This window comes from Cyprinus carpio, chromosome B5 (genome assembly GCF_018340385.1).
Source record: "Cyprinus carpio isolate SPL01 chromosome B5, ASM1834038v1, whole genome shotgun sequence".
Classification (NCBI taxonomy): domain Eukaryota; kingdom Metazoa; phylum Chordata; class Actinopteri; order Cypriniformes; family Cyprinidae; genus Cyprinus; species Cyprinus carpio.
This window is the reverse complement of record NC_056601.1, coordinates 7,164,763-7,425,017: the sequence shown is the minus strand read 5'-3', so window position 1 is coordinate 7,425,017 and position 260,255 is coordinate 7,164,763. Positions and strand designations below refer to the sequence as shown.

Genomic DNA, 260,255 nt, shown 5'->3' with positions numbered 1-260,255 from the left:
TTTATATGTGGACCTCACAAGCGGAACAAGAGGGTTTGGATTACAGAGCTGTCAGTCAATCACTCTGGTCTAGATATGGACCCACCAGGAAACGAGCAAACAGATGGCTTGGTGTCTTGAGAATGAAGCTTCCTCACCCACCCCCAACAAACCCCGAAAATAAACCATTGGTAAGATACTGTAAGCCCCTTGGATTTGTTTAAACTCCTCGTCCAGACTAATGCAGAATTCGTCACAATTTACTGCTGGTTCTTAATCTTGTGAATTAACCATTCTGATCGATTCTCACCTCTAGATTTTCTGGATTTCCAGGATTTTCTGATTGATTACAGTATTTTACTTCTGCTATGGATTAAGGATACAAAGCAATTTCTCATTTTGAAATGACATCACACATTTCATTGAAGACACTTTGCAAATATTTGGTCACAAGTTTTATTTTTGGGGCAGGCGTCTGATCCTGTGAGCCTAAAGCTGTTGAGGGGACTGGGTTTATAGTCAAGCAGGTGTCCCCACCGACATCTGTCTCAGTTCTCAGGGGAACCACCAGCAGATCAGCAGCAACCTTCAGACAACAGAAGGCGAGGACTGATGAACTTTATTCCCATCTGAAAAGGTACATTTTATTACTCTACTAGGTGGGAAACTGTATTTGAATTGCATTTTGGGCAGAGGGAATGGGATTTAGATACCCACATTTTTTTTCTCCCTTTCAATTTGATACATTCATAAAATTTTCTATCATATAGTGTATGTTCAATTTAAAAGCTTTCTAATAATCCAGAAATTAATAGATTTTCAACCTTGTGAAATCGCTGTTTATGTCATTTCCACAACAAAGCAATAAGATGCTTCATTAAATATTTATTTAGTTTTCATTACCAATTTTCTTGTGAAATTTAACCAGGCAGAAAAAAAAATCCCAAAAGCATACTCACCCATATGAAGTATTGATCTATGCCCATCTAAAATTAAGCAGTACTCTTTCTTCATACATTTCATGTGCTCTTGTTGGATTTGGCCAGGATTCTGCTCATTTCTCCCCCCTCTTGACCTGGATAATAAGATTAAAAAGCCCTCTGATCAGTAATGTATGCAGCATCTCGGAGGGAATATTTTGAAAGCTCTGAGTGTGTTTGGTGTATAATGCTGACTGTAAATCACAGGAAGACTGACACTCACTCCATGGTGATTACACAGTGGCACTGTGAAGATGTGGGTCAATCTCTGAAGGAATGGTGCATAGTGGGAAGTGAGGAGAGAGCTGACAGAAGGGAGAAGGCCTGGGCTTTCATAAGGATTCCAGGCATGCTCAGGAGTGATATTGAATCCTGGTCTCATGCATGTCCCGTAAATAAAAATCTACTGCAAACAAAGAGACTGCTGCTCTCTTATCGCTTTTTCTGGTCCCAGGGGAGGGAAAGAAAGAGCGAGAATCCAAATGATAGGGTAGAGAAATGCATTGTGATTCTTTGGTATTCTGTTTAAACAATAAAGTGGCATTGTTGGCATTTGGTGTTATAGAGAAGGCTTTGCAGTAAAGGTCAGTAAGTCTGTACCTAGATGTTGTTTAAAATGAAAACAGAGCACCACAGACATATTAATGATCAGTGTGAATGCTCTTATGGACAAACTTCAATGGTGCACTGTGGGTTTAGTGAGATTTTAGCCATTTATACTGTACATTGGGGTCCAAACGTCTGAGGCAACATTGAAAATCTGGGTAATAACAAAACTGTAAGTAATTAAAGTTTTAGATTTCAATTTTTTTTTTCATGAAAATAAAGAAATTATGACATAAAATGAATTAGAAATGTTTTTGCTCTTTAATTTATGCCAGTTTTCATTTTTTTCTCATTGTTAGTTTTAGTTAGTTTAGCTTTTATTTTAATTGTAGTATTTTAAGGCTCCCAAGGTTAATATTGTAACTGGTATGATTTAAAATTGTTACTTGTTATTTCTTGGCACAATGTAATGTTACAATATTTCTATGTAGTGGCAATTTTTATGCATAATACAGGCAAGTTGTAAAAGTTTCCAGTTATATATTATATCATGCATCGAAAATTGAAAATTAATCTGTGGGCATTTTTATTTTAGTTTTCCATGGATTAATTTTTTTAATAGTGTTTATTTCATTTAACCATTTTTTGTTTGATTGTTTTTTTGTTTTTTGTTAGTTTTTTTTGTTAATGATAATTATACTGTTGATAGAAATACTGGTAACACTTTAGTATTGGGACCAATTCTCACTATTAACTAGTTGGTTATTAGCATGTCAATTATTAACATATTGTCTGATTATTAGGACAGCACTTATAAATCATTTATTCTGAATGACCATATTCTACATCCCTAATCCTACCCAATACCTAAATTACCTTACAAACTATTATTGAGCCAAAAGTCATAGTTAATGGTTTGTTAATAGCAAGAATTGGAGCTTAAAATAAAGTGTTTTTATACATAGCAGGGAGCTCAGATCCAGTGTTGTAGTTCTCTGGGCTAGAATCAGCCTGTCTGGATGTGGGATTAAGGGGTGAGGAGGGACATGAAGCTTTTTAGACAGCTCAAAATCTTCAAGGACTCTGCACGCAAAGATGGACTGGTTGTGATTACCAAGCCCTATATTAGTGGTGCTGTTACTTGTTGTACATTACTTGAATCAGGCTCAAAGTTGTCTTTACACTACAGAGTTTGTGTTACGGAGAAAGTGTTGCTATGTGATGCTATGGATACATGGCTTAAACTATTCTAACAAACCAACAAGTGCAATTTTGTTGTGGTTTCCTTTGTGTTGGATTGATTTCAAATCTGTTGAGTCCCTCAAAGCTTCCAGGGTATGGTCTGAAATATTTCAATAGGGTTTTAGTTGTGTTGGAGATGCTTCAAACCACAAACCAACAACACACACACCTCTTCTGAAGTTCAGCATAAATTATTGTGCTCACGTTGCTGATTTGTGCATGACATCATGAAGGATGTGGTGATGTTCAGGTCCAGGAGTGGAAAGGATGGTAGCTTTCTGTTCAAATGTCAAGTTCACTAGCCTAAAATTAGACAGCTGTCTGCTTAATCATTATGAGTCACTGTAACCTTTCAGTAGGTTTAGCGTGTGCCTTTTTTAATTTGGGATAAAATGGTTGATTTTCATTTTCAAGTGAATATTTTGTTCTATATTTAGAGAGATACCTGACGCTATTGATCTATGTGTGTTTTTTAAATACAAATAAAATGTAAGTAGGGGAGACCAGGGATGGTGTAATGCATTTTGGTTTTGGTTTAACATCTATAACCTTTTTTTTTTTTTTTTTTTTAATGGTTGGTTGTTTATAATCTTCCTAAAATGTGTAAGAGTCAAGTTAAAAAAAAAATAATAATAATGTGAGAACCTAGCTGCTACGCCACTAACACTCTAATATAAAACATATTAGTATTTAATATTGTGCAAAATGTATTATGTTAAAAAAGTAATTTTATACATTTTAATTTGAATGGTGTAGATGGAAAGCTTGTTTGGATATATCAAATCAAGCAAGGAAAGCAACTGATTCAGTACCAGTTCCCTGATTTAACATTTACTAACCTGATTGCCAGTCAAATTATGAGTCAGACATGCCAATTTACTGTTTCACTGTTTCAATTTAATCCTGTCAATCCTTTATATTTTTGCATAGAGACATTGATAATCTATGACAGTGATTTCATCCCTGTTTTTGAACTCTAATAAGTCCAATGATATAGGCATGATTTATATGGATTATCTTTTATACAGTGTTCGTTTATACTTGTTTCAGAAATAACAAAGCCTCAACAAGATTCACTTTCCTATTTGTAAGAGTTAGTGCACCTGTTTCACAATTACCAATAGGAACGGAAGGCTAAGACGTTGCCTATATGCATTCATTTAGCTGTAATATACTGGGAAAAGAGCAAATAACCTAGCAAATATTAAATAAGCCTCTAAGCTGTCAAAAACAATGATCTACTTTTACGAGTGTGTCCTCATACCACCTCTGAAAAGTAAACTTTTATAAGCGAACCAAGGAAAGCTGTTCAGGATAAATGGCGCGATTAAAGGCTAACCAGCTTCTATTCTAAGTGCTACCAGATATGATGGAGGTTTTGTCCTCCTGTTAGTATTTACTGAACTTAACGAGAATATATGAGATGAGTCGTGGCTAAACCTCACTAAAGAAAACCCATAAGCATCATGGCTGTCCAAAGATAACAAGCAAAACAATGCACTAGGAGAGACACAGAGGCACTGCGGAGAGTGGCTTGCCAAGAGAGGCTTTCTGAGGTATTTGATTGCAGAATTGCTCCTGAATTACCTTGGCAAGAATGCAGGTTACACTCCATAGATGGGGAGAGGAACTCATGCCAGGAGAGCAGTGGGTATCATTATGCTATCATGTTTGCAGCGTTCAATGTGTTTGCAAGCAATACATTGCCCTACTGTTTTGTTAATGGCTTTTCTTCTTTTTCTTTTATCATCTCTCATGAGCTTGTTGAGCATCGGTGGTTATTGTGTTTTAAATGAAAGATAATTAGTCTGCATTTCTGCACACAATCAACCTCAAGTGCTGTGAGAAAATGAAGCTTCTTAAAGGGCCAATCCCTACATAAATAAAAAACATTGTCCTCATTTTTTTCACACTTATGTTGTTCCAAACCTGCAAAACAAGGGCATTTTATAGTCTCCACATCTGTCAAGCTCCAAAAAGGACCAAAAACATGATAAAAGCAGTCCATAAGAGCCTCTTCTATAACAACAAATAGAATTTCTCTCTTTTCCTCCTACACAGCTATCTAATGACACTTTTTTCCCTCCCTTTTGGAACTTGACAGCCACTGATGACTATGAACTGTCATTGCATATAATTTGTATCATTTAATAAGAACCAATTCCAACCAATTCATTGTTCAGAAAATCTTGTCACATCATTCACCATCCCAAAATTACCAGACCCTTTATATAAGGCTATATAAGGCAATATAACAGGCTTTAAAAATAGTTTGCTGTATGAAAAATAACTACCTTTATGCCATTTTTTTTTTTTTGTCAAGTGATGGATTAGACAAAAATTTAAATGGGAATTATATGTAATAATACACTTTCAGAAAAAAAGGGAAACAAAAGCTGTCACTGGTGCGATAACAATTCAAAAGGTACTAATATGTACACTTTAGGTACTTACATGTATCTTTAAGGTACCAATATGGATCATTTAGGTACAAAGGTATGCCTTTTGAAAAGGTACCGCCCCAGTGACAGCTTCTGTACCTTTTTTTTTTCTGGGAGTGTAGGTTTTGCAGAACCAGAAAAGTCATGATCTGCCATGCAAAATGAGAACCGAATGAGACACACTTCTCTTAAGAGTTTTTAAAAGTACAAACCACAATATTCAGTGTTTAGGGTTAATTCATTTGTGCATTCAGCTAGCTAAAATAAGAAATTCAAGGGTTAAGAATTGCTTGGTCATCCATAGAGCATTTGAGCAGCCTTAATAGCATCATTTGATTGAAGGATAGCCTGTTGTAGTGTGTTAAATTGATGTTTTGGCTCCATAACTCCTGTTTATATCTGTCCAGACCTCTTCCCTGACTGCCAAATGCTTCTTTCTGTAAGCTGACCCTAATGGGATGGTCATAGTTGGCGGGATCAAGAAAATAATTGCCCTTAAAAGCCGAAAAGTGACAGGAGTCTGCTTGGACAGAGGATCCCTTGTTGAAATAAGCAAAGAAGCTTGAGTTTAAGTGTACCACTGCTAAGTCAGCACACGTCAGCTCTATAGACAGCAGTTCATTGCAGGCATAGTTTACAAAAAGAATCCGAGAGGTTAAGCTCAACTCCAATTTGCTTGATAGACTCATCCTAAAAACAAATATGTACAAACTTTTTTTATTGCAGTTCTCAAATGTCTTGACCAGTCGACCATTCTCAGGGTGTTTGATTTGTTTTGTTTCAGTCTCTATGAACAACACTCTTGGCTTTTTGTAAGAAACTGTATGAGACTAAACATTCACAATGAAATGCTCTTTGATGACATGCCCGTCTTGGCCCCTGAAATGAATCTAAAAAGGGCTGTGAGCTGAGCTTGCGTGACACTTAACGGCCAGCTACAGCAACTGAAAACACACAGAATGCACACTACCCAGCTGTCCTGCTGCTCCCCACTGGGCCCTGGCACAAACACAACTCATTTGGCCTCGGCTCCCCTGGATTGAACACAGTGTCCACGAAGAGAGAGCTTCATCTTTCTACAGTCAAGTGCACTTGGCAGCCAATTAATGACAAAAAAGATGTGGAGAAAAACACCTTCCACAGCACGTTTTTGCTGTGGCTGTTTCTTTGGGCGTGAGGTATATTAGCCATCTAACTCCTCCAAGCTCAATCAAGTTGTTTTTCTTTGACGAAAATGTGAAGAAATTGAGTTTTGAAACAGAGTGTCTGAGTGTTATTTACAGCTACGGTCTCTTGAAGACCTTTTCTTCTCTCTGAGAGAGTGAAACATTCTGCTATAGGATCCAGTGCCAGCTGAAGAGCATCAGTGCCAGCTCCTTTTCATTCTTCACAACAACCGATGGCATTATTTAGTCTGCTGTGTTGCTAAAAACAGGCCCATCGATGCTCAACGACACTCAGCTTTCCAGATCCATGGGACCGTGGTTAAGCATTCTGACATCATACTCTCTCAGACGCTCTTAAGTAGCAGATGACCATTCTGTCACTTCGTAAACAGGACAGAAGGAACTTCTGCTGAAGATGAGAACTGTCCATGGGAAACAGGTGAACTCCTGATCAGGGGCGTTGCACAAGATCCCGGGCCCTATGCATAGGCAGTCCTGAGGGCCCCCTGATGGGCCCCCATAACCCCCCCCCCCAACCCATTGAAAATATCCAGGTAAAATAAAATATATTCCGGACTTTTCAAGGGCCCTCTCTTCCTTTGGGGCCCTGGTAATCAGTACTGGTTTTACCCCCAGTCCGACGCCCCTGCTCCTGATACTTGCAAGATATTCTGAATGACCATGTGATACTGTAACCGAAAGGTCATACTTTGAGGACAAACGCTGACATTAGCAGAATAATGTTCCATTAAGTGTGTACTAATTTTTTTATTATTAATTATTTAATTATTTTGTTTTTACCTTGACTCTTTGGGAAAAAAAAACGTATGTATTAGCAAAACTCCAAAATTATGTATAAACATATTGCACAATTCACTGCACTTTCCAACTGAAATGAACACAAGTGGCAATAAAACACCAACGATTTTTATTCTTTTTCACACAAAATATGCTTACATGGCAGATTATCGATTAATATTTCAGACATTAATATAATAAGTCATGACACTAAATAAAACAGTTCAAAGACTTGTAGAAGCCATCTAAAATGGCATGGTTTTGTTAAAGGGGACCTGTTATGCAAAAATCACTTTTATAAGGTGTTTGACCACAGTTATGTGGCAGCAGTGTGTGTAAACAAACAGCCTATGATGGTAAAAATCCACCCACTAATTTTTCTATAATCCCAATAAATCATAAGTAGTCTCTCCAAATGAGCAGTTCCAGATTCTAAAAAAAGCCCGCCCATTTGTGACAATCTCTGCACTATTAGCAGAAACATGGCCCTGAGTGAGAAGCAGTAGTCCACCATTACTGTTTTCTTACTGTAGCTGCTGGAGATAAACAATGTCAGCACCAAAGAGGTATTATAAGTGTTGTGTTTTGGGAAGCACAAACAAACATAAGAGTCATATTTTGTTTTCCAAATTGCCTTTCTGAAAGAGCTTCTTGGCACTCTTCTTGGCTAATGTTGCTAAAGCTACCATTGTCTCTGCCTGTTTTCATGATGCTGCTATTACGCCCCGCGCCCAGGGGTAGTAGGAAAAACTCTTAACGGGATAATAATACTAAGACTGGGTTGTGGTGATGGAATCCCAACTTCACTCCAGATTAACGCATATATGTCAATTTCCATGATATAGGCTCAACTTTGTTTTTTGAACCGGAAAAATGAAGTTGTTTAAAAAAATAACCACTTTTAATTTAATAATAAATATAATGAGTGCTAAAGTTGTTTTTACTGATGTGCAACCTATTCATATATGTTACCATCTCAAAAAATGTGTTTTAGGGTTTCAGGACACTAGAAAAAAAAAACTCCTGAGTGTACGTTTTAAAGACGGAATAATGTCGATTTGTGGTCCAGAGGTGTGCAGCAGCCACTCTGGCGTGCTATTGACTCTGTGGCTTTGTGTTTGGTGTCTGTGTTGCCTCATCCAAGGCTTTCTTTCCAATCCACCACTGAACTGTGCAAAATGGCCAGACATTGCCCTGGTCCGGTGGTAATCAGAGAAGCCTGTCTGCCCTAGAGGACAAATAGGATTAAGCATGGCTTGGATTCTTGCTCTCTTCCCAATGACAAAAAAAGCACAACCTCCTCAGCTTTCTTCTAGCAGACTAAAACAGTGAGGTAATTTTCCAAGTGTCTCCTGAAAAGGTATCCTTCATCTTATAGTCAGACCTGACCAGACATGAGGATTGCAACGGCAGCAAATCAATCACCAAAGTGTTTAGGTCCATTGAAAAACTTCCTGATTTAGAAAGAAAGAGAATGTGAATGCTGTGACTCATGCCTACAGGATGAGGTAGCTTAGCATTACAGGTCAGGGTAATGTTTTGGACAAATAGCCCTTTCTCCACAGAGATTATACATGGAAGTCTTGGAAAAGGTGATACACCCAGGGTCAGGAGTGTTCAACATATGTTCTTACGATCATGCTCCTTGACTACATCAAACAGATTCAGTAAGATAAATTGATATGATTAAGCCAACTCTTTTGTCTAAGTAATATGACCATGATCATATTTCCCTCTGTATCTGAGTGGTTTTGCTCTTAAGTCTAATGTTAAAAATAAGTGGCTGCAGAAACCGTTAGACAGTTTCAGATTTGTGTAAGGATGAATTAATGACAAGAACTGCCAAGTCTGCATGTTCGCTTGAAGATGCTGTACCAGAAGAACCTTCTGGCCAAACTTCTGAAGAAAACGCTTCTAAGAATATCTTGAAGAAACGTAGCATTTGTGTGTATACATCTGTGTGCATCTTAATTAGACATGTCTTCAATGAGTAGGTTGACACGTTTAATCACGCATGTACGTGTATTACAATATTTAATGTTTTAATGTTTTTGAAAGAAGCCTATTATGACAGCATTTATTTGAAAGTTTTTTTGTGTAACATCGTAAATGTTTGTACTGTCACTTTTGATCATTTTATCAAATTTAAACATGCTTGCTGAATAAGTTGAAAAAAAAAATCAAGAAAAAAGATTGATATTTTAAGGATGCAGGTTCACACACTTGCTTGTTTTTGTAGTGCTTTGGTCTTGAATGGAGAAAAATGTTGGAGTTTTTCTTTTTTACCACTATAAAAATCACTGTTTTTGATTTTCAAGGTCTAAATCTCTAAAGGAAATTAACATAAGTAACTGATAGTGTCTTTCTTTAGGATTTAGCACAACAACTGAATTGACAACAGAACAGTGTATTATTAAAATGATCCTAAAAAATAAAGAAAAATGGTTTGTGCTCCCCTAATCATCTTAATGTGTAAATCTGCACATTGCTGTAGTTATATGCACGTATGGTGTTCGTGTGCATTCTGGTTTTTGCACAAACACAAGCAATCATACTAATAGATTAATAGAGCATGGAGATTTGATGAGTGTTTACTGCTGCTGCTTTAAGAGCTCCCAGGAGGCAATAATAACTCTGTGTGTCAATAGCAGGGCACATCACAGACGGCCAGTATGGTGCTACCATATGCCAGTCTCATGAGGAGGGATCGTGATAAAATTGTCTCAAACAGGGCTGTGGAGAAAGAGGGATATTGGGTAGACACACTCTTTCATTGTAAGTGATAGAAGGAAGAGGTAAGAGAAGGAGTGGAGGGGTCCTGGGTCATTGCGGTGGGTAATATTTCAGGATTTGATTATTTATTGCAGATATTTTACTAGTATAAATGATTTCACAATGCAGGTGATTGTTTTTGGAGGGAAACTGAACCCAGGCATGAGCTTATTGCAAACAAGAAGACATTGAGTGATCTCCATCTGATCCGCATTACATGTCATGCTGGGACTGGATGAGCCCATATAGACATCCCAGAGTCTCTCAATCAGACTATGCTCTAATACTCTCAGGGCATGATTGGAGCATCGGGCCAGGGCTGCAACCTGCTGTTTGAGGCACTACATGAGACTGACTGTGAAAGGCAGCACTATGAATATCCATGGCTTACCTTTTCTGGTTGGATATGGATGACTCATTAATGCTTTGTAGAGGGATGCGATGTTGCAGTGCTAACCGATGGGAGGTCATGCAGACCAGTATAGATGTTCAGTTTAATCCCACATGACAGGATTTACTTGGCATTTTTGAAAACAAACTCCAGGTTTTGAATTTAAAAATGTACAGCAGTTGATATAGTAACACTACAATATGCATATTAGGGGTGTCATGCACCGTTTTATTTATTTATTTATTTGAGGGTGTACCAAAGGTGGTAAAAATGGTATTAAAATATTTGTTTGTTCGTTTGTTCGTTTGTTCATTCATTCATGTGTATGTATAACATATTTAAAGGGGTATATTATAAATATATTTAATATGCTTTGCTTGCCCCCCCTCCCCATTTTGAATGGCTATTACATATCATAATACAACAATATTATATTCTATACAATATAACAAAATTATTATAGCCTATATAATTTTATATAATTTTTATTAAGGTATTCATCGCTGTAATTATGTTTTATTTAATTTATTTATTTTTATTTATTATTTTTTCTTTTTGCTGAGAAATTTCCCACTGGTTGATCAATAAGTGATCTGCCATTGCCTCATTTGATCAACAAGTGATAAATAAGTGATGGAAATAAGTCATTCTTTAACCCATTAAAGTATTTTAACCAATCTCAACTTGAAAAATGGTTTACAGTGTATATTTCAAAACATACGTTTGAACATATTATAATTTTGAATAGCCATTATGCTTGTGCATATTAAATGTTACAGTTAACTCTGCGGTCGCTGTGATTTTGCCAAGTAAGACATGTTCCTGTTGACACATCTCTTCAACATCTTTTGTTGATCCTGGATCAACATCTCTGTCCAAAAATACAGACTTAACCCAATCCCAACCCCTAAACCTAACTTTACCTTAATTTATACCTAAAATCAGAGGGAAATTATATCTGATAAACAAGGGTGTAGATGCATCTAATCCTGATTGTAAGCCTAAAACTGACATTTCCTGAAAAGTTAAAACCTGAAAAGTCTCTCAATTCTGATTGGTTGATTGGAATGATGTTCCTGAAACAACTTCGTTGTTGATACTTGATCAAATCATGCTCACCTAACTCTGCACTTACCTATATGATTACACACTAACGTGCACTGAAATGTAAAGTGCAGGATTTCTACGACTTAGCTGGAAGTAATAAGCATCTTTCAGCAGCAGCAAAAGAATGTGTACGTGCTGCTGTGTGTCTTGTCCTTCCTCTCTTTTGCACCTTGAGACTGAAACAGTGTGTTCTTTGTCTTAAACACTGCCTAGTGGCACACACAGTTGAAGTTACGGAAACAAAAACAAGAGGGCCACCATGACCATTCATCCTTCCGAGATACTCTCCCAGCATTTCAATGCACACCCCTTTCTCTAATGGACTTTGCAGGCGTCTGCAGCCCGGCCCACAATGGAATTGGGGGTCTGCTGTGCACGTCAGTCACACTTGAATGAACCCTGTAAGCCTAACCCCTTCAGTCTTCCTTTATGCCACGGAGTGAATATTGAGATAAATGGATGCACCAGTCATTAGATGGGCTGGGTGGGGGTTAAAATCAGCAGTGAATACAGAGTTCTATTATACAACTCAGCTTGGTGGGTTTTTAAAGGACATTGCCACTGGGTTTTCAGGAAGACAGTTGTTGAACTTTTAAGTTATTCACCTCTGTTAATCTCCACTGAGGATGTTCTGATTGAACTTTTCCTCTGCGTCTTCCTAGACCCGTCCCTGCTTTAAACCTGCCTTCGGAAACGCTTGCTGACTGACAGGCGGAAAGAGAAATAAGGGAACCGGAGGAGAGAGGGAGAGTAAATTAGGATCCGAGTGGTGTTGAGGTCTTAGACCCGTCTGAGGGGACGGCTGATGACAGCCGAGGTGAGAGCCGAGCTGCCTCGGTGCGCTCTAATGTCAGTCACGCTCTCTCACTCATACATCTTTTCACTTTATCATAAAATCTTTTCCTCTCTGATCTTCGTTTTCTCACTGTCTAGGGCTTCTTTCACATTCTTGACTCTGGTTTAATGCCCTTCAGAGATGTTCACTTCTTTCCTCGAATTTGCTGTCTCGTTGAGAACGAATAATCTACAGATGTTAGATGGTTTCACTGGCTCCAGGAGAAGTGGTTTTTGGCTCTGTTTTTTGCATTGCTTAAAAGACATAACTGGGCCAAGTACAAATGTTGAGGTTTTGTAAGTTTCCAAGTTTATTTCACAACTTTACATATTGTGAAATGAACTTGGGTGACATATATCTGGTGCATCTGATACATTTTTTATTTATTTTTTTTTTATGCCATGTCTTAATTGAATGCTCTCAGTATTTAATTGAGAATCTTTTCAGTTCCAAGTCAATTTTTAAATTTAATTCACTTAAAACTGAAATAGCAAACTAAATGCAATATTACATTTAAAAATTGTTTAAAAAAAAATCAGAATTCATTCATATCAAGTAGAAAAGCAAAAAAAGTGTGAAAATTATTTAATTTTAACACTTAACTTCTGTTAAATTTTCTGTTGCTTCAATACAGATTCCACTTCCTCTGGGGTGTAGCCATTTAAATTCATATTCACACTCATGAATGAAAGGATGAAAGGGAGTATATTTTACAATTCTAAATATGTACAGTTATTTCTGCAGAATACTCATACTGTTTTATCCATTGCTCACAGATGTGGTCATGTTCTGTTCCACTGCATATTGAATATTGAATGTTTGAGCTGGCAGTCAGTCAATGAGGACTGCTGATTTAACTGCTGTTTGAATAGCTCAGACTCGTTTGATGAGTTTTTGAGTGAAGGGTCTTCATGTGTCTCTCTTGTGTCTTCACCACCGTAGTTTGTGGAGCACCGTGAGAATATAGCAGTGCGGTAGGATGAAGAAAACTCCATCATTAAACTATGTGTTATGGTTTCTGGCCACCACTATGTCTCCATCTTCACTAACCAAACCCCAGCTTTGAAGTTAGGAATTAAATTACTGGGGAGTTTTAAGGGCTTGTTGTTTTAAGGACAGAGATTTTTGCTCTGTGTCAGCTTGTTGCTATGAAACGCCGTCATGAACATCTCTGTGGGCTTATGTGATTACTCAGAGATCCATCAACTTAAGGATTCAGACTCACCTGGGTGCATTGTTGTGACTATAGAGTCTATATGATGATAGATGGAGGGAAAGGCTGTTTGGGCCAATTGTAATTTTGTAGACCTCCGAATATACAACAAAGGTCATGCCCTCCAGCAAATGTGCATCTCCAATTACACCTAATAGCATTTTTCGAGCCCAGCAGTCCACATTTCTCTCATCCCTGCTTGTTGAACAGCAGTATCTTCCATTAAACTATTTTAGCACTGAAAGTTAAATATACATTTGTGAAAAGATGAGGATATTTGCAAATGTGTTTTATGGTGGAGTAGATCTGTCATGTTTTGTAGATATAGTGTTGAACTGGTTGCCCTGAATAATCAAAACACAAAAGTAATATGTTGTCATGGTAACTATGGTAGGTGATATATCTCTCTGTGATTGCTTTGGAAATACATAAGAATTTTCCTCAGAAAACCAGGTGGAATTTTCTCAATATATTTTCATTAACAATTTGCCTGGAGGGGTAGAAAATTAAATTGTGCAAACGGGAAGTGCAATTTAAATTTGCTTACACATTACATTATATAAAGTAGGGGAAAAAATAGCACATGTTTCTCACAATTGCTTTACTTTATTGAATAAAACATTAATATAGTGATAGTGATATAAATCAGTATAGTGATTTCCTGGTCAAAAAGGGCTCACTACTGATTTCCGTCTCTCTATATTGAAAGTTAAAAAGCATAGCGAGAATATAAATTCATGTACATATAAATGTCCTTTTTCTAAATGTAACTCAGTTGGAAACTTTTACAGTGAGGTCTATTAAGACAGTAAATTAAAACAAAACCATACAGCAGTTCACTCTACAAAGTGCATTTTGTTCTAAAAGTGAAGTGCTGGTAACTATTAGAGTACAGCAGATATGTTACAGTCACGCTGAGACAGAAAAGATGTTTGCGTGTTTGACTCAAACTTCTTAAACCAATTTATTGGATGACATCATGCACCATAAACATATCAATGAAAAATGTGTGGAAGATCCCCCATTTGGCCAGCAGTTTTTCTTTGTTTCTCTCATGCAGGTCTCGACATTTGGCAGTGTGAGCTTCTAGAGGCCACAGGAGGTGACTATATATTAACTTTCAGATGTCATAAATTGTCAGGTTTCTCAGACAATGGTGTAACCTTTCACAAATTACTGCATAGGGGAGGGCTTAGTGGCTATGTGTTTGGTAGAGACCACATATCCAGTGATTCATAGAGAGATGCAGTCTTTGAAAAATGAGATTCATTGATACTGATCTGCTTTGTTCAGCAAAGGAGACCATTTGTTCTATGAACAATGTTCTATAACCCATCTCTATAGCATTATAGCAGAATTCCTTTATAGCAAAAACTTCTTTAACTATATGTGGTTTTAATACCGTTAATACCTGATGAGGGGAGCAGGAAAGGAATTTGATTCTTGGCCTAGATTTGTCAAAGTTCCCGTCTATGCATTTAAACATATTGTGGAAGTGTTGGAGCCTTCGGGAGGAAATTGCCTTGGCTCTCCATTACTGAACAGAAGTCAGTGCTGTAATTACAGCCTGCATCTCTGAACAATAAATTACAAACGTTACATGTTCCAGAAATAGAAACATGAAAGAATGCCAGATCCATTACAATATAACAAAACAGTTTGTTCAAGACACAGTCATGAAAGATAAACCCACAGTTCATTGTTCATGATTAAATTACTTGGGTGTAATATAAAAAAGGAAACAATTTGTACTTATTATCTAGTACATTTTTCGGATGACTGTAGCCACTACAGATGTGGCTGTTAATAAATGACAGAGAGATATAGATATGCTTGCAGTGCGTCCTAACCTCCATATCCAAAATGTAATGAACCCATTACACCTCATTTATAGATATGAATGAATGATAAGAATATATGAATATATGAATCATGTGTTATGAAGTGGCAAGTGGCAAGTGATGTCTTTCAAAAAAAAAAAAAAATCCCGGGTCGGAGGCATTGTTAAAAAAAAAAAAAAAAAAGCGTGTGTGTGTGTGTGTACAGTACTTATAAAAGTCAGTGGGGTATAAAACAACACTGGTCTTTAAAAAATATTTTGCAAGTCATACCGGTTTGGCACAACATGAGGCTGAATTTTCTATCCGTTTATGTATGTGGAATTAAAGCATTTGATAGATGAAGTGCTGATACTTTGTATTCTTGTGGTGCCATTTGTTTTTGTTTTCTATGGTCTGTCCCTGGATAAATGTTGAACATGATCTGTGCTTTGAAAGAACTGGCAAGTCTGCATTGAATGTATTAAATTCGAAACATGCTTCATTATGGTTTGTAAGGGCCATATGTAGGGTATGAAAATAAGGAATAAACCTATACAGCACCACTCCGGGAGGTTTGTGGGGCCTCTTAGAAATCTGAACTGGTAGTTTATTGTAAGGGAACACTAGCGGGATTCCAGTGACCCGCTCCCCCTGTAAAAACTGGAGAACTAGTCATTTAACATGGTGAAGGGAAAGAAGTAATTTGCTGCAGATTTCAGTTTTGGACTTTTGTAAAAATTAGAGATCCATGCAAACGCAGCTATTAAGGTGTATGCACGGCAGATTTCTCCATGTTATTTTAGAACACCTGGGTCCCCTGAGAGCCCATGGAGGTTTGTGGAGTGTTGTTGCTGGAATTTTTTCAAGCTGTAATTGCACTTGCTTTATCCTTGGGGAGAAACAATAGGTGTTTTTGACACCTGAAGGTGACCTGAGATGTTTTTATGTTCAAAGAAACTAAAGAAAATGATAAAAATATAGACTTTTCCACAAAACGATGTGGACTGCTGAAGGAACAATATATGTTAGACATCTGGACTTAGCCAAGCGTATCTTTATATTTCCTTATGGCAGCAAATATGGTTTTGATGACAGTCCACAAAATGTGACAGTTTTAAAATATTTGCAGTTGCATTGTAACACCTGGGAGGAATGATTCTGTTGCACTCACTAACATTTTGCTTTTAATTGCACATAAGTGTTTTCTCAGTTCTGCACACAAAAATGTTTAAAGGGATAGTTCACTCAAAAATCAAATATTATCATCATTTACTCACCTTTAGGTTGATTCTAACCATATGACTTTCTTTCCATTGTGGAACACAAAAAGTAAAAATGTGAATATTAAGCCAGTCGTTCTTTTCCACACATTTGATGAATGGTACTTAAAGCTTTACAAGCTAAAAAAAGAAAAGAAAAAAACACAGAAAAAATGTTATAAAAATTGTAAAATAAAACATTTGCTACATTTCATGTCTTCTGTAGCCATATGATAGATAGATATATAAGCAAAACTTATTAGTAATTATAGGATGTTAACCAGTGTGATCAGATCTGTGTAAGTGCCTGAGAACTGGATCACTCTAAAGTTGTTTATTGAATAATTTGTTAATGAATCAAACATCACTAATTATTTGATGGACCCACCAAAGAGAGCCAGGATGGTTGTCATATATTAGTGAATAACAATCAAAATGTATTGTATGGCTTCAGAAAACTTGGCATATAGAGCACACAAGTTACAGTATATAGACAACTTTTATATTATCCATGAATGGTGCTTTTTTTAAGACATTTTTTAAGCTTTTACATTTTGGGGTGAATTATTCCTTTTTAAGCATTATATGTAAATCTTAGATCGATGGAAGAACAAAGTGATTTCTTAGAAGCATCCGCCTTGGCATTTGGTTTAAAAATGTCATGTACATTTATATTTAAATTCAAACTTCAAGTACATTTAAAATGTCATGTACTTTGAAAATCACATTACCCTAGACCTCTTCTGGCATTGATCTAATGGCACAGGCTTTTCATGGAAGCCATCTCAATCCACAATCCTTTAAAAATCACAGCGTTATCTGTTACCATCAGATCTCGACATGGAAAACGTTAAGTTGTTTGTTCAAAGCCTCAAAGCAATGAGCTTCACTCTTGATCCCTGATTTATTATGACTTGAGGACAGTGTTCAGTAACAAACATAACGGGCTCACCAGCGCTTCCTCTGCCTTCAGGTTAGTGCCGAGTGTCCTTATGTTTGCTGCTGTGAGTGTCAAAAAGATCTCTGTTGGGTGAGGTGTCTAAGGCCCAACTCAGGGTGAGAGGTCACATGCTGGGTCTCCTATCATTCTCACCCCACCAGCCCAATGACCTGTGAACACAGAGTTGACTGCTGAGATTGCTCATACAGAGTTATATTTGTTATTAAACCGCACTGAAGCAGAACAAATGGGGAAAAAGACACAGATGTCCAGATATGAGATGTAAACAAAGAAACATAGTTAGACACATTTTATACTTATGTATTTTATAACTACTGTATTGTGATGTTCCATACATGTTATATACGTTCACTCATAAGAGAATGAGAAAAATGCAGAAAGAATATTGCTGATTCAAATAATCTAATCATAGTTTGAAGGACACTTTATATAGGAAGGTCATCTGTCTTCACATGTTTCTCTCTGAATAGTTGAAGACGTGGCAGTTCATTTTCTTTCTGCTTCAAAGCTAAAGTTTCAAAGGTGAATAAAGCAATCTAGCTCTCATGTAATATGTAGCAGAATGTATCTGTCTAAGACAAACCTAGTTTTGTACGGTTGATTTCTGATATACATAATATTCAAAGCATCTTCATAGTACAGGCTTTGTTCTTTAAAGGGATATTTCACTCAGAAAGTGAACATTTTGCATCAACTAAATTCGTGCATGACTTTCTTATGTTGAACACAAAAGGAGATATTTTGAAAAATAGTTTTCAGTTAAATAAGTCAATGGAGTCCAGTTCTGTTTTGGACTCCACTGACTTTCATTGTATGGACCAAAGCCAATGAAACATTCTTTACAATATCTTCTTTTGTGTTTCACAGAAGAAAGAAAGTCATAAAGGTTTAAAACAACATGAAGAATTAATCTATTAATTAATTGACAGAATTTTCATTTCCTTAAGGTTGATCCTTATAAATGATAAATCCCAATTAATGACTTCCTATCGACTAATTGAATAACTAAATATCTGAACTGTCCTTCTGTCCACCATTACAGTACATCATTGTTTCACATTTTGTAATGAGGAATGCAGTCAGAGGTTATTGTTGTACACATTTCAGACATAGTCAAACATTAAAGCAGGTTTCAGGAAGAATATGCATAACATTTGTAGCATGCTGTGCTATGTGCTGCATATGCACTAATGTAAGTGCATGGATGTGTGAAAAGCATATGGATGTGTCTGTGTGTGTGAGTGAGTGAGTGAGTGAGTGAGAGAGAGTTTGTTCTGAGGAGTTGACAGAACCGGCTGACGTGCTGAGGCGTGACTTGTCCTCTATTTAGCACCCTGCAGGATTACTCCCATAAGGGATGTGGATATGCAGATGACAGAAAGAAGTGATAAGAAGCAGAGAGAAAGAGAGAGTGGGAGAGAGAGTGAAGGACAGGATCTTGTAGAAGATGGACATCGTTTGGAGGTGGGATGAAGTAGTAGCTTTGCCAGGGAATGATATTTCAGAGGTCTTGTGAGAAAGAACACATTGGGAAAAGCAGATACGTAAATGGCAAGCTATCACAGTGAGAATATGACATTTTAAAGTCAGTCTAGATAACACAGAGGTGCATATACCATACTGAGAAGAGCATATTTGTATATATCACTACGTAGGTTTCTGCATATTTCATACTTAAATACATAGCTCTGTTCCAAAACTTAGTAAAGTGAACTGCCTCCTAAACATGAAACCTTTAAAAAAGAATAGTTCACCCATCACATAAATAAACTAGTCATTAACAATGGTGCATGGTACTATAAAACTATAAAAGTACATAACAAAGACTTTTATTTAGTATTATAGTATTTAGTACTGTATTTATTCAGTAAACAATAATAATCTGTTTTGAATCACAATGGAATTTCAGTATGCAATGAAATGTGATATAAAATGATTCATTTGCATTCATAATTTAGAGTATTTGTATTCCACATCCCGATACCCCATAGAAGACAAGTGGTTTGGAAGATGAATGGATGTATGGAACATTTTTTGTTTCATCTTGGATTTTTTTCCCCTTTTTTTTCATGGTGAACTTGTCTCAATGTATTCTAGAATCGCATATGTAATGCTGCATTAGAGTTTGGTCAAAAGTATTTTAAGATGGCATAATTAAATTATCTATTTTTTTAAAAACTTCTTTGCATCAGGGAACTCATTTATGAAGACTTAAAATCATGTGTACAACTTTTTACAATGTATTTTATTTTGTTAGTTATATATATATATATATGTTAGTCATAGAATAAAACAGCCTAATCAGCATTAAGGGAGCATGCATTTGGCTGAGACAGGTGCAGAAAGACAGATACAAATGAGGTGTGTGTACAGGCTACACACACACTTTGCAGAGGCTGACACTGTATGCAATACTGAGTTGACTGTGCGATGTTGATGGAAGACACTTCCAGACTGATCTGGGATCTGCTCCTCTGTCTTTCTCATAGTACTGTAGGTATTGTATACCTTTTAAAAGAATGGAGCTGGTCTAAGATCAGCATAAGAAAGACATCCATCAGGAGCATTCCCAGCAGCTCTCCATAGAGATAGCTGCCATAACCTAAACTCAGCTCATCTGCTCACTAAAATACCCCTTATCCTGCTCTTTGTTCCTTCCCCGCCCTCTCATTCATCTAAGCAGAGATGCCTGGCAGAAAAGAAACAAAGAGCCAGTGAGAGTGAAGACGATCCACAGTTCAGACAGATCACAAAGCCCGAGTCTTAAAAGAGACTATCCAGGAAATCTCTTGTCATGCTTGCAGTACAAAAAGCCCCACATCGCTCTTTCAATCCATTCAGCAGCTAGCTATCTTCACTATGGCAAAAACATATTTTCAGAAATATATAAAAAAGAGACTCTTAATAGAGTATTAGACTGTTAGGTTAGGGTAGAGTTAGGGGAATAAGTTGACATGTTCTTAAAAAGTTACTTAAAGTGTTAGTTGACAGTCTACTAATACTCTATCAGAATTAAGTGCTACCTTAGATTTTAACCATAGGCGGAGCATGTGTAAGGCTGGGCAAGGTGGTAGTTTGATTTTAATTTGGTCAAAAATTATGCTGCACAGTTAAACTAAATCTTCTCACAAATACAATGAAAATTAAGTGTTGATTGCACCATTAAATTTAGATCTGCTCGTGTTGCATAATCATTCTTTTTATGTATTTTTTACAGGGTTGTGCATTATAACCAATCACACATGAGTCTGTTGAGCTTATAAATGCAATGGCCAATCAGAGGCATTTAGATGAGTCATCGGTTCACCCGCTGCCTATAATTTTTTACATATTTACATAAACATATTTTTTTCAGTTTTCAATGATTTAATGTTTAATTTAATTAACATTTACTTGTATATTTTTAGACTAATTTTTTTTACAATTTATTTTATATATTATTTATTTATATATTTATTTTCTATATATATATATATATATATATATATATATATATATATATATTATATTTGCTCAAAATGTATTCAAGAGATGTAAATGTATTTTTTGTTCCACTTGATGGGCATTTTGTAATGTATTTTGGCATTTGGTGGTTTAAATGAGATTTTCATATTTTGAAAAATATAATTCCTTAATCCTCATGGCCAACATATAAAACAAATGTATATATGCATATGCCATATAAGATAAAGTAAAACAAACAAACAAACAAAAAAAACACTTACAAATTGTCAACTATAGACTCCTTTTTTTAGCAGTTATCAACTATGAAAGAGTTTCCTAAACTACAGGATTTGTAGTCCTTTGCTTGTTAAAAGACAACTTTGTAAAGCTTTGCTGGGTGTACCAAAGCTTAGTCTTGTCTGTGGCATGCAGTCAACATGTGTTATTGCGCTCCTAGCTTGTCGAACCGGAGACATAAACCTCTAGGACACCTTAATCTCTGCAGAAATACACCCTGACATACAGTTTCGTGCCTCTACCTGCTTCATATGAATAAATCACCAGTCCAAACTGGCGTTCTGTCTTTGTACTCAGCACTGGCAGCGGTGTTTCATTCCCAGCACTGCCGGAGATATGGCTTTATACTCTGCGGACCTGGATAGACGCTAATATTGAGCTCAATATTTCCTGAGTCGATAGGGTGAAGAGAAAGACTGCACATTTGTGATAAAAGTGCCACAACATTCCTTAACTGATGTATTACCCCATTTATTTGGTGAAGGGAAGGAGAGGCAGGGGACCTTGGATAAGAGTGTTGTCTTTTGTCACAACTGGTGAAAGTCAGAGGACGTACACACTTTTTCCTCAGAGTTGTACGTGATGGTGGGTTGGGGATTACGTGGTATCTGTGGGACATTGTACAATGTCATCAGAGCTGTTTGCGGAAAGGCAGATGGAGGAGGACAGAGGGAGGGATGGGGTGTCTTGACAGAAAAGAAGGGGAGATGAAGAGAGGAGTGAAATATCAGACATACAGTGAGAGTTGGACATCAATCACCAAAGCCTGTCAGACAAGAGGTCTGAATCAGATTCATTAAAGTCTTAACGTGTCTCTCCCCTCTGCTTCTTGTAAATTTGTGTTGCATGAGATGTTTAAAGAGGCACATATTAATGAAGTACCGAATACTAGAGCAAGAGTTTCTCAGGAGGGGAGAAGAAGAGACGCATTATAAACCTTATCAGCCAAACTCATGAATATTAATTAGATGACATCATGCTCACCCTGTAGTTCTAACTGATTTTCTGAAAGGCAGGTAAGTGGGCACTAATTGTAGCTTTACTTTTAGAATTTGACAATTATTTCCAAAAAGGAGAACAGGGAGACAAATAATGAAATTTGACATGTTACTACAGCCCTGATTATTGCATACTCTTAAAAGTGAAAGTGAAAGTGACGTGACATACAGCCAAGTATGATGACCCATACTCAGAATTCGTGCTCTGCATTTAACCCATCCAAAGTACACACACACACAGCAGTGAACACACACCTGGAGCAGTGGGCAGCCATTTATGCTTTTTCCAATTATGCATTTAAAATATGCATGATATGACATAATTGATTAATCTGTTGCTCTGACATCCCAGTAATGTTCAGTTTGAGCTCATGCACTCATTAAAATTCATATTTGACCCCTGTCCACTGTAAACATGTAGCTATTTCAGCTCTGGACAGTTTTAGAATCATTTTAAATACAAGGTAAAACTTTTCTGTATTAAATACAGCTGATATACCAATCCATCTCTGTGGTCCTCTCATCTATTGATACTATAGGTTCTCTTGAATAAGAACTGCACATGGCCGGTAAAAAATGTTTTAATTTCTTTTTTGGTTTACTGTAGGTAAATCATGTTTTCAACGACAAATAAGAGTGTACAGTCTAGTATTAGCTTCTATATTTTCCCACAGTTTTCCTTAAAATCAGAGCAGAAAATATACAAAATTATGTAGATTCTGTATGGGTCTGCATGTAAGTAGTAAAGAAGTATGGTCTCGAAAATATTGTGACTTCCTTATATGAATTCTTTTGAGACAGTCATAGTTAATTATTTGTGAGTATGTATGTATACAAGCATTAAACCTGCATTATACAGAACATGAATATTCATTAACAAGGCTGCAAACTTTGCTGGTATTTGCATAAATGTTAATGATGTATGAGTGTTTGTGCTGCCTGTGTCTCAGGAGCTATGGGAACTGAGCATTCGTCCATCTCTTATTCACTCTATAGAATCCTCTTTGAGCACTGATATCTCTGTCAACCCCCAACCAACTGCTTTCACTGGACTCACAATGTCGTGAGTTGCTCTGAAGGATACGGCTTATTTGTTTTTCTATAATTTGGTCAGTGCTGTCAGTGTTAAAGGAATGTGTAGGCATTTCCATTTCCCTGCTGAATAAAAAAACACCATGTCTTTGTAAAAACATACAAAACCAAAGAAGAATGAAAGATACCGATTCTGCTCTCTAAATTACCCTGAACGATAGTAAATGTTCTTTGAGGCTGTGCCTCATTCTTTTCCATCTTATCATCAAAACGGATAAAAAGACCTTCAGTATGTGTGGTAAAAACAATAGATTATGCAGTGAAGTGTGATTTTTATATGGTATTTGTAGTGTGGTTTCTCAGAGAGCATGTTAATCTTTCATTTTTATGGATCTTCACATACCTCGCTGCCAGAGAGATGCTCATCTGCAATTGGCTAACTTAAGCAGAAGCAAAGTCTGACACAATTTCCATGGCTCCTGAAGTCTGAACCCCTCAGAGGTTGTTGGGTCACCGGGGTCACCGAAAAGCCTAATCTGCTGTCTTTGTCCTGAAAAATTTACAGGCTTTTTATGTACGTGCACAGCGATGGTGACCTGTGTGTGGTCCGAAACATCACTCTCTCTCACTATATCACCAAATCACATGTGTCTGCAACAATTCTTTCATCCCCTCTCTTGTTTTGGTCTCTGTATTATGTAAAAAGCTACCCTTGAGGGCCGTAATGGCTGTTTTTCATTTACCAAAGACTAATGACCATAATTCACCGCATTGCCTATGCTGGATTAATGCATAAATGTGGAGAGTAGAAAATAGCCTTTCACCTCTTCCTGTGCCGTTCTTTATTCATGCCAATCCCTATCTTTGCTTTATAAATTATGAATCAAGCCCAATTATGACCGCAGGCCCATTTCACTGATGGACATTTCACTGGTTCTCCTTCCACTTAATCTATGCTTTTTACACTCACACAGGCCATTAGTGTTTTAATTTCCTAGACCTGGTGGCTAAGTCTGGGTTGCAGCGCTCCAAGAGTAACTTCTACAAGCTGTCTAAATGACCTTCCCTCAGTTAACTCGTCCCGCACGGGCTCCCTCCTGCATAATAGATAAAGCTAAGACTTGGGAGGAGAGGGAGGGCATGGGACCCAAGCCAATATTACCTGTGAATTCATTTTTAATGAGGTAAACAGGTCTGTCCGGGTCATGAAGGTGACTGTGAGTTGTGAGTCCTGTCTCATCATTGCTCCCTTCTCCTCTGACACTTTACCCAGCCGCAGGCAGGGCTTCTCTGCTCATAATTAGATCTCACTTGTGCTGATAGAATGTGCCCTGCTAGCCGTCAAGTCCTCGCTCTTTCTGCGAATGGACTGCCACCAATTACGTGGGTAAATGAACTGAATGCGAGCTGTGCTCTCAGCAACCTTTTCTTTAATTTGTAGAGCCCGTACCTCTGGGTAGATTCAGTTATAGCTAGCAAATGTGGAGTAATGTGGAAAAATATGTACCGAGACACTTGTAAGAAAACGAATTATATGAAAATATAGTGCAACTCCCTGTTGCTTTCCCAACAAGCAGACACCAGTATTTGCCTGTTTTTCCCCTCTGACTCAGAGGATCTAAATGTGCCTCTTTTTAAACACTGAAATGAGTCTAAACATCTTCTAACAAGCTTGGTTCCTGTAGCTTGTGTCTGGTTACGGCTAGGAGAAATTGGCTGTTTGGGAACGATGCACACACCGTTGTCATCATGTGTTTAAAGGGGTCATATGACGTAAGAACATAGAACATTATTTTGTGTCTTTGGTGTAATGAAATGTGTTTATGTGGTTTAAGGTTAAAAAACACATTATTTTCCGCATTCCACTGTACATTATTGTTTCTCCTCTTTGCCCTGCCTTTCTGAAATGTGTCGATTTTTACAAAGCTCATCGGCCTGAAAAGCGAGGTGTACGCTGATTTGCCAGTTATCCTGTGCGTTGTGATTGGCCGAATACCTCAAGCGTGTGATGGAAATGTTACGCTCCTTACCATAATGTGATGCTGTGTCCCGCTGTGATGAGACAAAACCAATAAAACCCATTACAAATGAGGCATTTGTTTCATCCAGTGGTGAAATATTTATGGATAATAATGATCAGAGAAACAACAAATGACAAGTGCTACTCTACACTTGAATTGTCAGTGGCAGATTCTTTAAAAAAGAAAATGTACTTACTGGCTGTGAGTCAGAACAGAAGGCATTTTAGACTACTCTCACAGGTTCATAACACAGTCCTCCATAAAATGTGTTGCACACATCTGAATATTTCGGTTGAACTGTTCTGAAACAGTATTGTAAATACAACTTAACCACTGATTTCTAGTTGTGTCCTCAAGGACAAACAAAGTAGTTTCGCTTTCACAACAAAACACAGCGGGCACTATCATACACCCAGCGCAATGCGATGCAAGGTCCAGCGCAAGTGTGTTTGCTAGTTTCAGTCCGGCGCCATTTGCATTTTCCCGTCCAGCGCCACGTTGTTTAATTAGAAAATGCATTTGCGCCCATTTGTACGCCCATGGGCGTGCTGGTCTAAAAAAGAGGTGTGTTCAGGCGCATTGCTGGCGCATTGCTATTTTAAGGAGCTGTAAAATAAACTGCACCATAGACCAACTCAAGCCTGGTCTAAAGTCTGGCGCAATGTTTTTTCTTTGTTATTTAAAGAGCGCGTTAGTATAGGCGGGTCCACAACGCGCGTACACGCTGCTTATTAAACACAGGGACGCAGGACACAAACATGCCAAATATTAAAAATTAAAGGATTGCAATGCATAAGAATTTTTTGTAGGCTAATTAAATATAAAAATGCCTACATGTCATAATGGATAGTCACTGAATGTATCAGAATTAGGCTACCTATTTGCTCGCACACGAGCAGCTCCGTTTCATCTCGGAGACACGTTCTGTCTTTGCGCTTTCCAAATTCCGCCGTGTAAATAGCAAACAGCGAGAATAAAAGTTACGCCTTCTTTCTTTGCGTGAACATTTGGGCAGTGTTATTCAAATCTTCCCACACAGTGAAATAGACATGTTGGGTGTGTGTTTAAACAAGGCATTTTAGGAGGGTGTGGACAAATCTTAACTTTTATAAAGAATATCTCTTTAGGTTCGGGACTTAATCTTTGCAACTTCAGGTAACTTATCTATTCACGAACAGCTTATAACACTCTGAAGAGAAAGGTAAACTTGAAATCGCATCATATGACCCCTTTAAGAAATGGTTGAAAAAGCTCTTTTAAAAGCTGTAAGCGACAGACCAGCATTGGGAGCTACATTTTTCTGATGTATGGCAGTAGTTTTGCTGTTTTTAAACCAATACAGTTTTATTCCAGTAACAAGTTTCTCTTTCCAACAAGTAACAAAGTCACACAAGACCAAATAGTTTTTCATGGCATATTGTTTGCGTATACAGGTTCACTGCTAAGTGAACTGAAATAACCTAAAATGTTTCTGCCTGTTTAACGTTAGAGAGTCAAATAATCATAATTGTTGATCAGTTAGGTTAGTTATGTCAGTTCTTTTAAATGAACTGATAAAAATAAAATCAACGATTCAATTATTTGAGTCCCTTATTTTGGATCCTGTAATATTTTGTTAAATGCTGCCATTAATTTTTCAAGTGTCAATTAATTTGCTGAAGTTTGATGCCGATTATTCATTCAACTCTTTTTTTTTGTGTCAGAAAAACTGCTCTGATCAGATATGAATCAGATATGAATATATTTACACTCCAATAACTGACTTCTTAAAGCTAGTGTTGAAACATTTTATGTTTTGCTGGTTAAAAGTTTTGTTCCATCCTGATAGCAATCAATAATTAAAGGGGTTTAAATATAAAATATAAATATCTTCTGTGGAAGGCTCATAAGGACCGTAAAATGTTTGTCTAATTATTGCATTCAATGTTGAATGACTTGCCTGTCTGTTAACCTGTGTTTTTGCATACCTCTGAGCAGCCAATAGCGAGAGTTTGGGGCGTGGCTACTGTAGCTGAGCCAGAGAGTGTTTAGCTGGTGTGGAATAAGAGACTTTACAGAAGTGCAAGCCAAAATTTGAAGACTTGTCAAAATACAAAGAGACACATAATGGTGTAAAACAAGGGTAAACAAGGGTAAACATCATCATATCTCAAAAAATAAGCAAAAATATTATTCAAATTCCTTAAAATAAAAAATACCACATATTTGCAGAGTTTGTTCTCTACAAGTTAGCTAAACTATATGTTGGACCTTTTGTTTAAACCAGTCTTCTTTTATCTGTTGACTCGTGCCTTGACATGGACCTGTAAGAGCTATGTTTGTGCTGTTTAATGTGAATTAGACATGACACATGAAAGGGGCGTTTGCAAATTTTGTTTATTTTTGTAGTTCCACTAGGAGCGCAGAAACTGCATACACCAGCATTAAAGTGTTTTAATCTTTTTCACTTGTTTTCCTTAGTAATATATCTAAAAATCCTTAAAACAAATTTACTAAGCAGCACTGTTTTTTATCTTAAAGAAATATAAGCCCTTTATAGCTTTAATGTACTTTTGTTAGTTGCTTGTAGTATAGCTAACTATAGCGCTATTATAAAAATATAATAGTTAATTGTATGTGTGTATGATGAGGAGATCTATGTCTATGCAGTATGTATGTTCATGCTGTTTCTGCTGTTTCAGTGAGCTGCATGCAGGTAACTTGACTGTAGTTTGAGGTATGAGTAGCTACTTCAGTTTCAAAGAAGATTTCCCAACAAGCAGACACCAGTATTTGCCTGTTTTCCCCTCTGACTCAGAGGATCTAAATGTGCCTCTTTTTAAACACTGAAATAAGTCTAAACATCTTCTCACAAGCTGGGTTCCTGTAGCTTGTGTCTGGTTACGGCTAGAAGAAATTGGCTGTTGGGGAACGATGCGCACAAATATCATCTGGGAAATCAGTTGGTGGATGCATTTTCCCGTGGATGTCAACAGCACAGGGAGGCCTGACGAACCTGGAGTGCTCCCGCTCCCACTGCTATTCCCTGCGAAGCACTGTGATTCGGTGAAGGAAAGAGTGTGAGAGAAAGGAGAGAGTATGAACAGATGGAGAAGGGTGATAGTGTTCTCAGGAAGATCGAGACCCTGAGAAAAAGATGCACACACTCACTCACTGATATTCATGCACTTCAGTTGTGCTATGTTATGTGCATATCGGCAGCCATTAATAGATAGACATACTGACTGGATATATGACATTATGATGGGCATTATATTAATGCACTTTCATAAAGACTCTTATAAAGGATTGGGAGTTCTCATTCTATACATATTCAGCCTGCTTTTCCATTCACCACCCACCACATATATACTGTGCATTTGCAGAAAAACACAAACATGCACACCATTACCAAGAGCATCTCTCTGTGGAGTTCACCTTGGGAAATATCCTATGCCTGTTCATCTCTGTTCCTCACATTGTACTTTTCCATTCAAGGCGAACCTGAAATTGATATCATTTTTGACAAAAAAAAAAAAAAAAAAAACACAAAAAAAACGTGCTTTTGAATTTGATCAGTGGCTGGGCCTGATTTGAAATGTAGTGATTCTCTCTCTGAAATGAGACCTAGATTAAAATCCCATGTCGACCAGGCATATCATCACAGATTCATGACTTATTGAGCACAGGCTGATGGGGGTTGATTTTCTCTCATCAGAAAAAAACGTTCTTGATTCCTCTCTGGGGGTTCGAGCGCCCCGTCTCCACGGCCGCCTCTGTGTTGCCCCCCAAGAGGACTAAAGGTCAGTTTTTGACACGACGAGAGACATCATCTCATCGCTAATGAAATGTGTTTCTCATTTGAAACGAGGAAGCCTGGAGTGAAAAATCCGATCTGCTGGCTCTTTGTTCCATGCTTATTTCAAGAAAAGCTGCTGTTTGCACAAAACGCGGGGTGTCGTATAGTCCGGTAATTGCAGCTGGCTTGGTTGGATGTTCTTCTACCTGCAGTGCATGTGGGGGGAGGTGATTGTGGGTAGTGCAGATGGAAAGGTGAATAACCTGACACTCTGAAAGGGAAGAATATTTACAGAAGCTCAGGGGAGCACGAAAAGCCGGAGGTTGCGGCACAGAGATGGTTCCACTTAGGAGAGGCGTTTAAGGTTTAAAAAAGGGAGAGCCAACCTTGACTAAAACTACTCTTTTTGGGGGTTTTTTTCATGGCGAGGTTGGATTTGGGGGATTAAAGGTTGATTATGCTGATCACCGTACATAATCCCATCATCCGCCGTGTCATGCTCGTCATCAAACACACAAGGTCCTTCCTCCTTTATCCTCCCTGTTAATTCTAATCTGAAATGTATGTTAATGCAGCTTGGGATATATCCCTTTCATCCAGTCATTGGCTGCTCCAGTTTATAGTAAATGGTCTCTCTCTTTTTCTCTTTCTCCTCCTCTCTTCTCAGTGTACGTGCGTGTGTGTGTATGAGTTTGCGACTCAGCCTTGAGGCATCCCGTTTCAGCTCCTCAGCTTCCAGTCAGAGGGATAAAGGGGAGGGGGGTGTATATAAGAGAGTGGTAGGTGGGAGTGGGGTCTGACCGCAAAGTGTCTACTGTTTAAAAGAAAGGGACTTCTCCCTCCCTCTCTCTCTCCCTCCCTCTCTCTTTCACTCATTCCCTCTCTCAGCATCAGCAGACTTACACTGGCTGGATTGAGCACTCTCATTGAGAGAAGAGAGACAGGAGGGAATGACAGGGCTGTCATCTGTCTAAAGAAAATTAAAAAGCACTTCAAGAGTTCCTGATGTTTTTAACCTTTCTTTTGGCAACACATTGCAGTTCCCTAGACGGAGGCACATCTCTGAGCCTGTAGAGGAGGATTGGTCTTACTAAGGTAAGCTGTGATGCTTCAAGTCACTTCCATCTACCTGTTAGTGTGACAGATTTGCATGTTAAATGACTCTGTGCTCTTTATGAGTGTTATTAAATGCTAAATTATGGTTTAAAGAATGTTGTGCCACTTTGTAATACTGTTTTATAACAAGAGTCATATTGTACACTGTGCAAAAATTTTATCTTTAGGTGTACAACAGTTTGTCACTGAGACAGTACCCTTAAAAGGACAACTTTGCACCTTATATACCCCTAAAAGGTGCATATTAGTACCTTAGAGTAGTAATGCATCTTTTAGGGGTAAATGTGGCACAAAGATGTACCTTTAAAGGTACTACCCCATTGACAAGCTATTATACCCCTAAAGGTACAGTTTTTGCACATGTTTTCTGACAGTGTAATTGTTAGCCAGGGACTTCTAAGGCTGATTCACTGGCTTGCTTTAGGCTGCTCATTATGGTTTATAGGGGAAGTGGTCCACATTTGTTTTAAGCTCAGCAATTATTCCAGCTCCACTTGAGGGGGGAATACAGTAGCATGTGCTCTGAGCACTGATAGTTTGGCGTAACTCTACACGTGGTGGGCTTGTCTGCAGCTGTGGGTCAGTCGGTGTTCGTTACCTGGCAGACGGTGTTATCCCTTTCCAGGATCTCTGTCCTCTCTCCAGCCAGGGAGAGCAGCAGCTGGTTTGTGTTAGCGCTTCTCTCTTTAGTCTGCTGCTCCTCGTGTAGCTCCGCTGTCAGCTGCCAGTTCTTTTCTCTCACTTCATCCGCGGTGGGGAGGGGGGCTGAACAGTCCTCGGATCAGTGCGCTGTCCTTACTGATGGGTTGTATCCGTTTAGGAGAATGGAGAAACGGAGGTGATGAGAAGATGTGCGTGTGTGTGGCGGTAGGGGGAGGGGTTTAGGCTGGGAAACGCAGGGGCTGAGAGACGCCTTATGAGTGCATATAGTGAACAAGGTGGGGGTCAATGACAGAGACCCCCTGGATCCAAGGGTCCTAAATGGGAGGGAGGTTCTTCTGGGAGTGAAGGAAACTTAGTTGTTAGCATTGAGGGGCAAAACTCATGACTGCATAAAGTCATGGCTAAGTTTTCTTCTCTTTAAGTTCTTTTTTGAGAAAAAGAAATGTTATGTGACTTTTCTCAGAATATGACAGAACACATTAAACATTCCTATTTCATAATAGTCCTAATATTTGATCTGCTTTGTTGTGTTATGTCAATGCCTCCTGGGTTGTTCAAATCTCCTCAGTGCTCTATGCCATCATTATCTTGAAGACATTAGAAATGCCAACCACACATGGTTGTTGCCTAGACTGAGTGTTTCAATGTTTTATGATGCTATGTGCAGTGTTTTCATTGACAGTGCCACTCGGAACAAAGCTATAGTGGGAAACTAGCCTTTGTTTGAACAGCTGTCAGCTCTGCTCCTGGCCTGGCAATGCACTTGGAGCGGCTATTGGACCCTCTGTGTTCTCCTCTGGTTGTCTGTCTGTCAGTCTGTCTGTCTGTCTGTCTATTTATCTTTCCATCTCTGTATCAATTTGTTTGTCTATTATAGGTCTGTCTATCAATTAAATATTTTAATTTAATTAATTACATGAAATGCTGAATAATTAGTCACAAATGAACTAATCACAATTAATCACATATATCAATATTTTGCCAAGGAAAGCAACCAAATGAAAATAATTAAAATTCATTAAGTTATTTTGGCAGACAAATAAACATAAATCAGATGAACAAAGTAACTCAGTGTGATTTATGATGCTTTGTCAAGTTTAACTTTTAAAAAGTATTTTTTCATTTTTTTTTTTTCATTCTATTGCTTCATCTATCTATCTGTCTGTCTGTCTGTCTGTCTCTTTGAAAAATGCTCTGTAAAGAAGGATTCTTTTCTTCCACACTCAAAATTAGCCACAGAGTCATTCAGAATGATTTGTCGGCATCAGTGAACAAAGATTTCCTCAGTAGACTTCAGTGTGTTAAAGTGTCTAAGCCCCAGATGGTTTTAATGACTGTCTGATGCTAATGTAACATGGCTAGGAAACCATGAGCTCAAAGCACAGACAGTGTCTCTATCGGTGGCAGCCAAGAGATGAGCCCATGTGTCTTACTCAGAAGTGAGGAACTCTGGTTAGTTGTCAGTGACTCTGCATTCTAGAATGCATTCATCACTACAAACCCGAGATAAAGAAAGTTTTAAGTTAGCAGAAGAGTTTGGTATATTGTAAAAGAGAATCAGAGTATCTGAACTGATGACAATTCTGCCTCCAATATGAACAGTTAAAATAGATGTTTTAATCTCCCAGTCAATATTCTTGCATTTCAGTGCGGGAAAACAGATTTTTCTTTCCAGAAGGAGAAAAAACATTCAATAGGGTCAATAAGTTGAAAGAGCTTGTTGCTCAGTCCTAGAAGATCATACAATGATGATGAAGCTAATTACTATAGGTATGTAGTGTAAGTAATTGGATCTGGCAGCATTTTTTTCAGAAAACAGCCATGCTAAATCACACTTGATCATGGCTTATCTTCCTAAGTCAGCAAGAGGAAAAACAAAATTTCTTGGTGTTGGAGAAAAAGCAATTTTGTGTTACACACAAACAAAAGCTTATATTCTTTTTCTAGAACAGGAAAGAATGATCAATAACTTTCCATTTTGGGAAAGGCTTTGTGCCTATGAAAAAAAATGACCTCCATGTTCAAATAAGTCTTTTTACTCTGCAGCAAATTGACTTCTGGATTAAAATACAATCTTTTATTCTTTGCAGTTCCTGCAAGACCGCAATATATCCTTTAGAAAACAAAAAAAATTGTAAGACAAATGTATCTTTCTAAGACCAATATGTGAGGCACTGTCTGCATGGTGCAGAAATAGTGTTTGAACTTTGTTGCGACAAACAGGAGTCAGAAATAGCAGGAGTTTGTGCTTTTAAGGACTGAACATATGAGGCTGCTTTTCTGGCTCTAACGGAGGTTAAGCTAATAAACACGGGGTCACCAGTGCTGAAAATGTAAAATGAGACAGCAAGGAACAAATGTTCCTCCTTCGTTCCTTCCATCTGGACTTTAAGAGAAAGCACACATGGAAGCTGAAGTCAGGAATTATTCAGCTTCATTCCCAGTAGACTTCTCTAGTGTCTCTGGTCTCAGATGTTGACTGACATGTCCTTAACTTTCCATTTCTTCTTAATCAGCATGATGGAGTTCACCTTTGGCAATGTCATCCTAGCTCTATCGTGTCCACTTTGAATGCCTCTTTGGTGAAAGTGCAGCAATGTCAGCGAACCACAGGTCCATTTAGAGCAGTGCAAACACCTCTATCTCTGCCCATACACCAGCCCGGCTCATCGCTCACACACACACACACACCTCCTATCGGTGCAATCAGATCTCCCAGCATCATTAGAGCTCTGTAAATGGGGCTCGACTGTCATGAAACCCAGCTTTTTCATTGTGAAAACAACCTGCATTGCCTTTCACTTATCAGTCTGCATGTAATCTTATGCCTCTACTATAGATCAAAAATAGCCCACAGGAGTGGAATGATCAGTAATAAAAACATAAAATTTCAATATGCCGGTTTCGGTTTAAAATTAAGTTAAAGAAGAAATACCTTTAAACTCTGGCAATGAAATCAGATGCAAGATTAATAATTACTTTATCTCATTATTATGAGAATGGCATAGCTGGAAATATAATACACAGCGGCGTATGTTCTTAGGTTCTGGTTTCACACCTTGCTGTCAATCCACCGATGGGAGAAATGCCAAGAGAATGCGTTGGGTGAGAGATCACTTTATGTGGCATTTGAGAGACCTTTAAGCTCACATTGCACATACAATGGTGAGACAGCACGTCTGCGTGTTTATGACTGCCAGACATATTCATTTGTTTGAATCTGCTCAGTGAACCCACTGCAAGCCATGACTGACTTCCTTTTGAAGCACAGACAAGCCAAGGAAAATAGAGTAGCGAGGCATAGATCATACAACCATGAGCTCGTTTGAGGCCAGTGGACAGTCACAATGCACATTCTGCATTCACAGCTTAAAAGTAACAGGATGTCAGACAGATGAAAAATATCAGTAAGAAAGAAGAAGAACTGCAGAACTATAGAAATAAAGAACAGAATAAAATGGAAGGTCTAATGGTCAACTGAGCTACTCCTCCTAAATGAGCATTGCTCAGGAAGGCGATGACTTACAAATCCATTTATGAAACAATAATAGTGGCTATATGCCTTGCCATCGATCTGAGAGCACACACCATTGAGCTGGTCTGGAAATCCATCTCTGTGTTGGATGATTATGAGCTGCTTCATGGTGCTGGTTTCAGCAGACCTCTGTCTGATTATGACCTTGGAAAACCATGCCATCGATAAGCATCCACTTCTCAGTGACAGCATACTTATATTTGTAATGGTTTTAATAAGAATTTATCAGCATTTCTGGGGTCTTCACCACCGATCAGACACCTTTCGGCAGGTTTACTGCTTTGCTGACTGGATTAAGAAGTATTTACTCAATTTCATCATATTGATTTTTAATGAAGTTTGACCTGCACTGGTGGAGGAATGATACAGTGTGTATGGCATAACTCTGGGAGAAATATTTTTTTCATCACTGACTCCTTCCCAGTATTAAACAAACTGTCAGGACATTTTATGACATCTATTAAGGTGAAAAGAGTCTAGACAATACCAATTCATTCACTACTGCGGGTGACCCATATTAAGGCTGCGTCCCAATGAAGGCAAGTGCTTTCTGTCATGGGTGACCTACAAAACTGAGTCTGCTCGATGATTTCATAGGAATAAACTGTGGAAGAGTTGTGCTTCCCCTCTGTTCAACAGACTGTGGATGAATGTCATCTCTAATCACTGAATATGAAACTGAACGATGAACTGTTAATCTGTTGAACTGATTAAAAAATGCAACAGCATTTTTTACAGTTCAATAACCAGCTATTTAACAGATAATTTGCCACCTCATCAGTCCTCTAAAGTCAGAAAGAAGAGCCTAGATTTTATTTTATTTTATTTCAAATATATTAACAGATTCTGCCACATCAACAGTTGTCATCTCAATCAAATGTGTTACTAATTCCCATCCACTTTACAATAATAATATGTTTTGTACTTTGTGATCTGGTTTTTGGCATATTCCTTTTATGTTTTATGTCTATGTAGTTTGCATCAGATCACAGCTAATTATGCCATGGTCCCAAACCGCTAACTTGCTAATTGCTCAATTATGTGAGGAACTGCAAACTTCTAATTTAACAAATAGCAAGTAAGCTAATTTGTTTGTGGCACATCGGTGTGGTGGAGGAATCGTTTTAACTGTCACTATAATTTATGACTTACAAAAAGTATTCATCTGGTCTCTGTGTGAGGTATTCTGCCTTTCAAACGCTCTAGTCAGCATTCAGCACTTAGCACAACGCAGGACCAATTTAGATCACTGGCAATAAATATGTGTGCCAGCAGGTTCACCCCCCATTGAAATTCCTCTCACATTGGACACACGGAAGCCAACTGGTCCAGCCAGAGTCTGAGAAAGTAACAATGTATAAAAACTAGACCTGGCATGAGAAAGCAGCAGTCACTTTGTGTCTGGTTTATCTGAAAGTGCCAGTAAGCAGCAGCATTAGCATACTGCTCTGAGCTCAGCACTGTATTGATGGAGCTCTAATAAAAGAGACTGGCTTTGTCTATTTCTCGCTGTTCAAAATGCAAAAAAATGAAGAAATCTTTTCCAATCTAATGTTAATAACTGCTAATTCTTTCATAGGCAAGCATATCCATCATTGCTGCCATGAAGCCAAGCTGTCCTCATTATATTTCATATTTCATTTTTCATTCATTTACAGTCCACCTTCACCAGGGGTTATGGGCAAATGCTCACACAAAGACCAGCTTGGTCTTTCAAAGTCATTTTCTTTCTTTGATTTTTGTGGCGACAAGCCAGGTTTCAAAGTGAAAAAGCCAGCTACCCATCCAGAACTAAAACCGCAAAGCGACTCAAAGCAATTTTCTGCCTATTTTGCTGATTTAATCCTAGGGTTTAGATGTGAGGAACAAGAAGTGGAGTAGGTCCCCTTCGCCCCCGAGGGTCCAGATCGGGAGTCTCCCATAATCGAGCCCCCCTTAAGCGCTCCATCACAGAAGCGCTCATCCCTGTCTGTCTAATCGCGGATGGGACGGCAGCAGCGTGGGATCCCTCTCGTTGGAGCTCATCTGTCAGTCCTGCTAATCACATGTCAAAGCGAGCTCTCCACTTACTAAACAGATCCTGAAAAGATATTACCTGCTATTGACCTTGCAAGCTGTGGCTTTGGGTCAGCCCCCTGCAGCCGTGACATAATTATGATCTGTGTAACCACTTTGTATTGCTCTTTTGTCACTGAAGGACTGTGGAGGGTTTACCTTAAAGGGATAATTTGCCAAAAATAAATAAATAAATAAATAAATAAATAAATAAATAAATAAATAAATAAATAATTTACATGCCCTCACATCTTTCCAAACCTGTATGACATTCTTTCTTCTGTGGAACACAAAGAAGATATTTTCCAATTATTTTATTTATTTTATTTTATTTTTTTGGGGTGAATTGACTTTCATTTAATGCACAAAAGCATTCTTAAAAATATTTTCTGAAAGATTGAAGAATTGTAAATTTTGAGTGATCTCTTTTCAGTACTGTAAGATATAAAGAATCTTTTAAAAATCAAATGAAAATAATACATTTTAAGGGGTGAAATGTGTTTGAATGGCTAGGCAAGGTGCAGGCTGAAAAATGCACACATAAATGTACTTAATTTGACATAAATATTGGGTGTTTTATGGTATTGAAAAGTCAGTGTGTCAGCACTTTGAGAAGGTGGTTATTTCCATCTTAAATGGGTCCCATTTGGTTTTCATAACATTCAGGAAAACAGCTATACGGAAAACTTAATCTACAATCCTGTAGTTGCCAAGTATGTGACCACATGACATGTGCGTCAGGACTCTTTAAACACAGACATCCTCGTTCTCCCTGTTACACCCCATAATGCAGCACATTAACATGCTTAAAAAGGTATTACATGCTTTTTATTTTGATTAAATTCGTAACAGACCATTGCACTTAGTGAGGTGACAAGCCTCCCGAGCCCTGCCAAAACTATACTTCTAACTTCTTTTAATGAGAAAAGTGTTGTGTTTTAATGCATAACTCTGCTGCTGTCTGGAGAATGGTCAAAGAATGCTAACTTTTTTATGAGAAGCGTGAACTCTGAACACCCACGCTAGCGGAAGCGCTGCAGATGGTCTCCTCTGCACGAGTATTAATCTGTCAGCATGGGCTGTGGGCAGAGCGTCAGAGAGGAGAGTACGCTCCTCAGATTCAGGTGTTGCCTGCTGTGTGTCATGGCAGCCTGTCATAGGAAACACTGCTGGAGCCCTCGCTCCTGAGCTGAAGTTTGCCTTGCTTTCATTGGCCAGAGCTGATCTTTGTAGAAGCCAAGGCAACCATAACCTGAGTTGTACTAAGTGTCTGTCTGTCCTGCAGTGTTGCTGACTGGCATGTATGCTTAATTGAGTTTTTTTTTTTTTCCTTTTGGCTGGAAATTTTATTCTGAATATGAACACTCCCTAGTTTGATATGGTTTGCTTTAGTTGAATGTAATTCATTCTGATTGGAAAGGAAACACGAGTCGAGGATTAAAACATTTCATTTTCCTTTTTCTCATGTCTGTTAGCATGATGTTAGCAAATGCACTACATACCTTAGATTTTTTTTTAATTCATATACATTGCTTATTTTCATATTATTTTATTTTTAATATTGTAATATGTAATGATTTATTTAAATTAACATTCATTTTGTCTGTTGTTTTTAATTATGTTTAAGAAATATTGCTGAAGCATTCGAATTATGTTTTTAAGATTCATTTAATGACTGAATTTTTCATTATTTGTGTAATGCACATTTCATTTTCCATTTTCCAAGTGCAATTTGCCACTGGATTCACGCTGGACGTGCATTAGAATGAAATGTGTAAAAGCAATCTGAGTGACTGTTCCATTCCATTTTACAGGATCAAACCCACATCTCCAGTATCTTAAAAAAGTTAGAACAGTCACACCAGTAAGAAGAGTCAAGGAGCAAATCATCATGGGGATGCGAGGCCTGCTACTGGCCTGTGTGGCAGTAGCCATGTTAGTTCATCTCTCTAGTGCTGGCCTGGTGAAAAGAGTAATTAGACACAGAAGAGAATCACTGTCACCGACCACTGAGAACTTGACCCTCCCAAGTCCTGATCAGCCTGTGGTTTTTAACCATGTATACAACATCAACGTTCCCTCTGGGTCCCTGTGCTCTGTGGATTTGGATTCACCTGGAACAACACCAGTGAAGCCAAAACCGGCCAATCTGCAGTCTGACCAACACATAGAACACACCATGGATGGAGAGAATCAGATTGTTTTTACGCATAGGATTAACATTCCTAAGCAAGCTTGCGGTTGTGATAACCACATGCCTGACCTGAAGGATCTTCTGAACAGGCTGGAAATGCTAGAGGCAGAGGTGTCCAGTCTAAGAGAGCAGTGCACCAGTGGAACAGGCTGCTGTAGTGCTCAGGTTACAGGTAAGGCCAAATATTACATAGATACTTTAGTAGTCTATTTGGAGGCTGAGCCTCATTACAAATGTATTTAAATAAAGCAATGCTAAGTTGTGGAAATGGAATCTCTGACCCCAAAATGGAAATTCTTTAATCATCCTCATGTTGTTCCAAACCTGCATACATTTCATTCTTCTGTAAAACACAAGAATATATTTTAAAGGATATAGTTAACCAAACATTTGGGCCTTTGACTTCCATTGCAGCATGGGCAAAAAAATAAATAATAGAATAAAATAAACATTGAGACATTTTTCAGAATATCTGCTTTTATGTTCTACAAAAGTAAACCGTTTTGGAACAAAGTGAGGGTAAGTGAACGATGACAAAATTAAAATTTTTGGAATTATCCCTTTAACTTTTATTTTATCCACTAATACGCATAATGCACAGATACATACAATGAAAAATATTTATCTTTTTATTTTAATTTTTACATGTAGTAGACCAGTGTTCAGTCATTACATGAAGGAAGAGGCTGAAAGCATAAAGGGCTCTGCTCAATACTAAATTGAACAATCAGAATGAATATCTAAATGACAAAGCTATTTGCTTCCGTCCAAAATGTGACAGAAAAAAGGAGAAAGGAGCAGGCTAAATAAAATTTGCCCCCTTCTGCATGTATATGTAGACATATACATAACCAGTCATTGTCAGATGTAACCATCCAAGCCAAATGGCTTTTAGTATAACATTTGTGCTTGCATTATCAAGCCTGCTTGTGGTTAGGACAAGATGTCACTAAAATATCGCTAAGAATTAACTCAAACCTGCCACAATCTTTCATTGTTTCAAACAATATTAAATTACATATGACAATGTAGTTAAAAACACACATTATGTGTTTTGTCTGTAGTTTTGTACAAATCTAAATTGTTATCACATTCTTTTGTTTGTGTAGTATTTTAAGCAATGTTCATGTCAAATGGCAGTTATTTACCAACATTAAAAAAAAAATCAGATTTGTTTTATTATTGAAATTGCCAAGAAAAATGTTTGCTTTTTAGTATTTATTCTTTAAAAGTACTAAAAGAAATTTTAATGGAACCATTAAGGAATCGTTAAATTCTGTACAAGTCCCATTCCTGTCTAAACCAGCATGAAAGTGTTTCTCAGCCAAAAATGACTAAAAACCTCTTTAGCAGGTGAAGTCACAACCAAACCTTACTGCAGTGGCCGTGGAAACTACAGCACTGAGACCTGCAGCTGTGTGTGTGAGCCTGGTTGGAAGGGAGTCAACTGCTCTGAGCCAGAATGCCCCAACTTTTGCCAGGATCAAGGCCGCTGTGAAGATGGCAAGTGCGTCTGCTTCGAGGGCTTTGGCGGTGAGGACTGCAGCATCGAGCTGTGCCCTGTGGATTGCAGTGAGAATGGAGAGTGCATCGACGGGGCTTGCATCTGTGCTGAGGGCTTCATCGGTGAGGACTGCAGTTTGACCAACTGCCTAAACAACTGCCTCGGCAGGGGGCGCTGTGTGGATGACGAATGTGTATGTGACGAGCCTTGGACGGGCTTTGACTGCTCTGAGCTCATCTGTCCCAATGACTGCTACGACCGTGGCCGCTGTGACAATGGAACCTGCTATTGTGAAGAGGGCTTTACTGGGGAGGACTGTGGGGAGCTTACCTGCCCCAAAAACTGCAATCACCGTGGCAGGTGCGTCAATGGACAGTGTGTCTGTAACATTGGCTACAGCGGAGATGACTGCTCCAGGCTAACCTGCCTCAATGACTGCAATCAGAGAGGGCACTGCTTCAATGGGAAGTGCATATGTGATCCTGGGTTCGAGGGTGAGGACTGCAGCATTCTTTCCTGCCCTGATAACTGCAATGACAGGGGACAGTGCATCAACGGTGAGTGTATTTGTGATGATGGATATGAAGGTGACGACTGCTCTGAACTTTCCTGCCCCAATAACTGTCACGATCATGGCCGATGCGTCAATGGGAAGTGCATTTGCAAAGTTGGCTTTGCTGGAGAAGACTGCAGCATCAAGACCTGTCCCCATGACTGCCATGGACGTGGAGAGTGTGTGGACGGCAAATGCATTTGCCACAATGGTTTTGCTGGAGAACACTGTGGCATCAAGACCTGTCCCCATCACTGCCATGGACATGGGCAATGTGTAGATGGCAAGTGCATTTGCCACCATGGCTTTGCTGGAGAAGATTGCAGCATTAAAACCTGTCCAAGTCACTGCCATGGACGTGGAAAATGTGTGGACGGCAAGTGCATTTGCCATGATGGTTTTGCTGGAGAAGATTGCAGTATCAAAACCTGTCCCAATGACTGTCATGAGCGTGGAGAGTGTGTGGATGGCAAGTGTGTTTGCCATAATGGTTTTGCTGGAGAAGATTGCAGTATCAAAACCTGTCCCAATGACTGTCATGAGCGTGGAGAGTGTGTGGATGGCAAGTGTGTTTGCCATGAAGGTTTTGCTGGAGAAGATTGCAGCATTAAAACCTGTCCCAATGACTGTCATGAGCGTGGAAAGTGTGTGGATGGCAAGTGCGTTTGCCACCATGGCTTTGCTGGAGAAGATTGCAACATTAAAACCTGTCCCAATGACTGTCATGAGCATGGAAAGTGTGTGGATGGCAAGTGTGTTTGCCATGATGGTTTTGCTGGAGAAGACTGCAGCATCAAAACTTGTCCCAATGACTGTCATGGACATGGACAGTGTGTAGATGGCAAGTGTGTTTGCAAGGAAGGTTTTGCTGGAGAAGACTGCAGTATCAAAACCTGTCCCAATGACTGTCATGGACATGGACAGTGTGTAGATGGGAAGTGTGTTTGCAATGAAGGTTTTGCTGGAGAAGACTGCAGCATCAAAACCTGTCCCAATGACTGTCATGGACATGGACAGTGTGTAGATGGCAAGTGTGTTTGCAATGAAGGTTTTGCTGGAGAAGACTGCAGCATCAAAACCTGTCCCAGTGACTGTCATGAACATGGACATTGTGTGGATGGCAAGTGCGTTTGTCATGCTGGTTTTACAGGCCATGACTGCAGCGAGTTGACTTGCCCCAGTGACTGCCATAACAGAGGACTTTGTGTAAATGGCCAATGTGTGTGTAACAGCGGGTTCACTGGGGAGGACTGTGGTACAAAGACGTGTCCCAACAACTGCCTGGACCGTGGCTACTGTGAAGATGGAAAGTGTGTCTGCTCTGAGGGCTACGCTGGTGAAGACTGCTCTGTTCTGACCTGCCCAGCAAACTGCAATGATCAAGGCCAATGTCTGAATGGAATGTGCATATGTGATTTAGGCTTCACTGGCGACGACTGCTCTGAAAGTAAGTCACTATATTTTACACTGGAATATGTAACACCTCATATGTATAGGTTATACTTACACTCTTTTGGGTATTATACTTTCTCAAAGGAAAAGAATCTGTTATGATTTTCATAGAACCCCAATATGAGCTAATAAAATGTATTATATTTTATATATTATATTATATTATATTATATTATATTATATTATATTATATTATATTATATTATATTAATTATATTATATTATATTATATTATATTATATTATATTATATTATCACAAAACAATTCATAACTGTCAATCTCCTGAAACTGAAACACAAAACCAGTCGTAAGTAGCACGATAACCAACAATACATTGTATGGGTCAAAATAATCGATTTTTCTTTTATGCCAAAAAATCATTAGGATATTAAGTAAAGATCATGTTAAACGAAGACATTTTGTAAATTTCCTACCGTAAATATATCAAAACATATAAACATATTTTTTATTAGTAATATGCATTGCTAAGAACTTCCTTTGGACAATTTTAAACGCAATTATCTTATATTATGTTCATGATGTGAATGGAAAGTTAAATATAAGTTTTAAACATGTCAAAGTGAAAAGAAATCAGATTTGCCTAATTAATTATGAATAAACTACTCAAGGGTTTTGTGTCTTTGCATTTTAAGTGACAGAAAAACAGATAATTAAACCATTACCAAAAATAATGATTGTGAAATCTCTAAGATAACACTAGTAATGTCATCAAACTAAATATCTCAAACAACTGTTGCAAACAGGTTTCCCAAACCACACTTCCCCATCTGCCATTGGTCAGACTAAGCAATAGTCCCTCCCTAAAATCATGTTGTTGGTTGAGTGTTGCTACTGTAGGAAATGTTTCAATAACACCATAGAGCCATTGTTTTAGGAAATCAGTCTATGAGTGGTTTATTTAGTTGTGTCTGCACATTCAGCTGGCATTGAATGAAGTATTTATCTTAACATTTTTCTGTTCCTTTTTAATTCAGAGATTCTTCTAATATTATGTTAATAATTTGACATTTTTCAATCTACAGTCTCCCCACCCAGAGACCTGACTTTAACCGAGGTCGATCCAGAAACAGTGGATGTTGCCTGGGTCAATGAGATGCTTGTGACGGAGTATCTCATCACCTATGTGCCTACGGCTCCTGGAGGTTTGGAGATGGAAATGAGAGTTTCTGGTGAAAAGAAGACAGCCACTATTAGGGAGCTCGAGCCTGGCATAGAGTACTTAATCAGTGTCTTTGCTGTCCTGAACAGCAAGATGAGTGTCCCTGTCAGTGCCAGAATAGCCACACGTAAGTCACCCATCATCATGCTTAGCAAAATTATTCATTATTTTGTCCTGAGTATATTCTGCAAAACTGATTTATATCCTACAATTAGATCTTCCTGAACCTGAGGGTCTGAAATTCAAATCGGTTAGAGAGTCCTCAGTGGAGGTTCAGTGGGACCCCTTGTACATCCCGTTTGATAGCTGGAACCTCATCTTCAGAAACACAGTGAGTGTCCTGGCATCCTCCGTAAGTCTCTAGGGTGGCTATGATCCAAAAGAGTATCGTTGCCCTCATATTTTCTCTTAAAAGATGTAATATAAAAGGACCGTTCTGTTTGCAAGTAATAGTTTAAAATGAGAAGCTCAAAAGGCGCCCAGTGGAAAATAGTTGAGTGGTGCCACTAAGCAAAAAGCTACTGTCGAGAAGTCTGCGGTTTTGCAAGACAAAACCCTCTAAGAAGCTCCTGGCAACAGCATGCGTGACCATGTGCCACAAAACTCTTATTGTCTCTGTAATGTTTTATTTTCTTTCTCAAGGGCTTATGCAAACTCCAAAAAACACTACCATTAGAACATGCAAACCTCCCCTACATCCTTCTTTCAAATCACAGCTTGGCAGTCTCATTCATGCATCAAGTTTAGGGATGTCAATGCCAAAATAATTCTCACTGTGAATTAAAACACTCATCCAAGTAGAATCAGCTAATAGACCAAAGTGTTTACTCTCAGGACACCCTCTCATTACCCCGTAGTTCATGGGAGCTTGACTTTGTTTTCTTGAGGTTGCTTCTTTGATGCTTTGTGGTGCTCTTTTATTAACCAGCAGAACCTTTGAACAGCGATCTGTTATTAGATTTAATATATTCACCAATTCAGTTCACCAAAAAATAATCTGTTTTTGAATGGCAGAAAGAAGAGGATGGAGAGATTTTGAACTCTCTCAACGCTCCTGAGACCACTTTTGAGCAGTCTGGTCTTGGACCTGGACAAGAGTATGAAGTCAAGCTTGAGGTCGTAAAGAACAACACTCGAGGACCCCCAGCCAGCAAGAACGTTGTCACAAGTAAGCAGCTGCCGACAGCAAATAACTGGCGGCCATGTCCAGTCTGCTGATTTTCAGGACTTTTTTTTTTTTTTTTTTTTTTTTTAAAGAGACAGGATGTCTTACCTGAAATTAGAATGAGCAGTCAGTGGTTTATGTTAATTGGCAGTTATTTGCAGAGTTGCTGATTGCTGAGTTGCTGAGCATTTCAAAGTATTATTTTGACTTATAATAACTGAATATGTAAGTGTTAGTTTCACTTGAACACTTGAATGCTTCTGATGTGATTTTCTACACCAGTTAAAATACTATCCTAAAGTTTGGGGTCACTAAGATTTCTGACAGATTAATGATCACCATTGCCATAACAGCGATAAATTACATTTTAAAATACATTAAAATAGAAAACTGTTATAATATTTGACAATATTACTTAATATTACTTACGCATTTAGTTCAAGCAATCTTTATACAATTTAAGGTCTTAATAATGATATTGAATAATATACAGTATGTTTATTTAATAATTTGATAGTTTTGGGGATATATTGTTCATATGGTTCTATCACCTTCCTATATCAGTATGAAACTTAAGTGACATTCTAAATATTACTAACATTTTTGTATTATGCCACATATTCTGAGTGACAGCTACAGAACAGAGCATTTCTAGCTCATCATCCTCTTCAACTATATACACTGAACAAAATTTGAAGGAGATGTGTTGCACTGCGTGAGGCAAATGGTTGTCATACCAGATACTGACTGGTTTTCGGACCCCCCAATACAGTAAAACTGCACATTTTAGAGTGGCCTTTTATTGTGGCCAGCCTAAGGCACACCTGTGCAATAATCATGCTATCTAATCAGCATCTTGATATGCCACAATTGTGAGGTGGATGGATTATCTGGGCAAAGGAGAAATGCTCACTAACACAGATTTAGACAGATTTGTGAACAATATTTGAGAGAAATAGGCCTTTTGTGTACATAGAAAAAGTCTTAGATCTTTATGTTCAGCTCATGAAAAATGGGGGCAAAACAAAAGTGTTGCGTTTATAATTTTGTTCAGTGTATGAAATGATTGTAGGATAAGGGTTTACCCTCAAATTTTATACTTCAAAAATAGCTTTTGGTTTGCTGAAAAACCTTTTACCATTGTGACATTTCCCAAAAATCCTTTCACTTTTATCACTTCCGTCTTTTAGAACGTACTAAAGATTATTTTGGAAAGAGATGTGCCTTTATAACATTGGCCTCTTATGCTGTCAGTGGAAGTAACCAGAGTTTTCCTTCATGACAGGTTGTTTTTGCTGTCTTTCAAATGTCTAAAAAAATCTCCCAGCATGCCTCTAACGCCCCATCTACTCCATTTCTTCGTCTTGTGCCACATAGGATTTGCATTAAAGGGGGACTAATTGCTCAAAGTGAGTTCTCTCCCTCACTCTCTGTGTGTGGGAGGCACCACTCAGCAACATGAGAGGCTGTCCTCCCGTGAGATAACTGGTGCATTGGAGCATCTCACATGCACAAATCTGCTCTAAGCTGCATGCAGTTCCTCTATATTATGTTACGCTCACATGAGTATGAGCTCTCAGTACAGTTCCTAATCTAACAAACTGATTTAACCATGAAAATAAGGACCTAGCTATTTTACTTATACTCTTTTTAGTCTTGGAGAAGCAGGCGTGCAGATACAATCCTTTGGTCTTATTGTCAAATGTAGTGATATAGATATGAATGCATCCATATAATGGCAATAGTGCACATTTAGAACATTTAGTCTACCAAATTATCAATGATATTTCTTGAATGAATTAGAACTATTTTATTTATAATATTTGCAATGTTTATTTTAAAAGGGTCATATGATGTTGCTAAAATGAACATTATTTTTTGTATTTGGTTGAATGAAATGTGTTTATGCGGTTTAAGGTAAAAAAAAACACATTATTTTCCACATTCTGTACATTATTGTTTCTCCTCTATGCCCTGCCTTTCTGAAACGTGTCGTCATCGGTCTGAAAAGCGAGGCTCTGATTGGTCAGCTATCCAGTGTGTTGTGATTGGCCGAATACCTCAAGCGTGTGATGGAAATGTTGCGCCCCTTGCCATACTGTGATGCGTGTCCCGGTCAGAACACTGGCGCGACAAGACAAAAACAATAAACCCCATTACAAACGAGCCATTTGTTGCATCCAGTGGGCACATAATTATGAATTATAATGACTTATACTGTGTTTTTACGCGTTGGGTTGCATGCGCCGCGTAAACATAAAATCAAGTCTGATTTTGTGATCGGAGAAACGACAAACAACAAGCTCTACTCTACACCAACGGTTCTCAATTCCAGTCCTCGCGCCCCCCAGCTCTGCATATTTTGCATGTCTCTCTTTGTTAACACACCTAATTCATATTGTTAGAAGTGATCTCCGTGCATGAACTGTGTTCCGATTGACATGGTCCCTGCACAGTGTTCATTGCTCCCTGCTCCCTGAGCAGGGGAAATCTGTTGAAGTTTACCTCACTTCGGAACATTCTTTCACAGATTTGTGCTGTGTAACGTCTTCACACATGGACAAGTGTGACATCATATACCTCTGTAAATAAATACAATTTAAATTGACGTCTCGCACTCTTCAATGCACTTTGAATGGAACATATACCTTCGATTTGAACTGGAATCATGGCAGAATATCCTGTGATGTCCACTTCGCAGGGCACTTATGTTCGAATAGAACAAGCGTCTGAAGCAATAAGAAAACATACAAATTATTCAGAGCAGGGGGGCACAAGGACTGGAATTGAGAACCGCTGCTCTACACTGCTCAGAACTTGTGTTTGAATCATCAGTGGCAAATCCTTTACATATGTAAACGTTCTTACAGACTGTGACTCAGAAGCGCCGGCATTGTAGTCTTCTCTCCCAGGATCAGGAAACAGTTCTCCATAAAATCTGAATATTTGGGTTGAAATGTTGTGGAACAGTGTCGTAAATACAACTTTACCACTGATTTCTAGTTGTGCCCTCTTTTGGAAGACCAAACAAAGTAGTTTCGCTTTCACAATGAAACAGCGTCTCCGCGACATAGCGCCGGAGGCAACAGCGAGAATCAAAGTCATGCCTTCTTTCTTTGCGTGAACATTTGGGCGGCGTTATGCAAATCTTCCCACATCGTGATGTAGACATGTGGAGGCGTGTTTAAACGAGGCGTTTTAGGAGGGTGTGGATGAGTCTTAACATTTCTAAAGAATATATCTTTGGGTTTGAGACTTTTGTCTTTGCAACTTTACAGATCTTCCTTATGCACCAAGAACTTGTAACACTCCAAAGAGAAAGGAAAACCTGAAATCGCATCATGTGACCCCTTTAATAATGTTTTATTTTATGCACTATTTACTATTTTAATCATTTATTTTTTATTAAGCACAGTGACAATAGGAAAAATGTAAATAGTACAAATGTGTCTTATTAAATGAAAATGTATAGCTACCATTTTATTTTAGGAGAGCGATCATCATATGTTGAGGTTCTTGATATCAAAACTGTATAGCAGCTGTTTTTAACTTATCTGCTTGCATAAATGTTCCCATTTTGTTGCTTTTTTCCCCCAGTTGTCACAAACCTCTTCTCTCATCCACAGTGATTGATGCTCCCAGCCAGGTGGATGTGCGTGATGTGACAGACAGTACAGCCCTTATCACCTGGTTTCAGCCTGTCGCTCAGGTGGATGGGATCTCTGTGTCCTATGGCCCAATCACAGATTTAGACAGGAACACAATCGAGCTTTCCTCCATGGATACCCAGTACCATCTGACTGAGCTTAACCCTGACACCGAGTATGAGGTCTCTCTCATGGCCCGCAGGGGAGAGATGACGAGCTTTCCGGTCTCTGAGACCTTCACAACAGGTTTAAACTCTTTAGAAATCATTTCAGAACTTAAAGTAAAAATCCAGTCTGCTTCAGCAGGTCTACTGATAATTGTGTTGTACTTAGACCTGCATTTTGAAGCAGTTTTCTTTGTCTTGCCCTGGAGGATAACCGTACGTCTACAGGAAGTATTTTCTTTTTTCCACATGTTGGCGTGTTTCAGACCTTGATGCCCCCACCAACCTCAAGGCAGTTGAACAGACAGATGAGAGCATAACTCTGGAGTGGAGAAACAGCCTATCTGATGTCCTCAATTACCGCGTCAAATACGGCCCACTTTCTGGAGGGGAGCATGGAGAACTGGTCTTCCCCAGCGGCTCGCAAGATACCACTCAGGCTAAAATCACTGGTGAGAGGCCAATTTGAATTACACAATAATACAGAGATTACAAACCACATCAATTACAAACAGATCATATAGATCAAATCCGTGTTTAAAAACTGGAATAAAATCAGGTAGTTTTTGGTCCATCTGTACATCCAAGCCATTTGTACCCTCTTGAAATTAGAAATGTAGTTCTCAGGTGCTGAAGTGTGAAGTCATTTTCAAATTTTCCTGCATTTTTAAGGTTCAAAGTGGCTTTTTTCGTACTTGTACATACTTATCAGCATTTTATTTCTAAATGAGCGCCTTTGTTTTAGTAATGTGAAGTGTTTACATGACTAAAAGCGAATGAGATGCTGTCCCTTTTGTTGGTAATGCCTTATTCATGCCTTAAATAAAGTAACACTGGTGCTTCAATGTGAAAATCCCAGTCAAAAAGGGAAAGCGGGGCTTTCTTCGTCGCAGCAGCACTTCTATTATACACTTGTGCTTTGAGGCAATCTCCTGCAGTAATTCTTATTCTCTACAACCATGTGTTACCGCAAGCAGGGATTATCATGGCTGGGAGAAAAATATATTCAAAATGGATAATAGATTCTTTGTCTGGTTTGCTCCTTTGTCCTTGGGAGGCCTGTTCCCTGTAAATAAGGTGGACGATCTGTTCAGCTAATAACGCTGAGTCTCTCTCTCACACACACACACATCTCACTAGTTGTCTCTTTCACACAGTTATTATCTGTAATTGCCGTCACGCCTGTGATTTTATTGATAATGAGCTTCCTCTGCATTAGGCGTAATTTCATGCTGGAGGACTCCTGCACAGTGACCTCTGCAGGAGCCAATACAGGCATTAAGAGGGGTAAAGTGTGGGATTTGGGCTAAGGGCTCTTATGAATGGGGGCAGTGGGGATCTGATAATCTCTTGTATGATGGTAAATATTGTTTCTGGCCTGTGAAGAAGCTCTGTGATGCAGCCACTGAAAGGCATTAGATTGATATGGCGTTCAGATGAAATTGAAACCACGCTGTGGCAAGAACGAAAACAATTGCCTACCACGGAGTCTCCAAAAACAACTAATGTGAAAGATTAATGGTTTCGTTTTGTCTAATGATTTGAGAGGACTGAATTTGCTGGGCTCTTTCTTAGGCCTTAGGCCCGGGACGGAGTATGGAATGGGAGTGACGTCAATCAAGGAAGAGCGTGAGAGTTTGCCTGCGACAACCAATGCTGTGACTGGTAAGACTTAACCATATGGTCAGTAGCTCATCTGTATTTTATATTTTTTTTCTCCTCTTATTTGCCGAGTTAAAAGTGCATGTGAGTTCCATTGTATGTAATGTTAATTCTGAAAGGAATAGTTAAGGAAAAACTATTAAGTCACACTCAAAAATGAATGATGACTCTACTAAAATGACATAAAAATAGTCCACATGACTCCTGTGCCTTTGTGTGACAAACAGACTAATTATGTAAATAATGATTTACTGAAAATAGTGACATCCACCATAGCTCTTTTTGGTTTGTTCATGTTGGATTTGTAAATGATTCACTATTTTTAGTTGAATCATTTTTAATGAATCATTTGATCCAATTCACAAAACAGGTTTAACTTATTTGTTTAGTTCTCAAGTTCAGCTCACTGACTCAATTAATTGGTTGCAGTGATTAAAAGCCCCCTGGATTATCTAATGTAGCTTGAATATAACAAATGAGTCAAGTTTTGTGATGTCTGTAGTGCTTCTTGCAGCTCAAAAGCTCAAATTCCCATTGATTGTAATTGCATGGGAAAAAACCATCCAGTTTCTCCTGTTGTATTCAATGTTAGAAAATACAGGTTGGGACAGCATGATGATGAGTAAATGATGAAAGTGTTTTAAATGAACTAATCCTTTAATGTTACGTACCTGTCTTCTTAGATATTGATGCTCCCAAAGACCTTGAAGTAAGTGAGACCACAGAGACCACATTGGCACTGGTTTGGAGAAGGCCGGTCGCCAAAATCGACACCTATATGCTAGTGTTTACATCTGCGGATGGCACAGAAACTGAATTGGAGGTACCTGGTGCTGCCAATACCTACATCCTGACTGACCTGAATCCTGGCATGCTGTACACCATCAGCCTGACTGCCAAGAGAGGAAGAAAGATGAGTGCGCCAGCCACTCTGTCAGCATCCACAGGTTAGTATGCATCATTACATTTTCATTTAGATATAAAGAATGCATCTCCACATGCCCGTTTCTTTTACCTCTAGAGTGACAAAACAAATATTGGTTTGGATCATAAAATAAAATCATAATATGATTTGAATATTTTTTTCACCCCGTAAATATATTTATTCAGCAGGCCACTGAGGATCTGAAGGCAACTCTGGAATTTATTATCTTGACTGTTTTCCTCCCTTAAGTGCCAATATTTCTTTTGGAGATTGAAGTTACTGCGGTCCTTGTTCTATAAACTTGAATGAAACATTTTGTAGCTCCTTATTATGAGAAAACTTCCATAAAGATCTCAAAATGCCACCATGTGATGGAAACTGAAGTTTAATATCCCTATTCTCTGCCCTCAATTATGGTATGTGGGTTTCTTTTTCTTTTTAAAGAAAGCCCAAATCTCTGCGGATAGGATGCCACTTAACTTTCAGATTTTTTTTTTACCAAAATGTACTTGATTTTATAACAGAATAGTCATTAATTAATACCAAGGAGCTACAGAATATAACATCAGTTGCTTGCTTTGGTTGCCAAGGCAAGACAACAGATATAGTGTTTCTCAAGATCCCAAACACACACACATTCACACACGCACAGAAAGCTCATTCATGTGATAATCGTCAGAGTGAGCCCACTCCCCTTTTGGATTTGCGTGATTTGACCACAATGAACTGTGGGGCGGACTGATAAATAGGACACATGCTGAGCCGCCTGTTAAAATGTTGTCTCTGAAATCACCAGCACTATAATCCCAATGCATTTATTTCAGCAGCCATTATCGGCCTTAGACATGGCACACAAGCATGGGCATACACTTCCCTCAGACCTGATGGAAATGGGAAGGTGGGGGCGGGGGGGAGACCTTTAGGTCTGGGCTTTCTTCTGTTCCCTGAATGCTTCACTGGCATGATTATGAGAGTTTCAGCTTGTAACATGGAGCCCTGATGACCATCTCAAAGGAAACATATGAGGACACAACCAGACCAAAAGGAGAGAGCAAACAGTCACATGCATGCACAAAGTTTTGTTATGTTATGTAATGTTAAGGTATGGTCACACAAGAATTTTCAGCATAATTTTGTAGGCAAAAAGGTCTATTGTCAATAGTATAGCTATTTATGAAGCAAAGCTTACACAGAAGTCACTTTCAAACCCAAAAGCTTTCTGTTGGACCAATTGTGACCAATTTGAACCTGTTTCGAAATCGCCGTGGGGAAATCATTCAGCCTCACACAAAATTCCCACATGGATACCCATTAAAATTACAAAAATTTGCCTACGAAAATTCACAAGCAATGATAAATGTGACCACACCTTCATGGCTTGTGCATGCGTACAACAAAGGCTTTATCCAAACAACCTTAAAGGGATACTCCACCCGAAAAGGAAAATTTTGTCATTAATCACTTACCCCCATGTCGTTCCAAACCCATAAAAGCTCCCTTCATCTTAGGAACACAATTTAAGATATTTTGGATGAAAACCTGGAGGCTTGAGACCGTCCCATAGACTGCCTAGTAAAAAACAGTGTCAAGGTCCATAAAAGGTATGAAAGTCGTCATCAGAATACTCCATCTGCCATCAGATGTGCAATCTGGGTTATATGAAGCGACAGAAAAAAAAATTGTAAGCGAAGAATACAAAAAAAAACGACTTTATTCAATAATTCCTGTCAATGGTCTCCTCTGTGTCTGTCCATATCACCCTATGCTGTGTATTCTTTTCTGTGTCATCCGTGCCACAAGGATGTGCTGTTTCAACGTGTATTTAGCTTTGATTTGAAATAAAACAGTGCATCCTTGTGGTGCGGATGATACACAGCATAGGGTGATATGGACAGACACAGAGGAGACCATTGACATTATATTTGTTTTCTTTGTTTACAAAAAGTGTTCCCGTCGCTTCATATAACCCAGATTGCATGTCTGATGGCAGATGGAGTATTCTGACGACAACTTTCATACGTCTAATGGACCATGACACTGTTATTTACTTGGCAGTCTATGGGGACAGTCTCAAGCCTCCAGGTTTCCATTCAAAATATCTTAAATTGTGTTCCAAAGACAAACTGAGCTTTTACGGGTTTGGAACGACATGGGAGTAAGTGGTTAATGACAAAATTTTCTTTTTGGGGTGGAATATCCCTTTAAGGTGTCTGTGTCCTGAGGATCTCACATAAAGCCATTATTTTATTCTATCCCCATTTGCATGCAGTGAAGACCATTCCTCAGACATACATGAGCCGCTTTCAATGTCGGGAACTCTGTTGGATAAGTGTGCAAAATGATTCAGTTTCCCCAAATTTCAGTTCCCATGAATGGTGCAAGATGATCAATGAGTTGTTTTGCTATTTGACAGCTTCGTATTGTTTCATCTCCTGGTTTCAAAAGTGACAACCGGCCCTTATGCCTGGGAAGGTCATTCACTTCATCCCCATTGTCTCTCACCCTATTTGCACGCCATGTTTCTGCCCTCTTGAATGTGCATAGACAGGATAATGGTTAGCCCACCATGCATCTCTTAGCTATCTGCCCCCTCTTTGCCTGTGAATGCTGACAAAGCACAATGATGTTCAATTATAGGTTGCAATGCACCGCACTGCATGGCTGCCTCCCATATTTGAAGTGTTCAGCGTACCTCTGCTCAGGCAGGCTAGGCAGGACCTTCAAAAATTAATGGCTTTTCTCAAGGCCATTAATACCAAAGCTGTCTCAACAAGCTGGTGCTTGGATGTTTATAGCTTGCAAGAGAAAAGACTGCAAAGTATTTTGTTTGTCACTAGAACTTTTTGAAAGTTATTACTGTTGTTGTTGTTGTTTTTGTGGCTGTTGTTGTTGTTGTTGTTTTTTCACTGCATGGGCAGATGTTCTGTTCTGTTTGGGACAGATGGAGATGAATTTGTTAGGAGTAACACATTAAAAGGTTTATTGTTGCTCATAACATGAATTTTTCCCTCTAATTTTTTAAAATGCTTTGCATTGTTTTGAATAATGCAAAACTTGTTTGTTTTCTGGTCTTTTTTTTTTTTTTTTTTTTGGACTTCAATTCATTTGACTCAGCAATTAAAACGACCATCATCTCAAAGAGAGAATGCCTTCAGAAATCAGCCAAACCTGTTCAGTCACCATTACCCATTTTCTTCTCCTATATGTACCTTTTCTTGCCAAATTAATGATCTTCTGATTTGTTTGTCATCCAGATGAAGAGAAGCCTCAGGTGGGCAACATCACAATCTCTGATGTGTCCTGGGAAAGCTTCAGTGTGTCCTGGGAGCTGGACAGAGGAGAGGTTGAGGGCTTTCTGGTTGAAGTATCTGACCCAGATGGCTTATCTGATGGCCAGAACCATACTCTATCCAGCCAGGAGTTCAGCCTGGCTGTCACTGACCTCTCCCCTAGTACTTTCTACAGGGTCACACTGTATGGGCTGTACAAGGGAGAGCTCTTAGATCCTGTCTTTGCTGAAGTCATCACAGGTATAAATTCTTGCCCAATTTTTGACCAGCTTGGTTTTCTTTTCTATTTTTCTTTGGATCGACTGCTGTGTCTCAAGCAGCAAAATCAACTAACCTCTTTTTTCTTCTAATATGCAGTTCATCAAATCGCATGGTGTATTAAAACTAACACATTTTTATTATTATTTTAACCAGTTTTTGTAGTCTTCATAGTGTATTAATTTCTTCATCTACTATCATCTGAAACTAGTTTCCAACGACATTAACAACATGGTTGAATAATATGTCTGAATTTTATTAATACTACAACACATGCATACTTGTAAAACAAAGAGTACTTCATTAATGCCTGACAAGTGAGTTCATAATCAAATGCAGTACATACTGATAGTACATGGTTTCAGACACAGATAATCTCTCAAATGTGCAAACCAAGTCAGCGACAGATTCTGTCGTTTGCTGAATTTTATGTTGAAGTAAAACTGACATTCAGAGCACACCTGCACTGCATCATAATGCCTCCCCACACATTCACGTCTGCATAATCACAAGCACAGCCTCCAGGTGCAGTAAATGACCTCTGCCTGTCATCACTGGTACATTTGTGTTTAACAGGCAAAACATAGTTAGACTAATGATGCCTTTTTCATTCTAATTGACTGCGGCATTCAACTCACATTGTCGGTGAGCCAATTTAAATCATTTAGTTTGTGGCATTTATAGTCTACCAAGTTGTATTGTAGCAAACATACATTTATTAGGCGCATAGCAACATTTTATTCCTCCTCAGAGAGTCAGCGAATAGAGCGGGTGACTGTACTGCCATGGAAGTGATCCTGAGGAGTTTTTGTCGCTTCTTGTGAAGGATCTCTTCAGTATGCACACCCAGTTTTCTGACCCTGTGCTACTTCTCATTCTTATGCCTCACTTTCACACATTTTCTTGGCGTTTATCAGCCAGTGGCTGCAGGGGCCACAGTTGTAGCAGTCTCTCAAGTCTGCATGCAAATAGGCAGAGGAGAAGGGGAACTGATTGGATTTCTGTTAACCTCCTCTCTATTCATGTCACATGACCCATGAACTCTTGCCTCGCTCTGGCCTGAGTAATACAAGCTTTTAAAACCAGAAAAGTGTACAATGTTTACAGAAACTTTGGTAGTTTTCTTGCTCTGGTTGGTTTGCGTATCCCTGCTGCAACATTTAACTGTGTCAACACAGATATCCCCCTCAGAGGTTTTAGCTGCCTGCTGTAGAATTACTGCTTCCAGACCTTGTTTCTGTAGGTTAGCTGGCGCCTTTTCCACCTCCACAAACAGACGCCTCTTTGTCAAACCGGAGAGACTTAGAAGCCAGTCAGATGAAAATGATCCTTGGAGAGCACATGTTAGTACTCTTGAAATGCCTCAAACACTGCTGACACTCTTAAACAAGTGAACAGTGCTAATGAAGAGGGACAGCTCCACGGGATTTGTCCTCACTGGTTTTCATTTCCAACACTTTTCCACATTCAACAAATGTCTTTTCTGTTTCACATCATCCCGAGCTTTAGAGGAAGAAGAGGTTCAGTCTGGTCAAGGGTACCCCCCCCCCTCCCCTTTTTAAAGTTTAGTTTAGGACAAAAAGGTTCTATTTAGGAATTGTCAGTTTGGAACAATACTATATTGTGTATTTTTTTTTTTACATTGTTGATCTCAGTATCTGGTATAACTATTCAATTTCTATTCAATTTCTATAGTTTGTTGATTGCCTTCTATGTATATCCAGTATCCAAATTTTTAATTAACAAGATTAATCCCAAATTATATTCTTAATATAAACTATATATTTATTGCATATAAAATGTTAATTACCTATATTTATTATATATATATATATATATATATATATATATATATATATATAAATGGTATTTTTTTTTTATTGCATTTAGAAATTATTTATACTTTTCGAGTCTGGCTGCTGGATTGCTGAACATCTCTGGTTTTGAATTTTCTGACAAGCATTTAGAAATTAGACTGAGCAGAAATAAAAATGTACAAGATCAAATTAAGTCAATTTATTATCATTCAACATGATCTTCCTTCTCCTTAATACTTCATATACTTCCAAAGTAAAAAGTAAAACTAATATGTAAAATGTGTGTAAGGCAGTAACTGGTTCTTGGTACATGAAGATGAAGGACAAACCACAACATATTAAGACTGGACCACATTCTGGCACATACAAGGCTATTGTTGAAAATACAATGCATTGCTCATGTGGTCAAGACATCCCTGAGGCTTAAGGTTTTCAGTTTTACATATCCTTACCACAGCAATTGCTTCTCAAGAGACATCCCTCTCAGAATTCATATCTTTCATTGTCATTGGCCTTCTTGCAAGATCAGCTAAAAACGAGACAAAAATGCATTTCCAGGATGAGCCCAACTGTCAATATGATTATTATGGATATGTCATTGTCCCAGAAAAGCTCTGTCTTGAACCCTGCACGACTGCTATTATATGACGATACAATTATAATGGTGGAACCTAATATAATGGTGGAAAATTCATCAATGTCAATTTTTTTTTTCTACTAACCAACAGATCTCATTCCATATTCTAATCCAAATATGTAAATTAAATTTACTGGCTCACTGATTTCAGCATCACCTGCCACAGATATAGGAACAACTGATAGATGACTGAACAATTGATTTAAAAAAAAAAAAAAGCCTATTTTCATGCATGAGTAACATAATCGCTGAATTGTTTCTCATACAGCAGCATCTTCCCCTTCTCAAATTTATATAACCTAAACAAACACCACAAATAGGGGAAAATTGGTTTAGGGAACCACATTCGCAGTTCTTGACCATTTAACCTCTTCTAAGTACATTCCACAGAGTTTACAGAGGAAGAACAACTTTATTATTTTGTCAACCAGAAGCTGAACCTGAAGTGGAGCATCTTTCGGTCTCAGACAACACCCCGCACAGCTTTAAACTGACATGGACAGCACCAGAGGGCATCTTTGATACATTCACTCTCAAAGTCGGGGATTCTAACGGCCTGGGCCAACCTCTCCAGATCAGTGTGTCTGGAGACAAGCGATCAGAAGTGGTGACAGGTCTCAATGAAGATACAGAGTATGAAATCGGGCTCTTTGGGAACATTTTGGGACGAAAATTCCAGCCCCGTTTGGCTGTAGCTCGAACAGGTATTTGGATTTTTAAAAGAAGCTGGTGGAGGAACCACTAACTCTTTTTTTTCTTCTTCTTCTTCTTCTTCATTTTCAATGATTTAATGTTTCTGTCAGCTAGCTTGCTGGTTTGTTCAAATCTACTACCATTAAACATGAAGTCTTTTCATTCATCCTTTACCTTCTTTCCCATTTTTTAACAACATCACTCATTGTTTTCTTTTTCCTTATTGTGTCCACAGAGTAGCTCAAGAGTTTCTCATTAACAACAACGGTTGCATCCAAGTCTTCTCTCACCAGTTTTATTTTCTCTGTCTCTATCTGCTATGTGATTGAGGGTTTTATTTACAAAGCAAGACCAACTATTTTGTGTATTTGTCTTGATTGCGTGCTTGTCTCGGGCAATCTTCCTTTATGTTAGTGAACTTCACTTTCCACTTATGTCTGATGTTTGCATGTCACACTATTGTGCTTCTGTACTGGGGGGCAAGTTAATCTTCTTGCATCTGTCACTCGAGATTCAGCGCTGAGAAATAGCTTTAAGGCCAGGGCCTTTGTCTGCGTGTCCTTTCTCTGTAGTCGCACAGTTGGTCATCCTCATGTCCTGAATGTTTACTTTGATGCATCTATTTGTTGCAGCACAATAAATGAGGTAGTTCAAGAAGTTTCTTGACACCAACTGTATTTTTGTTTCTTTTACAGTCTGAAACTACTTGTTTTTCTGGGGAAAGGTTTTTAACTCCTATTTGTCAAATGTTAGAACACACATTTTTAACAGTATATTTTTATTTGTTTCTTCTCTGTGTGTCATTCTTACGGTCTGGGAACACCCAAGGAGATACGCTTTTCTGATGTGACAGATACTTCGGCCACTGTTCACTGGACTTTGCCCCGTACCCATGTAGACAGCTACCGGGTCACCTATGTGCCCGTTCAGGGTGGTAAGTGACGTGGTCATTTTATCATATATTATTACAAATTAAAACGACGATTACATTTTGATGTGTTTTATTCCTTCAAAAAATCAGTCTAGTATGATAATCTGGTACCCAAGATTTTTTTATTATTATTATAAATGTTGCAAACCTGTAATATTTATATATAAACTAATATATTATTTTTTTCAAACAACAGCATTTATATGAAATAGGTCCATAATAAATGTCTTTATCATTTGATCAATTCAGTGTGTACTTTCTGAATAAAAGTATGAATTTCTTTTGAAAAAAGAACTTTCATACACCAAACGTGTACATATATTAGTACTATTTATAGCACATTTGGATCTTTTCTTTTGGAAATGAAGGCAAAGCCTTCTTCCCTCCAAGTTGGCACACAGTCCATCTTAAGAAAGCGAGACTTTAACCGCGTGGTTTTCTATACATTTGGATAGATGCCTATTGGAAAATCATAGTATTATTTGTACTTCCTCAGTTTATGATTTGTCATAAATTACATCTTATGTAATAAATTGCATAAGTTGCGGAGGAGATTCTCTTAGACTGCCGTCTTGGCATAATAAATTGATTGAATGCAAGAGATGTCCCCCTAAAGTCTCATAGTGTTCTTTTGGCTTCTCTGTGATCAGTGCAGGTTTTTAGATCAGGCCAATCTTCAGTTATGTGAATCTATCAGTGCATATCATAAATCAAACCACACTGTTTTATCCATCAGCACAGCATTCTTGCATATCACCATCCCAATTAATCACAGTGCTGCCCTCTAGTGACAAACGCTAAATCTAATTTATTCCAGTGTTCTGTCTCCCCCTGTAGGCAGCCCTATGACACTGAGAGTAGATGGAGGAGAGTCTCAAGCCATGCTGCCTAATCTGACCCCCGGAGTGACCTACCAGGTCACTGTCATCGCTGTGAAGGGCTTGGAGGAGAGTGAACCAGGATCTGATAGAGTCACGACAGGTACAACTAGAATATTTTCTAGAATATAATCAGTGTTGGGAGTAATGCAAATACAAGGTAATTAGTTAATCTAAAATAATTACTTTTCATCAAAAAATAGTGTTACTTGATCACATTTTTGATTCTGTTATCTCACGACTATTAAATGACCTCTAGTTACATTTTAGTTACTTTTTAGCATGTTATGAATTATACACCTGTCATGAGCGAGATCTGTTATACAATGTATTATCTGATGCAGAAATGTAAGGTGCTGAATGCATGACTTATATATAATGATGAACCAGCAGGACACAGAGACACTCATTTCAGTTTGTTGAGAGGAAAAGATTTTTGAATGTAACAAAAATAAATTAGTAATGTAATTGCTTTTTCACTTATGTAATGAATAAATTAATTTAATTAAAAAATTTCAAAGAAATAATAAGTAATTAGTAGTGCATTACTATTTTTGGGTAACTTACACAACATTGATTATAATGTCCCAAATTGCATCTTCTCATAGTTTATGGAATAGGAGAGCTCTCACCAAAACGCTTATCAGCAAGAGTGAATAGTAATTGAACAATAAATCTAAAAATATTTATTAATTAATCATTTTAATTCATATTATATTATAAAATAATTAAGAACTATTTTTATAGCTAGATTCTGTATTATTCTGTAGATATTCATAGCTAGATTCTGTATTATTCAGTGCAGTAAGTATGGCTTTTTTGCATTCCTGTCTTGCAGAAGCCTAGTAATCGACTCCAAGCTGTCTCTCAGTGATTTTGCTTCTCTTTTGTCTCTCTGTTTGTATCTGTTGGCCCTCAGCCCTGGATAAGCCACGAGGTCTGACAGCAGTCAACATCACTGACACTGAAGCTCTGCTGCTGTGGCAGCCGTCCATTGCTACTGTGGATGGATATGTCATCACTTACAGCGCAGACAGTGGTAACAACTCAGACCGTGCCTAATTATTCTCGAAGGAAGGCTGTTTCACGTGTTACAGACTAAAACAATAAAGCAGTGAGTCTCAGTTGTGCATTTTGTTCTTTTGTCAGTGGCTCCTGTGATGGAACGGGTGTCTGGGAACACTGTGGAGTTTGAGATGAGCTCCCTCACGCCTGCCACCTTATACACCGTTAAAGTTTATGCTGTCAGAGAAGCAGCCAAGAGCGCTGCAACCACCACAGAGTTCACCACAGGTAAGGTGAACACTCACTCACCCTTACGCACAAACAACACAAGACATCTGGATGCCCATACAAGAGAAATATTTATTTACTTGTTTCATTTCATTGACATATTAGACTCGAAAGGTTTTACAGAGGTGATTTTGGATATCTCTTTTTATCACTTCATAAATCGGAAAATACTATTAAAAAAAAAATTTGAGGAATAAAATACTGTATAAAACCTGGCAAATTATATATGAACAATCCCTCTGTAGAAACCTTCAGATTGTAGATAGGAATACATCTTTAAAGATTGGTATGTATATGTATTACTGAAATATATCTGGCTCACTGAAAGATATCTGGCTCAGTGCAGGAGAAAAATATCATTTTGAGAAAATAGTCTTTAAAGATATGTATTGTCATCAAAATCTATATACGCAAACAGATAAAGTGCTATGAAATAAACACTTAAAAGTGTATTTTGGATGTTTTCTTTCCACTAGTCTAAAAAATACTTAATGAAAAGCCCAAAAAAACTTAGTGTTTTTGCCTGGAATGTCTCACCTTAAGAATTCTGAATGCAAGGTTAATAACAGAATACTCTCTGCTGCAGATGTCGATGCCCCTCAGAATCTGGCTGCCAGTAATATTCAAACAGAAAGTGCCATGCTGACGTGGAAGCCACCAAGAGCAGACATCAGTGGGTACATCCTCAGCTTTGAGTCCGCTGATGGCATTGTCAAGGTAAGTGGACCGCCTGAATGAACAACCAAACTTTAAACATCATTTGCAGCCTTAAAACTGAAGCTTGGCCATTTTTCTAGTCTGCAGTGATTATTAAATTCATGGTCCAATGCCGATTCTGTGCTGTTCTGAAATGTTCCTGGTTTTCTTCTCTTGGCTCAGGAGGTTGTTCTTAGCCCCACGGCAACATCTTACAGCATGTCTCAGCTGACTTCCTCCACAGAGTACACAGTCAGACTGCAGGCGATCGCTGGGCCAAAAAGAAGCAGAATCATCTCGACAGTCTTCTCTACCAGTGAGCCAATAACCTGAAAGCACAATTTCATTACATAATCACAAACTCTGAACAAAATAAACTAGCCTCTGGGCAAACTCTTTTCTCTTTCTTTATCACAGTTGGAGTGCTATACAAGCATCCTAAAGACTGCTCGCAGACTCTGTTAAATGGAGAAACAACCTCAGGCCTGTACACTGTTTACCTGCGTGGAGATGAGAGTCAGCCTCTGCAAGTCTACTGTGATATGACCACTGATGGAGGCGGCTGGATTGTGAGTAATTCTTCCTCAAATAGCATGCATGCAGGATAGAAAGATTGGCTGTTCTGGACCTGCAGGGGGTATTTAACATGATAGTTCACATAAAAATGAAAACCAGTATCTGTAAATGCAAGGATACTTTTATATGTTTTTTATAATTATTATTATTATTATTATTATTCAATGTCAGGCTTTACAGGTTTAAATTAAAGTCTCATAATACACAGAGAGTAAAAACACTGGTCATTGTAATAATGTTGTACCTCCATACAGGTTTTTGTGAGACGACAGAGCGGTAAAGTAGAGTTTTTCAGAAACTGGAAGAACTACACTGCAGGCTTCGGTGACCTGAATGATGAATTCTGGTTGGGTATGTTTACATCTGTGCACACATATCAAACTGCTAATATTTCCCTAGGAAGCCCTAAGGTATTATGATATAGAGCAATTTTGAGCATGTTGGTCTACAAATCTCATTCCTTGTGTCTGCAGGTCTCTCTAACCTCCATAAGATCACCTCCTCTGGGCAGTATGAGCTGCGTGTGGACCTCAGAGATAAGGGCGAGTCTGCATATGCGCAGTATGACAAGTTTTCAGTCTCAGAACCACGAAGTCGCTTCAAAGTGCATGTTGGAGGATACACCGGCACTGCAGGTCTGCAAGATCTCTCTCTAGTTCCTCAACATATAGTTGTTATATTGTTTATATATATATATATATATATATATATATATATATATATATATATATATATATATATATATATATATATATATTAGTGCTGTCAAACGATTCATCGCGATTAATCACAAACAAAATAAAAGTTTTGTTTGCATAATATATGTGTGTTCTGTGTATATTTATTATGTATATACAAATACACACACACACATACAGTATATATTTTGAAAATATTTACATGTATTAACATCTATATTTATATTCACATAATTTATATTTTAAAAAATCTGAAATATATACATGCATGTGTGTGTATTTATATACTGTATACATAATAAATATACAAAAAACACATAAAAAAAACACTTAAAAAAAAACTTATATAACACCCACATAAACTGACGATTAATCATTTTACAGCACTTAGTATTTATGTGAATTAATTAATTAAGTAATGAATTACATTTTGTCTAATATATTTTTATACTATCATTCAAATGTTTTGGGTTCGATAAGATAGTTTGATCAAAAATACTGTCAAATGTTGTGAAATATTATTTTGTATGTGAATATATTTTAAAATGTAATTTATTTGTCATTTTTTTTAAACAGTTGTGCTCCTTAAAATTTTTGTTGAAATTTTGATTTTTTTTTTTTCAGATTTCCTTGATAAATAGGAGGTTCAAAGAAACAGTATTTGTTTGAAATAGATTTTTTTTTTACATTTGCTGAATAAAACTAGTAATTTATTTTAAAAAAAATCTTACAGAGCCCAAACGTTTGGAAAGTAGTGTATATGAATTTGTAATAAATTTGGAATGCTCTTTTAAAGGTGACTCAATGACGTATCACCACGGCCGTCCATTCTCGACCTACGATAATGACCACGATATAGCTGTCACCAACTGTGCTCTGTCTTACAAGGGAGCTTTCTGGTATAAAAACTGTCATCGAGTGAATATAATGGGACGATATGGAGACAACAGTCATAGCAAGGTACAAATTTCATATATGCTTTCTCACCTGTCTAATAATACACAGTAGAGACAGATTTAGATTGTTTCAAACTGTTTTATCTCCAGGGTGTAAACTGGTTCCACTGGAAGGGTCATGAGCACTCCATCGAGTTCGCAGAGATGAAGATCAGGCCTGCCAACTTCAGGAATTTTGAGGGAAGGAGAAAGCGATCGTAAACCAATGCGCTCCAGCTCGAACCAAGCAACCCTCGACTGCTGACCATTTGCCCCTCGTTTCTCCTAGATCATCTCATCCCCTTCATCTACCAAAGTCACTGCCAGGAGCCCAGCCTGCTCTTCACACTCTCCCATTCATGGAGAACAAGTACAAAAAAGTTTTGACACACCCCCTCCCCCCATTCAAAGCTACAGTCCATACACAGTTGTGTGTGTACCACTTCTGTGCATGTCAGTCTGACAGTAAACCAATAGACTCATAGTGAAGTGTTTAACATTACACACTGTGCCTGTACATCATAAGCACACCAAAGACAGACACTCCAGTAACACCTATATGATACAATGCCTACGGAGAGGAGATTTTGAGTTTGGCTTGGTGCTTTCCAGTTTTAAAATTAATGATATTATTCTTTCTGTATATCCCATACAGTTACAGTGGGAAGAGTTGAATGTTTGTGTGTGGTATTTTTGCTTCAGAGCCTCTTCCCTAGCTAGGCTGTGAATTAGCCTCAAGAATTATTTATCCTTTAACTTCTCAATTAGGGCGAGACGTTTAATGGCACATGGTAAAACTCAGCATTTAATATGCAGGACTGCAGAAAAATATCTAGTGGGGAGGCTCAGAGTTTTTTCATCTCTTTTGTCAGTCTGTGACAAATCTTAGTACCCATGCTCTCTGTTTTCTCTCTCCCACAAATCATGCATTCATCAGTTCTGAAGTGGCGCATTTCTGGATCCGGTACATACACAGTACTGCTAAGTGTTCATTTATATGCACCTTTCGTCGTGTTTCCTGTGCCCTATAACTATATTGCCATTCAGTCACAGAGCATAAGAATCTTGATTTGTTGATTGTTATCCTCTAAAAAAACATAAATTAATTAAACAAAAGTTAAGGCAGGACCTATGTTCAGTCTTTTGTTTAAGTGATACTGTGTTCGCCTGTTATGAGCTTGTATAATGTTCAAGATTCAGGAAAAGGAAAAGTAATGGCCAGTTGATTGGAATTATTGTAAACATAGCCTCATATGAAATTTCTGTTTGCAAAAAAGAATTAAGAATTAATATACAGAATAAGTCGTCGTGTTTGCCCCTACCCTGCTTTCGACTAAACCACTGACCCTATACAATACCTGTGTAAATTATGTCTCGTTTTGGTATTTGAATATTTTTGTTTGTTTGTTTATTAAATGGGTGTACAACAGGTGTTTATTTGTAACCCCTCTTACAATAAAACAGATTTTGTTTAATAAATCACGTCTGCAGAGTGTGCTTATTTGGACACGCAAAACAAGCCTCATGTAAAAACTTTCACATGTTATTCAAAACCGGAACGCAACAGAGATGCTTTCCTGGTAACATCATGTGTTGCCAGATTGCGCGATGAAAATGCGCATAAATGTATATGCGCCGTTCATACGGGACACGTCCCGGCCAGGATTTTAATATTGCCTAAAACATCCAGGTTTTGGCTGTTTGCAGGTCGATCGTTGTGCGACATTCACGAGAGCTACAGAGCAGAGCAGACGGCTCCTTATGCTTTCGGATCGCTCTCGCACCTACTGTCTTTTTTTGTGAGCAGCGACGCTTCAAGACAAACGAATGAACAAACACGTGCGCATATTTGCGTCGCTTTGATTGATCCCTGTAGATCTCACCTTCTCACGCGCATCCCCAAGATTGGTCGATTATGTATAATACCTGCATGTTATTGGTCAAACTGCTTTGAATGTTTTAGGCAATATTAAAATCCTGGACGGGACGTGATACAAATCATTGCAAAGCAACTTTACAGAAAATTACGTTTTTACAATATTTAGGAGTAGCTTAGTGGTGACTGGCAGAAATGTTCAGAAAAATCAATAAAAGACGTAAACAAACAGACGATTAACGCTTTAAAAATGGGTCAGCAGCTTGTAATTGTTTACATTTGCTGACGTTTAAAATACCTCACGACATGAGACCGATTCAAGACCTCTCAAGAAGGGTAAGCACACAGTTGCCAAGTCCGGTTATTACACGCGACGTTGAGCTTCTTTTTTTGTAAAGTTGTGTGAAAAAATCCTGGGTTGCGGTTTTTTGGGGGCTTATTTTTAAAAATATGGTTGCTTGTTAGGAAAATCTGACAAGCAACTTGTTTCTTTACATTTAAGTTTGCCGTATTCTCCAATGCATTGATTGACACTCTGTCTGCTCACATTTAAAGGCCGATTAGTGCAATAATATGCTGTACATAGCTAAAAAAAAACAAAACAAAAAAATAGGCATATAGTAATATATACAGTACAGCCTACATTTGGTTTGAATCTATTTTGTTAGGCTATAAATATGTGACAGTTCCCCTTTGAAGCTCTTGTTCTTCTCCTTTTCCAACTCTCTAATCCTATTCTGCTCACATGTGATTGGAGATGAGTATTGTTCCCACTTTGATTTTTGTAAAATAACTTCTGTTTTTACTTATTAGATAAAGGTGTAGTTTCAGTTTAATATGATAATAAACCATAACAAAAAAAGGGCTTGTTTTGGGCTTGTTTTTGAAGCTTCGGTTACTTATTTGTCTCGCGAGAGTTGGCAATAGTGGTTGGGCAACTTTGCTAAATAAACGCGTGCGTCTTATACGGGCGAACCTGACATTCAGGTTTTGTAGCTTAGGCTACCTACGTTTGTGGTGCAGTTTTATTTTTTTTTAAATATGCGAAAACGATCGCGAAATAAACTTTTGAAATTCTTTGCTATAGCTGGATTAATAACACTTGTAGTGATCCTCGTTTTTAACAGTACGATACAGCCGTCTCTACCGAAGAAGACTCCAGCACCTAAAGAGCTCTATAACGTGATCTCACCATCAACATACAAATTCATTCTGAACCAGCCAGAACTGTGTGAGAACAGAAGTCCTTTTTTGATTCTTATGATCCCACTGACTCTCAAAGACACAGAGGCGAGGACTGCAATCAGAAGGACATGGGGTCAAGATGGCTTGATTCCTCACGTGACCATTTTGCATTTGTTTGTCATTGGTCAGCCAGCACAAAGTGACCCAGTACTGCAGGAGCACCTTGAGAGGGAGAGCAAAGAATATGGTGACATCATTCAAATGGACTTTGTGGACAGCTACCATAATCTCACCATCAAGACGATGATGATTATGAACTGGATAGCCACTTACTGCCAGGGGGCCTGGTATGCCATGAAGATCGATGCAGATGTCTTTCTCAATGTGCATTACCTGCTGGACTACTTGCATGACCAGAGCGAGTCCTCAAGGAAAGACTACATCACTGGATCAGTTATCTCAGATGCCGTTCCTCACAGGGACAGCTTCGACAAATGGTACATCTCAGAGGATCTTTACCCAGACTCCTGGTATCCTCCATACGTGTCTGGAGCTGCATATGTCTTTTCCATTGACCTGGCTGGAAAAATATCCCTGGCCTCTAGATTTGTGCAACCGATTCCACTCGAAGATGTGTATGTGGGGTTGTGCCTGCACGTCCTGGGTGTAAAACCAGTTTATGCAACAGAATTTCTGGGATTTAGGAATCTTTTTGAGGTGCAAAGACTTAAGTATGAAAGGTGCACTTTTGCCAAGCGCATTATAGTGAATGGCTTTAACCCACAGAATCTTCTCCGCGTTTGGCATGACTTTCAGAAGTCTTATTTTACATGTTGACACAATTGAAATGACTGAAACTGTATCTGAAGTACCTTGAAGCTGCTAAACCTTATGTGTAGTATTTGCTAGTGCCATTGCTTTAACAAAGTTCACATCACTGAGATCCAACACTGTAACATATGCGAGGGAGAACAAAATATTGTTTTACTGAAAGGGCCAAGAACGCTTACAAAAAAGGGGGAATAGACAGCTGCTGAGGTGTGATATGTAGAAAATAATGAAATCTAAATAGATATAGAAAACATCTGTATAGATAGAGAGGAAGGGCATGTGGAAGTGTTAGAGGTTATTTAAAACACTTTCTTAGATAAACAATTTCAAATACCATATTTTAAAATGCTGGCCGTGGTCCACAGACCTCAGGTATTATAAGTGATCCCTCATCCATTGCATAGTGTTTTTTTATTCTGCCTTCTCTTTTATTCGTCCTTTTGTAATTTCTTTCAATTTAGAAATCATACAGTAGCTGCCCTTACAGATATATCAGCAATCCCCCCCCCCCCCCACCCCCCCCCCCCCCCCAAGTATGAACTCTTGACAATAAAAATATTTATTTTGGATGGCAAAAAATACTTGTTTCTTCTGTGTATTACTTTTTGAGATGCTGGTGCGTGATTTAAACAGAAGGGGGCGCAGTTTCACTAAAAATAGCGAGTGGAGGAACGTAGCACTGCTGAGTGGATATTTAGGTTAGTTTGCAGGTGCAGTTTGTGCCTGGAAATCAGCTGCTCAAACAATAATAAACAAAGCATTTAACACATCATGGAAAAGTAAATTCAGGCTGTTTAATTATATTGGATGATAATTAAGAGCTGGATTATGCTTGTTACTGTTAGGATATTGTGTAACAGCAGATTGGCAGAGTTAACTTACAAAGTTGCAGCGAGCTTCCTAGCCACGCAGCGTGATTCTGAGCCGTAGATTTGTCTCGTTCGTAAATAAATTTAGTAAATTTTGAACATAAAAAAGTTACGGACTGCAGCTTTAATGTACAAACAAATTGGCCATATCAAAACATCTTCACAATTTACAGAACAGGTGCATGCAAATACAACAGAAAACGAGAGAACAGAGAGAGGAGAAAAAACTTGAAGGGGGGCTAGGGTTTTTCCTGTAAATCATATACTATAATAACAGAAAACAGATTTATTGCATTTTTCTTTTTCATCAATTTACGGTCTTTTGTATACAAAACAAACTCATTATGAAATACATAAAAGGCTGGTTTAACTTTCAAGTACCTAGATTGGTGTATATACAATTTTCCCATCATAAGGATGATATATTGACCAGAAAATCATCTTTGTTATTGTTCATTACAAGTCCATAGATAATGTCCTTAGGGAAAGCTGTCAAGGTAACGTACCTTTGGATGCAGCCAGTCAAGAATATCAGATAACAGGTCTTGTTATAGGCTGGAAGATTTTATATAACCATCATTTCACACCACACAATACACCACTATGGAATAATAGGTACATTACAGATAGAAAGAAACAAATCATTGTATGACAAAGATTGGATGATGAAAGGTATTTGGTCAGTGTCCCATTTAATGGAGAATAGTGGTATTGTATCATATGAGAGTTTCTGTGTTAAATATTTAAGTTGCAATCGGGCTAAATTTGAATCTGTTATTTAAGCTATCCCTAACTCTATTATTTGTCTAATTAAAGAAACTCTCTTTTATTCTAACTCCGATGACCTTGTGTTTACCTCTGTTAATTGAAGGTTGTGAATTTAAAAGGTCAACTTTCAAACAAAATTATTAGAAATATGTTAAACATCATTTCTTATCCTATCGTAGTCTACAGAAATTCAATTTCTTATAATTTCCAAAAAGATACCATTCATATTCTTAGAACTAAATACATAAAATTTCCTTTATCCCCCAAAATTAAAGAAATTATTATTTTTTTTTTAAATGTAAATGGTATAGCCTATATCCATCTAGTGAGTACTTAAGACTTAGATTTGGATTTGATTCTAATAAATGTATATTCTGTGATGACATTGAAACCACGGATCATCTGGTTTTTTTATTGTAAGTATGTGGATGCTTTATGGTCTGATATTCATGACTGGCTCCTGTTGGTGAAACTGGGATAATTCGTCGGTCTCTTTCTTTGAACGAATCTCTGAGCAAATCAGTGTCTAAACGACTCGGAGCGGCACTGAACAACAACTGGTGAGTGGTGACCAATTTATATGAGCATTAAGACTTTGAAAAATCTAAAATGTATGTTATTAAATTTGTTTACACGGCAAATGGCCACTAAATGAATCTATTTGGTCAAAGATTCAAAAGAATCGAGTCACTGAATCGAAATCCCCACCATTTAGTTCTGAAGCAGCTCACTGCTTTTGAATCACATCAAAATACAAAAGTGGACCTACAGGTGGGTGGGGCTGAACTTAACTATTATGACGTCATGGCAACTAGCGCCCACTTCACACAGCACATTTCTCATCTAGGCTATACCGCTTGCTTTAAACCCTACCGAGAAAGCTGTCAGTCTGAAGAGGGCGGTTTCGTTATGCGCGAGGATTCTCGGTTTTAGTGAGTGACGGTAAATGAAGTCCTTCCTAGAAGCGATGCCACCGGTTTGTCTCCGAGTAGAACTTATTTGGGGGTTTGTAGTCGATTTTATTTGATCGGTGAGCAATCAATCAGCAGCAGCGGAGGTGAAGACGCCGGGGTGCTTTCTGCTGTGAGTAAGCCATTGTTTTTTATTTATTTATTTTTATCGGTTGCTAGGTTGTTATGCATCTTGATGAATTTTCTAATACTTTTGTGTTTGTTTGAAGTAATTGTAAACTACACGTGCAAATGTAATGTTTAAAACATTTCTGCTTACTGACAGCATCTCGCTCCATCCATCCACCCACTCATCCGTCTGTCATTTTCATGTTCTCATTTACAATTTTGACGGTGCTACAGATTATTTCAGATCGCTCTCTCTCTCAGTGTGCAATGTAATTTAAACACTTTATCAGAGTTTGTTGTTTTATAAAATGTCATGTCGTTTCAGTGTGTTGTTTTTAAGTGTTTGTGATACAGTACTCTGTTTGTGTCTCTGTTCATGGTTGCCTCTGTGTGTGTCCTTTTCCCTCATAGCTTCTGTCATATAGGCTCTTCCCAGCTTGTCTGTGTTGTGAACTCAGGCGGACCGCCCTTCCACCCACCTCAAGATGCACATGAATAGCTTATTAAACCAGTGCAGTAAGTAAGAATGCTTAGGAATTAATCAATGTTTTTGTGACTACATGAAACAGCTAGCTTTCCATAAAGACATGCTGCTATACAACTGCATGTGCATTAATTTGCTCTGCTTAATGCATGGAATGATTAATGAATTGACTGAGATGTCTAACTCATTAGAGGGGTTTTATAATCTGCTCTTGACATTTCTCATCTCAGTATGGATGGGAATAAGTTAGTGGATTCACACTGAGCATGCCATGAAGAGAAGCATGGAGAATAGATGTTCAGATTTGCTCTAACACTCTTGATCTTGTGGCCATGGCCAGGGTCTCATTAGTCAGTGTCTTGATGTTGTCTCAGACAAGGCTGTTGTGTATTTCCATGTATAAAATATAGATGAAGTTTTTAGTCCGTCCTACACAGTCTTTTTCCATAGAGTCCATAGTTAAAATGATTATTGTTTCTGGTATTGTGTTGTCTTTGCTTTTGATGGATATTAGTTCACTATTTTTTGTTCATGAGGGTGTATATCGTTAGGTCTGTGCCCTTGTGTTGACGTAGCTGAAATCCTCCCTGCCCTTTGGTATGAGACAGGAAAACATAGTTTTCCTCCTCCATTTACTTCCAAAAGTACACTGCCCAGTTCTGTCTCTTTCATATAAAACAGCACAGGACTTAGAGAAGTTCTATAAATAATAACCTCAAAAGTACTTCTTCATTCCACATATACTGTCATTCTCTTTTTTGTCTTTCTAAATATGTTGATGCATGTTGAGCACAGACTTGTGAAACACAAAAAAATTTAAAAAGTCTAAATTGAGGGTAGATTAAAAAAGAAGCAAACCTTAAAAGATAAGATGGTTTGAGGAAGTGCCTGATGTTTATGTTGATCAAACCTTGAGATGTGCTTGGAGTCCAGTTGCATGGAGTGACTAATATCTTCTGATAAAATAAAAGCAGTGCTTGCATACAACCGGATATGCGATGGTTGATTTTAAAATGCCACAGCAGCAATTACACATATATTATATATTGCCGTTAAAATGTTTGGGATCTGTAATTTCTTTTATTTAATATTTCCAAATATTGCTGTTTTTGTAAATAAAAAAAAAAGGGTATATATAATATTACAATGCTGGTTTATATACTTAATGTAATTATCAGGATTCAGAATATCTGAGATCTAGTTAGTTTTAGTATATTTTAGTGTCTGTTTTGCAAGAAGCAAAATTATTCTTCCCACATGATGCTTATTTTAGAGTCTTTCCATGCTTTAGCTTTGACATGATTTATCACTGACATATGAGTTCAGCAAAAATACATTTCCCTGGATCACAGTTATATTGTCACTGTTTGCAACTGCAGCCTATTAAGCAGCACATCGTTGTGACAAAGCAGTCTTTGTTCAGAGTCATTGTTAGGAAACTAGATTTCTCCTGCTGTTCCTTTGATCGATTTTTCCCAGACAGGTGGGCTCTGGTCTTAACAAACTCATTACAACTAGCCATCACACCTAAATTGAGTTTGTGCATGCACGCATGTGAGTTTGATCAGTTCAGTGTGCTGAATTTGGACATGCAGGAACCAGTGTTCCCAAAAATCTAAGAAAAGACAGACAAGAGATGCAAAAGAGAAAGACATGAGCAAAACTTCTAACATTTTTGATGTTTGGTATGCCACTGTGCTGAATGTTGTTGTGTAGAGAAATAGAGTGGGAGAGAATGTGAGGGGGAGCTCTCTGGAGTGATGCCAAAGCTCTCTCTTCTCCAACAGAACCAGTCTGGAACAGACTAGAGCTTCTGCCTCTGCAGTTCACACCAATCCCAGCAGCCACATGAGAAACCATGTGTGGAGAGAGAGAGAGAGATAGAACTTGTCATGATGTAGATAAAAAGAATTCAAAAAAACAAATGCATGACATGTTGTGCGTAGATGCTTATTATAGTGTGAGTGGTGTGAATTTCATGACTTGAACATTAGAGCTACTCACACGTTCTTATCACTGTCTCATCTCAGTTCTGGCCTGGACTTGAGCATGTTCAGGACTTTGTGTCGTGCCACTCTTGCAACTGTCTCCTTAGGAAGAATAGCTTCTGCTGTTATATTACTTCTCAGTTGTTTACCGTGAATGTAATAATATGGTACAGTCATACTGACATAGTCAAACATGTAAATTTAATATTATACGGCTCTGGTAGATCTCCAATTATATGCAAAAATGTTTTTCTCTTATCAGTTTGTAAAAGAAGCCATATGTGACCCTGGACCACAAAACCAGTCTTAAGTCGCTGGGGTACATTTTTAGAAATAGCCAAAAAAAAACATTGTATGGGTCAAAATTATCCATTTATCTTATATGCCAAAAGTCATTAGGATATTAAGTAAAGATCATGTTCCATGAAGATATTTTGTAAATTTCTTAACGTAAATATATCAAAACTTAATTTTTGATTAGTAATATGCATTGCTAAGAATTCATTTGGACAACTTCAAAGGTGATTTTTGCACCCTCTTTGCACCATACATCAATGGAAAGATTGTTTATTCAGCATTTAGATGATGTATAAATCTCAATTTCGAAAAATTTACACTTAAGACTAGTTTTGTGGTCCAGGGTCACATATAGCAAAAGGGTAGCAAAGGGTTCTGACCTTTACAACATATTCAGTGTTGTTATTTTTAGTTGAATATATATATATATATATATATATATATATATATATATATATATATATATATATATATATATATATATATATATATATATATATATATATATATATATATATATTTAAATGAAACTTAAATGAAAATTAGAATTTTTGTCTTGGCAATGAACAAAAATAAAAGTATTAAAATTACAAAAAAAAAGAAAGCTAAATAGAATAATAACTGAAATTAAAGTGGAAATAATAATAATAATAATAACAATAATAGTACTAAAATAACACTGGATAAGTCACAAATCTAATCTCTAAATTTGTTCATGCTTTTCACATTTCTGCCCTTTGAAGGTCGTAAACATGCCACATGCTTCCTGTTCTGGTGTTAATCAGTGAATCACATCAGCTATGTAGTGTTTATGTGATGCAAAGAGCAGATCTGTGACCCTTGCAGAGGAGAGGCATTAGACTAATAAATAATGCTAATGAACTCCATGTTGCTGCCTGCTGCATTATCATGATAAAAAGATCATTCTAGATAAAAATAATTCTCAGATTTGTGCTTATACAAGACCTGAAGCTGTGGTTTTGTAGTTTATATACTAGGCTGAAAAAAAAGTGTGTGTTTGGTTTAATGTTTTATAAGAGTTATAAATTATAATTTTTTATTTAAAAAAAACTATGTGTAGTATTTTAGAGTTTTAATGTAATTCATAACTTCTACTTATTCTGCTTGCTGAAGCATCAGTCTTCCTGTAAAAGTTGAGGGTTGATTTCCTCTCGTGTGCATGTGAAGTCGGGTTGCAGCCTTGTGACGGCATCCTCTGACGTGCTGTGCACTGTGTAAACTTGAAGTCACTGTCTCCCTTTGACCCGCATATTTCACAAACCCTGAGTGTCCTCTACTGTGCCAAACATCAGCTGCCACTTAGATAGATGTTACCTCTGAGAGTAAGTGTGAGGTTGAGTCCACTTTCATTGGTGAATTTTATCACTGCAGTGTTAACTTTTGGTTGTGTCTAAAACTAAATCAGCTTGCATCTATAACTTTTTTTTTATTCTCTTTTTTTTTTCTTGCATATTTTCAAAATGTATACTGAATATGTGTGTGTGTGTGTGTGTGTGTGTGTATATATATATATATATATATATATATATATATATATATATATATATTTTTATATTTATATTTATATTTATATATATATATATATATATATATATATATATATATATATATATAATCACGAATCACAATTAATCGTTTGACAGCACTAGTTTTTGTTATTTTTTTATTATTGTTTTCAGAATGTATCATATACTCAAGCTTCACCGGAGGTCAGATGTTGTTTTGAATGCTGTTATTCATGTAAGCTTGCACAGAAATGTTCAATGAGGAGCCTCCAAAAGTCAAAATTTACCCATGATTTTTTTTTTTTTTCTGGAAATAAATACGGAAAACAAAACACTAGATGAAAAAGACTTTGAGTGAAACAGACAGAGACCTGTCAGGATTGCACTCTAAGCATTTTGCTTTTTAGTGAGGTTGTAAGACTGAAAGGGCTGTGATTGTGCATCTGCTGCTGGAAACACAAAGACCACATGTGTGCGCTCTACCCATGAGGAATACTGCTAGATGATTCCTGTGGATTGTGTAAGCGTGCCACTCTGTGCTGTTCCCCAGCAGCAACATTGGCCTGTGATGACAATCCCCATTGACTTCATCGCCCTAATTTATTCTCAGTGTCTCCCCAACATGGAAATAGTGATGCATTAAACACAGGTCTAGACTGCAAATCCTACTTGCACAAAGTGTAAACTCACAATAGATTGTTTGTGTAACATCAGATATTACAGAGTGATGACACACAACACGTAAAGATTACCGGTTTACTATGCTGTAAGGTCTGTTTTTTTGTTTTTTCTTTTTATTCTAGTGGCTGAATTTGTGCAGTTTTTCAACTTACTGCTCAGCCTCACAAGAAAACCACAGTGATGTGTGACGATGTTGATTCCATGTTGCAAATATCCTGTGTGGGTTTAGATTTCAGATGCCCACCATATACCCAAGCACACTACTGTTCAAAAGTTTGTGGTTGGTAAAATTTTTAAATGTTTTTGAAAGAAGTCTTGTGCTCATCAAGGCTCAATTTATTTGATTAAAAATAGAAATGAAGAGTTCAGATGCAAAAGCCTCTAAGTGCCATCTGAAATTTTCATATAAAATCAGCATTTTTATCATTCAGGCTCCTATGTTTAGGTTCAGTAATTTTACATAATCAGAAAAGAAAAGAAAATTTTGCATCTGAACTCTTCAAATGCTTATATGCTTAAAAATACAGTAAAACACTTGAATATTATGAAATATTACAATTTAAAATAACTTTTATTTAACTAAATAAAAGTTAATACAATAAAATAATTAAACCCTATACACAAATTTAAGATATATTTTATAGTGGTGTGTAATGGTATAGGCCTATGTATTCGGGTCTTTAGCTTCCGTACGCATGTGTAACGAACAGATACAGCATTATAACCACTGCACAAATTGAGCTTCATAGGAACCTTCCACTTCCATATTGTTACTTTTGATAAGAAATTATCATAAATTTTCAAATTATGTCAGTTTTTTTTTTTTTCAGGAAATTCAAACAATGCCGTTTTGACGCTCTTTGGTAAGGCGTGACCGATCGCTAAAGTCTAAACGGCAGCACAGAGCGCGAATTAGCGTCATCATACCTTCCTCTTTACCTCAAGTTTGAACGCGAAATAAACATGAATAAACATCTCATCATGCCTCGCGCAATCAGTCTTTCAACCACGTAAAGATGTTAAAACAAAATGCGGGCAGATCAGGCTAGATGTTGCAGTCAAATCTCAAATGTTGCAGTTAAAGGGATAGTTCACCCAAAAATGAAAATTATGTCATTAATGACTCACCCTCATGTCGTTCCAAACCCGTAAGACCTCCGTTCATCTTCGGAACACAGTATAAGATATTTTAGATTTAGTCCGAGAGCTTTCTGTTCCTCCATTGAGAATGGACAGTAGGTATACTGTCCACGTCCAGAAAGGTAATAAAAACATCTTCAAAGTAGTCCATGTGACATCAGAGGGTCTGTTAGAATTTTTTGAAGCATCGAAAATACATTTTGATCCAAAAATATCAAAAACTACGACTTTATTCAGCATTGACTTCTCTCCCGAGTCTGTTATGAGCGCGTTCACAACACTGCAGTTTAGTGATATCCGGTTCGCGAACGAATCACTCGATGTAACCGGATCTTCTTGAACCAGTTCACCAAATCTAACTGAATCGTTTGAAACGGTTCGCGTCAACAATGAGCATTAATCCACAAATGACTTAAGCTGTTAACTTTTTTAACATGGCTGACACTCCTTCTGAGTTCAAATAAACCAGTATCCCGGAGTAATTCATTTACTCAAACAGTACACTGACTGAACTGCTGACCGAGTCAGATAACGAACGAAACATTGACTCGTTCTCGAGTCAAGAACCGTTTCTGTCGGACGCGTCCGGTTCGAGAACCGAGGAGCTGATGATACTGCGCATGCGTGATTCAGCGTGAAGCAGACTGACACACAGCGCGTCTGAACCGAGCTGGTTTTTTTGGTGATTGATTCTGAACTGATTCTGTGCTAATGTTATGAGCGCGGGTAAACCGAAGGCTTGAATCAAGGGCAATCATCGCCAAACTGTCTGAAAGAACCGGTTCGCGGAAAAGAACAGAACTTCCCATCACTACCGGTGATCCGAAAACCGATGCAACCGGTTCTTGACTCGTGAACGAGTCAATGTTTCATTCGTTATCTGGCTCGGTCAGCAGTTCAGAATATCAGAATATTTCGCGAACCGGATATCACTAAACTGCAGTGTTGTGAACGCGCTCGCAACAGACCCGGGAGAGAAGTCAATGCTGAATAAAGTCGTAGTTTTTGATATTTTTGGACCAAAATGTATTTTCGATGCTTCAAAAAATTCTAACGGACCCTCTGATGTCACATGGACTACTTTGAAGATGTTTTTATTTACCTTTCTGGACGTGGACAGTATACCGTACATACATTCTCAATGGAGGGACAGAAAGCTCTCGGACTAAATCTAAAATATCTTATACTGTGTTCCGAAGATGAACGGAGGTCTTAGGGGTTTGGAACGACATGAGGGTGAGTCATTAATGACATAATTTTCATTTTTGGGTGAACTATCCCTTTAAAATAGATGTGTGGTTTTCACACCTTTAGAACAAATACAACAAAACAAGTGCTTTGAAATATCATATCTTTAATTACAAATACAGTGTCTAGAAAAGAACATCTACTAGCGTTACTGATTAATTCTGAGAAATATTAGTACTCAGGCAGTAGTTGAAATATGTCCAATATCTAACAAAACTCCAGTAAGTAGGATATACATAAATATTCTTGGAGAATACTACAAATATTACATCTTGGATCAAAAGATAAACATAAATATTTACATAAAGAGTAGTACATATTTAAATATGAATATTATTATATATTATTATCAATGCTGAAAAAAATACAGTTGTGCTGCTTAGTTTTTTTTTGTGGAAATTGTTATATTTTTCAGGATTCTTTGAAGAATAGAAAATTCTAAGCATTTAATTAGAAAAATAAATATTTAGTAATATTATAAATGTTTACTTTTGATCAATTTTTCACAATCTTGTGAAATTTCTTTTTGTTTAAAAAAAGATCTCTTTTGAATGGAAGTGTACATTACATTGCTAAAAAGTCTTGTTACCGCTTGCAATAATCTGTCTGTCATTTTTTTTTTTTTTGAGTTCAGCAGTAACAATGTTCTTTTGTATACAGCAAAAGCATACAATGTCCATGAGCTATTAAACTCAAAATCTATGGAAAAAATCAGATTGAGCATTCTTCGAAATGTTTCCTTTCCTGTCTCACTGAAAAAAAGAAAGTCATATGTTTGGAATGATGTGTAGGTATATGATAACAGAATTTAATTTTTTCCATAAACTACCTTTTTAAATGCACCTGAACAATATGTCTCAATAAACCCAACAGTAAACTGCAGTCTTCATCTTTGTCTTAACTGTTTGTAAGTTGTTGATGTCTCATTTGTGTTTCGATCAAGAACAGTTGAATCTGTCCTCCTCTGCATGCTGTCCACGACTATTTTAAGACATCTTTTATACCCTGCCGTGTCAGACGAGAGCCTTCCTATTCACTGAGCTAATCGAGTACTTGTGAGCTTCAAACCCGAGCTTCACTTTCATCTATAAACGCTGCTTTCTTCAGAAACCAGCTGCTGATTTTTAAAGCTTTGTGCTTGATAAACAATTTCTGAGGTTTTTACAATGAATTCTTTGATTTATGAGAGTTTTTTACTGTAATTGTAAAACTTTTTAACATCACATTCTGATTCTGACTTCTCGGGATAAGCTTAAGTGTTTTTCTCAACACTGTGTTTGTGTGTTGGGTTCTCAGCGGAGATCTCCAGGATGTGTGAGGTGGACGTTTCATCTGAGCCCACCAGCCCAACACTGTATAGAGAGTCTTCTGATACATACTGCCATGTGGACCGCTGGCAGAAGCTACGCACAGCCGTCCGCAAACTAGAATTCTGGGAGAACTTCACACATGAGCTGATTGGCAGTGGCTTCTTCTCAAAGGTTTACAAGGTAACAGTTAAAATATCTAGAATCTGATGACATGAATCTGTAAGTGATATCTGAATATATGCAGTAAATAATCTATGTACAGTAAGTGCTAAATTTTTGACACATTTGTCTCCTTGGTGCTTTAACACATTGGCTGTTGAAAAATGTTCTCACAACAAATAAAGCTGTGTAAAATGTTGACTTCATATGTGCATTTATTTTGTTAGTTTCACAATAAATATTTTCTCAAATAATATTTTGCAGAATGATAAATACAGTCTAAATGGAAATGGCTTTTCATCATCCTATTGTACTGCAGGAAGTCTCCCAGTGTGTGTTGTATGTGTGTGTGTATCTTAATGCCACTCATACGGTGCAGTATTGTAGTCTTACTAATTAGGACATATTTTACAGCTAAGCTCAGTTTGAGGTGGCCCCCGTGCCGGAGTACACTATACCCATTAATGGGTTCTTGATGAGTCCCTGCTGTGTAAATTACATAACTGATGATTGCACAGCTCAACCGTCCCAGCAGTTCTGTCCCTCCCTGTATATTAACATGGAAGTGTTTCTCTGTGATTGTACTGTAGAGAGAGAAAGGAATGTTTGGCACCACTTTAGCACAGGGACCAATTCTCACTATTAACAAGTTGGTTATTAGCATGTCTGATATTAACATATTGACTGTTTATTAGTACTTAATAATACCTAAACTTAACAACTACCTTACTAACTATTAATAAGCAGAAGCAAATTGGGAGGTTATTGAGGGAAAAGTCATAGTTAATGGTTTGTTAATAGCGAGAACTGGACCTTAAAATAAAGTATGACCGAATGTTTTAATACCACTTGAAGATTCATTCCCTGTTCTGTTTTTCATTTTATTTCATTTATTTTCAGGTAATACACAATACCACACGGAAGGTGATGGTAGTAAAGATCTATAAGAATGATGTCGATCAAGACAGCATTGTACGAGAAATCAGCCTTCTGCAGAAACTCTCACACCCCAACATAGTGAGGTAAGCCACTTATTAATGCTAATTAATAACTGGTCATAAACGGTTACTCTTATTTATTTTTTATTTATCATATATGTTTATTAATTAATACATTCCTCATGTAACTCCATTATCTAAATGCCTAATAGATGTTCAAGCCTATTATTTACACTCTGCATTCTCATGAAGGTATATATGTATGCTGTGTAGTTACACCACCAGTCAAACGTTTGGACACACCAGACTGATTCTGTTATCTTCAAAACCCTAAAATCGGAGACATTTTGCTTTTTTTTTTTTTTTTTTTGATTAATTGAATTAATTTGATCACAGAATTGTCTGCTGGTGTTTAAAATGTATCCCAGGATGCACCTCATGAAGCTCATGAATAGTGTGCAGTGCTGCAATCTAGACAAATAGAGGCTTCTTTGAAGAAGCTAAAATATAAGATAGTTTTAATAGTTTTTTGGTCATTTCCAAACTTCCATTTTTGACCTTGCTAGTATTCTAAAACAGTTAAACAGTAGTAATGAAGAATGAGTGCTAGGTGTTTCCAAACACCTGTAGAGATGTACATGCTAGATACATACAAGACTGTTACAGGTTACAAGTCACACTAAGCTCTATCCAGCACAGTGCTCTTAAACTGCTGTTAATCTTGCACTATGACGTGTGTTTGTTTTAGCAATCTCAGAATGGCTTTTTCCAGTGCGTTGCGGAAGGACAAAGCCATATTCAAAACTGCCTGTGCAGTGTTAATTTATCACAACTTTCCAGTTACTGCCAGCTGTCATCACCTCAGTACAGATGACAGTCATGTTAACTCATGAACAGAACTGCTGAATGTGATAGAAACCGCATGAGGTCACCATGACACACTGACATATTACATTTACTGCTTAACTAATTCAGGGCTCTCTTATATGTTATTAAAAACAAGTGAAAACCTGAACATGTTTTAACATCAAATTGACCTAATTTTCAATCTCTGCTCAATTTTTGGGCATTTGACAAATGACAAGGGCTTTGGACTGTATTTAGGCTGAACCTACTTGACAAGGCAGATTTAGGGAACGGCTCATAACCTCCCACATCTCTTTTTCCAGGTATCTGGGTATTTGTGTCAAAGAGGACAAGTTGTACCCAATTCTGGAGGTGAGATCTCTGTTTTCTCAGCCTCAAAATTAAAAAGTTTGTTCCACAGTTATACATTAGACTGTACTATAGTACAATTAGATTTTTGAAATATCATATAGATGTGATGCTTTGAAACTGTATGCTTGATGGGCTCAACAATAAGAATTTTTCTGCTTTTCTTTTAAAATGTTTTATATGTGTCAGAAAATGTATTGTATATTTAGAAAAAGATAAAAAATGTACTACCAATAATTAATACATGTGCACATTTTATATAGATGTACGCAATGAAATGAAATTGAAACTGTATGTTCATGTATATTAGTTACATAATACAATGTTATATAAGAAATCAACTCCCTAAAATCAGTAGCGGAAATGAGTAATACATTTAAAAATGTCACCAACAACAGCTCTGTTTCATCTGCCAAGGAGTGAACAATTATGAGCCTATACCAGTATTATTAATATTTTTATTTTTTTATTTTACAGTAAGGTTTCATTTGTTAACATCAGTTAACATGAACTAACAATAAATAAAACTTCTACAGAATTTATAAATATTAGCCAAAATCAAAAGTGGTAGTTAACATTAGTTAATACACTGCGAACTAACTTGAACAAACAATGGCATTTTTATTATTATTTTTTTTTTATATTAACAACGAATTAATACATTCTTTAATATACATTATGCATTTACTAATGTTTACAAATTGGATATTATTGTAAAGTGTAATTTATGTTACTATATTTGCCCCAGAGAGATCCTTATTGCAGATCCCTGCACGTACAGTAACAATAACAATAAAAGTGAAAGTGTATATTTGTTTGTCTGTACAGTATGTTAGTGGAGGATGTTTAGAGGAGCTGTTAGCCAGGAAAGATGTGCCTCTGTGTTGGAGAGAGAAAGTAGACCTGGCCTCTGACATCACCAGAGGGATGATTTACCTCCACTACAAGAACATCTACCACAGAGATCTGAACTCTAAGGTACTGCTGGACTCTCAATTACACACGTCTTTAGTGACCAGCTGAGTGATGCTTTGAGAAGTGCAGTATGAAATGGTTCATATACAGCTCCTCTGAGTAATCATCTGATATTAGAGAATGGCTGTCTAGTCTTTACATGGAATTCTCCCCTGAGAAATACAGCCATAGATGTTTGCGTGAGAGTGTCATTGGTTGCCAGGATTCACACAAGTGCTCACCAAACCTGGGGTGAGGGGCGAGGCAACAAGGCCAGTCCATTATAATGGTAATAAACTCTCCCGCTCTGTCTTTCTCTCTCGGTCACATACACACACTCTCCCTAACCCTTCCCATCTCATTTGAAAATGCAAAATGCACAAACGTTGTATAAGCTCGGAGATCCCATACCCCCCCTTTGTTTTTAGCCAGGCCTTGACTCTCTATTTGTCAGCCATTCAGATATGAACAATGGACAAACAAAAATGCCAGCTACACAATTTACAAAACTGTGACGTCTAGCACTTTGGTTAGTAGGACCATCGATTAGTTTCCACTGCACTGCAAGTTGGCAGAAGCTGGTATGACTATGGGAAGTTATGTCAGAAAATAGAAGCTATTAGGGTCAACTGCTTCCCTGAAACTGGTGTTTTTAAGTACTTGCATTTGGAACATGAATTAAGAGGGGGTGAAAGGGGTCATATGCTGAATAGCATAAAGTGTCACAGAACTACAAGATCTAAATATGATCTTCTACGAGCCGATTAAAACATTAAATGTATGTTTATCTATATCAAATAATGTTTTTTCAACAACAGTAATAACATATAATAATTTGAATCAGTTTATATTTATATTTAATATTTTGAATCAGTTTTTATTTTTATACTTCTGTTTTCATTTTCATGGTGTCTTGGCATTTAGCTGAAGTAAAAAAAATATATGCATACACACACACACACACACACACACACACACACACACATATGCACATAACTTTATTTCAGTTAATTTTAATTCAATTTCAATTAATGAAAATGTTATTTATTATTTTAATTAGATTTTTAAAGTTTAGTCTTATTTATAATAACCCTGGGCAACAGCAGCTGTAGCTTAAAAATTATAAACCTAGTATAGTTTTTTTGTCTAAGCATTTTTTTTTACAGTATTTCCTTATCATTATAATAATTATATATAATTACTAGAATTATTATGATAATATTTCTGATTTTTCTGATTTTTAATTTTTTTTTTCAAACAACCTCAGTGCTTTTCTTTCAAACCCACCCATTAGCTGCATAGCCAGAGGGTGTTGCAACACTTGGCATATGCATGAGTTGCTGTTCTAAATTTGGAGACTTGTAGACTCGGGGCTGTGCTTGGAGTTTTCTCAGTCCTATAATCATAGGTCAGTTTTTGGGATGGAGGCTTAGCTGAGGTTTCTAATTCACTCCAGATGCAGAACTCACTGTTGTATCCATCAGCACTTTCTGCTCCAAGAGTCCCACTGGTCTTATGTAATGTCTCGGTTGGACCTGGATTCCCCCTGCTCTGGTCAGCCTCAATGTTTCCTCATTTGCCTTACTTCTAAAATAACAGGCCATTTTTATTACAACCTCAAACATTTTCCTTTAAACTGAGTTTTCAGACTACATGGTAATGTTTCTATCCATGACACATCATTACTAGAGACCATTCAAACTGGAAGCGAGGTATAACATTGCATATTGGTACCCCTGGAGTGATCGAGATGGAGGAGAGGAATTGTAGGCGGTCCAGACCCTTTGGCAAAGTACAGGATCAGCTGAATAATTCATTAAACAGAGATGGTGATAACGAGAAACGTCTTTCATTTGAGCCTGGGAGTTCTGCTTCAGCTGCCAGGCACATCGTCTCAGAAGAACATTACAGACATGCTACAGATACTAAACCACAAAATTGCAAACATGGATCTTATTTATGCTTGTATTGTATTTGTCTTCATCTGTATTGCATTTAGATGCTCATTAGGTCCACAGTTTACATTTACACAAAAAGTCCACAAACAAGTCCATCTGCACACCTTCAGACTTTGAATTTGGTTTGTGTTCATTTGGAAACTGTAATATTAATGTCTGCCATATGAAGGTGTTATTTTGTACTAGACAAGTTCAGATTTGGGAAATGCTATGTAAGAGTTTTTGTGGGAGATTGTAATGAGTTTAGAAACTTTCTGCTGGTTTCTGGCGCCACCTTTAGGCAGAGAAGGACAGCACATTCACCTAAAATAATTTTGTAACCCAAAGCACTGAATGTAAAAAAATTGTGTTGTTTTGCATGTCTATATCTGGTATATTTTAATGAATTAAATAACATTATTTAAAAAGAAAGAAAGATTAATTCATAACATGCAATTATTTATAAGTGAAAATGAAGTGTATATACAGTACTGTTTAAAAGTTTGAGATCAATTAGATTTAAAAAAAAATATTAATTTATCAAGGATTCATTCAATTGATAAAAGTTGACAATAAAGACATTTATTTAAAGAAAATCCTTTGAACTTTATAAAGAATCCTAAATAAAATATTTTCTCAAAAACATTTAGCTAATAAGAAATATTTCTTGAGCTGCAAATAAGCATATTGGAGTGGTTTCTGAAAGATCATGTGATCTGAAGAATGGAGTAATGGCTGTAATAATATTTCACAATATTACTGTTTTTACTTTGTTATATTTTACAGTTCTAAGAGTGATTATAAACCACTAGTAATAGTACAAAGAGACTAAAAATACTCATTTTACATCAAAACATCTCTGTGTGTTTGTGTCTCCAAGAATTGTCTAATAAGGGTGACAGCGAGAGGCAGAGAAGCTCTGGTTACTGATTTTGGTTTGGCTCGAGAGGTGGTTGAACTTCCTGCAAAGGACAGAAAGCTTTCACTTGTGGGTTCTGCTTTCTGGATGGCCCCTGAGATGCTGCGCGGGGAGCCCTACGACCGCAAGGTAATGGAGCAAGATGTGAAATGTTGGTCTTAAGTAAGTCATGTTCTAAAGCATTTTCTAGTTCTCACCTACTGGTTTTGCTTTATGAAACGTTAGGTGGATGTGTTCTCTTTTGGAATTGTTTTGTGTGAAATTCTGGCTAGAATCCCAGCAGACCCAGAAATCCTTCCAAGAACACAGGTGATTATAAATAGAATTACTGACGTTTTGGAAATGCCAGAAAATATTACATCCAGTATAATTTTTTTTACAAAAAAACAAAAAACTGCTGTCCACCTATGCATTTATAATTGTGTGTTGCAGGACTATGGCCTGGACGTTTCAGCATTTGGGAAAATGGTCAGTGAGTGTCCTCAGCGTCTTTTAGAGTTGGCAGCCAGCTGCTGTCTGGTAAGTGATCTTTTTACCTTTCGTGTATGTCAAATGGACACACATTTCCTCTGTCAGTTATACCTAAAAACTACCAAACCCTTTGAAAAAGGAAGTAAAGTGTAACCATTGACTGTTGTTGTTTCTCATGCAGATAGAGGCTTTCCGAAGACCCTCTTTCACAGAGCTTCAAGACGAGTTGGGTGAAATCGCTGAGACTTTGGAGGCTCCTCACAGTGATCTCACCACAGGCTGATCTGCGGCACATCCTCTGGTATCCCATCAGCCCTGCGAATGGACACAAGCAGCTGGAGTTCTGTACATAGACTTAAGCACAATGACAAATGCAGCCGAACTGCAGATTTCTCTTTGGGCTGTTTGCATTGAAAGAGCAAATCAAGGAAAAGGTCGCTATTTATTATGAACATTCTACAAGTAACTAGATGGCCTACAGTTCAACTCTGCACAGCTGTACATATTATATACTGTGCAATATATAGTAATAGTATACCAGGGCAAATATTGTATCAGGTTTCAGCTAAAGTGTTTAGCTGTTGTCATTATTTCAAAGCTACAGATTTTCAAAGCTATTGTTATTCTTGTTTTGTATATGAATCATTTTATATTGAAAAACAACCCTTAAATAGGTTTTGAGGCTTCAGATAACCATTGATAAAAGGACTAACTTGGGGGGTTTCCACAAGTTCACAAGTTTTAAATAACCAAATAATATTTTCATAGGCTTGATTAAATTAAATTGTATAAGAGAAATTCATTTATTTTGGTACCAACTGCCCAAATTGGAAAAAAGTGCATTTGTATTGCTGACCTTTTTAAAAAAGCGACATATTTGAAAAATATTTGTACTTTTCGTTATCTGAAAAGCAATTTATATAGAAGCAAGCACTCAACTCATTACTGAGCTGAGCTGCTGATCTTTAGAAAATTCTCCATAAGACCACCACAGGATGAGGTTCATTTCCTGCCTGCAAGGGCCTCGATGTTGCTGCTGCAGTGTTCTCATTGTGCCAAGTGTTTGTGAAAACAGTTGTTCTTTTCAACATTCAAAGCTAAAATGTTTCCTGTTTTAACACTTTTTGTCCATTTTAGTTTACTTGTTTGCCATGTGTTGTGAATTTCAGTACTCACACATACAGTATGTATCAGAAGGGTGAGATGGCATCAGTCCGACTCCAATAAACAGTGACACCAAACAATTTCTCTGGACATATTATTGGCTGTAACTGAATGAGATTAAATGTTTAAGACCATCCTGCTGTAGTATTCTGAAAATGTGTGCAACATGAGCAAAAAAGAACACTCTGTAATACTGAAACCAATATTCCTCTCTTATTTCAAATGCGTAACTTGGCACTATTGATTTGTATTTGCTTTAATATTTATATGTAAGTTCTGCTTAGATGTTATTTCAGTTTTTAATTATGATCTAGTGAACTGCTTGTTGAACATTGTTCAAGATAACTTTAACTAAATCTAAAGAGGATGCTTGAGTTCTTGGGAATCTTTTGGTGAGAACTATGTCATGCTCTAACCTCATATCTCTGAAACAAGCCTGATGTCTGTATAGTCTGAATCCTCCTGTGGTTTGTAGTGTTTTTGTAATACAGTACATGATAAAACTTTTTTTTTTAAAGGAAGCGAAGTGAATGGTGTGTATTTTTCAAAGCCATCAAAAGTCTATTGGTTTTGTCTTATGATAAATATAGTTCTTTGCACAGGAACTGCACTATTAGCATCAGGATTTTATAAACTGCTTCTGTTTGATAGAAGCTGACGTATGATAAGAAACATTTGTGGAACTATCATATCAAAATGCGCTTACTTTCATGTCTAGTTACCTGGCAACTTTGTCTACTGTGTGGACTCTTAAGATTTCCACTGCTAATCAGGCTTCTTTGTGGTGCCTGCTATCAAACCACTCAATGCAAATGATTTGAATAATCATGAATGACAATCAGTGTATCATGGGATTATTCTCTTTATGTGATCCTTGTTACAGAATTAATAACTCCGGTGAAAGGTGACCAGTTTAAATCTGCCCTGGACTTTATCTAGAATACATCCGATTAAACAAACCTTAGAGTTTGAACAGACTTTATAATGGAAATGGCTCTGCACATTCTTAAGGTCCTTTAGAAATCACTGTTTGAATTGCGTATCATTGCATATTTTCCCTCAGGGATCAATTTTATACACCCTTTGTTTTGTCCTTGCTTGACCTGAAAACAAAATGGAACAATTTAACTGGTGCTCTTAGTGTTTATACAACGGCCTGTTTGTGTCCAGCTGTACCAAAACACTGAATAGATGTGAATGTATAATTAAACACAGGCTTTTCTTCTGGTTTCTGGCGTGAGCTTTGTTAAAGCAAAGCAAGTCTGTTGCTGTACAGATCAAAGGCACCTGATGAGCAGCTGATGTTTAATTAGCTTCATGTTTTATCAAGATTTATAGCAGGAAGAGAGCAAGAGTCCACCATTTAATGTTTTAACATAGCATATGGTCATAGGTAACTGGAATATTAATATTAACAATATTAGATTTGGATGAAGGTAATTCCTCTTTTTGTTTGTTTTCTGCCAAGCTCATGTTCATTTATGTCAGTTTCTGTTGGCTGAATCTACTACTATGTGACCATTACACACAGAAAACACTGAGTCCAGATAAAGAGATACATACTGTTCCTTTTACACAGAACACAATCCCATAATGCACTGCAACAAGCTCTGTGGAGGAAAAAATAAATTCAAGCTATTTATGCGGCACACAATTTTGCTACCATTGTAGAGTGTTCCAAATCAGACACTTATGAGGCTCCATTAAAAAGAAGAAAGAGATGAAAAAATCCTACGTTTGTTTAAAAATGCAGACATGTTTATAAATAAGGCTCTGCAACCATATTGCCGAAACCAGTAGTGACGCAATCTGTCCATTAGATGGCAGTGTCTCGTATGATTCACACTTACCTGCACTGAATTACACCAGGTTACCATTGTACTGCCGTCTTAAAACTCGTTTTAGTGACACAGAATTTTATTTTTTTTGCCATCAAAGGAATAACTTACATCTAATATACGTATATTAAAATAGTTATTTTAAATTGTAATGACATTTTACAAATTTACTGTTTCTACTGTATTTTTTATAAAATAAATGCAGTCTTGATGAATAGAAGAGACTTCTTTCAAAAAAGATAGGTAGTGTACATGGATCAGAGTATAGCCTTGCTCCATTTGCTTTTTATTTTGGATTATACTATTTTCTTACAGTAAAATAGAACCGTATTGTCCCCAGGAGGCTAGTTTGAAAACACCTGGTCTAGCAGACTCTTTTCATCCACAGCTACAGTACAGTTATTTCCAGTAGAGTCTCTGTGGGGCTGAATACACTGGAAGCAGGAGTATGATCAGTGTAACATCTGGTTACTGGGTCACCTTAACACAAGACAAAAACTGTTAACAGAACAAATCTCACAGATCTGGTTGACTGTCTGTTTGTGGTATAACGCCCTAATAAAATCTCACAGGAACTCAATTTTTTATATCAACTTCAAATTTGGAACATATCTTATTTAGACATATGGCTTTAATTTTATAGCAATTTTGGATTTAAAAAATATTTTGATAAATATTTATTTTATATAAAATTAAATAAAATTTATTACACTGCAAAATTAGTACAGTTACTGTACCATTAGCAGAATTACCATTAGGCTGAATCTAACCACTTAGCCTATTTTATCAGACAACACGTGCAAGCACAAATCTTTCATATGGGACACACTCATACATTCCCAGAAATGTCATAAGACCTTGAAGAACAGAAGGCAATAATCAAGCATGTCATGAGATATCTTCCCCTGCTCATCTTCTATGAGTTTAATGTTGTGTGTCCTGGAGTGATAGCAGTCTGATGTTCGTTCAGCCCTGCTGCCTCTGACCTTCTTACAACCCCCCACCAGAACAAACGCATCTACAGGACACTGGATCCTCGGTGGGGTCCATGTGCTTCCCACAGCCTGTTATGAGAGTCACGACTGATGGAAACCATTCAAATGTCAGAGCTCTTGCCATAGTGTGCATAATGCAACATAGCATAACAAGCTAACACACAAACATATGGGAAAATATTCTTTTAAGGCAACCACAGAGAATAGTTTGTGGGTTATGAGTAATACACACTTTAATATCCCACTGTTAAAAGGTTTATTGTGCTCAGAAGTGGTTTCTGCTTCAGTAAGGTGCAGCTACATATTCTCAGCAGAATAAAATGAATTTATAAAGTTAAAGGAGCCATGTGTAATGTCTGGCAAAAAAATCAAGTCATACTCCACATTCCATACCAGATGGGGGCAGTATGCCTCAATAAAGTGAATTGGTCTACTCTAGAGTAACAAACGAGAAACGGCATAGTCTCTATGCTCCGCCCCTACCTTCACAACAACCCTAGAGCCATAGCCGAAGCATAAGAGGACGTTTTGCCTCCAGAGGAACGTTGGGTGATGTCAAGTGATTTTGAAACATGACATCTTCAAGCTACTCCCCTTCACCTTTACCAGTGAATATGTTCATATTCGTTTTGTTCATATTACATTTTGAATTGTATATACACATTATTTGAATTAAATTAATTTGACAGACAGCATTCTGTCAACATCATTGGTCAACATCAGACAGCTGATGTTGACCAAGCTAGCGCCAACCAACGTAACCAGAGCTGCCAACTCTCAAGCATTCACCGTGAGACACACGCAATTGACTCTTTTCACACGCTTTCAAAAACTTGACCGCTCTGAATATAGTGAGTGAGTGCGCGCGCGGCGCTCTCTCTCTCTCTCTCTCGGGTTCATTATCATCGAAGACATTTCAAGCTTCTTAGGTAATGTTACATTTTAGCATCAGCTTGGTAGAGACGGGCTTTGGTAGATAACAGGTGAAAACCGGATCGGATCTGTGGGTAAGTTATAGCTAGCTTACTATCAAACGCAGCTACGGTTAGCCATCGCTAACATTAGCACGTTTATCGAACAGCCTTCGATACATTTCTATGTTATAACTTCCCGAAAAAAATACGCAAACATATAAAACAAACTTCTAGCGAAATACTAACAGCATTTTACTTACCAATAATCCAAAAGAAATGTTGCAAGTTCGGAGTCAAAGCTCATTTCTTTCAAGTCCATCAGTTGTCTCCAGCGATAGAAAGCAGTGCCGATGTTTACTCTGTTTCGGCTCCTTTTCTTATCGGATTTGATTTGTGATTCCGAGCGCGGTTGCTTGACATCAGCTTCAAGTACGCCCACAAGCCGTGCGAGTTATTCGTGTATTGCAGGTTGGCTGGTGGTTATGTTGCCCGCATACCGCCTCCCATGGCCGAAACTGGTATTACGACACCTGTCGGGCCGTGGCTAGTAATGCTAATGCTAATTAAGGTTGATATCTCTGCAGCACTATAACTTGACATTTTTTTAATGACATAATCGCCCTTATTTCTTCTCATTCTTTTGATGCGTGTAGGTCATTTTTTGGATATTTTTACCTCAATTTTTACACATGGCACCTTTAATGGAGTGTGAAATTTAGGACAGGGAAGTGACTAAAGGACAGGTCGCAAAGAAGCAACAAATTCAAGAGTTTACCACACATCACTGATATACTAGCCACGGTATGAGTACTTTTGCAAAATATAACTTCAGATATAAACATTCACATAAAAATGAGCAAGTGTAATCCATTAGGCTAATAAGAAAGCGAAATAAAAAAAGACGTTTATCATTATGACACATGTTTACAGCAGCTATAAAGTGTAGTAAACATCAAATCATTGATGTGACCCTGGACCACAAAACCAGTCATAAGTTTTAAAGTTGTCCAAATGAAGTTCTTAGCAATGGAAATTTACAAAATATCTTCATGGAACATGATCTTTACTAAATATCCTACTGATTTTTGGCATAAAGAAAAATCGATAATTTTGACCCATACAATGTATTATTGGCTATTGCTACAAATATATCCCAGCGACTTAAGACATTAAGATATTACAAGGCATATTTCACAGAAAAAGGAGTCATAATTTTTATTTTACCATTCTACCTGAAAACCTATTTGTTTTGTGGATTAAAAAGAAAAAAAAAATGTTTTCTGAAGAACTGTTCACACTGCAACATCTTATTTTTTATATTAGTTAATATAATTATTAATTACACATTTTTGACATATTTTCCCAGGTATTCCATGTTTATTATGACCTGTCCTTAAACACAACATGAAAAAAAAAAAAAAAAAAAAAAAAAAAAAACAACATGGTTGGTCGCTTCACGTTAATCAGAACAGAAGTCTCTTCCTGTCTAAGAAGGCGAACACTGGCCAGAATAAGCTGCACATGGATGAGGTCTCAGTCTGTAGTCAGAAGCCTGGCGAGCGAGACTAGCATCAGTATAACCCAGTTTCCATTTCCATTAGGAATACATTTGGCTTTCCAATGGTCTTCTGTTCGGAAAGCATCATCCCTAGTTAACAAATTGTGCAATTTGTATTCTCAAGCCCATGGGAAAAGATTAATTTGTTCACTTAAAATCGACCTCTAATTTGCTGACCACATAAAGTGAAGGTCTCGGTGCATCACTGGACCTCAGTTAACAATAATTTATTTTCTGGGAAAGGTTCGGCGCTTCGTGTGGGTGTAAATGTGGCTGTGCATTATTGTTGTTTTCAGTAACTGAAGTGCTGAAATGACAGACGATTTACAGATTTGCCAATAGCAGGATGAAAGCTGGCCAGTCACAGGATAACATGCTGGTCTCAGTGATAAGGCCATTTGTTATCTGATGACAGGTAACAGGACTGGACTTGAAATAAAAAGGTTTAGTACTTCGTAACCATTTAGGGAGATACTGGTGTCAGATCTTAAAAAAAAAGCCTTCATTATTATTATTATTATATACTCCAAACTACACAAATTTCATATAAACATACATCTTTTTAATGACATCCCAACATGCATAAACACTAATAATGCAATGCAACATTGTCCCAGAAAAGCTTTGAACAAGTTGCAGGCAGATATTTGTAGCCCTGTGATCAATACTAATCTAACATAGTGAGGAGAAAGAGAGCAGGAATCTGGGTCAATGATAAGGAAATGGACAGAGATGCAGGACTGCGCAGAAACAGAGCCAAGCGCTAGCGCTTATGCAAAGAAAACCTGCCAGGTCAAGATGAAGGAGGGTTGGAGGAAGGACGCAGAAATAGATCGACACAGAGTCAAGACTCTTTGACTGAATGCTCTTGTTTATAGGGTGAGGATTCATTAGGCCAAGGCTGGTGCTAAAATAAGCGCTGCCCTCCAGAGAGAGTGGGACAGTAATCTGTCTTATGCCTCACAGGAGAACACTGATAAGGCTAACATTGTTGCAGTCACGCTTCTAACATCAAAATCTTTTTAAATAATTACATTTATTTTTTAGATTGGTTACAAAATGTAAGTTTTAGTTGTTTTATTGTGATCGCAAAAACTAATGGGGAATCAGATAAAGAATAACAGCTGCATAAAGGAGAATACTTCTGATATGGCAGTGTCTGCTTTATACTGAGGACTGTATATATACTGTGTGCTTGTGAGTAATTTTGTTGCTTCTAGGTGAGCAGAAAGTGAGAAAGGTGGGATGGATAATGAAAATAGAAGGGAGTGGTGGTGTAAACAACAAAAGCGATGATGAAGAAACTCAACCTCAGGGCAGAAGATTATGATCAGGAGGAGAAGGGTGAGATGAAGTTAAGGATGGCTAAAGGAGTGAATGTGAGAAGATGAGGACAATGCAAAGATTATAAATTAAAGACAAGATTGAGGTAACATGAGCTATACGTTCAGCTCTCATGCACACAGACTGATGGGTAATGAGGTGGATAGAGAAAGGGAGGTGGAATTACTAGTGGCCGTATTTGCTGGAGTGAATGTGTGTGTTTAGAGATAAATGAGCTGTAGAGCAGAACAGATATGAGTGACTTTCATCAGCAAGGAGAGTGAAATATAAAACATAAGCAACAATACAGAAACAGAGGCCAAGAGAAAACAAAGACGGGGAATATTATGGAACAGGTAAAAAATAAATAAATAAAACAAATTATAAAAAATAAAAATCAAATGAAAAAAAAATTAAAAAAGAAAGGAAATGAAATAAAACCATAAAATTACATAAGACAAAATAAAAAATAAAATGAGAAATAAAATTGTGAAGGTTGGTGAAATTCTTCAAAAATGGCGGATTGTTTTACAGCAGCATCAAATGCACATGCACAGCTATCCACTGTAATTCCAACAATGATATTTTTACTACAATATTTTTACTATACTTAACTGTAGAGGGCTCCAAAGTGGCAAAAATACACAAAACTACATACAGTTGCTTTAAAGACAGGACAAAATACTGAGCAATATCAAAAGAGACAGGAATGACAGAATGAGAAAGCTCAGAATGGAGTATATTAGCAGACACATAACTGTGAAGAATACATGTACTCTAATAAACAGCTTCAGTGAACTACGTCATGAGAAAATAACCCTGAAATCGATGAGGTTCCATTACACTTCAAATGAAATCTCTGAAATAAAATACCAGCTGCCAACAAAAGCTCACAGTCCTCCAAGGAATGAAACAATGTGTCACAAACCGAATGACTCATGAAGCTCAGCCAGCCAATAAAGTGTAGACATCCTTTTCATAATGTCTCTACGATGCTGTGCTGTGACCTTTCAGCAGAAAAGCGGGAGAGTTTTTGTCCTGGGGTCCTATTATCTTTGAAATAACCTGTCGCTGTCATGCTTTATTATTGTCCTAATATGATAAAAAAAAAAAAAAAAAACACTACAGATTTTATAGAACCCTACTACATGTATACAGAATCACTATAGAACCCTATAGATTGTATGACAGCATCAAACACCTCATCTTCCTATCTGCTAATTTAAGCACCAAGTTTGACAATCCAGCTCAGGCAGTCATTGCAGTCACCTGTGGCAAGAAACGAAATCTGCTGCTACAGATGTGAGCACACGCTGTGTCTTCTCTCCTGATGCCGTCGCTCCTTGAGGACTCAAATTAGGTTTTTTGAGAAGCAGAATGTACATGCAGACTGTCAAAAACAAAAATTAGGCCATCTATTACGCCACAACCCATTTAATGTAAATGCAAATCTGAAGCACTTTGAGCCTGATATCAGTTTACCCTTCATCTATGATATTATGAGAAAAAAAAAAATCTGATGCACTAATGAACAAGCATTCATTACTGCTGGACAGCTTTTATGGACTAAGATGGATCATCTTCTAATTGCTTAAAAGTCTTATCAACACCACAGAGGTCCACTGCGTAGATAAAGTTGGTAAGACATGAGAAAGTAGAGAGAAGGAAGAAGTGAGAGATAGAAAGAATAGACCTACCTTTTGAGAAAGGGCACGCTGTCTGGATGAATATTGGACTTGTATTCGTACAGACGGGCGCTGGCTTTCACCCTTTTTGACAGGGCATGTCTGGGTCGAGATCTCCAGGCCTGTCTCATCCTGACATTCAGAGAAACGCCTGCCACTAGCAATCACAACTGTGACCAAGTCAGCTACACTTTCAGACACAAAGGCAATGTGTATACTCTCATACTCTCTCTCAAGAGAGATTTTGAATTAATTTAATACATATTATATTGAATTCTTACAATTTAGTACTATTAGTCATTTTATGGATAAGGGTCACAAGTAGTAAAGCATTTTGTTTAAAGAAGCTGAGCATTTGTTTAATACTGTATCTTACTGTTCAAAAGTTTATTTATTTTTTTAAACAAGTCTCTTATGCTCAGGCTGAAACATTATTACAATTTTAAATACAAGTTTTCTATGTTAATGTTTTAAAATTTAATTTATTCCTGTGATGACAAATCTGACTTTCCATCAGCTATTCTATTCAAATCATTCTAATATGCCAAGAAAAATTTCTTCTTAATATCATTGTAGAAAACAGTCATGCTTATTATTTTTGTGGAAACTGACTTTTTTCAGGGCTCTTTGGTGAATAGAAAGTTTTTAGTTTTTTAATATTGTAAATTTCTTTACTGTTTCTTTAGATTTTTGGCTTAATGCATCCTTGCTTAATGAAAAGAATTAACTGTTTTTATATTTAAAAAAAAACTTCCTGAACACAGACTTTTAAAAGGCTTTTGTCATAAAAATGTTTGTACATTATGTCTTATAAATACACAGTTAAAAAAATAATACTTACAATTATGTTTATACTGTATTCACTTTCAGATTTAGATCTTTAATTGTTGTATTAGTGTAAGAAAATCAATTAGGCCAAACAATACAGTTTTTATGTGGCTAAAGTGGCTTTGACAAGGCCATTTTTTTATTCCTGAATAACCACAGCTAACTAAGCTTTAATAATAAAGTTTTCTTGGAACATGTCCATATCTAAATAATAGATTTTCAGCCTTCTACTAAAAGCTGCCCGACACGCTTTCAATTCATTAGTTTCAGTAAACTTTCATTTTTGAACAGTCAGCTACTGACATAACAGCCATTCTCAGCAATAAAGCCACAATAAAACACTCAGCATTTGCTATTCCTCCGTCGGGGCCGCTCACACTCGCTCAGGGCCTGATGTGGAGAGACGCTGCTCTCCCACTGAGACAAACGCAAGAGTGTGAAGCGATGAAGCCTTCTAAACCTTATGTCCCTGCTGGTCAAGCCTAGCATTTCAGTGCTCTCTCTCAGGCTGATTCACGTGTTTTAGCATGAGTTACTCAACTAGCTGAACGACCGTTTTAAAAACAAGTACATGCGCTGCGGGAACACAAAATAGTACAAGCAGTGTTATTTAGTTCAAATGCCACTTATGTAACATACCATGCTGATGCCACAGGTGTGCTTCTATTCAGCAGTTCTCATCCATTAATGATTCACTCCTATAGTTGCCATCAGCACGTATTTTCACCTCTAGTAAGCAGAAGGCCTTGACAACACATTTTTTCTGGAGTTTGTAGACCTACATTTGAAATGTTCAATGCTCAGAGGAGCACAGCGTGCTGAGGAGACTTTGATGTTGAGACGCCATCCACAGATAAATGAGAAGACAGCCTCTTGAAATTGAGAGCAATTACCATAGTCTGATTAGCTAAATTAGGCCAATCAGTAGCATGATAGCATCAGTTGTTGACGAAAAAGAAGTGCATCATGGATAACCCAGCAAACCTTAGGAGGGCGAGTCAAATAGACGTCTGATTTGCTATTTTTCTGATTAACTGGGTTAATAGCTGAACCACTTGCTGTGCAATCCATATTAGTAAAACAACAACAAAACAATTGTCTATGCAGACATCTTAAATAATACAAACGGTGTTTGGGATAAAACATTGAAGCTGTGATTATTTTAGAACATCATGCATAAAATGTCACTACAACCTGACATATATCATTGACACAGATGTCCTGAGAAATAACACTCCGTCTCAGTGACAGCCCGAAGCTCCTGAGTCTGTAAACAGCATTAAAGAGTCTGACAGCAGCCTACGTGTGATTGTTTGCCAGTCAAAAAAAGATGGTATACATTTGGGGTAGCCTGTGGGAAATTGTCACTGGTTTTGCTATTTCTTTTGCTGCCACTAGGAGCTAAATCATTTACACCGCTTTCAATGAACATTTCAAATAAAGTACTTTCAAAGGAAGACTGTGGCAACAGCATAGACAGTATTGTTTTGTTCTCGAATGAATCAGTGTTTTTTTTTTTTTTTATAGGATTGGATAAATTCTTGATTCAGTTATTCAATGATGCCACCTAAATACACTAACATCCTGTCAGGTCACACAAACAAAGAGAAAAGATAATAAAATCAGTAGTTTTGGAATGTCTCTTATCCGAATTCAACAAAATTCACTAGGTCTTATCCTTGTAGCGATTGTTAATCTTATCTCTCTAAAAGTAAGACTAGAGAGCTGGCACAGCAATGTAACCAACTGCAAATATTCACTGTCATCAGTTTGGTTCATTATCAATGTGCACAGACATCACAATGGTCCCCATGGTCATATAATGTGAAACAAAATGTTATATAACAGCAATACATAGAAAATCTCAGGGGAGTTCTTCTATCTACACACTAGCCTCCACAATCACCTGTGGCATCACGGCATTATTATCATCACTCAGTGAAGCAGAGCGGGGTCTAGCATTCTCTAGTTCCACATAATCATGATGGATGCACTGGGGGAATGCACCCGATAGCTCCCTTCTCCCATCAGCACACATTCCCCTAATCACTTCAGACATCAAGATGCTCAAGCCAGTCACGCCTAATAACCCAACTAGAAATAGATGATGCAATGTTGCCTTTCTCTTCTGTGAGTGAGTGTCAAGCAGTGATTGCTGTATGCAGTAGGAAAAGTCATGAAGCTTTGCTTTACTCAGCTTGGATTCGGTCACTTTATTATTGCAGCCGTTGGCGCATTAGGTTACAGTCCATTGCACTGCAGCATGTCACTGCCATAAGCCAACAAAACTCATAGCTGCCCTCCTTGTACACCCAACTGCTCTGCTTGCATCTGCTGCTGCCTACGGTTTATATCCAAGTTCAAATCCAATTAACCTTCAAGCTGCAAACATCTGAGACTATCGGTTAAACCTTATTTTAGGCATGGGGTGTGGGAAAATTCAGACGAGAAAAGGTTAATCTAAGCTTTGTGATTCTGAGCAGAGGACTGCACTTGCAGAGCCAGAGCTGGAAATGGATAGTTGATAGCATGCAGGAGTTGATAGTAAGAGAGTCATAAGAGCAGAGTGCTTCATTAATCTAATGTTGCTGCCTCATTTTCTTTACATACTATCTTTGCTCTAGACCTCGTAGTGTGCACAAGACAGTATTTTTAAACGTTTACTCTGACCATTATAGAGATATATACATGGGGTTTTTAAAGATCCCAAGAAAATTGAATTAGGGAATTAGCTTGGAAATACACAGCATTGCTTTAAATCAAATATGATGCCACTTTATGACTTTTTTTCCATCTATCCATACAAGTCACTATTATGAACGTAGAATTTGTGTGTGTGTTTGTGTGTCAAACTAACACAATGTTTCTAGAAAAGTCACATTTTCTTTTTCAAAAAAAGCAAACACAAGAATGCTGCTTCAATCATTTCTGCCTAATGCATTTTGACTAAGCCAGAGGAAATTAATATATTGGAAACTGAAAAAGAAAAATGATTGAACAATAATTACAAAATTATTCCCTGGGAGTTGTGAAATGAAGGTTGATTAGTATTGACTTTACCTTGATTTCACTTGTTTTACATAACATCTGAGGCACTTAAAGATGCATTGCCACAAAGCATCAGACATTTTTACATTCCAAACACTTTTCACACTCGTTTTCCATCATGATCAATAAATGCATGAAACCAGTGGGTGGTCAAATATGATTTAGCAGATATGATGCATTACAGATTCCTGGAAGGTATTTGGGTTTTACGCTGTTTTGTGTAATGACAAGACAGAGACTAAGTGGCGTTGTGTCCTTGGTATATGTGGGGCAAATACTGTAGCAGTAAGTCCCAGAGAACGCGTTCTGCTTCTCTGGCAGTCTGTACGTGCTTGTGTTGGTCAGAGATTGATCGCTTCCCTCTTTCTCCCTCCTCCATGCCCTCACAAAGAATCAAACTGCTTGACCGGCAAAAAATAAATAAATAAATGCAGAGCATTCTCTCTCTCCCTTTCTTTTTTGTAAGGCTATTGCTTTATACATATTGATGATAATGTTTTTAATTACACTTCCATGTTTATATTTTCCGACTGAATCACAGAATGTTTTTCTGGTGCTGATGAGCTTGTCTGACTCATTATTTTTAATGAACAAAAAGTCTCCTGAGACCATCAGTTTCTCAACTCTAGTGTAGCAGCACCAATTAAACAGTGCAAGCTGTGATTATGTCAAGAGATTTGGCAGAGTGGCCTCCGCTGCTCTTCGGGTCACTATTGGAAACAGGAAAATGAAAAAGAAAAGGAGTAAAAAAAGAAGGAGAACTAAAAGGAAAGAGACGGAGGGAGATTGTTCTAGTGTAGTTTGTGCTGTACAGTGGCTTGTCCAGCATCTAATAAAAGCACATGACAGCTTTGTGTCAGGCTTTCTGTTCTGTACCACAGAGAATCTCACCGCAGTCGTTTTTCTATTAAACATTATAGATTTAGAAAATGGCAAATCTAGGTAAATGTCACCCTTTTTTATTTCTCTGGACACGGCTAGTCACATGTTCACTGAGGGAGATAAATCGCATTCAGGTAGAAGAAAGAAGACTCGAGACAAAATTCCACTTTAAACTTGGTACATTTTAATGTAAAACATGTTAGGAAACATTTCCAGTGTTCACTGCTGTGTACAAGTAAAAACACACAGTTGTACAGCAAACTACCTTCCTGAATACAACGTCTCATAGTAAATACTGTGAACACTGAGCTAAAGAGATAGAAACTAGGAGCTTATGCTCGGTCCTTTAAAGTAGCAAATTGACAAGATGAGCTAATTTTCTTAAGAAATATTAACCACTTAATTGAACTAGTCACTAAAATGTCATATACTGTATTTGGCAATGTAGCCAGACTAAGAAAACCATACGTTTACTATCATCACTCTTCAAGACTTTCTAGATATTGTAATATAGGCTATTTAAAGTATTATCATTGCTACTGACAATGCTTAAAAGTGATTTGTTTCACCCGTTAGGCTTTGCAGAAATTTAAAGTCACACTGCAAGTGTGCAAAAACAAATTTCTCTTAAAAACACCATGAGCCAAGGAGTCTAATCATGATGCTATCAATCATTCAGCATTTAATCTAATCAACCACTCCATATCAAACAGCAGGACACCAGCTTAGAGACACAGGACAAGAATAATATAACATCAACCTAAATATTCTGTTTTTAAAAGATGTGTAACAGTCCCAACATTAAAAGAATGATATCTTGGTGTAATAATCAGGCTCCCAGAGGCATTTTCTATTCCCAAGCAGGTAACGCATCAAAACCAAACCAGAACCATTTGAACATTCTGTCGATGTTTCTCAAATTCTCTTTAATCTCAACAACTCAGGATTTCGGGTTTGCTTTACAAACTCCAAAGGGAACTAACTGTCATGCATATCAGTGCCTTATTGATTTTAAAGTTTACCAATTGTTAATGTTTGCATTAACATCACAATAATCATTTAGTTTAACTGCTTCATATCAAGATCATGAATAATGTGTACAGTCAACAGAGAGAAACTGCCTGAAGCCTTCAAATATTATTGCCCAAAGCTCAATGACATCCCATATGTCTCTCTCCATTGTGCTGCAAAGCCAGTGGTCATGGTAAAAATAAAACGGATGCTGCTAGAAACATAAACAGCATACAAAGGTATTCAAACAGCAGCATTCTAGAAGCAGTGCAGTGTGTCCTAGAAACAAAGCAGCTCATATTACAATGTCTATTGCTACAGGAGAGATGCACAAGGATTGATTATTTAGGAATGAGACACTCAAGCACGTTTTTCCACCAACTCTCCTTTCATTTCCCAAAACATAACGCATAACAAGGAATATATGAAATGACTTTCTGATGCATGACACAATCAACACGAGGCCATACGGCATACACAAAACATCTTATTGCAAGAGTAGGGGGGTCTTCACACCTGACGTGCCAAAGACCTTTCCGCCAATCCAGATGGCTCCATGATCCTCAGAGCTCTTGCTGAGTCCTTATGGTTCTCACATGCCATTGGCTCAATCAGTGATATCACACAATGATCAAATGCTATGTTCTATTACACACATAGATCATATTCATACCTAGCAATTTCACAATCATTTTAGCATTATAGCATACAACGACTTTGGTAGAAACAGTGCAGAAATGATTACATGAGTTTAAATGAGCTTGGATAGCAAAATACAAAGCCATATCGAGACATGCAATCATCTGAACAGTAAAGAAGTGGTCGGGCTGTTTTGATTTGATCTAATCAGAACACACTCGTTCCCTGATGGCCCTACAGATACAGAGATTTTGTGCTTTATTTGATTTTCAGGGCGTCTGCATGAGCGGTCAGAGATGAAAAGAGATGTACAAGGCAAACACAGATGCATCCTTCACATCTCAGTGCCCCTGCCCGCATCTCTAAAGCTAAAACACACTCACAAACAGATATGGATATATGCGTGATTCTTCACATACTCTCATAACGGCAGATTTCAACTAGAGCTTTATGCTCTAAATATAGCAACATTAGGGATCTTTTTCCTGTTTGCTTCAATTGAATATTGCAATGCATTCTCATTTTGTATTATTACCCCAGAAAGACTAACCACATTGCACTTTTTCTATCTGCAAGCTTTTTATGAAATGCTTTGGACTGTCTATTGCACCAGCTGCTGCTGTTTTGCACTTGAACATCCACTCGTGATGATTAAAGATTACAAATATCTACTGTTTTATCTGTTTGGTGCATCCAAAACACACCCACGCACCAACTAGAGTGATACGTGAACATTTTCCTCCACAGAGAACCACTTTAAAGACTAAATGTACTATCCTGTATACTATGAAAAATAACTAATCTTGATATTCAAAACAGGATCACAGAAACACAAGAGATATTGCAGGTACAATTGCACTTTGACTTATCCGAAATGGAAAATGATCAGTTATCCTCCACCTACAAAGAAAACACCACAAAACAGAGCTCGACATCACGTCAAATACTTACAGACACATATGACAAACAAACAGTAGGAGAAAATTCACAAATATGACACGTTGTCTATGTTACTGTCAAAATGAATCAATTTTAAAATCTTATTCAATGTTGTTTTTTCTTTAAGATGCTTAAAGAAATGAAGCTAAAGGATAGAATCTGCCGATCTAAAATGAGCTCTGTCTACACATGCCTTAATGTCACACTTACAGTACATGAGTCTATTGAAATCTAAAACATCTAAACACACAAAGTTCCTGATACAGATAAAAAGTGTGAGTGTTAATTCAACACCCCTTAGGTTACTCAATCTTTCAGACTGAACAGCTTTCTACTGAAAAAAGTTTCGCTTTCCTCTTCTCTCTTTATCTAAAGATGGTACATTACAGAGGGAGGCCAGTTAAACGAATGAAACCTGAGTTATATTCCCTCTAATGAATCCTAAAAAACACCATACTTTAACAACTAAAACAGTGCAATATTATGCTGAAAGATAAATTACAGTAGTTATTTTATAGAGTTTGAATGAACATGTACATACAACAGTTCCACAGTTTATCCTGCACAATAACCTCAAGGCGTTTTTCACTGTTAAATGGCCTTGTTTCACTGCCCCTGCTAGTTAACCACAAAAACAGCTACTCAAAAAAAGTACTAAAATCAAATCAGTCCTTATTTTTCCTCCTTCTTAACACAGCTTTTTCAATTCTCAAAGAAGCTGAACGTTATTTCCTAAACCTCTCACAGGTTAAAAGTTAAGACCTGCGGAGATCTACCGAATGTTTCTCTTTCAAGCTGAAAGCTCAAATGGATGGGGTGAAGACACAGCACCTAACAGTAATGGCTGCTTCCCCTCGTTACATCTGAGGGCGGAGAATTGGAACGACTTCTCAATGTCAGCCATCCTCATCCTCAACCTCATGGTCCTCCTTCCACCTTAGGGCTTTTCCGCCCAGGCTCTCTCTGGAGGGAATGTTGCCGCGTGGGCCCTAAAGAAAGCTACCTGCCTCTTGGGCTGCTTAAACCAACGACACAATGTCACAGAAGGTCATCGTAGTCGAGAAGTTTGGAGTGCTGGCGGCTCTTCCATAAACGGTAGAGGCGGAAATCGAAGTACATCTCGATCATCTCCTTACCTGAGTGTGGCGAGAGCACAACATTTTTAGATCTCCTGAAAATATCTGACCATAAAATAACAGGCAGCATGTCACACATCTACCGTACCATCTGCTGAGTAAAACAGATCTACATTTGGAGGCCTTTATAGGCATTTGTGGGTGTTTTAAATACAGTTCTCTATTTAAAACAGTGGTAATTATCCTCAACAGTGCAAATCAAGCGGTGTAGAGTCCATAGGGGAGAAAATGAGATGGAAGAGGAGGGAGGGGGACAAGAGTGCCTCCTCCTGGGTCCAATGAAGAGACAGAAACAGTGGGGGAAGATAATGAGGTTTTAATTGGAGAATAATTACTGTCAAATCAATAGCTGTGGCATGGATGAGAGTTGGGGTAAGAGTTCATGTGGCACATGCACGTTTGATGAAATGCATGTTCCATAGTTTGTTTACTGTACGTGTGTCAGAATATGTGTTTGGTCATGTTTGTAGTGTGAGTGTGTGTGAGTGTATGTGTGCGCAGTACACTCACCCTGAGCTGACAGTTCCAGAGGAGACTTAAACTCAATGGCATGAGGTTTCATCAGTCTCTTTAGGTTTTGAAAAAGCTGAGGATGAGAGAAAGTTTTGCTGTTTCACTGCTTTTCACAGTTCAAACTGGTAAAAGACCATCAACATTACTTACAGTATTCCCAATTAAAAACAGATATTGCAGATGTACTTACAGCTTATTCAATAATTAATACCTATATTCAATACTGATAGCAATATTCAGATAGCAGAGGGGTTGATAAATATATAAACCATATATTTGATACATAATATCATGTAATAAATGCAAGTGGGATATACACAAAATAAGATTATATACACACAACATTTAATATTGTAAATAATAATAATAGTAACTATTATGATTATTACTGGAAAAAAATTATATTGTGTGTGCATATATAACAACAACAATAAGTATTCAATAATAATAATAACTTACTGTTTTAACAAAAATATATTTTTATACTTTACATCTTTGTTTTTATTATAATTATTACAGTTATTATTATTGTGTATATAAAGCAACAACAACAATACCAAGTATTTAATAATAGCAATAATACTAATTTATTTGATTCAAAATATCCAAAAATCAGTCTAAAACTGCTATAAAAATCTGTTACTATTTACAGCTAAGCAAACTCTTTTTCACTCTGATTGACTGCTAATAGGAGCCATACAGTGATGAATGTGCATCATAAACCAGAGGCAGCTGAACAGGGCCGACCTGTGGAGCATTAAACTGAGTGCTCTGTGGTTCTGTGATTGACCTCCGCTAGAGTGTCAATGAGAATCCTTCATATCAGGACAAAGCCTGTCAGAGTGCATTAATTGCCTCCTGCTATTCCCCTCCCAATCCTTCGACTTCTGTTTCTCTGGTCGCTGTCATTATCATCTATCATCTGGGCATCTTTTCTAGAAGCTATTCTCCACCTCTCTCTAATCGATCACAAAAGCCACAGAAAGCCTCATGAATCCACGCTCAGCTAATCAATCTCTTTCCATTGTAGTGAAGCAAGGGGTCTCTGGCACTTCAGGCCATTTCATCTTTCCTCTTTCATTGTGATACACACATATGACACAACTGTGAAAATCATAATAATTAACAGCATATTAGCAGCTGAAATCAAATTAACAACAGCAAAAGCAGTACTCATGAGGAGCTGGCTCAAACTCACGGTTTTGATGATGCTCAGCAAATTAGTCTCTTCCCTTTATTCAGTATAAAATTACATGTGCTCAGGCAGTCATTACAACTTTATTATTACACGGCTCTGTGGAATACTTGATTCTGATTGGTCAGTCGAGACATTCCGAGGTATGTTATCCCTGGATAACAACCTGTAAAAGCTAATAACACAGGCTCATCCGGGTAACAGCAGTTGGTGCTGTACTCTTGCTTGAACTATTTTTTTCTTGGTGGAAGCTTTACGTTTGTTTACCTAATGAAATATTAAAACTTGATTCAAAATGGTGTACAATTGTTTAATTATGTCATCCTGGTATCACGGTCTCGCTCTCGTTCCATATAAACGGAGCTGCTGCCATTTTGCTATGATTGTTTTGTACTCTGCAATGGATTATAAGAGAACTAACAAACTGGTATGGTTTTAAAACATTTTCAGCACCCTTTCCCTTAAATGTCTGTCTAGTTCGAGTTTGCCGCTTGCTCGCAACTGCTGTCTTCAAGGAAGCTTTGCGTTCAAATATTTCAACTCAAATCAAATTATTTACTTATGTAATAAGTTAATAAGCGGAATAATGTACATCCAGCTGGTTGTTCCCACAGAATAAACCCCTTCAGGCTGATGACAGACACCTCCGCTTCGCGTCGGGGTCCTGATCACCCTGTCGGGGTTTATTCTGTGAGAACAACCGGCTGGATGTACATTATCCCTTACTTAGCTTTCTGGTATAGAACACACAAGACATATGGCCAGCTGCTGCTGCCTTGGCACAGCTAATAGAAAACAAATCACAGAGACAGTGTATTAGGGTTATCTGATGCCAACACAACCACCAAAGCGTGCACAGAAAAAAATAAATAAATCACTCTTTTGAAGTGGATCTTTTAAATGAATTTGATCCAGGTCATAAAATCAGTCTGAATGATTTGTTTACAGACTCGCATGACCTACTGATGACACTTTTGTGGTGCTTTTGTATCCTTTATGAATTATTGTTATTGCATGGAGATGCATACAGTATTTAAATTTCATACGGGCCTAGAATGACATGAGGGTGAGTAAATGATGATAGCATTTCAGTTTAGGCAGGAATATTCCCTTAAATGCAAAAAGAAGGCATAGAGCTGTTGGGTTTCTCGGTGCACCTGGTAAGGCTCTATATATAGCAAGTTCACTCAAGCGCTTTCTCTCCCCTTCAGAAGTAGCAGGGCAGTGCTGAGAGGACCATAGGGGAAATTGCTAAATGCAGCGAAAAAGCCTCTGTTTCTTTTTATCCCTTTTTACTTCACTTATTTTCTCTCTGTAGATCTGTCTCCAAAAACTGCCTGGATGAAATGTTCATGTGGCAGGAATTCTAATAGACTCTAGTTTTGTGCTTGGTCATGTGTACTTCAATCAGGGAATATGTGCACTTCAATCAAGAGACTGCATCCAAATTTGTTTACAAGTGTCTGTCATACAGGTGCACCACAGTGCTGTCAATGTTCAGCGTAATGCTGCTGCAGAATATTAACTCTGCTTAAAAATATCTGTGTGACTTACATCTAGGAATACTTTGCATATAGATGTGGAAAGAGAGGACAGAAAACTGGAAATTTAGTCTCTGCGGTGCAGAACTCATCAGCGAATCAGGCAAAACATGTGTTGGAGACATTACTGCACTATTTACACTCATAAATATGCATATGCATTCCTTTATCATTCAAAACAGTGAATGTCACATGTGACATCTGTTTATGTGCCTATGATTCATACATGATCTCACAATAATGAAGCTTCCCGAATTATAAAAACAACAAGTTAAAATTTTACCTGACCATTCAGACGGCAACATATTTACAAAAATCAGATTTTAATCTGATCTCAAACCAAGTAGAGATGTGGCTTAGATCAGATTTGTCTGTATTTTGGAATTCTCAAAGTATCATTGTATTCTTTGAAAAACCTTGAAGTAAATACCATGGAAAACATCCAATACCATGGTAATACCATAGTATTTTCTGTGTGAATGGTTATATATGGAACCGTGTTTCCAACAGTTAGAATTGCAGGATATAAACTCTGAATTCTGACTTTTATAACAATAAATAAAAATATAATAATTATACTTTTTCCATCTAAAAATTATTTATTTTTCTTTTCAGTATTGTGAGTTTGTCGCAATTGCAAGTTAACATCTCACAGTTCTCGCAATACTCAGAAATGCGAGAAAAAAGACTGAATTGTGAGATTAAAAAGTCACAGTTTCCTATAAATTACAAGCCCATATCCAGATTGGCACAGCTGAATACATGTCCAGAGCTGTAGTGGCCAGAGGCTACTGTCAGCATGTGCCGCTGAGAGACTGCGTGTGTGTACATGTTAGAGTGTGTGCGTGTGTGAAAGTATATGCGGCAGAGAAGTGCGGGGGCAGCAGGGTGACAGACTGTCTATCTGTCAGTCACAGAGCGGTTGCTTGTCAATCTGGAACCCTCATCTCATGCCATCACATCATTTCTCACGCACACACCTGCCACAGCATGAAGTATGAGGCTGTACAGTAATGTCTCCTCTGCAAGTGTGCTAAAATCCATAAATGACTATTAACATAAAGGGTATGGCTGTAAATACAAACTATGTACATAGTCTCTCTATATACACTGAAAGCCTATCTTGATCATTTCCTGTCTTGTCTTTATGACAAAAAGCCTATGGCATGAGGGTTGAAACACACAGGGTGGTGAGCAGATGGGATTATCTACCTTTTCTCCATTCGCATTGCCGAGCACATAGCAGCCCATAATGTGGATGAGGTTAGGCTCAGGATTTAATAAGCTCATGAATCTGCCAAGTTTCTTCCAGAACCTGCACACAAAAGCTCAGAATGATTACAAAGTAAGGTTACACAGTTTTTTATTGTAAGGGTTAGGGTTATGAACTGACAAATAAAATATTTATTGTGTAAAGGGAAACCGAATCCCATCTTTAGGTAGTGTATTAATTCCAAAATGATCTGTAAATAAAGAGTGTTTTAACAGTGTCCTCTTTGCAACATGAAAAACAAAACCATAATTACAATTTTGAATATTATATATATATATATATATATATATATATATATATATATATATATATATATATATATATATATATATATATATATATATATTATGGAAACCCAAGACAGACTTCAAGGATTATCATTAAAATCTGGAAAGATGGTTGAATGTATATTTTCAAATGCACATTATGATCCAACCAAACTCAAACAGCACTTTCAGAGATTAAGGTCTTGTGGAGCCGCATTTACTGTGAACCGAATAAATGCTTGTGTGTAAAAACAAAAAAACAAGCTAAATAAACTCACACAAATCTCACACCTGTTTTGGATTCAATAAGGTGATTTTCACTGAATGGTAACAAGTTTGCATCCATTTATTAATTGCAGGAGCCACCATCATAATATCAAAAAAAATTTATGAATTGTGCAGCACAATTACAAACAGAACAAAAAGAAACAGATATGATAGGCTGCACTTTGTTTTGTGAAGATGAACACTCACTGTATCATGTCCTCCTCCTTCTCTACTTTAGCAAATGTGGCCACTTTGTTTTTCAGTAGGTAGAGATGACCCGGACCTCCCTGGAGAATACAGAGAGCCAATTTACGCAGTGCAAAATAACATGTACATAAATACTCCACATGCAGACTTGTGAAAAAGCGAGATATGCAAATAATCGCACACATATTTTTTCAAACCTGACAGAAGATGAGCATGTTCCAGATTTTGCAGCCTTTTCTGTAGGCGGTGAGTTTCTTTTCAATCTCCTCTGAAGAGCAGAGAGATGAGAGAAGACAGATAGCAGAGAAGTGGAGAGAGAGGCAGCAAGGGAATCATATGAAATAACAGCCCAGCTTTTTCATAGTAAACAAACAGCAGGAGCAAAAAAAAAAAAAAAAAAAAAACCTTTGGCCAATTAACACGTACCTAGTATATCATCAAAGGTGGCATGCTCATGATCCTGTGGGCAGAAAACAGGGCAAGAATTAATGACTCTTCAATGAAAAAAAAAAAAACACCTGCATAAATCTGCAACAAGAATTATTAGTTGGTAAATATTACGTGACTTTTTTTTTAACATAATTCAAGCATAATATAAGCACTACATCACTAGCTCGGCATTACAAAGCAGCAATTTCAAACAATGATTTACACTACTAAAACTTGCATGCGAGAGCTGACTGGTGGACATCATTAGCTGTGCTTAACACAAGGGGCTTTATACTGGATAATCAAACTTTGATTCTCTTTGATCCCATGTATGACTGCATCATTAAATTATACTCACATAGAGAATGGGGATTACGGAGGGGTCATCCCGACGGATGATGTTGGGAACGTATTCGGCCTTTGGGACTTTTGATGAAATTAGCTGTTCAAAAACAAGGATGAATAATACACACTCTTATTAATGAGCTCATCGATGATCAAACAGCTGCGCTTCATGTAATGAGGATCTGGCAATGAGTTCATAAAAAGGCAGTTGGCTCGTGTCAAAGTGGTTGAAAGATGCATGTACCATGATTTTGGGTGGGATGAAGTCATCGCCCTCACAAGCTGCTCTTTCCAACTCTCTCTCTTCCTCCCAGTCGACATCATCGCAGTCTTCTTCATCTAGATTGCCAGACGATGCCTGGAGGTCTCCACCTGGGGAAGAGGGTATATGCAAATACACAGAAACACAACATAAGGACATTAAGGTACTATCAACGAGCATTCTGTGGCTCATGTCTGAGAGGTTAGTCGTCCTAACATAACCTTTCCTGCTTGTTTATAAGAAGATCTTACACAACAACACGTTTAGTGACATAGGACACAAAGAGAAAACACACATATAGACAGCAGAGTACATCCATGGTAAACAAACATTTTACACATACGCACAGGTGCTGATGTGTGATGAATTGCACGATGTGCAAATCTTATGAAGACTTTAAAGAAAATATCATATTCAGATTTTGTTTTACTTTTTTTAAAGGACATTAGATTCCACCATTACAAATTGCATTGCCATAATACAAAAAAATTGATAATTACAATTAATATAATATTAATATTATTATAAAATAAATAAATTACCTTTGGTATTTTATGCAGCAATGATGAATTAAATTGATTAAAATTGACAGTAAAAGACACACAATGTTACAGATGATTTCTATTTTAAATAAATGTCATTCTTTTGAACTTTCTATTCATCAAAGAATACAGAAAAATCACATTTTACACAGAATATTAAACAGCACAATAATAATAATAATAATAATAATAATAATAATAATAATAATAATAATAATTGTTTCTTGAGCACCAAATCAGCATATTAGAATGATTTCTGAATGTTCATGTGACACTGACACTTGAGTAATGGCATCATTATAGGAATAAATTACATTTTAAAATGTATTTAAATAGTAAACAGTTACTTTAAATAGCAATAATATTTCACAATACTAGAATTTACTATATTTTGGATCAAATGAATGCAGCATTTGTGAGCATAAGCAAAAGAGACAGACAAAAATATATATAAAAAAACATTTGAATGGTAGCATATTTCAAAATACAATTGTGATAATACCTCTTGTACTTCTTTTAAGTTACTTTTAAGGCAAGTCAGTCTAACCTCTTTTCACTTCAATGGATAAAGAAGGAATTTCTGAAACTGTCTGAAACTGTATGTTATGTTTATATAAGGCAGAGATAAGATCTTAACAGGCATAGTAAGATTAACCCATGTATGAGTGTTTTGCGTGAGTGACCAATCATGTGCATGTACTGAAATCAGAAAACATGTCTATGTATGTGTGTGGACTCACTGTCTCTGGAGTCATGGAGAGAGTCAGGCTTGACGGGTGTGGGGTCACTCCAGGATCGGCTGAAACTCTTCGCATTGCGATCAGCAAATGCTAATAACGAAGCGGAGGAGGAAAGCATCACACACACTGCTCTTCAACACACACACACACACACACTCTAGGCTCTTGTCTGAGGTTAACATGTTTGAGAATTTCTCAGTTTTAGGTTGACTAGCTCTAAAAAATACTGTAACTGTAAATGGTTATCAATAAGGGGGAGGCGAATTATACTAAATTACATCGCTAGTTGTAAATCAGACAAGCGCACCAAATGGTTTTGTTTTCATCCTTTTTACCAGATGCCTGAAGCATCTGTAACCCCCTGAAAAGAATTCATCTGACACCATGAATTATTGTCAAGCAATGTCATGTTTGCATATTTACATCTAAATAATTGCACAAATATACAGATGAAATCAGACAAACGTATTGACAACATACACACAACCATACATAAGCATTAACATACTCATTCATTCACTCACTCACACAAACACACAGACATCTGCAAACAACTCACTCTGGGCCTTCACTCTCCTGCTGCCCACCATCCTCAGGTGTTTCCGGAAGTTTCTGGGATAGAAAGGATTTGCAGAAGCACAGTGGATTGGAAAAAAGGTATAAGACAAGAAGGGAAAAGCACAAGAAAAATGGGAGATGGAGGAAGAGGAGACCAAAATGGAAATGTTAAATATACTTTCAAAGAATCCATTTATACATGGTAGCATTAGCATGGCTGATTATGGACGGGTATGAGTGTTTGAAGTTATACAACAAGCTCAGTGCACTCCAAACAAATCTCCAGATCCACAGTTCCTCTGTAATAAACAGGCATAAATAAACAGTTTGTCCCAGTTTGACACTGCTTCGGGCTTCAGAAACATAACATTTACTCATCTGTGGGTCTGTATTTTCAGATATTTTCATTACTGTATTCTCAAGCACACTGTCAGAGCTATTAGCTTGAAGTCACCATGAAATCCAAATTGACAATCCACATTTACTATGGAATATTGCAGTGTTTATTATAAATGATTTATCAGTGCACATCATTATTTTTTAAAAACCATACGCCCTCATAATCTTTAACCATAATAACATCCTCTCCTCCTCGCAATTACATCGCTACTCTTCTCTGATGAAATTTTCACTGGCTTGAAATAGGGACAGTAATTTCTTTCTTCCACCAACTTGTCACTCACATGAGAATGCAACAATTAGCAAACAACAATGATCCAACAAACCAATCAATTACTGGTGGACAAACATTACGTCTTGTTCTAGAAGCCAGATATACAGTACATCACATCTATTTCATGCAGATTTTAAATTAACACAATAGAAAACTGAATTTTTATCTGATTTTAATATTTTTCAAGTATTTTTTCCACTAAAAGTTTTAAAACTATAGAAGTAAACAGTATTTTTTAATATGTCTATACTTACTTTTGAATGATGAACAAACATGAGAAATGATTCCTGTTTATTCTACATAAGACAGGTCGCCACCAGCAAGGGCGTCCTTTTGAGAGCACAGGCTCTCTCAAATACTACTCTATACTTAAAATAGGGTAAGGTATTTTTTTTTTACTTGCACTGGTAACCAAAAACATTTGTTTTTGTGTGATGTTATATCTATGTAGATGAATATCAGTATAAACACTCTATTAGCCAGAGAAACATAGAAAATGACTTTGAACCTTATAGGGATAGTTCACCCAAAGATGAAAATTATCCCATAATTTACTCACCCTCAAGCCATCCTAGGTGTATATAACTTTCTTCAAACAGAGTTATATTAAAAAATGTTTTGTCTCTTCCAATGGCAGCGAATGGGGATCAAGATTTTGAAACCCAAAAAACTGCATCCATACATCATAATAAGTGCTCCATGTGGCTTGGGGGGTTTAATAAAGGCTTTCAAAGTGAAGTGAATCGATGCATTTGGGTAACAAAAATATCCTTATTTAAAACTTTATAAATAAACTTTCTGTTAACTGTCATATGCACATTCACGAGAGAGTGGCAAATCTCTGTGGCATAGATTATGCTAATCTCGCAAGAACTAAATTTTGTTTACAGCAAAGAAAAAACAGTCTCCTCTTGATTTATATCAAAATCCTCTTACAAATTGTCTTTGCAAGTCCTCTTTTTGTACTTTTAGTTTGTGTTTTGTTTTGTGTTTGTCTATGTCCTACATCTTCCGCTGGAATGCCACTGTCTCATGAATGCGACACGTGTTTACGCGAGTACAACGCACGTTATTGGAAGCTAGTAATTACGGTTTGTAAAGTTTTAAAGATGGATATTTTTCTTACACAAACACATCAGTTCACTTCAGAAGGCAATTATTAACCCCCTAGAGCCGTGTGGAGTACTTTTTATAATGTATTTTCAAATTCTGGCTTCAAAACCTTTAAGCCCATTCACTGCCATTATAAAGCTTGGAAGAGCCAGGACATTTTTAAATGTAATTTTGATTGTATTTGTCTGAAAGAAGAAAGTCATATACACCTAGGATGGCTTGAAGGTGAGTAAATCATAGGGTAATTTTCATTTTTGGGTGAACTATCCCTTTTAATTTCACTTATAGGTAGGTGTTTCACTGCTGCTAAAGCATAGTTATCACAGTAAAACTGGCAAACAATTTGTATAATCTTGTAGAAAGTACAAAAAATGCTTTCACTTTATGTTCTCATTACTGCAGTTTCAAACCAGAAAACCACTCACAGAAAATTGACCACTACAAACATCCTCATCAGAGAATGAAAGCAAGTTCAGTTGACCCACTCTTTCAACTGACAGCCTCTCTCCTCTCGTTAGCACTCAACACTTGTTCTCCATGCATCATGTCACCATGGTTACACTGTAGTGGAGTATAGTAGGAGAGTGTGCTGTGGAGAGGTAGGTGGTCTTTCCTCATTTGCCAACAAATAATAGAGCAGCTCACATAGTCAATGCAGAGCCTTTAAAATAAATGAGAGCTGGGCTAGGGATGAAATTACGAAGCAATGGCTTTTACAAAATGCAGAATCCAAAACTGATGGCCACAGTGTCATATTTCGCACAGTCAATATCTTACCGTTAGCATTTTTTTCTGCAGGCATAATGCAGTTGCACAACACCACAATATTAGAAAGCAGCACTGCTGCCTAAGCTAGTTAAAAATACTGCAAGAAAACTAATATTCCTGCAGTACAGTGATGCATAGCAGAGGACATTTTTTACAGTATGTAGCTGTGCCGCTATGAGCCTCTAATCAAATCCACCAACGTGAACATTTTAGAAAAGAAAAGTGGGCTTTTTTTAATATCGCTGTTATATTTGAGATGGTTACAAAGAGCATGGTGACAATGCATCTGTATAGTTGTCAGAACTGCTTTTCTCCTTATGTCCATCTTGCTGACATGCTTCTAAACTGCTGTCAAAGTCAATGTGCCAGCTGACAAGGAAGGAGTGCAGATCTTCATCAAGTTTTAAAAATAGAAGTGCATATCAAAAGAACTATGTCTTTTCAGCAGGCCATTTTTAATTAATCGCTCTAATGATCTTAATCCTCATTTGTGAGCAGGCTGAAAATAGAGCGATCAGTCAGATCGCCAGAGTGTGACATGTTGATCCTCACACATGCAAAGAATAAAATATCACATAATTAAGAAGCACAACCATTTAAACAACTCATCAGAAGATCTAGTGCATGTTCCACTTTTTCCATCAGATAAAGAAACTCAGCATAACCCAAAATACTACGAGCTTCAAGAGATAGTTCACTTAAAAATTCAAATTCCTTTATTATTAGTTCCATGCTCAGGGAACAGACCTGTAGATACTGCTTTTTAGAAAAATATTGGCCACTTCAAAACAACTAAAGTGAATAAGAACTGTCTAGCTCCCAAGTCACCATAAAAAATATCTGAAAAGTAGTCAAAATGACTCATTCACTTTATTTCAGGTCTTTATTCAAGATGTTCAATGAACATCTTGACATATGCCCTACTTCTCTTGGGTGCATTCATGAAAAGTACAGCTATCTGATTTGTGAATGATTCATTCAGTTGAATCATGTGATGCTATTCAAAAAACTAAAATGATTTGTTCAGTAACCAGACAGGTCCAATCCAACTGTGCAGTTAACTTACTGACTCAGTTATTCACAGTTGAAGCAAGTTAACAGCTCACTGGAGAGGAAGATTATTTGTAAATAAATCAACTTAAATGCTGGTATGATTCAATTTAATTGTATGGAAACCAAGGACCAACTCATTACTATTATTATTTAACATTATAAAACTGCATTTTTGTGTTTGACAGAAGAAAGACACTCATACAAGTTTTGAAAGACATAAGTGAGTAAATTATGGCACAATTTTCTTTTTTGAGTGAACATATCCTTTCATGTGCAGTTGTTTTGTAATCATAATGAATGCAACCAATTATCTGCAACCCTTCCACAGTCAGAGGACAGAGACAGGCATCTACAGTAATTCTGTTCAGCAGTGTCATGGGATCTCTAAAAGCTACTGCTCTTACCATGTTTTTTGTTCTGCAGAACATCCTGAATTACCACAGGGGAGCTGAACTCTGTTAAACCTTTGTATCGTATCTGTCCTTTCAATTTGCCTTCAGAGCACTGCACATTAGTTCTCTTTAGCAATTCAGAATCAGGTTGGAAGAAGTTATGATGATCTGCCAGCAGACCAATTAGGATTTACCGGTGAACAAGTGTTTTTAAAATATGTAAGCCAATTCGGCCTGGCGTAATGAGATTTTCTGTTGAGTTATTCATGGCAGTCATAGCATTAGTGTGCTGCGTGACACTAGACCGATAAGTGAAACTCTGAAAGTGTTCAGTTGTCTGCTGTATTGACTAACACATTCCAGGCACCGCACCTTTGGTTATTCGATTAGCCTATTGATCCAAGCAGCCAAACACAGGCAGACACATACAAATGCTTTGTGTGTGTGTGTGTGTGTGTGTGTGTGTGTGTGTGTGTGTGTGTGTGTGTGTACGGGTCAAGGTTTTACCTTAATTCAAAGGCAGTAAAACCTGAGATCACTTAATGGCCACAAAATGGCTTAATAAACATACATTTGTATGAGGGTTAGGTTTAGAGGTCAGAAATATCAATGGCTCTGTTAAAATAAATAAATAAATAAATAAACACCCACTGTGATAGAAAAATCAATGTGGCAATAAGCCTACCCAGTACAGCATAAAAAAAAATTAGTTTGGTAACACATTTATTAAAAAAAGAATATTAGCCAGTGTTACAACATTAAATGAATAGCTTATTATTAGTCAGAAAGTTAGAAAATAGCAGTTAGAAATGTTAAGAAAATGTTTCTTTCTCCACTGAAAAATTAGTCAAAATCTTAGTTTAAATCTCAAGAAGCTAGTTTCTGCTTCAGAGTAAAAATAAATAAATAAATATTGTGATTTTATTTCTTGTAATTGTGACTACACACTACCATTCACAACAAGTTTGGGGTCTGAAAGTTGAATGTTTTTGAAATAATTCTCTTATAAGCCCCAAAGCTGCATTTATTTGATCAAAAATGCAGTAAAACAGTAACATTGCGAAATATTATGATTAATTCAATTTTTATATATTTTAATGTGCAATGTATTCCTGTGATTGGCAATCCTTCCTCTAGTCTTCACTGTCAAAATCATTCTAGTATGCTGACTTGGGCCTCAAGAATCTTTTTTACTGTTGAAAAATCATTGCTTAATATTTCATGGAAGCTGCAAAACATTATTTCCCAGGATCCACTACTGAATGGAAAGTTTCAAAGAATGCATTATTTTAAGATTTTGTAAAGATATTCATTTCTTCAAAATTATAAAATGAAATCTTACTAACACCAACATTCTGAATGGAAGTGTATATCTAACAATTGTGACTTTATATCTTAAACTTTATCTCACAATAACCACCTTTATTGTTTACTCTGAAGCGGAAACTGTCTTCTGTAGAAATCTCTGGGTTTCGATCAATAAACTGCTGCTGGCTTTCTGCTTGGTAAGCTTAGCATCACGACTTCACAGGGAAGTGTGCCAGGAACTAAAAGCAGATCCTCATGTGTAGTGTGCAGGATAGGAGTGAGGACTTTAAAGATTCTGAGGGGATACACACACCATAATTCTACACTAACACAGGACAACACAAAACACAAACACCACCTCTCCACTGTCTCATTCTACATGTGTTGAGAGAAGGGCTGTGACACAGGACACAGGGCATTAGACAGTACCTCTCCATCAGTGCGGTGGCCTCTTGCTCTCTTTTCCTCCTCTTTCTCTCTGCAATTCCACGGAACGCCCTGCTGAGACCGGTCACAGTGTTACAGGCTGTGGGTGTAGGTGTGTGTGCACAGGGAGCAGTGCAAGGGGGAAAATCTAGAGTGGCTAGGAAGGTTCAAACCACAACAGGTGATCACCACCCACAGGCCAACGGGACACGGCACATAAACACACTAAACACTACAACCACAGTGAAGTCAAGTGTAACAGACACTCAGTCACCAACCAGCACAGAGGATAAATTCACAGAAATCTGTAACATCTTTGTGGGTGTGGTTCTCATATCTGCTGTGCATCTATTGTTTTTCACAGGGAGACAGAAGGTACAGCCATCATCACTGACAGCTGATGTTAAATCAAACCCTTGTCCTCAGCAGGTGAGGTTAATGACAGCCCAGAAGCTATGTTTAGACAGTGTATGTGTTCATGTAATTGCATGTCTATGTGACTGCATCCTGAAATTCTTCAGAGCCTTGACAGATTGGCGACGGTCTTGGAACACTGCGTGCAAATCTTGAGATGAGTGACTTTTCTGGGGTACATTCGGGCTATATTTATATATTTCATGTGCAATATTCAACACAGTGATGGCAGCAATCACCATATTCCAGGGCCAGCCTACCATTTTGTCATATTTTTTTTAAAATATACCTTGCATTATAGTCAAAACGCAAGCTCTGTTCCAAAATCTAGTCAACTGTCTACCGTACCTAGATCTTATTTTAGGAAATCGTAGGCAGACTCCTGACATGAAGGCTATTCCTAAAGGTAGGCAGATACATTTTTCTGCTCTCTTACACCTTGTTGTTTTTAAGATACAGTTTAAGACAGCAATGCAAATGGAGATTCTGACGATAGTTTATTCAATATCAAAACTTCATAATTGTATTATTTTATGTAATTAAATATTTATTTTATTTTTATTTGTGTGCTTCAGGTGATTTAGACACTACAGCATTGTTTTTGTAACTTATCTGCATGCATGAAAATGTTTTATGTAATGGTGCTATTTTGCATTTCTTTCAAACATACAGTATTTTACAATAAATGAGAAAAAGGTGGTATGCTAGCATGGTATTTTAAATTTAATCTTAGTCAAGTTCACCAATACTTGAGCTAAAGCATCAACATACTGCAGTCTGATTCCTGTCCTTTTATTTTTAATATTAAAAATGCTTTTTAACAGGAGTTGAGCCTCCCGTGTGCTTTAAGTGCCATTTATGTGGCATTCAGGGTTGCAAGCCAGTTAATGGACAGCAAGCCAGTAAATCTCAGTCAGTTTTGGAATAGAGCTTTTGTACCTAACGTCAAAGGTCAAGCCATCATTGTAGTACAACAAACAAGCAGTTGAAAAGTGATTAGTGACACCGGTCCGAGTAACTCACAATTGGTGTTGGTGTATCATGAGCAGTATTTGTGCTGTGTGAGACAGAGTTCCCTCATAACTTCAAACACTCTGTCTAATGCTGGTGGAGTGAGAGTTAACACAGGACAGGAGAGGCAGCAGCACAGAGGAGCAGAGGGTGGGGATGGAGTGATATGTTGAGTTTTTAAAACAGTGGGCTAATGAGTAAGGTATACTCACGATATTCTTTGGAGCCAAGAAAAAAATGCATAATAAAGAAGATAAAAGAGGAAAGAGAGAGAAGGTGCTTTAACCATCACAAGAAAACACATGAAAAGCAAGTAAAAAAGGTAAGGTATTCAGGAAATACAGAGTGTTTTTCAAATATAAACACTGGATCGGGTCTTATGAAAGGATCACCAAGTGCTTTATCACTACTTATTACAGTCAATTATCAGAAAAAAGGGGCAGCTCTACAGCCGACCACAGGAGAAAACACTGACATTTCACACAAATTGAAAGGACTCTGAAGTGAAAGTGTCAATTAGACCCAGCAAAAAGGGGAATGAATAAGTCAGAAGAGAAAGTGAATTAAGTAGCTGCAGAGATAGCAAAGTATTCATAGACAGAAAGAGGGATATAGTGGGAGGGGAAGCCAAGGAGAACTGACACCAGATGATGAGGTGGGAGGCCACAGTGAGGTTGAGGGGGAGACAACAACCATGTCGGGTGGAGGGAGGTGGACTGCACCCCAGTGGGGGGGTCTCAGCCAGTGGGCTCTGTGATTAAGATTCTGCCCGACAGGTGATAATTAAGCAGTCAGGCTGAGCGAGAGCATCTGTGCACGGAGAATAATGAAGCCTGAAATCACTCAAAAAAGAAAAAGAAAAACAAGGAAGATGGGAAACAGGAAGGAACAGAGGAAAGTAAGAGAACAAAGAAGGTAAAGAGGAAGAGGAGGGGACACAGGAATGGAAAGAACAGAAAAAGGGGAAAGACAAAGTAAAACAGGAAGGGGACGAAAAGAAAGGGAAAGTTGAAGGGGAAAAGAGAATGAAGGCTGCAAAGAGAAAGAGAAAGGGAAAAAAGAAACAGAAAGAAAAAGAGGAAATGGAAAATAAAGGAGAAAAGAAAGAGGAAAAGGAAGAAAAAGAAAGCTAAGAGAAAAAGGAAGGGAATGGAGATGGAAATGGTGAAAGATGAGAGAATGGAAAAGAAAAAGGAAGTGATGGGGACGAAAAAGGAAGAGATAATAAAGGGAAAGTAGAAGTGGAAAAGAGAATGCAGAAGGCAAAGAGAAAAAAGGGAAAGAACTGGAAAGAAAAAGAGGAAGAGAATGAGGAAATAGAATAATAAAGGAGAAAATAAAGAGGAAAGGGAAGTGAACAAAGAAAGTAAAGAGCAAGAGGAAGGAAACTGAAATGGAAATACAGACAGAAAGATGAATAGACAAAGGAAAAGAAAGAGCAAGTGAAAAAGAAGGGCAAGAAGGAGAAAAAGGTAAAGAAAGAGGCAATGAGTGAGGCAATGATAAAGAGGAAAGGAAACAGAAATGGAAAGAGAAGAATGAAGAGACAAAGGAACAAAAATGTAAATGAAAAGGGAGAAAAGATGAAGAAACAAAAGCTAGAGCAAGTTAGGAAGTTAAAGAAGAAGGTAAAAGAGGATCAGGAAGGAAGGAAGGAAAGAAAGAAAGAAAGAAAGAAAGAAAGAAAGAAAGAAAGAAAGAAAGAAAGAAAGAAAGAAAGAAAGAAATAGAATACCTCCTGTCCTCCCACATGCATGAGTCAGGATAGTTAAATTACAAGTCTGCTTCATAGACCAACCCCACTCAAGAGGAAGCAGAAGGTTTGATGCAATGAATTCCCATGTTTACTCACGCTTGCATGGTGGTGGTGGCAGTCTGGAAGCTAAACATGTTCTCTTTAGGGAACCAACTGTTTGTGTGTTCCTCTGCAAACAAAAAGAGATAGCCTAAGCAAAGGTAACAGGTACGGTGTAAATCTCACAATGATTTAACCAATAATCCACCACTGAGTGATGGTGATCTTCTCCTTACCTCGATCTTCAGAGGACACACGGTCCTCACTGTACATCCTCTCTAGCTTCTTGTGCTGTTTGCCACCACCGTGAGGTGACGTCTCAAGGTCTAGAGAGCGCTGGCTCTGGCAGTGTGGCCGAATGCAGGCCACACAATCCGGCGTGCAATCCTCCCTCGACCTGCTCCGCCTCGACCCCCAGTCCCGGATATTATGGGCACTTCCTGAGCTCTGCAAAGGTTGCGTCAGAGGTGCATGGCTGTAGTGATGCTGGTGGGTAGGACCGTTGTTTCCACGATGGTTGCTTCCTCGATGATGGCTGCCACGTAAACTGGAGGAAGCGCTGGTTCTTGGCGGGTCTGTGGTCCTCTTCAGCACCTCTAGCTCCAGGCACTCCTTGTCTCCCTGGCCTCCAAGCATATCTCGCTCCCTAGTAATGGTGTAGACGCGTGCTGGCTTCAAAGAGCTCTCTACACACCTTTGATGATGCTGGTCCTCAGAAGAAAGGCTGCGTTCTATGGATAGACGACGCTTGGAACTGGTAGGAAGGGGTGCAGACTGGCTGCCTGGCTGAACCTCTTCTTGACTGGGCTTGACTATGAGAGTGTGTTGGGAGTACGGCTGGAGGCTGTTATTGTTGTTCAGTCGGCTGATGTCTGGGGAGTCTGTGTCTTGACCAATGAAGGTGTCAGATAGCAAGTGATCTGGAGTGAGAGACAGAAAGAGACCAAGATAAACAGATTTTTCATCATCTTTTCTCAGCAAAGCAACAGATGTCAATCAAGCTCTCCTGTAATGATCAATTAAAAGATGACTGGGTGAGTGGACCGACGTGGAATTAATTTTGAAACTGAAGGATGATGAGTTCTTATGGCAAGTACTAATACATTCAAGCACTTCACAAGGCAAACAGGAGGAGAAAAACAGACTTCAGCACAAATAAAGGTAGGGCATGAGGTGGAATGGACCTAACCTGATCCGTTGCGGTTCTCAGGGTGCGTGTGAGAAAGGTACTCTCCAAATGCTCGAGCTGCTCTGCAGAGAGACAAACAGGAGACCAAATCAAAGAATGGAGATAGAACTCTCTGTCTTGATGTACTTTCACATGCTACTGCTTTTAGTTCTCAGTAGTCATTCTGAATCTAGTTGTTAAGTCTGATATCATGCATCACAGTTTCCGATCCAAATGCTCTTTCGATCTCAAAGCAAACAACAAATGGTGATTTTATAAAGTTACAGGGTGATGTAGTGCTACCAAAAAATCCACTTAACCTGAAATCTCAGCTGGTCAGATAGTGATTCATATTATATGAATCATTAAATTACTGGTTCCAGAAGAATGCAGTGTGCACGGTTAGTTTTTAAAAGCTGAAAGGTACAGTGCTCATAAATGGCTGCTGAGATAGTATTCTCACTTGATATGGAACAGAAGCTTGGACCTGGAAACATTAGTCAATACATCACGTCTTAACAAGTAGATCGTTTTTCATGATAATACTGCAAACAGCTTCCATATTTCATATCCATATCGGTGGAACGCTCTGTCCTAAAGTGTTACATACAGACATTTACAGACCACTAACTTCATACTGTAATGCAATTTTTGATATTGCCCTTGGCCACCGATGTGATTTATGGTTTTGCATTTAAATATAATGTCCGCTTTATAATTCGACTCACCGGAACACTGTGTGAGATGTGCAGTCAAGACTAAATACTGGTGTTCCTCTTCATAAAACATAAGACTACAGGTCTGACTCAGTCCATTTCCCATATCCAAACACCTCACAAGTGAAAATGAGAAAAATTAGCATATAATGTCACAAGATGTGGCTCTAATTTAAACTGGGATCCCACACCTGCAGATGCTTTCAGAAAAATGCAGAATTGCTCCACATCCCATAACTTGTCTGAGCAATGAGGTGTAAAGCACTGAATGAAATCTAGACACAACCGGCTTCCAGTATGAGGTCACTCAGCTGCTCTGGCACAAGAACACAGCCCCCTTATGACTTGCTATATAAAGAGAGGGAGAGATAACTCAGGAAGTATAGCAAGGAAGATTGGTTGGTTATAAAGAAGGAAAAAGGAAACAGCTTTATTATACTACGTTAGTATACTGCGTTAAGCTAACTGAGACTTCTTATAGCACTTGTATATCATTTCTCTTTTGTTGTTTTTGATTGCTTCCAATAACCTAAAAAGTAAGCAAAACAATATAAAATCATCTCCTTAAAGAATAAACTAAAATGTATTAGTAGAACCATGTGTTCTCAACAATAAAATACAGGTATCAAAGAACTCTTTGTGCTACATTGCTATACCTTCCTCTGATTTAACCAACAGGATGACCTTCATGCAATGTTTGAACAAAAAATTGTTTCCAAAATTCTGAAGTCCATTGAAAAAATAAAATAAAATAGAAACGATGCATTTGCACTCCCAATGGCCCTTACAATTAGCATACCCAGATGATTTATACAAATCATTAATGCATTCGAAGAGCTGCTACATTCCATTATCAAATGCATCACTCCACCTCTTAACCATGGGAAAGACTTACACAGTATTCCCCCTCCTGTGTGGCACAGCGAGAACACAACTAATGTGCCTAATTACTCGCATATGTTGGGGGAGTAAACCAACTACAATGTACAAATGAAAAATAGCACCAAACTTGTTTCACTCTCCTTGCCTTTAATTTAGTTCCCAACTAATGATGCCTTCCCACACAAGCTCACTAAATATGTAGATTCTAACATGCATAAATACACTGAAGCTTACATCCATCCCTGCACCCTTGAGAAACATGGAAGCTACACAAATGCACCAAGATGAATGCGGTGAACTGACAAACACCTCCACAAGCACACAAACTCATAATCAGCATGCTACTGGCAAATTATGCAGTCTCTGCACTTCTCTAGAGATGCTGGGAAATGGGATGGTTCTGTTGTTGGAGAAGCCATGCTTTCCTGCAACGACACTTTGAATAATTAAATAGTAGCCAGCATGTGCATCCCTCTCTCTCCTCACTCAACAAACTCTTCTAACAGATTGGAAGAGTGGTGCAGAGTGGAATCATCCAATCACTTTCTCATCACTCTTCTCACTGTCTCACTCCACAGTGCCTGGAGTAGATACTAAGTGTTTTAACATGTAATTGGGCGAGAGGTCAGGGGTGAACTAGAACTAAAAGAGAGCAAAGCATGTGTGTTATGATTTTACTGACTTGGTCAACTTGAAATGGACTCTGTGGTGCTCTTAAAATAACACGTTCGGTGTCTAGTCAGTGAGGAGATGTGTGGTCAGGCTGAAAGCAGGAGAAATGGGATGGGGCCGCTGGCAGCAGAGAAGGAAGTACAACGCAAAGGGCTGCTGGGAAAAAGTTCCCTGCTAGGACACAAATCATTTTCAATGAGATTGCTGGGCGGAACTCAGAGAGGGAGCAATCCCGTAAAAATGCTGTGAATGTGAAATAGATAAGTGAAGTGGGTGTCTGAGGGCAATGTGCCATAATTTAAAGCTTAAATGGGCTGGCCTAGTAGAAACTTTGTATATTTACATCAAAAGATTATTTTGAAAGCTGGTGTTGTTAAAAACCCGGCCCTCATCAACTTTTAATTAAAGGGATAGTTTATCCAAAAAGCAGAAGTTAGAAATTAAGGTTTATAAAGTTTTAAATATGGCTATTTTTCTTGCACAAATGCATTGATTCGCTTCAGGACGCCCACCCCCCCCCATAGCGTATAAGCTAAGCTAACACCTGCTGAACTCAAACTGCATATGCTCTTCTGTGTCAGCCACGCTGCACGGATGCACTGTTTTCATTCAAATCAAAGCATAAATACACGTAGAAAACATATCCTTGTGTTGTGGCTGACACAGAATAGCGTACGTAGTTTGCGTTCAGCGGATGTTCTCCAAAATTGCACTATGGTGATGCGGAGAGACATAGAGGTGACAAATTGTTAATTAAAAGTCGTTATTTTTGTTTTCTTCGCATACAAAAAGTATTCTCGTCGCTTCACAAAATTCAGATTGAACCACTGATGGCAGATGGACTATTCTGACTATGTCTTTCATACTTTCCTGGACCTTGACAGTGCAATTTACTTGGCAGTCAATGGGAAAGTCACAAGCCTCTCTGTTTTTATCCAAAATATCTTAAATTGTATTCCGAAGACGAACAATGCTTTTACGGGTTTGGAATGACATGGGGGTAAGTGATTAATGACAAAATTTTCCTTTTGGGGTGGAGTAACTCTTTAATGTAATGCTCAAATAACAAGAAATTGCAATGAATCTGCACAAAAGAGATGCCCCACAACTAACATTCAACATCTAATCTGCAATACGTTTAACAGGCACTGATGGTGCTAAAGATGAGCCAGGAAAAGACAGCATCCCTCATTTCCTCATTTATTTTGTTATAGCAATAGTTACTGGCACACATTCAAGCACTGTTCAATTATTTACTGTATATGGCTTGTTTCCAAGTATCAAAGTACAGTCAGAGGCCCCCCATCACTGACCCCGTTGGCTTGTTTTATAATCTATCCTTTGTTAAAGATGGTAACAAGGATTAAAGCAGGTAAAGCAATACCGCATCCCACTCCTTCACAGCTGAACCTCAAAAATGCCTGTGCTTGTCCACTCTTTGTAATTCATTTGCACATCTTTGAAATCCAATTGTTCTGCATTAATACCTTCTGCCTAAGAGTGGGGCACAACCAATTACCTAAGATAGTTTACTGTTCTTTTTTTAAACTGAACCGATTAAAAACAACAAAGCTACTCAGTTGGAGAGAATTAAGATATGAATAATAAATATTGGGAAGCACTAGGGTATGAGATGCCCAAATCTCTCACAATCTTATCGCCCCTCTCTCTCACCTTCGCATCATGCCAGTTTGTCTGATGGTGTAGTAGCATGTACATCTGAAAGCATCTCTCATGTTTTCAGCCATGAGACAAAAATGGGGGAAGGGAGAACCCAAGGGAACTCAGAGAGAAGCGTTTTAACCATATTAGATGCTTTAACTAAGACTGCTGGACGAAAGCCCTATGGTGGTCCAGAAGAAGAGGCGGATAACTAGTGACTCAGATGAAAAACATGAAAACACGAGCAGATGTAAAAACAATAACTGCCCCAACGTGGACTCAAATACACACTGGCATATAGATTGAAAGCGCGAGGCTTTACAAAGCCAGCATGTGTAATGGAGAGTGGAGATAACAAACCCTGGAGCTGTTCTTGCACTGCTGTTTTCAGGTGTTTGTTCAGATCCAGAAATGAGTGCTTTCGCCCTGGATGACACTGACTTCAGCAGACCACGTTGGTGTGCTACACTAATTTAGTAAAAAAGCAAGTACATTTTGTTCTTGAGTGCCTCAGCGCACATTATCCAGAACATCCGTGTGTGACATGACCCCTTTCTCTCGCTTTTTTGCGTCCTCCTCCTCGTTCACTCGCTTACAAACTGTGTTCTTTTTGCTGATATTATATCTCATAGTACAACACACACCACAACATCACACACTCCCCACACCCACATAAAAGTATTTTTTGTCATTGACAGCTAGAATTTATGTAAGCTTGTAGTGTGAACTAAACAGTGAGTCATATACATTTTGAAAATGCTCAACATCTGCCATTGGAATTCAGCTTTTAAAATCTCCACATTAGAAATTCATTAACACTCAATGAGCAGGTCTCTAAATTAGTCGCACTAGCAAACATTTTAGCTCCAAATGGCAATCGACCAAAATGTCCCAGCTGATCCATTCCAAATGTTTGAGACCTTTTAGAACTCAAAACTCTCCCTGCAGAACAAAAAGGCCATTAATTGGAACTACGCTCCAAAACAGAAGGGAGGATATTATTATTCAGAAGAGGAAGATATAGCACATTATTCCAGATGGTATAACTAACAAGCAAGATGTGGGGGACGTTTGCCAAACTTGGTGCTGTTTCGGCCGTGGGATAACCTTAACATCTGTGTACAGCCTTCCAAAAAATCTCAATGTTAGAGTGACTAAGGTTTCTTATTATAAGATCCCTAATCATATCAGTCTGACCATCACAGTTTGTGCTGTACGTTTCACTGGTTAGTCAACCTGTCAATGTCATGCAGGCTTTCTACAGAGTTGGATCAACTATATTAGACCCGACAGAAAATCTTAAGTCTGGAATTAAACATCTCACAAATGCACAAGTCATTCAATAATAAATTTAAAAATGAGACTCAGTAACAAAAAAATTGAATCACAAAACACTAAATTATAAGATGATGCTATAAAACTTTTGACTAAAATTATCAAAGAAAATAAAAACATATCATCAACTTTGTAATAGTTATTTTATTTATTGGCTTTCTAGTGCAATAACTCCATAAAACATTAGCAAAAAGACAGAAAAACATGTGTCTCAGTCTGACCCTAAGCATCGTCACACACTTATAAACATACAAGTTTTTGTATAATCTGGGCCTCCCTCCAGTACAACACCGGGTGGTCTCAAGATTTAATTAGACATTAACATGTCAGCCTGTGAGACAACTGGGAAGCTTGTAGATCTATAGCCTCTCACTGCGTAGCTCTAATTGGCATTGGGCTGTCATTTTAGCGCGGTTCCCACTTTCTGTCTGTCTTTTGGATGCAGAAGAAATTTTAACCTTTACACTCTAAAGTTGGAAATAAAAGAACACCTCACAAGTAATGCTGTTGTCAAGTAGTCATATCTGGCTCCCACAAGGCCTATGTATTGCAGTTCATTCCATATCCAAACAGTCTGTATAGGCATCTTACACATAGTAGCCCATCTGAGAAAGACAACTAGGTTGAAGCAACAGTAGAAACATGGAGGAAACTTACTGGAAGTGATCAAACTCTTGAAATTAGTATATTTCTCTGTTCAAAGCATAAAGCATGCAATAAAGTGCTGCTCGGCTAAGTCTGAAACTGTCAAGCATCACCCAGCTAAACAGATGAATTATAGAGAGAAGTTTGGGGACAGCGGATTCAGGAAAACTGCAGTGATGACATGGTGAATTCTGAAGGTTGTTAATGGTCATTTACAGCGTGTGGACAAATGAACAAGTGACTAACTGATTGACTCAGTGAGGAAGCCTCACAATCATGTTGGTTGGGTCCAATCACTTCACAAAACTCCAAATGGCGTATATAAACAAATATACTAGACAAGTAAAAAGAACAAACATTCTCAGTAAAGTAGGCCTAATCTAGTGACTTCATGATGACTGAGAGTGACATAATAGTGTCATGGAAAATAAGCCTTATGAATATTTGCATTGTTTGATGAGCTAACAAAAACCAAAATAAAACTTTAGTGAATTTTAAGTATGTATTGGAAGTATGATTAATAAAAACATACAAAATCATAATAATCAATAAATCATAATAAACTATTTCTTAGCAAACTAGTCCAAATTATCACGACAAAACACCATAATTAGCCTAATTTAATTTTCATTAAAAAGCCCTTATTAGTAATTTAAGTCAAAATGTATTTTTTGATACAAAGTTACAAGCAAGATAGTTACTGTATGTAGCCTATACAAAGTCTCGTCAACGGCCCCATTACAGCCTGGCCCTTGGGAACTGTCACTGATACAGCACTGACAGACTTTTCTCTTTGTTTTATAGTCGTCAACCGCAAGGAAACTAAATATAAATATGTCTAAATATGTCTTCGTGCATCAGCACACGAGCCTCCATGAGGCGTGCTGCAGCGCCTGCAGAGACTCACCTAACTTTTGCGGCAACAGAAGAAATCGCATCATTCCTTAAATTATTCTTCTTGGACACGGCAGTTCCCATGCTGCAGTGAAACCACCAGTGTGTAAAAGCAGCTCATTCCACTAGTCACATCTGTAGTGGAGGAAAGAAATGCACAATGCAAACAAATCATCCGCAGAGTGGAGAAACGATCTCCTCCTCTCTCTTCTCTCTGATTCAAACTGCTGCGCGGGGTCTGTGTCAGATGTTCCGTTTGCTCCTCATGTTTAGGAACGCGACGTCCAGCTGAATTTCACTGCGTGAAGTTTATGTTCTTTAGTGAGCGGAGTTTGAGCTAGTACAGCAATGTGAAGAAGGGAGCGCGGCTAGTACGGCAGAATGTGCTCACGCGCAGCGTACTCTCTCTCTCTCTCTCCTCAGTTTGTCATATTGATCCAGATAAAACGACGGTGGACATTACGGAAACTAGTGCCATATAAGGGAGAAGTGGCTCAGCTGGTCATTTGGCGTCAGCTAAAAAGAGGACAAAAGAAACGAACTACGGGTACAGTGTGTTTATTTATAAAAGTCCGTTTCTGTATAGGCACATGGTACATCTTGCAATAATGTATACAAAAAAAACAAACAAAAAAAACCTTCCACTGGATATTTGCACCAGCGGCCTATGTATGGAGTCAAAGTAATTTCATATATATACGCAAAAAAATAAAGTTTTGCAAAAGAAAAAATATGCCATAATATGCCATTTGGTGGTTGAGGAGAGACCCCCCACATGATATGCCATTTGGTGGTTGAGGAGAGACCCCCCACATGATCGTACAGCGAATTGGGTGTACAACAATACATTATAAAGCGCTATATAAATGCATCATTCATTTATTCATATAGACTAACCGTATATAATAATTGATAATAATATTATATTAAATAGGGCTATATTTTTTTATATTTATTGTTATGCTTATTTCCCCTTTTAATTCGTGTATTGCTAACCTAATTAACGTTCTTTGTTAAATTAGCTAGTGTTTTCAATTACAAAGAAACTAGCCAATTATTCATTTATAATTCTAGTATTTATTATTATAGGGTTATTGTTAAATTCATCCTCTAACGTGCACTTCCAGTAAAAAATCTTTATTGACATGTCAGGCTTTTACAGTATAGGCTATTATTTACAAAACTCTTCAGGGCTGCGTTTTCCAAAAGCATCGTTAAAACTAGCAGTAACTCTGAACTAATGTGAACAAAGAACGCTTCTGTGCGCCGGTGTCCTCCCACAGGTTAAGAGATTTTAAACAAACACTGTTAATACACATGCAGTTAACCAAATGAAACAATACACATTTTAATGCTATAAAAGTGTGCACATCGAGAGAAATAAACAGCAGATGTTCATGGTAACAACTTCTTTAACTTGAGCAAACGCTGCTAATACACATATACATTTATTAATGAAGTTAATAAAACGAAACCATGCATGTTTTAGTGAATAAAAGGAAGCGATCCACTCGCATGCATCTGCTCATCATGACAGTACCTGGATCAGTGAGCTGCGTCTCGGGCCGATGACGTCACTTCCAGGGAGGCATGTTGTACACGCCCCTGCCCCTTGACCCCACCCCCACGTCAAAACAGCGCGCCACAAAGCGAGACGCGCAGAAAAATGAAGCGCACAGGAAAAACTGCAGCGCAAGCTCAAACTAGACCGACACGCAAAATAAAATCAGTGTTGCAAATAAATTAATAGATATGACCATGGAAAATATGTATTGCAAAATCATTTCTTTTGCGCTGTATCATTTATGTTTTGCAATTCTTTATTTTTGTTTGCAAAAAGCAAAATTATTTTCCTCAATACTTTAATTTTCGTTTGCAAAACTTTATTTTCTTTTGCAAAACTTTATTTTTTTGCGTATATATATGTGATATTACTTTGACTCCATACCTATGCCCAAGAAAAAACATGCAGTCCATTAAACACTATTGGCCCCAATAGCTATTGTGGTATTTTTGACAGAATTTAAGCAGTTTGTAAAAAAGCAAAAATGAAAAAGGTTTTTCCGACCAGCAGATAGGCTATTGTAAATAATAAAATGTGTAAAATTAGCAAAACATTTAAATCACACAACTTTCCTCAATAAACAGTCATGACAGACAGTTAAAATTTACACTGAACAATGTGCTGGTGTTGGGTGTACTTTGAAACTAAAAATTGCTAGTAAATTTCACAAAGGAAATTGACAAAGAAACCGCAAGAAACACATTGAACTTAATGTGAATATTTAAATAGAAAGTCTGAAACAGTACTTTCTTGTAAAAACTACTCCGATAATCCTTTTTTACAACTTTGAAAAATATGTTTACAGACACAAACCAAACTGTTGTATAACCACTTTCAATTAGACTTTAATTCAAACAACAAATTACAACAAAAAATAAGTCTTTGTTGGCATCCTTCTTCTTTGTGTAGAGGTTGAAGTTCCTTTATTGTGTGGTCAGAAAGGTCATCTCTCTTTAAAAGCTGCAGTCAGAAGACGAGTATCGTTTACCTGCCTCAGCATGACCACATTCCTTACCATTTCTGAAAAAGAAGATAAAGGCTTACTGAAAATGTTCATGGTACAACCTTTACATAAGACAAAGAAAGCAGAAGATATCCTTGTTATAGGAATAATTAGTGGTTAATTGTAATATTTTGGGAATAGAGATGTATTCTATTCAGGTTATAAGCTGAGGAAACATAAATAGGATATGTTGAAAAGTTTTATATGCACATCACACATTTACACTCTTAAAAAAGACGCTTGATATTGAAAATTGGTGTCTTACCATATTTTTTAATGTATTATCTTAATTGTGAACACACTGGTTTGTAGTGCAAACAGATTTACCATTTACTGCGTGTTATTCTTGTCGTTTTTCCCTGTACTGGTTAATGAACCGTAAATCTTGCCCATAGACTTACTTCCGTGTTGAATAAAAAGGTTGATAAAAAGGTAAGAAAGAGAGGGTTCTTTAAAGAACCTTTGACTGAATGGTTCTTTGTAGAACCAAAAATGGTTCATCTATGGCACTGCTGTGAAGAAACCTTTTAAGCGCCTTTATTTTTAAGAATGTAGGCACAGTTCAAAAGCAAACAATTAATATTAAACACACATAAAGTACCACCAGAAAAGCATCAGAATTGCTTTACAGCTTACTCAGTTTCATTCTGATGTTGTTGTGGCTTGACTGAATGCTCTTTTTCTTCTGCATCACAGGGTTCGAGCTGAAAAGGCATAAAGAAAGGGGTTCACACAACTGTTGATAAAGAAAAGAGCCCCGGTTACATTGTTGCTGACATCTGATTCCCATGACAATGCCATTAAGACCAGGTTGTTGATCATACAGGGGGTGCTGAATATGAAGAAGACCACTACGATTCTGACGGCCAGTTTGGTCAGCCTGTGGCTTTTGAAGGAAGATGACTGGCTTATCCGTTGATGAAGTCGAAGGTAGAAGAACAACAGGCTGAAGAGAGGAACAACAAACATCACTAGAGTCTCTACAAGTAAGACAGCTACTTGTTCTTGTTTATTTGTATAATCCTGATAACAGTGTAAAAGCATGTCCTTCTTCTGCTTCACGTTTCGGAAATAAAGAGCATGAGAAGCCAGAGCTCCACTGGATGTCCATATCCCAAAAATCAGTCCCTTTTGGCCCTTCTGTCCAAGTTTTGCCCATCGCTGTGGATACAGCACCTGCAGGTACCTTTGCACACTCAACAAGGTGACTGAAAGCACACTACTGTAGAGGCTCCAGTACACTACATAAGAAAATAACTTACAAAGACCTTGGCCAAAAACCCAGCCCCTCAGGAGGGCATAGATCCACACAGGCAGAGAAATCAGACTCAATAGATCCGAGACAGCCAGACTCAGCATCAGTTTGGGGGTAAAACTGCCCTCCTTTAAATGATGGGTGAGCATGACCAGCACCGCTATATTACCTGGTACACCCAGAGCACAGCACAATCCCAGAACAGGGCTGGATACTAGCTCCTCCACTGAGGTACGGGCAAACAGAGAGCTGTTAGAAATGTTCTGGTACTCCATGGTCATCTGCCAATTGGTGATGTGAATATGAAGATAGAGGTTTGCTCAGTAATAGTGAGGAAGTAGTTACAGGAAGTGAACTTTAATATTGTCATGTGGAGAGTTTTGCAAAAGTGTGAAAAAAAAACAGTGCCGACTGTGCAGTTAAAAATAATTCATTTGCATTTTTTTTAATGTCAATATGGCAATATAGTGCTGTGCATGAACGTACCTTACACACAAATCAAAATACCAATTCCAAACAAAAACATTAACATATTAAAACAACCCACGTTCATAAAATATCATCACAACCGAAAAACCACAAAAAAAAAAAATGTGTGTGGAGATTCTAAGAAATCCACATGGTGATAGAGATTCTGAGAAGAAGTCCATGTATTTAAATTAAACCCAAGTGTTGTTGAGAGATTCTGAGAAGTCACGTACTCAGAATGTGTTCTATTCATAAGGATAAGTTTCATTTCAAAAGTTAAAAATTAATATTTCATGGTAGTGATCGGTCTCATATATATATATATATAAACAGGTTTCATTTTTATATTCAAAAATGTTTTTGGTAAACTTTATGGTATATTTCATATGTAATTTCACAGTATTTCTAACTGCGTAGTCAGCTGAGTCTGTTTTGCATATGAAGTTGAACTGCACGTATTGTTCTTTTGTATCAATATTTCTTAGAATTATCTGTATGATACTTTGAATCTAAAAGAGGAAGAAGTCCAAAATCGAGACATTGACTGGACTATTTTTAAACGTCAGGTGTTATTAGTGATAGCCAGATGACGACTTATGTCTAGAACAACAGTATATAAGATAGACTCTGCAAAATAGAATAGGGTTTGACTTTCTGAGACTCTGGTCTCTCTATCTTTTCAGCTCACTTCCTCTTCTTTGGCTTCACTCGACAACTCTTACACTCAGACTTAGAACTCTTACAGGTTTTTATTCAAATTCAGATACCTTGAAATTCAGATACTTTGATACTCTGATACTTTAATATTTTAATACTAATATTTTGGTACTTTTGATTCTAACAGAATAATTGTTTATGTTTTACTTACAATTTTTAAATTTGATTAATACTGGTTGGGTTCAATCCATCATAAATGGATTGTTATTAAACATTGGATTTACATTTTCTATATTTGAAGGTTGTTATTATTATCCAGAACTTTATTTCCAAGTTATGATTTGTGGTTTCTGTTCTCTATATTCTTTTTAATAAATTTACATATTATTACACCTTGACCGTCTGAATTGGATTAAATTTTGCATCATACTCTAAGAAAAACATTCTGTGATGGTGAAAAAGTATATAAACAAAATAACATGGTTGTATATTTTGTGTTTCAAAACACAATAATATCCATAAATGAATCTGAATAAACTGTCTACAAAAGCAAAGGCAATGTCAATAACTGCTTATTTTAACTGCCTGTGTTTTCATGTTTTTACAAAGCAATGACCTTCAACCTAATGTCAGCCTTATTTTTAAACAGCAAACATAAATCCAAGGCCGTGGAAAAAAAATGGTATTAAATTACATTTTGAACCTCTGGATGGGTTCTGTTCTGAGGTCAGGACAATGCTAACATACAGTATATTCATGCAGAATCGCTTCCCGTTTCCTGCATTGTGCACAAGTGTAGTCTATACATCATAATACAGTACTAATACAGTACATCCATCCAGAAGGCTGATGCAGTGATCTGATAGCTCCCTCTAGCACACAGAGAGCTGGAATCACTGGGAATGCAAAACAGGAACGTTCATCACCTTCTCTATAGGAGTACTGACTTATTTATTGCCTCAGATGATTTCATACATAAATGTGCCAGAGGAAATTTCTAAGGCAGCGACTAAGCACTTCACCTTCACCGATGCAGGAACTGGCATGACTGCTGTAGAAATTATTGTAGGGTATGGAGGAATATCATGTACAGGTCCTTCTCAAAAAATTAGCATATTGTGAAAAAGTTCATTATTTTCCATAATGTAATGATAAAAATTAAACTTTCATATATTTTAGATTCATTGCACACCAACTGAAATATTTCAGGTCTTTTATTGTTTTAATACTGATGATTTTGGCATACAGCTCATGAAAACCCCAAATTCCTATCTCAAAAAATTAGCATATTTCATCCGACCAATAAAAGAAAAGTGTTTTTAATACAAAAAAAGTCAACCTTCAAATAATTATGTTCAGGTTATGCACTCAATACTTGGTCGGGAATCCTTTTGCAGAAATGACTGCTTCAATGCGGCGTGGCATGGAGGCAATCAGCCTGTGGCACTGCTGAGGTGTTATGGAGGCCCAGGATGCTTCGATAGCGGCCTTAAGCTCATCCAGAGTGTTGGGTCTTGCGTCTCTCAACTTTCTCTTTACAATATCCCACAGATTCTCTATGGGGTTCAGGTCAGGAGAGTTGGCAGGCCAATTGAGCACAGTAATACCATGGTCAGTAAACCATTTACCAGTGGTTTTGGCACTGTGAGCAGGTGCCAGGTCGTGCTGAAAAACGAAATCTTCATCTCCATAAAGCTTTTCAGCAGATGGAAGCATGAAGTGCTCCAAAATCTCCTGATAGCTAGCTGCATTGACCCTGCCCATTATAAAACACAGTGGACCAACACCAGCAGCTGACATGGCACCCCAGACCATCACTGACTGTGGGTACTTGACACTGGAATTCAGGCATTTTGGCATTTCCTTCTCCCCAGTCTTCCTCCAGACACTGGCACCTTGATTTCCGAATGACATGCAAAATTTGCTTTCATCCGAAAAAAGTACTTTGGACCACTTAGCAACAGTCCAGTGCTGCTTCTCTGTAGCCCATTTCCTGCACACGCCTGTGCATGGTGGCTCTGGATGTTTCTACTACTCCAGACACAGTCCACTGCTTCCGCAGGTCCCCCAAGGTCTGGAATCGGTCCTTCTCCACAATCTTCCTCAGGGTCCGGTCACCTCTTCTCGTTGTGCAGCGTTTTTTGCCACACTTTTTCCTTCCCACAGACTTCCCACTGAGGTGCCTTGATACAGCACTCTGGGAACAGCCTGTTCGTTCAGAAATTTCTTTCTGTGTCTTACCCTCTCGCTTGAGGGTGTCAATGATGGCCTTCTGGACAGCAGTCAGGTCGGCAGTCTGACCCATGATTGCGGTTTTGAGTAATGAACCAGGCTGGGAGTTTTTAAAAGCCTCAGGAATCTTTTGCAGGTGTTTAGAGTTAATTAGTTGATTCAGATGATTAGGTTAATAGCTCGTTTAGAGAACCTTTTCATGATATGCAAATTTTTTGAGATAAGGAATTTTGGGTTTTCATGAGCTGTATGCCAAAATCATCAGTATTAAAACAATAAAAGACCTGAAATATTTCAATTGGTGTGCAATGAATCTAAAATATATGAAAGTTTAATTTTTATCATTACATTATGGAAAATAATGAACTTTTTCACAATATGCTAATTTTTTGAGAAGGACCTGTATGATATAGGCCTATGTGTGTTTTAACTAGATTGCACAATATGCATAAGGCATACAGTTTATGAAAACGTCCCATAAAAAAGGAAAATAAATAATAGCTTGAAATAACTGATAGTGAACCATTTTTTCCCCTCTTTAAAGAAAGAAATCATTTAAAAATAAAAAATAAAAACTTCTCTTTTTTGCCATTTTTAGACTTAATAAAAATACTTTGCATGCAGTATATATTTAAATTTAGATCAGTGGCGCTAATGCAAACACTCCACTTTGCTGTGACTTGCAGCCCATACTGGTCTTGCCTCTCCAGCAAGGCAAGCAGGCATGTTTTGATTACTCCTGCGGCTTGCTGGGACAAAATAATGAGATTCTGTTTTGGAATTGAGACAATTTCAAATTGAGGCCTTTGTTTCAGCAAATATTATGCAGCAGGTTGAAACAAAACACACACGCACACACAGAATGACAGAGAAAACACTGTAAACAAGCTCAAATAAACTGGTGCCTGAAAGAGATGAGGTGTGGTGCGTTTTTCTGCGATAATGCAAAATTAATTTTCACTGTGTCAGAGATGTCTCTGGTTTACTGTTTGCTGAACTGATAGAATCCAAAGATAACTTAGTTCAAATGAGAGACCTAAATCAGATTACGCCGCATACTTGTCTAATTTTATCAACAGAATGGAGTGCAACTTTTACAATGACCTTCAAGAGCAGAGCATATTCACTGCAGGAGACTTTCAGATGCAATATATCTTGGCATGTCAACTTAAAGTCTTTCTTATTGAGCAAACACAATTGATTGATATGCATGTCAATAACCATTTGAAGGGTGATCTGTTTGTTTGTATGAACCTAATGAATACATCCATGTGATTGGCTGGTGAGAAGCGCAAGGCGGGGCAAGCGGAGGAGCAATGGAACACATATAAAGACACGTGAGGAAAAGAGGACAGACAAGAAGTAGACAGATGGACATGGAAAGAGATGAAGGGAGGAAAAGAGAGACTGATGAGACAGCTGGAGGATAAATGAAGAGAGAATGAGGGAAATAACGAGTAGCACATTAAATGGATTTGTGATACACCTAATTAAATCAGCCTTCTGTCCTGTTGTGGAGATACTGACAGATCAATGTCAGCATACATGTACAGTATGTGTCAAAAGTTTGGACACCCCTTACTGAATGTTACTCATGACCTTTAGGTCCTTTTTTTTTTACTAAAGGCTTATGCTTTAATGCTTAAAGGGGTCATGTGATGCTGCTAAAAAGAACATTATTTGTGTATTTGGTGTAATGCAAAGTGTTTATGCAGTTTAAGGTTCAAAAAACATTATTTTCCACAAACTGTACATTATGTTGCTCCTCTATGTCCCACCTTTCTGAAATGCAGCGATTTTTACAAAGTTCATCGTCCTGAAAAGAGAGGTGTATGCTGACTGGCCAGCTATCCAGTGCATTGAGATTGGCTGAATTCCTTAAGCGTGTGACGGAAATGTTACGCCCCTAACCATACTGTGATGCCGTGTGTCCCAGCGCGACAAGACAAAAACAATAGAACCCATCACAAACGAGGCATTTGTTGCATCCAGTTAGGACATAATTACTGATTATAATAATTTATACTCTCTTTTTACGCGTTGTAAACATAAAACCATGTCTGCATTTGTGATCGGAGAAACGACAAAGTGCTACTCTACACTGCTCAAAACACTAGTTTGAATCATCAGTGGCAAATTCTTTAAATATGAAAACGTACTTACAGGCTGTGAGTCAGAAGCGCCAGACTGTCCTTGCAAAGCTGGAACTGCCTCACTTTATAGAAACAGAGACCGGCATTGTAGGCTACTCTCACATGAAACAGTCCTAGTCCTCCATAAAATGCGCTGGACACATCTGTATATTTGGGTTGAACTTTCCTGGAACAGTGGTGTAAATATAACTTATCCACTGATTTAGTTGTGTCCTCGTTTGGAAGTCCAAAGAAAGTAGTTTTGCTTTCACAACGAAACATACAGCGTCTCCACAACATGGCGGCGGCAGCAACAGCGAGAATAAAAGTTACAGTACGCCTTCTTTCTTTGCATGAACATTTGGGCGGCGTTATGCAAATCTTCCCACATTATGATGTTGACATGTGGGGGCATGTTTAAACAAGCCGTTTTAGGAGGGTGTGGTTGACTCTTAACTTTTATAAAGAATATCTCTTTGGATTCGAAACTTTAGTCTTTGCAACCAAGAGCTTGTAACACTCCAAAGAGAAAGGAAAAATTGAAGTCGCATCATATGACCCCTTAAAATTAGTTTTATTTTATTTTTATCAAAGAGTGAAAGAAGAAAATCCATGCAGGAAACTCATTTAATCCATTTTTTAACATTTATGATAAATTGTCACTGTTATTTTACTGTTGGTGTGGAAAAGCAAACAAACATGGTTCAACTTGTTACAACAGCCAATTGAGGAAATATGAATTGCTCAAAAGACTCATTCTTTTTCAGTTCTTCAGTCAAACAGTCATATAAAGTAGAGAGTGCTTGAGGAATCTGCATTATCAAAGTCTTAGTATCCAACCGAATTTTGCAAATCAAATCATCTAGAACATTTTTTCAATCAACAGTAAACAAGAAGCTCATTTTATCTCCCCCAAGATCTTGGTAAAAATATCCTCACTCTAATTTTCACACTCTTTCAGTCGTGACACAACACACTTGATCCCATCAGTTTCCTCTGAGTCATCAAACTGAAATCCCATGGTAGCCGAGTGACCTAAATATCTCCAGGAGACTGGCAGCATAACAGGTGATGGAGGAACAAAAGCCATATGAATGAGATTACAGCTAGCTGGCAGGGTCTCAGACCTTACGGCCTTCTTGGCTGGTTCAATTGGCCTGTGGATCAGGTGGCTATGACAAGGAGGCAGAAATTAAACTGAGCAAGTTTTTGTTTAGAATTTTGCTGATGTTGATCTACAATACCTAAGCTATCCGTTTACATTCTTATTTAATGTAATGGCAATACAATTTTAATTATAAAAATTATTATATTATATATCACTTTTATGCTTTTTTTTAAAGCACTCCAAAAATAATCGTGTGTTAAAACATCAAAAGAAATAGAATTAAATATTTGCAGAGAATGTCACTTGGAATAGAGTTGTTGACATATTTGGTCACACTTTATTTTAAGGTCCAATTCTCGCTATTAACAAACCATCAACTACAACTTGTGCCTCAGAATACTTCTGATTTGCTGCTTATTAATAGTAAGGTAATTGTTAAGATTAGGTATTGGGTAGGATTATGGATGTAGAACATGTTCATGCAGAATATGTGCTTTATAAGTAGTAATAAACAGCCAATATGTTAATAATTGGCATGCTAATAAGCAACTACTTAATAGTGAGACTTGGTCCCTAAACTAAAGTGTTACCAAATATTTTTGTAGGGAAACCCGGAAGTTAGCATCGACCTGATGGTTCCCTCAACACAAACCCAATAGGTTTACATATGAAGAGTTCAGATGCAAAAGCCATGCCATTTGAAATTTTCGGCTAAAATTAGCATTTTTATAAGGCCCCTATGTGTAGGTTCAGTAATTTCACTTTAATGCGAATGAATAGGTTCTTTTCATTGCAATTAAAGTAAACTAACTGAACACAAATATAGGAGCCTGATAAAAAATGCTAATTTTAGACGAAAATTTCAAACATCACATATTATTGTAAAAAAAAAATAACCTCTGTGACCAACAAATGTTAATGATTCTTACACATTTTGCTCAGCATGATAATCTTCACGAATGAACTTTTTAAAAGCCTAAATACAAGCACAAAGCAATATGTAGGCTATAAACAAACTGGTTGCATTGCTTCCATGTCACCATGCACCATTAAGCTTCAAACAACTCTTTGATCTACGGCCAGTCCCCATTCATTCATCTAGCTTTTGTATTCCTTGAAAAAAGTCAAACCAGTTTACATAAGGGTGAGTAAATGATGACAGGATTCTCAGTTTTGGGTTCCTATTGCTTTAGAGGACAAGCAGGCCATCTGCATGTGGTGAAAACTGAGAGAAGACCACATATATTCTCGAACTTCGTGAACTTCACATCCCCCACATATTTATCACAGTTCACACACAGACCTGTTGTTATAAGATCACTCTTCTCTGAAATGCTGATGAGAAACAACCAGGACACTGAGAGGTGCTTTAACACCTCCCACATATCTCAGGGTCGTCACCCTCGCAGAAGTGGGCTGTGTCTTAATTTGTGAGGCGGTCCTAGTCACATCTCAGTCATGTCATTTTTTTGAATTCCCAACTTGGGAAACGCATGTTTTGAATACATCCTCATTGTCAGTGATATTTATTCATTGGAGGACCCTGAATAGAGTCTTTAAAGCATATCTGTCGTCATGTTCAAAATAGTAATAGCAAGCTGAGCTCTTTGAAAGTTATCGATGGCGAATCCAATCTTGTGTTCTAGCTCTTTTCAAATGGTTGCCCTCAGGTCATACCTCCAGCTTTGAGTCAGCCGCTGAGAGGACGCTGAAGTTTTATCATTGATAACAGCACTATTAGCTCAGGTCTTGGCATCACAGGAAGACTTTAAGACTGGTGTCGTGTGGATTTTCACATTTTCTGGGCTGTTTTTAGCGGTTTAGGTAATTGGTGACGCACATCAGGAGATTCATCCCCGTCTGCCCACCTTCGCACCAAAACATCAGTGCATATAAATAGCAAGCGTGTCTAGGTGCTATTATTACCTGCGACCTCTTCCCAGAGCTGGAAATGTGGATTGATCCAGCTGCCTCCCCCTGAGAAGCAATGGGAGGGCTGCAAGAGGTCAGGCCACTCTTTTTAATTGCATACTTCTTCTCAGGTTAGATAGAATACTGACATAAATGATCAGTTTCAACTGAATATATATAATTTGTCAAAGAAATCATAAATTAGATTTCTGCATTATTTTTCATATATTTGCATAAAAAACGTTTAACATTTAAAAATGCACAACTTAAAATCATTATGGACTCAAATTACACATACATTACTGTTCAGAATCTTTCTTTTTTTATGTTTTAAAAAGAAGTCTCTTATGCTTAGCAGGACACTTATTTGATAAACCAGTTTCTATAAAACAGTAAAAACATAAATATTGTAAAACATTATAACAATTTAAAATAACATTCTATTTTAATGTATTTTAAAATGTGATTTAGTCCTGTGATAACAAAGCTATATTTTCAGCAGCGATTACTCCAGTCTTTAATGTCACATGATTCTTCTAATATCATTCTAATATGCTAATAAGGTGCTTTTATTATTTATTATCAATATTGAAATCAGTTGTGCTATATGTCTTCAGGATTCTTGAAGAATAGAAAGTTTAAAAGGACAGCATTTATCTGAAATAGAAATCTTTTGTGATTTCACAGCCACTTTTGATCAGTTGAAGATTTTAGAGGACACAGACATATAAATTACCAAAATTAAGAAAACTTTCAAACAGCATTCATTCAAAAAAATGAAAATGGTAGAACAACTATTATAAAGTATTATTATTATTTTTTTACAGTATCCAATAAATGTTGTTTTGAATCTTTCTAAACAACCATAGTCATGATGCCCTACAGTATCATATCTAAAAAATATTACTCAGTTTTTAAATTATTGATCCATGATACACTATGATTCATTCGAGGCCTCACCCACAATAACCTTGGTTGGTTTACGTACACAACTCCACATTCATTTTTCACACAAAACCACATTTCATACCAAAATCAAATATAGCTGCTGGGTCACTGTCTCCTGAAATTTCAAAGTCATATATTCTCTAGAAGTTCTGTGATGAATTCACCAAATGTAATGTTTAGAGTTAAATTTCTAATTATTCAATCAATCTTTTCCTTTTTCATTCCAGGCATTTATTTGCAAAACAGAATCTTATCTTTGTCAAATGGCATTTGTTTCAAATCAAGTTTCCACAAAAATATTAAGCAGCATAACTGTTTTTAACATTGATAATAATAAGAAGTGTTTCTTGAGCACCAAATCAACATATTTTATGGTTACTGAAGGATCATGTGAAGAGACTAAAACAAACTATTAAAAACCCTGAACAGTATGTGACAAGAAATAAAACAGTTAAATTATTAAGTATAAATAACTCAAGCATAAATATTAACTTTCGGTTTAATCTGTTTTATGATGGTCAAAGCTTCTGAGTAAAAGGAACTATATAATCCTGCCTTCAACTACTTCCTGTAAATGTAATGTAGCAACATGTGATTGCTCTGTTTAGCTAGATTCTGATATGATGATTTATGTAACTCAAGACACAACCAATCAGGTCAGGACTGTTTGGCTTGGTTTCACAGCTCAGTTGGAGGACCAGCTCCAGTTACTTGGAGGAAAAGGGGGAGGATAGGGAAAGATCCGTAAGGAAAACTCAATTTAGCTGCTCATTTTCACTTTTATCCGCCCTTTAAGCCACCTGTACGTCAGAAGGGGGCCCAGTGGTGGGTAAACGCGTCAGACCCAGCTGTCATTTACCCAAGCCTGTCTGCTGTGATCCCTCCATGGGCCACTTTAATTACTCGTCACCTCCTCCTCTGTCCCTGTGCTGCCTTTTCCTCCAACCAGTCTGGTGAGATGGGTCACACAGCAGGTGCTGGTAATTACTCATCCAGAATCCTTCAGTGTGTCCAACAGCATTAAAGAAAAAAATAAAACAATAAAAAAACCTTTGGCCCTTTTTCCATCTAGTGCACGGCCTGTCAGGACCCAGATGACCGGCTTGTTCAACATGGCTGAAATATCATTGACATTATAAGGCTAGAAGCTTTTATTGGCTTTATGTAAATTCTGACACACAAGCAGCTGTAATTATGAGTTATTTACATTCATATTTAAATAAACAGCGCTTCCATGGATGGCCTGAGGTTCTCTACTAGAAGCTTTAAAACTTGGAAGGCCAATAAGTGATACATTGTTTTGGGATGACTAACTGAATTTACAGTAGAATTCATTTTGGCAAAAAAAAAAAAAAAAAAAAGAAGAAGAAAGTAAGTTTGGGTCTGTATTTATATGAAGATGCAGAACGTTTTATCAGATTGAATAATGAACCTCAGTTTCAAAAACAGTTTGCCTCCCACAATGTAAATGAAGTTGCTCCTGATGTAAATTAAAAATAACAAAACATCTCTATGTGGTCTCTAATGTTAAAAAAGGTCACATACCTTGGTGATGGTTATAAATGTCCTGTAGCTGTTCAGTATAACTTTTAGCTATGAGTGATTCAAACATTCCTCAGTGCTGTGATAAAGATGTTAGGAAAGTGGACACTCAGGGATTTGCAAAGGTGTTCTAGGTGTTTGGAAAAGAAAAGAAAACAAAAAAAATAATGAAATGTAATAACTGTTCATAATATTGTTTCTTATTATGATGACAACGATGATGATTATTAATAGGCCTAGCCTATTATTATACACAGTAATATTATTATTCCAATAACTGGTCATGAGACTCAATTATTTACCATTTTATTCAATTTTTAACTATAAAGATAACAATAAAGATATTTCTAAAAAACTTTCTCAATATTTAAATATAGTAGTCCACACCACAGCTCTAAAGACAAAAGCACAAAGAAACAATATCATTGTAATCATTTTTGGAATTATTTTTTTCAAGCTGATGAAGGAAAAAAATATTGACACCAAATCAGAATCAATCCTGCATTAATGGGCACAAGAATTTAAAGTGGCAGACACGCATGGCTTAGAATTAACAGACGATGCGCAGCTATTTGTAAATTTTAAGAGTCTAGCCAAAGACTAGGCTATAGAAATACAAAGAAAGTTCAATCCTGTACTTAAGAATGGGAGAAACTGCATTGGGCAATATGGCAGAATAGTCTCACCTTCTAAATGAAAAATCCAAGAAGCTGATTGGTAAAGTCATTGCGTCACTGAAGCTGCCGTTTGAAGCTCCGGTTCCCATGCGCATTGGCTGGTCTAGCCTGAAAAATCCACTTTTTAAACGCTATTTGAGCATAAGTGCAAACAGTTTTACTGTTTACTACACGTTGTTATTCTTCTCACCCATAGGCTTACTTCCGCGTTGAAGGAAGATAATCATTCTTGATGCGAACAGGCCTTAACAGTGACTGGAAAAAAAGTAGAGTGTAAACTGTAATAACGTAGGAATACTAGAGATAGAATATATATATATATATATATATATATATATATATATATATATATATATATATATATATATATAGTCAAGGCCAAAAATATTGGCCCCCTTGGAAAATATGATCAAAAAAGGCTGTGAAAATTCATCTGCATTGTTAATCCTTTTGGTCTTTTATTTAAAAAATTCACAAAAATGTATCCTTCCATTGGATAATAAGAATTTAAAACGGAGGGGAAATATCATTATGAAATGAATGTTTTTCTCAAATACTCGTTGGTCACATTTATTTATTAATTATGAATTCTTATGAGTAAAATATCTCTGAAGTATATTCCCATTCATATTCACAATTTTGAGCACTCCAGCATGATTATAAACATGAAATCATCCAGCTCTGGTTTCCTGTTTCACAGAAATATAAAGAGAAGGGAAAACAAAGCCCAAATTCCTTTAATCATCGATCACAATGAGAAAAACCAAAGAATATATTTCTGATGTGCAGCAAAAGATAATTGAGCTTCACAAATGGGTGAAGTGGCTTTAAGAAAAGAGCTAGAGCAGTGAAAATTCCCCATTTCCACCATCAGGGCAATAATTAAGAATTTACAACCAACAGAAAATGTTACAAAACTGCATGGAAGAGGACGTGTGTCTATATCGTCCTAATGTGCAGTGAGAAGGAGAGTTTGAGTAGCTAAAGACTCTCCGAGGGTCACAGCTGGAGAACTGCAGAAAATAGTTGAGTCTCTGGTTCAGAAAACCTTTAAAAAAATTGTCAAACAGAACCTACATCAACACATGTTGTTTGGGAGGGTTACAAGAAAAAAGTTCTCCAAGCTCATTCAAAAACAAACTAAAGCATATTCAGTTATCAGCCATGACTGGAACTTTAAATGGGAATGGCTTCTGTGATCAGATGAAACTAAAAAATGAGCTTTTTAGCAGCAAACACTCAAGATGGGTTGGTGAACACAGAGAAAAAAGTACCCCATGTGTACAATGAAATATACTGCTGTATTTTTGATGTTGTGGGCCTAAATTTCTGCTGGAGGTCCTGGACATCTTGTTTAGATACATGACATCATGGATTCTATCAAATACCAACAGATAAAAAATCAGTAAGTGACTGACTCTGTTAGAAATCTTATAATGGGCCATGTTTGGATCTTCCAACTGGACAATAATCCAAACACAAACCACAAAAACAACACAGAAATGGGTCACTGAAAAACCAAGCTTCTGCTATAGCCATTCCACTCCTCTGACCTGAACCCTACGGAAAATGAGAGGAGTGAACTGAAGAGGAGAAGCACCAACATGGAGCTGGGAATCTAAAGGGTCTGGAGTGATTCTGGATGAAGGAATGGTATCTGATCTCTTGTCAGGTGTTCTCTAACCTCATCAGGCATTAAAGGAGAACATTTAGACTGGCAAATGGAGGTTTCAAAAAGTATTGAATAAAAGGGGGCTATTAATTGTGGCCAATGCGTATTAGAGAAAAACATTTATTTCATAATGATATTTCCCCCCATTTTAAATTCTTATTATCCAATGAAAGGATACATTTGTGTGAATTTTTTAAATAAAAGACCAAAAGGATTAAGAATGCAGATAAATTTTTTGATCATATTTACCAAGGGGCCAATATTTTTGGCCTCGACTGTATATATTGATTATTTGTACATGGAAACTATAGCTGCCTTTTATAGAAAGAGGCTCTTTGCAAAGGGATCATCATATTTGGGGGTCCAAAGCATCAAAAAATCTCTTTTCTGAACAAATCTGGTTTAATAAAATTTACAGAGAGGCAGCCTAACTGTTCACAGCTTTTTCCACCCTAAATGCATATTCATGGAAACTGAGGAACATTGAAATTTTAATCTTATAAATTATTACACCATGTAATTTTTGCTAGTAAATAACATTTATCACTCATGGTGGTAAAACAGAAAAATGTTGCATGATAAAGCTAATTTATGGACTCAGGAATAGGAATATGTGACCAATCAGATACTGAAGACACACCATGAAATGCCCTTGGCTGTGTGCACATAACCCCAATGGAGTCCCAACTCTTCTTTGACTTTGTGTGTCCCATTTATTCTTTTTATACAAGTGCTGTTCACACCATATTGGTCTGATAGCCAATATGTCCTGCCCCCTTTTTCCACATTCCCCAGTGCGTAAGCATTTCCTCCTCATTTGGTTCAATCTATTGTTGATCTGGTCTGTCACGCTTGTGTAATGTATCGATCTGTATCACTTGTGACCTGCTTTTCTCTAAATGCCTACTTAATCAAGGATGAATGCACTACCCCAAAGGATTTCAGTCATGTCGCACTTGATTCACAGCGAGAGACAGCGACTAGACCCTGTTTTGCCGGAACTCTGCCAAATTGACTCCCCTGCACAATTATATTTACCCGGCTTAAATACAGAAACGATCAACAAAATCTGTGCAACAGATTTCCAGTTTCTTTCTCTGGTGTTCTTTCTCTAATCATTTTTATGTCAGGATCTCATTTTTGGATTGGTTGACATCGAGTAGCTCCATGCCAAAATGCATCTCAGAAGAGAAAGCAGTCCCTCCAGACTACAGAATTGAAAGTTGTCTTTGGATAAGAAGTAAATAGTTGGAGAGATGTAGAGACATATGGAATTACAAGTCTTACATCCCAATGGTGATTAGAAATTAAATCTCAACAGAGCAAATTTGTCCTAAAATATATTCTAAATTCATTATAACATTTAGAACCAACTGAAACCACATGCGCCCAAAAATCGCTTACTCACAGTGGACTTTTTAATTAATTGGTATATGTATATTGCTTATGCAATAAATAATTGACTCTCATTAATAATAATTAATTCTTAATTATTTAACAATAAATAAAACAAAAATGGTGTGACAAAATGCATCCAAAAGGCTGTCCCAATTTGAAGGCTCCTTAAATGCGACCTTGAAATGCATGAAAGATGCAACTATTGGCTCCTTCGCAGCCTAGAATGTCCCAAGATTTAATTTGTGCTAGTGATGATTGGATTTTTTTATTTATTTATTTATTTATTAGAAAAAAAGGACCAAGATAAACTTATTTAGACAGGTTGTAAACCCTGTTTTGTTTTCAGACGGTTCAATAACGCTCGTGGTCAAATTTTCAAAGTCCAAATTTGTTTTAGCTTAGCACGTTGTATTAAAATAGCTGTGATCGGTGTGAGAGGCTGAGAAGAGAACAGTGGGTTCCACTGTATTTTTATATATGGGATATCGTGTTCTCTACAGCTCTTCAAAAATAGTCTTTGGTTTGAGGATGTGAGCCACAAATCTCTACCAACCAATCTGATGTGTGCAACAGATTTATTTGCCTTTCAAATCTCTACACTTTTTGTGCCAGACAGCTCGCAGTAAAGATTCTCCAGCCTCTCGTCTCATTGGCTACAGTTGGGCTGTTCTGTGCCAACTCCATCTACTCTTTCTAAACCTTCAACCTTCCAATCCAAACACAGATTTCTGAGACCTTATCCAGCTTTAGTTTCGTCATCTTGCAAGGTTTGAAAGCCATCGTAAAGGGCTATAAACTACACCAAATGATGTCTTTAGAGGCATTATTTAAACTGTCCCATTATACCAACTAGGCCCATAACTTCTCTCCTCACTGCAGCATAACTGCTGAACTGTAATTCTATCTGTTAAAAGGCTTTTGTGAGCTAGCCAGGGTCCCGTATCTGATTAGATTATGACTTTAAGTGGAGCTCTGGGCTGTGACTTTGAATATGTTGCCAGAAGGTAGTTAATCTTGAAGATAGCTGGAGGTGAAAGGGACAAAGGAAGGAGAGGCGCCTCAATACTAATCAGCTCATAAGTCAATCAAAACTGAAGACTGTGCCATGGGGCAAATTTCAAAGTGATGTGAGGCATGATTTTTGAGGAAGTGACATCAGGCCAATAAAGAACCAGTCACTCATGCCAAATAGACACATTAAACATTTAATAATCACTGTATCTACCTCAGTGGGGATTCAGATACAACTGTTTCCCTAATTTGTGGTTATATATGCTTATATCACTTTGCATGTCTTCCAGACAAACTTCCGAAAAGACTGTCTTTAGTGAGTCAAAAGTCATTCAAACATTGATTGATTGCAAAACTCAAGATTATGTTAGTGAAAAGAAAGAAAGAAAGAAAGAAAGAAAAATGACAGTCATTATAAAATGTCTCAAGAAGTGTTGTGGTTATAACTGAGTCTTACTGTTTTATTTTAGTGCAGATGGTCTCACATTCTGAGGTAAGCATTTTGGATTTTCTGTCTTTGTGATCTTGATATCCATTTTCTCCACGTAATTCTCCAGCTGCTGCTCTGTCTGGAACACACACACACACCAAAAGAGTAAAATTACTACTGCAATGATTATTGAAGTCCTCATGAAAACAGAACTAAATAGTAATAATCATATATTATATAAAATCATATATTAAAAGGTCAAGTTTCCCTTATATCAACATTATCACAATTCGTCCCCCCACCAATTTTTTTTTTTTTTTAAATGAACACTGCAAAATACATTGAAAGCACACATTTTCCACATTGTAGTCTTGTCCAAGGTCCTGAAAATCAACTCAGTCTGACTGGACTTTCTGTGGTGCTGAATTTTGAGTAAAGAAAACTAAAGCCTCATCATTTTGTGTATACTATCCTTATCTGTTCATATTGCTCTTTATAATTATCAGGCAGACATTTCAGATCATTTTTTTCATTCCCCTTAATTAGCCATATTGAGGTCTTTTATATTCACATGCTATCTCTGATGCTCTGGCATATTTAATTTACATGAAACTTCTAATGTTTCCATTATGCTTTACTGCATTGTATAAACACAGTTTGAAGTGCATTTCATTCCACATATTCCTCACTTCTGAAAGAAGAGAGGCTGATTGAGCCAGAGCACATTTTCTTAATGGTATTATGCAATAATCTCATGTATAAGCACTTAGATTCTTGTACTGTAATTCTATGCCTGATTTTACAAGAGGAACAAGAACAAAGATTTCAAAAAGCAGTGCATCTATAATTTTCATAAAGTGTTTTTCATTTAAAAGATTATACACAGCCAAAATGTCACAAAGGTTTACATTCTATTTTGACCTTTCAGAGTTTGATTACAATTTTTTGATTACAACAGAATGCAGTGACAAAGGGAAAAACTACACGAACCAGTATATGGTTAAATAAATAGACATTTGCAGACAACAAGCTCAGAATGAAGAGCAGGAATAAATGCAGTATGTGAATATTGGTGTATGCTAAATACGGTGCTCATTCCTCACCTTCCATGACAGCCTGCTTCACTGGCTCTAATTCTGGACACTATTTTGGTCAGGTCATTGAAAGAAGCATTGGGACAGGTCACCACCTGTGAGAAAGATAATAAGAGAATTAGGCCTTTGCCGTGGGCTCTGAAGAAGGGTAAGAATTTGTATGTTACTAAAACTGATTGTACCTCACATACAAAGTTTTGGGGGATTGGTACAAGACTTCATTTTAGAAATCTGGTCACCTTAAAGCCAGTTCTCCGAGTCGGTTCTTTACATTAAGTTCACAAAGATGAGTTACTGATTGAAATTAGTCTGAAAAGTATAAATAATTCCATTCACTGAAAAAAAAATGAACATGGTACCTGAAATATATAAATAGTTGAATTGAGGACTCAAATCAGAATTGATTTGGGGGTCTCAGTTAAGAGGAAAATCGTTAAACTCTTTTTTGAGACATGAACTCTTCCTGGTTCTGTTGATTTTGCAGGATTTGTCAATCGTCATGATGTTGGTTGTAGTATCACACATCAAACAAAGTCTTTCCAGACAGGTAGCCAGTTTCCTTATCAGCACAGAAAGTCCATTTATACGGAAAGCCAAGAAAACCAGAAGCAATGATGAGAAGATGAAAGGACACTCACAGCAATCTAATCAAATTTGCCAAACTCCAGTCTGCCAATTGTGACCTTTATACTCACGGTAGTGGCTGTCTTTTAAGATGCATAAATCATACCAATCTCAATCTTCAGACCTAGAGGACCAGAAGTCAAAAAAGAGCACATATCCACCTGTCTCATTTATAATTCCATGCAAATCCTTAATCATATTGTGCCCTCAGGGGAGCATGTCTGAGTGGTGATTATGCAGAAACAAAAATGATATGCTTACAGCCAGGATTTATTTATACCACTTGATTTATAAAGCTTGTTTTGAAGCCAAGCAATCCTGAATTTTAATTATCATTAATTAATGTAAAAAAAAAATTGTACACCTATAACCAACATAGATATGTATAAATATCACAGGTCAATGTGACCCAAACAACTCAGAGCTTGAAAGTAAGGCCTTGCATAACCCTCCATTATTAATTCCATATTCAGCTATCAGTATTTCTCTAAACTTTATTCATCAAAAATGACATTAAAGACATTTAAAAGCTACAAAATATTTTCATTTCATAAATATTATTTGCACAAAAATATTCAGCACAACTGTTTTCAACACTGATAAAAGCAAGACATGGTTGTTGCGCACCAAATCAACATATTAGAATGATTTTTGATGGATCATGTGACACTCAAGGCTGGAGTAATTTGACTGTTTTACAGTATTTTTGATCATTTTATGTGCTGGAACAGGGATTTTCAACTGGAAGGGGACTTTGCAGAACAGCTTACAAGTCTGGTATCTGCTCCTGCTGTTTGAAGATTTAGAAACTAGACCATCTTTTCTTAGATGCACAGCCAAAGAGCCATAAAAGCAGGCTTTGAGCACAGACCTTCAAAATTCTCACTTAGTATTGTTATTAGCAATATTACTGATCTTAAAATATTAGTATAGCACTTTCCCACATGTAACCATATCCGATTAGATATGTTCACGATGTCATACTAACAATTCAGTTAACAAAAATATGTTTCCAGAATGTTTTGGTAATGTACCCATTAATAGTTGAAAATGTTATTTCTAAATCTTCTCTGCATGTTTTAAACAAGTGTTTTTTTCTTGGTTTTGCGAATATTAAGGAAACATTCCATAATATTATTTAGCAAACATTAGAGAAACATTTGATTTGAATGTTCTCTAAACATCCTGAAACTAAGACCAACTAAAATATGTTATATAAAATTGCATATTCCTGCATCACACAAGATCTGTTCAATCCCTGACAAACAATAGAACACATTTCCATTTAGTTTCTTAGAATATATTGTAGGTAAATATGCAGAATGTCATCAGCTACTCTTTTTTATTTGTAATATAAATCATCCCGTTACTATATTGATGTGAGTAACCGCTGCAAACAAATTAGTTCGGAGGTCAACTGATTCATCATGAATTGTGAAAAATTTGAACCATTTTGCAAGCCTGTTTGGCTGATTAGATCGAAAGTGTGAGTCACACATGAATCTGACATTCTTAACAGCTGACAGAAAACAAAATGACTACTAAAATATTGTCCGTGAAAATGATCCTCAGGCCATTATTATGTTCAATATCAATATTATGTTCAATATCAATAATCTCTATTGACACAAGGATTTATCAGTAATAATTTACACAATGCCATATGACTGGGACTCATGCCCCGGTAAAAACAGTCAAGAATGTAAGCCAAAGTACTAAGAACGTTCCCTGTTAGCTGGGATACTACAGTACTTTTGCTGCAGTATATAGTATGTACAGTATACTGTGCACATGCACCAAAATGAGCAGCATACAACAGAGCTTTTGGTGTGAAGTACTGTGTATCCCATAATGCAATGCACTTGACCTTTCATGTCTCGTGTGAGTGATGAATCATAAAAAAATCAGCCAAGAGGTTTCACATCTCTATCTTGACTCATCATTTGATCGGACGGCCAAACTTTCAAATAACCCTTTTATTTCATTTTTATTTTATGTTACTCAGTTGATCTTCTGAGATTTCATCACGTGTACCAACTAATAACACAAACAGAAGAGGGGAAGAGTTCATCTGCCCCCAAAAGACTCCTGTGAATAGTTTCTATGAAAGTTTAATGCTTGTGGCGCAAGCTATCGCAGTTTGATGGAATACAGCAAGCCACATTGCTGAAGGTCTCATGCTGTCTGATGTGGTCACTAGATACAGCAGTATGGCTAGATAAGGCAGCTTAGAGAGTTTATGCTCTCAGTATCATACATATATGATAATAAGAGGGGATTGAGACCATGAAGATAAGGTTTGGATGGTCAGCATGACCCAATTAGCCCCTGCTCTTTGATGCTGAAACTACACCATCTTGCTCCAATAAATGCGAGGTCACTTTTGTTAATGATAAGTATAGAATTTAAATGATTGTCAGTGTTCCTAATCTAGTATTGATTTGGTCATGTGATTTTGAGAGGTGCATATGAGACATGCGGTCTGAAGATAGATTCCTTCTTTATCATTTTTGAACTGTAAAACTGAAATACTTTTACTTAATTAAAACATCCGACGCATCTTGAATTGAACTATTTCATTTATATAGTTTGACCTGGAGCTATGTAATCTTAAGGGAGTGTTTGTTGGCACTCACATTGATGAGGTATTTGTGGCCAGAGCGCCCCCCAGTGGAAGCTGAGGAGGCATTCTGCACAACAAGGAACATGAAGAAATAATTATTTTTAAAGCATTCAGATGATTTAACTTATTTAAATACTTATCCATAAGCTAGAGGAGGATGGGATATGCTCTAATGAACTACCAGCACAAAACGTTCTGCATTAGTGAGCATTTCCAGTAAGTTCACAGCAGTGTTATTTTAGCAATATTTATTCATTAATATATTTAATTGGTTTTTAATTTTGGAATATTTGTAGTTTCCATTATAATTTTTTAAGTTTTCGTAATTTAGTAATTAACTAATTGCTTTGCCATTTTTTATTAGTTTATTGTTTATTTATATAATAATAATAATAATATATATATATATATATATATATATATATATATATATATATATATATATATATATATATATATATATATATGTATTTCTATTTAGCTTCATATTTATTTTAATTTTAGTATTTATAGTGCTTCAACTTGTAAGAAAATTAGAAATGAGCTGAAATAAGTTTAGGTTTTTGAATAATGTGTTGTTCATCTAATATTTATATTTTATTTTATTCATCTTGTTTCAATTAACAAAAATATATTTTTTTTATTTTAGTTTTAGTTAAAAATAACAACACTGGTTCAAAGTATCTACATAAAGAGAGTCTGGAAAACAGATTGGGATGCCAATAATTATTTTTTTGGCAGGTTTTATAAATAAATTGTGATTTTCCTTTATGGCTTTGACCAAATTAATCTAACATTTAGAGATTTTGAGAACAAATCATAGGAAGTGTCATTAGATAAAAAAGTGATTCCTATTTTACATTTTACATGAAATCAAGTAGATAAAACTGAATGCAACAGGTCCTGGCAGCAATAATTAGTGTGCTGCCACCTAGTGATATAACAAAACACCTCAACAGCACAGGACTTATGAAATTGTAATAAAATAATTGGTCACAATCAAAATATTCTATTATTTTATTACTTTATTAATCATTTTAAAGTTATTAAAGTTTCAAAACCTCTCATAAATAATTTCATATTATCACAGTTAGACTATCAGTCAGCATTTAGGCATAGACATACTCCCTGCAGTACCCAGTGAGAAATGTGCTTAGTGGTGAAAAGATCAGCCTCAAACACCAGTCCAACACCCATAGCATTCCTCCTCATAGAGGTGGTGTACACTGGAGTCCTCAGGGTGTTCTATAAAGTAAACCAAAATTACACATTGCTTACAGATTACAAGTATTTCCAGGCAGATCTTTCAAGACATCATGATAAAAAAAAAATATGAAGCATCTTGCCTGGAGTTTGAGGCGGTGTGCTTCAATGGGAATGATTTTGAGAATGGGTAGTTGAGACACTAAAACTCTGGGTTTGCTGCGCACCAGACAGCTTTTTTCAATGTCCCAGTCTGCCCCCTCCAGATACAGGCCTGATACAAAACATCCTAACAGAGAAAAGAAAGAACGGGTTTTTAACCTGTGCTTGAGTCTCAGTGTCCTCATGTTCAGTTTTTATGTGCAGGGTATTGTGCGCTCTCACCCTGTCCTGGTCTCTCTTTGATCTCATCCTCACTCCTGTAGTGTGTAACCTGTGTGTAAAGAGTGGAGTGATCCAGAGGCCAGCCGTTCTTCCTGCAGGTGGCCTGGACCAGTGCTGTCAGGTATGATTCTGGGATATGCAAGCCTGACAGCCACATCACACAGGGCTCTCCCTCATCCACCTACATAGATGAAAAACAATATGAGAAAAACATTTATTTATGTATGTATGTATTTAGTTCAGTTAGTTAGTAGCCCATTTGATAAACTCTATTAAAAGTTAATTTACAGGACCTGACCTAAAAATTTTTTAACAAACAATAGGGGGCAGTAACATCTCTGTTGTTCATCCAAGTGCATAGCTCGACTACTGTTCAAAAGATTGGGGTCAGTAAGGTTTTGAAATTTAAAATCAGAAAGTGATTTTTAAATTGTTACCAAAACATTTATTTCAAATAAATTATGTTCTTTTGATTTGTATCAAATAATCTGAGAAAATAATAATAATAATAATATAATACTGATAATATTAAGAAATGTTTCATAACCACCAAATCAGCATATTAGAATGATTTCTGAAGGATCATGTGACACTGAAGACTGGAGTAATGCAAAAAATTCAGCTTTGCCAACAGAGAAATAAATGACATTTTAACATGACAGACAAGTTATTTTAAATTGCTATAATATTTCACTGTTTTACTGTATTTTTCATCAAATAAAAGCATTGGTGAGAATAAGACACTTATTCTCCATATTCAAAAAAGCCTTACCAAACTTATTTCAAATAATCAGGCAATTCATTGGTCTGTCACTATTATAGACTCCTCCATCCTATGCTTGCTTATCCACTTTAACAAAATTATTTTGTTAAAATGTAGCTTTTTGTTACTTACTGTCCTATTATTTTAAAAACTAAGAGGGTGCCAGTATTTAAAAAAAATAGTGTCTTATATGGTGTGATATTTGATTCTCACCCATGAGCTGTACTGTTCGTGTCGCCTCTTGAAGTGGATCATCCAGTTTCCCAGAGACTTTAGAGTATCTGGTGCCAGTTTCCTCCAGATAACAGGAATCTGCCCATTAAACAGAGCTCTCGCAACCTCATCCAACTCGCTGCTCATTCCAACCTCACCAGCCAGGGCCTTTAGACAGAAAACACACAAACATGGTCTGCTGTAAAACCTACCAATTTTAATGCACCATAAACAGTTGTATTAATTTTAAGCTGGAACGGTTTTTGATTTTTTTTGTTTATGTCACTCACTCGCTGGAGCTCAGCCAGAGAACGGATCATCCTGAGAGTGAGTTTGTTAAAGCGTTCCAGCTCTTGTAGCAGCACTACAGACGTTGGAGAGATCTCCAGCCCCAACTTCTTGCGAATCACGTCCAGGTCAAACACTTCAGGTAGTTTGCTCTGAATGTCCCGTGCCACCTGGCTAATGTACTCATCTCTGCTAATGCCACCGCCAGAGTCACCTGAAGATTTTACATGGCAGTAAATATATGTATAGCATTTTGAAAACAACTGATATGTCAAATATATTATTTGTATGTATATTTAAATTTGTATATTGTTTATATGTAGGCACAATGATCATAGTAATCATATTTCAGTATTGTAAAGCAATATAAACCAGGTACCTGTCTGTGGTTGTAGCTCAATAAGATGAGTCCAAATGTCTCGGGCAGCCTGTGTGTAGTATCCGATCTCAGCATTAGGGTGCAAACCAAACACCTCTGCTGTGTTAGCAAGAGGCAGCGACTCTATCTCATCTGCAAAATGTGGAGAGTTTGAGTGTCTGTCAAATTCAAACCAGAGTCTTTCTGAAGCTAGATTGTAGGAAGCAACATACCAACATAAACCTGCTTGGGTCCATCTGGTGGGATCTTGTAGTCCACATCTTTATTGTGAAAAAAGTGGAAGGGCTGGAAGGTGTCGAAGATGAAGTCACCCAGATACTCATCCATGTAAACTGTGAGGATCCTACGATCAAAGCTATCAATAGCCCTGCCACCATACATCACCTGAGACAAACGAGACAAAATACTTTACTATATTTGACAAATGTTCCTATATTAATAGATTTTAAAATGTTATTTATTCCTGGGATGGCAGAAAAAATGTTTATTTTATTTTTTCATTATTTTTGTGGAAACCATGATCATTTTTTTAGGATTCTTTGATCAATAGAAAATTCTAAAGAACAGCATTTATTTGGAATCAAATCTTTTGTAGCAATATAAATGTTTTTTTTTTCTTTATCATAATAATTTTTTCCCTTCTTTTTCTTTATCAATTTTTCTTGCTTTTTCTGCTTATAAAATGACACAATTAACTTAAATGTGATTTGTACCTCTCCAATTAGGTATTTGAGACTTCCCCATGGTATCATGGCATCTCCTTGAGTGTGAGCTTTGGTCAGGTAGGTGTCCAAAATTTCCATACACACCTGAGAGGCAATGAAACAACAAAATTAAAAAACAATAAAACGTTTCTACTAACTAACCTTAAACTACCTGAACATTTCAAGGACCTTTGGGTTAGAGGAGACTTACCAGGAAGTCAGACTCGTTGAAATCATAAGGCACATTCCAGCCGATCTTGCCATACTTGCGTCTTTCCTGAACCACAGCATGGAAGAAGGCCAGCACATAAACCAGACTGCGAAAGGCTGGGTGAGGACAGTTCATCACCTTATCATTAGGGATCTTAAAATACGTTGCCCTCATGTTCAGCTTCAGTCCATTTGGAGGTTCTGTCACAACCTGAAGGTGACAAATGAGTTAACGTGGAAATGGATATTCACACATTAAATGTTCACACATTAAATGTGTCCTGACCTTGAGGGATTTCTGCAGGATGCCGATGGGAAAGTCTTTAATGGGCTCTGTGGTGAGCCATAGGCGGAAGTCTGGGTGGGGTTTAGTGATTCTTTCCAGTGCTTTCTCTAGATCCTTCAGCCATTTCACTAACAGGTGACAGTTTTGCAGCATCAGCCACTGACCTCGTGCCACTGCGGTTTCCAACAGTTGCAATGCAACCTGAAACAAAAAATGTCATATTTGTACCTTTTTACAGATTGTCTTGTGGAGTCCAGGGGGAAGATTTCCCAAATATGTTATCATATTACTGGTGGTGAAGATGCAATGCACAACTGCAGTGGACTGTGCTAATGTCAGATATCATAACTATAACATACAGACCTGTAGCATATAGATCTATATTTGTGGGAGTTCACATTTACCTTCTCCTGTCCCTGCCCCATGGCAAGAAATTTGAGTCTGTTGGCCCCAAAGCCGGAGCGTTTGGCTAACTTCATCAGATCACTGGCTGGTTCTGAGCCTGGACTCAGAATAAACACAATGGGAGAGTTTGGGGAGCTCTGGTCAAAGATGGCTTCAAAACTGATCACAGGGGGCTGCACGTATCTGAGTGACACAGTAAAGAAGTGACAAGAGAAAGTTAGCACATATTCTACTAATAAATGACATTTGAACGTCGTTCATTAAAATCTTGGATGTTTGTAATATGAACATTAAGGCTGGAATGTACTGCATGACTTTTGCCCATGACTTTTGTTTTTGTTACAATTTGCACTCTGTAAGGCAGAGCGAGTCTGCAGATTTTGGGAAGTGGGAGTTGACAGATTTTACAGAAAATCGTGTAGTGTATGATGCACAAACTAAGATTATTTTTTTTTAGCTTAGTTCAGACCAGTCAAAGGATATAAAAAAAGTTTGATATTCTGAGTCATATTTAGAACACATTGTTTTCATTTGTCATGCATTTACTAGCAACCAGGCACATGTTTTTTACACAAATTAGTATGATGCCCAGTTTTTCTCTTTAACAATTTTACAAGTCAGCAAAAAGTTTAAAAGTTGTGCAGTGCATTCCACCCTTTAGTCTTCCTTTTCCCTCCAAAGTGCTAACTAAAGTTTTATTTTTATAGCGCCTTTCCAAAAACCCAAGGTTGCTTTACAAAGTTAGATTAAAAATAGACAAATAACAAACAAATATATCCAAACTACAGTTCACAGACCAAGAGCTGAAGAGTAATGTATATTTTCCAAATATAACAAATATAATCTTAAAAGGTCTTAAGAGGTTTTTTAAGATGCTGATGCATAAGTGAATTTCTGTTTCCTCTTACTTCTCTCCCATAGTAAGCGTGACGTAATCACTGACAGCACGATAGACTCGGTCCAGCCTGAAGCAGCGCATCAGCAGAAGCTTCTGGAAGGGAGTGAGGTTGTCCTTGTACTTCATGGGGAAAGAAGCCTGCTCTGGAGCATCCAAATCATACCACTGCAGCAGAAACAGAAAGACATTATGGGTCGGAATCCATATCTCACTGTGGGTTCATCAGGTGTGTTTGATGATTTCTGCCACTCACTTTCTTCCATTCCTCAGGATTCTTTTCTATATCATCTGCTAAAGTACCAAATTCATTAGGAAAAAGTTCCATAAGGCGCACTATATCCTCCCAGCCTTGATCAGGCAGCCAGTTGCACAGCTTCTTACGCTTGCTTTTTTCCAAAGAGAGATTACCTGGAGAGGGAAGGAAGATGGTTTTTTTTGTTTTTTTTTTTATATTGCAAAAGAGGGAGAGAAGTATTCCTGAAGCTTCTACCTTTAAGGAAGAACTCTAGTTCATCCTGGGGTGCTCGGCCCTCACCCTGCTCAATCTTAATGGTCATGTTGAAGGAGAAGAGGAGTTTGTGTCTTTCAAACAGACCTAAACAACAGTGCAAAAATAAATTTGGTTTAAATCCATTGAAGAAATAACAGTGATTCCATGTCAACTTTTTCCTGTCATCACTAGCTGCTAATGTTCATGGACTATAAAAGGTCTTAATCAGATGAGATGCTCTTGAGCAGTTAATTACAGTATATAACAAAAAAGTTTCTTTAAATTTCAATTTGTGATCAGAATCCATTAGCCTTTAAGAGTTTAACAGGCTCACCAGTACAGCCATAGTTATAGACATTCTGTGTAAGTGTATCCATGATGTTCTTCAGTCTAGTGGGCAGGATTGCGTTGGGCATAGACTTGTACAGTGAGAGGTCAAACACCTCTAAGAAGGAAGCAAGTGAATACTGGTACATGGTGTTGACCAGAGCCATCTCAGCCAGCACAAAGAACAAGACAGCTCCTCGCTTGGCAGCCGGACGGTAGCCGTCTCTCAGTGTCTCAATATCATTGGCTGTCTTTTCTGCCAGCTTCAGTTTTTCGAACACCTTTTGGAGTCAAATAATGATTGTTAAATTGTAAACTGCACATATCCTGTTTAATTTTATTAATCCATATGTACACGTCTATTCAAAAGTTTGGAGATGGTACAATTCAAAATAAAAAAGAAATTAATACTTTCATTAAGCAAGGATGCATCAAATTTATAAAAAGTCACACTAACGACTTTTATATGGGTACCAAAAAATCTGATTTCAAATAAATTCTGTTCTTTTGAAATTTCTATTCATCAAATAATCCTGAAAAAAATATTAAGCAGTGCAACTGTTTTCAACACTGATAATAAGAAATGTTTCATGAGCACTAAATCAACATATTGGAATCATTTCTGAAAGATTGTGTGACACTGAAGACTGGAGCAATGTCTGCTGAGAATTCAACTTTGCCATCACAGGAATAAATAAGATTTTAAAATATATTAAAATAGAAACATCTGTCAAATAGATGTAAAGTTTTTTTTTTTTGTCATTTTGCCGCGTATGTTTGATCAAATAAATGCAGTCTTCTTTCGAAAACATTAAAAAGTCTAACCAATCCACATTTTTGAACGGCAGTGTACTAGTCTCTGTGATAAACATTTATGAAATAATTAATAGGCCATTATGCATGTGTGTAGTGTGCAATTAACTAACCTCAGTGGCTTTGGTTTTGGTTTCTTCCAGAGTCTGTATGAGCTCTACATTATCAAGCATGTTTCCTGTGGAGGTGGCCAGCTCTCTCAACAGCGAGTCCTCAAGGTCTTTCAGCAAACGTTTGTTCTCACTAGTCTCTTGAATAAGCCGTTCTCTCTGCTCCTCCTTGTCCTTCTGCTCAAATCCCACAATAACACTCAGCAGCTGGTCTTCCAAGCCCTTTAGGGTTACTGAAAAACAGTTTTAACAGAAAGATTAAATGAAAAGCTGTAAAGTTCCAGACTAAACGCATATTCACTTCTAAGTCAGAAAAAAATGCATATCGACTCCTAAAAACTAGGTGATTTTTTAAAACTTTAATTAAAATAATGATCAAAAATTGGCACTGGACTCAGTTTGAATACATTTGTGATAAATTGTGTGAGTGTTGCATACTTCCATCTGCATGGAGACCTGGTGTCAACTGGTTTGCTAAAAAGTTTGCTCTCACCTGTGTAATTGATTACCATGGCCTTCCCAAATACTGCAGGAGAGAACTTGGGGTTTGCAAGTTTGGTATTGAGGTAAAGTTTAAAGTTGGGATCATAGTCAACTTCCTTATCACCAAGTACGACAACCTGACGTCCCTCTGGCCCTTTTACATTCTTCTCAAGAACGTTGTCAATAACTGGATCAATATATTCATCCACATCTTGGAAAAGGAAGGGGAAACCATACTTAATGGCTAACTCCAGCCCCTTTAAGAAGTCTGGGTCATTGAATGATGAGATCTGCAAATCAGAATGTTGATTATAAAAATAAACCAAGATTGATTACAGATAAACAAAGCAGCCTTAAGTGATATAATGACGGTAAACCTTCAGACTGGTCTTCTCTTCCTTCTTTTTGATCCAGTTGAGGGCTTGCTGTTGGGGGTCAATACACAAGGGGAAGCGGCTGGATCTGGTGGTCAGGATGCCATTCTGCACTGAAAGTTCATCTGGAGGAAGACCTTCAGATCCCCATCTAAGAGAATGCACACAGATTTTCCGTCATCACCAGCAAATACACAATTGATATCCATTCTTCTACACATCACTTGGTGACTCACCTGCTGATCTCCACCTCATCAGTGAGCAGGTTTTCTATTCGGAAAGGCTGGCTCAGAGGAATGCCTCTCTCCAGGACATCTGCCTGCCACACCTCATACACCATTTCATTGCGAAAGTCCCAGCTAAATGCTCCCTCATAGCTGAGGAAAGCAGCGCAGACCAGACAGTCTCCTAGAAGACGCACTCGCCTCTGCTGCAGCTCCTCCAGGTCCTCCGTCCAGCTACATGCAGATAGACATACAGCACATGACTAATGACTAAAATCTCATTTAGCTTGGAGAGAATAATTTAAGCCTTGATGTCAGGAATCGGTTCTTCTATGAGTCATTTGCATTCAGGTTTTTAGGATTTTAATGAGTAGGCTGACCGCTTATTCTCTGATCCCAGGCCTGAGATGAGTTTGTCAGCCGCAATGAGTCTTCTCTCCATGACCTCGGCCTCCTCCTGAAGAAGTTGCTTTTCTGTCATGGCAGCCTCATATTTTTCTCCAAGAGTTCCAAGCTCTTTCTGGATTGCACTGAGCTCATTCTGGATTCGCTCCAGTTCACGTTTGCTCTGGAAGAAATTCCTCTCCAGACGAGCTACCTTTAAATGTATTTTGTGATTTAATTTCAGATAAATGAGATGTAATAAACTTTACGCAACTGAATTAATGCATTTATAGTCTCAGTTATATAAGCATATCAGACCTTCTCTCTCTTAGGTTTGATGTCTCTGGCCACATCACAGTAACCCATGACTGCCACTACAAATCTTAGCATGCCAGAACCGGCTTTACTGATGGCTTGCATCTCCTCCAAACTGGTGTTGAGGTTCCTTAGATAGGCTGGTTATATGGCAAGGAGAAGGTAATATATCATCAGAATTTTCATGGGTGGGTTACGTTAAACACCTCCTCATGGCATTGGCTTCACAGAGAAGATGAATACATCGAGGGTGGTTTACCTTTGACAGTCTTGACTTGACTGCCAGTGATTGAGTCACAGTCCATTTCCATAAGCGAACGCAGGAAGTTGGCCTCTGAAATCATGCCCTTGGCTGTCTTCCAGTTGATTTCTTTATAGCCACGTATCACCAGGATGCACTCGCACACAACCTGCACCTGTTTGGGTGGCTTGGCAAATGATCTACAATACCACAAAAAAGAGGGTGGAGGAGAGGATGAGCATAGCACTATACATGTAAATCATGTAGACCAGAAAAACACTTTGGACAAGAGTCCTACATATGATTTACAAGATTATAAGAATGGTGTGTTTTAATTTAGTGTTAAGAGTCCAGAAGCACAGTGACCACCTGATTTCTGTGACATCAGATTTGTCCAGGTCTTGCAGGGCGAGGCGAGCGGCTTCTAAAGCAGGAAGAGCCTCAGCTAGAGAGCTCTCAGCATCCTTCTTCTCCACCACTATCACCTTATTCTGTTCCTCTATCTCTTTAGCCTTCTCCTCTGCCAAGGCTTTCTTCTCCTCCGCTGAAAGAGACAGAGTTTACAATCTATTTTTGACTTGATATAAATTACCCATAGTGCTTGTATGTGATGTTATACTAACCAACAGCAGTATTAGAGCAGATCTCTTCTAGAAGGATCTCACAGGCTGAAGTCTTCTCTGCCAGCACTACTTTCTGCTCAGCTAGCTTGGTGTTGAGCTCTGCTAGCTGCCCGCTTGCCTCCTTCAGCTTATCCAAACCTCCTTCTAGACGTTTATATTGTGCTGGATAGTGCATACAGATTAGTGTTATTTTAGTATTTCTATACTATTATACATTTTTTGAATTATATTATATTTTTATATTTACTGTTTTTGTTTTAATTTCAGTCATTTTTATTAGTTTCAACATTCCAGGGAGTTGCCATAGCAACATTTCTAATATTTATGTTTTATTTTATTTTAGTTTTAATTAACAATAACAACACTGATACAGATGCAGTATGATATTTCAAAATCACAGTCGAATGTTCCCAAACAGGTAAAGAGAAATTTGCTCTTACCCAGTATGTATTTATCTTTATCCTCCAGCAGGTTGGAGTAGGTGCTAATGAAGTCCAGGTAGTTTTTTGGGGTGACGTAGTTGCTGCGACGGAGTGTCTGCAGGAACAGTTTACTATACTCGCCTACAGAGCTGTGCACCATGCACACGTGAGCAATCACTGCCTCTGAATGACACTCTGGGATCATTGGATTCTCACCTGGAATGAGACGCGATACTTAAACTAGCATAAATGAACTGCATTGTTGTCGGCTGGTGAAAAATAATGATAATATTTATAAACTGCATTAAATTCTCTAGTCAAGACAAACCTAAGAAGGACTTGGCCACTGCGTGTAGAGCCTGAGGGGGCCATGGGGAGAACCAGTCAATGCTTGTATTATTAACCAATCCTGATGCACAAAAACACACACAAGTAAAAAAAACAAAGAACATATAAAACTCTGAAAGTAACAATAAGCCTAATTTTTGATACATTGTTCACACACCTGGGAAATTCCTACAACGTGTTCTGAGAGTGTCTCCTACAGGTGACATGGCCAGCACTATGTGCAAGTTGTTGGCACTCTTATTGACAAAGTATTGCCATACACTCTCTTTCGAAGGACCAGAGCCATTTTTCATAGCCTCATCTCGCAGCTGGTTCAGAACTGATTCCTTCTCGTCATCAGGGAACAGTGCTGGAACCATCCCTGACAACACACAGTAATTGCTGTTAGCATTTAATTTTAATACAATCCATAAAACAGTGACATTTCTTCATGTTTGCATCCAAAGGAATTTAAAGTAAATAGATTGATTAAACTTCATTAAGTCAGTTATTTTAAATACCTGATGTAAGCATGTTGTTGATGAGCTCCAGAAAACCTTCCTCAGCCACATGGGCATCAGTAAACAGGAAGATCATTTTCTTATTCTCTATACCCAATTTAAGGTACAGAGTTTTTAGATCCTCACGGAAGTTAGTCTCTGAGTATCCTCTACTAAGCACAATTTCAAACACCTATAAACAAACACATAGCTAAATTATCAAATTAGAACAAAATAAATAAAAGTGGAAAAAATACAGGACACATTACATATAAAACAGATTGAGATGATGGATCACCTCATATCCTGCAGTGTAGGCAGCAAGCTTTGTAAGAGACTGTTTTCCTGAACCACCAACGCCAACCAGCAATGCATTACTACGGTCCATTCTGATGATGCGGTGAATGATGGTCAGGTGTTCCAGAGCATCATCAAAAAGCACCAAGTTCATCCTGGTCTTATTTTCATTATACTCCTCCAGGATCTCCTACAGGGGTCAGAGAAAAAAAGTGTTATAATAACCAACAATAAAAGCTTCACACTACCAAGTTTGTTCGTTTTCAGATATACTAATGACTTTCTGCTTTGAAAAGGGTGTTTACAAGTAATGCATGAATTGAAAAAAATTATAAATAGCTTGAATGCAATGTATGCTTCTTTGGATAAAATCATCTGCCAAGTGCATGAATGTAAATGTAAATAAAACATAAAGGCATCTATGCACCTGGAACAGAGCTTTGGATGCATCATAGTCCAGTATATCCTCATAAACTCTTGGCTCAGACTTGAGAGCCGTTCTGTAATCTCCAAACAGAATGGGGTCTCTCATGGCTGAATCGAGGTCTGATCTGAAGTGCTCTTCAATCAGATTCTTTATATGCCCCTGGACCTATGGAGAGCAAAGTCGTGGCATGTTACAGTAATTGTGTTGTTTAAGATGGAGACAATTACAGGTTTTTGTAACATGCTACTTTTAAATATAGAATTATTGAAAAATATTTATATAAATATTACAGATATATTATATATAGTATTTATATAAGTTATTACATTATTATGAGCTACAGGAAGCAAGCATACCGTAATTTTGTCAGTTTCATTGATAAGTCTATCATGGAAGACTCTTAAGCATTCATTTCTCCATACACGGACAAACTGGGTGACTGTACAGAACCTGGTGCGGGAATTAACACATGCTTATTATTAAAATAAACGTCACAACCTGGTCATAAAAACACTGCATAATGTTGAATAGGGAAGCATAGTGGTATAGAGTATTAAATGGTATAGAGTGGTATACAGCAGTGGTTCTCAACCTATTTGAGTATAACATTCAAATATAAGTATAACACTCTTCATAAAATAATATTAACAGAACTTTAACTATAATAAATCTATTAACTATAATATATTTACAGAAACTAAACACTTAAAAAATAGTTATTGAGATTTAAAAAAAAAATAAAAATTCAGTTCACATCTTGATTGTGTTTTTATTAGTATTTTATATTAGATTTTTTTCAATTTATTAATAATATTAAAATTAATTAAATTAGATTAATAACAACAACAGTAACAACAACAACAATTATTATTATTATTATTTTATTTGAGAATTTAAAAACTAAAACAAACTTCCGCAGTTTTTTTTCTAATTTATTTGAATGATGAAACTCTTTACCTTTCAGGATTGGTCAATGTCAAGCCATGGTAGACTCTGGAGAGATCTCGCAGGTTAAAGATATAGTGGAACTTGGAAGGTGTTGGCGGTAGGTCCTTAATTATGGTTTTGTACAACTCCAGAGTACAGAAGGTTATCTTGTCACAGATGTTTTGAATGCATTCCTCAAAGGACTAAAAATACAATAGTAAAAATTCTGATTAAAATCTTTCATTTCATTACTAAAACAAGGTTCCAAATCATCAATACAATATGAGTGAAAAAGAATTGCAATATTCATATGATATGATTGTGTTGGCACAGGCCTAAAATAGACAGATAGAGACTTTTATATGACTTTATGACAGCGATTGCCATTTGTTCTGATATTGGGAGCTGAATTATTTCTCACACCTTGGTGTGTCCTTTAAGAATAGAAGAGTAGATGAGATGCAGGGACTCTTCCTGAGGGAAGGGGATGTTGAAAACACTAAAAAGAGAGATGAATCGAGGGTCCACTTCATTCCTACCGCCCCCAGCCTTTCCCATGGCTGCAATGAAGCCCAAGTCCTTTATGAGTTTATAGTTAAGTTCCTTTCCTCTGTCATACATGCCTCCCTTGTCCAACAGCAGCTTTAGAAGAGCTATAGGCTGCTGAGTGCCATATTCATCCACCTGAGATCAAACAAATGTGAATCCAAGATGAGCAGTGAGGTGAAAGTTCAGTTTCTGATATGACCTATGGTATAAATGCATTCTTACCCTTGGCATGTTGAGGTCATCCATAAACACAAGGAGCCTTTTGCCCATTGGAGGACCATACGTGTCCTTGGTTCTCTTTTCAACACTTGCCTCCAGAGTCCTCTGCAGGTCCATAGATGTTGTTCTCGATGAGAAATTGATCATCATCATTATCTGTGAAAAGGTGCATCTTGTTATCCTGTGTGTTAAGGTCAACTAGAGTGCATTAATTTATAGTTTTAAAAAGCCTGTGTGATAGTCACGGCAATGGACTTACGGTTGTATCTGTATTAAGATTACTCAGGAAGTTCTGGATGGTGGCAGTTTTAGAGGTGCCAGACTCTCCAACCAGCACCACTGGCCTTTTCACCTTCACCATCTGTTCCAACAGCCAATTAGCACGAGTGGTGTCCACTGTCGGGACTGATAGAGAGTAATGGATGAAGAAAGACTTCAGTGAAGCATACTGAATTAAAAGAAATACACTACCATTCAAAAGTTTGGAATAGTTAAGATTGTTTTTAATGATTTTAAAAGAAGTCTCTAATGCATTTGTTGAAAATTTTTTGCTGCTTAAAATTTCATAGAAACTACGATTCTTTGATAAATAGAAAGTTCTAGCTAGCCTATTTTTTTGAAACACAAGTTTTTGGTGACATCATAAATGTCTTTATTGTCAATGTGTTCAAATTTCAACAAACACATTAAGCAAAAACTGTTCAATGTCAATCATAATAAGAAAAGTTTCTTAAGCAACAAATTAGCATATTAGAATGATTTCTGAAGGATCACATGACACTGAGAATTGGAGTAATATCTGCTGAAAATGATGCAGCCTTGTCCTTATATTATTTTGCCATCACAGAAATAAATTACATATTAAAATATATTAAAGTAGAGAACAGTTATTTTAAGTTGCAATTATATTTCACAATATTACTGTTTTTACTGTATTTTTGGTGGTGAGCATAAAAAAAAAACATATTTTAAAAACATGAAAAATCTTCCAAAAAAATTCCAATCTTTTCACCAGTAATGGAAAAAGTTTAGAGAGAAAGGTACAGAAACGCAAAGAAGAAGAGAAGAGAAGTAAACTGCTTTACCAAGGATGTCAATGAATTTCATATCAGCGTTATGAATGTATTTTGAAACCATGGAGCTCCAGGGAACCCACTTCTTTTGGGCTCCATCAAAATGGAAATCATAGAGAGTTGGCAAGTAAACTGCAAAATTAAATGAAAGATTACAAATAAATTAATTACACAATAAGAATACATTATAATTAAAACATGTTATAAAATTATGCATGCAGTTTCAGGTGTGGTAAAAAACATTTATATTTCCTTAATTCACCGCTGCGCTATTACCAAGCATGCTGCCACCTCACCTGGAATCTGTCCAGGGCCAGCAAGCACCTTCTCATCATGAACAGTATTCAGAGAGGACAACTTTTTTATGAACTCGTCAAACTTCTGTCGGCCTTTGTCCAGAAGAGAAGCCCCAAGCGAACAGTAGAGTGCCTCTAGAAAATAACACTCCAGCTCCTCAGAAATGAAGTCCTCATTCTCCAGTAGAGACTCCAGCATCACAGTCAACTGCATCACCTAAAGGAAAAAAAGAGGATGGTGCTACATGCTATAAAGGTCACTTACACTGTAGTGCTGTTCAGGTCTCTACTGACTCGCTCACCATGTTTAAATCTGTCTGTGGGATCACAGTCTTCAGTTTCTCTGTCTGTTTACCATCAACTATACCATCCACTATCATATCAATGGCACTTGGTACATACTTTTCAAACAGTCTGCGGAGATCTGCCTGTTCGTGTTGACACAGCAAAGGCACATTGAAAATATAATCTTTAATATCACTAATATATATATGTATAAAAAATACAGCTCTCAGCCTTCTTGCTTGAAGGACTGCCAGTGGAAATTTTGAGGCTAAGTTAAGGGCAGCATAGAAATAGTCTTACTTTGAGGGCTCTGCTGTTGACCCATTTTACCCAGTAGGGAGAATAGCGAAGGTTTTTGGGGTCCACAAACACCATTCCACAACGAGAAACAGTAGCAGGGGAGGCATACTGCAGATCTCCAACCTAAAACACATCACATATGTTTGCAAGCCTACAAAAGTTACATTGAGTTCTTGTACTTTGACAATACGAAGGGTTTACATGATACCTCAAAGAGCAGAGCACAGTGGTTCTGTAGGCGAATTCGCTCTCCATTAGCCAGCGTGAGAAGCTTGTTATCATCCATAACTGAATTCATGTTCTCCACCCATAGAGCATCCACATCTCCATCAAACAGGATATACCTGGGAAGCCAAGCCAGGGTTATGGTAGAATTCTATTCAGTTACATGTCTTTGATTTAAAATAGACGTACTGTAGATGAATTATTCATTATAAGCCTTGACTTTCACCTCCTTTCTTTTTTGTCTGTGGGTTTATTGATGTCACGGAATATGTTAGACAGTATCCCATCAGTCCAATCTCGGGTGACCGGATCCAGGATTCCATACAGCTCAATCACACTCATCGCTTTTGGGTTCAGGCTGTACATTTTGGTCAGCAGGCCCAACCTACAGATAAAATGTAACAGTTATGTGTAGTTGCCTGGAAGAACAACTTGTTTGTGAACATGTAGCAGAATTTCTAGACATTCTGTGTATGTGCTAAATATATATATATTGTTTATAAGTAGATAAAGACCTGGTCTGTGATTGGCAGAGTGTGTTGATCACCACAGACTTCCCTCCTCCTGTTGGTCCAACCACCATGGTTGTGTGTCTGGTCATCATGGTCTCATACATTTGCACCACTTTGTCCACCTACATTCACAATTTAGTCATGAATCAGTACACTTAATCATTACAATCCACTGAGAATGAGTTTTGAAGGGACGAATCACCTGGTTGGGCAACACAATGTATTTATTCTCCTGCAAGGTGTCCTCTACAGCGTCATTAAAGCTGGGGTAACGCACACGTGGGCAGTCGAGCCCGGGGAACAGATCTGAGATAAGGCCCAAAAACAGAGGAACGTCCTCAAATACAAACTTAGGCAGGTTCATATCTCGAAGAGCCCTCATTAAAACGACATCCTAGTGGGAGCAAAGAAAGGAGAAAAGGAGAGAAAGAAAACAGGAGTACATTTGTGACTTTAGTTCACTGAGGTGGGCTGTAGGAGGAGAGGATGATAGAGAGATCAGTACCTCACTGAGATCAGGTGAACCTCTCTTTAGCTCCCCTGCCATTACTAACACTGACTTCAGCGCTCTAAGCCCAAAGTCATAGTGTGACTGTTTAGACAGCTGCTCCCGTGCTAGTTTGTACAGCACTGTCATCTTCTTTGCCAAAACCTGCAAGTAAATCATTTATGAAATGAGCTTTCTGTTTGCCTGTTTACACAATTAAAACCACTGAGGTCTGAGGACCGTTGTTCAATGTTCATGTGCATGTTTTTGATTAAAAAAAAAAATCCATAATTTATTATATATTTATATTTATTCTAATTAGTAATGCTTTTGTGAGATTCTATTGATACCATCTTAGAAAATTAAATTAAGTTTTTTTTTGTGACTGACTAGTATAAATGTCTAACAGCTTTTTACTACTGTATTTCCACACAAAATAGGCAGCAAAACACTTACACATATTAGTTTCTTTTTCTTTACAAAGACATATAGTTTAAAGTGATAGTTCACCCTAAATTAAAAATTCTGTCATGAATTCTGTCATACTTCTCCCTTATGTCATTCCAAAGCCATAAGACTTTTATATTTTTAATAAAACCTTTTTGAAGCATTCAAGTGTTGGTTGCATGTACTTTTAATGGAGTCACCGAAATCTCTTAGGTTTCATTAAAAACATATGCAAAGTTCTGTCATGAAACTCTAGATGGCACAGGCTGATAGGTCCTTAATGTAAAGTGATGATATTCCAAGTGATAAGCCAATGAGCTTGCTGCTTTACATTTAAATGGTTGGTTAGCATTCACTTGAGCATTTTGCAGTGTGCTTTCAGAGTTCCTCCACCCTCCACCTTCCCCAGCTCCACCTGTATATATCTGCTACGGGTTACTTTATATGCTATTTGTGTAGCAGCGTTATGTCATGTTGTCATGATAGAACTTCATTTATGTTTGGAAGATGAACAAAAGACTTATGGTTTGGAGTGACTTGTGGGGTGAGTAAATGATGACTGTATTTTCTACTTCATTTAATCTACTGAAAGCCCAGCCCTCATTTTCACAAAGAAGGAGTCCCCCACCTTAGCCAGGAGGAAGCCTTCAGAGAAGAGCATGATTTCACAGATCTGCTGCAGGTCCGGTACAATGACTACCACTGGTCTGAATAAAGCTTTCACTGACTCAGGAAGTTCTGTGCGGCCAGCATAACCAGGGTTCATTGTGATGAAGATTCCAATACGGCTATCCAGACTGATTTCTTGACCTTCAAACTAACAACACAAAAACACAAGACACTCAGAGCCTGAAATAATTACAACAATTATCTTTCAGTATTTGACTAGTGGCTCAGGAAAAATATTCCATTAACAAACTCACATGAAACCTCTTGAGATGCAGCATTAGAGCGTTTCGGATGGTTTGGATCTGGGAGGAGATGACTGACAGCACTGAGGCGTCAATGCGGTTGAACTCATCAAAACAGCCCCAGGCTCCACACTGAGCTAAACCAGAGAGGATTTTCCCAACAGCCTAGAGAATAAGAAATCAAAATCTAATTTAATAACATACATTTAAATGACTGGGAAGTGAAATTACAGACGTCTAAACTTTAACAAAAGATTTCTATTTCAAATAAATGCTGTTCTTTTTAACTTTCCATTTATCAAAGAATTCTGGGAAACAAAAATGTGTCACTGCTTCCACAAGAATACAAAGCAGCACATCTCTTACCATGTAGTCCATGCCCTCTCCACAGTTGGTGACCACACACAAAAGCCCCAAAGCTTTAGCCAGATCTTTAGTGGATTCAGTTTTCCCCGTACCCGCAGGACCGGCTGGTGCTCCACCCAGGAACATAGACAAGGCCTGACAATACATGATACCATGTATTAATAAGACATGCACATACAAAACAGGCCATTTAGAGCCAGACAACTGTGTTGTCAGAGTACCTGAGTAAGTGTGAGATAGATACGGTCAGTTAGGGGAGTAATGACCAACCGGCCGTTCAGCCCCATGTACTCATAGCCGTAGGAGAACTGAGCACTGCACTGCCGCACAAATAACTCATCAGGCTCTTTAACCCAGTAGAATCTCAACTGACTCTCCCATTCAAACTCACGGGCATCTGTGATACTGCCCACAGAAAAAGTGTGCATTAGAAAGGATAGTGCAACCAATTTGAGGTTTTAAGTGACTTATACATGACTGTACAGTCTTTGTATATTACCTGTCTCTGACAAAAGTGTCCACAATGTCCCTCGCATGGACATCAATAATGAGCACAGTGTTGATTTTCCGTCTGTCATTCTTCTTTAAGGGTTGTGTGATGCGCCTCACCAGGTCATCGATCTGCTTGTGCATTTTCTTTGCATACTGTTTCAATGCCTGCTTTTCTCCTTGACTCATCCTTTTGAAGACGTCTTCCACCTCCCAGGTCCACCACACCTGGTTTGCCGCCAGCACCACCATTCCCTGGTAGTCAAGCATCCAGTCCACCCTGACGGGCAGGTAGAAGGCCACATTATAAAATTTCCAAAAATTATTTAAATTAGACAGACAAGCAAGTTCATTCAGAAATTTTGATTGATAGCACTGACTCATGACGGTTTAGTGCATGTCCTCACCTAGTCTTTCGGTGGTTGTAGAAGTAAATAGCTTCTTTGGTGATGAGTCTGTTGGTTCTCCTCATCTCCAGCAGCACTCCAGTCATCCAGTCCTCCACACGGCCCTCTGCAGGTACAGGCTGTTTGAGCTCCATCACCTCCCCCTCGGCAGAAACCATTGCACTTGCCACCATCTCTCCATTCATTCCTGTATCAAAACGCAATGCTGCTATGTTGTCATACATCTGTGGATGAGAAAAAAAACAAGATGATTGTTTCATTTATGGTCTGTTGTGCAGCTGTTAATTTTGGACCAGAATTCAGTTAATTTGAATGATTGTAATATAAATCATTAAATAATAGTAAGTTGTCTATTTTTTAAAAAAAATTATTGTATTGTACTTTGAATGGGTCAACACAGCACAGTTTAACAAACTTTTTGAGCTCATTACTCATGACTGGCCAAATTCTACTTGTTCTATCCCAGTAGTTCACATTATTGGACACTTTAGCTCATGGAAACTAATCAAGGTTGACTGTGAATAGTTCAACGGTAATGGTAATGGCAGGGGTAACTTGATTGCTTTTGCATAATGCAGGAAAGATGCCACTAGGAAGTCTGACATTTTACTGGAAGATTGAGTTATTTTCGTTAAAAAATTACATGGTCAAAAGAATTTTAAAAATGAAATGCATGGGAATCATTCCCAATAAGATCAACAAGCTGCATTTACGAAACAGTTAGGATGAATATTTGCTTCACGCCGACTTTAAAGTGATGTTTTTCTTTAGTACACAGAAGTACCTTGATCATGTGCTCCTGCACACAAGTAGGCTCACTGCTGCCCAGAATACTGAGCAGCTCATCGTCAGAAATGAAGAAAAAACGTGGGAAAGCGTTCCGCTTGGAATCAAGATAATCATTAAGACTCTTTTGACACCTCTCCAAACCATCGCTTAGGTTCTGCAGATCGGCCAGACGATTTGGAACCAGACAGCATCTCTTAATGCCAGGGTCCTTCACTGCGTCAGTCATTATCTGGTGGTATTTAAAAGAGGAGAAGGGATTTACACTCTTTTCAAAAACAGGGTTACATATTTATTGTTGGTGCAGAACCTTACTTTTTTGAACATTTTGTCAATATTGTCAAATTTTTTGGCTTCCTCAGGTAGCTGAGAGCGAATGTCACCTCCAATGAAGATGCTTTCCAGGTACATCCATTTTTGCTGTACTAACATCCATACCTACACATTTCAGAATAAAAGTAAAGAAATATGAACATGAGCCAGTGCAGTTTTAAAGTGAAGTTGTTGTTGGCAGTGATGGTTTCCACTGACCTCAATAATCTCACTGATAAGTGATAGATTCTTCTCCCACTGCTGTACAGTGGCCAGGAAGGGACCAACATAGTGGCTGCCTGCCATACTCTGCAGGTTCATGGCATCATCATCCAGACGCTGAAGGATGTCATCCACAGCACCAAGAATGAAACCATGCTCCTGTGTGCCTTTTAAAAACCGCTGCACACTAAATTTCATAGTTTCCCAAGTTGCCTCCACTTCTTTAACTCCCTGTAAAAATGTACACAAGCATACTCTGTAATCTCTCATCATTTACATTTATTTACCCTCATGTTGTTCCAAAACTATGTGCATCTCTTTCTTCTGTGGAGCATAGGATATTTAGAAGAATGTTGATAAGCAGTTTCAGTTCCCATTGACATTTTTCTTTCTATACTATATTCTTTTATGTTCCAAAGAAGAAAGGAATGCATGGGTTTGGAATGACTTGAGGCGTGTAAACAATGACAGAATATTTAGGTGGAATATCTTTTAACATTTGTGTTGAAATTTAAACCATTGCTATAATAAGAAGTGTAGTTGAATTTCATTATTAATGAGATTTCTAACCTTCTCAATGCCAAGCTCCTTCACAGCTGAAGTGACGATTTCACTGATGACGTTGCCATATTTGTGCAGCTCCATGGAGAACATGTTCTCCAGAGTGAAGGTGTTTGGATTCATCTCAAAGCTGGTGCCCGTCCTCTCCATTAGATCTTTCCAGTGCCTGCAGAAACCAAGTGAGCACTTCAGTCTCGTAATGCATATACAAATAGCTAGTGTTTATCTTAGATTAAGCTAACATTTTGAAGATCCCTTAAGGCAGAGACATGTTACTTTAAGTTGAAACATTGTAAAACAAAATCTTAAAAGTATTTACCTGTCCCTGAGAGCATCATTTTTTAGGTCCAAGAGGAGAGGGATTGACTCTTTAAATTCCTTCATGCGGCCCTCCAGGAAGAAAGATACAGGAAGAGCTCTAACATCCTTCGGCAGCTTCCGCAAGCTCTTGATAAGTCCCTCTATACCTTCCTGCAGGAGCTTTATGTCCAGATTCACCCAAAGGGTCTGTGACCACTCTGCCTTAGCCTCCTGATAAATATATACACACTGGTGTCACAACTCCTCAGAACATTTAAACAACATAGTGAGTAAAATGTTTATATAATGGTCATTCTAACCTTCTGGCTTTTATAAATCTCATAAATCTGTCTCAGGCCCTTCATCTCCTTTTGTACATTGAGAAGTTCTGGGTACATAGTGATGGGCAGGTTGAACAGTTTCTCAGCTTTAGCCAGTTCCTGACGGCTTGCCTCTACACTATCCAGCTCCGTCTCATAGGTAGCCATGATCTTCAAACCTATAAGAGTACAAAAACAAAAGTTATGTAATACTGATTGGTAAGATATGAAGAACAAAACCCATCAGGATAGTACACTTGCCTTTCTCTAGATCATCTCCCACGGCTCCAGGCCCATGCATGTTGAAGCTCTCTGCAAATATGGAGAGCTCCTGTTTATACTCTTCAGTCTGGTTTAGAGTGATCTGATTGGAACATTGGAATTGGAACATTTAGAAATCAAAGATCAAATATGTTGCTTTTCTACAGTAATTTAACTTGATTGGTAAATGATTGGTACTACCTCTGCAAAGGTCTTTTTTACTTTTGCCAGACTGCGATCAACCCGTCTAGACTCTTTAAAAAGTTCACTCCACAAAATGAAGATGTTTGCAGACAGCTGCACCTCCTCCTCTGTAGTCTTGAATTGTAAAGCAGATCAAATTTATAATTTTATTAGGCAAGGATGCATTAAATAGATCAAAAGTGACAGTACCGACATTCATATCTATCATGTCAAAATCTTTCTATTTAAAATAAATGATATTTTTGGAAAACTGTCTATTTATTAAAGAATCCTGAAAAAAATGCTATCAGGGTTTCCATAAAAATATAAAAATGGCCCTATATGGATTTTTGAAAATTAACTTTCATGCACAGCTCTAAGTGAATGAAAACATCCTACAAAGTTTTAAATCTGAAAGTGCACTGTGTATAAAGTTATTGTCTCTCAAAAGAAAGAGTCTACTAATCATTTAAACAAGTCATTTTTAAAACGAATCCCAAAGCATTTTATGTTGACATCAACATGAAACATTAGCATATTGCCCGCCCACTTGTTGCGCAGGCAGACCTGCAAATTTGATTTTCACATTGGTTTGAATGAAAATGCAAATTGATTCTTTGCCACTAAGTGCCACTTTTGGAGCGGTAAAAATAGCTGTTTCCCCGGTAAAGGCTGAACACAAAGCAGCACTGCGTTCACAAATGCTGCTTTATGAAATGGAAATAAAAATGGCCATTCGGACCAATCACCGCAGATTAGCATCACGCAAAGGAGGGATTTGGAAAAATGAATAATTGAGCAAATCGTTTGGGAGTCGCTGAGCAAATAAGGTAAAAATAAATGCATATTATAAGAAAATAAAAGTGTTTTTTGGACCTTACAAGCATGTGAACCTGTTGTTGGGGACTCCCAAAATCAAAATATGAACCTTTCATGACCCATAATAGGGGCACTTTATATGTTACAATAATTTCTGAAAAATAATGTGACACTGAAAACTGGAGCTATGGATGCTGAAAATTCAGCTTTGCCACAGAATAAAAAGAATTTTAAAATATATTAACATATAAAACAGTTATTTAAAAAAATAATAATAATAATATTTCATTACAGTTTTTCTGTATTATTGATCAAATAAATGTAGCCTTGGTGAGCATAAGAGACTTCTCCCCAAAACAAAATAAAGTTGTACTGACTCTTTTTGAATGGTAGTTTTAATTTTAGTGACATGACTGGCACAAATTGGATCAATAACAGCACATTTTATCACCTTTCATAAAAAATACTGGTGTAGGCCTAAAGGAAACATGGACTGTTGCACTGTCTGATAGGCTTAAGTTTACTTACCTCCACATTGTACATGCTCAGAGTCCTGTATCTCTCTTGAATATCACTGATTCTCATCTCTACTGAGAGAGACATATCTCTAATGTCTGTAATTGTGCCCAGAACAAATTTCAGGTCCTCCAAAGTATTGGGGCTCCTCTTCAAATTATCTGACAAAATCTGTTCACAGTAAATTCATTCTTTAAAAACAGACTGCCTCACAATCTCAACATTTCACTTACACGATCCTTAAATGATGCAAAGATAACATTTAAAACAGTACAACATTTGTCCTCACCAACAGCTCATTGCGCAAGTTGAAAAGCTCCTCTCGGGCCGAGTCATTGAGCAGCCTGCCCAGAGAAGTGACCCATGCTTGAGCGTTCTCCTGGACGGCACGGGCCAGTGGCTCCAGGTTCAGTCTGATTATGTGTTCATGCTTCACCAAGGGCTGCTTTGCCACCTCATTGCTGACCCTGACATAAAACTGAAACTTCTCATCATACATCACACATGAGGGCTTCTTGGCTGCAAACTTCTCCATAACAATAGCCTTGTCGAGTTTCCAGAGAGAGCGATAGCTCATCCAGGTTTTGAGGTAGGCACTGATTCCATTAAGGAGACGTTGCATTGTCTGGGAGACGGCTGTGGCTTGCTCATTTATCTGTGGAAGCTGGCATACTTCACTGTAAAAAGTGAAGACGAATGGTTTGTCTTCACCATCCACATGCTGTGGAGGGCATTGGATACAACTGCCATGCATCCAGCGAACAAACAGCTAAAGAAAAAAAGTGACCTATTATCTACATTGCACTAAATCTGTACTACATATGTGAAAATATTTGCTTTCTAACTGCACAACATAGTATGGAGCGCTGGAGGGATGATGCATTTTATAGGAAAAAAAAAAAATTGAAATGAGTTATTTAAGCACTTTCAGTTCAATCATCCCAAAGTCACTGGGGTTTTTAATGGTTTAAATGCCTGAAAAAACACAAGCTCAATGTATTTTCACCTTTTATTCCATGACATAAGATACAGCAGTTATACACCCTCATTATTTTTTAAAGCGTTTAATTGTGTTGAAAAAGATTGCTAACAATTGGCTAAATTGGACTACTAGGTTTTCAGGGACAGGGATCACACTAAATAGGAAAACTCATCTAACTAGTCTGCTTTCACAGCCTTGCTGTGTTTATAATCACGCTCTTAGAAACTATTCGAATTCAAGCTTTTTAAGAGAAAATCGCCTTTAAAGTTGTCCAAATGAAGTTCTTAGCAATGCATATTACTAATCAAAAATTAAGTTTTGATATATTTACAGTAGGAAATTTACAAAATATCTTCATGGAACATGATCTTTACTTAAGATCCTAAGATATTTGGCATAAAAGAAAAATAAATAATTTTGACCCATACAATGTATTTTTGGCTATTGCTACAAATATACCCCAGCGACACAAGGATACATTTTCTACGTATATTTACACTTTGATTTGAAAGAAAACAGCACATCTTCTGTCGCGGCTGACACAGAAGAGCATACACTGCTTGCGTACAGCTCAGATTCACCAAAAGGGCGCTACGCTGATATGGAGTGACACAGAGGAGACAAATTGTTGAATAAAGTCGTTATTTTTGTTTTATTCGCGTACAAAAAGTATTCTCGTCGCTTCATAACGTTATGGTTGAACCACTGATGGCAGATGGACTATTCTGACGATGTCTTTCATGCTTTTCTGGACCTTGACAGTGTATTTTACTTGACAGTCTATGGAACAGCCTCAAGTCTCCTGGTTTTCATCCAAAATATCTTAAATTGTTTTCCGAAGACGAAAAAAGAACGACATGGGGGTAAGTGATTAATGACAAAATTTTCATTTTGGGGTGGAGTATCCCTTTAAGATTGGTTTTGTGGTCCAGGGTCACAAATAGGCAATGTTTAGCTGTTTAATTCTGTTGTAATTTAGGCTTCAAAAATAATAAATGTTGAGTTGATTTGTGAAGATTATCATGATGAACAAAACATGTAAGAATCATAATCTTTTGTGGAACATAGAGCTTATTTTCTTCAAGTATCCAAAAGCCAATGGAAAAATCCTGCTGGGTTTTTGTTGAGGGAACCAGGGTGTTGATAACTTCTGGGAGGGCCTGCAAAAATACATCATCCCCTCAGAGCTGCATTTTCTCTCTAAATGTAGTTCATTGTCAACATACCCTGGTGCTCTCCACACAGTCACCGACACACTGTCTAATAAGCTTGTACACCTCACTGCTCTTGGGAAGCAAAGCAATCTCAGGTGCAGCTAGGATGGTGTCGATTTGGAAGAGTGGAGTAGTGCCCATCAGTGCAGTGTTAAAAGATTGAATATTGCTGAAAGACAATGGTAATGGTAAGCATAAAAGAGCATGAGACCATCTATGTAAATGCATCTGAGAAACAGTCAAGTAAACCTACTGAAGCACCATCTTGCTAAGTGAATCAAAGATCTTGCGCTCCCAATAAGCGTAGAATTGAGCCATGCGTTTGGATTTGCCAGTGCTAGTCCCCATAATCAGACTCTCTATCTTGGTGAGGAGTGGACTGATAGCTGCATACTTATTTACAAGAAGGTGGATTGCCTTTGCCCTCTCACACTCAATGAAGTCACAGAACTCCTTAATTCCTGGAACAACAGACAGATAACACATTGCCACTTAGTACCTGATGTGTCTGCTTATGGGATGTATTTTGAATGACTATAAAACTCTCTTAACCTGGTAGGTATCCGTTTTTATCTGCCACTGGGAATTTGAAAAGGTTTGCCGATTCAATGGATTTAAGTTTATCGTCAATGTCTCGTTCATTCTTCTGAATTTGGTTCAATAGGGACTCAAATTTTGAAGTGGCCTGGTTTCCACGTTGGACGAATTGTGGTATACCTGTAAAACAAGTGTAAATGAAGTTTTACATTTTAAGAAATTACATCAGTTAGAGCTTTCAGAACTACAAAACTAGCAACTATGGGGTATGCAAAAATAACTGGTATCCTCTGTGTAACTTACCTAGAAAATTCCAGTTGACCCTTCTGCACCCAAAGCTTAGCTCTCGCCTCAGTTCCTGTACCTGATCAGCCATTAGTGAGAACTCAGCATCATTTAGGTTGTCCATCAGAGAATGGTAACGGTTTACTAACTTCTTCAGTCCTTTTATGTGCCTGCATGCAAAACAAAAAAAAGGTCAAAACACTTCAAGAAATATTTCAAGGATGTCTATTTTGGTCAAATGTCACAACACATTTTTTCAGGGAAAAGTTAGGGAGACTACCTCAGAAACTTGTCTTCCTGCAGAGCAACATTTTGTGCCTCACTTGGTGTTAAGATGCCCAAGTGATCCAGATACTTGGTCTCAGAAATGATCTCCTGCAGTTCAGGGGCAAAATTGACAGAGTAGCACACATCCTTTTCCAAAGCCTTTTCTGACCCCTGAGCAGCCTGCAATCACAGCCATATTCACACATAATAACACTAATGTCATTTCAAAGCACGTTTTTATGTACATGTTAGCTTCAAGGCAGAGGGGAACATAGACACTGAGATTACTTGTCTAGGCATTTTAATATTGTAATGGTCATTATAAATTTTCACTCCCATCTTTCCCTGGCTTTGCAACATACTGTATTGAGCTGTGTGGAGTCTACACAAACAGCCCCAGGACTGTTGACCATGATCAGCACATTTCTCTTCATCAGGAGGGACAGAGTCTGATTAGTCTCTGCTTTCCATTGGTTAAACAGCTCCACTTCATAGTCCCTCATACGCATAGCCACCTCTAAGAATTTGGATACCACCTGTAGAATGAAAAATAAAAAACAGTCAGCACATTTTCATTCATAAAGGTTGGAGTTGCATAGAGAGCAAAATTACACATTTTCAAAATTAGCCCATCATGGATTGCTTGAAAGTGGGTTGTTGTAATCCTGAATACTAAATCCTGAATAATGAAGATGGTTTTGGGATCACCTGCCCCTGATTGGACAGGCTTTTTAGGAGGCATTTACAGTACATAAAAACTACACTGTTCTTACAGTAAGTCACAACCTTGGAACAGAATGCAGGGGCCTTAAGGCTTGTTTTAAAACTTGAACTATCTTATATGACAATGCAACAATAGTTGGACACTTAAAAACGATACTATGCAGTGATTAAAGACGTCCATCCGAATGTCTGCGGCTGTAGCAGTGATGCTTTAAAGGGAATGAATTTAAAGATGCACCTCTTCCATGGTTTTTACAGTGCAAACTGACTAAAAATATCAAACTATAATATGATTTTAACATTAAGCTTTTTTAAGGATGCTGCACACTGGTGGTGGTTGAGCATAGACTGTATAAAAACATGGACATAGTGTCCATGATGTCACCCGTAGATTCAACAAAAACTTTATTTAAGCAAAACAAGGACTTACTGCTTTGCCCTCTTCACTGTCCATCATCTCACGTGCCTCCTTGAAACGTCTAATGGGGTACCTCATGCGGTCTAGCAGGAAACGCTCCCAAATTATGGCTCCTGCCACAGGAGGATTATTCTTATTAAGAGGTGGGTTATCTTTGAGCTTCATGAATAGGTCATTTAGAAGGTCCATCTAGGCAACAACAATACCAAAGAAGACACATGAGAATAGCAAGAAATGCAATCTCTGTATCACCACGTCAACATTTAAATCAAACTTGTCCTTCAAAGGTTTTAAGGTCCTGAGGTACCTCTTTGCAGTACTGAGCAAGAATATCATTAAACTTCTTCATCAACTGATTGTTGATGGCATCTCTGGAGCGGATGTGTTTAAATTTCAGCAGCAGGTCAAAGGCTGCCGATGAGGAACGCAGCGTCTTGAAGGAGTAATTAATGAAATGGATGGCTTCTCTTTCAATTGCTAAACAACAGATACCAATTAATACAGCATAAATATCAAAAATAAATAAAAAATGAAACTGAACAATGTAGCTGTTATCACAAAGTTGTACCTGAACTTCCGTTCTAAATTCTTGCATGACCATTTTCCAATTGCTCATTTTGCGGATGTCAAAAGGGTCAAAGGAAACTTCCTCAATGGGTTCGACGAGGCAGTCTACACGGTGTAAAACCTCATCTATTCGCTTTGGATCACCCGTCACTGCTTTTAACTCCGGTCCAAAAATAATGTAGAACTCATCCAGAGTCTAGAAGTTATTATTAATTTGGGAGAAGATTACTGTCTGTAAGGAATATTTCTTTGGACAAATATTTTCATGTAAAATAGAAAGTTATTAAATGAAATATGCTTGATCTGATTTGGCTTACCTGCAAGATGTTATACAAGTCTTGACAGATTGAAGCCATATAGTCTGTTTTTTCAAACAGCTTTTTGCGATCAAATTCCCAGCGGGGATCTCGGTCTGATTTCTCAATTCGTGCACGGACCTCAAAATAACTAGCCTTCCACTGATCCAGGACTTGCTTTCCATCCTGAGCCTTGGCTTTGGCCACCACCCTCTTGTCTCTGCATAATATTAATGAATGTGGTGATTACAATCATTCCCATTTAATATTTTTTTGTGTGTGAAACTTCTTAATTGATTAAACATTTAATAAAAAGTATAATCCTTATTTTAAATTTTTACCCCAACAGAATTCATTTCACACTCAAATGCTACCTGCAACATTTTCATATTTTTGTGTATGTTACTGCTGGCTTGTGGTTTGAGCTACTTTTACAGATTTCGCTTACTCACTTAAACAGAACACGGACATTCACGACTCTTGCAACCCGTTCAGACAGTTCCCAGGCAATGCGTTCCATCAGAGATTCCAAACGCTCATCTGTGTTGTAATGCCTGGATAATATCCAGATCATACGCAGCCCATTCATCAGTTCAGGAATAGTGTCCAAGACCACTTTGAAATCCAGTCCTGTGACAAGGTTCTGTAAAAAATAAAACACTGATGAGAAACACTGTATTTATAAGCCTTGTTGCTCTGCTGACATCAGCAAATTTTGTCATTATTTGCTTATCTTTTCCACAAAAAAAAGAATTACAACATATAGATTTGATATGGGGATGACTACATTTTTTTACTGTAAAGCAGAATTGAAGCAACTGGTATTATACATAAACTTAATATTTCTTTTAAACTCTACTCATGGTTACCCCTCACCCTGAAGTGTCTCTCTATTGTGGTGAGGAATTGCACATTATTGACAGACTCCTCTTGGTATTTGCTAAGCTCGGCCGTGGTCTTTTCCAGTTCCTGCATTATGAATGAGTCGGCACGGGTCATCACATCCAGAATCTTCTTCACCACTTGCAGGTTCAGCTGCTCACTCAAACTACTGAACACAGCAACACGTTCACGCCAGAACTCAATTTCTGCCAAAGGACCAGGTCCCTTTAGAAGAGAAAGTACAAAAAGTCAATTGTTTAAATGTTCTGTTTAGGTTGCCCATTACCGGTCTACTGAACAACAAGAATTTCATCATGATTAGTTCATCTAAATTTCACAAACCTGTGGTTTCTTTCTTTTCTGCTCTTCAACGACAATTGTGATTTGTGTGTGCCAATTCATCACACACTGCTCTAGTTTCTCCACCATGCCTGGATTAGACAAGAGCACCTCCACTCCACCCTCCAAATCCATGTCTGGAATGTGCAATTTAAATTCACCTATAACATAGAGATCAAAATATTAAGTAGCACAACTGTTTGAACATTGATAATAATCAGAAATGCTTCTTGAGCACAAAATCAACATTTTAGAATGTTTTCTGCAGGATCATGTGACACTGAAGACTGGAGTTATTGCTGTTGAAACTTCTGGTTTGCCATCACAGGAATAAATGACATTTTAAAATATGTTAAAACAGAAAACAGCTATTTTGAATTGTAATAGTATTTCACAATATTGTTATTTAAATGTTTAATAGTACATGCAGTCTTGGTGAACATAAGGGACTTCTTTTAAAATACTTAAAAAAGACCCCAAGCTGTTTAATAGTAGTGTTTATGTGTATGTGTATATATACTATACATTTTTCTGACTCTGAAAGTGAAAATATAATACCTTCAAGCTGCTGTAGGGTTTGGTTTATGACCTGCAAGAATTTATGTGTGCTGTGGAGCAGATCATCTCGGACTTCAAAAGCCCCACGGGATTCTGCAGGCGGCTGTTTCTCATCTCCTGTTGTCTCAGAAACTGCGTCACTCTCTTGAGAGCCAGCAACACCATGATAGCCACCATCAGTGAGCCTCAGCTGATTCACCGAGAGAAGAGGGATGTACACCTGCAAAGAAAGCATTCAATAAAGATACACACTTCCATTGCATAATTAATGATAATCCATTTATATGGGGATGAAATGTTTAGTCACGCACATGGCTGAAAAGCCCTCCAAGCATCATCAAGGGATGGTCATTCATCATGCCAAACTCAATAAGTTTGGGCATCAAATTATTAGCCTCGTTTATATCTGCAGGTTCAGTGATAGTTTCTGGATAGAGTAAAACACCAGACACATCAGTTAAATGTGCAAAGAAATGTTAAACACACACACATTTTGAGAGCACTCCACCTACCACTGGTGTTTCTCAGGAAGTAGAGGACATTGTATTTTTCAAACCTCTGTGGGATATTGTTCACATCCACATGAAGCTCTACGTGATACACAACCTGAACCTCAATTGTGATAGAAACGATAAAAATAAAATTTGTCAGAACATAATTAAAAAATACACACACAGATAATCAGATCTCCTACACATCTTGATTATTTACCATTCTGGTACATAAATGTGTAAAATAAACAGTAGATATAATTAATAAACTGAGAATTACATTGGGAGGTGGTTTATTCCCTTTTGTTGCCTCTGACAGGCCCTCAACTGCAGGATCCTGACTCTGAGAGTCTTCTACGTTTGAGGAGTCCTGGCTTTGTCTGTTTTGACCATTTCTGTTCTCTCAGTCGTGTGTGGACAATTGTAAAGAAAGAGAGAGAGAGAGAAAAAAAGAACAATTTGCATTTATCATATTGATAACATTAACCATTTAGGAAGCACACTCACGGTCAGCAGGGGTTATCTCTCTGTTTGAGATGAGGGAAACTTCAGACAAAACAGATGGAGTTCTCTCCGAGTCATTTTCTAGACAGGGAAATCATTTTATTTTCAAAAACATTAATGAATCGGTACCATTTTGTTATTTAACATATTAGAAATTCCTTAAGACTTCTTATTAATAAGTGAGCAAGGTGATATATTTGACTTTTGAACTTCAGATCTCAGGCACGCCAAGTCGTTAGCAACGGTTCATTGTGAATAGCAACAGATAACATTTGCGATGACATGAAAACGTACCAACAGGAATTTCCACTTCAACCTCTTCTTCTCGTATATTCTTGAAGAAAAACAGCACTGATGGCGCCTCTTCTCCTGTGACTACGTTTAAAAAGTGTATGATTTTCTGCTCTTCCTCTCCATCGCCGCGACTGAGTAACTCCTCAAAGCTGCCTGAATCAGGCAAGTCAAACATCACACATACTGAGTTTTTAATCCACTCCACTCGAGGGTCATCGTGAGGCATTTTTGTTCTTCTTTGGGTGGGAATTACTACATAATACAAGTTTGTAATTTGTATGGAAAACTCCTTAGACGTTCATTGTAGTAACTGAAAGCGCACTTTGGTTTAGTTGACGTTGCTATAACAACAGTAACAATGCGCGTCACGCGCGCACTGATGACGGTGTTGTTTCCAGATCGTGTTATTAGGGCTCAAGCCTGGAGGGCGAGAGCCCTATTGTTTTCCTTAGGATTATTTTTTATTATTATTATTATTATTATTATTTTTTTTTTTTTTCCAAAGTCTCGGGGGCTTTTGGGGCCAATAACATACTACAAAACACTTTAAAATTGGCACACACATTGGAACCTGCGGCCATTAGGGCCGGACAGGAAATGAAGGGGCGGTCACACTGCACTTTTCGTTCCATTGACTTCCATTCATACGTATGCGAATGCGTCAGACCGGAAACGCAAGCTCATGCGAAAAATTTCGCATTTCGCTGCGTTCCAAAGTTCAAGTTTGGTGAACTCTGACCTGCGAATTCGCATCACGTGAAGACGGGGGATCAGTAGAATGTCAATACGTCACTGTGTGACCTCTCTGTACAGAAATTCAAAAATTAAGGAAGCGCTAATTTTAGCCATAGCGCAGCATCCTATTTTACATAATACATCTTTAAAAGATTATAAAAATAAAAAATAAAAAAAACCTGCATGGTTCGGAGTGTCAATGGAAACAGGAACAGATGGTACATTTGAATGAGGACACATTTTATAATTTTTTATTGCTTAGTGTGTATGTATTTATAGAGAGAGAGAGACAGACAGAGAGTAAAACATAATAAAAACACTTTCGACGCCGTCGCAAAAGGCACAGTACAAGCACATTAATCCATGTTGTGACAGCGGTGTCCGAAAAAATTTCGCACCCCCAAAGACATTCGCAGCGGTGTCCGAAAAAATTTCGCACGTTCAAAGTCTAGTGTGACCGCCCCTTGATACATGGGCGTGGCACAGGGGCTCTACAGCGCCCCCTGGAATATGGAGGGCCATATATCATACATACTTGGACGTAGACGTATGAAACTCGGTACACATATAGATCTCATCAAGCCAAACAACTTTCGTACTGCATGTCATAGGCTCCGCCCAACAGGAAGTTGGCTATTTAGGTTTTAGTATTCTTATTTTTCGTCAAAGTTGTGGGGGCTTTTGGGGCCCTTAACATACTCAAAAACTCTTGAAAATTTGCACACACCTTTGAATCTGTGGTCATTAGGAGGCTGCAGAGGCTGAGACCCGGGCGTGGCACAGGGGCTCTATGGCGCCCCCTGGAACACAGTCAGAAATGTTGATGTATAGTTCAAACATACTTGCACGTATTCATATGAAACTCAGAACACATATAGATCGCATTGTGCCGAACAACTTTCGTATTGCATGTCATAGGCTCCGCCCAACAGGAAGTCAGCTATTTAGAGCTATGTAAAAAGCGCATGCTCTGGAATTTGATATACTTGTCATAGGTTTTTTACCCGATTGCCACCAAACTTGGTCAACATGATCCCAAGACATTGGGGATGCAAAATTGCCAGGGGATTTTTGATATCTCGAACGGTTTGCTCGTGGCGAGGCGTTGAAATTATGGCAAGAAATGAGAAACAGGAAGTGTCTAATAACATCCACATAAATTTCCCGATTTTAATTAAACTTCATCAGTTTGTTCGTTGTATGATGCCGATCGCATATATATGACTATTAGGAGTCAAAGTTATAGCGCCACCAACTGGCAGCAGGAAGTGTGTCATTTTCAAAATGCTTTGAATTCAGCATCTTATTATTACTCAATTTGCTTCAAACTTCATCAGAATAATGTCAAAACACGGCCCATGTAAAAACTGTTGAGGGGATATTGATATCTAATATAGTGTTGCCATGGCAACATATCAAACTGGAATATTTTTCTGTATGATATATTCTGATTTTGAGGCAGATAACATGCTTAGAATTTCATGAAACTCAGAACACATATCAGTATTAATGATAGCTAGACACTGGCAAAAGGTCATAAAAGGGTGTGGAGGAGGCACTCTATAGCGCCACCTTTTGTCAAAAGTTGGGGGGTTAGTTTTAGCTACAGACACCAAACTCGGTACATATATTGTTCTTATTAAGACGGACAACTTTCTAATTTACAGTCATTAGCTACGACCAACAGGAAGTCGGCTATTTTGATTTGAATATGGATTTTTGGCTCTGTGTGAGGAGTGTATGTGTGCTGAGACTTTCATTGTCTGAGAGAAATTGCGCCTCTACAGGAGCAATTCCGGGACTGAGAGGGAGGAGTCTCGCTTAGTTTCACTTTTAAATCGGTTAAAAATACAAACAAATAAATACATTTGATTCACACTGACAAGATAAACCAACATATCTTATTATTAGCGGGTCAGGGCTCATTAATAATTGGTGTATGGCCAGAGAACAGTGAGATAGACGAGAGATAAATCTCCGCTCCGAACAGCGCGTGCTGTCTCAAAGAGCTCACAACAAACGAGTTTATTCTTGTTTAAGACCTTTTAAAAATAAAATATTACAGCGATTGCACACAATCCGCCAAATAGAACACACCAAGAGCTAAATTCAGATGTTTGTGAGTGTTAAAATGAAATATTTGCTCCAGCCTGTCTGACAGCGCGAGACTTCTGAACACTTGAAGGGAAAAAAAAAAAAAGTCTACATACAGGAACTACAGCCTTTTACATTAAAACACAGCGGCGAATTAACACAAAACAATTAGAAGAACATATTATAGAGATGAAAATGGGTGTTTATGAGTGCTTGTGAGATTTTCTTTGTCTAAGGGCTGAACATCACATCGATTGCTCTGCGCTCCAGAACAAGGTGATGGTTTTTCGGCGAGAACGGACAAATAAATACACATTTCATTCTCACTGATAAGCTGAACCAGCATATGTTATTATTACCGGGTCAGCTCTCATTAATAATTGATGTCTGGCCAGAACAGTGAGAAAGACCAGAGAGAAATCACCGCTGCATCAGCGCGTGCAGTCTCACAAGCTCACAATAAAAGCATTTTTATAGTTTTAAGAGCTTTTTAAAACAAAATATTACCGCAAATGCACACAATCCACCCATTAGAACACAACAAGAGCTGAATTCAGGTGTTTTTGAGCTGTTTAATTGTGAAAAGAAATACTTGACAGCGCGAGACTGTCTAAGGGCAGAATAACATCGATCTCTCGAGCTCTAGGGGACGCTGATTCTGGCTTTTCGTCGCAAGAACGAACAAATCAAGTACAAGATTATTTCAAAATACATAATAGCTTGGCGAATATAAACAAAAACAGCCACGTGAATATAAACTTTTGAGAAATAAATCTGAAGTGGATCATGATACTGGATTTGAATATTAAAGTGACTGCATTTACCAGCTGCTTTCTGTCTTCAATTTTAATCTATAAAAAACAGAAAATCATTAGTCTTGGCTGTTTTTTTTTTTTTTTTTTTTTTGTATGTGTGTATGTATTCATGTATTTATTATAATTATTATTATTATTATTATTATTATTATTATTATTTTGCTCTAACAAAAATGTATCTATATTTAACTAAATCGATGACATTATTTTACATTTGATTTGTCCATTTCTACATCCAAACACCTATAAACTTAAAACATGCAATATTAAACTATTGTTAGCAATTTCTTTATCGTCCAATTTAACTGGTGTACACACTTTTATTTTCATAATAAATTTGTTTTTTAGATTATAGACAGTTACAGTGGTTTGTAATAAATATTAACAGGTTTTGTTAAAGCTGCTTAAAATGTTTGAAGTAGGCTAATTTTTTTAAATGAAAAAAAAAAATAAATAAATAAATAAATAAAACAAACAAAACAAAAAAAATAATTTAGAAACTCATAGTAATCATTCAACACTGCTTAAAAATTTAAATTGAAAATTAAACTCATGATTAAGCATGAAATAAGATACAGAATCAGTAAATTAGATTTTAATGTGAGTATATTATCAGTAAACTAATCATTGAATATTTATAATCATTCAAAAAATATTGGCCCCTTTCATAATGTTGTTCAAAAATGAAGGCCACAATGCTAATGTTTTCCACTCGATGGCGCCACAGGATAGCAAATACTTCAAGATCTGTTCAAAGACTTGAAAATATTTCATTTATGTGCATAAATAAAAAATGCATAAACATTCATTCTTTTTTCATAAACTTTAATAAAGCCCAATATAGTAATTATGCAAAAGCTATCATCTCCTAAATACCATTACTTTGTTAGTTTAATTGTATTGAAAACATATTTCTCAAGTTATCACACATTACTGAAAAAGTGTAGAAGGGACACTATATTAGTTATCTATTTTCATGTTGTGCATATAATAGTACTCACATAAGGACTCATAATTTACTTCAAAATAGACACGTTCATTGTGTAACTGCATCATCTACACAAACCAATGTGCTTGGACCCATAATAATCAACTTGAATTAAACCACATTGTTTCAGTTACCTTCTGTGTCTTAGGCCACAACGCTTCAGTGACAGGAATGTGAAATAGCAAACAGGGGAAAAAATAAAAGGCATGACTTTATTTGCATCCAGCTACTCTATTACAGATGTTCCACAGCCAAGACTTTTATTAAAATAGAAAATAGCAAGGGTTCGAATAAATAGTTCATTAATCATTTAATTTCACTTTCTTAATGAATATTGTTCAGTGTATGTGATTTCAAAGTCGTGATGCTTCGGATTAACCTGTTAATTGCCGTATTCCTTAAAACCTGAGTGCCAGAGGGTTACTGTTAATGCATGTGCCCGTTGGGCACAGTTTACCTGATGCCACCGGGGTGGCATTTGCGCTGATGGCTTGAGCCCGCCATCGCTGCTTGCAGCTATATTTTTATTCTGAATCACATTGGCTATTAGAAATAGAGATAAGAAGAATACTTATTATATAAAATCCATTATACATTTCTTATGATGTTCTACATAATTAACATTTAAGTCACGTTGCTAAAAGTAGACCTGTAATTCTAAACCGTGGTCATGTAACATTGATGTCTTTATTTATTTTTACATGTGTATTTACTTGCTGTATTTACTTTTTTTTCTCTGCTGTCCATTCCCATTTTTACAACAGGGCTCTTCAACAAAATTCCACCAGGTGGCATTTTGCCTTCTAACCACTGATCTCAGTGCTTCTAACTCGAGTCACGGTGTTAAATCGATCATTTATTATGATCGTTAAAATCATAATCAGCTTAAAGGTGCTGTATGTAAGTTTTTGACTCTACTAAAGCATAAAAATACGAAAATATGTTTGCACATGCTAAGTTAACATACTTGTTTATCTGAAAAACAATGCTACAGTTAGTTATTCTTCTTTGAAAATGTGCGTTCCGGCTAGAATGTCGGTCTCTGTTTTGGTTTGTGAAACCCGCCCACTGCCAGTTTATCCAACTGTATTTCGGCACCCCGGGTATTTCATTTCATTCATGGTCAAGTGCGTTTGTTCTTGTTTGTGTCGTCAATATGGCAACCTTCCTGTGCGTCAAGTCTGAGGAGGGGCCAGGTGAAAAAAACTTTCTCCAATATTTTGAATTTGGACTGCAATGCCTAGTTCAACCACTCGGTGTTAATCCTACATACAGCACTTTTAATTTCATTAAATTGTACTCATAAATTGCTTCCTATTTTGACTCTTGCATAAGATCTTGAATGACATGTCACTGTGAAATCACCAAGTCATTTTAAAAACCCAACAAGCATTATGAAAGAAACAAATATAATCCAGAAAAAATATATATAAGACACTGAAGAAAGAAATGTCAGATACAGTATGTTTACATAAGGAACATTTATTCATATACACACACACATACATAAAGAGCTGTTTTAGCAGCAAATTCTCAATGTATGACTATTTTTACAGTATTTATCTGCTTTGACATTGTAATGACTAAAGATGGAATTGTTCAAGATTATGGGGGACCAAAATGTCACATTTTAAGAAGTGGATATTTTAAAATATTCACAGAAATAATCCCCTGACAAACATGAATTCTGAGGGAATATGCCCTCCTCAATTTCTATGGTTGTTATGGTAATACTACTAATAATAATACATTTCAAAACCTATAGATACGTTTTAGCAAAAATGTGCCATAGTCCCAGAATGTGTGCCCCAAATTATTGGGATTACTCCCAGTAATGCACATTTTATATGTTTCCACAATCAAACACATCTGATTAAACTCATCAGCTCTTTTGTTGAAATGGGTCTGTCATACAAGGGAGACATCCAAAACGTGCACTGCTGTGGGTACCAAGGCTGTAATAATTATATTACATTATATTGTAACTAATATGAGAAAAGCCAAACACACAGAAAAATGTCGAGATCATGACACAAGCCTTTCACTGATGAAAAACAAAATCAAGAAAGTTTTTCTTTGAAGAACAAGATTAAAAAAAACAATGCTCTACTCCCTGACAAAGTCGACACAGTCTAAAATATTTTCCCTGCTACACTTTAACCCGCATTTGTCACTGATTTATCATGTATATATTTATATATGGCTAAAAATATGTTTAGTCCAACAAGAATGCATGTAAACTGTGTAATACCACATACTATGTGTGTTACCACTGAAAAATTAAAAAAAGAAATTATAGTGAGACCATGGTACCATTTGTATCACCCACCACATTATTTTTTAGCATCATCTTGATAGAAAGTAGCATCACAGATTCAGCTTGTATATTCACCGATCTATAAAACGTTCCTTGTCTTTACTTTTACAAAAGAACTTGAATAAAGACTTTCAAGGTGGTATTATGAGGAATTTCAGACACAACTTATGTTCATTCACCTTCTCTGCCAGCTTATCTTCTAGCCATTTCATGGGGCTTTTGTTGCTGATGTGTTTTCGGGTGTGTTTTTACTGTCCTCACCGCCACTGCCACCGCTCGCAGCTATAGCCACAGCCACAATAATGCCAAGCACCACAGCAGCTACAACTGCTGCTACTATCACTTTGTACTTAATATTTTCCCAACGCTTCTTCTGTTTCACCTTAGTCGAGGTCTTTGAGAATTTTTCGCTCTGAAAAGAAATAAGTACAATCATTAAAAATATATATTTTAAGAGAGAGAGAGATTCTTGATGACACAAGTGGAGTTTTTTCAGAATTGAACTGACTTCATTTTTGACTGTTACAAAGACTACTCATCTGAAAAATAAGAGTGAAAAAACATGCAAGGCTTTGTCCTTTTGTACAGGTTTTGTTTTCTTACTGTAATTTTAATCTTTGTTTGAACCAGTAACTGACACCAACCACACAACGTAAATCATAAATCACACTGTGCTTGTTCATTTAGGCCACAGGAGAACTGGCCCTCCGACTGAGCCTGGCTTCCTGGGGGATTTTTTTCTCTGCAAAGGTGTCACGTGATAAGCATTGGTTTCTTGCAAATATTGCCTTTAGCTTGCTCAGTTAAAGTAAACACATTTGATCTGAATTTAACTGGATGACACAAACTTTGCAACATCAACATTGAACTGAACTGAGCTGAATAATGACATTGCATTCTGAATTGAACTCATTTCATAATTTTATATTTAACTTGTGATACTGAGAGTTATTCAACAATTAAACTAAACTGAGATGAATAGCTCTGTAGAGCTGTTGCTTCATAACTGATACATTTTACAAGTTACACTATTTCCCCTTTTATTATTGTTTTTATTCATTTTTATGAAGCTGCTTTGAAACAGTATGTATTGAATAAAGCTCTATACAGTATAAACAAATGTGACTTGACCAACCAAGACTTCCAATGGGATTTTTAGTATGTTTATATAATAAAAAAAACCCCAACAGCAACAGGGAACTTGTTGCCTGACCGCAGGGAATGTACTGCACAAACAGCCTGCTACACTATTACACAAGTTTTTTTCATTTCATAACAAAAGGAAATGGCGTTCTAAAATTAACATGGTAAACTAAACTCAGGAATGCAAATTGTACTCTTTTTTTTTTTTTTCGTATACCCCACCAAGACACTATTAATGGACTCCAATCTGACATGCCCTTGTTTTCCCTAGAAACACTTGAAACCTAGTTTATGGTCATAAGATTCCTCAACAAACCATAAAATAAGATCATAGAAACATAGAATGCATTATTAATTGGGCATGCTTTTTGTCAAGCAGTTTTAAAGGCATACATTAAATTATATTTATTAAATAATAATATAAACTATCAAGATGATAATATAAACTAACATGTTCAAGTAGTTTATCAGCTCGGTCCTCAAGCTCCCCGAGTTTGCCCGCACGCTCGTCAGCCTTGTTCATGTTATCCAGCATGATAACTTTGATTTCCTCCACATCGTCCTGGGCCTGACGGAGGCGGCTTTGCCCATTCTCCTGGAGACAGATGAAATAGATTTACTGGGAAACACAGAATGACTATAGCAAACATCCTTTACAATACATACATTATCATCAATAATTTTCCCTATGAGAGACTAAATTGTCCTATGAGATGTTTAATAGAAGAGAAAAGCAATCAATGACTGATTAAACACAAAAAGTGCTTATGAAGACTTCCTGGACACCTCCCAGTTGACAACCAGCACTGGGAATGGAATTCTGGAACAGAGCCTCTGCTCTCTCACAGTTTAAGATGGAACAGCGCAGGGGGAGACAGAGAAAATGTGCGTTTCTACAAGCCATTGCATCAAAATCCACAATGAGGCCTTTGTGAAAACAACATGGCTGAGATCCACGAAATCCATGAGATCCATTTAGAGACTGTGAGCTCCCTGATATTAGCAATCTACAACATCTGACACATATCAGCTGAGTCAGAATGTTAATGCCTCTCTTTGTGCTCAAAAGGATGCAAGTGACTTGAGGTCAAGGTTTACTTGATGAGTGGCCCATAATAGATGGGAAAGTGTCACACAAAGATCAATGAAATTATTCATTTTACAGGAAATACCACTTATTATTCATGCCATTTCACGTAAGAGCCGTATACAATAGAACAGTGGTTCTCAAAAATGGGTCACAAGTTTTAACAGGAACAGCAGGGATACAAAAAAACAATGCTAAATGCAAATTGTGTAAAATGCAACTAATATTATAATATAATTGTGTCTACACTATCAAAATAAATAAGCTGGTTATGTTTTACAAGTAAGGAGAAACCCATATATTGTTCTGTTGACACTGAAGGCTTTGAATGAATTTAAACTTTATAGTAGCACAGTGAGCATACATTTTTAAATATTCACAGCATGAATTTTAAAGAGACATTTATCATCTAATAATAGACCAATTTATACTTTTCAATATTTGATTACATTTGTAATCAAATATTTACATGTTTATACATTTATATTTCATAATCTTATATTTTATATTATATATAAATATATTTAATATATAAACAACATTTTTCAAAAGTATATACATGCATGTGTTTGTATTTATATATACATAATAAATATACACAGTATTACGTAAACAAAAACTTATTTTGGATGCGATTAATCATTTGACAGCACTAATAACCATATATGGATGCTAAAGCAAAACCAGAGATATAGCTAGTCTTATTAATAGAAAAAAAAACATCTTCAGAAAACAAGACTGTTGTAAAATAAACCATAAAATGGGCCACACACACTGTATACATAAATAAATGTAAGTGTATAAATACAAATGTAAATATCTGGATGCTAAAGCAAAATGAGTGTTATGGATTTAAGTAAACAAGTTTGAGGAAACAAGATTTTAGTAAAATGTGCATGAGTAAATAAATACATACAAGCACAAAGGATCAAACAAAAACTTATTACAGAAGAGCATGTTGATAAACCGTTTTTCATCACTCTTTGCATATGAACAGGACTACAGGATACACGTCTCTTTTTACATCCTTTCTTTGGATCCCTTCCCTTCCTTCCTTTCTCATTTCGACTGCTATGATGAATATGGAATTTCCTTGAAATCCCCTCTCATATGTGTTTCAACTAAACACTAAGTGTAATGTTGTCATTTCAAGCCAACACCAATAAGGGTTAAATACCTTCTGAATGACATTCAAATGACTTTTAACATGGGGGAAAAGTAGCAATGTTAAAAATAAATAAATAAATTCAGACAACTTAAAACCTAAATGTTATCTGACTTGAGCAATCAATGCTAATCAACTAGGCCCTTATCATATCCAAAGCCAGTGTATAATTTCACTTTCATAATGCAGTGACAGTTGGTATGTAGATGAAAGAAACTAAACCTGCTTCGACCACAGCATTTAAAGCAACTGTTTGCAGTGTTTACATCGAGTCGACAGCATTTACCTAACAAAGCTGCTTCTAAACAGCTTGCTTTTAAAAGTTCTTCAGCCGTCACGTGGCCATATTTTACATTTTAATAACTAATGGTATCTCCAGCTCAAAACGAAACCAACAGAACGTAAAGCTTCAAAGACAAAACAACTTACCATTGTTTAATCTGTCGTTGTTAATACACCATAAACTGTCGCCGCATCTGAAAGAGACACCAGCAGCTAATAAGAGAAAATAACACAAGGTCGATATCTTAAAACTTCACGCGCGACGTAGACAACAATCTTCTACTTTACTCTGCCGTGAGGAAGCGCCTCTTATATACTGGGCGTGTAACCCGCAATGCGCAGCCGCGTGAAAGTGCATGTCATGTATGGCTATCTGTAATTTTATGATTTTGTTTTTGGCCATGTAGTACCAGAATGTGTACTTTAAGGTGAGCGCACGGCAGTATTGGTAAAATATTCACAAAAATCAAATCAAACTGGCACAAAAGGGCGGTGTCCTATTGGCGAAAACATAATGTTAATCATTGTTTTGTGAATCGAGTCTTTTAAAGAATCAGTTGAACCGATTCGCAAATTATGCTAAAACTTACTGCATAAATCTGAGGGGAAAACTTTGTTGCAGATGGTGTAAGCAAAACAAGATAAATCACAGCTTGGGAAAATGCTGGGGTAATAAAATGGTTTGTGTTCAGGTCTGGCTGTATTTGCTCTTCTTTAACCATTTTGTTTAAAAGTAGAGCTACAGCTGCAGTCAAAAATGTACATATACACCTTGAAAAATCTGCAAAATGTTAATTATTTTACCAAAGTAAGAGGGATCATACAAAATGCATGCTATTTTTTTTATTTTATTTACTAAGATAAGAGGAATAAATAAATAAAAAAAAAACATTTCATACTCACTTTTGCTGAGAGATCAACATTTTATTTACAAAATATCACATTTCCCAGATATTTATGCTAATAAGATTCAAATCCAATGCACTTACAGGGTTTTTAAATTATTACTTGTAGTAGATGATTAAAAAAATTATTCAATGTCTTGATCAAAAAGGTTTGTTTATAATAATGAGGGAGAATAACATATAAAAATGCTTAAAAACCATCCTAGTTTTATAGACAGTAAGATGTTAATGGAAGCAACAGGAGATACAGCATAATAATGTTTACAAACATTCAACACAGTCAAGTAATTCTGACTACACTTAGACATCCAGTGCCTTGACCTCTCCGAAGCAAAGTGCATAAAGCTACACAGAAAACAAGAACATTCAGAGAAGCGATTTTCATTGGCTGAATTGAGATATGTAAAAAGTTTTAGCATTTTTAAACAAAAACTGCAAACTGAAAATTACAGTACAGGCTTTAAAACATTCCTCCTTTCTCAAAATAGGAAAAAGTTACATGTCTTGGGTTTCATTAAGATCCTGCAGTGCAAGGCCAAACTTTTGATCCAGTACACTCATATTCTGATTACAGTACTGACTCCATGTGGCACAGTGCAAGTGTAACACTGCATGTCAAATTCAATGCAGTCATTTGGGGATACAGAAAATATCCATCATTCCTATCTAGATGACCTTGTTAATTGTTAACTAATGTTAATTCATGTTAATGTTAAATGTTAAAATCAGTTTCTCTGTTTTGAAGTTGGGGGCATTGCCAATTTTCAGTAAATATTTAATACAGTAAAATTACCCTAAACTTCTTACAATTTTAACATTTCCATAATGAAATGGTGTTTTGGGTAATGCAACAGTTATAAGAACACATTTTTTTTTTTTTGACCTTTTACAAATAACATAATTGTGGGCAAAAGCACAAAGACAGTGACCCATCAAATACAAAATAGAGACACTTGAAGAACATCTTATGTAATCGAATCTAACAGTCTTAAATATACTTCATAATTCAAAAGATAGAACTTTCACCCATTACCTTTGCCGAATCAATGCCAGTATATGACTATTAAAAGGGTGCCTTCATTATGAATAATAGTGCAAGTGTTTGTATACAACTATGGCATTTTATCAGGCTTTAGAGAACCATAAAGACAGCTGAAGTGGCCACTAGGATGATCTTTCAGGAGGGGAGAAGTAATGAAAACAGACAGCATTGCATCTATAGTCTATTTAAAATCCTCCACTTCAAGGTTTCAGAGCTGTCATTATGGAAGCTACTCATTTGAAGGTGGTGTGAGACCATGAGTTATGAAGGTATATGAGCTAAATGTGCAAATGAAAGGTATGTGTGTGTGTTCCTGAAGTTATGACCTGTACTGGTGTGTGGACATGGTCGCATATATCTGTATGTGTATGTGAGAGTGCTTGTAACTAATAGAAATCCTATGGAGTAGGAGGTTTGGGTGCGGGGGAACCGGTCGGGATCACACCAGTAGCAAGGAATATTACAATCAGTACAATGATAAGGACTATCACAACAATAAGCACAATCAGCTTCACGTTCTTCCACCAGTAAGCGCGAGCAACCTTCTGAGAGGTGTGCTTGAAGTTCTGGGCCTAAGAAGCAGAAAAAAAACAGTACAATGTCAACTAGTGTGGGGCTATAGCTGCATACATTAGCCTATCAGTCAGAAGTGTGGGGAAAATAAGATTCAGCAAGGATGCATTCAATTGATCAAAACAGACAGTAAAGCAGTGGTTCTCAATTTCAGTCCTCGCGTCCCCCAGCTCTGCATATTTTGCATGTCTCTCTTTGTTAGCACACCTGATTCAGATAATCAGCTTGTTAGAAGTGAGCATGAACTGTGTTCCGATTGATATGGTCCCTACACGGTGTTCATTGCTCCCTACTCCCTGAGCAGGGGAAATCTGTTGAAGTTTAATTCACTTTGGAACATTCATTCACGGATTTGCACTGCGCAACGTCTTCACACACGGGCAAGTGTGACATCATATACCTCTGTAAATAAATACAATTTAAATTGACGTCTCGCACACTTCAGTGCACTTTGAATGGAACATATACGTTCACTTCGAACTGGAATCATGGGGAAAATATCCTGTAATGTCCACTTCGAAGGGCACTTATGTTCGAATAGAACAAACATCTGAAGCATAAGAGAAACATACAAAATGTGCAGAGCAGGGGGGCGCGAGGACTGGAATTGAGAAACGCTGCAGTAAAGGTAGTTTTTTAATGTTCTATTTCAAACAAATGCTTTTTTTTTTTTTTACTTTCCATTTATTATAAATTGAAGCACAGCTAATAAGTAATGTTTCTTGAGCACCACATCAGCATATTAGAATGATTTCCGAAGGATCATGTGACACTAAAGATTGGAGTAATGCCTACTGGAAATTTAGCCTTGCCATTAAATAATTATTTACATTATAAAATATATTCAAATAGAAAACAGTTATGTTAAATTGGAATATTATTTCACATTACTTTATCAACGAATGAACATAGAGGCAGACAGAATATTTTTTCAAAAATACGGAAAAATCTTACCAACCCTAAAATTACGAATGGTAATGTACGTTGTAAAAAGGTGTGCTGGGATTACAGCTGTAATATGTGATTAGAATCAAAGGTTTGCACTGAAAGACACACCCCAGCTTGCAGGTCTTCAGATTTGCCCATCAGATCATCCAGTCTTTCACCACGGGCCAAGATCCGATCTACATTCTGGGTCATAATATCCTTGACCCCATCCACTTGAGACTGCAAAGTTTTAACTTTATCCACATCCTTAGAAGACTCTCCTTCTCTTGGCTCCTGAGGAAACCAAAACATGATCAAAATAGCTTCAAACATACATAGTTATGAAAATCTAGAAAGTTTGTAAAAAGTTATTTTGGGCAAAAGCCCATTAACCTAAGTTTACAGTGCAGCCCACTAATATTGGCAGCCTTGGTAAATATGAGCAAAGGTGGCTGTGAAAATAAATCTGCATCATTTATCTGTTTGATCTTTCAATTAAAAAAAATTCACAAAATTCTGAACTTTCATTAAAGTGAAAAAAGAAAAATGAAAGTGGGGGAACTCACATTATGAAATAAATGTTTTTCTCCAATGCATGTTGAATACCATTATTGGCACCCCTAGAAATAATATAAAATATCTCTGAAGTATATTCCTATTCATATTTAAATTGTTTAGCACACCAGGGTGATTATGAACATGAATTCCCTTAATCATCCATCACAAGGAGTTAAACCAAAGAATATAGTTCTGATGTGCAGAACAAGATTGTTGAGCTTCACAAAATAGAAAGTGGCTGTAAGAAAATAGCTAAAGTATTGAAAATCCCCATTTCCACCATCTGTGCAATAATTAAGAAGTTCCAATAAACAAATCTGCTTGGAAGAGGATGCGTGTCTATATCGTCCTAATGCATGCTGAGGAGGGGAGTTTGAGTGGCCAAAGACCAAGGATCACAGCTGGAGAATTGCAGATATTCTTGGAGTCAGAAAGCCTAATATATATATATATATATATATATATATATTTACAACACATATACAGTACAGAGCAAAAGTTTGGAAACATTACTATTTTTAATGTTTTTGAAAGAAGTTTCTTCTGCTCATCAAGCCTGCATTTATTTGATCAAAAATACAGAAAAAAACAGTAATATTGTGAAATATTATTACAACTTTTAAAATAATAGTTTTCTATTTGAATATACTTTGAAAAAATAATTTATTCCTGTGATGCAAAGCTGAATTTTCAGCATCATTACTCCAGGCTTCAGTGTCACATGTAACATCCAGTCTATCACATGATCATTTAGAAATCATTCTAATATTCTGATTTATTATGAATGTTGGAAACAGTTCTGCTGTCTAATATATTTGATGAATAAAAGGTTAAAAAGAACTGCATTTATTCAAAATGAAAAAATAAATTCTAATAATATATATTCTAATAATATATTTTCTTTACTATCACTTTTTATCAATTTAACACATCCTTGCTGAATAGAAGTATTGATTTTATTTTTAAAAAAAAGAAAGAAAAAATTACTGACCCCAAATTACTGACCAGTAGTGTATATTGTTATTACAAAATATTTATATTTTAAAAACATTGCTTCTTTTTTTTATTTATTAAAAAATTTTTTTTTACTTTTTATTCATCAAAGTATCCTAAAAAAGTATCACATGTTCTGAAAAAATATTAAGCAGCAGAACTTTTTCCAACTTTGATAATGAATCATCATATTAGAATGATTTCTAAAGGATCATGTGATAATGATCCTAAAAAAATTCAGCTTTGCATCACAGAAATAAATGATAATGTAAAGTATAATAAATTTAAAAACAATTATTTTAAATTGTAATAATATATCACAATATTACATTTTTTTCTGTATTTTTGATCAAATAAATGCAGGCTTGATGAGCAGAAGAGACTTATTTCAAAAACATAAAAAAATAGTAATGTTTCCAAACTTTTGGTCTGTACTATATATATATATATATATATATATATATATATATATATATATATATATATATATATATATATATATATATATATATATCAAACAGCCCCTACATCACCACATTGTTCAAATGGGTTTAAAGAAAAAAGAAAAAAGAAAAAAGAAAAAAAAAAACTCCTGGCTCATCCAAAAACAAACCCCAGCATATTCAGTTGAATCAGTTCACAGGACTGGAACTTCAAATGGGACTGGCTTCTATGGTCTGATGAAAAAAAAAAAAAAAAAAAAGAGCTTTCTGGCAGCAAACCCACCGGGTTTTAAGTTCCTTATTTCTATCTTTTGCTGTAGTGTGTCTGTAGGAAATATCAGTTTACATTTCCAAACATTCATTTCATTTCACCATTTATTGTAATAATCAAGTGAGTTCTTGTTTGCACAAGGAATCTGACAACAGCTAGTGCTCCACACAGAGATCTGATCTCATCATCATCCAGTCTGTCAGGAATGACATGAAGAAACAGAACAAACTGAGACAGACTAAATCCAGAAGAACTGTGGCAACGTCTTCAAGATGCTTCAAGAAACCTTCCTGCAAAGCTACAGTACTGTTAAAAGTTTTAGACACTTGTGTAAAAATGCTGGAAAATGAGGATGCTGTCAAAAATAGTTAACTTCCATAAACTAAATTAAATCAACATTTGGTGTGACCATACTTTGCGTTTAAAGCAGCTTTTGCTCCAGGTGCACTTGCGCATAGTTTTTCAGGTAGCTTTGCAAGTAGGTCCTCTTGAAGCATCTTGGAGACACTGTCACAGTACTTCAGGATTTAGTATGTCTCAGTTTGTTCTATGTCTTCATGTCATTCCAGACAGACTGGATTATGATGAGATCAAATCTCTTTGTAAAGCACTGGCGTGCACTGTGCGCGATAACATCAAAAACTTGTCTTTGTACGATTTTTAAATGCATATGGATATATGGAGAGCTACATTTAATCATTCTAAAATAAGAAAATTAGTGATTCAAGGAATTTAATAACATACAGAAAGGGCTGTTATACAGTGCTGCCCATTTCTATATTCAATAAAAATTAATCTCAAATTGCAATGCATTATATGAAAAGTGAACTGTGCACTTTAGATGTGAGATCACGTGTGATATTGACAAAAGCGATGCAACATGACAGCTTTACCACATTCACACCTCGAAACACTAATAAAATACAGTAACACTGGTAAACGCAGGGCAAGACCCCATAATAACCACCTTTTCCATTGTTCATTTTGCCATTTTTTCAGTACTTTTCCCCAATGTTTAGCCACATTAAACACCTTTAAGTCCTCTTGAACTGCTGAAGCTTCATAAACAAAATGTGTCACCAGGAAACCAAAAGCAGTGCTGCGTCACTAACTGTCCTACCTTCTCTATTCTAGTCACTGGCTGAGTGTGTTGGTGTCACAAGGCCTTCAGAATGGCAGAAAGCTATTAGGTAACATTGGATACTGATGGCCTGAAGTACCATTCTTGTGGCAAAATGGGGCCATGTGATATCTATTACTATAATGTGATGACAACAACATAATAGAAAGTAAAAATGTATCCATCTATTTATCCATCTTCTTTAAAGACCCTCTAATAGGCTACCAGCAGCCAAATATATTCAAGATCAAACATCACAATTTCAAACCACCAGTTCTTCACAATACTGTCAAAGAACGATATTTAAACTACAAAAAATTGCAGAGGATGTCTTATATTGTAGTAGTGTTGAAATCTACAGAAAAAAAGGTCTACTGTTGGTCAATTTTATCTTAAGCAACCCAGCATGCGGATCTAACACTTATGGTTCACTTCAACAGTCAAAGGCGACGTGTGATGTGATCAGCATATTTGTAAACTCTAGTTAAAACATATTTCAATTAAGTAACCATTTAATAAGTGTTGAGCTCAACAGTTGGTTGTGTCTAGTAAAACGGTTATGCTTCACAGCTCTGGGTAAATTCAATCTATCTGTGCAAACAAATCTGCACAAGAAATTTTGCAGTGCAAACTGGATAAAGCTTAAGAATAAAAGTATTATCTAAACGGCATATTTGTTTTAGCAACCTCAACCAAATTATCGACGTTATCTCACAACAGGAACGTAGAAATAAGTCAAACTTGAAAAACAAGCTTCGTCCTGTGAGTGCGTCAACCCACATCAACCGGTAAAACAAAACTTTAAAAATATCAAACTGCTCTAGCGTAAACCTTTCTACCTCTAAAAATAATAATATTTATATGGGCACAGACAGAAACCGAGTTTACACAGTGGGTTAGTTCATTTGAAATTCAATAAGCGATGCAACAAGCACCTGCTGACTATTGTATTTCGTAACTTACTGTCCTGTTTTGATCAGCCAACCCCATGGTTTCACTGTTTGTTGATTTAACTTATTCCACGTAAAAAGAACAATTGCACTTTTATACTTTGAAGTTCAAATGTTTCTAACTGTTTCTTCGAATGACCGTCAGATGTAAACTCGTCAACACTTCCTGGTCTCGAATTCAGTCTTTTCCTCCAGCGAGAGAACGAGTTGACTTTGGTCCACCTCTATAGCCGCTTCCTATAACATCCTCAAGAGGGCGCTGGACTCATGACGCATAAACACCAGTAGATTAGCCAGCCACATTTCTGCACTCCAGGAATGTTCTCATAAGGCCAGACAGACTTTTAAGTAGTCTTAACATTTTTAGGGCAAACAGATTAGACTCCTGTGAAGGAAACAGCTCTTTTCTTCCGCGAGTTTAACAATTGGCTCCAACTAAATGCCTCAAGCATTACATGCATTCATGTCGAGTAGTATAACGTTCCAAAATGTCATCATACTAAACAAAAACAAAAACAGATAAACTATCCAATATTTTGATAAGTTTTATTTTTCAAAATCAGATGTAGAACATACATCGAAAAGAAACCAAGTCATAAAATGAAGTTTTACAATTTAAATAAAACATTTTTTTTTAAATGGACACTGACAACAGTAACTTCATATTTACTATTACTGTAAAAAAAAAACAAATGTTCAAAAAAGTTAAATCTTAAAAGCAATCATATTATTCATGCACTGCATTCCATGTTGTTTTTTTTCCTGGTACATGTTTTTGAGCTTTCAATTTCACAAAAAACAAACTAATTCTGTGGTAGTTCCCTGTACAACATTTTTTAACATGATGCTGACATCATCCTTCTCTTGACTATTCTGTTTTGACCACACATAGGTATTTTACATGACAAAGAACATAGGAAACAGCATTTACATTTTGATACAATTAAAGACTTTTAATAAAAGATCTGTATCAGTTTTCAGTGGCCTTGTTTAATGACGATATCAGTCATGCTGTCAATCTTGTGCAGCTCCAAGTTCTGTTGATGAAAATAAGAGCTTTTAGATTTACAGCAGTCAAATGTTGTGATAATTCAGGAGGTCACAAACATGGAGAAACATGTTTCCTCATGTAAGCTACAAAACATTCAATGCATACTAATGCAAGACACAGATCTATAAACAAAAGACAACATTGTATTATTAAATTAACAACAGACCTCCATCTACATTAGTTTTTGAAATCATTCTATATAACAGAGTACCCACTTTCTCATTAGCCAAGTGCAGAAGGGCCACAAACGCCAATGGTACTGAGAGATTGGTAGCCATGGTTGAGGGAAGCCTAGGGGAAAAAGAGAAAAGAATATATGTATAGTACATGCAAGAAAAATATCAATCCTAAGTACTTCTTTCATGAGTCAGAACAGTGAAAAGATGCATAGCACCAAGTTTAAAAAAATAAAAAAAACTACCTTTGTACAAGATTCCTGACAGACTGGCTGAATGATTTTTCTCCAGGTACTTCTGTTGTTTCCTCACTGTCCACCTGTGAAATGGTATTTTAAGTAAGTAATTTAAAAAATAAAATAAAGTTCTAAACTTAAACACACTGAAAAATAAAAATAGAAAAGAGCTTCAATAAACCCAGAAAGTTACAATTACAAACCTTTGCTGGTTTTTCAGGACTCTCTGTTAGGAGACCCCACATAGTGGTCTTCAGCTTCTTCATGTCCATCTTTTTGGCTGTCTTGGCATAGTTGATCTCAATAGTGTTTACCTAGAGCAAATAGCAAATACAATTAAAGGCTGATTTATACTTCTGCGTTTAATCTATGGCGTAGGTTGTGCGTAGTACGTGCAGGCTACGGTGTAGCCTGACACGCACCTCTCCAAAAATGTCACTGTGCGTCTGTATTTGAGTTTTGTGTGTTTTTTGCACTTTAAGATATTTTAATGTTACACCTTATTTAAAATAAAACAAAGCAAAGAACAAGTGTCTTATTTATTATAAAACATAGCATTACATCACTTTGTTGTCCACCACAAACTGTTGCTCTGCCATGGTACAAGTCCTTGTGGAGACTGAAAGAATGCCACCTTCTGTTCCACTGTCGTCATTTTTTTGTAGTTTTAAATAAATGATCTGTTCTTTGATATATTTATTTGCCACAGTCACGGCTGATGCTTCTCGACAAGCTGCTTCTTCTTCTAGAGGTTTGCATGTGTACTGCACATCGACACGGACAACGACGCAGAAGTATAAATGAAAACTGACAAACAGCCTATGGCATAGAGGCTATTGCATAAGTCTGACGCAGAAGTATAAATCAGTCTTAATTCATGACTCATCCACCCAAAACATTTTAAATAAAAGCAAATAATGTAGTGTAGTGAAGTAGCCCACCATCTCTACTCTCATCTTACCTTATGAGGCTCAGGGACAAGACAGTCCTCTCCGTATGTAGAGATGTCATCGGTGTCCAGAGAGAAAGGGGTTGGTCTGTCTGTTTGGGAGTCATAGGATCCTCCAAAGCCTTCAGCATCCTCACTATCCTCTTCCTGTTACCAGAAACCACTAACCGTTTAACAGACCATCTTCATGACTACCTATGACATTTAACAGTAGTGTGTGGTGTACCTGAAGACCAGGACAGAAGTTGGCTGTGTCATTAGCGTTGTTGTAGTCATACTCTCCTATGTCCTCACCCAGCTCTCCTGATAATCTTTTCTTTCCTTCTGCGCTGAGCTGGAGTGAGAAAATAATCAGTCATATTTATAAGATGAACAAAAACTAATCTGGCAGTCAATCTCCTGTACAGCATTCTTCTAATGTTGTTTTAGATGTGCCACAACCAATATTCTGTAGGGTACACAGAAGTGCAGACAGGAATATTAAACATTCAAACACTTACTGTGTTAGAGGGTTTGAGGCTGAGCTGTGACAGATTACTGGGTGGATACTGGAAGTCTGCTGGAAGTGTGGTTTTCTTATTGCTGGTGTTCAAAGCTGATTTACTAATAGTTGTTGCTGCCTGGAAATAAGCATATCATTGTCAGTTTGTCGCCAAGTAATCTGCTGCTTACTTTTACAAGCTTTTGTTCGAGGGGATTCAAATGCATAGTATGAATTGCTGTTATAAAACTTTCGTCCATTTTGGTAGTCATAAAAAGACATAATATGAGAATTAGCAAATGCAAACTTACTCTAGTTGTCCGAAAGTAATTATGAAAGTTGATATCTCCCTTAAAGTCAATTACGAGAGGATTCTTTGGAGCTCGTTTCCGAGGTTCTTTGTCTGGTTTGTGATCCTCTAGACAGGATAAATTAGAAATTGAGTGAAAAATGGCTCAAAGAAACCAAGAAATTAAAGTGATCAAATCCACTAGGTATTTTTTGTAGTTAAACACTCCTAGGTTAATCTGTGACTTACGCTTATGTCCAGGTTTGAAGAGCCAGTAGCCAGGTCCGACCCAGGTGGCCATGGTCCTGGGACTGAAGTACGAGTACTCTCTGGGCTGATCAGACAACTGCAGACACATGGTGGCAATATCCACCTCGCCAATAGGAACAACGCCTCTGTTAATGACACAAATAAACCTTACAGTGAATAGGCATAACAAAACAGCACAGAAGACATTTTTATGCAAATTAAATGGGTTAATCTGAAAAGACAGAGACCAAAAATACAACATGAAATATGGCAGCTAAAGTAAGGTTGAGCTTAGGTTTGATGTCTAAATAAGTGAAAATGCACAATATCAAACTGTAACTATTCACTCATTGTGAACAGTGTGAAACAGTCCGTTTGCAATGCAACAATTAGCAAACATTTGGTGCAATACATTTTGTAAGCACTAACCTTCCTTTCTGAGGACTCTTTGAACATGCATCTCTGTGTTCCTTAAGCTCCTCAGAGTTTTCCTGTCTGCCTTCATCCACATCTGCATCAAAATTATCCCCAAAATCTGGACCCTCATCCTCATCTGGCTCAATGTCTGCATTGACATCGAATGCGTGCTCTCCCTGCTTCATATTCTCAAGAAGCTGGTTGAGGTTTGTGGTCTATAGTGACAATACGAATGAGAGAATCAGATCAGTTAAAAAAAAAAAAAAAAAAAAAAAAAAAAACCTAATATCACACTGTACATTTAAAAAGAAAAATAATAATAATTTAATACTTTTTCCAGCAAGGATGCATTAAATTGATCCAAAGTGACAGTAAAGACATCAATAGTGTTACAAAAGATTTTTTTAAAAATGCTATTCTTTTGAATTTCATCAAAGAATTCATGAAAAAAAAAAAAAGTATCCAAGAAAAAAAAAAAAAAAAAAGATTAAAACTGTCTCACCTGTTCAGGAGTCCATCCAGTAAAGGAGAAATCTTCTAAGGATGGACAAATTGGTCTGTCCTCTAGTGTCTTTAAATGACCTGGAAGAATTAAGAGGAATTAAAAAGCTGCTGCTGTCAAACATCTCAGTGCGGTCATACCTCAGAACACATGCAGAAACATTTAGGCTATGAATACAGAATATTACTTAGTAAACCCAAGAATAAACTGTCCCATGACTTTGAGCAGTGTGTTATGTGCAAAGCCAGTTTACCTATAAATGGTGAGGCAGGAACATGCTGATGGGGCACCTGCACAGGAGGCAGCTGTGACTTCAGCAAGGTCATATGTGAAGGGAAACGCAGCTCACAGCGACTGTCTTCACTGAACAGCACTGAGAGGAACACTCCTGCTGTACTGTTCTCATCAAAGGAAGCAGCCATGCGCTGGAACATGGGGTCCACCTGTGCAAAAGAATGTTTAAGGTCTTCCTAGATTATGTCACCTTCAAAAATGCTTGGGATCTTCACTCAAGTTGTATTGCTGTCTATGCAGGGTCTGAGAGCTCTCGGATTTCATCAAAAATATCTTAATTTGTGTTCCAAAGATGAACAAAGGTCTTACAGGTCTAGAACAACATGAAGATGAGTAATTAATGACAAAATTTAAATTTTTGGGTAAACTATCCCTTTAATATTACGGTTTTCTATAAAGCTACTTTGAAACAATGTGTACTGTGAAAAGTGCCATACAAATAATTTTGACTTGTCTTGACTTTACTCATATTATTCACCTCACACTTCATCTCTGATTCAGAGAGATTGATGTTACTGAGGTTCTGCTCCACTGTCTTCTTCTGAGGTCTTTTCTTAGTCTGTTTAGCAGCCACTTGCTCTCCCTGACCGCCCTCGGCTACATCCTCCTCCTCACCATCTTGACCTGTAATGAGATGAGAATTTATTAATACTGTGCATGGACCTAGGACAGAGTATGTCACCGTTCATCCACCAGGAAGACAACAACCACCTAACCCTCTCCGACCAATCCAACATTCAGAAAAAATAATCTTGTTATCTCATCTATGTTCTCGCAATATTCAAGCAGACCCATGACTTAAACAAATACTCACTCTCTTTTGGTTTGGTCTCAGATCCCAAGCCTCCTAGGACTCTGTAAGCATCAGCGTGAACTGCATCCACCCTCACCGCATAGATTTTTGTGCTGGCGTCCAGGGTCCCCGCTGCTACCTAGATCCACCCACCAACACGGTTCATATATTTTTTTCCGATAATGCATGTAAACTGGTGCTCAATACAAATTCAATGAGTTTCTACCTTGAAGTTGAGCTCTGAGTCTTTCTGCTGGAGAATGTCTGCCATGTAATCAATGAGGTGCAGGCCAAATGCATTCTTTGTGGTGATTTTCTGTAAAAAAAAAAAAAAAGACGACAACAAGTAATAGTACTGTTGCATTTCAGATGCCCACAAAGCAGGAAAACAGCAAAGTATTGAATACATAAATATCAACTCACATTTTCAGTGGAAAGCTTGATGCAGGTAGAATAATGCTCGGATATCTGTGCAGACGACAGCTTAGGAACAGCAGCAGGTGTGCCTGCAGTACTATGGTAAAGAAAAAAAAATTGTATTCTGTGCCGGCTTATTTTCATGTTGCAGCTGAACACCGGGGTTTTAACCTACCTGTGGCTACCGGCCTCGTTAATGGAGTCGTTGTTCACTCCGTGAAGGTCGATGACCCTGGATCTGCGTCTTTGACGTCTCTCCTGTTCATCATCGTTTCCCTGGATATTGTCCAGCAGAGGTGTGCTGGTGGCCGACAGCGCGGCTTTGTGTCCTAATGCCGGCGAGGACCACTGCCGTGGCCGGGATGTCGGGGTACTGAATGCGCTCATAACGAAACTATGGAACAATATTAGCTTGTTATATATCCATACACCACCATGTAGCGTTTTCACCAAGTTACAGTCTGCTAAACAGTAACGTACAGTTAGCTAGTACATTCCGGAGACCTCGCTATGGAAACGAATTCAAGTAACGTTTATTTAGCTGCTTAAGAACGAATAGACTTCAAACATATCCACAATATAAATGTTATATAAAGTCATAGTTTATAAACCTAAAGCAAACTCATATATGCAAACGCTTCCGTTTCAGGGTTCAATAAAGCGTTTTTGTACCTTTGTTAGCTAACGTTAGCGCTAAGCACGCTTCTGAAAACGAACGAGATTAAAATGATAAACGGTGGCTTCGCAAACGTACCTCAGATAAAATACAAACAATAAGAGTTCTAGTTACCTGCGATTTTTTGATGATTTTTAAGCAGTACAACTGATCCAAACTATTCCGTCTGTTCAAACAACCATTTGAAATTTAGCGCCGAACGGTTACACGCGTCATCAGTGATGTCAGACGTAAACGTCAGATTGTCCGCAAAATACTTCCACAACAACGGACAATACGTATTTTATTTGATTGCATTTATTAATTTATTTGTTTTCTTTACTTAGTATGCACTCAAAGTTAAACATGTGAATTATAAAAATATAGCTAAAGTAATGACATTTAACAACTTTCTCTAAATGTTCTTTATTTCAAAAGGGAAAAAAGTTAAAATAAAATAAAATAAAATAAAATAAAATAAAATAAAATAAAATAAAATAATCGTCTGCTAAATGACTAAATGTAAATGTAATACTGAAATCCAGTAGTAAGTGCAGTATGAAAAAGCAGCAGACTGAAAACTAATAACGGATCAACTTAGGGGGCGTGGTTGGATCCACGTCTAAGGGGTGGAGATGGGTGGGTTTAGGGACCAGGGTTTAGTATGTAAGGTGGGAGGAGTTGGATACAGTCTATGATCTGGGTCCAACAACGCCCCCTGGAGCTTGTGTTCTGCAGTGAGGACCATCTCAACGGATTTTTCGTTGTCCGCTAGATGGCAGTAAAGTTGTTTCTGTCCATTATTTCTAGTGATTAACTGAATGATTCGAGTGCCAACTCACACGGAATAAAAAATAAAAATAAAAAAAACCTTCAGACAAGAAGAGTTCCCCATCGGACAGTCTGGTCCTGAGGGTCATCTAGTTACTTTACTGAAAACATCACTATTACTCATAGAGTAGCCTAAGTGTAAGGCTAGGTTTCATAAGATAGAAACGCACATAACGTTATATTTGTATTTGTTTGATACACCTAAATATTCGAACGTCGTTTTATGCTTTTGACCTTTAGATTATTTATATTACATCACAGGGTAAAATGAACCATTTCATTTGAAAGGTTAATTCATTCTAGCCTATTGACAGGCCTATGAATATTTACATATTCAATGCCCATTTTAATTGAAGATATGTCATAATAGCAACGCTGTGAATGCAAATTGAATGATTTAAATTAAGTAGCCTACAGGTTTTAATGAAAAAAAAAAAAACATTACTTACAATAAGTAGCATATTAAATTTAAAAATAACACTAACACTTCGGGCCACTTTTGCCAATTCTGGGTCTTATTTATTTAATGCTTGTTTGTTTGTTAAAATAAAAACAATAATTTCTACTTAGTAAATGTAAAAATGTGTCCACAGTTCATTCATAAACAAATAGACACAAAAACCTTTAATATCCAGCATAATACAATGTCATAGATCACTGTTTTCCAGAGACACAAAATTAGATCAATTAACCTCAAAACTGTTTCGCCTGACTAATGTTGACATTTATATGAAATGGCAAAATTAAAAATAGCATAGCCATTTATCAAAAGTGTTGAGATTAGATTTTGTGCCGCCTATGGTCAAGAGACAAAAAAATTCAGTTGATGGGAGGGGGCATCTTATCTCATCTTACCCTATATTATATTCTATTCTGAATCTTGTTAAAAGTTCACGTAATTTTGTCCTTTAATCATCAATAAATTAATGATGGCTATTGGTGTTATAGAAGTGACCACAAGGATTCCATTTAAAAGGACAGCTGTGTTATGGTGAGAAATATGAAATAAAATTTTCAAATATATATACTGGATTGGAGTTCTGGATAAAAGCAAAACTCCTATATTTACCTATATTTAACAGCAGAGTAGATAAAGAGGTTTATCTATATATTGCACCTTGAGGTCTGCATTGGTAACCTGGCTGGATAAGAGGCAAATACCTGCAGTGTGATTACTGTGATATATTTAAATGGATTGCTGGAGGATTCAGTTGAACCATCAAGAGAATTTCTTCCTACAAAACGGGAAAAGCAAATAGGCAAGAGAGGGAACAAGTGTGCACATGGCCAATGTATATCATTAACTATGGCATTTACCCATGTTAAATGTCAATAAGGCTTGCTGCTGGGATTTATTGTGAATGAGTTTGCAGATAACACAGCTATATGGGCCCACTGACCGCAATATATAAACATAACCGGACCCACTTTGTGAATTAATGCTGATTTGGCTTTTCTTTCCTTGCTTGTGTTTTTTTTTTTTATACCTTTAGCCTCTCTGTCTCTTGTTTTCTTCCAATTTCCTTTTTCCTTCCTTCGCATAGAACCATATAATCTCATACATACTCTCTTTCCTGTAAGCTATAGTGGCTTAAAGAGCTTATTTTAGCCTTAAAACGGATGTGAAGTAAAGTATGAGCCTGCTAGCATTGACTTTAGTAGCAACACCGCTTCACACCACAGAGACCCAACTCCTGCAGTTCTGCAGATAACGATACATATTGATTTTATTTGGACTGTGAATACCTCGAGGAGAGAAGGAGCCTGAAGGTCTTTCCTTTCTGAGTCAGCTGGTGGTGACCTCTGGTCAGCCTTGTGATTGACATTCATTATACTGCAATTGTTGCCACAGCAAATCTCTAAGGATAAACACTGCTAATCTATTAATGCAGGAACTGATGATGGGACCACAAAAGAGTCACAGGGTGAATCAAGGCTAACAAGGTTTTTTGCAGTGCTAAAATGTAGTCACTTTAGAGGGACAGAAACAAACTTAAAGGCATTCACAGCAGGTAGGAGGAGAAGATGAAGGCCTTGAACTCCCAAGGTGCAGCAGGCAGAATTTTTTTTTTTTTTACACCATTCTAGTGGAGTAATCCTCTGGTTAAAGGTGAAAACGACATGGAAGACATTTCAGAACTGGTAATGATTGGCATCGTACTCTTCTGACATTGCCTTCAGTTAGTCTAGGAAGAAAGCGAGATGGCCGTGAATTTGGTATTTGATGTATTTTAGTATTTGAAGTCTTAATCAGATGAAATATTTTGATATCCAGAGTTTAACCTGCCGTAAATATCTTAATATTCCCTGTTTAGCACAGTGCCAGTTATTTAAAAGCACTGACACACTGTTCTGTTTATGTAGAGTAGTGGACAGAAAGCTTGAAAATATGAATGAACATTCTAAAACATATATTAATTACATAATACATAATTACTATATTGTTGTTTCTTTATTCTGGCTTCAGTAATTTCCTAAATGGTAATTTCCTGCTCTACTAGTTTGTGCTCTTTTTCCCTTGAAGAGTTTATGGGAAAGAAAAAAGAAAAGAAAAAAAACACTGAATAGGAAGGATAGGCTGGGCTGAATTACTTTGAATAAATTAGGACAATTTAGCCTATAGTTGTTGTTTTATGAGCTATATAAATACATATACCTAAATAAAATGTGTGGTGGACAGACTTAATTCCTCTCAGTAAAGCATTTACTGCCATCTTATTCCTCATTCATTATAGTCTCATCTGACAACTTTTCCTTTTTAAGTATGTTAATTTTGATCTGCATGACTTTGTCACAGTCTTTACTGAGATAAAGAACACAACAGCATATTCATTGCAAAAGCTCTGGAGGTTTCTCATCAGTGATTTTCCTCTCAGGTGAGGGGTACATCTTGATTTCAGCTGGTTCTTCTGCTGTGTGCAGAGTTAATTAAAGGGGAGTCTGAGAGAAAGAAATGTCATTGTGCCCCTTGTGTCCCCACCAATCAGCAAGATGCAGTTTATATCAGGCAATTTGATCGTCTCAGGCCTGATATTATTGGACCATGCCGAGCTAAAGCATTGAAACAACTGAAAGATGTTACATCTTCCAGTTTCTAATTTAAATTGGAAAAATATTGCTCTAAAAATGTACATAACTTCAGTAAAGTTTAATACTGAAAATAGTTAGTTCAATGTGTTCTATATGAAGACAGAGATGTTGATGAAATCGTTTTACTATCCTGTATTTACCAACCAAAACCCCAATATTTGTATTGTTTTCTACTATTTACAGTTTGTTCTAATGTTTTATCATATTAAAAACTTAATATTTACACTTTTTTACCATACATAACTATTTTAAAATTCATAATATTCAAAAAGCCAATATTTATACTTATTTCAATAATCTATGTCTTTTTTCAGGACTAGAGAGTTGCTTTTAATAAATGGCCTAAAAGTGAACTTTTAAGATTTTTAATAAACCTTGTTAGAGTAGAACAACCCTAAAAATAGTTTTATAAAAATGTCTATTATTATTTTTATCATTTATGTTATGACATATAATAGCTTTGGTAGCTTTATTTTTTATATGAAAGATACTTGTTGATAGATTTTATTTTATAGTGTTTTTTGAATGACTGTGATTAACTGTGCGAAAACCTTTGAAAAATCATAGAAATGCTTCACCACAATGGTCAGTTATTTCAGTTGGCTTTTGTAAGTTTTGGGTGGGCAGCAATTCAGGTTCGTTCAGCTCTCATCTTGCTCTCATTTCTACTTTATTCAAAGGAAATTGCATTCAGTTTTGGGTAATAGAAATCCAGGTTGAAGGAGGATCTTTCTGCGCAATGTCTTCTTTCTTGACCTATGAAGGGGTAGGTTGATGGGTTGTGCTTTTTGGGACGGAATGACACATGCAGACACATATAAGCACATGTGCACTCTCTATTTCTTAGCCTTTTCCATTTCTTTTCCTGTATCTATTCAATGCATATAAGGCTGAGTTGGTCTGCAAGATATTTACCTTCTGTCCAGACACACTTCTCTTAATCTTGTATTTTCACTTTCCCCTTTGCTAATTATCTCATTATGAATTCTTACTGTGTCCGTTTATTAATGTGAAAATATTGCAGGCAAATTCGAGACATTTAGGCCTCCTCCACATGAATGCAATCTCTTCATCTGCTGCCATCTGCCCACTCTTTTTCATTTTGTCCCCAAATCTCTGCTGTTCTCCTTTTTGTCTCTATTTATTTCCTTCACCTTACAACAGTCCTTCCAGACTTTATGCACAGTAGTTGTCAAATTAATAATAAACGTATAATCACCGAATTAGATACATTATATGTTTATTGCACTATGCAGTTTACATTATTAACTGGATTATTTTGAAGTCTAATCCTTGCATTGCAGTTTGGTATATGTTCTATTGTGGGCTTATTTGTGTTTTGGATGCTGTTTTATTCAGTGAGAGCTCTGTAAAAAAATAAATAAATAAAAGTAGCAGAAGAAAAAAGCATTTTTATGATTAAATGTAATTTTCTTCCACCACTATTTACCTCTTTGAATATCTTCCTTTTATTTTATGTGACTATTAAGCTTTTCTTTTCCATAAAATTTTATTCATTTTCCTTGTACAGTTAACCAATACCTCAGAAGAAATGAAAAAATTTTTTTTATGTACATACATATTCATGCATACATATACACAGGTCCTTCTCAAAAAATTAGCATATTGTGAAAAAGTTCATTATTTTCCATAATGTAATGTTAAAAATTAAACTTTCATATATTTTAGATTCATTGCACACCAACTGAAATATTTCAGGTCTTTTATTGTTTTAATACTGATGATTTTGGCATACAGCTCATGAAAACCCCAAATTCCTATCTCAAAAAAATTAGCATATTTAATCCGACCAATAAAAGAAAAGTGTTTTTAATACAAAAAAAAAGTCAACCTTCAAATAATTATGTTCAGTTATGCACTCAATACTTGGTCGGGAATCCTTTTGCAGAAATGACTGCTTCAGTGCGGCGTGGCATGGAGGCAATCAGCCTGTGGCACTGCTGAGGTGTTATGGAGGCCCAGGATGCTTCGATAGCTGCCTTAAGCTCATCCAGAGTGTTGGGTCTTGCGTCTCTCAACTTTCTCTTCACAATATCCCACAGATTCTCTATGGGGTTCAGGTCAGGAGAGTTGGCAGGCTGATCTAGCACAGTAATACCATGGTCAGTAAACCATTTACCAGTGGTTTTGGCACTGTGAGCAGGTGCCAGGTCGTGCTGAAAAATGAAATCTTCATCTCCATAAAGCTTTTCAGCAGATGGAAGCATGAAGTGCTCCAAAATCTCCTGATAGCTAGCTGCATTGACCCTGCCCTTGATAAAACACAGTGGACCAACACCAGCAGCTGACATGGCAGCCCAGACCATCACTGACTGTGGGTACTTGACACTGGACTTCAGGCATTTTGGCATTTCCTTCTCCCCAGTCTTCCTCCAGACTCTGGCACCTTGATTTCCGAATGACATGCAAAATTTTCTTTCATCCGAAAAAAGTACTTTGGACCACTGAGCAACAGTCCAGTGCTGCTTCTCTGTAGCCCAGGTCAGGCGCTTCTGCCGCTGTTTTTCTGGTTCAAAAGCACACGCCTGTTCACGGTGGCTCTGGATGTTTCTACTCCAGACTCAGTCCACTGCTTCCGCAGGTCCCCCAAGGTCTGGAATCAGTCCCTCTCCACAATCTTCCTCAGGGTCCGGTCACCTCTTCTTGTTGTGCAGCGTTTTTTGCCACACTTTTTCCTTCCCACAGACTTCCCACTGAGGTGCCTTGATACAGCACTCTGGGAACAGCCTATTCGTTCAGAAATTTCTTTCTGTGTCTTACCCTCTCGCTTGAGGGTTTGTCAATGATGGCCTTCTGGACAGCAGTCAGGTCAGCAGTCTTACCCATGATTGCGGTTTTGAGTAATGAACCAGGCTGGGAGTTTTTAAAAGCCTCAGGAATCTTTTGCAGGTGTTTAGAGTTAATTAGTTGATTCAGATGATTAGGTTAATAGCTCGTTTAGAGAACCTTTTCATGATATGCTAATATTTTGAGATAGGAATTTTTCGGTTTTCATGAGCTGTATGCCAAAATCATCAGTATTAAAAGAATAAAAGACCTGAAATATTTCAGTTGGTGTGCAATGAATCTTATTATATGAAAGTTTAATTTTTTCATTACATTATGGAAAATAATGAACTTTTTCACAATATGCTAATTTTTTGAGAAGGACCTGTATATATATATATATATATATATATATATATATATATATATGTATATATATATATGTGTGTGTGTGTGTGTGTGTGTGTGTGTGAGTGTGTGTATATATATATATATATAAATATATATATATATATATATATATATATATATATACATTTGGTCCCAATAATGTAGGGAATGCTAGGACCACACACACACACACAGTTTCCTGGGTTTCTTATGTCACTGAGGCCTTCATTACTATATTTATCTCATGTCCTTTAGATTTTAGGGTTATTTTAATAATTAATGTCCTCATAGTGAGAGCAATTATGTAATTCTAGCAGTTATTGCATGTAAGGGTTAGAGACTAGAAGAATGCATTATACTGTAGAGAATCATTGGCAGGATGGACTAAATCAGGGGTGTATGCAGGGCCGCCGCTAATGGGGTAAAAGGTGGTGACGAAGGGGTCACCCAGTTCCTCTCCTGCCTTGAATGATAGCTCAGAAAGCGCTTTGCGGAAGCCAAGAGCAGATGAATACTGATGGATGGCAGGGACGCTGTGAGGAGGCACGCTAAGCTTTTTGGGGATCACAGACACACTGCCACCTTATATCTATATCTATATGCCAAACACTAGCAAAATCCAAAAGCAAGCTCCCAAAAAAACTACCTAGGCAATGGGACCAGCCTCAGCATCCTAATTTTCCATCCTGAAATTCTTATTTGAAGTCTCTTTGATTAACTTCAGCAAGAGCTTCTCTGTTGCACTTCAACACGCATGTTTCTTGTTTTAGCTCAGGTTTGGATGCGATCGATCCACTCCTTCATGTGAAGGAGCCTTTGAAAATGTTTATTACATCCCATCATCCACCAAAACTGGCTCACCAAAGTAAAATCTTAACAAATCAGTCCTGCTTGGCCTATTAATCTATGCTGTAACATGTCAAGGTGGATCTGGGGTTTCTCATTACTTTAAGTGTTGTCTTTTAAATGCAGGCAAATATGGAAAGCCAAATAAACATAATTCAGTTTTAGAACTTTTACAAACATAAATGTAAATGTGAACATTACATTGAAGACTGCAGACATCAGTCAAGCCCTACGAGACAAGAACTTTTAAGATAAACAAACATTTATGACTTGTTTTTAGAGATAATATTTGGTTGCTATGATTCCTTGTTTAATTTTACATTTCCTTTTCTCTTTGTTTTCCAGCCTCATGGAAAACAGTTAAAACAAAGTTTATTAAACAGTTTCATTAAACAGTGTTTTTAGCTTGATATATTAGTGCTGTCACACTTCTCTTGAGCAGGGGACAAGGAGACAAAATTCTTCAAATAACAGACTTTATTGCTCCAAGCACATAAGGAACACAGAATGACATTCAAAACTGGACAAAGATATGGAAACAGGGGTTTAAGTACTAGAACTAAATAAGTAACCTAGATAGTTAAAGATACACGGCTGGGCACTAATAACCTGCGCAGGGTACTCAGGCTCTACAGCTGGAGCCTCCAAGGCCACGGCCCCACCCCCCCTACAGCTGGAGCCTTACTACCCCCACCCCCCCCCCCCCCCAAAAAAAAAAAAAAGTAGTTTTCAGGGCTGTAATCAGGGCCTGGAGCCCTCCCTGGGCATAACGGGGGATCTGGAACACTCCCTGGGCTATACTTGGGAACAGGATAGTGCTTACAAGGTGCTGGCACTGGAGGGTGCTCTGGAGGAGCAGGCACAACAAAGCACTTTTGAGGAGCTGGCAGGCTTACCACATTAACATCCTTTGGGCTTGCCATATGAGCAGGCAGCGGGCTTGGGCTGGTTCAGGACCAGACACCTTCCCTTGTCTTAGCCCAGTGGTGTCTGGGAGGTCCACGGGGTGATGGTAGTTTGCCCCGAACCAGAACAGCTGATTAAGGATGCCATCGCCGCGGCAAGCTTGCAGAACTCCCCAGCATACTCATAGAAGGGGAGATCTCTGTGGGCTAGAGCGACAAATCGGCAGCAACCAACTCCATGGCCAAAGGGAGAAACAGACAAACAAAAACTTTCAAAAATAAAACAGGGGGAAAAGGCACCGCTCACTTTCAGTTTGGTCCAGTCTTCTGTCAGGCTTCTCTTGAGCAGGGAACAAAGAATTCTTCAAATAACACAGACTTTATTGCTCCAAGCACATAGGGAACACAGAATGACATTCAAGACCAGACACCAACGACAAGGAAACACAGGGCTTAAGTACTACTAAATGAGGAGTAAACTAGATAATTAAAGACACAAGGCTGGGGATTAATAACCTAATGATTAGAACTAAACAAGGACAGGAACAGGAAATCCAAATATGGTCACAAGAGTCTGACAAGTGCTTTATCTTGAATATTTTATCTATTTAAAAAAGACAGCTGGTAAATGTCTCAATAAATTAGTAAATACCTGTGTTAAATCTTTTTTGATGCCATTCTGGGATTTAATTAATTTTGTTCCATTTTTATGACAAGTTGAGTCTGTGCCGTCTCTTAATCTTTCATGCAGATATAATAGCACATTATCTTTGTGCGTGCACAGATGAAGAACTTCATCTTCAAGACATTTGACATGTTCTGTTATCTTCAGTCTCCTCAGAAAGCAATAACTCTTTCAGCATAACAATAAAGTGTCTTGTTTAGTTATCATTTCTGCACAATTTTACTATTTACATGCGCCTTAAAATTCTCCGATGGCATTTGCAACAGGTTGATGTGCACACATTTCAGTTTTGGTTAAATCTACATTTTATCATAAACTTAAAAATAAAGAAAATTAATTTGAGTATATTGAAGAACATGATTTCATCATGAAAATGGTCGTGCACCGAGTTTGTGCAATATATGTTTGCTTAAGTTACTATACATCGACACCTGGAGAATGAGACCCACGTTTTAAGTAAACAAGTGGATTGGCACTAAATGTTAATTATGCACAAAGAGACGTGTTTGAATTGGCTAATTAAGCAGTTACAATCAGCTGGAGGCAAATGGAAAATAAGAAAGTATGGATTTGGCTTTTGCAGTCAAATAAACAAAGGGAGCAAAGAAAGTAAAAGAGAAACAGAGAGAGAGAGAGATGAATGGGGACTTTTTTGGAGTTACAGTAACATTTTTGTCTGTGCAGCACTTAGAGGGAACACCTGCTGCAATCATACATCTATAGGCATCCAACCATGATGCTGTCTTTTTTTTCACTCACTCCAGCTGTTCCTTCTCTTCTTTTGCTGGTTCCCCCTGAACATGTACTGATTTTTTCCTCTAATTTTTATTTATTTATTTATTTTTTTGTAGGAGTAAATGTCAGACAGATCTGAGAGTGTGTGCATACTCCACCACATGACACACTCAGCAATCTGAGTAATAGCAGGGTGACCATGAAAATCTGGACATGATGACATTGACTGAAAAGCCCCTAGAGGCAGCTGATTAACCTCTATGCAGATAATTCTATTTACAAAACAGAGAAGGCTGGTTAATGCAAACTCAGTGTAAATGATGTTAAGGAATGACACAGACTCATGAATCCCGATGACAAAGAAGTAAAAGTAGAGACTGAGTACATTTACATGCACACCAATACACTGATAACTAAATCTAAGTCTATTGCACTAGTGATTATGTCAAAGAAAATGTATAAGCATCCATGTGGAGCAAGCATCCATACCCAGAGTATTCCAAGATGTCATTGAGAAAATTGTACAGACTCATATCCTCCTATCATGCTTGAAGTTTCTACAACTGTGTCACATTATGGTTGCATGAGATGAAGAGAACACATTTTTTATAATTTCTTGGGTCAAGAAAGAGACAACAGTGTACAATATATTTCCTCCTTCCCTGCAGTGAAACACTCGCTCTGGTTGGATACACTTAAAGAAATAGTTCAGCCAAAAAATGCAAATTTGCTGAAAATGTACTCATTCTCAGGGCCCTCAAATATGCAGACGAATTTGTTTCTTTATAGGAATAGATTTGGATAAATTTTGCATTACATCATGTGGATCCTCTGCCGTGTATGGGTGCCGTCAGAATGAGACAACAGCCAATAAAAGCATCACAATAATCTACATGTAATTTCCATGATGTTTTGTGAGGCAGTATAAAGAAATCCATCATTAAAATGTATTGGAGTTATTACTTGTGGATTATTGTTTTTATCAGCTTATTCTGATGGCACCCATTCACTGCAGAGGATTGACTAAGTAATGTATTATTCTTTGAATAAAATGCCTTTCCATGTTTTTACTTTAAAATACTTATATAATTTCATGGCTTTCTTCAAAGTGTTTTCAGAAGATTTGATTAACTAACAGCTTTGCTTTCTCATTACTAATGCATATCCTCGCTTTTCTTCCTTGGCCCCAAGATCCTCATTAGCTATGGAAGGTCTGCCTATCCAGCATACCTGACCCCAGACCACCTGCTTCGTAGCTTGCTCTCACTGCTCATCTATGTGTTTCCCACCAAGCCTGTCGTCATCATAGGTACGTACAGACTCCCCATGACAGACTCTGGCTGACCTCAATTGTCACCACATCACGCTGTGCTGAAGAAGCTGCTCATAATAGTTCAACTAACAACAGTGAAGGGTTTTTAAAGGAATTTCAGATTTAAACTTGACAAGATAATTACTTGCTTGAAGAGATAATTGAACAGAATTACTCAAAATACACCTACAAAAAAAAAGGAAAAAAAAGAACGCACGTTCAGTCAGAAAATAGTCTCGAATAGTAGCATTTTCACTTTAAATAAAATCTAAAGTACTAAAATAGGTTATGAAAACCTATTCGTTTTTTAAACTGGTTTAATAAACCATCTAAATGAACAGTTTAGAAGAGTGAGTTGAATTATTGTTGGCTGTAAAGCCATTACAAGAGTGATGTGTTTTGCTGGATGCCTTCTTGAAAACAGCTTCATCCTCTACTATGATTCAAACTCCTTATAAGGTTGCTTCCTCACTCCTCAGTTTTTTTAGCATTGTCACTGTTGACTAGAGGTCAAGAATTAATTTTGTGTTTAAAAAAAGCTTTGAGATAAATACTACTGCAAAATAATGTGATGCAGTGAACTGAACTTAGTTAAATAAATGCACAGGGAGAGAGAAACCATGAGCACATGTTCAAGTGCAAAAATATGTGTGAATGTGGAAAAAGAACACCAGCGGTTACTCACACATTTGTGCGTGTGTGTGTGGGTGTGTGTTTGTTAGTGTGAGAGATCATGCCTTTGGTCTAAAGTTTTAAACAAGCTCTCACTTAGTTGCAGTGGGTGGAAGGTATTGATTTTATTCCACTTCATTAAACTTTATTTTGACAGACAAAGACAGCTAGTGGATAAAGATGTATGGATATACTTTAATGAACATGCTCCATTAAGCTAACAAGAGAAGCTTTGAACTTAGCAAACATTTGTTTATGTAGACAAGAAAGAGCAAGATGGGGTGATGATTTTATTATCAGATTTTATTATCTCAGGATCCAACAACATTGCGATTATCTTATTGCGATCCTATAAGTAGGTTTTGCCTCTCAAATAATTTTTCTCAATGTACATTACAGTTCAAAACGTTTGGAGTAAGTACGTTTTTTTTGTTGTTGTTGTTGTTTTTATTCTTTTAAAAACTTCTGAAGTGAAGTAAAATACATAAGCAGAAATCAATTAGTGATTTGAATGCTTCAGGCTCTTCCATAATGTAAAAATAAAACAATGAACAGCAGACAAATTCACTATAATTGTATCACATTGATAAGTTTTCAATTTTCAGTGATAAACAACAAGCACATTTTCGTTTGCCCTTTTTAATGGGCAAAATAAAAGTTTGATCAGCATTGGTACCTTTTAGCTATCTATATGACAGGTCATTTCTCACAGAGAGCTGAGCAAACAGATAGGCGTAAACTTGCACAATAATGGAAAATGGTGAGCACACTCCTGCCTAGAGCAAAAAGGCCTTAATGTTCCCATGCATATTTGTGTATGCATGCATGTGCATATATCTTTGTGAATGTCAAAGTTGTTTTCTGTATGTTGCGTCCAGCTGGCTGGGATCTAGCAATAGTCTTTTAATTCCATTAGTGAAGGAAGGGTGAAATGCACACAGAGAAACAGGCCCTCCATCAATGTGTCATATCTGTCATATTAACAACCATTGGCTCCCTACATACTCAATAGGACTCCAGCTGTCTTCAAGACCATTGATTTAGACATAGAAACACACTCACTCAAGATAACAGTTGGTCCTCACCTTTAAATTTGTTGTTCATGTCTTATATTATATTATATTATATTATACTATATTATACGTCTTAAGATCAGGTCTTATATTACAACACTTACTGTATTACATTCTCGATATATACTCTAATAGTGCCGGAGATGCAAATGTACTACACTAGTAATTCATCAGGCGCGTACTAAAATGGCAGCGCTAATGATAGGGTTTATGCAGTATTTGCAGCTTTTAGTTTCCATTATAACAGAACATTTCAATGGGTAAAAGGTACTTGATGCAGTCAATATGGTGTTTATATCTACAGCTGTGGAACAGGACATAATGCACCTGCACCCATCAGTGTGGTAGTTAACACTATTACAGGCTCTCAAGTAATGTATTGAAACAGAGGCTGGTGTATAATGCATAAGTTTTGGAGCTTCTAGAAAACACAGTGTGCTTTTTTGTTTTTCCTGGCAAACCTCTTGTGGGGAATCCACCCTATACAGCCTCACTGAGAGATTTTGGCATGGAGGTTTCATCGGGTTGAGGAATTATAATTGGTAGGGGAAGCAGGATGAGGCTAATGCAGGCGTTTCTCATCCTGTGCCCCTCAACTAAGGGTCATGGTCTCGGTGGGGGTTATCCCACCCTCCTCAGGGCTGGAATGTCAACATCCCCTCCTGCAGAGCAAGTCAGAGACAGATGGAAGGGGACAGAAAGAGGATGAATGAGAGGAGAGAATGTCAGCCCCTTCCTGCTTTCTGTTTGACTGAATAGGTAGGATGGACCTTTAGTCTTCGTCTTGAGCAGGTGAAATCTGTCTACACTGGATGAGGCTGCCATATTCACTCAAGTCTCAAGTGAGATTGAACACAGATAAGTGGTTCTATTAGCACAAAATTTTGGTTAAAACTGTCTATATACACTACCCTTTAAAAGTGTGGAGTCTGTTGGATCTTTTGGTAACACTTTACTTAAAGCCTTCATGCTTAATACATTATAAAGGGTATAATGAATTATAATTAATCCTAATGTGCGTTGTAATATATTAAATCATGTCGTAAATAAGTATGACATAGAATTATAATGTATTAACTGTGGTTACAATCATTTATGAGATTGTACAATGCATTATAAGGTGCATTACAAGGCATAATTAATGCATTCATATTATAAAGCATTATACATAAAGTGTTACTGATTTCTTAATGCTCTTACGTTTCTTTTGCTCTCCCAGGCTGCATTAATTTAATCAAAAATACAGTAGAATAGCAATACTGTGAAATTTAAGGTTTACTAATTTAACACATTATAAAATGTCATTTATTCAGATGATTTTCAGTAGCCATCAGTTCAGTCTGGTAAAAAGATGTATAGCCTGAATGCACTGTAAGTCGCTTTGGATAAAAACATCTGCTTAATTCATAAATGAAAGTGGGACGTCAATATTATGATGAAATAAATGTTTTTCTCCAATGCCTGTTGGCCACAATTATTGGCACCCCTAGAAATTCTAATGAGTAAAATATCTCTTAAGTATATTCCCATTTATTTTTATATATTTTTTAGCACACCATGGTGACTAGGAGCATGAAATTGTCCAGCCATGGCTTCCTGTTCCACAGGATTATAAATATGAGGAACACAAAGGCCAAATTCTCTTAATCATCCATCACAAGGAGTAAAACCAAAGAATATAGTTCTGATGTGCAGAACAAGATTGTTTAGCTTCACAAAATAGAAAGTGGCTGTTAGAAAAGAGCTAAAGCATTGAACTATCTATCTATCTATCTATCTATCTATCTATCTATCTATCTATCTATCTATCTATCTATCTATCTATCTATCTATCTATCTATCTATCTATCTATCTATCTATATGGATGCAGCTCATTAGAAGTTCTGGAACATAACACGTATGTGTGAAACTGATCTTCAGCAGCTCCATGCTTTGGGAGCGTCACATGATTTGAATGAAGAACCCTTAAAATGGCAACAATTAAACCTAATCTAAAATCAGGCTGAATCTGGATCCATTTTTCTCATGGTAAAAACCAGATTTCGATGATGTATTACATCTATTAATAAAATGCACAGAGGATGAAAAATAATTGTTTCATTTCTTTTCTAATGATGAGACTGATTACCAAGCTGCAGAATTTCAGCTTGACCTTTAAGTTTCCCCACAACAGGATGTTAGCATTAGATTAAGGACAGAAATGCTGTTTGAATCCAGATGAGTGAGAGATTAACGGTGCAATAACGAGGGCAGTGCAATGTGGGACATGAAATCTACTGCAAATGCAAAAGACGGAGAGAGAGGATAGAGAAACAAATCCACAATATAAAACAGAGAAAGAGCTATTCTTACATGCCTACAACAGAAAAATCACCAGCACAACCTGTCAACAAGAGGCAATTTAATTTGTCATTTCCAATGTGTTCGCTGCAGGCCAAACACATCATTGTTGTTATTATTCAATCACGTGTGGAGAGCTTGATGGGAAACTGAAAGAAAAAGGATGCCAGGAAGGAGTAACCAGAGGGGCAACCGGGCAGCTTGAGTCTTTTTTCCGTTTTTTCTCCCTCCTACTATTTCAGTTCTGACAAACCTGGTGTCCAGAGGGTTTGAACCATGACTTAGAAGGTTGCTTGGATTTATTTTGATAATAGTATCTTCAGCAAAGTAGCATATGAGACAGCTATAATAACTCAAACGCATGTTAAATATTTTGGATCAACAAGGGCTATGAGTTAGTGGTTTAATATACGTTACATACATTTAAACAGCAATTGCTCAACGTTATGTGGGTTTTTAAGCCTGATGCATGTTCACTCCTGACACTGACATGGTCACTGGAGCCTCTAGCGTCAGCACTGATTCAGCCTGTCTCAATTTGTGAGAATGAGAAGAGACAGAAAAGAAAAATGTCAGTATACAAACATAAAACACACACTCATTCATATGATGTTTCTAAGCATAACTTTTGATTTAAAAACAAAACGAAACAATTCACAGGATTTATTGTTTATTCTTTAAATGCAGGTAACATATTTATACTTTGACGTACAATAGCATTTTTATCTGATTTGACTTAACAACTTAAAGGGGCATAAGCGACTGGTTTTCCAATACAACCATTTTAAAATGGCACACTGAGGGAAATAATAACATTATTGTTCAGCGATGAAATGTAACATTTTTCAAATCGAACATCTACACACCATTTAATAACTATGAAGACAGGCTTTAGAAAGACAATTTGTATTCAGGCACTGATTTGAAAGTTTGCAATTCACAAATGTTTTAAGAGGTCTTCTGTTTTAAGAATCATTGTACAAATATTTTATCTTCACAAGAGAAAAAGACACTCAAAATTAGGCCTTTTTTGGGTCTTATCTTGAAAAATGTTGACATGCCTAGACCTGTTCTGCTTAGATTTAAAATCCCTATTTTTTCTGTTTAGCATATACAAGGCTTTGAGAGCTGGATAGAGGCACTGACTACCAAAATTCTAGTGGAAGACCACCGTCCTCCGCTCTTGCTATTCCACAAAAGGTTCAGGTAAAAGAATGTAAACATTGTTATAATTCAGAACCATCCTTGAAGTGGCAACTTCACTGAATTGTATAGGGAAAATCCTTATATAAAGCCCCTGGCTTACTTCAAGATCCTCTGAACTCTTTGAGTTCAATAGTATTAGCAGGACATCCTGTGTATCGTCTTGTACAGTAGTCTAGCTGTCCATCATAACCTGTGTACTTTTTTCCTTTCCTCAGAGAAATGTTTCTACTGAATTGAAGAGCAAAAGCAGAAATAACTCATAAACTTCAATGAGCGGTAAAGTCCAGACATAATAACTAGACTTTGCTTTATCTTTGTAAAGCCCTAAATGATCTCTGCTTCTATTTGATCTTTCTCCCTCATTCACTCAATGATTTGATCCATTGATTGTTTTATTTCATTAATTTTTACCTGTCTATCAAGCTATTTATTTTGGGTTTTGGTTTTCTCAGTTTTATGCTTTTTCTCAGATGCAAAGTTCTTAGCTTAGTGCATAAACTTAGTATGGATGCACTGATATTAAAATTCTAATAAAGATAAGCTAAAACTGTTATGTTATATAGCTAAAAACTGATAAATGGCAGATGCAAGCAGTATACACTTTTTTTTTATCTTAGTTTAAAAAAAAATCCATAGTTTTAAATTCTACACGGGAATTTTTCACAACATTATAGTATATAATATGAAATAAACAACATTATTTATTTTTTTCCAATATTCTTCAATATTCATGTTTTCTAAAGATTACATTTGACTTTTTATTAAATTATTAGTGTTTTTAAAAGATGAAATTTAAAAATAAAATATACTGTGCATCCCTAAAAATGAATAATTCTATAAACATATATAAAAAATAATAATAAATATATTAAATTGACTTTTAAAATGTTGTTTGAAATGAATACTTTTAGCTGTTAATGCAGAACACTAAGTCAACTACAGCACTGAATATATAATAATGAATTCTTTACAGATTCGCCACAAGTCTCCAAAAACTTCTTGAGAAAAGAGGGCGGCAAAACAGATTGACTTAGAGTAACTCTTTTTGACAGCATTTGTAGGAGCAACAAAGATCAGCCCTGCTCTGCAGACGGGGCACAACTCAACATCTTACAAGCCAAACTGAGTGGAATTTCAACAAGACATCACTAGCTCTATTCCCTTTACTGTGAGACACACACTTTTTTATCTTTCTCTCTGCTTATTAACTTCAGTGGCTCATTTCGTGTGTCACAAATGATTAACGTGATCTGTCTTAACTAGCTGAACCTGCTTGGTTTGCTTCACGACTTCTAATGCCAAATGGAGATGTTCAAACTTTTCCCTTCAGAGCACACACAGGCCTGAATACAGATATTTTAGACAAAGCATACAGAAGCATATGCATACAAAATCCTTTACAAAAGCAAATGAGAGCAAGCCAGCACAACATTAAAAGCAAAAGTCAATGGCTATTATTTTAGTTACAACTTGGCCAACTGGTACTAAAAGTTCAGTTTAGCCATATCTGGTTCATTTTGTTGATGTATATTCAGTCATACAACATAATAAGCTAACTCTTTTATAACAGAATACAAACACATATTTGGGAAACCACTGCCAGAAGCATATAAGAAATATTTACATACTGTTTAGCTCATAAACAGGCAACGTAAGGTTAAACCTTCATTAATAAGTCATTAACAATTATGTTCTTAACTGATCAGTCGTTGATGTACTTCCAAATATGAATATACATATGGACATATATGAATCAAAGTAATGATCTGTACACCATTTCGTAATATAATAATGTCTGGTTAAGGGGCCCAATTAATCTAATTAAAAAAGTTTGATGTACACTGAAAAAAGTGTTTCATTCATCCAATTAAAAATATTTAGGGTAATAAATTGCCCTTATGACAATTGATTTTTTTCCATTGCTTCAAGTTAAAAAAATATAGATGTGAATCATTACCTTAATTTTTTTTAATTGGATGAATTAAACATTTTTTTCAGTGTAGAAAGTAACTAAAGGCATAAAAAATGAATGATAAAAGGCATAAAACGTATGATAAAGATGTGGGGTGGCATTTGAGACTCTCCATGGTCTTCTAAAGGATCTGGAGTTATATTTTACCAAGGTCCCAATCATTTCAGCTTGACCTTACCTATAAGTGTGCAGATGTTGTTTTGTGAACCTGTCACATTTGTAAAGAGATTGTTACTGAAAGTTGAAGCACTGGTACTGGAAAGATACAGAGAAAACCTAAAAGTACAGCAGGAAAATGGCTTGATGAATTCAAAATGTTGGAAAATGTTCATAAAAACTGTCAGAAAAATTACTTTAAAAATGATGGCATGACCCCTTGAAAGCTAATGAAAGTATTGCCAAGAATTCTTGTGATCAAGGTCTTATGGAACCAGCAGTCCAGGCCTCCTGTGCTGGATGGAAATCAACGCGTATCTCTCTTTCTGAAAAGCTGATGAACTATACCAGCTGGACCCATGCAGAGGTATGTTTAAACACACACACTCTCATTCCCCCTCACTATGTTTACCTACAAACACGAATAATAACTCTGAGTGAAATTAAGCAGCCATGCAGAATGGCCTTGGGAGGGATGTGAGGAATGCTGGAGGGTGGATGAATCTGTGTGTGAATGCTTTCATACACAGCTGTTGTCCTCCCCTCTGTGTTCTCTTCTCTCGGGTAATTACTCTAATTATAGAGAGGTAGAGCTGATGAGAGCAAATCCTCCTGTGCACACACTCACATAGATAAATATGGTCCACAGACAGAGGTGCCACAAAACCCCAACTGGCAGATGAACAAAACTTATTAGTCTTTTTATGTACTGTATGCGATTACTTATATGCCTTTCTCATCAGACATTCCTTATGTTCATCTTATAGGGATTGTTCCAAACCTTGCTTTTTATGACAAAATAAAATATTTCTGCTGTTGTGACTTTTATTGTATGGACAAAAAATATCTTCAAAAAAATCTTATTTTGCATTCTGAAGAAGAAACCATAAGGGTTTCAATTTCATAAAGGTTTGGAATGACATGACGATAAACAATAACCTTAATTTCCCTTTTGGGTGCAGATATATACTGTATAATACTGGTCATAATTAAGAAAAGACATTGTAAAAAGATATTATTATGTTTTTTTAAAGAAGTCTCTGCTTACCAAGGCAGCACATGTTTTATATAGTAAAAACGGTAATATCGTGAAATATTTTTACAATTTAAATGTAATGTATTTAACATATAATTTTTTCCTGTCACGGCAAAGCTGTATTCTTAGCAGCCATAGTCTTCAGTGTCAACTGATTCTTTAGAAATCTAAAATGCTGATTTGGTGCAGCTTTGGTAAGCATAAGAGACTTCTTTCAAAAACATAAAAAAACATATATATATGTTTTTCCCATATATATATATATATATGTATATATATATATATATATATATATATATATATATATATATATATATATATATATATATATATACTGGGAGAACAATAAAAACATGTATATGTATACATACATATACATATACATATACATATAGAGTGTGAAGGCAGATCACAGACAGTTCTGAATTTCTAAAAAAGTTCAGGAACAGAGTGTGGTTCATTTATTCCTGGAATAAGCTGTCAGCACCTGCCAAACAGTCAGGCACATTCAGATCACAGTCATTTACTGTCCGAAATATTCTGAACATATTGCACCATAACAAGCCTGCTGCCACTGTGTGAACAATGAAAGCTCAGACCCACAATCATGTGACGAGCCAGTCTGTTACAATTATACATAAGAACAGCATGGACCTTTTGGAACACGGACACCACTGTCACAATCCCAGTCAAGAACAGCAGCAGGTGGTCACTTCAACCTCCCCTTTTGTCCCATAATCCTGTGTACCCTCAGTATCATATTGCTGTGACTGTATCAAGGGAGGTGCCTGAAGGGCTAATTTTACTCTGGCCTTGTCCAGTGTGAGAGGAATGTGAGCGTGCGAATGCTTGTACAACAGAATAACTACAGAATTGGCACTTGGCTAAGCTCCGACTAATGACTAATCATACCTCAGAAGTCAGCAACTGTTCTGTCCATCCAGACCAGCATAAATCTGAGTATGCAGCACAGAAAAGCACTGCAGAGGCGCAGCCAGAAATGGGCTGCCAAAATCACAACTGGTACCTGTAAGCATCGGTTGACTATCCCCAACTCCATTCCCCAACCTCCTGGTCTGACTGAGATATTCTTACATGCATATACATATTATTATTTTGTTGCCAGTGGTCAGGTGACACAAAAAGGTGTCTGGAGATTGAAATGGGAGTCAAATCACAAAAAGAATTGTGAATTAAAGGTTGTCTCCAAAGTTTGAGTGTAATCGACTCAGAAGTAGTGTGTATGATTCGGTTGATCCTAATCACTCGAATCTTTACAAAGAAGGCAACTGTTGCTTCTTTCTGAGTATTATAAGTGAGTGTTTGAATCATTCAGGAATGCATTTTGTAAAAGCGTCCTAAGCGCAAGTAGGTGCCGGTGGTTAACGATCTACTCACTGTTTATGATGCATTTGGAAAACGTAGCCAAGATTTCTTTAAAAACACTCATTCTCGACCGCAACAGCTATAGAAGCGCTAATATAGTTTTTTTTTATGAAAGAATATTACAGTAGTTAATTTAATTGTAATGGTAATTATTATACTCCTCTCCCTTTTTTCTTGCGAATCAATGTCATTGTAAATTAATGTCATTTTAGTGTTCAAAAGTATCACAGTTAATGTAAATATTAGGAACAGTTCTGATATATACTGATGTTTTCATTTATTTAATATTGCTTTTCAGCTGATTGAGAAGTGTTTGCCTTGATTTTCACTTGCAGTCTCTGCAGTGTTTTATCACATTACTGGGTGCATAATTTCTTAAAAAAGCAGATAAAAAGATGTCATAATTAATTTCAGCCTATATAAAAATAAGATCTAATAAATTCTTACCACTTCATTCCAATCTCCAGTTCATTCCAAGGAGTAAGCCACAGTAACCAGGTTGGCAACAGTAACCAAGAGGCGGAGCGTAGGAAAGGGTCAATTATGAAAAAAAGAGAAAGAAAGGGACAGGGAGAGAAAAAAGCAGACAGGGAGAGAAAAAAGAATAATCGACAGAAGAAGAAAAAAAATACCTAGTACAAAAAATTCTCTGCGCATCACATTTCTTTCCTCCAGATCTATTCTTCAGAGCACACACAATCAGGACAGGCATTCAAAGCTTTCACCACCACGCATTTGTGTTTCCAGGCACACCTTGAAAAGTCATTTAATATTATTCTTTTGTATTTGCCTGTGTAGCTACAAGGTGTTGATATTGGCAACTGACATGGTTCGTTTTCATTTCACAGGCTGGATCATTGCTCTAACTGACCGTGAAGCCACCAAGGCATTTTCAATAGTATGATCCCTGCCCTCTGTGTTTTTGTTCAGTCTCAGTCAGTTTAGAGATTTTGAAGGTGCTTACAGAGAAAATATGCTGTGAAGTCTGCAGTAAACTCCCATCTGCAGATAATGCACTGAAGAAACAACATGTGCTCAGGTATCATTTGAGCCGGGTGGGCCATCTTTAGAGACTCGGGGGATTAAGAGGGGATACTTTCGCTGATATTCCTATTCCTATTATAGTCGGGTTGTTGTTAGCACGATGATAGACAAATATAAGCGGTCATATTCAATAAATTCAGTGTTCCACTGCATCACATGTCCATTAATGTAAACTTTTAAAATGTCTTCAGTGATTGCAGGATCGATCAATCAGGCTCTCATTTAAGACAGCACAAAGCAATGTCATTTACATCACTTTGGTAAGAAAGCATTTCCAAAAAAAATCAATGTAAATGTTCCTTTAATCATAATTATGAACCTCATGAATAGAATGTGACAAGAATGAAAGATGAAGGATCGTTTGAAATTAAAGACGCTTGGCGTGTGTGTACTCAACCAGCTAAAACACACACATCTGCACACACTCAAGGTAATCCTCAAGATTTACACTGGGGGCGGAGAACTGAAGAGGATTACATCTCACGCTAAAATAGTGGCATTCGGTCTCCTTGACTCTTGTGCTTTTGCACTCTCATTCTTGTAGGTTGTTACTAGAGTAAAAGCTGGAGGTCTCCGACATGGTTTTGGAGATGCTGCGAGATGACGAGCCATTGGAGGTGTGCTCCCTGGAGGGGCTGTGAACTGCTGGCCTCCCAGTGGCCCCTCTGATGCTCCCAAACGTGACCTTCTGGCCATCTTCACACGGCTGCATCACGCAGGACACAGTGGTCTCCATTCGACTGGCCCTGTACAAACTGGTCTGGGTTTGAAGGTACCGGGTGGACTTGAGCTCTAGACCGTCATAGGATCCCTCAGGGACGCATGGACAGCAGTGGAATGCCTGCTTAAATCCGGCACGGAACCTGAGGAGACATTTAGAAATGTAGGAGACGAATAGTCACATGATAATGACGCGTTTAAAGTTGAAGATATTAAAGCTTTGTTGTCTTTCAAAGGCTTTTGTGATGGATTTTCAGTGTCTGAGTGAGGCGGTAAAACCAGGATACATTAGAGAATAATACATCACAGCTTTGGACTGCATTTTATGGCACAAAAAGATGGATCATTTTGAACAATAATGATATTATAGCAAATATTACAGGGACTCTGGAAAGAGCTAGACGTGCATGTGTGTATGTGTGTGCGCGTCAATTACTGTGTTTTCACTCCAGGTGAAATTACCTGTCATTGAGGCAGCAGTAGATAATGGGGTTGTACATAGTGGAGCTCATTGCCAGCCACATGATAGTCAGATAGACCTGCTGAATGAAGGGATGCTCAAACAGGTGCGGGTAGAACTGGTGAATCAGGAAATAGACGTGATAGGGGAGCCAGCAAACAGCGAACGTACATACCACCACAATCATCATCTTCACCACCTGAGGGTCGGGCAAGAAGAGCAAATTTTAATACTGGTTATGCTGTATGACTTTAAATACATTTTCTGTCCTTCAAGCTGATTTCCTGGGCTTTGCATGCTGCCCACATTGCACAAAAACTGACAGAATGCTGACAGATTAAATGTTCCCTAATGATTTTCTTCACAGCTTTCAGATGGTTCACTGGCCTTAACTTACCACCAGCAAGCAGCATGCAAACATGTCATTAAAAATCACATTTAAACATAAAAAATATAAAGCTAAAAATATGCATTGTGCAGAGCCATTTATCAAAGAGCCAAATATGTTTAAAAATAGCTTCAATTACATAAATTATATTTAAGGCTTATTGTTTGTATGATAATTTTTTTTTTTTTCTCTCAGCTTATAGTAATGTGAAGAGACAATTGATTTTCCATAAAAAAAAAAGTGTATAAAAAAAAAAAAAAAAAAATTCCGGTGGCAGATGACACCTGAAGCCTTGCAAATTCAAGTTAACAATAGCCGCACCTGCACTAAAGTTACAAATGATGTGGACAATGTCTCTGGAATCATGCATTTCTACAATGCCATTAATAACTGAAATCTTTTGTGTGATGCTGCATTCATGTTTCTTCAGCATATGTCTAAAATAGTACTTGTATATATAAAAAAATACGGAGTGCACCTTCAAATAACATCTTATTTTTCAGCTAATGCATCTTATTTTTCACTACTTTGATTTTCTTATTTTATCATTGTTGTTCTACCATAAAAAAAGCTGCCTTTGGACTGCTGTCAATAAGCTGTACCTGTATCGACTACTCCAGGTCTATGAAAGGTAGGTCAGTTGCCTTAAACTACTTATGTTCTACATGTTCGCTAGAGATTCCTGATCCTGAAATGGGCCTGAAATCAGCATGAAAACCACAGTGACACACTCTGCCAGAAGCCAGAGTATGTAGTAGCAAATCACTCAGTCACCAGCAGACTGTCAGAGGCTCTTTGATGTTTATGAAGCTCAAACAGAAGACGGGGACATACAGGCGCTCAGAGGTAGTATGTCACATTGTGTCATCATAAGTACTAACAATGGTTGCTTGAAAAATAGATTAAGATATTTTTTGTGAGGAAGAAGAGGACGATGGTGAGGAATAAAATGCTAAAGCAATGATATGTACAGTAGATATTGGAGAGGAAACATATCTTGACTTCATATCCTTCAAGTGTGGTGAATGAGGCACACACACATACATACAGATATTACGGATGAAAGAAGCAGACGGACCTTCTCACTGCGGGTGAGTTTCATAGTTATTATTTCATGCGGCCTCATCTGACCCTCCTCCCCTTGCGTGTGAACTTTGTCTGCTTTGTTAACTCAGAGTTCAGAGTCTGACCTGGACTGTGTGTAGGCAAATGTCATGGGCTTAAAGGATGATGAAAAAAGGAGGAGCAAGAGGATGATGTGATGAAGACCTTGCGTTTGGCAGTCAGCTGCTCTTGATAACGGTCAGATGAATCTCCTGGGATCTCACTGGCCCACAGAGTCAAACCCACCACCAGGTAAGCACAGCCCATCACCAGGAGAGGGAGGAAGTAAATCAGCACTGCTACACACACAAAATATTCAAAAGGATAGAAAGAAAGAAAGAAAGAAAGAAAGAAAGAAAGAAAGAAAGAAATATTTTTATATTAATACAATTATAATGTCTAGATAATAATTAAATCTGCATGCAATTTTAGCATTCTTTTTCACTAACACCTGAAATCCTGTTGGCTATTTTAATTTTTTGGTTTTCATGGAATGGGCAAAACCAACAGGAAAGTACACATTATTTTTATTTATTGGTTTAATTTAACTCTCATTCTTGATATTTTGTTTACTTAAGATTGTAAGAATGCAAAAAAAAAAGGTTTATGACATGACATGCAGCAAAAACAAACAAACAAACAAACAAAAAAAGATATTGTGGCTATGAATTAAGAATTTGTTAGATGATTTTACTAAATTTAAGGGATACTGTATCCCAAAATAAAAAAAAATTATCATTAATCACATACCCCCATGTTGTTCCAAACCCGTAAAAGCTCAGTTCGTCTTCGGAACACAATTTAACATATTTTGGATGAAAACCGGGAGGCCTGTGACTGTCCCATAGACTGCCAATGAATTATTGAATAAAGTCGTTATCTTTGTTTTCTTCACTTACAAAAAGTGTTCCCATCGCTTCATATAACCCAGATTGCACATCTGATGGCAGATGGAGTATTCTGACGACGACATTCATACCTTTTATGGACCTTGACACTGTTATTTATTTGGCAGTCTATGGGACAGTCTCAAGCATCCAGGTTTTCATCCAAAATATCTTAAATTGTGTTCTGAAGATGAACGGAGCTTTTACAGGTTTGGAACGACATGGGGGTAAGTGATTAATGACAAAATGTTCATTTTGGGATGGAGTATCCCTTTAAAATGAGGAATGAATTATTACAATATGGCCACAAGTTAATGTGTCTATCTCCATAAAATGTTTTATTTCAATTACTAAAATCATCCAAGAAATGCATTCATGTAATTGTAATCATTCCTTTAGTGAATTGGGTGCATAATGCAAACGGCATGTGCAAATAAATGACGTTATCAGCTGGCGCAATTCATTCTTGGTGAAATCTCCTTTCACTGTTCAGACTGTTTTATCCATTTTCAAAACATTTTGCTTTGCCAAATCTCTGTCAGACTTGAGTCATGTTGCCTGTCCAAGAAATCTAGGCACAGCTCATTTCTTACCCCTAATGCACCGGGTCTAACAAAGAACTAAGATCATGAATCAGACACAGTGCCACAGAGAAGTGAAGTCATATATCAAAAAAATAATATATTACTTCATATTAATACCTCAAAAGCAATTACAAAGTGCTTAATGCATGAATTATTAAATAAACCTGTGACAGGGAAACACAGAAACCAAACTGCATCACAGTTTTCTTTAGTTTACAGTCTTAATCTATTAAAATGCACCACACATGTTTGAATCATAACGTTGACTTGCAAACCCACAGCCAGATGAGAATACAGCATTTACTTTCTTAAAGGAACTGCTCAATAATGTTGAAGTTTCCACATCCACAGATGGAAAATCACAAACATGAACAATAATATTATCATAAATATTATAGCCCTCATGAATGTTAGATAGTTTTAAAGTAACCTTAAACCATCCATTCATGTTGTAATTGATATTCATGAGAAAAATCAATTTCAGATTGGGTTATGTGACTGAGCTCCTATAAAAATCCCTTTTTCTCCAAAATGAACAAACTGGCGATGTTCTCTAAGAGCAGACACTGCAGGAAATGCCCTGAGGGCCAGACTGAGAGATACTCGTATCAGGAATGCCACCTGCCAATCTGAAGACAACACAAGAGACGAGTTCTCTGTAATATTGTTGCTTTCAGTGATTCCCTTCATGAGGGAGTTGAAAAACTAGGCCATGATTAATTATACTTCCATTGTTTTATATTCCTTAGTGACACAGGTGGAATGCTGTCAGCAGAAGACTTGGACTTGGCCCCATTCATCCGCCCCCTTCCTATGCTAAACAGCTTCTCCATGGCTGATGTTAAAGAATGTGTCCAGGAAAGTAGATTGAACCAGGTACAGCACCAAAGGACTCTGATGAGGGAGTTTAGTCACCTCTTGCTAACCACAGCTTAAACCTCGCTCACCGTTTCAATAGCAATTAAGTGCAGTCAGGAAAACAGGTGTCGAGAGAAGGAAAAGAGAAGGCAAGAGACTGAGAAAGAAAGCTTAACATTTCTATTTCTAGTTTCAGATTATGATGTTATTTTAAAGAGGTAACAGTTTGGAATAATTAAGATCTTTTCAAATGTTTGTTGAAAGAAGTCTCTTATTCTTACCAATGCTGTATTTATTTGATCAAAATAGAGTAAAAACAGTAATATGATGAAATATTATAACAATTTAAAATAGCTGTTTTCTATTTGAATATATTTTTTGTTATTTTATTCTTGTGATGGCAAAGCTGAATTTTCAGCAGCCATCCAGTTTTCAGTGTCACATGATCCTTCAGAAATGATTCTAATTTGCCGATTTACAGTTGTTATTTTTTGTGGAAATACTTTTGTGGAAACCGTGATAGACAAAGATAGGTAAATCTAATGTTTTTATCTCAATTGTAATTGATTAAAAAAAAGTGAAAATCAAATCACTTATTTCAGGAGACCTTATTTCAGGAGACAGTTAGTTTTTTAAAATTTTTTATTGCATCTTGATGGTAAGTTGTTGACAATTTTGTTTTAAGAATTGAAAGGGATAGTTCATTCAAAAATGTCATTAGTTACTGTTATTCTCATCTTGTTCCAAACTTATATGACTTTCTTTCTTCGGTGGAGCACAAAAGTAGATATTTTGAAAAATGTTTCTGTGTTTTTTATTTAAACAATGACAGCGAGGTTTAATGTTATTTTGGACACCATTGACTTTTTTTGAAAAAAAGTTGAAATATTCATCAAAATGCTGTATAATCTTTATGAGAGAGTCAGGTAAAAGAGAATTATCTTTTTTTATTTACCTCAAATTCCTTTAACTATACAGATTTAATCCATTTATTTCTTAATACTAAAAGCTAATGTAAAATATCCGAGCAAACATACAAACATACAAACATACAACATACTATATTGCATCTCTACATACAGGGCCATACAACTGCAGCACTTCTGCACAGAACATCAATTTATGAATAGTGTAAAGGTTTGGATGATGAATATCAATTACGTAACATGGATGGATGGTTTAAGATTACCTAACAACATAAATAAGGCGATAATTAATATTATAAAGCTCAGGTTGTGCCAAATAGTGATCCCACAACCTAACCATCTCATCCCACCCCAATCTAAAACTCGTTCAGATGACACGTATGCACTTTCATGCATTCCAGTACTTTTAGACTAGCAAAGCAAAATTCCAGAGAGAAAGTGATTTTTCATCTGTGGATGTGGAAATTTCATCAACATTACTGAGAAGTTCCTGTATGACACATAATAGTTAAGTGGCGACTTGCGGTCTTAATTCATTGAATATATTAGAATGCCATATGTCAGAACAACCGGTCAATTCAAAGTCACAGGTAATGAAGAGATGAAGCAATATGCCAGCTAGACTGATTGCTTTCAACGTCAAAGCCAAGACTTTCTACTTGCACTATGACAAATTATCTGACAGAGCTGTGGTGGAAAAAAAGGCTGCCAGTTAAAAGTGATGGCTCAGTATTAGACTTCCAATTTGGTTTACACCTTTCGGATTTGGAGTGTTTACCATGAGCAAACAGTTTGAGGAACTGTCATGCAGCAGTAACTCACTAATGATATCTAAAATACAAGTTACTGTTTTGCTCCAGCAGCACATTTAGGTAAATGGAGCATAAAGAACATCACGATATGTCTGTTATCAACTTCCTTCCCACACAAAAAGACAAATTAGAGTAATTAATGAAACATGCTAACAGAATGTTTGATTTCTGAACGCCTTGCAGATAGGACTAATGAATTAATACCCTAGGTAGAACACTTTAGGTACAAATGCAATCTTTATGGCTTTTGTCATCCAAAAACAACAACCAGCTATTAGTGAGGACATTTGCAATAGAGGGAGAAATTGGCAATTATTTAATTTGAATCAAGACCAAGGTAAAAGTATGCAATGAAACTATGGAACCCTAATTATAAAACAAATAAAGGCTGTTTTTTTTCCTCATTCTCACCTCTGTATATCATCTAGCTTCTCTTCTAAAACCTCCCTGGACATTTGCAAAAACAATCTTTGAATTTGTTCTTTCAGGATTTGGACATGCCAGTCAAGTATTGGAATAACAGGAAGGGAAAGAGACTGGAACATTTGATATGGTTTACATGTGTGGTGATTATTCCTTATTTAGCATTACTTCACATAATATCCCTACCACCAAATGTTTGACCAATTATGGGAATGCCCAAATTGCAAAAATGTTGTGGGCAGTGGTATAGCTAAGGGTTGAGAAATTTTTAAGTATAAATAAGTGTAAGGAAATACTCAACTTTATATTTATATATATATATAGTATGTAGTTTGTTGAATTGTGCAATTTAAAATTGTGTATTTGTTCTCTTTAAATGCTACTTTTATGTTAGATTTTTTTTTTTTTAAATAATGGTAAGCAATATAAAGGAATAATGCAAATTAATGAGTAATTTGAGAGTAATAAAATGTAGATGAATGAAAATGTTTTTACTTTGGTGTAATTTGTGTTCTAGGTAAAATGGTTTTATGAATTGTATTCATGTTTGTAGGGTGGAAAAGAAATGTAAAATCTACACAATTTTCATATCATATTTCATTATCAATCAAAAGTTTGGGGTTATTAAGATTTTCTTTTTTTTTTTAAAGAAATTAATACTTAAGAACGGATACATCAAATTTATCAAAAGTGACACTAAATGTGACCTTTATAATTCACATAAATGCTGTTCTTTTAAACTTTCTGTTAATCAAAGAATCCTGAAAAAATGTAGCATGGCACATTAAATTGATCAAAAGTGACAAAGAAATTTATAATGTTACATACAGTATACTATCTTTATATCTCATAAACATGGGTATTTCTCATATCAAAAACATACAATTATTATTGACGGGTTATTGAAATGTTATTTATTTGACTCCTTTTTGCACACTGGCCCCTCTGCAGATCTCTTCTATTTAAATTTTTGTAACAGCTACTGTATGTGTCTTTTGTCATCAAAATGCATTGCACTGTCTTCAGACACCTCATTAGAACTAATAACTCATATTACCTTATATTTGTGGAGCATTTTTTTTTCTGTAATCTCTGGTAAAAATAAATAAATAAATAAATAAAATAAATAGCTAGCTGCACTGCAAGTTCTGGTTGAGTCTCATGGCAATTTGCCGAAATCAGTGCTGCATGGAGCGCACCCTGTCAGAATCCAGATTGAGGAGAGCTCAATTTCCCCCTTTTCTCGCAAGAGCTGAGAAGAAAAGAAAGAGACGGAGGGAAAGAGAGATGAAGCCTGCAGCAAGTTTCAGGCTAGGCAAACTGAAACAGACTGGCCACAAGCTGTTAGTGAGCTGTTAGTTTTTAGGTAGGGATGACGGAGAATGTGGTATCGGTGAACCACCGTCAAACAGAACCAAAGAACACGATGAAATGGTCAGAACAGTGGTGGGGTGCTGAGATAACATCATACATCTCTGCACTTTTTGTAGTCAAGCTGAATTCAATTCTTAGAAAGGTTTTTTTTTTTTTTTTTTTTTTTTGAGGAAAGATAATGTGGTATATAGCTACATTAGCTGGACTGCCTGATGTATCAAGTATATTTATAAGTCAGCGTGTTTACAAATGCTCCTATATAAGTGTGATTTTGCAGTATCAAGTTTGGCTGTTTATTTTGAGGATGAATAGGGTAATGGAGGTAAGATGAAATGCAGTATGATGTTGGCCTCCTGTATGTGATTCGATCTCTTTAAAATCTTGGTTGTATCTCCTTGACCCCTATAAAAAAGAAATATATTTAAAATATACATTTATTTCCTCTAAGTATAGTTGAAATCTATTAAAATATTTACTGACATATTGCTCAAGACTTACTGATATAAAAATTATAATTAAACTTTAATTTGGAGTACTACTTGTGCACATTTTAATGCCACTATTGATGAGGATTGTATGATCTTTAAATAACACCATTCATTAAAACCGAATAATAATTGAATAATAACAGTACTTAAAATAAAGATATTTCAAGTGTACCTAATAGTTCCACTTTAACACAATCAAATACTTTTAGTTTATAACTAATTGTTGTTTAGCAAACTTTAAGTATACAAGTTTATTTTTATTAAGAACATAAACATGTAAATGTATTTGCAGTGTACTTAGCACAAAGGAAATGTATTTCAAATATATTTTAGTATATTTATTTTTCACTAGGGACAGCAGTGAGATCAAAATGAGACTTCTGCTTTAAGCGATAATTTACTGAATTGAGTCAATATTCTGTTCTGTTCCACACTATTTTATTCAATATACTATTGAACACACACATGAAAAACGATAGTCTGAAAAATGTCTCTTTGCTTTTTGCACAAATTAAAGTCAGTGGGATAGGTCTGAAGAAAGAAAATCATGCAGATTTGGACCTGGACCCACGTGAGGGTGAGTAAAAGACAGATTTTTCATTTTTAGGTGAACTATCCCTTTAAATGAAACATAACTATAAAGTCTTTCTCTAAATAAACAAAAAAGGTCCTCTGTGTGGAACAGAATTCTATATTTAAACGTGTGTGAATGTTATTCAAGTAACATACAGGTAATTTTTCAGCACTTGAACATAAGCATGAGCTCATGTCAGGTATGTCGCATGTGAGCTTTCATAACACACCAGACTATTTATACTCTGGCATGTCTCTCCAGTCTATTATAACACCCAGCACGGCAAAGCCATGAATAAGAGCTAGACAGTGTGCTGTGCAACACTTCAAACCCAGTTCATGTGCTATAAAACAGACCTGGTGTCATTGCTAATCAGACTCATCTATTATGTTAACGCAAGACAGGTCTCATCTCGGTTTGGCGCACTTAACCCATCTGTACAAGTCATTACAGCTTCATTATTAAAAATACGAAGTGCTACATCCATTCAGACATGGACGGTGTGGTGTTAAGCATGCTGTCCATTGCTGACTGCATGACAATGACACTCAAATGTGGATTTACAAAAGAGCATTTGAGGGGATTTTTCATTTCATTGAGTGAATTTGTTATTTACAATCTGTGTTAAGAGTATCACACAGGCTATGCACAGACTGGTTTTATTAATTTGTGTGAAATTAGTGTAAAGCTCTGAAGAAGATTTAGAGATGAGCTAAACTAAAATACCTCATTTAAGACAAACCAGATGACTGCCGTATTATGAGTCTAATCTTTAAGCTGTGTTGATGAACAGCTAGCTCACCGATTACAGAGCTGATGACAGTTTGGCTTCCTGCTGAACGCATCCAATCTCATGTGGATCTAAAGATGCTTGTGCTCAGTTTTACTTCCTGCATGCTTGTTGGAATCGAAATGCTGTGAGACATTTTCTGAAGAAGGCACACCAATTAGATTTACTACTAATGATTTTATGCTCATTTGCTCTAATTAAGGGTAAGTATATCAAATTATATATTAAATGTTCATAAATGATTAATAATAATTTAAAGATTCCAGTTTGTCAGCCTGAGGAGGTTGGCTAGATGAGTCTTCCTGACCAGTGTTGCCCTCAGCTTGCTCAATGGAGCTTGTAAAACACTATTCTCTTTCTTTCCTTTTCTTTGTTTTTCTGCAAATTGAAAAGAATATAAGCTATTAAATGTTTTTTACCCTAATGGCAATGTTTTTTTCTTGTTAATGTGTAAGTCTAGCAAAGATGAGATGAGATAAGAAAAATAAACTTACTACAACATATATTCCCTGAAAACAGATCCTAGATGATGTTTACATCTGGTTTTAAGATAGTTTTTTAGTGATCCGACCACAAGTGGTCAGTCGAGACGCATTAATGCTTCCATCTGGTATTAACATGCATTCCAAATATGACTACTTGTGTTTGGATTTTGTCGAGACACTCTCCTCTTATTTCAGCACACTCTACAATACATCACTTTTGCAGAGAACCGAGAGCAGTGCATAAATACCATCTGATTCACGCTCCACTGTTCCCGCGTCCAAAGGCTCTATATCAGATCCCAAAAGAAAGCAACAAATGGTGCTAATATACACTCACAGTGCACTGTAGTAAAACTGAAATTCAAGATCCTAACTGTTATCTCAATACTAAAATCTGGGAGACCATAATCCATGTGTTTTTACACATCATAGCAAAGTCTGAGTGTGAGTGGTTGCGAATAGGCTTCCCTGCGATCTGAGGCACATTCGGGACAAATGAGTGTTTATACTAATGCCAGGTGTAAACGTGGTCTTATTATCTTATTGCTTCTCAAGTACATTTGTATTATTTTATGGATATTTTTAGTGTAAAATGAGACAACAATAGAGATTAAGATGAATTAATGTTTCTTGCAGAAAAGTGTGAATTATAAAGAAATATATTGTTCAGTAGAAAATGGATCTGCTAACTTCCATACCACCTGGAACACCAGCAAAAAGGTTTTATATCGCAGCTTAACTGTGGTGTGAAAGACACGGTAATGGAAGAGGGAGTTTGGGGAAAATGTGAAATGAGTTTTAGTGAGTAAGAGAGAGATGGTGGGGTGCTTAAGGGAACATCTTGGGGGTCTTAGAAGGCTGACTCCTTTACTAACTAACAGAGAAAGACTCGCACTTCTCACTCACAGCAGTAAAGACAGACAGAAAGAGGAATATAACAAGTACAGCAGAAAGCTGTATGAAACAGAATGTGAGGTAGAGGCAGAAGCAGGTGATTGAAATATACAGAGAAAGAAAATAAAATAGAAAATTAGGTTTTTAAGGCAGGGGGTGATGAAACATAATAACACTACTTTTTAATGGTGTCATTCTCTACAAAGATAACAGCAGTGATATATGTAATAAAGAAGAAGAATCTTGTTTAGCAGAAGGTTTAGTGTGTTCAAGTGTGTTAATATGTAATATTACAGCACTGGAATTTGTTATTGTTTTTCTAAGTGCTCACTGTAGTTGTTTATTAATAAGCGATGACAGCAATGCTCTCTCCAGCACACAGCTCTCGAGACACATGTTGCTATTTCGATAATAAGTCAGAATAGTTTTTGGAAATTTCCAATTTTAAAGATTTACATTTGTGTTTCAACTTGCAAATGAGCAAATGCTGCACAATAGATACCTGATATCCGGATGAGTGCATCACATACACTAATGGAAACAGTTCACTGTTTAGCCAAGTTATTTGTGCAAAATCGGATTTCATGAGTTAAGCGGTTTTGTGACATCACAACTGGCACATCTGTGCACCCCTCCCCCACAGCTGTCCTCACCGTGTTTCAAAACAAAGTACCGCCCATGAAAACTCTTTGCAAAATGATCTTGGCTTCTAATGGGCTCGATGTTCAATGTTTTTGTGCACCATTTTCAAAGCACTTGACACTAGACCTAAGCACTTCAGATTAAAGTCAATCTGCATACAAGCCAACTTTTTGAGAGTATATAAACACATTACAGAGGAGTAATAATCATTAGCGTCTGCTCTTGTAAAGTCATTGTATTTACCCTTGGGCGAGCTCTCCAATTATGTTTGCTTTAATAGTCTTGCACTCTTGTATTCTCTCTCTTAGGACCATGACTTTCCTGTGTTTACTGTTTTCTTTGTAATGAAGCTCCTCTCTGTAGTTCTATAAGCAAACATGTAGGGAAAAAGCAGCGCTGATTTTTGATTACTCCAAAATTAGAGAGTAATAAAGGTAATGTTTCCAGCAATATCCGGAAAGGTTGGTGAAATTTGATCGGGAAAAGGAATTCTCTGCACCTACAGCCATAAATCTACATTTAAATACATTTCTGAAGCAAATATTCAACCTAAACATTTTCTAATACCAGCAAATGGTGGCATGGGGCAATAAGCATGCAGATTAGTTTAAAAGTGAGATGTTTACATCGTTTTGAAGTCGAGGACAGTGTACTCAGGCCAATCGATGTAGCAGACCACCCTGCCAGGCAGCTGGTCTGTGTCGGAGTAATAGTATTGGGGGAAGGCCAGCAGAAGAGCCAGCACCCAGATGACCCCGATGACCACCTTCGTCTGAGTTGCAGACATCCTCTGCTGCAGGGGATGAATGATGGCCATATATCTGTGGAGGAAACAGACAGATGTGCTGAAAGCTCCACATCTGTTGTATACTGAGGTGCTTACTGCTTACATTTTTTTCTTTAAGCTTATTTTCAAGATGTGCAAAAACAATAAAAATGAACTGAACGAATCAAAATTGAACAAATACATTTAATATTAAAACATTTAAAGGAATAGTATAATGCAAATTATCTGAAAATGTACTCACCCCCAGGCCAACAAAGTTGCAGATGAGTTTGTTTATTCACAGTAGCAGATTTGGAGAAATTGAACATCACATCACTTGCTCACCAATGGATTCTCTGCAGTGAATGGGTGCCGTCAGAACGTGAGTCCAACAGCTGATAAAAATATCATAATAATCCAAACGCAATCCACACAAACTCCAGTCTATCAATTGATGTCTTGTGAAGTGATATGCTGCGTGTTTGTAAGAAACATCCTTCATTAAGATGTTTTACTTTAAACTATTGTTTCCCGCTCAAATACAAGTCCTTGGTCCATAATATTTCTTTCTCCATTGAAAAAGTTGTCTTGCTGAATCGGGAGAGAAATATGCACAGATCTATACTGTTTACAAGCAAAAATAGTCCAAAACCATCCTAAACAAATATGTTGGTGCATTTTAATGTGAGATGACAACAGAGGAAAGACTTTTTTTTTTACTGGATGAAGTGTTATTATTTATTATGGACTCGCAAACATGCAGCATTTTACTTCTCAAGATGTTCATTGATGGACTGAAGTGGTGGGAATTACTTGTGGATTATTGTGATGTTTTTTATCAGATGTTTGGAATCTCATTCTGATGGCACCCATTCACTACGGAGGATCCTTTGGTGAGCAAGTGATGTAATGCTAAAATTTTCCAAATTTGTTCAAATGAAGAAACAAAGTCATCTACATATTGAATTGCCTGAGGCTGAGAAGATTTGCTGGAAATTTGGATGTTTGGGTGAACTATTCTTTAATGCACATTTGTGGTTCAAATATTATGTGTTCTAAATGTTTTTGTTCTGGTTAAGGAAAATGTATATTATGTAATCAGATACATTAAAGTCTGTAATGCATTCGGTAATTTGATGTTAACTGAGTTCTTTTAAGTCTTAATTATAAGTCTACATAAGAAAAAAACTTTTTATTTTTATCTCCAACAAAGAGAAACCCTTCAAAGAGAAGAGAGTGTATTCACTTTCTTTAGAAAACCTTGATGGTGTAAATGAAGACAAACTGTCTGCTTGCAGATTTCACTCTCAGCACATTTAAACCACTTATTTTCCCACTGTGATCTTCATTGATCCTTTGCAGCTCTGGTTGTGCTTGAAAGCATGAGATATTGTCCTGCTCTGCACTCTTAACAAGTTAAGCTGTCAACACATCAGTGACTTCATCACATCCTCACACACACACACACACACACACACACACACACACACACACACACACACACACACACACACACACACACACACACACACACACACACACACACACATCTCTGTCCAACACACAACAATCTCTGTTATCTAAGATAAATCCTCTTAAATAATTTTCTCCAATATGGAGCTGTATCATTATAAAATGGAATGAAAATGTCCAAAGAGTAAATCCCCCACACACAGCTTACAAACCTATTGAGCGCATACAATAGTGGATTTGTATGGTTTTTAGATTTGGAATGGTGCTTTAGTAACAATAAGTTAGTGTATCATCGATTATAGGAACACTGAATATACACTTGTGGCAGGATTTATTTAACTTATTGATTTGGAGCTGGGAGAAACCTTGCAGAACTTAATGTACCACTTTCAGATAGTATTCAAAGCCAGGCTTTGTTAGCATTTTATCTGAAGAGTAAAACGTTGCTTTGTTTCCCTTAGAAGCTGTGTGCAATGTGTGATCTCTTCTACAGTGGAGAACCAGGATTTTCACGATGTTCGGTTCTGTTAAAGGTTCTCAGAATGAAACATACAGTGCGACCAGTGTAGCATGATTTTTGAGCAAATGACTCTTATGAGCTGTTTTGTTTTAGCGAATCACTAACAATTATAAATAATTTGGAACAGTTTCTCGATTAATCTCACTGATTTACCTAACTGCAATTCAGTGGCAAGGTCAGAAATTTTAAAGTGGTTGGACATCGGTTGAAATTAGTTTGAGTGCCTACTCTCAAACATAAGTGCATTATTTTACTTAAGGTAAAAATAGGGATACAAATTTCAACAGTTGGTTTTTGGCTGAAAGAGAAAATGGCCAAAAATATGAACCAAAAATATATACCTAAATTGAAAATAAAAATGTGACTTAACTTGAAAATGTGATCCATTAAGATTCCTACACGACAGATAGTCTTGTGTCATGTATTGTTTAAAAGCATAATTGTTTCATGTAGACCAAACAATGTCAAGTATTTGAAAACAATATACACATGCGGCTTTGGGCCGTGTTTGGTAGCTTCACTAAACAGTAGTAAACACTAGTAAACTATGACATACATTTATTTAAAGCAGGTGTTCTCATTTCAAACAAGCCCAAACTCAACATAACACATTGCATACCTTAAGATAATCATTGAGTGGCATTACATGCCGCTTTACAAAAGCCAGCGGCCATCTGGGATCTGAATGTGTCTCGACACCATTTGAAAATGCTGAAAAGTTCAAACAATCCACCTTTTCCCAGTGAGTCTATTGCATTTTAGATTATGGGAGGCATTTCTGATCTGTAAAGTTTCATTCAAAAATAGTGAAACAAAAAATTTCACATAATGAGGTTGCAGTACAAATAATCCTTATCCGTCGGTTTGATTGAATGAGCTGTAAATAAGCACAAAAAAACAACAAAAAATAAACAATATATAATGTAACTGTCCCTGATCCCTACATGCAGTGTTCACTGGAATGTGTCTAAAGCAGGTAAATACAATATTTTCTATCTGTCAAAATGATTTAAAAAAATACTTTGAAATATCACTAAATGTTCCAGTTTATGAACATCTTTGATTAAGGCAACTGTATGTTACATGATACAGACATTAAATTTAAATTTATGCATTTAGCAGACGCTTTTATCCAAAGCGACTTACAGTGCATTCAGGCTATCAATTTCTACCGACCCCCCAACCTTGCGCTTGTTAACGCAATGCTCTACCACTTGAGCTACAGGAGCACAGACATATATTACTACAGTGATATCAAAAACACCTGTGATATTTAAAGAATCAAGCTTTTGGGGTTATTCATGGTCTGATGATAGTAATTCATTAATGCTTTTAAACTTAAAAACCTAGTTTTTGAAAATGCTTTTTGTTGCATTCATAGAACAACCCTTTGGTTGATTGTCATTGTTTACAGTTAATCCGAAGTTACAAGTTACTCCCTCTATCCGCAAGTGTCAGGTTTAGTGGGTGGGTATACTGGGAAGGGATGATGAGGAAAGACCAATCAGGGACTGTTTTACTGGATTGGACTAATCAGTCAGATTGACAGCTCTTGCATTGACCATTCCCCATAGAATAGGCCTAGCACAAAAATGGAAGATGAGTGCTCATCCAGGATCGTATTACTTCAATTCAATTCAAGTTTATATAGCGCTTTTCATGATGCAAATCATTGCAAAGCAGCTTTACAGAAGATTAAAGTTTCACCATTATATTTAGTAGTAGCGCATCAGTAGTGACTATCTCAAGTTGATGTCCGTATGGCAGAAATGTACAGCAGAATCACGCAGTTAGTTAAGACAGTGACCACCATTAACAGCAATGACTATATGTTGCAAACAAACTAGCAAATTTTGGTAGTTTTGTATGTTGTTTCAGGTTTAGCATCATCTGATGTCCTCTGAGGTCCTTATTTTACGTATTATTTTCATTGTTACACATGCAAGTAGTTCTTAAGTTCATGTGTTCAAGCGATTATTGTTATGTATGCGGGATTCTTCTTTCCCACAAAGTAACAATTTTGTCTCATGTGAATGGGTGGACCCTTATGTTTGTTTAACCATGACAGACTGGGATCAAGAACAGCCATACCCTCAAAACACAAATCATGTATGTGATAATCATTAAGAGTAAACAGCAGCTAAATTAGTTTCTGATTCTCATCCCTATAGTCTCATCTGACTACATAATCTGGTTTACTATATTAACTCCAGGCATAATGGTGTTTTTTTGTGTCACCCTCCCTACAAGCCAATGTTAAGCTGGGCTCTTTTTAAAGTTCGATTGGTTCACTTCTATTTCTTTATTAGATAATTGACTAGATATTAGATGTATCTCCTTCTCAGTGACTACTAGCCTCTCTCAGTGACTTCATTAAAAAGTCTCCTTATGGTTTTATGCAGAGAGTTTTGAGGAACAAACCTTTCTAACTTGTTAGGCTATTGTTTTGTACTTTTATTGCCTTCTCCTGTTTTTTAATTAGTCTCTAACTTCCTGGAAAGCTCTAGTCTTAATATTCACAACTGTCCTTTAGATTCACAACCTGAATAATCATCCATTTATTTTAATAAATCATAGGTTCAGGCTGATTGTTAAGCAGTTGTGTCCTTGTTAAGACAACTGTTTTTCCTCTGTGTAAATTTAGAAGCCTTGCATGGAGTGAATATTTATGCATATGGAATATTTCTTCATTTTTTCTTTGTCTTTTCTTCTCTTTTCTTTCTTTCTCTTTTTTTGGTAAAATGTGGCATTGAAATAAACATTCTATTGTTTTGTTCAAACCCCATATGACTGACTTTCTTCTTTGGAACATAAAAAGGTCAATATGAATAAAAATCTTATTATTATATAGAAAAGCATGTGCAGAATATTGCCTGCTCTTGGCCATATAATAAAAGTGAAAGCAGAAAGATTAGCTCCAAAATGACAAAAGGCATCATATTGCAACTTTTGAAGCAATAGGACAGCTTTGAGTGAAGAACATTGTATTTATAGTTATTCACTGAAAATCTTCCACTGTAGCAAATATTGTACCACTGTTACATCAAATACAAAAATCTAACTTAAACTCAAAAATAAAATATATCTTAAAACAAAAATTTTTAATTCCACATTACTTGCAAAACACATTACATGACAGAGGGGAACATTGATCATCTTTTATGGGTGTTTTATAGTGTATTTGTCAATTGAAGTTTGACAGATCAATCCCCATTTTTCATTATTTCTGTTCATACGGGTTTAGAAAAATAAGGCTGAGTACATTATTATAAAATGTTCATTTTAGAGGAAACTATTGCTTTGAATTTCCTTGAAATTCAGTGCCTCAAAGTATAAAAGCTAAACATCAAAGAGAACAAAACCTTGATTTGACATTCGCAATTCAGTGAAATGAGAGAACTTCCACTCCACTGATAATGGGAAAACCTTACAGCTAAACCACCAGCAGGCACACACAAACACACACACACACACACACACACACACACACACACACACACACACACACACAAGCTTATAAGTGATGGGCAATCAGATTTTTCCCCATGAATTTGTTTTCAGCCTCTCCAGTCATGCTCAGTTAAAGTGATGTCCTGAAGGACAACATGATTAACATTACAGTGCCAGAAAAGACGAGTGAGTAATGAGGAACTGACAATAGACTCATGGCAGAGTCTTCAGCAGGTGAAGAGGTCAGATGCAGCACAGACATACATTCAAGCACATCTGTTTGACATAAGTGGAGCTCAAAGCAACAGATCCTCGGTCTGAACAGCAGCAGGGCTAAATCAATAACGACAACATGCTAGAGGGAGCAGAGACGGACAGTGCAGGTTGCACAATGTGATGCTTGCAGTGCTTTTCTTTCAAATTTAGCTTCTGTCTGGTAATTTGATTAGGAATTGTATTCCTGCCACACATGACAGTTTGAACCTCTGAGCCATGTGTTGTTTCCCCAGCCTCGCAAATGCTCTTTAGCATGCCGTCACAGCTCGGCTTTAAGGAGTCTTTACTCATCAGCACCTTTACACGTTTTAAAAGCAAGAAATAAAATAAGGAAGTAAAAACATCTTGAGATGAGTGAGAATGTGAGATGTTATATTTGGACAGAGAGGCAATCGTTTATTGCTACTAAAGCATGTGACACAATTATGTCACACACTGCAGCTCGACCTAAGTGATCTGTCTGCACAGAGGTGACAGCCTTGCTGCTGTTTGTGAATGTACACCCGTCTGCATGTGTTAACAAAGCAACTATGACTCAACCAGAGCAACAGAGCTGAAATCTGGGCAGGAAAAACACATCAGCCAAAGTGCCTAGGAGAGTTTATACTGGAATAATTACTTACAACCGGGTTTTACTGAATGATTTTATACTCTTATGCACAGTAAGGCAAAATAAAGAGCAATATCCATCAAAATAAATGTTAAAATATAAATGTAATATATATATATATATATATATATATATATATATATATATATATATATATATATATATATATATATAAATAATTGGATTTAAATATAAATAATGTCAAAAATATATAATAAATATAAATGTGTAGCAACTGATCTTTTTTCATATTGTGATTTACATCCTAGTTAAAGGATTATTGAAATGAAAAAATGAGTTTGTTTCTATCCAGTTGTTGATTGGATGGAGGCAAATCTCAACATGAGCTTGCAGTGAATTTCAAGAAAGGACGGGGTTTAAGTAGACTAAATGATTGGAGAAGTATGTTGTTTCACTGGAAGATCCGGCTATGAAATTTTTCTTTTATTAAAAAAATAAATAAATAAATAATGTGAAAAATAAAATGCATGGATGATTTGTTCACAATATTATAAATAGCATGCATTTAGAAAATAGATATAGGGTGCATTTTAATTTTATACTGACTTTAATGGTTTCATCTAAAACTATTTAAGGTTTGTCAGAAACCAAGCATTCTGAAAATGCTAATTAAATGTTATTTCTACATTACATCTTTAGGCATAATTTAATTTTCAATCCTCCAATTGCCCATTAGTTGATAGTAATCAAATCACTGTCTGACAGAAATCACTTAAAAGTGGCAGAAGATAAAACATGATAAAAGTCTACTGAAACATTCTACTCCCAAAACTACTCAGAGTGCTTAATGAAAAGCTCTAGGCTTTGTAAATGTCTTCTTGACAAGAAAAATCAAGGCATTTGCTCTGAGTTATTTGTTTGTAAAGCCATGATTAATTTGCTGTGTATGCTTCATGTTTAGCTAGAATGTAATCTTGACTTGCTTTTTTTTTTTAAAGAATCTTCCTAAGATAAATAACCATCAAGTATTTCCTCTATAAGGACCTGAACACACACACAGTGTAGTCTTCCCCTGACGCCTGCCCTCCATCTCCCCCACAGGTCACTCAGGTAATAGAATTGTAAAGAAGTTCATGTTTCTGCATGTAGATAGATGAAAGCAGGCAGTTTTCTGAATAATAGGTGTGCTGTGTCAAAAGGTTGGAAAAACGACATCTTAGAATTAGAACAGGGTGATGAAAGGTCAGACATTACCTGAAGTCTAGCCCCGCTTGTGAATAATCTCTCATGCTACACATGGTAATTAAATGAAGAAGCAAGGCAGACACAGCACCCTTACAATTACCTCATCACCACTCACACACACACACACATACTAAAGAAATTAACATTTCTAAACGATGACTATGGAAGGTTATGAGTGGGATTATCATCTATCATATGACGTCATAGACAAATTACCTCTACCATTGATGCTCTGATAATTCTTAATATGGACCTGAAAAGATCTATAACATTATATTTGTGTTTGGATTGTAAAGGCAGTTATAATTACACAATTATTAGTAACAATAACTAGCATTACTATTACTGCACAACTATAGAAACCACATTTCCAAAGCGACTTACAAAGGAAGATAATAAAAGCAATCAAAACCAACAAAAGAGCAATAAGATGCAAGTGCTATGACAAGTCTCTGTTAGCCTAACGCTAAAATACATATAATAAAAAGAAAACAAGTAGATAGAATAGAAAATGAATAGAGAGTGTAAGTGTCAGATGGCCAAGTATTTTTTGTTTTATATATATATATATATATATATATATATATATATATATATATATATATATATATATATATATATATATATATAAAGAATTAGAGGGACAAATAAAGATGGAAGAGATGTGTATTTAGCCATTTCTTAAAGATTAAGGATTTAAGGAATCAGCTGCACGAATTGAGTTGGGCAGGTCATTCCACCAGGAGGGAACAGTTAATGTAAAAGTCTGTGAAAATCATTCTGTGGAATAACAAATATTGTTTTTATTTTGAAGTGAAACAATAAAATTAGTCCATTTGGTGTATGATATGGTTTCTTTGAATAATTTTACATTTTGTGCTATGGCAACTAATTATCTTTATTTATTTATTTTATTATTATTATTATTTAAATAGCACATTGGCTGATCCATCATCATGGTAAGCTTATATCTAAAAATGTTAAATTTTAAAAGTAAATGCACACTGTTTTAAGGGGATCATCTTCCCCTATTTTACCCTACTATAGTTACAGTTACTGCTGCAGCATAAAACCACAATAAATTAATATGAAAATTACTAAGCAGTAAAAGAAGCACAATGAAAGCAAAATCTTTTCTGTTGTGGACCATAAGAGTGGCCAATACCAAATACCAGTTATTTTTGACAGTCAAAAGGAAACTATCATGGTCATTTTTGTAAGGGGCTTCTTAAAGAATGAAACGAATTAATCATTTAACTGTTGTGCACTTTTATACTTTACATAGGCTACTTTTATGTATCGTGTACATTTTTTAACAACAAAACATGCAAAGAATCCCAACGTTTCCTCACGCGCACTGCTGAGATCCGTGCGTTTGGCGCGTGCACAGTGCGACTGGAAACGAATGAACTTACCTGTCGAGTGCAATCGCGGTCATTGAATATATAGATGCGAAGACGGCGGCTATGGGAAAGAAGTTGTGGAATCGGCAGTAATAGAGTCCGAAATACCATTCATTGTGCACGGAGTAGACAAAGTTTATAACGGTGTTGAATGCGGACATTGAGGCTTCAGCGAATGCCAAGTTCACGAGGAAATAGTTCGTCACTGTTCTCATGCGTTTGTGCGCCAGAATGATCCAAATCACCGTGATATTGCCCACCACGGAGACGATGACAATTGTGCTGTAAGCCACTGCCCAGAGCACTATTCTCCAAACCGGTTGCACAAACTGGTTCCAGTATATCTCGGTTTCATTCTGTGCAGTGGAGTTTGTTGTCCAGTTACTTTGGAAGTCAGTGGAAGTGATGAGCGAATCCATTATTATAAGGAAAAAAAATATTGGGTTAAATGTGATTAAAATATTAAGGTTTTTTGTTTTTGGCTGGATGTCGTATTAATGTTCAATCGACCATGTCTCCTTTTGAGAAAAAAAAAGTCTAATTATTGAATTTCATGACGCAAAAAGAGTTCGGATTCGTATCCCTCAGTTGTATTCAGTGATAAAGAAAGAATGAGCCCTGTGATTTTTCCGAAGAAGACAAGACAACAGTTCGCAACGCTGTGCTCCTTCACCTTTCCTCATCACGAAATCAATTTTAGCTCTCGGTTACACGCACCTCGCTCCTCTGAGCGTCACTGCCAATTGCGCAGCGCGTGCCAAAAGAGAAGTCGCGCGCACACACGGGCAGATGCTGTGAACACGCGCTTCTTAGAGGAAAACTAAGGGACTCGTACTTTAAAATGCAGCTCTGTTTTTTCTTTAATACAAAATATGAGTAGGTAATCTGCATATGTGATTCAGAACGCGCCAGGTAGATGATGTTTGGCGGCGCGTGTCCATGGAAATCAGTTTCTTTCTTTTGAATGGGCTATGAAATATGATTGATTCACAGCGCACCTTGTATAGGCTATTCAAGTTGGAAAATATTGCATGGTTCTTTCAGGTTGGACAGAATATGCTAATATGAGACTTCAAGTTTGATAACGGTTTCAATGATCTGGTATGACGCTTTTTGCAAGTTCCTTTTCACATTAAACCATTTATTTACTTATCCCAACTCATTTTAATTTAATTCCGTAAAAGCTCACGGTCCCCACCTGGTGGTTCTTTCTCAGTTGGCGTTCAATTTGAGCTCAATCTGTCAGTCGGTTAAGACAATGCATAATAGACAATGCTTTAAGGTAAATATAATTTTTAGTATTTTTCTGATAAGTCGTATTTGGGCAGCCTCAGAATCAGTTGGAACACTAACTGCAAGCCAACATTTGCCCAGCGTCAGTGGTGTATCTCACTGATGCTCTGAATGGGCACACATCCCTACATCCATGTTCCAACATTTAGTGGCAAGCCTTCCCAGAAGAGTGTAAGCTGTTATGGCTACAAACGAAGGGATTATTATTTTTTATAAATTTTTTTTATTTTTGGGGGGCATGTTTTATATGTTCAACAAGACACAGGACCATCAGGCCAAACCCTGACATTGTGTCACGCAGCCAGACATGCTGTTCCATTTTATCCTAAAGGTTTTTTATGGGGTTCTAGGCAAAGACTTTGTGGAGGCCTTTCAAATTACAGACATTGCTTGCTTTGTAAAGGGTGTTCTCATTCTTTTGGGCATAATTTTCCTGTCATCATTCAGCATACAGAATGCAATATATTATTCAAGTGTATGTGTCCATGTAACAAGGGATGTTTTGATGCTATGATTCAGAGTAAGCCCAGGGAACTGCCCTTTACTGAGCAATTTTACAGCATTTTAGTGAATCACTCCTTCAACCAACACTGCATTGCTATAGGCATTTAGTTTATTTTTGTGTGTGTGGGGGGGTATTTAAATTATTATTATTTTTTTTACATATTCTGTTTTTGCTGTGAGGTGTTGTTAATTGCCATGTTTCTTTCTGCATTCGAATCGACTGGTTTCTGTAGCTCTGTAATGATTTAAAATAACCCCCATTTTTAGATAATCACACAACAGAGAAAAGATTTATGGTGCTATCTTCTTTTCACTATTCGAGTTAGTTTGTTTTCTTCTATGTAAAAAACTCAACAAAAGGACTCTGCAGGCATGCAAATTATGTTGTTGTGGACCTCTTTTATGATAATCAGTTCAGTGGGTTTAAAAAAGAGCATCAAATGCATTACATGAATTGCAGATTCCTCCAAGAACCTCTGTGGGACTTACAGAAGCATGTAATTGTGATGTGCTGTGACAACTCATCAGTGTTAATTAACCATGTATCATGACAGCATCTGGGTTGACGACATCTAATTTCACCTACACATGGGCATATTTCCTTAATATATATATGTTTTCCTTTTTGCATTATTATAGTTTTGTGGATTGTATGGGATTTTTTTTTTTTTTTAATTAAATCGGTCAAGATTATCTTGAGGAAATTGGATCACTCAAAAGATTGAATGCAATGCAGAAAATATATCTTGGCAATCCTTTTAATACTCTCGTCTTTGTCAGTCTTGTACTCTACCTTTTGATCATAGCAACATAATATCCTCTGGCAAGGAGCTCTGCTCAACAAATCAAGATTTGGCTGACCACTGGTTGTTGACAAGAAAGAAATCAGAAATTTAATTTCACACACCAACTGCCATCCACATGGGTCACATTTAATGTACCTTGAGAGAAAAAGAGTAAATTAGAAGAGCTACAGTCTAATGCTGGAGGACCGTCATTCATCTTAAAAATAACCCAATTCCTATAAGCTCAGTGTCTCTCAATACATCTAGACATGTGCAAATCAATTCAATACTTCAAATAAAAATGAAGAAGTGGTTTATTTATTATTGTCCATCTATACATGTGTTGCAACAGTGAACTAACTTTAATAGAATGTGGAATGGCAGCTTTGTTGCACAGTAACAATATATTGATTGTATAGCTCATGAAAAGCCTTTCAGAAAAAAAAAAAATATTCAAAAATATTTCATTCAATACACTTTCTAACCTGACCAAGGTGTAAAGTTAAATACTTTTCAGTGGTACAAGACAGGCATTGCTGAAGTTATTTTCATTTGTGTAAGTTGTTCTTTCTAATCATTTCATTTTCAATGACTGAAACAGAATAGATGTCACATATTGAAAATAATATATGTCAATATGTGCCATTAATTTATCCATTAAAATATTGATTGTATCCTTCACGGTGCAAACGTAAGCCATATTGCACCTGTTACTATCTTTACAATAAAAAATTCCATAACACTGAATATTACACACTTAGTAAGAGTGCAGTAATAGAATTCATTCAGACATGAGTCAATAAACATGTCAATGATATAGCAGAGACTTATACTCTAAATGTATTTTAAATAGATTGTTTGCCCTGCAGTGAAAGGCTGAGAGTTTAGGCAGGACTGTGAAGACTTTTGAAAAATATCATTACAACCACAAGCTACCTGAGAGATAATCAGTGTCTGTGAGCATGCTGTTTATGTGAATGGAAAAATAAGGATTTTCTGTGAACCACAGATATAATGCCATAAGAAGTGAACAACAAGTACTTTTTTCTAAGGATTAAAGCTATTGTGACACATCATACAGAGATATTTTCTTTCCAGGACATATTTAAGAGGCTTTAGTTCTTCAAGCTAGACAAACATGTCTCCTTTTATAAAACAGATCATCAACTGGTTACCATAGGCATGTAAAGTCAAAGGATGTGTCAAGACATTGTGTGACTGATGGGAGCTTTTTATGTCAAAGACTTTAGATGAAAAATATGTAATCAAAATGGTTAAAAATAGAAAATGATTTTACATAAAATACAGTGAATACATAAAATACAGTGCAATCAGTTCAGACATCACACAGTAATCATTCAATAAATGCACAGCTGAACAGATGAGTTTTGAGTCAAGATCTAAGAGTGGCTAATGTTTTAGCACATCTGATCTCTTCTGGAAGCTGATTCCAACTGCGGGCAGCATAATAACTAAAAGGAGACTCCCCTTGTTTTGTGTGAACCCTTGGTATCTCTAACTGACTCGATCCTACTGATCTGAGTGGTCTGCTTTATATTCAGTGAGCATATATGCAATGTATTTCGGTCCTAAATCATTGAGTGATTTATAAATGTGTAAAAGTACTTTAAAATCAATCATAAATGTAACTGGAAGCCAGTGTAAGGACCTGAGGACTGGTGTGATATACTCAGATTTTCTGGTTCTAGTCAGAATTCTGGCAGCAGCGTTCTGGATGAGCTGCAGCTGTCTAATGGTCTTTTTGTGAAGGCCGGTGAGAAGACCATTACAACAGTCCACCCTGCTGGTGATAAAGGCATGAACAAGTTTCTCCAAGTCTTGACTGGAAACAAAACATCTAATTCTTGCAATGTTTTTTAGGTGATAGTATGCTGATTTAGTTACTGCTTTGACATGACTAGTGAAACTAAGGTCTGTTTAATCACACCAAGATTGTTTGACCCCTAGAGTCAAGGTATGCATTCACCTTGAAAACTTCATCTTTGTATCCAAATGCAATGACTTCAGTTTTTCCTTGTTTAACTGAAGAAAGTTCTGGCACATCCAATTATTAATTTCATCAATATATTGGCAGAGGGAGTCAATGGGGCTGTAGTCATTTGGTGATAAGGCTAGGTAAATCTGGGTATCATCAGCATAGCTGTGATAGGCAGTTTGGTTCTTTCTCATTATTTGACTTAGTGGGAGCATATAGAGGCTAAACAAGAGCGGTGCAAGAATTGAACCTTGTGGGACTCCCCATGTCATGGACGTCCACTTAGACTTATGTTCTCCTATACTCACATAATAACCTCTCCCTTCTAAGTATGACCTGAACCATTTGAGTACCATCCCAGAAAGCCCGACCGAGTTTTCCAGTCTCTCTAGTAGTATATTATGATCGACAGTGTCAAACGCAGCACTGAGATCTAGTAATACCAGCACTGATATTTTGCCAGAATCAGAATTTAAGCGAATATCATTTATTATCTAAATGAGTGCTGTCTCTGTGCTGTGATGTGGTCAGAAACGAGATTGAAAATTGTCCAGGTATCCATTTGAGTTGTTCAGCTGATTAAAAACTACCTTTTCTATAATTTTGCCTATAAAAGGATGATTTGATATTAGTCTATAATTGCTCAAAATGGTGTTATCAAGATTGCTTAAAGGGTTCGTTCAGCCAAAAATGAAAATTATGTCATTAATGACTCACCCACTCACTGCAGTTTTCAGGGAGTTTGGAAATGTCCCAGAAATAAGTGAGGCATTCACCACTTCTAAAGGATCTGCTTCTAAACAGTTAAGCACACTTTTGAAAAAAGATGTGGGAAGTGTGTCAAGATAGCAGGTTGACGATTTTAGGTGCTGCACTATTTCTTCCAAAAATTTGCTATCCAATGGTTCAAAAATAGACATAGTATCTTTTTAATATTCAGCCGAATCTGTCTGACCTCTGCATTACTTAAGGATGTGCTAATCGCCTTCCTGATGTTGATGATCTTCTCAGAAAAGAAGGAAGCAAACTCATTGCATTTGCTGTCGGAGAGCATTTCACTGGGAATCTGACTTGGGGGGTTTGTCAGTCTCTCAACAGTAGCAAAAAGAGTGC

At 37.0% G+C, this 260,255-nt stretch overlaps 10 protein-coding genes and 1 long non-coding RNA gene across 27 annotated transcripts; 4 read left to right on the top strand and 7 right to left on the bottom strand.

Annotated features, from left to right (window-relative positions):
* The first annotated feature begins 416 nt into the window (after positions 1-416).
* On the top strand, positions 417-65,077 carry LOC109082847 (tenascin-like). 7 transcript variants are annotated; one of them, XM_042724003.1, is made up of 24 exons: positions 417-616; positions 30,121-30,175; positions 38,264-38,815; positions 39,994-42,147; positions 43,197-43,460; positions 43,549-43,664; positions 44,348-44,501; positions 48,125-48,391; positions 48,576-48,761; positions 49,885-49,974; positions 50,655-50,918; positions 54,151-54,426; positions 57,330-57,601; positions 58,402-58,525; positions 59,360-59,503; positions 60,320-60,439; positions 60,550-60,693; positions 61,280-61,410; positions 61,573-61,705; positions 61,807-61,958; positions 62,220-62,316; positions 62,439-62,600; positions 63,460-63,623; positions 63,710-65,077. In XM_042724003.1, the coding sequence occupies exons 3-24, from the start codon at positions 38,341-38,343 to the stop codon at positions 63,818-63,820; spliced, it is 6,000 nt and encodes a 1,999-aa protein (XP_042579937.1). In that variant the 5' UTR covers positions 417-616; positions 30,121-30,175; positions 38,264-38,340; the 3' UTR covers positions 63,821-65,077. The 7 variants fall into 7 exon arrangements, with proteins under 7 accessions (XP_042579937.1, XP_042579940.1, XP_042579939.1 ...); XM_042724004.1 differs by lacking the exon at positions 417-616 and adding an exon at positions 9,907-9,983; XM_042724006.1 differs by lacking the exon at positions 30,121-30,175.
* Positions 65,078-66,097: 1,020 nt separating this feature from the next.
* b3galt8 (beta-1,3-galactosyltransferase 8) lies at positions 66,098-67,997 on the top strand. Its single transcript, XM_042724001.1, has one exon. The coding sequence runs from the start codon at positions 66,516-66,518 to the stop codon at positions 67,494-67,496; it is 981 nt and encodes a 326-aa protein (XP_042579935.1). The 5' UTR covers positions 66,098-66,515; the 3' UTR covers positions 67,497-67,997.
* A 1,904-nt stretch (positions 67,998-69,901) lies between these two features.
* On the top strand, positions 69,902-86,717 carry zgc:162952 (PKc_LIMK_like_unk domain-containing protein). Of its 4 annotated transcripts, none has more exons than XM_042723997.1 (10): positions 69,902-70,210; positions 70,618-70,722; positions 78,870-79,060; positions 79,940-80,061; positions 81,147-81,195; positions 82,021-82,170; positions 84,964-85,131; positions 85,228-85,311; positions 85,435-85,521; positions 85,655-86,717. In XM_042723997.1, the coding sequence occupies exons 2-10, from the start codon at positions 70,692-70,694 to the stop codon at positions 85,754-85,756; spliced, it is 984 nt and encodes a 327-aa protein (XP_042579931.1). In that variant the 5' UTR covers positions 69,902-70,210; positions 70,618-70,691; the 3' UTR covers positions 85,757-86,717. The 4 variants fall into 4 exon arrangements, with proteins under 4 accessions (XP_042579931.1, XP_042579930.1, XP_042579933.1 ...); XM_042723996.1 differs by having other exon boundaries at positions 69,903-70,210; positions 78,867-79,060; XM_042723999.1 differs by lacking the exon at positions 70,618-70,722 and having other exon boundaries at positions 69,903-70,210.
* Positions 86,718-99,869: 13,152 nt separating this feature from the next.
* LOC109051261 (NMDA receptor synaptonuclear signaling and neuronal migration factor) lies at positions 99,870-128,908 on the bottom strand. Of its 7 annotated transcripts, none has more exons than XM_042723990.1 (16): positions 128,512-128,907; positions 121,714-121,770; positions 120,761-121,444; positions 120,582-120,654; positions 118,942-118,947; positions 117,308-117,376; positions 111,573-111,625; positions 111,014-111,103; positions 109,714-109,841; positions 109,483-109,566; positions 109,122-109,155; positions 108,893-108,963; positions 108,696-108,775; positions 107,895-107,997; positions 103,944-104,019; positions 99,870-103,433 (listed from the first exon to the last, which is right to left on the bottom strand). In XM_042723990.1, the coding sequence occupies exons 1-16, from the start codon at positions 128,543-128,545 to the stop codon at positions 103,336-103,338; spliced, it is 1,740 nt and encodes a 579-aa protein (XP_042579924.1). In that variant the 5' UTR covers positions 128,546-128,907; the 3' UTR covers positions 99,870-103,335. The 7 variants fall into 7 exon arrangements, with proteins under 7 accessions (XP_042579924.1, XP_042579921.1, XP_042579928.1 ...); XM_042723987.1 differs by having other exon boundaries at positions 121,714-121,775; positions 128,512-128,905; XM_042723994.1 differs by lacking the exon at positions 121,714-121,770 and having other exon boundaries at positions 128,512-128,908.
* A 12-nt stretch (positions 128,909-128,920) lies between these two features.
* On the top strand, positions 128,921-132,272 carry LOC122137441. The gene is made up of 3 exons (XR_006154839.1): positions 128,921-129,045; positions 131,762-132,051; positions 132,143-132,272. It is a non-coding gene; the product is annotated as an uncharacterized LOC122137441 (long non-coding RNA).
* Positions 129,041-132,601, bottom strand: LOC109074020 (C-X-C chemokine receptor type 2-like). Its single transcript, XM_042723995.1, has 3 exons — positions 131,702-132,601; positions 130,447-131,082; positions 129,041-129,163 (listed from the first exon to the last, which is right to left on the bottom strand). The coding sequence occupies exon 1, from the start codon at positions 132,599-132,601 to the stop codon at positions 131,756-131,758; it is 846 nt and encodes a 281-aa protein (XP_042579929.1). The 3' UTR covers positions 129,041-129,163; positions 130,447-131,082; positions 131,702-131,755.
* A 21,256-nt stretch (positions 132,602-153,857) lies between these two features.
* Positions 153,858-185,409, bottom strand: dnah10 (dynein axonemal heavy chain 10). Its single transcript, XM_042723986.1, has 79 exons — positions 185,068-185,409; positions 184,777-184,854; positions 184,550-184,671; positions 184,291-184,396; positions 184,090-184,205; positions 183,779-183,998; positions 183,224-183,381; positions 182,876-183,106; positions 182,452-182,642; positions 182,021-182,219; positions 181,705-181,899; positions 181,444-181,614; positions 181,149-181,325; positions 180,358-180,531; positions 180,009-180,175; positions 179,747-179,898; positions 179,459-179,623; positions 179,160-179,367; positions 178,919-179,075; positions 177,000-177,479; positions 176,723-176,881; positions 175,394-175,510; positions 175,193-175,295; positions 174,932-175,110; positions 174,631-174,842; positions 174,321-174,477; positions 173,748-173,981; positions 173,532-173,654; positions 173,215-173,448; positions 172,431-172,654; positions 172,034-172,303; positions 171,756-171,939; positions 171,535-171,669; positions 171,181-171,333; positions 170,886-171,074; positions 169,829-169,975; positions 169,526-169,717; positions 169,327-169,445; positions 169,038-169,196; positions 168,795-168,930; positions 168,587-168,709; positions 168,304-168,429; positions 168,002-168,218; positions 167,718-167,837; positions 166,892-167,037; positions 166,636-166,788; positions 166,288-166,548; positions 165,895-166,067; positions 165,294-165,387; positions 164,938-165,102; positions 164,512-164,700; positions 164,235-164,406; positions 163,892-164,095; positions 163,715-163,795; positions 163,405-163,602; positions 162,965-163,126; positions 162,711-162,885; positions 162,360-162,541; positions 162,104-162,240; positions 161,782-161,999; positions 161,414-161,635; positions 161,181-161,328; positions 160,814-161,093; positions 160,324-160,553; positions 159,405-159,678; positions 159,071-159,175; positions 158,834-158,988; positions 158,591-158,745; positions 157,682-157,865; positions 157,278-157,478; positions 156,993-157,202; positions 156,791-156,886; positions 156,290-156,461; positions 156,078-156,209; positions 155,701-155,912; positions 155,411-155,578; positions 154,435-154,615; positions 154,194-154,339; positions 153,858-154,092 (listed from the first exon to the last, which is right to left on the bottom strand). The coding sequence occupies exons 1-79, from the start codon at positions 185,291-185,293 to the stop codon at positions 153,946-153,948; spliced, it is 13,833 nt and encodes a 4,610-aa protein (XP_042579920.1). The 5' UTR covers positions 185,294-185,409; the 3' UTR covers positions 153,858-153,945.
* Positions 185,410-191,165: 5,756 nt separating this feature from the next.
* LOC109073665 (vesicle-associated membrane protein 5-like) lies at positions 191,166-196,003 on the bottom strand. The gene is made up of 3 exons (XM_019089754.2): positions 195,841-196,003; positions 193,611-193,754; positions 191,166-192,428 (listed from the first exon to the last, which is right to left on the bottom strand). Exons 1-3 carry the CDS (start codon positions 195,841-195,843, stop codon positions 192,225-192,227), a joined length of 351 nt encoding a protein of 116 aa, XP_018945299.1. The 5' UTR covers positions 195,844-196,003; the 3' UTR covers positions 191,166-192,224.
* Positions 196,004-196,596: 593 nt separating this feature from the next.
* LOC109073666 (vesicle-associated membrane protein 8-like) lies at positions 196,597-203,708 on the bottom strand. The gene is made up of 3 exons (XM_019089755.2): positions 203,489-203,708; positions 199,270-199,434; positions 196,597-198,212 (listed from the first exon to the last, which is right to left on the bottom strand). The coding sequence occupies exons 1-3, from the start codon at positions 203,513-203,515 to the stop codon at positions 198,039-198,041; spliced, it is 366 nt and encodes a 121-aa protein (XP_018945300.1). The 5' UTR covers positions 203,516-203,708; the 3' UTR covers positions 196,597-198,038.
* Positions 203,709-204,007: 299 nt separating this feature from the next.
* Positions 204,008-210,252, bottom strand: ncaph (non-SMC condensin I complex, subunit H). 2 transcript variants are annotated; one of them, XM_042723984.1, is made up of 18 exons: positions 210,120-210,252; positions 209,505-209,723; positions 209,336-209,426; positions 209,139-209,228; positions 208,934-209,051; positions 208,598-208,743; positions 208,079-208,268; positions 207,826-207,905; positions 207,336-207,538; positions 206,907-207,052; positions 206,680-206,786; positions 206,388-206,507; positions 206,114-206,221; positions 205,900-206,034; positions 205,142-205,252; positions 204,948-205,024; positions 204,742-204,817; positions 204,008-204,512 (listed from the first exon to the last, which is right to left on the bottom strand). In XM_042723984.1, the coding sequence occupies exons 2-18, from the start codon at positions 209,714-209,716 to the stop codon at positions 204,453-204,455; spliced, it is 2,070 nt and encodes a 689-aa protein (XP_042579918.1). In that variant the 5' UTR covers positions 209,717-209,723; positions 210,120-210,252; the 3' UTR covers positions 204,008-204,452. The 2 variants fall into 2 exon arrangements, with proteins under 2 accessions (XP_042579918.1, XP_042579919.1); XM_042723985.1 differs by having other exon boundaries at positions 204,948-205,021.
* Positions 210,253-233,629: 23,377 nt separating this feature from the next.
* LOC122137440 (substance-P receptor-like) lies at positions 233,630-255,317 on the bottom strand. The gene is made up of 5 exons (XM_042723983.1): positions 254,577-255,317; positions 245,507-245,681; positions 240,107-240,126; positions 235,289-235,439; positions 233,630-233,830 (listed from the first exon to the last, which is right to left on the bottom strand). The coding sequence occupies exons 1-5, from the start codon at positions 254,981-254,983 to the stop codon at positions 233,630-233,632; spliced, it is 954 nt and encodes a 317-aa protein (XP_042579917.1). The 5' UTR covers positions 254,984-255,317.
* Between the last annotated feature and the right edge of the window lie 4,938 nt (positions 255,318-260,255).

What these genes read in the sequence shown, in the direction of transcription:
- LOC109082847 (XM_042724006.1), top strand. Translation starts at nt 38,341, where the DNA reads ATGGGGATGCGAGGCCTGCTACTGGCCTGTGTGGCAGTAGCCATGTTA. An exon ending in GACAACCAATGCTGTGACTG is followed by an intron (nt 49,975 to 50,654) that starts GTAAGACTTAAC and finishes CTGTCTTCTTAG; the next exon opens with ATATTGATGCTCCCAAAGAC. An exon ending in GAGACAACAGTCATAGCAAG is followed by an intron (nt 63,624 to 63,709) that starts GTACAAATTTCA and finishes TTTTATCTCCAG; the next exon opens with GGTGTAAACTGGTTCCACTG.
- b3galt8 (XM_042724001.1), top strand. Translation starts at nt 66,516, where the DNA reads ATGCGAAAACGATCGCGAAATAAACTTTTGAAATTCTTTGCTATAGCT.
- zgc:162952 (XM_042723996.1), top strand. Translation starts at nt 70,692, where the DNA reads ATGCACATGAATAGCTTATTAAACCAGTGCA. An exon ending in TAGCTTATTAAACCAGTGCA is followed by an intron (nt 70,723 to 78,866) that starts GTAAGTAAGAAT and finishes TTGGGTTCTCAG; the next exon opens with CGGAGATCTCCAGGATGTGT. An exon ending in ACAGAGATCTGAACTCTAAG is followed by an intron (nt 82,171 to 84,963) that starts GTACTGCTGGAC and finishes TGTGTCTCCAAG; the next exon opens with AATTGTCTAATAAGGGTGAC.
- LOC109051261 (XM_042723987.1), bottom strand. Translation starts at nt 128,582, where the DNA reads ATGGGAACTGCCGTGTCCAAGAAGAATAATTTAAGGAATGATGCGATT. An exon ending in TGAGAACCGCAACGGATCAG is followed by an intron (nt 121,445 to 121,713) that starts GTTAGGTCCATT and finishes CTCTCACTCCAG; the next exon opens with ATCACTTGCTATCTGACACC. An exon ending in TCTGGAACTGTCAGCTCAGG is followed by an intron (nt 103,434 to 103,943) that starts GTGAGTGTACTG and finishes CGCCACACTCAG; the next exon opens with GTAAGGAGATGATCGAGATG.
- LOC109074020 (XM_042723995.1), bottom strand. Translation starts at nt 132,601, where the DNA reads ATGACCATGGAGTACCAGAACATTTCTAACAGCTCTCTGTTTGCCCGT.
- dnah10 (XM_042723986.1), bottom strand. Translation starts at nt 185,293, where the DNA reads ATGCCTCACGATGACCCTCGAGTGGAGTGGATTAAAAACTCAGTATGT. An exon ending in CTTAGCAAGATGGTGCTTCA is followed by an intron (nt 179,076 to 179,159) that starts GTAGGTTTACTT and finishes ATTGTCTTTCAG; the next exon opens with CAATATTCAATCTTTTAACA. An exon ending in AGTGGCCAAGTCCTTCTTAG is followed by an intron (nt 163,603 to 163,714) that starts GTTTGTCTTGAC and finishes GTCTCATTCCAG; the next exon opens with GTGAGAATCCAATGATCCCA.
- LOC109073665 (XM_019089754.2), bottom strand. An exon ending in CTGATAAACTACTTGAACAT is followed by an intron (nt 192,429 to 193,610) that starts GTTAGTTTATAT and finishes ATTTCTTTTCAG; the next exon opens with AGCGAAAAATTCTCAAAGAC.
- LOC109073666 (XM_019089755.2), bottom strand. Translation starts at nt 203,515, where the DNA reads ATGGGGTTGGCTGATCAAAACAGGACA. An exon ending in TGGCTGATCAAAACAGGACA is followed by an intron (nt 199,435 to 203,488) that starts GTAAGTTACGAA and finishes TGGTTTCCTCAG; the next exon opens with GAGCCAAGAGAAGGAGAGTC. An exon ending in CTGAAGACCTGCAAGCTGGG is followed by an intron (nt 198,213 to 199,269) that starts GTGTGTCTTTCA and finishes TCTGCTTCTTAG; the next exon opens with GCCCAGAACTTCAAGCACAC.
- ncaph (XM_042723984.1), bottom strand. Translation starts at nt 209,716, where the DNA reads ATGAGCGCATTCAGTACCCCGACATCCCGGCCACGGCAGTGGTCCTCG. An exon ending in TCCTGCCTCACCATTTATAG is followed by an intron (nt 207,906 to 208,078) that starts GTAAACTGGCTT and finishes TAATTCTTCCAG; the next exon opens with GTCATTTAAAGACACTAGAG. An exon ending in CTGGATGGACTCCTGAACAG is followed by an intron (nt 207,539 to 207,825) that starts GTGAGACAGTTT and finishes TTGTCACTATAG; the next exon opens with ACCACAAACCTCAACCAGCT.
- LOC122137440 (XM_042723983.1), bottom strand. Translation starts at nt 254,983, where the DNA reads ATGGATTCGCTCATCACTTCCACTGACTTCCAAAGTAACTGGACAACA. An exon ending in ACCGCGATTGCACTCGACAG is followed by an intron (nt 245,682 to 254,576) that starts GTAAGTTCATTC and finishes TTTCCTCCACAG; the next exon opens with ATATATGGCCATCATTCATC. An exon ending in AGCTGACTGCCAAACGCAAG is followed by an intron (nt 233,831 to 235,288) that starts GTCTTCATCACA and finishes CCCGACCCTCAG; the next exon opens with GTGGTGAAGATGATGATTGT.